The sequence below is a fragment of the Lichenostomus cassidix genome, chromosome Z (assembly GCF_008360975.1).
Source record: "Lichenostomus cassidix isolate B80296 chromosome Z, HeHo_3.0, whole genome shotgun sequence".
In the NCBI taxonomy this organism is placed as follows: Eukaryota; Metazoa; Chordata; class Aves; order Passeriformes; family Meliphagidae; genus Lichenostomus; species Lichenostomus cassidix.
The window spans coordinates 73870962-74151324 of record NC_139511.1 but is presented as its reverse complement, the minus strand read 5'-3'; the positions used below and the strand labels follow the sequence as shown (position 1 = coordinate 74151324).

General features: G+C 46.0%; 5 protein-coding genes and 1 long non-coding RNA gene across 12 annotated transcripts; 3 read left to right on the top strand and 3 right to left on the bottom strand.

Annotated features, from left to right (window-relative positions):
* Window positions 1-3737: 3737 nt before the first annotated feature.
* SKA1 (spindle and kinetochore associated complex subunit 1) lies at window positions 3738-30514 on the bottom strand. 3 transcript variants are annotated; one of them, XM_085042467.1, is made up of 7 exons: window positions 30194-30514; window positions 29310-29413; window positions 28580-28704; window positions 27542-27633; window positions 23927-24064; window positions 20063-20232; window positions 3738-4593 (listed from the first exon to the last, which is right to left on the bottom strand). In XM_085042467.1, exons 1-7 carry the CDS (start codon window positions 30250-30252, stop codon window positions 4445-4447), a joined length of 837 nt encoding a protein of 278 aa, XP_084898593.1. In that variant the 5' UTR covers window positions 30253-30514; the 3' UTR covers window positions 3738-4444. The 3 variants fall into 3 exon arrangements, with proteins under 3 accessions (XP_084898593.1, XP_084898594.1, XP_084898596.1); XM_085042468.1 differs by having other exon boundaries at window positions 29310-29414; window positions 30254-30514; XM_085042470.1 differs by lacking the exon at window positions 30194-30514 and adding an exon at window positions 29760-29802.
* Window positions 30515-32101: 1587 nt separating this feature from the next.
* Window positions 32102-50745, bottom strand: LOC146425238 (tetraspanin-36-like). The gene is made up of 7 exons (XM_085041827.1): window positions 50595-50745; window positions 37602-37793; window positions 36554-36628; window positions 36024-36119; window positions 35277-35429; window positions 34247-34330; window positions 32102-33417 (listed from the first exon to the last, which is right to left on the bottom strand). The coding sequence occupies exons 1-7, from the start codon at window positions 50652-50654 to the stop codon at window positions 33331-33333; spliced, it is 747 nt and encodes a 248-aa protein (XP_084897953.1). The 5' UTR covers window positions 50655-50745; the 3' UTR covers window positions 32102-33330.
* Window positions 50746-54636: 3891 nt separating this feature from the next.
* On the bottom strand, window positions 54637-60169 carry LOC146425237 (uncharacterized). Of its 2 annotated transcripts, none has more exons than XR_014846811.1 (3): window positions 60020-60169; window positions 55015-55556; window positions 54637-54689 (listed from the first exon to the last, which is right to left on the bottom strand). It is a non-coding gene; the product is annotated as an uncharacterized LOC146425237 (long non-coding RNA). The 2 variants fall into 2 exon arrangements; XR_014846812.1 differs by having other exon boundaries at window positions 54643-54857.
* A 372-nt stretch (window positions 60170-60541) lies between these two features.
* On the top strand, window positions 60542-78103 carry CFAP53 (cilia and flagella associated protein 53). The gene is made up of 8 exons (XM_085042514.1): window positions 60542-60689; window positions 61869-62098; window positions 64365-64541; window positions 70749-71052; window positions 73869-74087; window positions 75144-75360; window positions 75809-75911; window positions 77338-78103. Exons 1-8 carry the CDS (start codon window positions 60573-60575, stop codon window positions 77558-77560), a joined length of 1590 nt encoding a protein of 529 aa, XP_084898640.1. The 5' UTR covers window positions 60542-60572; the 3' UTR covers window positions 77561-78103.
* Window positions 78104-82932: 4829 nt separating this feature from the next.
* Window positions 82933-228623, top strand: MYO5B (myosin VB). 4 transcript variants are annotated; one of them, XM_085043253.1, is made up of 40 exons: window positions 82933-83106; window positions 109516-109626; window positions 113736-113907; window positions 116181-116325; window positions 130817-130973; window positions 132914-133057; window positions 135095-135176; window positions 138783-138890; window positions 140862-140971; window positions 142535-142800; window positions 147650-147731; window positions 149238-149378; window positions 157214-157336; window positions 158543-158626; window positions 163950-164108; window positions 164716-164813; window positions 169455-169541; window positions 177953-178064; window positions 179517-179728; window positions 181516-181672; window positions 184431-184670; window positions 188941-189180; window positions 193955-194039; window positions 195324-195472; window positions 196257-196376; window positions 197481-197618; window positions 199152-199214; window positions 204975-205214; window positions 206026-206123; window positions 212124-212201; window positions 214877-215066; window positions 215743-215836; window positions 216837-216980; window positions 218063-218214; window positions 218487-218576; window positions 220609-220759; window positions 221519-221804; window positions 222364-222538; window positions 223469-223549; window positions 224123-228623. In XM_085043253.1, exons 1-40 carry the CDS (start codon window positions 83080-83082, stop codon window positions 224273-224275), a joined length of 5544 nt encoding a protein of 1847 aa, XP_084899379.1. In that variant the 5' UTR covers window positions 82933-83079; the 3' UTR covers window positions 224276-228623. The 4 variants fall into 4 exon arrangements, with proteins under 4 accessions (XP_084899379.1, XP_084899378.1, XP_084899382.1 ...); XM_085043252.1 differs by having other exon boundaries at window positions 204975-205226; XM_085043256.1 differs by lacking the exon at window positions 212124-212201.
* A 2347-nt stretch (window positions 228624-230970) lies between these two features.
* ACAA2 (acetyl-CoA acyltransferase 2) lies at window positions 230971-248021 on the top strand. The gene is made up of 10 exons (XM_085042081.1): window positions 230971-231069; window positions 234796-234962; window positions 236544-236672; window positions 238396-238512; window positions 239879-240026; window positions 242323-242498; window positions 243420-243549; window positions 245751-245821; window positions 246366-246520; window positions 247641-248021. Exons 1-10 carry the CDS (start codon window positions 230997-230999, stop codon window positions 247723-247725), a joined length of 1251 nt encoding a protein of 416 aa, XP_084898207.1. The 5' UTR covers window positions 230971-230996; the 3' UTR covers window positions 247726-248021.
* The last annotated feature ends 32342 nt before the right edge of the window (window positions 248022-280363 follow it).

Genomic DNA, 280363 nt, shown 5'->3' with positions numbered 1-280363 from the left:
CCACAGTGGGTATTGTAGCAACTCTGAGCCTTCCTGACATCCCTGCATACCTGTGACACAGCTGAAAGCATCACAGAAAATCAGATGACTGAAACAGCTAGGATAATATGGATTATTAAATCAAACATCTGAATGGTTTGAATAAATCTCGGACTTGCACAACAACTAAGTCATGCTTAGTCGTGGCCATTGCTACAAAATGAGCCCTCCAGATGGAAGGTGCAGGTCTCCCCCTGCTCAGAAAGAACAATCTTGCTGCTTTGAGAACAAAGGTTGCACATAGCAGCAGCTTCAGTGTGTTCCCAAAGGTTAACCTGACGTGCTGAGCCACAGCTGAATTATTTATGATTAGTGGGGCAGCTTCTATTAAGGAATGAGCACACATAGCGACCACCACGCCGGCAAATCCTACAAGGCAGCACAGCTCACATCTGTGAGCACACAGCTCACACAGCTCATCCAACTCCTGGCCTGCTCGGGCCACAGGGAAATTTAATTATTTAGGTTTCTCAGCTGCTGCATAAATATCAAACATAAGACATTAGCTCATAACTGAAATGCTGCTGCTCAGCACAGGGCAAGAGGAGCTGCATCAGCAGGGATGAGCGAGTTGAGGCTGGCCAGCACAAAAAAAGGAGGTGGGAACAGGAGCTGAGCTTCTCCTGGGAATAAATTTCCCCTGAATTTTGGGAAATGTGAATCAAAAAAGGCAAAAAAAGGCCAAACCTTGGAATGAATCAATCCACAAAACTCCTACTAAGCATGAAACAGCTTTCAAATAATGCCAGGAGAGTCCAAGCAGCTTCAGTTCACAAAGTGATGAAAAGACCTGGACTCAACATCATTTATTAGTCTCAAATCAATTGAATAATATGCACAACAGAACAGGAATAGAAAAATAATTGTGTTGCTATTCAACACTACAATATTCCACTGATTTATCTGTATTCAATAAATACATGAAGAACTGAGGAAGTGGGAAAACCAATTTTCCTAGTGCTGTTCTCCATCCAAGGAAACTGAGACTACAACCTGATACATCAAAATACAAACACACTAAATTGATTCCAATTCCAGCTTTCCAAAATACTGAGTTTTATTCAGCTTTGAAAGCTTCAAAAGCATGTAGAAATAAACTTGTTCCATGTTTCTGTCTGTGCATATAAAATGTTTAAGTACCTCTGCCTATACATAAACCCCAGTGTGTTTAAAGCTGTTTTGTTTAAACAAGTTTTCCTGCATTTTAATTGCATCCCAATTCCCAGGAAACTCTGTGTGACACAAAAGTTATGTTAAAAAAAATTAAAATCAACCACTTAATAAGCGAGCACCATTGTTTTTGTACCTTACTGTGTAAAATGACTAGCCTAATTATGAGATATTAAGCTTTGCAACTGCTTAACTGTATATAATCCTGGTTGTGACATGCACAGATTCCAAATTTCACATGCAGGGGAAAGCAAGCAGACCTTTGACTGCCATCACTGTGGTTTGTCTCGATTATTCAGTCCCACGAGGCACAGCATGCACCATCCTAGACAAAAGGTTTTACACTTTTTAATTTATTATATATATTTTTATAGTTAAGAGAACAATTCACAGGGTCATTTGATAAAACCTCGCATGGGGGAGAAACCTTTCCCAGCTCTGAGGCTCCTCTGTCATAGTCCTAAGTATCAACTACCTTCTTTACCCAGTTCCCTCACACAGCTCTTACCAGCTCTTTTCAGTATCAGCTCCCTGCAAGCAAAGATCCATGAATGACATGAAATGCTCCTTTTCTCTTCCTCCTCGTGGGCACTATGAAAGGGAACATGTGCTCTCACAGATGGAAATCACTGCCTCCTGAAACAACATGCAGCACTAAATACTCGGGGGTACGAGCTGCTCTGAGCATTGATTTCTACAGACAATTATTTCCATTAGTGCCTCTTCAAAAGAGGAGTTAAGGAGAACAAAAAGATTCTTTTTTTTTTTTTTTTTAATTTTCCTAACCAACAAAACAGCAAAGCAGCAGGAACAAAGAGCATTTTAAAAAGCAACTTGGTTTTGTCTCAAGTTTTTGGAGGCGTGCATGGGTGTCTGACAGGCACAAAAGCCAACTCCCCTGGGACGTGTGGTGCCTTTCTTCTCGCAGGCAGCTCAGTCCAGCAGCTCATCAGCCCCGTTCCTGCCGGGCAGTGCTACTTTCTCACTGCCACACAGCATCTCTCCCCTCCTCCCACCCCACACCCTGCACAGGACTCAGTTTGATTTCTGACCATGAAGGCAGAATTCAACACACACTCCTTTCGTCCCTGCCGGAGACGTTTACCACATCAGATTATCACCAACACTGCGGGTTCCCGGTTTATCCAGACCAGCCCAGGAGGCAATTTTGCTCACCAAATACATATTCATCGACCACTCCTCCTGTTCTTCACAGCGCCCGCTGTCTGGGGGGCAGAGAGCCACGGGGGTGAAATTCACAAACTGAGGAGGAAAGATTAGCGCTTGGGGGAAGATTTCGGCTCCCTTCTCGTACACCAGGCGATTAAACGTGTGTCGCCTCAGTTTTATTCCCTTGTTTTCAGAAGCTGATGGCAGCGGCGCTGGCGGCTGGCAGTGTGAGTTAGCGCCGGGAGCTGCACCCTGGCTGTGTTTTGGAGGGATTTACATTAAACCATCTGGCAGAATTGTCTCAAACACGGGCTGGTGCCCAGTGCTGCGGCCACTGCCTGCTGCTGAGTGACACGGGCAGAAATCAGTGAACATCCTGCAGAAAAAAAGCATCTTCTGAGGCAGCTCCTGGAGGTGGATGCTTTGTCCCCAAAATGCTTTGGAAACACCAAAAAAATCCCTCCAGGAGAGGAAAGAGGTGCTCAGCGAGCCCCTGGGACACTGGGGAATTGCTCTTTTCCAGCTCACAGGTCAGTGGGAGATTTTGGAGGAGGAAAAGTGGAAGGGCACAGTAAGTGACCACAATCCATGGGCAGACTTCCTTGGGAGAAGGAAGACATAATGTTAGGACAGGGAATTAAAATAATGAGCACATTTGTGAGAATCTGCCTGAGGGAAAATAGTTTAGAAAATTAAAAACTCCATAGTAACAGACTGAAAGCTGTTAACCAACATCCAATTAAGCAAAAACTGCAATCCCCACAATAAAACACAAAAAGGAAAGAAAAATATAAATTCATGCAGCAATCAAGCTTACCCAGACCAAAACAAGTATTAAGAAAATAAAAATAAAAAAACCTGTTCAGTGACATCTGAAGAGAAAAAACCTGTCAGGACTTTGGAGTGAGTAGGCACAACCAGGGTTATGTTGTATGCTGTTTGCTTTTTAATACCCATCAGAAGCAAAAGGCAATCTCTAGGGTCCTCAAATACATTCCAGTAGGATGCAGAGCAGAGACCTCAGCTTGGATCTCAACATTCCAAAGCAAAAGACCAAAAACCAAAACGCCAAAATGCAACCACCACCCACCCATACACCCCCAAAGGGAATCTAATCTGTTTATTGACAAAGTTCAAAGATCATTTAGGGTATTTTGCACATTAAATTTCATCTTAACCTTGATAGGGTACAAAAGGAGGCATTTTAGATACTGGGATAACATCAGATATAAGCTCATGAAAGAAGAAGAACCCAGCTTTTCTTATCAAAGAAGTTTTTATTACTTGCAGAGCTTATGTTTATCACAATAGATCAGCTCAATTTAGCACAATAGATCAGACACTTACTACACTAATAAAAAGCATTTGCAAGCAACCTTCTGTAACAAAACCTGTAATAAAGACTTTTGTAATGGAAAACAGGACAAGTTTGACCTGTATTTTCATGATGAATGTCAACATTTTCACTCGAAAAACCCCTACTGCTCTGCTGTTTTGGGCCAGTCTGAGGATCTGAGGGAAAATCTGGCTGCACAATGAAGTTTCAGAACCACATGACTAACAATTACTGATCATCAGCCTAGAAATCTTTAGACCACCTCAGATCTTTCTGTTCAAGTAATCAGAAAACTCCAAAACATACAATCAGCATAAGAAGAAAGATTAAGAAAAGAAAATCTGGAAATTGGTTGGAGGCATTGAGCAAAAAGGAATCAAATGCTTCTTATGACTAGGTTCATTGTCCTAAACACAGCCTCCAACTCATAAACACAAAAGGAGCAAAGGAGCACTATTAACATGGAGAGTTTACTTTCATGTGCTGACCTGAAAACGTGATTAAATCTGCCTGTGCCCAGTTGTCTTTCTGGTTTGGGTTTGTAATTTACCAAAACCAGTAGTTCCCCATAATGTCTCAAAACAAAAGCCAAATACTTCAATGCCATTTGATATTGCCACTCCTAGTTAGGGCAGATGCCTGAAAACCTCTGAATGGCCCTCACTGCTGCCTTTGAGACAAGAACAGGTAGCAGGTCCCTCTCCTGGGCTGGCAGACACGGGGAGCTTGTTAGCAGATGATGTAGCGGGTGAGTCCCGAGCCACGAAGCTCTCTCACCCTCTGGCAGTGCCTCAGGATGTTGATGATGCTGTGGAAGCGTTTATCCAACTTCAGCAGAGTGAACTCCTTGATATCAGCCTCCACAATAAAAAACAGTCCTGGAAAACAAACATCGATTTTGTTACAGAAACGACTCTGCTGTAGGATACACTTAGCATTTCACAAGTAACAGCCTTTTCTTCATGATTCCACAACCTACAATTCGTAATTCTACAACCAGCAGTAGGATGGCCTCACACTATCTTGGAAACTTTGTTCTAGTTTTAAGATTTGTCATCAGGAAGAGAATTTCCAGCCTTCCCATGAAGTTCAGACACTGCATCATCCACAGGCCCTTCTCTGTGAGCTCTGCCTCCCAGCAGGCATTCAGGTTCTGGAATTAGCTCTTTGCCATAAGGACAGAGCCCTGCACACATCAGAGCTATGCAGCCCACCACTCCCTTGACTTATATCAGATTTGGAAAAGAACAATTTGTCATTATTTTAGAAAATGCCAGAAAAAGACTAACCACTTGCAACAGCATCATCCCTGTGTTTCCAAGAAAATGGCACAGGGAGGCCCTGCATCAGAGCTGAGAGCCCACCCCTTCTTGTAGTTGATTAATTACTTCCATAAACAAATTGTCATTAAAAATCAGGCTTCCTAGGGCAGTAGTGGAGTCACCATCCTTGGAAGCATTCAAAAATTGTGTGAATGTGCCCTTGATGACGTGGTTTAGTGGTGAACATGGTGCTGGTTTGGCAGCTGGAATTTGCATCTTAGAGGCCTTTTCCAACCTAAAGGATTCCTAAATGACATGTAGCATCACACTTCCAAACCTAATGGGAAGGAGGACACAAGGGTAGAGGTGTTCCAGCTTGGAAAGAGAAGATAGCATTCTCCCTCCGTGTTTTGTCCTTAACACAGAGGCGACATCTTAGAAAAGACAGAGCACTTCTTCTTCCTATTAAGTTACTGGGGAGTGCTCCCAATTTAACTGGGAAGTAGCAGATCCAAGCTGCAAAACTGAAGCTGCCAGTAAAGAACTAAGGTCCAAGAATTATGTTTAAAAGTGTAATATCCCCCAAAATCGTGCTTAGGAAGAGCTGAGAAATAATAGGTCGTGGTTTCTCACAGCTTGGGCCACTCATGAGAAATGGTGACACGTGTCTCACAGGGAGTAGAATCTTGCAGACAGTAACTGTCAAAATCTAGAGATCTTTCCCCAGAGAGGAACTATGCTGGAATCTCAGAGCTTGTAACGCCACCAAATCCACATAAAGATGAGAACTAGGATGTTTGTTTACTAAGAAAAGAAAGAACTGCATTACTGTTCAAAATAGAACTACTGTAGGATAGAGACCATGCTACTTCCAGTAACACCAGTATTGCAGATAAGAAAAACCTTACAAAACGAAGGCCTTGTTTCCCTTGTAAAACTCTTGCTCACTCCTGTCACTTTGGCTAACCAGAAAGCATTCTGGGAATGACTCAGCTAAACTAGAGGTGAGCAAGTTACATAATTGTAAAGCAATTGATAGAACCAATGAATGCTCACACCGTGGTGCTGGTGGTTGGTTATACCTGACATGTTGTTCTATCATGGTTTATGGTGGTTGGTTAAACACGTTTGTTGTGCCTCACAAGTATGTAAACTCATAACAAGTTAACAGTTTAAAAACCCAGGACTTTTGCAATAAAGAGCTTCAGCCACACCAATGCTAAGGGGAATTGCTGTAGCTCATCCATTACAACTGGCGCCTCAAACTTGGGATTTCAGATGCAGCAAAGAGGAAGACTGCGATGGGTAACAGAGCCTTGCTAAACCAGGGAGAGGATCCATCACCGACTTCAACAGAAGGATTCAGAATTCACACGCACATCACCTTAAGGTGAGCAGTGGGGTACATACATAACGGGAGGGAAATTGTCCCACGAACAAAAGCAGAGCCTGGAAAATTTACAACAGTGCTTGCACCAGCACAACAAAGACATTTCAGATTCAAAACTACTTGCCTTGCTGGACTGGAGGTCCATACATGTAAAAGACTACCCCACAGCAGAAACTTTTCACTAGGAAACCTAGTGGGTGGTGGGACAGAAGCTTTTTGATGTGCTGCAGGCAGAGACACTGATGCTTCTAGGCACCTGGCTACTTGGGGAGTTACAGCAACTCTTAAAGAAATTGACAGAGTTGTGCTCTCAGCCACCTTTAGAAGCTAACTACCTGGGCCTGTAGGTTGGTCTGGCGCTGATTCTCATGGGACTGGCCTTGTGTGGTTCCACTGGCTCCCCCCGCAGCACCTTCTCCACTGACTCCCCCCGGAGTGGCTTCTCTGCTGGCCACATCTCCCGCTGTGGCTTCTTTGCTGGCCACTTCAGAGCTGGCCCAGTCTATGGACATTCTGCCAGAGGTACCTGCTCACCAGCACTGGCCCTCCCAGCCCCTGCTCCCCCGGTGGCGGCCTGAGATATCCCCCCCAGCCCCGAGGTCAAGCTACCCCCTGAGGAGGTCATTGCTTCCGATACTGCTCCTAACTCAGGCCACTGTGTCGATCCTGAGCCCATAAATCCTGGGCAGGTGGCAGTGTTATACTCTTCACAGCATGATGATGCTATGACAAATAGGCAAAAATGCCAAGAGGGTAAGATAAAAAAATGGAGATTTGGAGGTTATCACTGCATGTCACTATCTGTGAACCAAATAGTCCTCCTGCTTACAAAGACTTAGACTATTCCATCATCAGTGAGCTGCGGAAATTAGTGCAGGAGAGCGGTGTCTCTTCCCATCATGTTGCAACCTATTTAGGTTAAGTGCTGCCTATGTTCTTACACCTAGTGATTGGAAAAGTCTGATGGAAATGATTTTGAGCACGAGAGAGCTTGCAGTTTGGCTGTCCGATTACTGTGAATCCTGCACGGCTCAGGCAGGAGCTTTACAGCTAAGACAACTGCCTATGGCTGTCACTCAGTTAACAGGAGATGCTGCATATGCAAGCCCCAGGGTACAGACTGGCTATTCTTGCAATGTACATGACATCATCACCCATATCTCTCTTCAAGCTCCCTGGAGCAGGCAGGGATTCTAAGATGTCTTTTGCTAAAATCTTACAGGGTTCGATGGAACCATGTATGCAGTTTCTGGATAGGCTGCAGGCTGCGCTCTTGTCTTGGATTGATGATATGATAATCCTTTATCCCCTATCGTTGGCTTATATGCCCAAGAAAGAAAAAAAATGTGTGGTCCTGTCCCTTTAACTGCACCCAGCCGCGGAGAGAAACGCGGGTTTTTTTGAAAACATTTTCCCCAAGCCTCGCTCCGGGGGAGGATTCGTCGCTCGGCAGAGACTGCGTGCTGGACGGGGGTCGGAGTGAGCTCTGTTCCCGTTTTTTCCATTCTTCTTCTTTTTTTCCTCGTTTGGACCCCTTCTCTTCGATCTGCTTTGCCACCCGGAGACCCAGGAGGGCCAGAGGACAGCAGAGCTCTCCGGGGAGCTCCACCCGGCCCCGGGTGGGGGGCGAGGAGGAGAGGGGCTGCGTCTGAGAAAAGGACTTTTTAATCAGGTTGAATAACTGCCTTTCACCTTGTTTTTTCCCCTTCCCCTGTGCCTTGTAGGGCACTCTGCGTGGTTTTGTTAAATAAATAGTTTTTTTCTTCACTTCCATCTAAGAGGTTCTGTTGTGGGTGGGGGAGGGGGTGTCGGGGCCCTTCGCTCTCGGAGGAGAGAGAGTCTTATCATTAACCCGGGACATATTTGGCGCCCAACTTACGGGGCCTTGATTACTTGTTCTACACCTTTTGTGGGGTTAGAGAAAGTGAAGAAAAACCCTAATAATTGCATTCTGGTTTTAATCGCTTGGTATTGAATTACAGCCATCAGTAGTCACTATGCTGTTTGATGGGAGGTTGTTTGATGTAATACTGTCTGTTTGGCACATAGGTTTGTTTCCCTACCAACAGGTAGGGGCAATCCTGTCCCTAATGTATAATTTCCACCAATCAGGGACAAGACTCCGGCTTGTTATAGTAATGTGTGTGATACTGACGATCTGTAAGAAGGTATGGGAAACAGTTAAAGATGTACATGCTCTGTTAGTTTCCTCCTCTAGTTTTAGTAACCTGTTTTGGAGTTTTGTTAGTAATATTACCCAACCTGTTAGAGAAGTAGAGGTTGAAGCTTCCTGGCTCCTCACCCATCTCTTTCCCTTTAAATCTGGTATATCAGCTTTTGAGAATATTCAGTTTCCCCTGGATGTTAAAGAGACCATTAACTTGGTAGTACAGGTGCTTTACCTAGGAGTTTCCGTGTATAGGATGTTCAGTGTTACCAGAATGAGGGCTGAGAAGTCCAGAGGGGCTGAGCAGGAGCAGGCACCTAATCCAGATGTGAGGAAATTTGAATGGTGTGGAGTATGGGAGGACATAGGTAAAACTTTAAAGAAATTCTCTGATCCAATAGACTGGGAATTTCCCCCTGGACAAATCCCGAGACCAGCTGAGGTGGGGAAGTATCTGAAAGAGAAGTGCAGAGACAACTGCAGTGCAATATGTTGGGCCCTGGCATATGCTTATCGTACACTGTCAGATATTATAGAACAGGAAGTAAGGGAGCCTAAGCCAATGGCAGTTGCTCCTATTACAAGGAGCAGGAAAGCCCAATTTAAGACTGATCGCCCAGATGACAGTGGGGAGGGACCCTCAAGGCCAGCAACTGAGTCAGAGGTCATTGTTGAATCCATGAATGTGAGAGACCTTCACAGCCTAAGAAAAGATTATGTCCAACGAGATGATGAATCTGTGATTAGTTGGTTAGTCCGTCTTTGGGATGCTGCAGGCGATGTTACACTTCTAGATGCTACTGAGGCAAGGCATTTAGGGACTGTGTCACGTGACCCAGATATCAACCAAACTATACGAGATGGGCCTGACTGCAGCAGCCTCTGGAGACGAGCTATCAGAGCTGCGAGGGAAAGATACCTACATCCCGACGATCTCTATTCGCAACAAACCCAGTGGAGAACCATAGAACAAGGGATTCAACGCTTGAGAGAAATGGCAGTGGTAGAAATTGTCTTCCCAGAGGACATAGCAAACCCAGATCCGATTATAGCCCCAGATAGGATAGAATGTACACCTGTGATGTGGCGGAAACTCCTAAAGCTTGGGCCATCAGGGTATGCTTCTTCTTTAGCCATTATGAAGCAAGATGACGGGCATGAGACTGTGCGTGATATGACAAGGAAACTCCGAGCGTATGCAGATGTTGTGCATAGCCCAATGAATGCAAGAATCTCAGCTGTGGAAACAAATCTGCAGAAACTAGAAGATAAGATAGAGAAGAATCATGAGAAACTCAGTAAAGAGATTAAAGACAGCCTTCTCCAAATCTCAGCAGTAGAGACCAGAGGTTCTGCTACCCCACGCAGACGCTCCTCAGCTATGAGAACTGGATATATCCCTCGACATGAGTTGTGGTATTTCCTGTGTGACAGTGGAGAAAACATGAACAGGTGGGATGGACAACCCACTGCTGTCCTGGCACGACGAGTGCGTGAATTGAAGGAGGGCAAGACTCAGAGAAGGAACTCCACCAGAAGGGAAGTAGCTCTACTCAACATGTCTGATTCCGTTGAAGGAACCTCTAACACAAATACCCACCATGGTTAGAGGGGCCCTGCCTCTAGCCAGGTAGAGGCCAGGGAAAACCGAATTTTTTGGACAGTGTGGATTCGGTGGCCTGGCACATCAGAGCCACAAGAATACGAGGCTTTAGTAGACACTGGTGCACAATGCACGATAATCCCATCGAGACATGTGGGGACAGAACCTATTTCTATTTCCGGCGTTACAGGAGGATCACAAGACTTGACCCTCGTGAAAGCTGAGGTGAGCCTGACTGGAAGAGAGTGGAAAGAACATTCCATTGTGACTGGCCCAGAGGCTCCATGTATTTTGGGTATAGACTTCCTCCGAAATGGATATTTCAAAGACCCAAAGGGACTCAAGAGGGCATTTGGGATAGCTGCTGTGGAGACAGAGGGCATAAAACAATTGAACACCTTGCCTGGACTGTCAGAGAACCCATCTGCAGTAGGACTCCTGAAAGGGGAAGAGCAACAAGTACCAATTGCAACCTCGATTGTGCACCGCCGACAGTACCGGACAACTCGTGATGCCGTGATTCCCATTCACAAACTAATCCGTGAGCTGGCGAGCCAAGGGGTGGTCAGCAGGACCCATTCATCCTTTAACAGCCCCATCTGGCCTGTGCGAAAATCTGAAGGAGAATGGAGATTGACTGTGGACTATCGTGCCTTGAATGAGGTGACTCCACCTCTGAGTGCTGCTGTGCCAGACATGCTGGAGCTCCAGTATGAGCTAGAGTCCAAGGCAGCAAAGTGGTATGCTACTATTGACATTGCAAATGCATTTTTATCCATTCCTCTGGCAGCAGAGTGCAGACCTCAGTTTGCTTTCACCTGGAGGGGCGTGCAGTACACCTGGAACCGATTGCCCCAGGGGTGGAAACACAGTCCCACCATCTGCCATGGACTGATCCAGGCTGCACTAGAAAAGGGTGGGGCTCCAGAACATTTGCAATACATTGATGACATCATTGTGTGGGGTGACACAGCAGAAGAAGTATTTGAGAAAGGAAAGGAAGTAATCCAGATTCTCCTGGAAGCCGGTTTCGCTATAAAAAAGAGAAAAGTCAAAGGGCCTGCCAAAGAGATCCAGTTCCTAGGAGTGAAGTGGCAAGATGGACGGCGTCAGATTCCTACTGAGGTTATCAATAAAATCATCACACTGTCCCCCCCAACCAACAAGAAGGAGACGCAAGCTTTCCTAGGTGCCATAGGCTTTTGGAGAATGCACATCCCAGAGTACAGCCAGATCGTGAGTCCTCTCTACCTCATAACCCGCAAGAAGAACGATTTCCATTGGGGCCCTGAACAGCAGCAAGCCTTCACCCAGATCAAGCAGGAGATTGCTCATGCAGTAGCCCTTGGCCCAGTCAGGACAGGGCCAGAAGTAAAGACTGTGCTTTACTCTGCAGCTGGGAGCCATGGCCTGTCCTGGAGCCTTTGGCAGAAGGTGCCTGGTGAGACCCGAGGTCGACCACTGGGATTTTGGAGCCGAAGTTACAGAGGGTCTGAAGCCAACTACCCCCCAACAGAGAAAGAAATCCTAGCAGCATATGAAGGAGTCCAAGCTGCCTCAGAGGTAATTGGCACAGAAGCACAACTCCTCCTGGCACCTCGACTACCGGTGCTGGGGTGGATGTTTAAAGCAGAGGTTCCCTCTACTCATCATGCCACCAATGGCACATGGAGCAAATGGATTGCCCTTATCACACAGCGTGCCCGTATGGGAAATCTGAATCGCCCTGGGATTTTGGAAATAATTACAAATTGGCCTGAAGGTGAAAATTTTAGTCTGACTGAGGAAGAGGAGCTGGAACAGGTGACCCGTGCAGAAGAAGCCCCACCATACAACCAACTGCCAGCAGATGAAACACGCTACGCTCTTTTCACTGATGGTTCCTGTCGTCTTGTAGGGACAAAAAGAAAATGGAAAGCAGCGGTGTGGAGCCCCACACGACGGGTTGCAGAAGCTAGGGAAGAAGAGGGGGGATCGAGCCAATTCGCTGAGCTCAAAGCCGTTCAGTTAGCCCTGGACATTGCTGAAAGAGAGAAATGGCCAAAGCTCTACCTTTATACTGATTCATGGATGGTAGCCAATGCTCTGTGGGGTTGGCTGGAAAAGTGGAAGAAGGCTGGTTGGCAGCGTAGGGGAAACCAATTTGGGCAGCTGAAGAGTGGAAAGACATCGCTAGTCGGGCAGAGAGACTACCTGTGAAGGTCCGCCATGTAGACGCCCATGTCCCCAAGAGTCGAGCTAATGAGGAACACCGAAACAACGAACAGGTAGATCAGGCTGCAAAGATAAAGGTGTCCCAGGTAGACTTGGATTGGCAGCATAAAGGAGATTTATTCCTAGCTCGAAGGGCCCATGATGCCTCAGGCCATCAGGGCAGAGATGCCACCTATAAGTGGGCACGAGACCGAGGGGTGGATCTAACCATGGACTGCATCTCTCAAGTTATCCATGACTGGGAAACATGTGCTGCCATCAAGCAAGCCAAGCGGGTGAAACCCCTGTGGTATGGTGGAAGGTGGTCAAAATATAAGTATGGAGAGGCCTGGCAGATTGATTACATCACACTGCCTCAAACCCGCCATGGCAAGCGCTATGTGCTCACAATGGTAGAAGCCACCACTGGGTGGCTGGAAACCTACCCTGTGCCTCATGCCACTGCTCGTAACACCATCCTGGGCCTTGAGAACCAAGTCCTGTGGAGGCATGGTACCCCTGAGAGAATTGAGTCAGATAACGGAACTCATTGTAAAAATAGCCTCATAAACAACTGGGCTAGAGACCATGGCATTGAGTGGGTGTACCACATTCCCTATCATGCACCAGCCGCTGGCAAAGTGGAACGGTATAATGGATTGTTAAAAACCACCCTAAAGGCATTGGGTGGGGGAACTTATAAGAATTGGGAGCGACATTTAGCAGAGGCCACCTGGTTAGTCAATACCCGAGGCTCCATCAACCGAGCAGGTCCTGCCCAATCTGAGCTTCTACATACAGTGGATGGAGATAAGGTCCCAGCAGTACATGCCAGAGGCTTGTTAGGGAAAACTGTCTGGATTGATTCTGCCTCACATAAAGACAAACCCATCCGTGGGGTGGTCTTTGCCCAGGGACCAGGGTGTACTTGGTGGATAATGCAGGAAGATGGAAAAACACAATGTGTCCCTCAGGGAAATTTAATTTTGGGTGAAGGCCACATGTAAGGTTGGGATGTCAACATACCACCGTTCACCGTTCGTGACATTATTTGTACATAGTTATGTGTATATATGTATATATGTATATATGTATGTGTGTATGTATGTATATAGGTGTGTATATATATATGTGTGTGTTTGAAGTTGGAAGATGTTAAGGTGGGCCTTAAGCCAACGCTATGGAATAAGGGGTGGAATGTCTTGGATTGATGATATGATAATCCTTTATCCCCTATCGTTGGCTTATATGCCCAAGAAAGAAAAATGTGTGGTCCTGTCTCTTTAACTGCACCCAGCCGCAGAGAGAAACGCGGGTTGTTTTGAAAACATTTTCCCCAAGCCTCGCTCTGGGGAGAGGATTCGTCGCCCGGCAGAGACTGCGTGCTGGACGGGGGTCGGAGTGAGCTCTGTTCCCGTTTTTTCCATTCTTCTTCTTTTTCCTCGTTTGGACCCCTTCTCTTCGATCTGCTTTGCCACCCGGAGACCCAGGAGGGCCAGAGGACAGCAGAGCTCTCCGGGGAGCTCCACCCGGCCCCGGGTGGGGGGCGAGGAGGAGAGGGGCTGCGTCTGAGAAAAGGACTTTTTATTCAGGTTGAATAACTGCCTTTCACCTTGTTTTTTTCCCCTTCCCCTGTGCCTTGTAGGGCACTCTGCGTGGTTTTGTTAAATAAATAGTTTTTTCTTCACTTCCATCTAAGAGGTTCTGTTGTGGGTGGGGGAGGGGGTGTCGGGGCCCTTCGCTCTCGGAGGAGAGAGAGTCTTATCCTTAACCCGGGACAGCTCTCCCAACAGGTTCATAGTGATGACGTGCGGGATATTCTGTTGCAACAACTCGTGCATGAAAATGCAGTAATTGCAAAAAAGCACTGTTATCAGTTCATTATCAGTGTAATTGTGACGTAGTCGAGATGGTTAGAGCCTGTCAGAATGTGGGCTCCCCACCCCATAGCACTAGCTCCCTTGCAGCAGCCCTCATACAGCCAGGAAAAAATCCCCTTCCCAGGTTATTCCTCAAAACTGGTTTGTGTACAATCATTATGTATGTGCAACACCTTCATAATCTTTCCAGTTAATCCTGCAGAAATTCAACCCTCTACAGTTCCATGTTTAACTGCTGTATAATTATGACAAATTTTCAGTAGTTTTCTTGTAACAATGAAGTCAAAATGAGTTAAATTCTGCTGTATTTGAAACTGTTAATGTAACACTCTCAACTTTGAATCTAGTTTTGTTACACTTAAGGCTCAACCCGGGGCCCACTGAAAAGATGCGAAGGCATCCAAAGTGACTGCTTCACTGAATTCAAGTGAATTTTTTCCACAGGTATACCTTGAATGGACTCTTTATGTTTGTGTGCATGCGAGTGTGAAAATGTTGCAGCAAATATACAAGGAATGCTGCTCTATTTTCTTAAGTATTTTAGATTTGTAAGTCAGGCCTGTAAGTGAGTTACTATTGTGTTACAGTAAATTCTACACGAATCAATTGCAAAATAGTTTGTTATCTGTTAAGTGCCATTAAGTGTTAAGTGCTATTGAAGTTAAATTCTGTCGAATTTAAGTGATGTTAATGTCTGTTGCTTTTAAGCTCTGTTATGTTCAATTAAGGTTAAATCTGTTGAATATAGGTGTTGTTCAGTTTCAGGCCTGTTAACTTTATGTTGAGTGAAATTTAAGTAAAGTTACCTTTAAAGTATGTTGATTTTAAGTTCCATTGCAGCTACATTCTGTTCAGTTTAAGGGAAGTTCAAGCAACACTAATTTTAAATTCTGTTAAGTTTAAATTCTATCAAGGTTAAATTCTGTTAAGTTTAATAAGTTCCGTTAAGTTTAAGTGATGTTAAATTTGAGTAATGCTCCATTTAAGTTCTGGTAATTTTAAGTTTTTAAGTGTCAGTTCTATCAAGATTAATTTCTGTTCAGTTTCAGTGATGTTAACTTTAAGTTCTGCTAGGTTTACCTTCTGTAATGTTTAGGTAATGTTAAATTTGAGTGTAATTAAGTGTAAGTTCTGTTGAAATATGCTCATTTAATTAAAAAAACACACTTATTTTGTTATAGAGATAAGATGGAATCAACTCAGACAGTTATGATGGAGAATTGGTAAGCAACTGTTTAAGAACATAAGCTGGTAAGTTGTATAGAAATATGTGAGGATGCGGTTTATTGGATCCTTAATTTCATCACAAATTCTATGGGTGTAAATGTTCTACATTGGTTTATCAAGATGACTATTCATAACAATCTTTGCGGTTTTATCTTCCATAGGTAACACAGAAGAATGAATAACAATTTCAAATTATGGATATTATTAAGATGCTTAGTACTTTCTTTCTTTCTTGCTTTCATTTTGCTTTATTGTCATATATGCATAGATGTGTGGAAAAATATAACTTAGCTTTTTTAGAACAGTTACTGCTACTGTATTAACAATTCTGGATATGTTGTTAATGTAATGATGTGATTTCACTGAGCTTTTATAAAGGGCATTATCCAGAAGACATTATTTGATGTTACACATATACACTCCTTTGGTTATGTGCAGTTTGTTCATGGCACCACTGATTACTTAGTTAAAATTAAACAGCAACACCAGCTGCTTTAGCAACTTTCACATAACCTTGTGTAGTTATCTGCAAGAAATGTATAATTTTCCCAAACTTTCCCAATTGATATTAATAGAAGCTTGTTGGTAGGATGTTTTAGGGAGACCCTCTGAGCTGAAGCCTGGGCTCTGGCCAAGACCTGGCTCTGGCTGGTTGGGAAGCATGCCACCAGACCCAGGTGTTTCTGCACTGAAAATGTAATTGAGTCACTTTGACTTGCTGATTTGGGCCGATGAAAGCTGGACCCCCTTCCAGGTAAACTTGGAATCCTTGCCTGGGAAAGTTCTCCAGGTCCTGCTGGTAAAACAGGGGCTCCCCAGCGACTGCAGACTCTGGGTGATAGTGGAGTGGTTAGGCAATTGATCTAATTGATCATCTTCCTAAATCATTATCCTTTCTCTCATGTACCAATGCTTGCATGTATTACCTTATTTTACTTCATTACTAGAGCTGAGCACGTAGTAAGCTTCTTGTTTTATCCCATGTGTTGTTTTACCTTTCATGTTCATTGCTGTCATGTTCATACTAAGAGAAGCACATGTTGCCAGAAACAAAAAGGGGGAGTGTGGCTCCTCAAGAACAACTAGACAATGCAATACTTGTGCTAGAATTTTCAAATGCAGATCATGAATTTTGATCCCCAACAGCGCAATACCACTCTGAAGGTTTGCACATGCAGAACCAATTTCCAAAAATTTTTATGTAAGAATCCACAATTGGGTGTACAATGACAAGGCCCAGATGACTTACTAACCTGGGGAAGAGGGTATGCATGTGTTCTGTCACCCACAGGTCCAAAGCAGTTACCTTCTCATTGGGTAAATCCATACCATGAGTTGGAAAGACCGGCCAAACAACTCGATACCCCAGCTAAAGACACTTACTTCACCCACCATTGTATTTTGTGTTCCTACTGATCTTCAGTTATTCCCTGCCCATGCTTCCAGAAGGACATTCAGTAACGTCAAAGTCAGCATTTCCAGCTAATGGACCTCTCTCCTTCCTAAACAGCATGACCCTCGAGCTCTGGCCATATGAGCTCTGGAATAGTAGCCAGTCATTTCCAAGTGCAGAAGAAGCACCTCTCTTCCTGGGGACACTGGACACCACCTTTTGGTTTCCCCGTGAACCCTTTGCACAAAAAAACCCCAAACAAAAACAAAAGCAAACAAAACCAAAAGCAAACAAAAACCAACAAAAAAATTTAACATGCCCCCCCAAACAAACAAACCAAAACCAAACAAAAAAACAAAGAAGAGGGAGATGTTGCGGATAAGAAAAACCTTACAAAACAAAGGCCTTGTTTCCCTTGTAAAGCTCTTGCTCACTCACGTCACTTCAGCTAACCAGAAAGCATTCTGGGAATGACTGAGCTAAACTAAAGGTGAAAAGCAAGTTACATAATTGTAAAATAATTGATAGAACCAATGAATGTTCACGTGGTGCTGGTGGTTGGTTATACCTGACACGTGTTCCTTTCACGGTTTATGGTGGTTGGTTAAACATGTTTGTTGTGCCCCACAAGTATGTAAACTCGTAACAAACTAACAGTTTAAAAACCCTGGACTTTTGTAATAAAGAACTTTGGCCATGCTAAGGGGATTTGCTTGGGGAATGCTAAGAGGAATTGCTGTCACTCATTTGTTACAACTGGCACCCCATGTGCTATACACCAGTTCACCCAAAGAGTGTTGGGAAGCCAGGGATAAACTGCATGCTGCCTTCACAGTCTGGGGGAGCATCAGAATGTCCTGAATTTTGATAAAACAAGATTCCTTCCTATATTTGCCCAGAATCCAGGGTGACAACATTCAGCATAGCAGAATATTTTTTGTGAAGAAATCAGAGCTAGATGAAAGGATGGTAGTTTGGTCCATGCACTGAGCAACCAGCTAAACTCACTGAATTACCTGAGTGCCTGGAAGTGACCCTGATAAATCAAGCAGCATCTTCTCTCATCTTGAAATCAGAGAAGAGGTCAGCTGGCAATCAGCCCAGGCTGAGAACCAGTGGGAATCCTAAGCAGAGAGACACTCACAGTAGAGATTTAAGCAAACAAATCAATGAATGCAGAATGTCATCCTGAAAAATGTAATGGATAAAGACATTTAATCATTTTGTGCTGGCTAGATAAGAACCATCTGACAGTGTGCCAGGCCTTTTCTCTGGACTTTCTAGATGATCAGTCACGAAAAAACCTAAACAAAACCATCTACTGCACAAGTACACACACTCTATCAGATGCTGAATGTCCTTGTTCTCCAGCTGAACTTTCCAAGACAAACAAGAAATAAAGACCATCTCTCAGGTACTTGAAGAAATTAAGCATGTCAATTTTTCAGACTTAAACCCCCAACTTTCTGACAGAAAATTCTCTGATCAGCTGCAGCTTTCTCAAGTTGCTAGAATGGCTTCTTCTCTGCAGCCAAGGCAAGTGTGGATCATGATGCAGACTGAGCAGCACTGGCAAAGGAGGGCCCTTCAAGTGTTCAGCCCCTCCTGTACAACCATGGGCTCAAACTCATTACTACTGTCCCAAGAATAGAAGCAGTTAAAGCAAGAATATATTGTAAATAAAATGCGATGAAGCCAATGTTTTAAGAAATCCCAGACTAATATAAGCTGTTGTTCAGCTGAGGCAAAACATGCATAAGAAGAAACCAAACTATCACAGCCCAAACCAGAAACCAGTAACATGAACTTATCCAGCTGCATGTATTTAGAATGCTTTAAATAAAGCCCTTTATGACAATGACCTTCGTAAGACAACTGAGACCCTACCTGTGTCCAGTCCTGGGACCCCAGCATGAGAAAGACAAGGAGCTGCTGCAGCCAGGCCAGAGGAGCCACGGAGATGCTGCCAGGGCTGGAGCAACTCTGCTCTGGAGCCAGGCTGGCAGAGCTGGGGGTGTTCAGCTGGACAAGAGAAGCTCCAGGGAGAGCTCAGAGCTCCTGCCAGGGCCTAAAGGGGCTCCAGGAGAGCTGCAGAGGGACTGGGGACAAGGCATGGAGGGACAGGACACAGGGAATGGCTTCCCAGTGCCAGAGGGCAGGGAGAGATGGGATCTTGGGAAGGAATTGCTGGCTGTGAGGGTGGTGAGGCCCTGGCACAGGGTGCCCAGAGAAGCTGTGGCTGTCCCTGGATCCCTGGAAGTGTCCCTGCCCATGGCAGGGGCTGGAACTGGATGATCTTGAAGGCCACTTCCCACCCAAACCATTTTGTGATTCTACCTTAGAGGTCTCAAAATAAAGTGCCAGCATGTCCATCAGATCAGAATTCCCTCTCTGCAGAAAAGCTGCATTTGGAACCCAGAAGTCAGTGACGTTATCACCATACTATATCCAGAGTCTTGAATAGCAACAAAACCAAAGGAAGAAAAGAAGAAAAAGTTGCAACTTGTCATCAGGGCACTCCTGAGTGCCCAGTAAATGCTCAGGGCAGAAGTTCTCGCATTCTGTCCAGGGCAAAAATTGAGATATGTGCACCATGGTGCTGTCAAAGAAAGCTCTTTCCCTGTGAGACAGAAGGGAGTTTGCTCCACTCTTTATGCCTCAACTTGGAATAATTACATATTTGCTCTCAACAGGAAAGGCATGCCAAAAAGGAGATTTTAGTATCAGAGATTTATTGTGCCACATATTTTTGGAAAAACTAGCCTGGTAAGTACAACTTGCTTTTCAATTGAAGGAAAGGTATTTTGGTTGATTTTCACTCCCTCTATGTTTTTAAGAGGAGAAAACTTCTTAAGATTATCAGAGAGATCTGTCTCTTCCACGAAGCTACTGCAGCACAATTAATTAGCCAGATTTACCAGCTTCAGAAGAAATCTTTAATAGTTCGTGTCCAATCAAGTCTAAAACCTGAAAATACATTTATATGGTTTGGTTATCAAATTAAGAGTTTTCCAAACTTGTAGTGATTCCAAACTAAATCTTTGTGCACTCAAAGTTTCTGCCATGACACACCATCAAAGGGACATGTTTTCAATGAAAACATTTGAAAAGTGACTCTATCCTATGGGAAACTCTTCAATCAAAAATACTGGGAAAAAGATAAGTATTTTTACACTTGTGCAACATTCAAATGTTACAAGTTCAGTATTAACAAAGAAAAAAAAATCCAAACCTTTTGTATCCTTTGTTTCCTCTTCCATGAACCTGTGGTAGAGATTCCTGACTGGAACACTCATAGATTTCAAAGGCTGATACATGATCTTGTACTTGCCCACCACAGCCTTGTTTATCTCTTGAACAACTGCATTAATCTGATCATATGTTAGACGGCCTTTCATATACCTACAAATAAAAATAAGAATCAGTAACCAGAAAGTACCAAGTTCCATGCTTAATCTTTTCTTTCATCACCTTTAATTGAACAAGCCATTCCCAGTTAGAGGCAATTTCTCCTGCTTTGTGTTAATGAATACATGTAGTAGTTAATTCTGTTAATTTCCTTGATTGTTTAACTATCTTGAAGGTAAAAAAAATTACAGAACCTAAAGAAGAAAGAAAAAATACTAGAAAACTGAATTAGGAGTAGAATGTAGTCAGTGCTTAAGCTGTAAAAAGCTTTTCAAAATAGAACAGAAGTTGCTTTTATAGCATACCACTTAAACTACAAACACAGACAAATCAAGTAACTTTGCAGAAAACAGCATGAAATGAAATGTTTGCCTAGGAGCACAATTTGGTTCATATTATCACTGCAAATACCCTGTGTTTGATCTTACAGCCATTTATTCGGAGCTTTTTGAAGAACTACTAGTTTTGTGTTGTCTTCTCTATTTGATTGTGCAGCCTACTGAGCTGTGCAGATACAGTTCTGCACCACCAGCATCCATTTCTGAACTTCCAGAGCATTTCATAACGCTAGTACTAGAAGAATAAGATCTGCTGATAACAGCCTGGAGGTACAGGAAGCACAGAAGATAAAGAACAAAGTGATGTGGAAATACTAGAACACTGGAATATCTGCAAGTAAGGCTATTCAGTATTTATAGATGTAAAGCCATGCCTTCAAGGAAAAGGAACTGTACTGCAAACTGAGAAGCCATTATATGAAAATGAAATCTGAAACTCAAATGACAAGCAGTAAGCTCAATACAACACAGACCCTCCCCAAAAATGGCAGTAGAGCCAGGCCAGCTTGCAACCTGAGCTGTCTTGCGGCCTTCATTCAGTTGCTACAACAAACTAACCTGACTGCTTCCGTTTGGCTCAGTATCAGTTTGCAGACATGAGGAATTAGACAAGTGTCACAATTCATTTTAAGAATGAATACAGGTGCCAGTAGAGCAGGTGGCTAAAAGCTGTAGGACAGCAAGACGAAAAAGATCAATGAACAGCAAGTTCCTCCCTCAGCTTAATCTGAATGGACAAACTCAATCTTTGGAGAACATACAAAGAATTTAAAGGAGAAGGAGATAATCAATTACTAGTTCAGTATTCCAAACCAGAATTTGGGCAAGCATTCTACAATTGCCAACTAAAAATAAGTGCTGTAAATTTCAACAGCAGGCAGTCCCTGCCACTGAGACAGGCCTGCAGGAGGTGCATAAAAACAGGATTCAAAGCAATTGCTCTGCCTCCAAACCGAGTGTGAAACTTGGTTGCCACTAAGTTACTCGCAGCCAGCTTTCAACTGTATTGATACTTTGATTAATTCAGTGTTGGAGGTGCAGCCACCTTGTAGTTATAAAAATGCTCTACTTTGCACAGTAATAAAAGCAGCAATACCCCCCCTGAAATGCTGAAATGCAGCCACAGCACAAACACAGCCTGTAAGCACAGCAAGGCTTTGCCTGCGTGCATTGACTGCTGTTGATGGCTCTCTCTGCCTCCCTGCACCACAGGGGGATGCACAGAGCGGGGCAGGCTAAGCTCAGAGGTACAAAATACCTGTATTCAAGTTCCTGTGCTCCCACTGTCAATACACATACAGTGTACACACTTATTAAAGCCCAGGCAGCACTTCAGCTCATCCTGAAGCTGAAACAGAGAGGCAGGACTGGGCTGCCTAAACCTGAGTGCTCTTTGAGAGGCCCTCGGGCATCCAAGATGCTTCAATCTGCAAATAAACTCTATCAAAACCTAATGGAATTTTTATCCTGTGCATAACTCTCCATGTCTGACCCCTAACACAGCATGTATCTTTGTCAAATACCTGATGCCCAGTCCTAGGACTGTGAAAGTCAACTGAAGCCTTTGCATCCCTTTTAGTGGCCTGATGGTGTTAGGAACAGATTTTCCTTCATGTTCAGCAACAAAGCAGGTGAAAACAACCTCAGTTTTTCAGTTGCCATCTCTCACCCCCAATGGAGAACTGGGCCCTGAACCAAATCCCCATTCTTCCTAGAGAACACATTCAGTGTAAGAAAATTTGGGTTACAAATATTTGCTGCTTAGATTTGGTCAATCAGTATGTGAAATTGCAAGTACTCCCTCAATCTTGTACTACAATATTGCCAGGCAACAGAAATGCTGGTAGATTAATAGATCTATGTAAATTCATGTAAATTTTCCTCCACAGAACAAACATGCTTCTCCCATCTGAATAAAATTAAATTATTTCTAGAGCTCTACCAGCACAGTCTAAGCTGCAACCTTTCCATAATGGGTGCCTTCCAACTCAGCTTGTTCTGTGGTTTTGTGAATCTGTAATGAATAGCAAGAGAATCCATCTGGCCTCTGTCCCCATCCTCCACACCCATGAACAGCAGTGGAAAACCTCCCACTTTCAAGAATTATCATAAAATCCTTTAGGTTGGAAAAGCCCTCTGAGATTGAGTCTAACCTTTCCCCCAGCACTGCCAAGGCCACCACTAACCCATGTCCTCCAAGTGTCACAACTACCTGTCTTGTGACGTGGAAGATCATAGCTTTAACTGGAACTTAAAGACAATATTTGGCTGGAATGGTCTATATCTACTTCTCTTGCCACAGCAGAAATACAGATCAAAAATTCCCATGCTCCAGCTTTATCCTCTCACAATTTTATCAGGAGAGAACTACCTAAGGGAGTAAATTCACAAAATACATGAGGTGATCTGCAGAATAAAAATACCAGGTGCATGCTCCTCTAAAATATAACCAGAAGTCCTACATTCAGGATAAGGAAGAAAATGGACATTACTCACCTGAAAAATTTGAAAGCTATAGGAAAAATTATTGGAAAGCCTCAAGCAAAGTACAGACTCAAAAACATATTTCTTATTGAAACAGGTATTGTCAGAGAACACAGTGAATCTAGAGTTTCAATAACAATTTAGCCTTAGGCATCAAGAGAAATTTTTTCTTTTTGCAGAAATACTTACCCATGCCCCCAAAATGCCATTTAAGAAGTTATTTCTATATGGGAGATTTCAGACAAGGATACCCATTAATCAGGACACATGTCCCCAATTCTGACATTAGGGGAAAATACCCATAGCTTTCTATTCCATTTCTATTTTGAAATCTGGGAATTTCAGTGCAAAGTGGTTTTTTGCTTTTAACAAGTCTGATTTCTTTTCCTGTCTCAAAAGAGATTGATAAATCAAGACTTGAAGTTTCCAGAAACCAATAGCTGGGTCAAATAAAAACAGCATTTATCATTATTTTTCCTTCTACAGGGAAACAAACCTTTCATCTTATGAGATGATGGCTCTTTTTTTTTTTAATGTCAGTTCTCAAAACAAGGTGAGAATTCACCAGTTAGCTAATAAATCTCTGTTCATATAATTACAGTGACTTTTGAGATAAGAAGTTTGTCTTCTAACTGATCCGTTTTAATCATCCCAATACCAACACAAAAAAGAGCCTGATTAGCTCTATTCATTTCCTTTACAGGTTTGCTAGCATTGCATTTAAACTATTTGGAGCTATTATGATGTTTCACCCTATGAAAAATTTCAAACCATCCCTGTCAGTCCTAGTTCTGCAAGAAGCCACTTTCCCAGGTGTGCCACCCAAACTGATAGGCCAGAGCATATGGGAAGCCATGCTCACTTACGCAGGAACACTTTCAAACTCTTCTGTGGTTATTAATGCTGCTTCTTTAATTAATTTTGTCTCTTTCACAGGTTTCTTTGCATGTTCAGGATTTACAGCCTTTGTCTGTTCTTCATGTTTCACAGTCGGCACCTTGATGCTGTAAAATGAAGGAATATTCAGTGTATAAACAGCAGATAAGGAGAATTACACTACACTATCAAGTCTGCTTAGTCACAGACCTAAGTTCTAGCCCATCTGTTACGCTGGATGAACACAATTAATGATATTTCACAACAGAAACATCAATAAAGCAAGCTTATTCCATTTCAAACTGTATCCTTCAGCTGACTTCAGCACAGCTCTTTGTTTCTCTGCTACAGAGGCTGCTAGCAGGTGAGTTGGAAGCAGTCCAAGTGCAGCATGGCGCTACTCAGAATTCAATGTACCCTTACATTTCATACAACACAAGGCCTGGCTTTTTATCAGATAAAACACAGCACAGAGGTGCAGCCTTAACAGGCAGATTTGAAATACTTCACAGCTCTTTGAAATAGGTTCAAATCTTGGGAAGCCTGACTCATCCATTAAACTTTTGAAGCAAAGAAACTCAACACCACCCAGCAGAATGGGGTTTTTTTAGTATCCCTAAAATTTTTTAAAGCAAGATCCCAAAGGTCAAAGAATTTCCTAATTTATTTCTGATTATTAGAGCATTATAAATTCACCCATCCTCTAAACCCTCAGCTTAGAATCTCAAGAGATTTGCCAGCCACCCACCTAGCTGCTTCCCAGCAGGACAGCAAAGAAGGTGCATATGGCCAAATCCACTGTCATCAGAACACATGAACATTAGTGGGATTTGCAACAGAATTAACTAAAGCAGTACAGAGCTGACTGGGCACAAGGAACTGATCCTCTGCTTGGATCTGACTTTCCCACAAGAGATCCTTGCTGGACATGGGGGTCACACGCACAGAGAATGGCACAGCAGTGCCACAACTGTCGACCCCAGGGTCAGGACTCGAGGTGTCACTCGATGTGACACCGCCAAGCTCAGTGTCCCATCCCTGAGGAAGACAGGCACCATGGAGAGGACAGCGAGTGCCACCTGCTGGGCTCCCACCCTGCCTGGTTGGTGACATAGGGACAACAGCAGCTCTGCTCTGCGCCATGGCACAACACAGAGCCCTTCTGAAATCCAGGACACCCGCAGCTAAACTTACTCAGATGTCATCATCTGAAAAACATCTGTGTGCATCTGAAAAATAACAAAACAAATCCTGGCACCCTGCAGCTCGCAGGGATGTCGGCAAACAGGAGGGAAAGGGAAAGGGGGCGGATTTTGGGTGGTGGTGGTGGAGGTGGGTTTGGAATGAAAGGATAAACACAAGAACCAAGGGAAGCAAGTTCACATCTTGAAACTTCCTTCGTCCCACGCTCCAGTCTCCTGCTGTCTATCACACTGCAACAAACCTCTTCCAGATGATTCCCCATCCCCAGGCAATCCTCCTTTGTGGTCCCACCCACTCCCTTGCCCCTACACTGTTGCAGTGAGGTGCTACACAGTTCACCGCTGACCTGAACCACGAAAAGAACTGACACTTTTTTACAAAATCTGGCTGTAGAACTGTAGAAACTCTCTCAACACATGGAACACAAACAGCTTGAGAAATACTGAACTTGCTTTTTATTTCAGTGAGGCTCTTCTGGTAAACAGGAACAGAAAACCCAAGAATACAGGAGAGAAACAATAGCTGAAGCCATGAATCGTTCAGTTTCTCTGTGTGGGTGTTTTCTTTCTGTCAGGGATTTCAAGGCCTGTCTCACCAGCATTCAAGTGTTCCTCTGCTTTCTGCATTATCTCACAAAATTCACTCAACAGCCCATTAGTACTCACAGCCCCACACATCTGGCGACATAGGGGAACAGAAACAGAGAAGGTCAGTGTAGGAAGGTTTGGGGAAGATGCCTGAAAACATATTTACAGTGATAGGGTGGATTTTGAATAATTATGTCCTGTCTTGTACTGCCTAGACCCTCCACGGCACAACACAATGAACACCAAGAAGTGACAAAATGGGAACAAAAGGAGAAAGTGTGCTTTGACACATGGCATCATCAAACAACGTATTATTACTCAAGAAAAACCAACAACAAACTGATGGAACAGCAGCTGTGAACTGGTAGAGCACAATCTATAGAAAATTATCCAAAAAGTTTGGTTGGTTTTACATATTGTGGTTCTCTCTAGAAAGGGAAGAACCAGCTAAAGTCATTAATTCCTGATCACAAGCAGGACAAGATTGTAAGGGAAGTGAACAACCCAAAGAATCTTTTGGTATCAGAGGTGGCACAATCACCAAACAAGCCTCACTTGAAGCTAAACAATTTCCAGGAGCTAACACAAACTTAAAACAAAGGATTGTCTAAATTAAGAAAGTAAGTTATGACAGGAAAGCAGAACACAGTTGTAATTTCTGAAGAACTTCAGTTCTTACACACACACACAAAAAGCAACATCTAAATTGAAAAGGAACAAGACAGTTCTTGAGACACTTTGAGAGGCTGTTTCCTAAACTGAAGGTTCATGTCTGAAGGGTGGCAATAAGAAAAAAGCTTCTGCACAAGTTATCCCTTCACCAGCTAAGAGCAGTTTCAATACAATACCTACACAAAATGACAACACTGCTACACACCAACTAAAATTACAGTACATTTTTCTCTTCTGGAACCCTATTTCCACACGTTTAACCTTTTACTTTGCTGGAATATGTCTCCTATTTTGAGGCCTTCTTCCTGGCATTAGGAACCAGACCAAGTAAAGCAGTAGATTCAGGGCACATACTGGAAGCACTGAATTCAAACAAATGCATTGCCTTCTGACAACCTATGATGTGGGAAAGAAGTTCTGGGATCTCCAGATACTAAGACTCTGGCATACAGTAACATCACTCCAGAATAAAGATCAACTCCAACAGGCCAGAGAAAGAGATGAGAAACTCAGTCAGTTAAAATGCCTTAGAAGCCTTTTGAGTAACAGCTGTTATTGCACACACTTGTCATTTTCACACACTTGAGCTACTTGACTCTGAAAAGCTTCTTACTACAGCCCTTTCCAAGGGGTGTCATAGCTAGCTGAAATAACTACAAGGTTGCTATAAGACAAAGAGAACAAAAGTACCACAAACAAAATTCAAAGTCCCACAGAAAGATGATTGAGTTAGAGCTGATTTTTTAAGTTGTATTTGGAAGGGCAGTGGTGAACTTCATTTCTAATGACCCAATATTTGGGTCACTCACCCTTTAATCCATAGGCACTGCAGTTATAAAATCAGTGTTTGTGATTCTAAAGCAAGGGATGCTCAGACTCAGAGAAGCACTCGCTTTCTATTACATCACATCTACCCCTGGAAGCTCCCATTGGAACAACTTGGTATTTTATAGATTTGACCTGATGGATTTGGTGGGGTGCTAGCACAAGCCGGGACAAGTGCAAACTCCAAAATCAATACATACGACAACCTTGGCTCCCAAAATTTCAGTTAATGTGGAGTGAAAGGAGCACAGCTCTACAATGCTGCAGCTGGACCCTGCCAGGAAGAGCCCGAGTCCTCCAGGTTCATGTACCACATACCAGCTCTGACTTGGTTTAGGCAGATAGAGTGGAATGTGTTCAAAGAGGTGTTGTGCTTCATTTTGATCTTTCTCAGCAGCCTTCTGCATCTCCTGAAATGAATATAAGACTGTATCAGACACCTGAAACTACTAACATCAAGCAAGTAAAATTAGGGCAATACTAAATTAATTTTCAGCTTTATTAAGAGGTGTCCTTTACTCTCTACCATCATCTTTACCTCCTCACCCCATAATTTACCCAGGGAAACTAGTAAAGATACAAAGCAAGGAACATCTGTCCTTGACCTTAGAATGTCAGAGAAATTTGAGCAGGCAAAAGGAACTTGAGCAACACACCTTCAGCAAGGTCTGGTCAGGGGAATGGTGGTGGTGAAGAAAAGATACTACAGTAAACTCACCTCCATTCCCCAAACAGTGCTTTCACTAAAGACTTAGCAAATGAAGGCGCTGCAAACACACACTAGAACAATAGACAAATATACTTTTTGCAGCTATTGGAAGGATGTGTAAATAGAACTGCTCTTTAGATCACAGTATCTATTATGATAAAGACATGTTTTCAAGGCCAATGAGAAAGAAATGCTTTTAATGGCCTAAAGGCAAAGAAAGGTAGACTTAGATAAGATATTAGGAATAAATTCTTCCCTCCGAGGGTGGTGAGGTCCCAGCACAGGTTGCCCAGGGAAGTGTCCAAGGCCAGGTTGGATGGGGCTTGGAGCACCCTGGACTAGTGGAAGGTGTCCTTGCCATGGCAGGGGGTTGGGACTGGATGAGCTTTAAGGTTCTTTCCAACACAAACCATTCTATAGTTCTATGATTCTATGTATAAGCTTTGAAAAATACAGTTTTTAATGTACATTGTGCTGGAGAACTGCTTAACAAACCATCAGCACACCTGTTCCAAGCCCAGTTTCTCTTGTAGGCACATGCATCCACATGTATCACTAAGGATCTAGGAAAGAAAACTCCTACAAACATATCATAGACTTCTTTGAATCTTTCAATATTTTATGAACAGGAAAATAAAAAGCATTACTTTAAGCAAATTCTTCAGTCTTTCTTGCTCTTTAATTTCAGTTTCCATTTTATTCAGGAGATCATGCACGAGGATCACCTCATTTCCTATTTTATCGAGCATAATTTTGCGGCATTGGTCTTCAGCTGTCAAAGAGAGACCATAAAGTCACAAAGCCTCCAAGAAAAAACCAAAATCTGATATTCCTCCCCTTCACAAGGAGTGATTATCTAACTCTCTGCTCTCCAGCCACCAGAGAAGCATCCAGAAGAAGCAGCAGCTCAAATTATCAGCCTTGTACTCTGCACAGCCAACAGAGTTCAAGGAATCATTTTGTTTAGAAAAACCCTCTAAGCACATGGCTTTTAAATCCCTCCATGGATCAGGACTCTGACACCTCCCTGGGCAGCCCCTTCCAAGGCCTGACCACCTTTTCCAGGAAGAAATTCCTCCTGATGTCTAACCTGCCCCTCCCCTGGCCCAGCTTGAGGCAGTTTCCTCTCCTCCTGTCCCTGTTCCCTGGAGCACAGCCTGACCCCCTGGCTGTCCCCTCCTGTCAGCAGCTGTGCAGAGCCACAAGGTCCCCCTGAGCCTCCTTTGCTCCAGGCTGAGCTCCTTTCCCAGCTCCCTCAGCCTCTCCTGGTGCTCCAGACCCTTTCCAGCTCCGTTCCCTTCCCTGGACACTCTCCACCCCCTCCAGGTCTCTATTGGAGCAAAGTGCAAACCAAACCCCACTGTTGCTCTTGTTTACCTGAGTCTCTCAACAGGAGATACTTTTTAATATTTGAAATCTTCGTATTGATGTGGGAGCATAAATCTTCCAGGTCTGAGGATTCCATATCCTTCATCATCACACTGAGGGGGAACAAAATTGAAGGCAGGCAGTTAACAGAGACCCAAGTTGCAAACACTGTGACAAAAGCAGAATTTTTAGAAGGACCCATATGTATCAAAGAAGCAAAGGGAACCTAAATGAAACAGTAAATGGAGTAATTTCCTTTTATCTTACTGAACTGAAGGCAGGAAAGGAAGCATAAAGTGACTGGCACTAGACAAGACAATAAATTTCCCAGAACTCTGGAGATAAAGGCAGTGTTTTTTATCAGTGGAGTGACTCCTCATGAGACCAGAAGCATCCTTATTATATTGAAGTGTCCATTAAGAAAGGTGTTGGAAATTTACTGCAAGACCCAAGAAATACCTGGTTTACATAAGGCAGTTTTAGAAGGCTCTCTCAGGGAGACATAAGGTGACTGTTGTTCAAAGAGACGTGTTTTTTTTTTAAACGGATTTAAGCAAAAAAAAAAAAAAAAAAAAAGCGTTAGCAGAGTTGTTAGAGGAGTCTGGAGGCACCAAAAAGAGCCTTATATATCGAGTCCTATATAGTCTATAACAACAGATTTCTTAACCCTATTATAGACGAGAACTGATTAAAAAGAAAGTTATAAAACGTGACAAACCCCCCCGTATTTAACACTGTGGCCCCAGCACTGAGCGCTCACACAGCTCCCCCCGGCGGCTCACACCTGGAAACTTTAAAACAGCTTTTATCTCGCTTTTGCCTTACGATACTACCAACTACCGCGCTTATTAAATCCATTCTTAGAGCCCTGCCGCTTTGGCCACGCTCCATACCTGCATGGAACCAGGGCACCCCGAGGCGGATCGGGACACCCTGAGGGGATCGAGCTCATCCGTTGGCGCGGCGGCAGCGCCCGTTCCTCCTCTCCGTCAGGTTCTACCGGACGCAGCGCGAGTGTTTCCCGGTCCCGATCGCACTCTCTCCGCCGCGGGGGCCGGAGCCGCTTGGCCGGGGCAGGAGGAAGCTCGGCCGGGGCCGGAGGAGGACACGGCTCCCGCTGCCCAGCCCGAGCCCCGTTCGAATCCGCCGCGCTCGGGCGGGAGCTGGGGAGGGCGGGAGAGGGACGGCGGAAAGGGCGGGGCGGTGGCGGCGCCGAGGGGAAAGAGGGCGGAAAGGGCGGGAGACGGCAGCGCTGAGGGGAATGAGGGGCGGAAACGGCGGGAGACAGCAGCCCTGAGGCGAATGAGGGGCGGAAGGCGGGGCACTGGAGGAGGGGGCAGCCAGTTGAGGGTCGGCCTCTTCTCCCAGGCAGCCAGTGGTAGGATGAGGGGATGTGGTGTCAAGCTGCGGTAGGGAAGGGTTAGCTTGCACAGCAGGAGGAATTCCTTCATGGAAAGGGCGTTCAGGCATTGGAAGGCACTGCCCAGGCAGGTAGTGGAGTCCCCATCGCTGGAGGTGTCCAAGGGACGCCTGGACATGGCAGTCAGTGCTCTGGCCTGGGTGACAAAGGGGGGATGAGTCAAAGGTTGGACTCTATCTTGGATGTCTCTTTCAACTTTGGACTGGAATTCTGTGGAGAGAGCGGGCGGAAGGCGGAAGCTCTGAGGGGAGCAGGAGCGAAGGACAGGAGCGCTGTCGTTTTTAGAAGCTCTGTGAACAGAGACACAGAGGTCACCTTAGAAAGGAGACGTTTATTCAGTGCAGCATGCAAGGAGGACATTCCCACAAATCAACCCGCCAAGGGGTAAAAAATTATATCTATTATACAGTAAAATTCATGTGAACACGCCCACTGACTGCATAGTCTCCGCCCACCTAAAGCACATTTACTTGGGTGATGTAATCCTAACGCACGGCTTGAAACAGAAGTTCTTTCCTTCACTAAGGAAACTCCTCTTGTACAAGTAATTTCACGTAAGTTACATTTACAAAAGGTGAGGAAAGAACTGAAAGACATCAAGGACGGCGGGAGAGAGGGACGAGGAGGAAAAGAAGGGCGGCAGGTGGGCCAGTGCTGAGAGAAGCGGGACAGAAAGGGCAGGAGAGAAGGGAGGCGGGATCGCTGAGGGGAGCGGGGAGGGAGGGCAGAAGGCGGGATGGCTGAGGGGAGCGGGGAGGGAGGGCAGAAGGCGGGATCGCTGAGGGGAGCGGGCGGGAAGGGAGGGCAGAAGGCAGGATCACTGAGGGGAGCGGGGAGGGAAGGGAGGCGGGATCGCTGAGGAGAGGCGGGCGGGAAGGGAGGGCAGAAGGCGGGATCGCTGAGGGGAGCGGGTGGGAAGGGAGGGCAGAAGGCGGGATCGCTGAGGAGAGGCGGGGAGGGAAGGAAGGGCAGAAGGCAGGATCGCTAAGGGGAGCGGGAAGGGTAGCGGGATTGCTCAGGGCAGCCGGTCGGGAAGGGAGCCGGGATCACTGAAGGGCGCGGGAAGTTTCAGGGAAGTAGTTTCAGGGCAGGGAAGTTTCAGGGAAGTAGTTTCAGGGCAGGGAAGTTTCAGGGAAGTAGTTTCAGGGCAGGGAAGTTTCAGGGAAGTAGTTTCAGGGCAGGGAAGTTTCAGGGAAGTAGTTTCAGGGAAGGGAAGGGAGCCGGGATCACTGAAGGGAGCGGGAAGGGAAGGCAGGATTGCTGAGGGGAGCCAGGCGAGATCTCTGAGGCAGCACCAAGAGGCTCCCGCTCCAGTTCAGCCCCTGAGGACTTTACTGCCCCCAAAAATTGTGATAGCACCGACCAAGAACTGCCACACCACTTATTACTTGGTTGTATAAACTCAGTTTATTTCAGCATTTAACAGAAGACAAAGCCCTCAATAAAAATTCAGTTTTCAACATAAACATGCTCATGCTGGTGTGTCTCCTATAGGGACATCATAATTCTTTTTTTTCTCGGAGTAGGGATGGAGATAATTACACAGCTTACACTGACTCCAAACTAATTTTTTTTTCATTAGCTACAACTATAAAGATTTATTTTGTTAAGGACAGGCTGCTTATCTCTCTAAGGAGAAAATCAGCAGAATCTCTGTTGCTTTTCCACAATTCCTGGGTACCCAAAAGCTCACAGTTCCCTCCGTTCTTTATCCCCAAAATCCTGAAGAGTTTATAAAGAAATTAACATACAAATGAGTTAAAGAAGGACCGTGTTAAAGCAGGGATGCAATCTAAGGCGTAAGTGACCATGTCTTGAAAGAATTAAGAAGAGAAAATGTGCAAAAGCAGCACTACAGCAGGTTACTGAAATTGCTTTGTACAACAAGGCATCTTGTTAACTTTTAAGTGGGGAAACGCAGTCAGGGCTTCCATGGGGCGGAAATATGACACTAACTCCCCCCAGGAAAACCACAGAAAAAGGAGGAAGAAAATGTTCCAAAGCCCTGCTTCATAAGAAATTTTTTATGTCAATAATTAAGAAAGAAATTAAAAACAAGCCAGAGAGAGAGAGTTCTGAGCCCAAAAGCTCAAAACCTGGGTTTTTCATGTTTGCTAGCTGCTGCAAACAGCCACACAAATGCCTGTTTTGGACTTTCAACACTCGGTTGTCTTGCACTAACAACCTCTGCAGAAAACAGAATTACAACATAAGACCGTAAGAAAGGACAGGGAAAAACCCCAAACTGCACAATCAGATATAGCAAAAATATACTACAGATCCCCATGCCTATGTGGAGTATTTAAACCTGACATTCAAAAATTTCTTTTGCTGTTTAAACCATGCCATGGAAATGATTTGAGGTTTGTGCAGACAACTGAAATGCCTCCTGCAATCTCCCCCACTTTATTGATTAAAAGATAACATTTCTGCTGCGTGTTTTCAGGGTAGAGGAAAGAAGGGCAGAAGAAAGTTTCCTTCTGGAGCCTACTGCACCACCTAGTGCTATCTGAAGTCACAAATCCAAACTTAGCATAATCTTTCAGAAAGCTGTGGTATGATCACAAGTCAATTCCATCATCAGGAAGCAAGATTGCTCTTTTCAGTTTACTAAGCAAACACCCCCGAGTAAAGAGGCTGATATCCACTTTCTTCTTTCTTGCAAGTAAGCACACAGACGCTCAGCATGCCGAAGAACTGGAAAAAAGGGAGTACACAAGAGACTTAGTCCTGCTGTATTTCTGTTTCAATCGTCAGACTAAACACCTACGTATCAGATGAGTTCATCGTATGAAAAAAACCTCACTTAAAAATACATCTACAGGAGGTGTTATTTTTGCATACCAATTTCCAGTAATAGTTTCAGCTGAAGTGTTTCCTCTCTATTTTGTCCCATTAATTAATAAATTCACATTAATTACTAGTTATCTTACTGTGGGGAAAATTTCAGTGAAAGCCTGGATTATTCTGGAATAAAATGAGTTCTCCAAAATATTTAAGCATGCCTTTGGACAAGGAGTGACAGGAATGGCTTCCCAGTGCGAGAGGGCAGGGCTAGGTGGGATATTGGGCAGGAATTGTTCCCTGTGAGGGTGGTGAGGCCCTGGCACAGGGTGCACAGAGAAGCTGTGGCTGCCCCTGGATCCCTGGCAGTGTCCAAGGCCAGGCTGGACAGGGCTTGGAGCAACCTGGGATAGTGGAAGGTGTCCCTGCCCATGGCAGAGGGTGGAACTGGATGTGCTTTAAGATCCCTTCACACCCAAACCATCCTAGGATTCTGTGACACTAAGATAAAATAGATTCCCCGTTGAATTTCCATCCCAAATTCCCTACTATCTTTTGAATCCCTCCAGAGCACCATTGTTAGGCATATGAAATGGAGCTGGAAAAACACAAGTGAGGAACAGAGGACTGAGTCTGCTTCAGAGGCAGAAGAAAGCTGTAGGCTAACAAGACATTAAAAAACCTTGAGACCCAAGGGCAAACAGTACTATTTTCCATGAGAGAAGAGACAGGAACTATTTACCTTTACGATGGCAAACCCCAGGATTACAAGCATGGCATAGCTGATAACGCTCTGCAGCGCAGTCTCCAGCTCCTGTGCACAGCCCTGCCACAAAAGACAGAAGAAAAAACAAGTTAAAAGGCACTCATCCAACTGAAAGTTTTTATATTCCCTCCCAGCTCTCACCAGGAAGCAGGGCCTGGTAAGGCCCATCTAACCAGCACTGCAGACTTGAGGAACTCCATTCTTGTCTTCCAGACCTGATGGCTTATTTCCACCTTCATGAGGGGAGGCACTGACCAACTGCAATTCACTGACATTTGCTGCATCTGAATTTCCTCTGGCATAGGTCACTTGAACAAGTGCCCAAAACTCAAAGCCAGAAGGTCATCAATGGTATCTATAAAAGTCAGCTTAGGAGCTCATATCCCAGACTGGAGAACCTGGTATAGAGTTAACAGAATCACAGAATGGTTTGGTTTGGAAGGCACTTGAAGATTCATCCAGTTCCATCCCCTGCCATGGGCAGGACATCTTCCACAATCCCAGGTTGCTCCAAACACTGTCCAACCTGGCCTTGGACACTTCCAGGGACAGGGGAGCCACAGCTCCTCTGGGCACCCTGTGCCTGAGTCTCACCACCTTCAGATCTGATTTACATTGATCCTCTTTTACCTTAAAACCATCACCTCTTGTCCTGCCACAACAGGCCCTGCTACAATGTTTGACCTCATCTTCCCTACAGGCATCCTTTAGGCTGTGGCAGGAGCTCTGAGGTCTCCCTGGAGCTTTTCTTGTCCAGCTGAACACACCCAGCTCTCCCAGCCTGGCTCCAGAGCAGAGTGGCTCTGGAGCATCTTCATCCTCCAGATTCAGCATGATTAATCCCAGATGAGTCTGCTCCCCTGCCCCAGATCTGTTTAAACAACTACAGCTACAAGCTACAACTACAGGCATATCCCTAAACTCTGCCTGACGTGCTTCTCTCCACGGTTCCACCTGGCTGAAAATGAACATGGCTCGATTGTGGTACCGAGCCCCTCATCCTCACCCGTGTGTTGAGTTCCTGTGGCTGATCCAGATGCCCTGTGCAGTTCTTTGCCTCTTGCTGGCAGCAGCTCTGGGGGACACTGTTGTTCCCCGTGGAATTAAACCACTGGGTGGTCGTCCAATCACTGTAGTTCTTTACCCCACAGCAGTGAAGCTGCCAAACACAGGACAGTTACATAGCAGGTACTGTTACATAGTATTACATATGTATTACTGGTTACATTATATATATGTCATATATATTCATATAGATGAATGCCCATATTGAGTTAAACCTCTCTTGATATAGTGGGCCAGAGCTGCCACTAGTTTGCAGCTGATTTACATGCAGCGCTTCAGGAAAATAATAGATGTAATAAATCAACTTCCTTCACACATTATTATATCCTTCTTAGTTTATTTTTTATGAAAGCTGCAATATGAAGGTGACAAGTTGCAGGGTAGAGTCTTCCATCATCTTGCTATTCTATGGTGCAGTGTTCTGAGCAGCAGTTATTCATATGTACTTATCTGGTCTGATCCAAATGTCACTCACCTAGACCCCTCACTACATGGAACTTCACACCTGGAGCCCGAATATGCCAGCTCTGCCAAGTGAGAAGCACCCTCAGCTGCCTTGGAGAATTGGATGCTGAACACAGAGACAAGTTCCAGGATACTGCCCCACTCATCCCCTCCCCTCCTTTCCCACCATAAATTCCTTCTTTAGGGCCCAACTGTTCCAAATAACACTTAAATATTTTCTTACCTGTTCTTGCAAGTAATCCACAATGGTAGACTCTGGGTTTTTCCCATCATACTTCTCAAAGACTGAGCGCATTGTAACTTGCACATCAGTTTTTACCTGTTTAGAGGGAAAAACAATGCAGATGGTTTTAACATGAGAGCTAAAAATGTTATTTGGTGGAAACTGCAAAAGATCTATATCCCAACTAAGTCAGGGTGGAAAAAAAGCTAAGAAAAGTCAAGCAATGTTTTAGACAAAATTCAGGTTGCACTTAACTGGAATCATGTTCCTGGCTAGAAGCTTGCCTCCCCTGATGGAAAAGTCCTCCTCTGATTGCATCAACAACTGTTTAATCTAACTCAGAGACTACCTGCTGGGTATTTCAGGTATTCACTGTGCTCCCAACAAAGACATCCCTATCCCCACTTGCTCTGCAGGTTGCAGGACAGGGGATGAAGTAGAAAAAACAACTGAAACGTTGTAATGATCCAACAATGCAAGATCTATTCTTTACTTTTAGGCTGGGACAGAGATCCTAATTCTTTGCTTACCTTTTCCCTGTAAACAAATCCCAGGACAAAAGCAGACACTTCTGCAATAAAGATAACCAGGATAATGGCCAAGAACTGAAAATAAAAGAGAGAGACAGTAAGGAAGAACCCCACAGCATTTGAATTCAGTTGTACAATACACTCCACATTAATTTACAGCAGTAAGTGATCGTTATTTTTGTTGTCTCTCCAATCAAAATAGTTCCCAGAAAATAATTTTAAATAGAAGAAGCTGTAGCTGCCTCACCCCTGGAATTGCTCAAGGCAAGGTTGAGCAGGATTTGGTGCAGCTTGGTCTATTGGAAGATGTCCCTGCCCATGGCAGGGGATTGAAACTGCATCAGCTTTAAGGTCCCTTCCAACCCAAGCCTTTCTGGGATTACTGTGCATGGCTGGGATGATGGCTGTGGCTCTGCAGGCTCTGTGCCTGATCCTGAACACTGCCATGACATGACAGTGTGAAGAGCCTAGGAAACACTTCACAAGGTGGATGTCAGAGGGGAGAGTGCACAGATAAACCAGCAGCTGAGTTAGGTACATTGTGCACTGCTTGTTGAACTCGAACTGCCTTCAGATCATGACCTGGGGCAAGAAGTTACTTTAAGCAAACCTTTCTGGATTTTAAAAAATAATTCTATGAGAAGTCGAGGCATGCTTTCAACACTTGGAGGATTAAAGTCAGCAGAAAAACAGATATACATCTGGTTTGCTTGCTCAGAAACTTGTATTTCCTCCTGTTCCTTCATCACTTCACTCCTCAAAACTTGCTGCTTCCCACACTGGTCTTCATCGAGCCAGCTGAGGCAGAGCATGAGACTGTCCATGGCAGGGGGTGTTTGTTCAAGGCAGTGCCACTGATAATCCAGCCTGCGCCTCACTCACCATGAATGAGGGCATCACAGAGCTACACAACTCAAACAAACCAGCAGTGCTTCTGCAGTGCATATCACAACAACCTTTGACTTTCTGTTTCACGCCTCCCGAGGCCCAGCCTAGTGCCTCCCCTGCCAGGGTGAGGCACACGACACACACGGAGTGCCTCACTCACCAGCCCCAGGCCGACCCGAGACTCGCGGAAGGTGGCACAGCAGCCGATCAGCCCGATGATGAACATCACCACAGCCACACAAATAATGATCACGGCCGGCAGCAGGGCGTACTTGTCCTGCAGAAAGTTGTCGTAGCTCTTGTAGGTGTTGATGACGTACGCCCCAACATAGCTGAGGCCTGCAGCTGCCGCCTGAAATGCAATACGGAAAGCAATTAGCAGTTATTTATTAAGCCTCTGACCTGGAAACTAGTCATGGATTGTTTTCTAATAGTGAGTTTAGAAATAATGGCTACAGTGTGCAAAGAGCTAGAAGAAAAAGCGCTGCATCTGATATTATTACCTAAACTAGCTATGCATTCAAATGTGAACACAGAGAAGACAAAATTCACTGTATCACTCCCCTGCTAATAAAGCACCACTTGAGCTGAGTTTAAAGGCTGGAGTCTATAGACCTGCATCAGTGTCTTTGCAGAATGCCGAGCTCACACTGCCTAGCCAGGGTCACCTACATCCCACACAAGGCTGCATGGATGAGTTGCTGGCTTTTGTTTTTTCGAGAAAAACTCTTCCTTTGCACTCTCACAACAGTGTTAACCACTAAGGCACAAATGTACCTAGTCTCAGCAAAACAGTGTCCCTCCTTTTCCTGGAGGAAACAGATATCTGCAACCTCTAAAATAATCTCTCTCCCAGAAGGATGTTTGGCTGATTGAGGCCAACATACAGTGCACCAGTGACAGCTGCCCTGGAGACCAAAGACTTTTAGCCACAGGACTGGGTACAGTCCTGGAAACACCACCGAAAGACTCAGCAATGCCCTGCCAGACCTCACCGATGGCACAAAAAAAACCCAAACAACTCTCTCAAGAGTCAGGATGGCTCATCCACACACTGTAATCCTGAAGCACAAGTAAAATGAAGCACCCTCTGTATTCACATTCTGAAAACTTGAGGGAAACCAGCCGGTTTGTTTTCAACAGGTCACAGCAGGATGTCATCACGCAGCCCTGGAGCAGTTTGTTACTTCCCCAGCACTGTACGTTTTAATTAAATCAAACACTTCTCATGCTGGAGCTAGGACTTGCTAATTCCTTTACCTTGTTTGGCTCTTTCCCCTCCAGCCAGGTCTGCTGCCTGCCCTTCAATTACCTCCAAGTGCAGGAACATCCTTTGTTTCAGACAGCTCCCATCCCATAATCTTGCATTCCTGGGTGCTGTCTGTACCTCAAATTACTGGGGTCAGATGCACCAAGTGATGAAGCCAGAGATATTTAGCACATGCCATGCAAGATCCTGCTGTGCTGGGGCTCAGATGCAGCAGGTCCTCTACCAAGTGGGATATCAGGAAAAGGAATAGGATCACCAATTCTCAACAGGCTTTAGTTTTTCTTCTCCACATCCACTGGGTTTTCGGATAGTGCTTATGATTGAAGTGGTTCCTTTGCACTGAGTGTTGAGCATGCTGGAAATGGGTAGAAATCAGGATGGGTTCCTAAAGCTTCCTTTCATTTTTCCTCTCATTGAGGAAAATCTCTTTCCTATTTCCCTGTCTGCAGTATAGGGTCACCTTGGCTTTTTCCTCCCACCCATTTTTAGGGATACAGGAAAAGGATGAGACCAGTATCTTAAAAGGAACCAGTGCCTTCTCACTTCACCAGAGAGGGAGGTGTTGAGGAGGAGCAACCTTACCTTCTCCTCCAACACTGTGTGCCTGAACTGAAAGAGGGACAGGAAAAGTCCTTGGAATGGCAGCAGCACTAAAGGTGGAGGTGGAGACATGTCACCTCCATCCTCCTTTGCCTTCAATTACACAAAAACAATGAAGATGCATGACTCAAAAAGGATATCTTGTATTTCAGGCCTGGAAGGCTGGATGCACGTGGCTGTCTGCCTATTCTCTTTTCTGAAACAGTATCATCTGGGCAAGGACAGTCACAAGAGAGGCAAGCAAAGTTGTGCCAGGGCTTCAGCACCCTCACAGGGAACAATTCCTTCCCAGTATCTCATCTCTCCCTGCCCTCTGGCACTGGGAAGCCATTCCCTGTGTCCTGTCGCTCCGGTCTCTTGTCCAAAGTCCCTCTCCACCATGGGGGAGAAATGTTCTTCATTTTTTATCCATACACTCTGATTCCTACCCATTTCCAGCATTCTCCTCAACATGCAGTGCAAAGGAAGCAGCACAGTAAATGCTAAGGACCAGCCAAGAAAAACCTTGAAGCAAGTAATAGACCGACACAAATTAAGGAAAAAATAAAATTATGAAGCACATTCACAGAAGTCCCCTAAAGCCAAGACCAGCAAAGCTCCATGACAGCAAGACGACATCAGAGGGTCCAGTGTTAAGTTCAAGGACATAAAATATAAAGCACTTTCACAGTAGGTTTTATTGTAATGCTCAGGATTGTCTTGTTTCTGGTCAGAGACAAAACACAATGAGCAAGAATCCTATTAAAATTTCCAAACTTCTGCTTCCAAGCAGAAAAAGGAAGTGTAACAAGGCAAAAATAGAAGTCTTTAGGAAAAGATGTGGTTTAAAGGAAGATGACATTTTCCCCCACTAACTGATATTGCCACAACATCATCCATGGTTTTTAATTCAGTTGGAAAAATCCTGAAGAGCAGGATCACTGAGGAATAGAAAGCATCACATCTAAAGACTTCTTCCCTGATTTGTTTTTGCAGATGAATCCCAGAGACAAATTTCAAAAGCAAAGATGAAAAATATTTCAGAACTTAAATCAGAACTTTTCCCTTAAACCTTTCCAGAATTTAAGGCAAATTCAATATCTGGTGGAGGGATTTTTTCCATCCCAACAAAACCTACATCCCATTACAAAACCTACATCCCAGTCTTAGATCTAAGATGAAGATGTACTAAGATGTACTTCTCTAGAAGAACAACAAGTCCTTTGCACTGCAAAAGACAGATTTTGATGTCTGATTAAATAGGTTTCTGCTGGATCTCAAGAAAAAAAACAATCTCACAAAGGCCAGTTTGAGTAATTACTCTTGAGGAGGAATGAATCAAACACCTCCTTCTTCATTGGTCAAACAACTTCTCAAACCCATCTAAAATTACATATAAGGATGATAGGATTAAGCCAAGAAATTCACACAGGCAATAATTATTATTCTTCACACTTTTTGTTGGTCTCCTGCTTGGAAACTTACTTTCAGCCCAGTCCCCTGCCCAGTAGGCTCATGCAGTGCAGGAGTGAGGGCTGGCCAGTGCAGCCAAGGAGTGACAAAAGGTGGATATGAGAGAAACCCCTTCCCCTGGCCACCAACAGCAGGCACAACACCCACACCTGACCCCATCCTTTCCAAGTGGCCTCAGCTGACTCACCGGAGCTCCAGGAAACTGCTGGTGTTTTTTTACAATGCTGATGACTTCCTTAAGACAAGATGACGAGATAAGGCAAAAGGAAATTTTGCAAGAAAACCCCTTTTCACAGCTGGGCAACAGAGCTGCAGCCGCCTCTGCTGCCTCACCCACCACGGCTCACACCCTTCAAGGACCTAATGCCAGAATCACTCACTTCTTCACAACCCATGTCCTTGACAGAAAGCAGAGAAACTATTTGAGCATGAAAAATGAACTCCTTGGGGCTGAGTGAGAAGAAAGCCAAGCTGTGACAGTCACCACATTTTCCCAGGCTGAGGTTTGGGCAGGGCCTGTGCACACCAAGCTCTTCCACGCTTAGCTGAGCCAGCTGAGCCAGGGAAGCAGGTACACACAGTACATACCCAACAAGCTGGGACTCTCTCAATCAAATAATGCACACACAGCACCCTGAATATTCAATCCTGCCCATGAAACAGAAGCCACGGCTGTCTCACTGATGCAGAACAGGACAGCCGTTGGAAAACACTAATTTTATGTATTTTTTAAAACACAACATTACTTTTACTTTGTGTTCCGCTATTTTTATATGCTGATGACCTTAAGCCCCTTCTGTTTCACAAAGGCTTATAGCCATGCAAATACTCCACACCACCTTATCAGTGTCACAGCCATAGAAGGGGCTGCATAAACTTTCCTCTGTACCACTGCTCTGAAATACATGCAAATTTTATATATCTATATATATATTTTTTCCTATCAGTGAGGCAGAACAGGTGCTTTTGCACCTTTACTTTTCTGTTTTCATACGCCAACCCTATGTGATGGCTGAGAACAGAGGTTCATGATTGTTTGCAGTTATCAGCACAGGCTTCTTTGTCCCCTGCCAAACCCTGATAAGATACAGCAAAGGAGCCAAACTACTAACTGTGAAGTTAAAAGGCAGTTTCTGTTGGTTGGAGGTTTTGTGGTTCTTTTTTAAAGGCTCCTCCCAGCATCCTCCAGTTTCAGAGCGTGGATTCTATGACTTGGTCCGTTACTATAAATTGGTGTAAGTCTTTTTTTTCAAAGGCTGGACAATTAAAAATACAAAGTAACAAAGCTGTAGTGTTAAAAGAAGAAGAAGCTTAAGAACAGAGTGAATTCCAAATTCACCCCATGTGTCTGCGAGATGCAGCCTCTATACAGTAAAAAATGTAGGCTATGAGACTTAAAGACATTTCTCCTTTGCCAAATGGGACTTTCCCAGGGCCAGCACTGATTTCCACCACAGCACAAAACTCAGGCTGGCTGGACTTTGTCCTGTATCATTAACTTTTTACAGGCAAAGACAGGTAAGATAAATAATACCACTTTTCCTGACGCAGTAAGAGCAGATGTATTCTGCAGCAAACTACTGCAAACACATATTGGAAGAACTATGAATATCCACACAAACCCCTTCTGAATCACTGCTATCTGTCATTAGACAATCAGCTCACAGAGCTGCCCAAGTTAATTTTAAGGCTTGAATCCCACTTTTTTCACCAGTATCTTTGCATAGTCGGGGCACCTCACCCAGTACAACACCTGATGCTGGGGTTTTGCCTTCCCATCCAACACCTACATTTACTTGGATGCTATCACTTTTTCAGCAGTTTCAATCTGCCAGAAGACAGAGTGAGATATGTCATCTTCAGTTATTACTTTGCCAATTAATTACAGTGATTACTTCTGTGCTGCCCCCATGCCTCTCATATTTAGAATCAAGCCCCAGCAACACTGGTCTCAGCTACACCCTCCTCTCCTTAACACAGAAGAAACTCCATGTCTTTGTTGGTTTTTCTTCTGTTTACAAGAAGTGTTTTTGATTTACTTTGACAGGTAAATCCTCTGCTCGAAAGGTTTTGCACATTTCCTCCATAAATAATGTATTTTATTACCCAACAGCCAGCTTGCATGGCAAGGGGCATCACTTTCTGGTTCCCTTGCTGATTTATTGTACTACAAGATTTATTCTTCCCATTCACTACCAGAGTTTCAAGTCCTCCCTGGCTGCTGCACTACTCCATTTTTATGGGGACAATAGGTTTTCTAGTGACTTCAGGGGAAAAGAAAGGGACTGAGCACTTTTGGGATAGCCTTCCTCACTTTATGCTCATCTTAAAGAGTTTAAAACTCCCCTTAGCTCACACGGACCAGGCAGCTCCCTGGACCTGATGATCTCCCTTGGCTCAAGGCAAAGCCAGTTCCTTCCAGCAATGAGAGTGACCCCGGCTCAGCACCTCCCATCCCACATGCACAATTTTCTCTCCCTTTTCTCATCTCGGATTTAAAACTCTGCCAGCTGGGCCTCCTGGCTTCAGTTACCATTTCCTACCCTGCTTATGGTACTCATGTCTCTAAATGATAGATCAGATATTGCCACATTTGGGTTTTCTGGTTTCACCCAGGACAGCGTGTGACAGTGCATGGTCACCCTCACAAAGAAAGAGGTTTCTAATGTTCAGAGGGACCATCCTGCACCTCAGCTTGTGTTCTCTGTCTCTGCTCCTGTCACTGGGCACCGCTGGGGAGACTGAAACTGCATCATTTGGGCAAGGACAGTCACAGACAAGAATGCAAAGTTGCTTCTCTGGGCACCCTGTGCCAGGGCCTCACCACCCTCACAGACAGCAATTCCTTCCCAATATCCCATCTCTCCCTGCCCTCTGGCACTGGGAAGCCATTCCCTGTGTCCTATCCCTCCATGCCTTGTCCCCAGTCCCTCTGCAGCTCTCCTGGAGCCCCTTTAGGCCCTGGCAGGAGCTCTGAGCTCTCCCTGGAGCTTCTCTTGTCCAGATGAACACCCCCAGCTCTCCCAGCCTGGCTCCAGAGCAGAGTTGCTCCAGCCCTGGCAGCATCTCTGTGCCTCCTCTGGCCTGGCTGCAGCAGCTCCAGCTCCTTGTGCTATTGCTCTCTAGGGCTGGAGGCAGGATGGGATCTCCTGCTGGTACACAAACTTGCTGTGCTCCCTCAGATTCTCACGTTGTGAAAACAATGATTTACAAAATAATAAAAAATACTGAATGCAGCAAGTTGTTCAATATTCACACCAAAGCTCACACCAAAGCTGTGAGCTCCTACCAAGCTGCCCTTGATTCCAGCAGCATCAACAGCCCCAGGAGAGAATTCCTGGCAATCTCGTGCCAGTCATTACTCTCAAACTAAAACCTCCAAATCACAGTCTCCTCACATGAGCTGCAGAGGTGGGGCAGAACCAAGACAACAGAGCCAACTGACACCACAGGAGACTCTCCAAAGTACATTGCACCAAAATATTAATCTGTGGTGTAGATGAGGGGCATGTTTCAGCCTGCCTTCAAAACACACCACAGGGCTGCTTGCTGGGTATGGTGGGAAGTGCTTGCTTTTTCCTTTTCTTCCTCAAATGAAAACAATGAGCAACTGCCAAAAGGCTCTGAAAACCTATGTCTCTCTTTCAAGACAAAAAACCCCCAAACCTAAACCAACATTTTCCTGCAGTTTTTACATGCTCCAAAACCACACACTCAGAGGGGATTCTGGGTGTAGTGGGCTTGTTTTTAGATTTCATTAAATAAATCCACCTTTTATTAAGTAAGTCCACCTTAAGAGTTGTTTTAGCATGTCTTCTTCTGCTCCTCAAGCCTAATTTCAAGATTCTTTTTCCATCTCTAAAAACCAGCACATACCCTACAAGGCACAAATGGCAGGATGTCCTCAAGGAGACACTGTACAGAAGTGCAAAGAAAGGAATCCTGCCCCAGTTCCTACGACTTCTAATGCTGAAACCCCTGCCTTGGAGCCAGGGTGCTGCTGTTAATGCTGAAACCCCTGTCTTGGAGCCAGGGTGCTGCTGTTAATCACAATCATAGAACTTTCTGCACCTCTGAAGCAACAGGACCGTGACGAGGAGAAAGCAGAACCCCCATTTTCACTTGTATTCTCCCCAAATGCACAGACTGCAGGGAACGAGCCTGCAGTGAGTGTAACTTCAGCTGAGCATGGATTGATTTCTCAGGCAGTGCCAGGCTGTTTTGGATCTGAGCAGCCTGTTGGGACACAAAACACCCTGTAGTTCAATATTTGCCTTCGGAACCACCCCAATTTCTCAATCAGCTGTTCCAGGCTTACACATCAGACCCTGCAACTAAACCAAGGTGCATGTAAATCACAGCACAGCTAATCCTAAATCTTGCTAAAGAGGTAATGAAGTGGGACCTCTCGAGCAGTTGCAATTACCAGAGGCACTTCTACAACATGGAATCACAGAAACCCAGAAGGGTTTGGGTAGGAAGGACCTGCAAAGCTCATCCAGCTCCACCCTCTCCATGGGCAGGGGCACCTTCCACTATCCCAGGGTGCTCCAAGTCCTATCCTACCTGGCCTGAAATGCTTCCGCTTTTCTGGGCAACCTGTGCCAGGGCCTCCCCACCCTCACAGGCAACAATTGCTTCCCAGTATCTACCCTGAATTTCCCCTCTTTTCAGTGGGAAACCATGCCCCTTCTCCCATCACTGCAGCTCCTGATGCAGAATCCCTCTCTGGTTTCCCTGTAGCCCCTGTCAGACACTGCAAGGCTGTTACATGGTCTCCACACAACCTTCTCTTCTCCAGTCTGATCAGCCCCAGCTTTTTCAGCATGTCAGCATCAGACCTCTGGTTTTGGAGACCTGCACACTGTGAGACCTGCAACGAGATCCAAGTGCCTTCAGGGATGGATACAGAGCCCAGCCATCCAGCAGGTCCATTCACAGCAACAGGGACCACTGGGGACAGTCTGACTGAGCTTGTTCCTCAGAATCCACATCACCATCCCAACACTTCCCCTGTGCTGACCACACAGCATCAGCATCTTCATTTTAATTTAGTCCATGAGGCCTCTACGCAATAAAGCAAAGCCCATTTTCCTGGAAGTCAGCTCAGTTCTGCTTCGATTTTGTGCAGACTGGTTTAAAACAAGGAGGGACTTTCAAGGCATGCTCAAGAGGATCACACTGAAGTGCCCAGCCCAGGCATCAGCACCATCCTGTGACCACTCTGGATCACGTGGCTGTTTTCTCACCATTCAGAAATGAGCTAGAAATCAGAGAGTGGTTGGGGTTGGAAGGGACCTTAAAAATCACCTCGTTCCAACCCACAATGAACCCACCACTTCCCCCTTCCCACCCAACACTCCTCGTGCTGGGTCAAAACATCCCCCAGACCACCCCTGGTCAGTCCCACCAGCTCCGTCACAGGAGCAGGAACAAGGGTTCTGGAATGAAGCCTGGTCCTGGGCCCTTTCAGGAGTGGATGAAAGACCCCATTTTCACTCACTGGATGTGCTAGAAGGAAATAAAATCAATACAGATTGGTTCTTGGTTAAGCAGCTTTTTCTACCATGGATGCTCCTGTGAGTCAGGCCAACCCGGCAGCCTGTTGGCATCCCTTCTCTGGAGAGGTGAGCAGAGCTTCCACAGCTCTCCCATCTCCCTGTCAGGATCATGCAGAGCATAAACACCTGGCAGAGCTGCCTGTCCCCTACTCTCTTGGAAAGCAGGCAGCTACAGGAGGAATTCAGTATTTGCCTAAGAAAAGGTGCAAGAAAGGTGAGAAAAAGGCCACAGACACCCCAACCTCTATTGAATACCTCCACCCTTGAATGACTCCTTGAATACCTCCACCCTTCAAAGTAAGGTGTTTCTAGCACCAATAATCTTCAACATAATCTTTTTTATTCATTACATTTTTCATTAAAAATTATTAAAAATTTCCCTCCTCACTGGGGTTTTTAATTTATTTAAGTATCCTGATTTCTGTCTGACTGAGGCTCCAGAGTAAGCATTCCCATCACCAGCACGAGTGATTTCAAACCATTCATATATGTAGGAACTTTTCTTGTGGGTAAGTTTATACCTCCAAATTACTAAAAATTGTTTAAAGTGAACCACAGCAATATTGTGATTACTTGAGCAACCAGATCTAGTGGAACGTGCTCCTGCCCAGGGGGTTGGAACTGGACAATCCTTAAGGTTCCTTCCAACCCAAAACATTCTGTGATTTTATGATGAGTCTATGCCACTAATGCCCCAAAATACATTTGATTCATGCTTCTTCGATACTCACAGGTCACAAATCCAAAAATATTTACAAAAACAGCCTGATGTAGTGTGTTGGGGAGGGTAGAGAAGGCAAAAGGGGAAAGCCAAGCTTTGCAGCACCGAGACATTCTCCACAAGGACTCTGTGAGAAGGCAAAGCCCCCCTATTCTCCAGTCAATAAAATACTTTTGCAACCACCTGGACTCTTCTTCATGAGGGTGCTGAGGCCCTGGCACAGGGTGCCCAGAGAAGCTGTGGCTGCCCCTGGATCCCTGGCAGTGTCCAAGGCCAGGCTGGACAGGGCTTGGAGCAACCTGGGATAGTGGAAGGTGTCCCTGCCCACGGCAGGAGCTGGGACTGATGATTCTTAAGGGTTCCTTCCATTTTGAGATTCTGTATCTTCCATGCAGTCAAATCCCAGCACGGAACTGTAGTTCACACCTCTTGGCAGCAGGGATACAAACCCAGCTGGGTCTCCCGAGGAGCCCATGACCAGCCTGTCCTCAGCTCCAGACCATGTGTTGGGGCAGAGAGAACAGGATTCAGCTGGGGAAATACAGGTCTGCCCTCACTGCTGGCAGGCAGAGAGAGCACATCCTGCCAGGCTCAATGCTGCTCCTGCGCTCCTCAGCACATCAAATGCTGCTCTCTCAAATCTCCTGGTCCTGCTAAAGCCCCTGGGGCTGTAACTTATCGTTATACTCCTCCCTGCTATTGAGCAAGTGAAGCAAGGCTGGGGAAGCACCCACCTCTGATTAAAAAGTGAATGGCAAATTTGGGTAAACAGGACTTTCACTAAGGAGCAGGAACACCTCAGGTAGCCCTTTGGCGATGAATCAGAGTATCTTGATTTGGAGGGGACCCACAGAGACCATCCTGGTCCAACTCCTAGACTCCAGGACTACCAGTGGATGCCAAACCCGCCCTGAAGCCAGAGACCTGTTCAGTGAAAACGAAGCTGAAGGTGAGCAGAGGCAAGATGCTGGATGCTTCAAGGTCAAAAGCAACCTGGGAAGGTGTTTACTACACAATATACAGTAATGTTGCAGCAAGAAGCTTCCATCTAGTCTTAAGATTCTCAGTTTCTTCCACTGGACTAGCAAGTAAATCCCAGCACTTAATCTCTCTCCTTCAAAAAGAGCATCATCATATCCCACCCGGCCCAGTCCCCTCAAAAAACATCGTGAAGAACATCATGGTCTCCCCTGGTCCTTCCTCTCCCTCTCTTAGGTTCCATGAGATAAACCTGCATCCCCAGTCTTCACCTAGAGCAGGCCAACATCCACTTACAAAAACAACCACACACTTGCACCTAAATTAGTAGGTGCTAAAGAGCAGAACTGGAGGTGGGCAGAACTCCCACAGCTTGAATCACCACCCATGGTAACTGCATAATTAAATAACCTTTAATCATTGACTTTCTGGGGGGAGTTATGCATGGATCCCCCACCAGCAGAATGACCTGCACCTACGATGCTGAGCCTCATGCTTAGGAGAAGGGCTGTGCTTTGTCACCTCATTTAGGAAGCCTCAACTTGTCATTCTGGAATGTCTGACTTTCTTCACTCTGGATGATAATGATCAGAAATCCAAGAGGATTTTTTGCCTTTTTAGGATATTCTTAAGTAATAACTTCCGTCACAGAACCACATCTGCACCATCTGCTGACTACGCAGGTGGTGAATTATTTTCCATAATCACTTCCAAGCTGGGAAAGATCTGCAGCATGCAATGGCTGGACATTAATTACTCCTTGGAGAAGGACTCTAATGTTCTTTGCAAATCCTGTGTTTTCACAATCATCCAGAGCCTTGTACTTACAGAGCCCTGACTGTTAGAAATATTCTGAAGGAGCATAAAAGAATCAGTTCCTCCATCTCCACCCTCCTAAAACCAGAATTCCAGGTTCTGCAGTTCTGCTGCTGGAATGTGATTACCACACATAATGGTGGCAGCAGCATCTAAATGCCACAGGTACTGGGCTACCTTGCTCTTACTAGGATAAAAAACAACCCACAGGGCTGGTCTGGGTCACCCCAAATTCAGAGGCCACAGACATGCAGAAGGATAGCTACTGACAGTCCATGGATGCAGATGACCAGTCACAACTGGAGAGTTCTCCTACAGCAGCAGAAGAACCAGAGACATTTCTAGGAGGGCATAAGGCTGTTGTTTCATTTTCGAAAAGCCAAGCAATGATGCTAACCGGAGGTACACATGGTATGAGGTTCAGGGACTTTCCACATACGAACAGCGTGGTGCTGCAGTGTTTCTCTATGGCTACTTAAAAAAACAAAATCACCACAAAGCAAGCAGACACAGTGAGATCGTGTTACGTGGTGTGCAGCAGTGACATAGCCTGCTGCTCTATTTGTGCCAGCAGCTCAGGAGTTACATGGACGACACGCAGCAACAAACTGTGCTGAGCCTCCATAAAGGAGGCACAGGACAAGGGGGACGAGCTCCTCACCACAGCCAGCAGTCATGTTTTCACAAAACAGGGCACCACACCCCACAAGGCCCCAGGGATTAATTCAAGCAGTATTTCTCCTTTTGCTTTATTTTTTCTTCCATTTAGCTTCTCTCTGGTAAAACTCTGGTTGTTATCTTTAGGAAAAGCACTCAGCTTCCCTTTTACACCCAGGGCATGGCGTGCTGCCATGCTGAGCTCCAGCCCAGGCTGAGCACCTCCTGGCCCTCACTCTTGGGCTACTATCGGGACTGTGGAGGCATCTTTGACAAAACACGGTCTGTAAAACACCCAGGTGCTACAAAGCAGCTGTGAACCCCCAAACCACAGCACCGACACACATGAGGCCTGACAGGGGTCTTCCCCAACAGCAGCACCCAAATCCTGGGGCTGTCGGTGGTGTTGGGGGCTTTCCAAACTTCCCCATGCAGGGGAAATGCCAGAGACCAGAAAAATCACCAGCTCTTCTGAAGAGCCACGAGCCCCAGGCTCCTCTGTCACTGTCACGAGGCAGCCGTGCCACGAGCTCCGATGCCGACAGCCCCAAACCAACAGGGTTTAGGCTAAAAAGTATACAAACCACCCTCATTTTGTCACTTGCTCGTAAATAATTAGTGAGGAGGAGATTTGGAAAGCTGTAACCCTGCCAAGGACATAGCTGGAACAAAGTTCTCAGCTGTTGTCTTTCCCAAAAAACTCCTTGCCCCGAAAGTGGAGCAGAGCCCTTGTACAACACCCTTGCCATGCGGCTCCATTTGTTTCTGATCACAAAACGAGGTTGTAGACCTCTTTAATTAAAAACACCACTAAAACACTGCGTATATTAAAAACACGCCACCAAGAAAAAGAAAGAAAGAAATAACGAGCTCTGACCCTAATTTTTTTCTTAGACACTTAAACCCCTAAATCTCCTTGTTCTTTAAAAATACGCAATTAGTGGTTGCTACAGAAATGCACGAGTCACCAGCACACAGCTAAGCTCAGCGCCCGGCTCACTGCGGGCAGCCCGCGATGGTGGGCACGGCGCACAGCACTGTCTCCCTGTCCCAGAGCCCCCCACACCCTCCCCGGCCCGCCTCGCATCCCCGCGGTACCCAGAAGGCGAGGCTCAGCAGCAGCAGCACGGTCTTGGAGGTGATGACTCCGCAGTCCATATCGGAGCGGCTCTGGGCTGTGCTGGCGCTCCGGCCGTGGGTTCCCCGTGGGGCCGCCCCTGCCCTGCCCTGCCCTGCCCTGCCCACCCACGGGACGCATTTCCCCGTGGCCAACCAGGCGGATTTCCAAGCAGGGGGTGGGGAGTGCCGGGAACAAATGTCAAAGCAAATTATTGTTGACTTCGGCGTGGTTTGTTGGTTTTTGGTTTTGTTTTTTGTTTTTTTTTTTAACTTCGGCAACTTTCCAGCCAAGTTAAACTAAGCCCTGTGAAAAGCTCTCACTGCAGCACAAAGGTTTACATCAGATCTGCCTTCCAGGATTGCTAACCCACAGCTGTCTCCCTTCATCCAGCCCTCCTCAGCCTGTCTGGTTTGGTCTGTCTGAAGACAATCTATTCAATCACATGCTCCATGAACAGTGAGAATTGCTGGATCAGTGGCAGTTAACAACTGGACTTGATACCCTGGGCTGAGCCCAGCGTGGGCAGCAGGGAGGGGAGGATTCTGCCCCTCTGCCCTATGCTCAGGTGAGAGCTCACCTGCAGAGCTGCCCCAGCCCTGGGAACAACAGCACAAGGAGCTGGAGCTGCTGCAGCCAGGCCAGAGGAGCCACGGAGATGCTGCCAGGGCTGGAGCAACTCTGCTCTGGAGCCAGGCTGGGAGAGCTGGGGGTGTTCAGCTGGACAAGAGAAGCTCCAGGGAGAGCTCAGAGCTCCTGCCAGGGCCTAAAGGGGCTCCAGGAGAGCTGCAGAGGGACTGGGGACAAGGCATGGAGGGACAGGACACAGGGAATGGCTTCCCAGTGCCAGAGGGCAGGGAGAGATGGGATCTTGGGAAGGAATTGCTGTCTGTGAGGGTGGAGAGGCCCTGGCACAGGGTGCCCAGAGAAGCTGTGGCTGCCCCTGGATCCCTGGCAGTGTCCAAGGCCAGGCTGGACAGGGCTTGGAGCAGCCTGGGATAGTGGAAGATGTCCCTGCCCATCTCAGCAGTGGAACAAGATGGTATTTAAGGTTCCTTCTGATCCAAACCCTTCTGTGATTCTGTAACTCCACAACACTGGTTTGGACACTCAAAAGTGCATCCCAACCACTTTGGAATGTGAAGCTGAGCAGGTGCAGGGAGAGGTATTGGAATTCAGTAGCTGCAGAGGGCTGCAAATGTCACTTTATTTTCATCAGCCAAGCCCCGTGCTCTTACAAACAAGCTGGAGCTGTAGGACTGGCAGCCAGTGGCTTGTTTTGCAGAGAAGACCTTTGGCAGCCTGAACTGAGCTGAACCCACTCTTCTGCTGGGCTGCAGGATGCAGCAACAATGAATTTCCTGCCACTGCCCCTTCCCGGCAAAAACTGCTGTGATGCGGTGTCTGTTGGGGGAGATGGATTTTGGAGGGGATGTGCTGAACTTGCTCTCCAGCAGGAAATCAGGAAAGGGAGATTATGGACAGCCTCTGCCCACAGCCCATGAATTTAAGCTGCAGCTGCTTTGAAAGGCAGCAGAATGTTTGTGCCAGCTGCTGAAAACAGAAATCCCCATGCAGAAACTGGGGTGAAGCTGATAGCCAAACGAAAATTCCTCGGAGAGTAAAGAGCAGCACAAAGTCAGAAAATGAGGACTGCTGATGGAGCTCTTCCTGCCAGCAAGCCACTTTCTGCCACCACAATTTCTATTACAGCACTAAATATTAACAAAGTGTATAACTGTGAAGTACTTTTTAATTAAAAAAAATAAATTAATCCATATTTTCATTTTTTCTTGCAGTGTGGCAAGTGGACAAAGCAAAAAAAGTCACCTGGAAACCATTTCTCCTAGTTTTCTAGGAATGATTGGTAATCTGGGGGAAATACTTTGAAGGAAAATGAAAGGGCAAAGCCTGAAGTTTCATTTAAAATGAAATATAAAGGAATTAAAAAAAGAAAAAACCCAAACCAAACACCAACCAAACTCCACCTTACTTTAATATCCCAAAATTGTTTCAAATTTTGTCACTTGTTAGTTCACTGTTTTAATTAGAAATAAGAGGATGGTAGTTTCATAGTAAGAATGAAATAGGGTTCTTAATGAAAATGTTACCACCTGTATACTGTTTTTGTCAGAATACAGTGTTATTTAAAATCAATGGTGGCTGATTTTTTATTAAAGGTGATCTAGAAAGTAACTTGCCAGACCAAAGTTGTGCCCATAGAATCATGTCCCAGCCTTCACAGACAGCCCTGGTTATGATATTCTGCACCATTTTACACCAAATTAATATTAAAATCAGGAGATTTCTTTTGAACATGGGACATTAAAACAGCAGTAAGCTGGAGTTTTCACAGTCAGCTTTGGAAAGGTGTAGGGGGAAAAAGGAAATTAAAACTACCTAACCTGGTAACAAAGGCTCAAAGGAGGCTGTGTTTCCAGAGCCTGCCATAGGATCTCTTGCCCTGGGTAAATTAGTCGGGTTTACTGAGTTTCAGTCTGAGATGGGTTTAGGGAACATGGTAGAAAAACAGCAGGTTTGCCATGATTAATTTATTGCATGTTCAGCAACGTGGCTCAGTGGTTTGTACTGGAAGCTGTAACATGTGGCAGGCAAATGATCTTTACATTTCCCCTTATCCACCAGACAACCACGATGTGAAGATAAAATCCCCTTCTGCACATGAGACCATGTATCTGAAAATCTCTCTATTTTGTTTTCTTCCTGTGGACTAAACAACTTGTCAGCTCTGATACTTTCCAGAACTCATTCTCTCCCGCTAAGGTTCATTTTTCTTGAAATGACTGGAAATGAAGTGTGTTCCTCAAGGGTTGTACTGGATAGGTCACCACAGCTCTCCTGCAGCACCATGACCCTGATGTCTCCCAGATCATGGTCATCTACTTCTGCCAAAGGAACTGCTTCCAAGTGAGCTGTTCCCCATCCACTGCTCCTGATTATTCCTGCCCAGGTGGGCAACCCTGCTGGTGTCCTGGAATCCCAGAATCCCAGGACAGTTTGGGTTGGAAGGGTCTTTAATCTCATCTTATTCCACCCCCTGCCATGGGCAGGGACACCTTCCACTATCCCAGGCTGCTCCAAGCCCTGTCCAGCCTGGCCTTGGACACTGCCAGGGATCCAGGGGCAGCCACAGCTTCTCTGGGCACCCTGTGCCAGGGCCTCCCCACCCTCACACCCAGGAATTCCTTCCCAATATCCCACTTAACCCTGCCCTCTGGGGAAGCCATTCCCCTGGTCTTGTAATTCCAGCCCCTTGTCTTTTCTGCACCACATCTGATTTTTGAGCCCTTTCCCCCAAATCCTCAAGATAACTTGGAAGCTATTTCTGTTGCAGTCCTTGTCCTTACCACCTCCATGTGCTCTCCACATAAACATTCCCTGTTCTCTCCTCTGGGTTATTACTGAAATTTAAACCCACAAGAGGTGGGACAGCAAGCCATGGGTGGGCGATCCAGAGATCACTTCTGACAGGCTGTGGGGACGAAGTTGCTGTGGGGTACAGGGAGGTGTTAGAAGCTTTATCATATTAAATATACTGCTTCTTACCCCACAAGGCCTGTTACCCATCACAGAAGGAAATGAGATTAGCATGAAACGTTTGTCCTTGACATATCTACATTGGCTGGTATTTGCCTCTGTATTTTCTTTTTACTTGCTTGCCAATGATTTTCCAATGACTTATTTTGTGGTCTCTTTGATCTTGTTTACCAGGAACTTAAGTTAACTGGCTTGTAATTTCCAAATGGGGTTGTTTATTTTTGCGAATTTTGTTGTTGTTATTTTTTTTTAAATGGGGCCTATATTCCCCCTTTTTCAGCCTGCCAGCACCTCACCTCCCTTCCAAAATCCCCACTGCAAACATCTCAGAGATGGTTGGAAACAATTTTTAAGTCTTCTGGGAAAAAGCTCATCACACCAAGTTCATTTGAGAACCATCAGTTTATAAAACCTCTGTGTAACCTGTCCTTTCTTCATTCTCCCACTGACTTTAGCCCTTTATCCCTACTTCTTGCTGTGCCAGCTGCTGATTGTGCTGGACATTTTGGTGTTCCCCACTGTAAAGAGGACAGAAAATCAGTCTCCCATGATTGACACATGAGGATGACGCAGAAGGATCTTGATAGTACATGACCTTATTTCTTGGAATCATTTGGGTCTGTTGAAAAGAGTCATGTTGAAATAACAGGAAGGAAAATCTACAGTCAGGAGAGATTGCTTTCTAGCTAAAAAGAATTTTAAAAATGACAGTAAAATTAGCAGATAGCCAAGTTTGAAAAACTCAAATACTTTCAGTTCCTCTTTAAACACTCCAGTTGTGTTATGCACTCAGTTCTTGTCGCAGGCGTGCAAAAAAAGTGTTTCCCAGCAACAAATACTCACATTTTTGCAGAAGGGAAATTGTTCCTGCTGTGAGTCGGATTAGGAAGGGAAGGACTCTGCATGGCTCTCCATCCCGTGCCAGCAGAGTGCCCAGTAGGGCAGCAGTATCCCCTTGAGTGTTCATGTGCAAGGATTCGTGTCACTAGCTTGGAATTCTGATTTCTGCCACACCTCAGCACCTGGCCACTGGTAACGCTGCACCAACCCAGAGCTGTGCCTGCAGTGAGCTGGAGCCTGACCCTCTGCTCTGCTCCAGGGACCTTGATTTGCTGGAAGGGGAATTTTGACCGAGCTGCTGGTCTCACCCACTTGCTGAGCTGGTGACAAGCAGCCAGGCAGGATGTAGGTGGTGAAACCCCAAATGATGCCTGGTGAGCTTCCCTGTGGCAGACCATTCTAGTTACAAGATATCAATAAAGCAACTCAGAGATGTACAATCTTCCTGGCAAAACCTGGAGGGACGATAAGAAGTTTGCTGAGGTGGATCAGCTCTTTGGCCAGGGAGGCAGGGAAGGACCAAAGGCAGCTTTATAGAAATAAAACTGTAAATCCACTAGTGGGCTTTACAATGTTCTAATCAGGCTGGAATTATTCACCCCTCCCTCACAGCATGTTCCCTTTTTGTGGTTACCCTTTGCTCTTTCAAGGCTAAAAGAAAGAGAGCAGAAAATTATCTTCTCTCCTTGCCTGTGGAAGGAGAGCAGCTGATCCTCCCTCCCTCCCACCCCCTTCTGTGGTGTGGATTTGGGGTGAAAAAGAGCATTTGTCTGATGGCCCCGGGCTCAGATGTAGTTGGGGGAGGTCTCTGATCTTTGCACTTCCACATCTGGACCACAGTGACCAAGAAGGACCCATGCATGCAGCTGACACCGCCAGCCGAGGCCAAACGCAGACCTGTCCCATCAGCTGCCTCCTTCATTCACTCAGGAAGTTCACAGAGCTCTTTTCAGCCCCCAACTCAAAACTCTCAGCACTCCCATGAAGCTCGGAGTCAAATAAATATTAAGAACTACCTGAATTTTTTATGCCAGTGGTAGAAACTTGCATCTTGCTGCCATTAAATTCCATGTGCCAATACATGGATGCAACAGAAACAATTGCTGTGTCACAGCCACACGAATGAAGAGAGTCAATGGTGCTTAAAGCACCACAATGAAACTCTGTCTGTGAGACTCTTGCACTGCAGAACCTAGTTCCAGAATGAATGTAAATTAATCACAGCAGTGAGACATGAAAACCGAGATGTAAGGCTGTTCTCAGGGGAACCTGCATGAGATACGTGAAAACTCTGTATGTTGAGGGCTCCAAGCATGGAGCTGCTGCAGCCAGGCCAGAGGAGCCACGGAGATGCTGCCAGGGCTGGAGCAACTCTGCTCTGGAGCCAGGCTGGGAGAGCTGGGGGTGTTCAGCTGGACAGGAGAAGCTCCAGGGAGAGCTCAGAGCTCCTGCCAGGGCCTAAAGGGGCTCCAGGAGAGCTGCAGAGGGACTGGGGACAAGGCATGGAGGGACAGGACACAGGGAATGGCTTCCCAGTGCCAGAGGGCAGGGAGAGATGGGATCTTGGGAAGGAATTGCTGTCTGTGAGGGTGGTGAGGCCTTGGCACAGGGTGCCTAGGGAAGCTGTGGCTGCCCCTGGATCCCTGGCAGTGTCCAAGGCCAGGTTGGACAGGGCTTGGAGCAGCCTGGGATAGTGGAAGGTGTCCCTGCCCATGGCAGGGGTGGAACTGGATGAGCTCTGAGGTCTTCCAACGCCAGTCATTCCAGAGTTCTGTGATTCCTGCCACAGCCAGGCCTATGTGGCTCTGCAGCATGACATGTGGGGCTGGCTGGCAGGTATTGCTGTGACCCACAGCGGAAGGAAATTATTTATATTTAACTTATATTTTTAAAATACATTAGTAGAAGTTCTGAGCTCTGCTACTCATGCAAAGCGTGTCACTGTAGGGCATATTTATGTGACTCTGCTGGTCCTGATTCAGCCAGTCATGTGGATATGAGCAAACAGGAAATCCCTCAAAAAAACCCCCAGAATCAAAGTACCCAAAAGACACAAAAAGCCAAGAGTTATGGTTTCCCTAAGCAAATACTTTGAAGATTGCCTGACGGAAGAATCACAAGAAAGTCTGGCTGAAGGAACCTGAGATGGTGTGAAGTGTGACCAGTGAGGAAACCCCAGAGGGATTCAGAACCAGAGAGGAACTGGCAACTTCTGAAAGCCCTGGCCCGGGAACCCAGGGGCATCTGCAGGACAGAAGGACATTTGATCCTGCAGAAGAAAGGGGCCTGGTGTTCCCAAGCACTGGCTCATGTAGCCACCACAGTCCCACACAAACAGAATAGGCAGCCATTGCAGGGAAAATTGTCTTTTATGAGGGATGCAGAGGACTTTGGTTCCTTTAAATCAAGTTAGTTTTCCTTCTAGAGGAAGAACTTGAAGGTTTCTTTTGTACAAAGAGGGAATTGTCCATCAGTTGATACCAATCAACTTCTCATACTTCCTTGAAGAACAGAAAGGCCCTGCTGTCCTTGCCAGATTTCCCCACTGCACCTTTTTCTCCTGAAAAAGGGCTCTGTTTTGTCAAGTTGCTCCATCCATCAGCATGTCCTGTCCTTCCTCCACACCTTCCCAGCCCTTCCTTCCTGCTGACATCCATGTTCCTGAGCCAAGGCAGGTCCCACCCAAGAAGCTGCATCACCCTGTGTTTGGGGTCTGGCTCCACACGTGGTGTCTCAGTGCTGGTCTGCCTGAAGGGGTGAGGGACAGTAGAGGTGACTCCATCACTTTGTGTGTCCTGCTCCACGCTTCAAAACCTGAGCCTGCACCCACAGCTCTGACTTGCTCACACCTGAGTGTCAAATGGAGTTCTTTCCTGGAAAGTTCTGATTTTCCTGAAAGCTGTGACTGCCCCACACCTGGAACGTGTTCAATGCCAGGTTGGATGGGGCTTGGAGCAACCTGGTCTGGTGGAAGGTGTCCCTGCCATGGCAGAGGGACTGGAACTGGATGTGCTTTCAGGTCACTTCCAACCCAAACCATCCTGTATGAATCTATGAAGTTTATTTGCTATTCTTTAGAGAGAGGTTTCAGGAAGAAGAATTCAATCCAGCAACTCCAGGACAGACCATATCCTATGTGTATATCCTGTATCATACCTCCCTCTCTCTCTCTCTCTCTCTCTCTCTCTCTCTCTCTCTATATATATATATATCTATCTATCTATCTCCTATATCTTATATCCTGTGTATATTCCCAGTGAGGAAACCCAGTGACCAGGATCCTCTTAGGCCTCTAAGTTAAGGAAAGGCTGTTGTTTCATCTAACATTAATGTAAAATAAACTCAGTCACAAGCCATCTGCAGTGTCTTTGGAATAAACTCAGCTTTTTCAGGAGGAAATATTCTCAGAGCTGGTGGAACGACTTCAAGAATGGGGGGCTTAGAGGACCCATGCATCCCTGTTTATTTTTAGATTTCAAGCAGATGGCAGTGCTGCACATTTGTACACTGTCTATTACACATAAAACCAATCTCTGGTTTTGTGGAGATGTTAAGACTAAGGCAACATTTCCCTTTAAACACACCATAAAATACTATGCAAAACTATAAAATACCAAGAAATTTAGCCCTTCCTCCACTCAAATACAAGTTTTCAGGGAGAAAGTGATGTGAAGTTGTTCCCCTCCCCCAAATGTCTTGAACACTAAGTCACAGTAGTATGACAGGATTAAGTCTCTACAGAAATAAAAGATTCCAGCTCAAGCACTCCCATGGTGGTGTAACGCCTATTCCAGTATGTAAATCCTGTGTATCAAACTGGTGTGTTTGACTGTGCAAGGATCCCATCGCTGACACCAGAAGTAACTAAATTTCTAGTTGGATGAGAACAAGCTTTACAGCCAGGTTAAACATTGACCTTTCTTCCCTGGGATAAGTTTTTTCAACTCGTTATCAGCCAAGCTAATGTGATTATGTGCAAGAAAGCAAAGATCTTGGCAGTGTATGGGTGTGTGTTCCAAAGTTTCAAAGCTTCACCAACAGCTTTTTCCTGTGACTCCTTTGAGGGCACTGAGCTTGAAGCAATTACTGATCCACTGCCAATGTTCTACTTCCCGTTTTTCTCCAGCCCAGGCAGGTCTGGAGCCTGGCATCAGCAGGCTGTGCTGTGGGAGGTCTCTGTGGCAGTCCTGACCAGGGAGCTGTGGGTTCACACAGCTCCATCACCTGCAGGCACAGGGAACCCATTCTTGTCATTAACTAACTCAATTTCAATTTCATAGAGTCACAGAAGGGTTTGGGTTGGCAGGGACCTCAGAGTCATCTACCCCCTGCCATGGCAGGGACACCTTCCACTATCCCAGGCTGCTCCAAGCCCTGTCCAGCCTGGCCTTGGACACTGCCAGGGATCCAGGGGCAGCCACAGCTTCTCTGGGCACCCTGTGCCAGGGCCTCACCACCCTCACAGCCAGCAATTCCTTCCCAAGATCCCATCTCTCCCTGCCCTCTGGCACTGGGAAGCCATTCCCTGTGTCCTGTCCCTCCATGCCTTGTCCCCAGTCCCTCTGCAGCTCTCCTGGAGCCCCTTTAGGCCCTGGCAGGAGCTCTGAGCTCTCCCTGGAGCTTCTCCTGTCCAGCTGAACACCCCCAGCTCTCCCAGCCTGGCTCCACAGAATGAGACTCATCAACCTAAACCCTCTTCATTCTTGTGCCAGCCTGTCTCCACCGATGTCCCGGCACTGCCACATGCTGCTGCTCCCTGTGGGTCCCTGAGTGTGTGCGGTGGGCATGCAGACCCTTGTGGCTCCCTTCCAACTCAGGATATTTTATTATTCCATCATTAAAGAACATCCCTTCTTAAGAAACTTTCCTGTGTTCCACATTGTGCCACACGGGTGGTCACGATTGTCACGGGCTGCCCAGAAAAGCAGCAGAGTCGCTGTTCCCGGAGGTGCTCAGGAGGCGCTGGGCTCTGGCTCAGGGTGCTGTGGTGTGGTGGGTTAGGAGTTACGGCGGCAGGGCTGGGTGCACGGGGGCGCTGGATGATCTGGAGGATCTCTTCCACCCGTGAAGGATGATTCCGTGACTGCAGGACCCCGCTCATCGCCCCCGCCATCCCAACAATCCCCTCAGCACCCCGCCATCCCGGCACTCCCCTCAGCACCCCCGCCATCCCAACACACCCCTCAACGCCCCGCCATCCCAACACACCCCTCAACGCCCCGCCATCCCGGCACTCCCCTCAGCACCCCGCCATCCCGGCACTCCCCTCAGCGCCCCGCCACCCCGGCACTCTCCTCAGCACTCCCGCCATCCCGGCACTCCCCTCAGCGCCCCGGCACTCCCCTCAGCGCCCCGCCATCCCGGCACTCCCCTCAGCACCCCGCCATCCCAGCACAGCCCTCAGCGCCCCGCCATCCCGGCACTCTCCTCAGCGCCCCGCCATCCCGGCACTCTCCTCAGCACCCCCGCCATCCCGGCACAGCCCTCAGCGCGCCCGCCACCATGATGCCACTTCCGTCCCGCGCGCGTCCCCTCAGCAACGCCCGGCGCCTCCGTCCGCCATGGCGGCGCAGCCTCCGCCCCGATCCCGGCCCCAGCCCCAGTCCCGGCCCTGTCACCGTTCTCATCCCCAGACATGCCGGGAGTTTAGGGGCCCCGACCCGTACAGCTGGGCGCGGGTGAGGGGCCGCTCCGCTCTGGGGAGCTGTGAGGATGTGGGGACCAGAGCCCCAGAGCGGGGCCGGATGGGGTTGGACTCTCTGGGAGCAGCCGGGAGGGGTCCCGGGGCGCCCGGTGCTGCGTGAGGGCTCCCGGGGAACCCAGGGCTGTGTTTGAAGGTCCTGGGGCGCCTGGTGCTGTGTTTGGGAGTCCCAGTGAGCTCGGTGCTGTGTTTGGGGGTTCTGAGGCACCCAGTGCTGTGTTTGGGGGTCCCAAAGGAGCCCGGTGCTGTTTTCGGGGCCAATGAGCCCAGTGCTGTGTTTGAGGGTCCCAAAGGAGCCTGGTGCTGTTTTCGGGGGTCCCAATGAGCCTGGTGCTGTGTTTGGGGGGTCCCAATGAGCCCGGTGCTGTGTTTGGGGGTCCAAAAGGAGCCTGGTGCTGTGTTTGGGGGTCCCAATGAGCCTGGTGTTGTGTTTGGGGGTCCCAGGGATCCTGGTGTTCTCTGGGGTGGTGGTGTAGGCAGGGCTTGTCTATTTAGGAGGAATTTCTCTGTGGAAAGGGTGGTCAGGCATTGGAAGGGGCTGCCCGGGGAGGTGTTGGAGTCCCCATTCCTGGAGGTGTCCAAGGGAGGCACTCAGTGCTCTGGGCTGATGACAAGCTGGGGATCGGTCCCAGGTTGGACTCTGGACGATCCTGGAGCTCTTTTCAAGCCTCGGAGGTTCTGTGATTATCCCCTAATTACCCTGACTCTTCATTTGGTGTTAGGCACTGTATTCATGGTCATGAATTCAACTGAAAAACACCCAGATTAACTGTTTAGCTTTTCACCAATGACATTTCATAGAACTACGGAATGCTTTGGGTTGGAATGAACCTTAAAGCTCATCCAGTGCCACCCCCTGCCATGGGCAGGGACACCTTCCACTAGACCAGGTTGCTCCAAGCCCTGTTCAACCTGGCCTTGGACACTGCCAGGGATCCAGGGATCCATAGTTTCTCAGAGAAGCTGCTGCTGGCTCCTCACCAGCCTCGCAAACAAGAATTCCTTCCTACATCTAGCCTGTATTTCCCCTCTTTCACTTTGTACCTGTAACTCCTTGTCCAGTCACTACAGTTCCTGATAAAGAGTGCCTCTCTGGATTCATTCAACCCTGGGAGGCTTCTTTGAGGTCTCCATGCTTTCTCCCTTTCTCTTACAGATACCCAACCCCCCCAGGAAAAACGTGATCGAAGAGGCGATTTTCGCCGAGAGGGTGCGGGAGGAGGAGCGACGTAAACAAGATGAAGCCCTGCAGGTGTTCAGCCATTACCGCAATGCCTGCGACTGGCATAAGGAGGGCGAGGAGAAATGGATGCACCGGGCTGCCGAGAGGAAGGCCTGGGAAGCTGTGCAGGAGTACCTGGAGGAGATCAATGTGAGAAGAGAGAGGTAGCAAACAAGTAGCCAGTGGAGTGACCCTGTTGTTTTCGGCTTCACTGTGTGCTCAGAGGGCTGGGCACTAGTGAAACTTGTTCAAACACAGTAATTAGTGCAGCCTGGGTGGCATTTGGAGCCTCCTGTCTGCCACATGGAAAGATAAAATATAGCAGTAATATAGCGCTTCCATTGCTTGATTTTTGGAGAGAATGAAGAGTACTTTATATATAAACATATCATATAATCATAATCTTATGATATAATCATAGGACCATGCAATGATTTGGGTGGGAAGGGACCTTAAAGCTCATCTCTTTCCAAGTCCCCTGGACAGGGACACCTCCCACCAGATCAGGTTGCTCCAAGCCCTGTCCAGTCTGGCCTGGAACATTTCCAGGGATAGGGCATGGAATCATAGAATCCCTTGGTGGTTTGGGTTGGATGGGATCATCTAGTTCTGTCCACTCTGCTGTGGACATCCACAGCTTCTCTCGCTAACAAAGTCTCAGAAATCTCAATTGTCAGGTTTAACTGAGGGTTTTGTTGCAATCCCATCAAGCTGATGTTTAGGTTCTACAAGTAACACTTTTCAGTATAACAAGCTGAAAAAAAAATTCTGAAGTCTTTCAAAAATATTAAACCTGAAGCATATTGCTGCCCTGTAAAGAGCAGAATTGTGCTGTACTGATCTTTGGAAAAACTCATGTGGTTTGATTGCTCAGTTACTCTTTCATGTCAAATGACTTTGACGCTGTGAAGGTCCTCTGTTTGGTGTCCTGGTCTGATGTGCTGTCAGGGGAATTGCGCGTTGATTCCACAGAAGAACTGGGGTTAGACGGAACCTCCTGAGATCATCTGGTTCAACCCTAGAGTCACCTAGAGCAAGTTGTCCAGGACTGTGTGTCCATTTGGATTTTGCTTGTTTCCACACATGGAGACTCCACCACCTCTATGGGCAACCTGTTCAATATTCAATCACACTTACAGTAAAAAGAAAAAAAAGTGTTCCCTACTGTTCGTTAAGAACTTCACATGTTTTAATTAATGGCCATTGCCCCTTGTCCTGTCAGTGGGCACTACTGAGGAGAAGCTGTCTGTCTTTTCTGCATTCCCACCGTTCAGGTGTTTAAGTATGTTGGTAAAATCCCCCTGCACTTTCTCTTCTCCAGGCTGAACAGTCTCAGCTCTTTTAGGAGAGAAGCATCTAGGAGAGATTCTCCCTTTGGGAGAGATGCTCCAGTCCCTTAGTGTCCCTCCACTGGGCTCCCTCCACTATGGCTATGTCTTCTGGTGCTGCAGAGCCCAGAGCTGGACCCAGCACTCGGGGTGGGGTCTCAGCAGTGCCAAGAGGAAGGATGGCCTCCCTGGATCTGCTCCCAGTGCTCCTGCGCCCACAGCCCAAGGTGCCAGTGGCTTTCTTTGCCACAAGGGTGCATTGCTGGCTCATGCTCAGCTTGTCTGCCAAGACCCCCAGGTCCCTTTCTGCTGACACACTGTGGCATTTGGGCTGAAATTGGTAATTTCTGGATTTTGTAGCCCCAGGTTTCTCACTGCTAGGATGAATAAAGAAGTAATGATGGTGTGTTTAAAAAATGCCAATTTGATTCAATTTTCTCATCAAAGATATTTCAGGATGAAGTGGTTTGTGGAGTGATGCTAAAATAGCAAAAGGTCTTTTGAGAGAAGATACAATTTTAGATGCATAGAGAAGGGAGGGATATCAGGAAAAGGTTTTAACCCCAGAGGGTGCTGGGCACTGCCTAGGCTCCCCAGGGAATGGGCACAGCTGAGGCTTCCAGAACTCCAGGAGTGTCTGGACAGCACTGCCAGGGATGTCCAGGGTGGGATTGTTGGGGTGTCTGTGCAGGGACAGGAGCTGCACTCCATGGTCCTAGTGGGTCCCTTCCAGCTCAGGATATTCTGTGATTCTATGCTAAAGGATAACAACAGTAAAAAATCAATTTGTTATCTCCTGGTGACAAATGTAGTCCAAGAATTAGAAGACTTTGATGAGTGGGGCAGCTGAAGCTTTGAAAGTGGGTTTGTGAGATCAGGAGTTTAAAATGTGCCTGGACAGAATCACTCATGTTGTGCTGTGAGATTCCCTTGATGGACACAACAGGAATGATCCCCAAATGAAGATTTTATGTTTTCTTTAGCATTCATAGGAAGTGTTGAAAGGAGCCCAGTACCCATTGGTCTTAGTAACAAATAAACTGAAACTGTATCCTCCAACAGAAGGATTGATTGAGCTTTTCTTGCAATGTTTTCATTACAGGCTTCGTGACTTTCTGGAGGCAGAGGAAAATAGGCACTTTGCTGAGGTGGTGGCACTTGATGAACAAATGGCACAGGACAAAGAAACACAGATGAAAGAAAAAGCAAAATTACTGAGAGAGAAGTGGGAACAAGAAAGACTAAAAGTGGTGGCTGAAAAACGGGAACAACAGTTCAGGTATTGCCATAAAAATGTCTTACAAAAGAGAATATATCCAAAGTAAATACATAGGGACGATTTAAAAAGAAGGTGGCAATAATAAACTGAGGAAGGAAAGATGAATGTGATTGAAACAGTAAGACAGAAAAAATCAAAGTAGTTAATTCTTGTGAGTGTAGCATGTCCTCCTTGTCCAGTGTGAGTATCTGTGTGCTTCCACCTGCCAAGCCTGCCCTTTTTGTCATCCTATTCCAGCTTTATACTGTTGGAGTGGACAGGATGCATGGAAGGTTAATTTGGCCTAAATCGTGCTTACTAAGCTAATATGTCAAAGATACTTGAAACATTAAGATTGTCCAAAAAGACTGTTTTTATCTATTGCATACTTTTCAAGAGTACCAGTTGCAGCTAAGGTTTATTGCAGCCTGAAGTTCTGTGCCAAGTCTTCCTGACTGAAAGCAGTAACTTGCAGGTATTTATTAGGACCTGAGGCCTTGGCATGAAATCTGCCTTGTTCCGTTCTTGGAAATCTGGTTTTCTGAGGGAGGGATGAAAGAAATAATAATGTTGTTTAATTGTAATATTTTGAAGTGTCTTTCCCAGTCTCCCACGTTACTGTGAAATCTACAACACCTGCTTCTCAGTGTGCGGAGGCTGGGGATAAAAATCAACACTTGCTCTCACTTGTGCAGAGACTCTTAATTAACTAATTCCACAGGTAAATGTTTGTTTAAATGTGGGGCTTATTGACTTAGACAGGTGTTAGAAGTGCATACACTGCCTAACTTCATATAGTGGCTTGAAAATGTGGCCCTTGCCTTTTGCAGCTTCTGGTTTGTTCTGTATCCATCACACAAAAAGTGAGTGGTTGAAACTCACTTTTGAAATGGTTTAGAGGGAATGCTGCTGGAATGTGTTTTATTTTGTACTTGTAGCTTGTTTTACACACCAAGATGTGATGTAGACACCTAAAGGTAGCTGGGTAAGTGTTGGTATATTTAGATTCACTGGGAATCTGCATTCCTGTTCTAGTTCTTCACTGAAGTCAGGACAGTTAGAGGAACCTAAAGTCAGCCTCAAACAGACTTATCCTGCCCTGTCAGTTGAACTGCACCCCAGCCTCCACTGACTTTAGTTAGGTTCCCATCGATCAGAATGGGAACTTAGTACATATGTAGATTCCTGTTTAGATATCTAATTTTAGATATTTTAATTGCAAAATGAATCACACAATTGAACTGCATCACCTGGTGACACATAGTTGAACTTTCATGCTGTAGTTGCCTGTCTTAATGTCTCAGGTCCTTTGTCTTCCCAGTATAGCCCTGTAGATCTATTGTTCACTCAGTCTTATGGGGTTATTTTATCCTGTTACTATACTTTTACCTTTCCCACTGTGCTCTGGCATCTAATCAATATTCATACCACATAGCATCCCATTAAAAAGTTTTGCTGAAGCTTTAATGCTGGCTCTCTGCTGGCTGCAGTTTTCCAGAGGATTTAGAGGCAGTGGAATCATCTCTCTTCACAGCTGTTGTGAGTGGCACTCTTGGGGTACTTTTGCTAATCAGTCTTCATCCTACAGAGCACAGAATCCTTCCCTTTGACTATCCTGATGTAATGGGAATCCATTCCATGGTTAATTCCTCTGGCTCTGACCCTTACTACTTTTAAATTAAGGTTCCTATAAAAGAACAGAACTCTGAAGAACACCAGTGGACAGCAGTTCACCTTGTCTGTGGCAGTATCTGTCTTCATGGATGTGCTTAGTTATATTTTAAAGTTCTTTGTTCTCTGTCTGTTTCCAGTGAGAAAGGAAGTCTCTGCTCTGGTGATTGATTCTGATTAGATTGGTGACTTCTGATATCCCAATCAGCATGTATTTGTCTTATTTAAGTAGCCCCAAGTCTGTTTTTCTCTGACTGTTAGATGTTACTCTTCCTCCTAAACCATCCTGGTTCAGGCAGAGATCTGGGAGCAGGGCTTGCTCCTCTGGAGACCAGCACTAACTGAAAATCCACAAGGAGGAGTCTGTAATTGTGTCACAGTCTATCCTCTGGGACAGTAGCCTCCAGTCCTCTTTGACGGCACACCCCTAGCTGTAAAAAGTTTTAAACGATCACCCCAGCATGTCTATTTATAAATGATATAAATATATAACAATGTATTGTGCTGCTATATTGTGTACATTATAAAACATATGCACAAACAGAAATTAAAAAGGATGAGGTATAGATGAAATAAATGCAATTTTTTGCTTTTTAATGTTATTTGTTAATGGTACATATTCTTTTCCTGCACTTCTCTTCTTCCATTTTGGAGATCATAACTCCAGGGCACACCCAGGAGCCCTTGCAAGTCAATCCAGTCGCAGGTGGATATACACATAATTTTCTGTTTCTCTTTGCCTGTGGATTTACAACTCTTTTGAATGTCTTTCTGAAACCTAATATAGAGTTGTTTGTATTTCCTTTAACTCCAAGCAAGGTGCTCCACTCTTTTGCAGGTATGGATGTCTCAAACCTGAGGTAAAGGAGCACCTGCACTGTCATACATTATTCCAGAGTACTAAAAGGCAGCATTTTTAGCAGCCCTGTGGGCTGGATGCTATGGCCTGAGGGTGCAGGTGTAACAGCTTCTTAGTAGTGATGTTAAGCAGGAGGAGTCCTTTGTCACAAGGTGACAGAGGGGACAAGCCTTGGACCACTGGAGTCCTGCTGGAATTCATTTCAAGGAGGGCTATCCCTTGTCTGAGAAGATACTCAGCCAGTGCTAGCTTGAGGGCATGTTCATCATTGGTAGCTTCAAAGAAAACTGCTATGTCTTAAAATTTGCATAAAACATATATCACATCCTCTTTCTTGTGGTAACATCAGAAGCATCCATACGGGGAATGTTGTTATGCCAGTGACTTTGTGCTGCAGCCATAAAATGAATAAATAACTGGGGAGGTTCTGTCTCTGGGAAGTAGCCACATCCAGGCACAGTTTCAATGTTAAGAAGCTTAGGATAGCAAAGTGAGGAAGAAAACCAGCCATCTGGGGGAGCAGATGTTTATAGGTTGGTGTAAAAGCTGCTTTGCGGGAATTATTTTGATGAAATCAAGCAATTACAGGGCTATTTTATATTAAAATTTTAACAATGATGAACATAATTAACTTCTACTCCCCCCAGAGAATTCAATAAATATCAGATTAGTTTATAGTCAGAAAATAATAACTAGTTCTTTATTCCTTCGATACTGAGAGAACTTTGAACCCATTGTGTTAACGCAATACAGTTATTGTTAATGGTGTAAGATTTCAGATCTTAATTATGTCATGTTTCCCTCACAACATTTGAGAAATATGTTTTCATTAATATTAATTAGTGCTGTGGTCTTTAATCACCACTGACTCCCTCCCAGGAGATGAAAGAGAGGTTCCAGTGGTAAAACGTAAGAAAACCCTCAGTGACGTAGTACATTTGTTGACCTGCTGGAAGGCAGGGGCACTCCTTGGATTGTGCCGTGGCTCATGGCATGCACATCCCTGTGCTGCTCTCTGCTTTTATTGTTGGGTCAAACGGTGGCCAGAAGGCTCCTGTCTCATACAAGAGGTAAAGCAGCCATCCCTTTTCACCAGCCTGCACTGGCACCAAATTACAGCATCTTATCATGGAATGGTTTGGGATGAAAGGGACTTTAAAAGTCGTCTTTATCATGGGCAGGGACACCTTCCACTATCCCAAGGTGCTCCAAGCTCTGTCCAGCTTGGCCTTGGACACTGCCAGGGATCCAGGAGCAGCCACAGCTTCTCTGGGCTCTGTGCCAGTGTCTCACCACCATTATAGCAAAGAATTTATCCCTAATATCTTAGCTAAACCTACTCTCCTTCAGCTTAAGGTAATTCCCCTTTTTCCTGTCCCTCCATGCCTTGTCCCCAGTCCCTCTGCAGCTCTCCTGGAGCCCCTTTAGGCCCTGGCAGGAGCTCTGAGCTCTCCCTGGAGTTTCTCTTGTCCAGCTGAACACTCCCAGCTCTCCCAGCCTGGCTCCAGAGCAGAGTTGCTCCAGCCCTGGCAGCATCTCCAGGGCTCCTCTGGCCTGGCTGCAGCAGCTCCAGCTTCTTGTGCTGTTGTTCCCAGGGCTGGGGCAGCTCTGCAGGTAGGGTTAGGGTTAGAGTTAGGGTTGCTGAGGGTGCATCAATCCCAATTGCTCATGTCAGCCACAAAGATGTTGAATGGAACTGTATCCAATACCTATCCCTGCTTCTTTGTTACTGTACTTGCTCACCCTCTGCTGAAGCTGAGCTAAGGGTGGTTCCTCACTCCAGGGACAGTTCTTAGAGGATGAAAGCCCAGGTCTAGGGGAAGAACCCAACAGTTGGTTAGAGGATGTGGCATCTCCTAGGATTCAGGGAGAAGAGTGCAAAGTGCAGCAGGTTTTGCCTTAGAGAGACCTGGTGTTGATGAAAGGGCACTTGGCAGGTTACTGTGCTTTCTTCTCAACTGGGAACAGTGAAGAGCTTGGAAATACCTTAAGGGATATCAAGCAGACTGGAAATTTTGTTTTCACAGCATTGCTTTCCATTTCATTGTTTGTGTACAGTGCCCTTCAGCACAGGCTCCATGGCACTGGGTGCTTAAGCCTAGGGGATGAAGAGAGATACTCTTGGTCCCAGTGAAATGTGAGGCAGCAAATGCTGAATGCTAACACTGAGAAAATGTGGTGAGACCTCTGTTTTTCAGGCAAAGGAATTCACTCAGACTTTGTTTCATTGCTGCAGTTATGAAAATCAAATAACTATCCTGATGTGCACAACAGCATTGAGGTAGTTCCCTGATGAATATTTAATGTTTTTGCTACACAGGATAGTCAACTAAAGCTTGTGTAATGTCATAGTATTTAATATTGTGCAGGTAACTACTGCTGCTGTGAAGTGGTTCACGATTCAGGCTATGATATCTTATGATGTCTGCTGTGAATTCCTAAATAGCTTTGCATTAATCTGTAGAAGATGGTTTCATTCAGCATGAAATTGTGAGATATCTTTTCACTTCACAGCATTCACATGTGTCTGTCACACAGCCTCAGAGCTTATAGATCCTTCACACTTGCAGGGCTTCACATTTGTCTGCCAGTTTCACATTCTGACTTTATGAAAATCTATATCCTGGTTATAGAACAGAATTAAACTGCTTGCAAATTGTTCAAATTAAATAACGTTTGATGGCATGTGTTGATCTCAGTAGTGCTTTGTTTGCAAAAATAAAAGCAGAATCTGCAATTAGTTCAGTGTTCTTCAACTGAAGATAAATTACCTCTTTATATGCAACTCAGTTGCAGAGAGTAAATAAAAATTGAAAGCTGCATGACTTGTTTGACTTTCTACCTTCTCCAGGCTTTTATTGCAGCTTGTCTGAATTATCCCCCAAAACTTCATGTAAAAAATTAATAAATTTCGAGTTGTTCCTGCTCAACTGTGTAACCCACATTTCCATGCTCACAGTATTTTCTGAACATGAATGAGCTTTCGGGTATAAACTTACTCCAAGTCTTCATTTCAATCAGCCTGCAAGTTTGAATAAGTGCATGTATTTTATATGTTAAAAAAGGTTACATATACACCACCCCCCTCAACACATGTTCCAGCTACATGTACAATACACATTGTAAATATAATGTGTATTCATTTAGACTCACAGAATCTCCTGAGCTGGGAGGGACCCACAGCACCATGGAGTGCAGCTCCTGGCTCTGCACAGACACCCCAACAATCCCACCCTGTGCCTGTTTTCCAAACACCCCTGGAGCTCTGGCAGCCTCAGGCTGTGCCCATTCCCTGGGGAGCCTGGGCAGTGCCAGCACCCTCTGGGGGAAGAACCTTTCCTGATATCCAGCCTGACCCTCCCTGTCACAGCTCCAGCCTTTCCCTGGGTCCTGTCCCTGTCACAGGGAGCAGAGATCACTGTTGCCTCTTCTATTGCTCTCATGAGGAAGTGGATTTAGGTTTTTTTTTACAAATTCAAATTCTTCAACTCATTAATGTCAAGATCTCCATCAAATCATGTTCTCTGTGGCTCCTTAGGCCTCACAAAGGATCAGTATCAGACCAGACGTATAATTCGGCTTTTTGAGTTGCCTTCTTTTGAGCAGTGATGAGCTGGGAGCCTCCATTCACCACACACGTCCTGACCTGTTTATTGTTTTGAGATTTTTTTTCTTAAAACTTTTGTGTTGCCTTCCAGAAACCGATGCGAGGAGTATCGCATACACTGTAAAAAAAGGATTGAGAAGGAACTGAGTGACTGCCAGCTGGCCCAGCAGACTCTGAAGCAGATGCTGAAAAAGGAAGAGAAGATGCAGGAGCAGAAGTTGGAAGAGATTTGTGAGAAGGAACTGTTGGCTAAGGATCAGGAAGCAGAGCTGAAGGCGCAGGAAGTGGCAGCGCGGATCCGGGAAATGGTGGATGTGCGTGAAGCCCAGGTGGCTGTGCACACTGCTTACAAAGAGGAGAAGAAGCAGCTGATCAAAAAGGAGGCTGAATGGCTGGTAATTATCATAGTATTCTGCATTCAGGCTTGTGCAGAAGGCCCTTCTAATGATAGGCTGACTAAACGTTTAGGCTAATCCATACCTTCTTTGTATCTTCACTGATTCCATTAGTATCTCAGCCTGTCCTGTAATGTTAAGCCTCTTTTCCAGAGCTGTGGCAAAGGCATTCCTGTTGACAGAGGGAAATAAATCTTTGGAAAATCGGCACTCTAAAGGATTGTGGCATTCACAGCCTCTTAGAGCTATTGTGGGAAGCAGAAACATTTTAAAACTTTTGCCAGACATCTTTGTAGTTTTCTGATTTCCCATTTCCTGCAAGATAGCAGAGGAATCTTGTTTCCCAGCTAAAATATTAATTTTATATATATTTAAAAACAAATTAGCAAGCAGCACCTAAGCTATCTCACATATTAGACCTGGCTGCTGTTGAGTGCCACATCACAGGAGGCATTTGGCTACCTTGGCCCACCTGTTTGGCAACTACCCTCTTTCTTTCATTATCCCTTTCCATCTCTCATGCTGTAGTTTTGTTGGCTTTATGGGGCTTTCTAATTCAGTATTCTCTGTTGACTTTGAGTTATGGGAGACCATTTAGCTCAGACTCAGTCTTTATTTTGCAGCTATTTACATATAGAAGCTGAATGATTACTCAGAATACTTTGCTAAACACTGGAAGCCGATGCTGGCATCATATATATTTCCCTACTTTATAAAAATGAGCACAATAATGGATCTAAAGCTCTGATAATGCTGGCTGTGAAACTGTAGAGTCCTTACCCCAAGCTAGACTGCAATGTTTTGCTTATTTAAAACATGCAGAATATAGTTATTTTCTTGTAACAACTTCTAAGGCGCTGCCAAACCTCCCAGGCAAAGAATGCTGCTCCTTAACTGGCTTTTTCAGAAAAACACTAACAGAACAGAAGAGTCTGTCGCTTCCCCTGGAGACAGCTGCCTTGGGCTCTGTCAAGGAGATACATTTCTGGTGAAGTGGTTTAGTGTCTGAAACAAAAAGCTTTCCTCAAATGAGAGTTTCTGTATGGAAAATGGGATGTAATCCTTTCTCAGCAGAAGAGGGATGTGGCAGATGGCCTCATTACAAGTTTTTTGTTGTAGACTGGTAGCCCCTAATGATCAGGAGTTTCATCTGGGTGAATGGACAGCTGAGTGTCCCTGTGCATGAAGGCTTCTCCTCGTTGTTGCAATGAAAATAGAATATTTACTGAAGGAAAACTTGCACCTTTGATGTGATAGATCATATGGGTGCACCAGGATATTGCAAAAGTGGATGGCAAAGCAGGGACAGCAATTTTTGCATTAGCTACATTACCTAAATTAGCTGCCTTCCTCCTTTGTCTTATTTTTCCCTTAAAGAATTGTGATTTCTTGTGAAAGTGGTTGACTTCATGCTATCCTGGCTGTAGTTTCATGAGTTTCTGCCATAGCACTTTGGTCCTGGCTTGCAGAGCAGGGCTTGGTAGTAATTTCCTTATGCATTTGTGATGTTGTGTTTCTCCAGTAAATAAACTTTCATGGATCCTGTCCTTGGCTGCTCTCATGTAGCTTCACTGATGTCAGAATTCATCCAAAGACATGTGCCAACTTGCTCAGCAGACTGCTAACTATTTCTACTTTTCACCTTTACTGTTCAAAGCTTTTTGGATTACTAATTCTATTCGTCAAATTATATATATATAGAGAGTGTTTCAAAGCTGTTTTACCAGCTTCTGAAAGCAGATTTGACAGTTCAGGCAGATACAAAGTCATCTTCGGCTCTGAAATACTGCAGGAGTCTGTGGGTGCTTTATCTCCAGCATGAAAAGGGATGTTCCTTAGGGAGTGCAGCTTCTGCTTCCATATTGGGAAGGTCAGACATGCTGTTTATGACAAACCTGCTGATGCATTTTAGAAGACTTATTCACATTACAAAAGAGACATCTAATTTAAAAACAGGTTAGCAAAAAACTGTGCCTTCAAGACAGCTGAAGCCTGATTTCTGAGCTAATGGAATGCTAATGATGGTCACATACTGTATTATGACTGTGTTTCAGAGCAGTTGTGCTTGTAGACTTTTTCAATTGCAAGATGTCCAGAAATTATGCTTATAAATTACTTAATGGTGGTACTTCTGAATTTTTGGGGCTAAATAATCTTGAATATACACATACCTAATTGATCTCAAATATGCATTTCCAATTTGTCATTGTTTCTTTCTTAAGAACTCAGTCTTACTGTATCTTCCATTATCAATATCCACTTCCAATATCAAGTGGAATATAAAGTTCTTTCCAATATGAAGTGAAATGATTTGAAGCCATGGAAATTCAGCAACTGCCCATTAGAAAGACAAGGATCCAATTACTGACTTGATGCAACCTTATGTCTAGTAGAGATGCTCTTAACACCCAGCACTGGCACAGGACAGAAAATACCTACAGAAACAGCAGGTACACCTGGCTCTGTTATTTGTTAGTGCTTATGGCTGTGTATGAACACTTGAATATAGATCACACGTGCTGCAATGGTGCTGATTTCCCCAAAAAGATAACTCTGTATGTCTGCCTGAAACATCTGGAGAACATCAGGCACAATATAGTTTTGGTATTGAAGTGCATGTGATAATTACAGGTAAAAATTCCAAATGCAAAAGAATTATATGCTAAAATGTTCAGGGTTTAACAGGTCTAGTGGGTGACCCCAATTCTGTGTTCTCAGCAAGGCTTTGCTCTTCAATGTTTTAATTAAACTAGCTCTAGCCACCACTCAGTTTGTTATACAATGATTTTACAAGCTGGCTACTTTCATCCTTGTAGGAAGAAGAGCTGCACAAGTTTAGGAAAGAAAATGAAGAGCTTGAGAGGAAGAAGCGGCATCAACAGAAGGAATGCAGGGAGATACTGCTCAAAGCAGCACAGGACAAGAAGGATCGTTTTGAGGAAGAAAGAAATACTCAACTGGCTGTAGAGAAGATGATCTTGGAAAAAAATTTTCAGGACCCTAAAAAGGAATATGAGGAGGAAACAAAAAAGAAAGTAAGGTGTTTCATTGTGAAGTTGTGGGGCAGTACCTCATCTAGACAAGTTCTGTGGCCCTGTATAACTGTGGCACAGTATAACTGAGGACAGACACAAACCCTTTTCTCTGGATGAGGTTATTCTTTTGTTGAACAGCCTGTTGCCTCTCCTCCTGCCAGTGCTCTGCATCTCTGCAGAAGCCCATTAGCTGTTAAAACCACAGCACTGTAAAGCATGCTTTGCTATCAGCAAGGCTACCAGCCTGGATAAATTAGGGGGGGGCTGTCAAGAAATCCCTCCATGCTGATTTTGTTGTGTATAAATCACGTGAGCTTTTTCATCCTTACACTGTATAGACATAATAGAGGCTGGAAAACTATTTTTTGTTTCATGGACCTGATTTAGTAAGTATTTGTAACTGCAGAAGAAAGGACAGATTTAACTTACTCTAATCAATTAATACTAAAAAACTGGTTTAAACAGTTAATAACTGTAGATGCAAACTCTCATATTATATTTCATGGAGATGCCATGAATCAATGGATGTGTCTGTCATTTCCTGAAGTTAAAACAAGTAGATTGTCCCACATTTATTGTGCAAAGGGGTCTCAGGGTCTTTAAAGCAGAGCAGAGAGGTGCATCCATTGCTCTGCTTGAGGTGTTTAGAAGCTCATGTAGGTCAGGAAAGTTGTATCATCTCAATGTTAGACCTTACTGCGGAATTACAAGAGGTGATATTTATTATATTTGTTGGATCACAAGGCTTCTAATGCAGGTGATGGTGGAGTAGCCTGGTCAGCTGTGGAAAATCTGTGAAATGTGAGTGTTGTAAAAATCTGTAAAAATGTGTGTGCTGAGCTGCAATGGGGAGAGGGATCAGTGAATATATTCTGTCCATATGCTGTTATCTGGCCAGGTAGAGGATTCTGCCCAGCTCTTCCCTATGGCAGGGCTTGGAATGGAGCTCTGGGCTCCCACCTCCCTCTGGGAACTGGCTGTGAACCACCACTTCAGGTTTTGAAAGGCTTTTTTGAACTAATTTACTGAGATCTGCAAATGTCTGTGTGTTTGCAGCGAGCACTGTTAAAGGAGCAACACACTTACCTGGATCATCTGGCTGAACAGCTGCGGAAGGAGAAGGAGCGAGAAAGAGAAGATGAGAAGCTCTTCAAGGAAGAGAATGATCAGGTTTGGACTGAGAAGATTGAGAAAATGAAACAAGAGAGGGAGGCTCGATTTCAGCTGATGAGAGACGCCGTGAATGTAAACCAGTTGCAGATGCAGGACAAGTGTAAGTCGTTAACAGCTCAAACACACATCTGGGCGGAGGCAGCTCAACACCCTGCTGCTGGGAACAGCATCTGGCCCAGCACACATTAGCTGTGTGATAGAGTGGACAACAGTGTGACCCTCCCTGAACCTGTTTCCCAAAATGCACTCCTACAGGCATTCCTTACACTCATTTCCCATTGCTATCACCAGAGCAAAACCTAGCAAAGTAAGGATTGTATGAGCAAACGGTCATTATTATTAATTATATTATTGTGAAGTTCTGAATGTGAAAACTTTCCAGTTCTCAGTGTATGAAAAACAAATAGCTGAGAATACACTTGCTGTTGTTTGTGTGGCTCTTCAGAAGCAACAAAACTCAGCCTTGCTAGCCCGAATGCAGTCTCACTGTCCCTTGATGCTCAGCGGAGCTGTAACCTTTTAAAAGTAGTTTTCATGTTGTTTTCCAGTGCGGAAAAAAGCAGAGAGGAAAATAGAAATTGCTGAAGAGAAGAAGGCAATGGCTGAAGCAGTCAGAGAATTCGAACGTGAAGAAGAAGAAAAACGCGCAAGGTATTTTTCTTTTACGTCATCAATTAATTTCATTGCAGATCAATCTTTTAAACATGTGAGCAAGCTGTTTCTCCTTTTCTGATAACTCTAGAAGCACTGGTTGGAATTTCTTCTATTCAGGGAGGCTTTCCCACCATACACCTTACCAGTTCCAAAGTGCTCGACAGCAGACCTGTAATACTGCCGTTGGTATTAAGTCATTAATTCTGACCTCAGAAAACAATGGTACATATCCTTGTTTTGGTCTTTTTGGATGGCCATGTGACTTACATCAATCATATTTATTAAACACATCCCCTCATACTCTGAGCTGTTGTTACGAGTGGCAGAGGGTTAATGAAAGGTTTGTTTGTTCCTGACCCAGGAGAACTAGTGTGTCCAGGCTCATTGCTAAACTCCACCCACAGACATGCCTTGAACAATCCTGCAGTGAAACACCAGGCTGCAGCATGTAACCTGGCTGCACGGGGCTCTGGAAGAGGCCATCCTCACACGCAGTAGCTGGAATGTTCCTCTGGGTGTCATGCAAAGCCTTGGGCAAAAGGCCTTATCTCACTTACTCGCCTTTTATGCTCCTGCCCTTTCTCCACGCTTGTCCGTGGGATACAAGTATCTCCTTCCTGAGACGTAGCTGTTGTGTTCTCTGAGGGCTTTATTGGGAACAACCTCCTGGCTCTGGCAGAAATGTCACCCTTGTGAAGGAAACACGCTGGGCTCCAGCTGGGATATGCTCCACTTAGCAGAGATGGCACTCAGCAGTGTCAGGAAGGGTTTGTGGCTCAGTGCTGACTTAGTGCACAAGTCCTGATACACTGTTGGCATTTAAGCGTCTGTGTGACTCCTGCTCCAGGAGGGCCTGAACACGTTAGACTTCCTCTGCTTCTCCAGAGGGTAGTGAAAGCAGTATGTGAATCCTGAGGTGGAATGGCAGATTGATTTCTTCTGACAGCCACTTCCAGGAATATCAGTGCAGCAGGGACTTGTTCTCGGAAGGAGGGTGAGGATGGGTGTCAGCAGCAGCCACTGAGCGCGAGCCAGGGACAGACTGAGACCCAGCACCCTCATCATCCTCTGTGCTCTCACCACTGTTGTGAGGAGCAGGGAAAGCATGCTGATTACAAGGAGTTGTTCTTTCTCCCTCTCTGCTCAACACCACTTTTACAGTCTGCTTTATAGGATACAACAGAATGCAATTAATTCTCTGAAGAACATAAGGTTAGCACATAGCATTTGGTTAATAGTGGCTGTTATTCCTAACACCTAAAAGGAGCTTTGAATTTCTTAGTCTAAGTTCTTTAGTCTTAGCTCGAATTCTAACAGATTACATAATAATAATAATAATAATAATAATAATAATAATAATAATAATAAAGTTTATTCTTTTTACTCACACTACTAAAATAACCTATTCATTTGGTATTTCCAGAAAAGTACAGAAGGCCAAAGAATACCGAGACCAGCTCACAACTCAAATTGCCCATCATGAGTGGCTCCAGAAAGCTGCAGAAGAGGAGAGGAAGAAAGAACATGAATCAAATATGGAAGCAGAGAGAGAGTACCAAAAAAGAGTACAGTTCATTTTGTCAATGCCCAACGAGTCTGTAATAAAACCCCCCACTACGAAAAAAGCACTAATGCCTGACTCTTAAGGGCATCACTTACTATGATATTTTAGCTCATTCAGTTGCCTTCAAAATAATTTTCTTAGGATGCTTACTCTTGACTTGAGTTGGAAGAACTCTCTCCATGACGATACTCAAAACATTTAATTGGATATTACAAGAAACATAGTATTTTAAAGTTTATTTTTCCCCCATGGATTTTTTTTTGACAAATCTGATCTAATCCAAAGTGCTTGACCTTTTAATTCAAGAATACTGCCTGCCCTCTGCAGTATAATAGTATGTTATGATGACATGAATAATGCACAGGCATTCTTAAAAATCTGCACAATGGAAATTGCTAGAAAACTTTCAGCAAACCTTTATTAAAATGCCTTTCAAACTGAAAATATTTGCAAGATCTGTCTCTTTGTATTTAGATAAAAATTATAAAACTAATGTACTTTACTGTGGGATGGACATTAAAAAACTGATATTCTTTTGCATAGATTCTGTTCTGTGGAATACTGGAGTCCCAAGTCTGTGAGTGCTCTGCTTGGGCACAATAAAGAGTGCAGGGCTGAAGTTAGAGCTGTCTATTAAAAGGGTTTATTCTCAAAGATTTTAATGGCAACTCTGCCCCTCTGGGCTTCCTTGGATTGCTACCAACTCTGAGCACATGGAATGGGACGCCGGAGCACCACCACCATTTAATACAGAGCAACACAAAATCTGGCTGGTTGTCCCCAGGAAGGTGCTGGGAGGGTGTTGGCAGTGGGGAGCAGGGACACCTTGCTGGCCTTTCTGCTCCCATGCCAGCAGCCAGATTGCCCTTTATGCAGGAGGAGTGGTGGGTGCCACGAGGAGCATGGGTGGGAGAGACCCAGCTGCTCCCCACTGTGCTGCCCTTGCCCAGCTCCCTGCTATGCATTTAATTCATTTTTCCTCTGCCCCATTCAGAGGAGTGAAGTGAAGAATCTGTGTAAAACCTCATATTCTTCCTTGCTTACAGACTTCATGATACCTGGAAATGTTTTACATTCTTTCGGCAACAAAGATAAAAAGTTTCCCTCTCCTTCAGCTTTTCAGCTTCTCCCATCTTTCCTCCAGCCCTTGCTTTTCCACCCTTTTCTTCTCAAACTCCCACCACTCACTAACCATTTCCTCTGCTGTTTTTGTCCTCCCTACCTTCCTTTTCAGTGTTGGCTCCCTGGTGACAACCCAGGCTGCGTTTTTATTGTGTGAGAACATGAATGGATGCACAGAGGTGCTGATAAATGGCTGGGATCAGAGCTCAGGAGCCCCAGATCCCAGGCATCGTGGAACAAATCAGGAATAAACAGCCTGCAAAGTTGTCTCATCTTGGTTTAAAGCAGACACCAGGTTGACACTTTTTTTTCCTGTGGAGAAAAAGGCCAGGTGCAGATGTATTAATCTGATACAGTATCAGTGGTCTTTGAGAAACCCAGCTAATTCTGGGAGTAAATGGTGGAAGAATCTGGCCCTGCTGAGGGGAAAAGCAGTGTAGTGGGATTTTATCGTTGCTTACAGATGAAATTTCTGAGTCAGCAGATGGAAGGGAGACAAATCCACTGGAACGGTTACCATCCTGACAGGGGAGCAGACAGACAGAGCAGTACTTGTTCCTTGGACCCAAACAGGGCTTGTCCTGAACATACTGAGGAAGGAAACTTCCAGGAAGGTGAAACATCAGGCTGGGAGAGGTAGGTTGGTAATCAGAGTGTTGAGCCCTTACGTGGTTCTTTTCAGCAGCCATCTCCAAAGATACAGAGAGGACATGAGAGCTGCTCCTCTGGCTTTGCAGGTGGCAAAGGCCATCCCAGATAAAGGAAAGAGTTTCATCAGTCCAGAGAGCTGAGGTAGTCATAGGTCTGTGCTCTCACCGCTAAGTCAAATTGGCAGAATGATTAAGAGATTAATTTCCTGGTCTGCCGCAGACTCCAGGAGTAGCCTGTGCAAGCTATGTAGATTTTTCTTTACTATTGTGACCTCTCTTTGAAAAATGAAGATAATAGCACATTCAGAATTCCAGGATTAATTAAAGCATGTTATTAAAGGCTGTGACATTTGTTGGGTACGCCTGATATGAGAGATAAAAAAAATACCACATTGGTGAGCTTTGTGAATTCGAGTCATCCAGAACCACAATAAATCTCCTTTTCTAATAAAATAATAAGTCAGAAGAGGTGGTCAGAGCTATCAAACATTTATAGAGTGTCTGAGCTCCTGCTCCTGGAGGCAAATTTCCTCTGCAATGAACATGAGGTCTGCACAAGATTAAAAGATCAGACTGGAAGAAGTTTGCCTTCAGCAGGAGTGAATTCCCATGGGATAACGGGCAACTAAACTCTTCTGAGAGAAAACTGTTGGCTGATGAGCGTGTTGCTGGGGCTGAGCCCTTTGCTGCCAAGTGCTTTGTAGCATTCAGGTTGGTCCAGAAGAACTGGTGAGGCTGGGTGGGTCAGAGCCTCCTTGAGAGGCACCTTCTCGCTGCCCATCACAGTCAGGTGAGCAACGCAGTACGAATAATATTTTTTCTGTCAAGACTGAAGGGTTTCCTTAATCGTGTTGATTTCCATTTTCTTCCAGCTCTTTGGATGTCCTTGCAGTAAACTGGGCAAATAGGGCACCAAGAACGTCCTTCAGAGCCTGGTCGTGCCTTTGTCTGCCTCGGGCAGCACTCACATTACACTTCTGACTTACAGATCACCAGGAGTAACGAGCAAAACGGATCTGAAGCTGTGGCTTGCAGGTGCTGGGAACCTCAGGAGCGTTTGCTGCTGCTGCTGAGTGTGGCATTTCCTGCCCCAGTGAGCAATCCTTCAGGCAAACCATCTATTAAACCCTGAGCACAGGGACACAGCTGGTGAGGGAAGCAGCCTAGCCCACGGCTGGGTGAGCTCGCTCTGCACCTCTCTGAGCCACACAGAGACGGAACCACTGGCATTTAACAACCTGGCAGTTACAGCATCCTCACTTAGACACGTACTAGAGCTCTGCAAAATATTCCTCCCTGTATTTTTTAATTAAATTTGTCGCGGTGACAGAGGAAGAGCAGAGGTGTGGAGCATGTGGGTGACTTACCTGTGGCAGGGCTGGGAATGCCAATCCCTGATCACATCATCCCAGACTCACCCCAGGGTTTGAATGTCAGCACCTCCCAAGGCCGTAAGACTTTTCTACATGCACCCATCTGCTCACAAGGGCTTTTATTCTGACCCTGGGGCTTTCCCATGGTGATGTTTTTGGCCACTCACAAGATGATGATCTCTGGAGAGGTTCCTGGTGCCCCGTGGCATGGTGCTGGCTTGGTCCCTGCTCCCTGGGGCTGGGCTGCAGGGCTTTGGACAGAGTCAGTTCTATTTGCAGGAATGTTAATTATTCATTAGTTTAACACCTGGAATAATTTGTCATTACTTTAACCCGGGTAGGAACACTTGCTGCAGAAACAGCTAGTGCAACCATCCCAGGGTACTGTGACACTGCCAGACCCAAGGATTGTGCCCTGATGTAGCACGTGGTGACTTCTGCATGGCCCAGGAGGAGCAAAATCCAGATTCAAGTTCTCTGGGACATCTTTGCATGCAAAAATACAGGACCTGGGGTTGTAGTGTCATTAGAACACAGAGACAAGGCCAGAACCTTAAAGTCCAACCCATCCTGTGCTTGCAAAGAATCCACTGGCTCTGCTTTGGGGGGAAAAACCCCTGGTATTTAGTTAATTTTTACCTCAAGATGCCTTCCACATGAATGCAAGAGGGGACGCCATAAACTGCTATTTAATAGCCCGTGCTTGTTAAATTTGATCAACACAAGTTTTCATTCACAAATAGAAAGAAGTGTCTATCTTCTGGAGGAGACAATTTCCAGCAACTCAGCAGCTAGCATGTACTTCAGGGATTCTGTATGTATTTTGGGGTTTTTAGTTTCTGAGTTTAATTAAAGTTTTAGATTAATGGAGAATCACATGTGACACCAGCTGGTATTTCATGGGAACGGCTGTGTTTTGCCTCTGGGCTATCACTGCTACCCTGGATTCACTGAAAGCTTTGCTTCTAATTGCACCAGTGCTCCATGTTTTCTTTCTGCAGTTGATTTAATGAAATGAGAGGAGCAAGTTTTGTTTGCCTGACAAAGCTATCTCGGAAGCTTTGCAGAGATTATGCTGTCAAATTTTCCCAGGGTAATTTCTAGACATGGTGCAGCTTTTTCTCCCATTCTTTCCTCTTTCCCAGACCTCCCCCAGAGCCACCTGCAATTTTTTGTTTGTTTCATCAAGGATATCAGAGCTGGAAAAGAGAGGTATTTGCAACGCTGGCTGTCCTTCCACCAAATCAGCACTTCTCCCTGCCAGGTTCTGGGGTGGAAAAGGGAAAATAGGACAGAGGGGAGAGTTTTATCCCCCAGGGGACAAGAAACAGAGTGTGAGATGCCACCAGTGATCACTTTGAGGAGCGGCTGTGGGTGCTCTGTGAGTGGCACAGCCTGAAACCACAGGAGAAGGGATCCCAGGGACACAGTAAACAACTGTGACAGAGAACAGGATCCGCTGAGTGTGGTTTCTGCCTGCTTAGTTAAAATGCAAAATACCTTGAATGATAAAGAATAGCAAGTGCTTAATTAGGAATGCTTTGCATTTCACTCTCCTTCTCAGACTCTAAAAGTGCCGTATAAGCATGAATTGCAGAACAGGGTGCTCCCGTGGGATGGAGGGAAGCAGCATGGCCACAGATTGACAGGCTGGGATCAATTTTTGGCTGTTGCTGCGGAAGTTGCAATTCCTGCCATAGGTGTAGGAGTGACACACAAGCAGCGCCCAGGAGCAGTGGTGCTGATGGGACCCCAAACCCACCTGCAAGCAGGAGAAGACAGAGAAAAACCTATCCCTGGCACATTCCTTGAGTGGATTTCCAGTGGGTTCATGAGGGCGACGCTCTTGTCGCGGGGAACAGGTGTGTCCTGGCAAGGGACACCCCAGTGATGCTGCTCCTCGCACCCCAAAGTGTGCGTGATCCCGAGGCTGGTGGGGAATGGAAGACCTGCAAACCACCGAGGGGCACCGGCTTGGGGCTTAAGTACTCTTCTGTGACAAAGGAAGATGGATAATAGGTAAAAAAAGCCCCAAACCCAACACCAACCTATGCTGCCGGGGGGGACCCTGCCCGGGGGGCGCCGGAGCCGGGCGGGATGCTGAGGACCGCCGGGGAAGCGGCCGGGAAGAAAAAAAAAATATTAAAAAGAGGTTTTTTTTTTTTTCTGAAAAAGAAATAATAATAAAAGCCGAGCCGAAGGCAACCGAAGAGAGCCGAGGCGAGCCGCCCCATACCTGAGCGGGGCGCGGCGGAGGCGGAGCGGCGCTGCCTCCTCCTCCTCCTTCTTCTCCTCCTCCTGCTGCTGCTGTCGCTCCCTTCTCTTCCCGTGCCCGCACTCGGCCGGCCGCGGCGAGAGTAAAGGTCGGAGCGTCCGTGTGTTCGTGTGTCCGTGCGGCGGTCGGTCCGGCCGCCCGCTGCCCCCATGCCCCGCGCCTAGTGCCGCCCGCCCCGGCCATGTCCGCCGCGCAGCTCTACACCAAGGTGAGCGGGGAGGGGGCGCGGGGGCTCCGCGGGTGCCTCTCGGTGTGCCGTCGGTCCCGGCAGGAGGCTGTTTCCCAGCCTGGGAGGAGCCCCGCAACTTTCCCCGCACCCGCCGGGACGGCGGCCGCAGGTGCGCGGGATGCGGAGGGGACATCCCCGGCGTCCCCCCGCGGGTCCCTGTCGCCTCCTGGTTCCCCGGCGTCACCCACCCGGGTGCTCTGCGGTGGAGGGTGAACTTCGCCCGTGGGTCGCGGTGGTGGCGGCGGTGGCCTCGCCCTCCGTGCGCTCCGTCACCTGCGCGGCCAAAACACTCAGCCTCCCCACATCCCCCTGGAATAATTCTTCCCTGCTGTATTCCTAAACCACGGGGGTGGAGGGGGAGGAAGATGCAGTCCCTAGAATCACAGAATCGCAGGGTGAGTGCCGTAACTCGCCGAAACGCTCCCGGGGTGTCCGGTTTCCAGAGTCCTTTTTGTTCCGCCACTCCTGGATGTGATCCCTTGGCAGGGGTGCGATGGGACGCACCCGCTTCCTCATGGCAGCCGGGGAAGGTGACATGGCTGGTGGCCTGGCTGAGCGCTGCGCTCCGACGGGCCCGACGCTTCCCCGAGCGGAGCTCTGCTCTTAAAAAGTGATCGTGATGGTAATCAGGGGCTCAGGTGCTGAGTTCTAAACAGAGCCTGAGGTCTGGACAAGAAAATCACTGTTTCCACTCTGGTTTTAATAATTTTTTTTTTTTGTTACTTTGTGTCTGTGGGATACTTGGGTATTCGCAGTCCTCGGCCAAACCAGGCTGTGGGTGCTTCCCATTCAGTTCGGGGCTTTCTTTCCCTCTTCCCAGGGAGAGGTTTGTGTCCGGAGAGATCTTTGCCGATTGACTTGTCCCGATGAAAGAGCTCCTCGCAGGCAGCGGGGGATGCGCCTGGCTTGGCGCTCTCTCGGATGTGGAGAGAGCCCGTCTCCCTGTGCTCTGCATCTTCCCGGGGATCCAGGGAATGTGCTCTGTCAAAGCCATCAATAACGCTGGGCAGGGGCTCATCGGGAGAAGTGCTTGGCTTCAGACAAGGTTTAGCTGTGTAGAGTGTCAGCATCATCTGTTGTAATAATGAGAATTTTAGTGTTTTAGATTCTTCCTGTGACCGTGGTCAGCTCATGAAGGTGCTGCCAGATTGGCACCAGGGACCACTTTTTGTCTCCTGGGCTTAACTTTGCCGCAGATTTCTGCTTCTGTAACTCATTTTGGCAACAGCTTTTTTATGTAATGCTGGGGGGTGCCACGCATTTTTTTCTTTGGCTGTCACTATGAAAGGGATGGATGATGAATGGTGGATCTGGCGGCTCCTCCTTTGAACCTGTGGGGATTGCAGAAGCCCCGCTGGACCAAGCTGGGCTGTCTGTGAGCAGGATGACCTCCATCCTTCTCAGGAGCATTTTAAAAGCAAAGCTTGGAAAATCTTTTTCCCCAGGAAAATCCAGAGAGGAGCAGAAGTAAAGCTGTGGCTAAACTGCTCCGCTGTGCCTACCACAGCATCTCTTAGGATGAGTGCATGGATGTGATGGCAAGCATCCCTGGGAGGAGGGAGGTTGGCTCCAAGTGCTGTGTTATCCCTATTTATGGGCTGATTAAATCAACCTGGTTAATTGATTTTTAACTTGGTGACCAGATAATTAACCTGTGGTGTCTTTTTTATGCTGCCTTGGTTTGTGTTCCTGTTGATGTGTTGAACAGGTGTAAGGTGCCTCCTGGGGTGTTGCTTGGGATCCTGTTGCTGTACAGGGACTTTCTGATGAGGAAGTGGTGGGGATTTGGTGGCAACCTGTGTGTGTTGTTAATTTTAGACTTATTTTTAATAACAACAGAGTTCTCGGTGAGAGCAGGTGTTTCAGCACTGGCCCTTCTGCTGTTGCAGGTCATTTTTGCAGGAACATTCCAGGGATGCAGCTGGTTTTTCAGGTGGTGGGGCCACGGGCTGGAGCTTACAGGGGTTGCCTGTGCAGCTGAGTCACGGTGAAATTTAGGACTGTCCTGCTGGGCTGTCTGCTGCATGGGGCCTGTGTGCCAGCTTTGGCCTTTGAAGCAGCAGGAAAAATGTTTCCTCTGACTTTGAGAATACAAGGAAAAGACCAAAGAAGGCTTAAAAAGCACCACAAACCCAACAGCCTTGAGGTGGTGAGCCTGGTGGTGCAGGCTGGTGGATATCTCCAGGTGAGGGGGATGTGTAGGTCTGTGGTGCTAAGGAAGGTCCTGTGCTCCCCTGCACATCAGCTCTGTGCTGGAGGTGACTTCCCAGGAGCACAGGTGGAGCCTGCTGGGTCACCTTCCTGTCAGGGCTGGGTGAGGCTGTTTGAGGGGTGCAGAGGAAGGGGAGGTGGATGATCCAGAGTCAATACAGCTGTCTTGCTGAGAGCCTATTGATCCCACGTGTGGTGTTGCATTAGCACAGCCACAACTGTACCTTCCTCTGAGTCATTCCTCCTGCTGGAGCCAGGGTGAGAGGAACTGCTGGGGAGGCACTTTTGGGCATCCAGGTGGGAATTCTTAGCTCTCCTTCCTGCTGAACTGCGATGGGAGCTGATGTGTGTTGTGTAGAGAGCCCTGAACTCCATGTGGTGCTTGCAGAAGGTTTTCTAAGACCTTGTGGGGATACATAGTAGTAGTTGGTGCACAAGTTCATCATCATGCTGATGACTTTGGTGTGTTAGACTGGGCATTGCCCTGGGGAGCACTTACGCACCAGAGGAACCCATCCTGGGAGCACCAGCAGCTGTGAGCTCCTGCTGCAGGCTTTCTCCATGGGATGCCTCGCTGTGCTGCTTTTAAGATCAGGGCTGACTGGTGTTTAATAGGCCCCATCAAACAGGATAATTAATAGCTGTGCCTAATTATGGGCGTGAGAGTAGTTCCAGGACTTCCTCAACATTCAAGCATGTAGGACTCCACTCTGGTGAAGAGTTATGGATAGACCATTGGAATACTCTTCTCACTCCAGTGCTTTGCCTGGAGACTCTGGGGTTATCTGGCTGTGGATTTATTTTGTGGCAGAATCAAACAGGGGTTTGGTTTGGGTCCCAGCAGAAGAGGAGCTCTGTGGCAGAGGATGCAGACCTAGTTCTGGAGCTGCTGGCCCCAGCCTGTGCAAGAGGAATAGGGCAGGTGGTGGCATCAAGGATTCCAGCCTGCAGAAACCTCTTCCAGATGGAGAACTAGAGGAACTTTGCCTAATCTGTGCCTTGCCCAAGAAACATCCCTCAAAGTCTGCTTGGGCTGGCCCTGCTCCTGCCATGTCCCTGATGTGCCCAGCTGCAGCACTGCCCAGACAAACTGGTTACTGCTGGGCAGGGGAGCTTCTCAAATCCTCTTTACCTGCAGCAGGAGGCCAAGGCAGAGTGTGCAGAGCCCTCTCCTTCCTTTCCAGACAGAGCCTTCCAGAGATACCAGTTACTGGTGCAGCTGGAACACAGCCCAGGTGGCTGCAGTACAGCCCTGAGAGACTGTGCAGGGGCTGGTGTGACCCTACAGTGGGATAACTCCCTGTGGGCTAGTGTGACCCTACAGTGGGATAACTCCTTGTGGGCTAGTGTGACCCTACAGTGGGATAACTCCTTGTGGGCTAGTGTGACCCTACAGTGGGATAACTCTTTGTGGGCTAGTGTGACCCTACAGTGGGATAACTCCCTGTGGGCTGGTGTGACCCTAGAGTGGGATAACTCCTTGTGGGCTAGTGTGACCCTAGAGTGGGATAACTCCTTGTGGGCTAGTGTGACCCTACAGTGGGATAACTCCCTGTGGGCTAGTGTGACCCTACAGTGGGATAACTCCCTGTGGGCTAGTGTGACCCTACAGTGGGATAACTCCCCATGGGCCAGTGTGACCCTACAGTGGGATAACTCCTTGTGGGCTAGTGTGACCCTACAGTGGGATAACTCCCTGTGGGCTAGTGTGACTCTACAGTGGGATAACTCCTGTGGGCTAGTGTGACTCTACAGTGGGATAACTCCCCGTAGGCCAGTGTGACCCTACAGTGGGATAACTCCCTGTGGGCTAGTGTGACCCTACAGTGGGATAACTCCCTGTGGGCTAGTGTGACCCTACAGTGGGATAACTCCCCATAGGCCAGCGTGACCCTAAAATGGGATAGCGGGATGCTCTGCTCCCTGGGCTGGGTGCTGGGCAGGAGGGATGGATGAGGACATTGCCCATGGAAGGTGCCATCTCCAGCGGCGGGGCTGATTTGCAGCACTAAACCAGAAATTAGAGTTGTTTGCATGGCTGGCCTTTTTTGTGTTGTAAGGTGAAGCTCTTCGTATGACAAAAACAACTGTAATTGCTTTGGCTTCTGGATGTTCTGCTCTCTTAAAGGTGCTTCTTAAAAGATGTTAATTATCTTGTAAGTATAGCCTCTGAACCTCATGCAAAGTGGTGCTTCTGCCAGGCTGAGGAATAAGCTGTGTCTTTCTGCTCCTGGGGTGTTGTGCAGCTCGAGATATGCTCTTCAGAAGGTTTCCAAGCTCTGGGTAAATAAGAAACCAGGGTATTTATTTTTCATATTATTTTTTTCCCTCCCATTGTGCAAAGTGGCTGCTATTTGCCAAGAATTTTCTTACAGACGATGGAACTTAATGCATTTAAAAATCCTCTTCTAATGGCTAGTGTTGGGTATAGAAAACTCTCTGGTTTTCACTTAAAGTTGTATTAAATGAAATAGCTGGAATGAATTGATGGTTTCTGACCCTAGGGGAGAAACTTTTCAAAAGTGCATAAATGCTGCCAGTGTGATCACACACTGATTGAGTCAATGAATTGGCATAAAGCTTCTGGCATAAAACCTTCTGAAAATTATTTATCCTGCAAGGCTCAGGAAGGATTCTTCCTTAGCATGTGCCTGTGTGCTGGTTTGGGGCTGAGGAGCAGCTGGGAAGGAGAGAGAAGATTTTCTGTGGATTGTGCAGAACAAATTTTTGGGAGTGTCTTCTTATTTCTGGGAGTGTTTGGGGTTCAGTCCCAGGACATTCACAGGATGCTGCAGAGCTCCTGAACTCCTTTTGCCATTGCAGCTCCTGTTAGGAAAAGCAGGTTATAGGTGAGGGTTTTTTGTCTTTTTTTCTTCTTTATTTTAGATTATGAGAAACGTCTGGGTCATGCCACAAAGGGCAGGGACAGCTCGGAGGCCACGCTGGGATTTTTATTTAAGGATGGGGCTGTCTTGCTGAGGGGGCTGGGTCCATCAGCATCCCTGGGCTCCTCCTGATCCTGCCTCATTATGAGCTGCAGTGGCAGAGAGAAAATCATTGAAATGTAAACTCTGATTGCTCTAGCCAGCTCTCTGCAGCTGGGGACTGTGCCAAGGGCATGGCCAGCGCCGCAGCCACTCGGGGCCCCTCGGCTGCCCCGGGGTGGCACGGGGGACACAGAGGCAGAGCCAAGCCTGGGGCCCAAATACCCTTCAGTGCTTTGGGTCTGGGCCTTGAGGGATGCAAGGGAGGTGAGAGATGGTGGCTTGTGGGGCATTTCCCTCCCTCAATGGGCAGAGCATGGCTGGAGCTCACCCCGTGCTCTCCTGGCACCGTGTGGGTACCCATCCCACACAGGGCACACTGCTCCAGGGGCTTGTGCTGCAAAAGTGACCCCATTTTCTTTTCTGTTTGTGCAATTTGTCATCTCAGTTGTGCATTTAATAGCCCCTGTGCTTGGGTCAGGCGAGAGCCACTGAGCCAAGGAGCAGGTGTGGGGCACCACAGCCCCAGGAATGATTCCAGCAGGGTTAATTAGCTAGACCCCAGCTGTATGCCCTCTTCCTGGCTGGGATTATTCCACTTGATCTTTTAAAAAACTGTTTTTGAGAATTCCTGCCCTGATTCTGCTCTAAAGGTGTGAAACTGTGGTGTGGAAATCCCAGTGCATGCAAGCCCTGGGTGCAGTGATTTGCTGGGTTAACTGCAGGGTGAAGGATGGGAGCAGCAGTGGGTCTGAGGCAGTGCTGTGCTGGTTCTTATGGGATTGGGTGGGATGAGTCGTTCCTGCCCTTTCCTGCCCCGAGGAAGGAGTTTATCTGAGGTTATTTGTTACAGGCAGCCTGGCTGCTGTTGAGGAAGGTATTTACAGGGGAGGATTTTTGCTTTGTTGTTCTTCCATGCTGCCAGTTACCAGGCACAGAAGATCCCTGAATGTGAACTCATGCATCTTTTCCTGTGACCAAGAAAGAAGGCTGTGAATGTTTGTGACCGTACTTTTATACATACATGATATATGTGTTTAAACATCTCAGTTTACTGTAATGCAGTGCAGTTCTAGACATGTTGGACTTTTTATTTACACACCAATTAATTTGGAGCTCTGTCCAAAACAGGAGTAAGGTACCCTTACTGCAGTAGTTGTCCTTCAAGGAATCCACAGCCCCACTTGAGCGTGAAGGTGGACTTTGGACCTTCCAAGTTAGCCATGAGTGTAATAAATATCAGGTAATGCAGGTGAAGCTCTGAGTTGGGTGTTTTTGTGTGGTGCTGTTGCCTGCTCTTTGACCCTTCCTGCACACAGGGGCCTTTGGTGGTGGTTAAAGGAACATCAGCATGAACTACAATCCAGGTCAGGATCATGACTGCTGTTACTCAGCTGAACCTCAAGCTGTGGCAGATACCTGAAGTGTTTGCAAAACACTTCAGGGAAGAATTTGCTGCTTAGCAAAACTGAAAAGAGTTCCCTGTGAGCTTTCTGTGTCTCGAGTTGGTTGTAAAACCATTGCCCTTGGATGCCTCTGGCCTAAGACATGTCTTGTGGGGTTGGGTTTTGGCTTAGCCTGAACCTTCAGGTGTGAGCAGAGAGCTGTCCAGAGGTGGTGGCAGGGCTGGGAAGGACCAGGCTTGGTGAGTGATGTGCTTATGAGGCGTTCCTTGCTTGAGCACTTTAATGTGTTGTCTGGGTCATGGTAAACTCATCAATTCTACTAATGAAGCTTTTGAGGGGTTGGTATTTCTGCTGTTTGCCTTTGCTGTGGCATCCAGAGGGTTTGGAGAGGAGCATCCCTACAGGAAGAGTCTGCAGCCTGACTTTCTCCAGCTGTGATCTCCTGTCATCCTTGGTTTCTGTGTCCCAAGTCTTCTCCAGCTGACTGAACCCTGTGAGTCATGGGAACGAGTTTAATGTGTCCAAGTATGGACTACAAGAACTACAAGCAGGTCTATAGGTCTATAAACCCTTACTGTGAGCAGTAAAAGCCCTTAATTGCAGGTGATGACTCCCAACCCGTGGCAAGATGCAGAATATTATCAGTGGAATGGTGGTGCAGCTCCTGCAGCAGGTGTGCTCCTGACATGCTGTGCCACCCCCCTTTGCCGTCTTTAACCAAATCCCATCTCATTTTTTTTTATTATTATTTATTTTCCCATTCCTGATCAGTTTTTTGTAGCACTGACTTTTAGTTGGCTGTGTTTGTCCCCAGGAAGGCAAAGGTGCTGTTCCCAGGGAGCTGTTGGGGCTGTCAGACCGTGGCAGTTCCAGCAGATCAGCAGCAGCTCTGTGTAACCCCTCTTGCTGCCCTCCCCAGCTCTGTGTGGGGCAGGGCAGGTTGTAGGGTACCCTTTCATTGCACAACCCTCACTCCTCTTCATGTTCCATATGGGCTTTGTTGGTGGGACCAGAGGGGTGACTTTGCCTTCCTAGGGTGCTCCAGGTGTTTTTGATGCTTCCATGGATCCTCACTAGGGGATGTGTGCTGTGCCAAGGAATCCCAGGATTGTCTGGGACCTCAAGGATCATCCTGTCCCACCCCATGCCTGGGCAGGGACACCTTCCACCATCCCAGGGTGCTCCAAGGGATGGGGCAGCCACAGCTGCTCTAGGAAACCTGTGTCCATCCTGACTTTTGGATATTCCTTGTCCATGACTCTCTGTTTGCCACGTGCTTCCAGCTTAGCTGTTCCCTGAGAATGTCCTCTCCACATCTGGGGTTGACCAACCCTTCCAGACCACAGCCAGGTCCCATCCTGCTGCACGTGGGCAGGGATGCAGGGGTGAGTTTCCCTTGGTGTCTCCACCCCTCGGTGGGGCACTTTACTCCCAGCTAATGCAACCCTTCCCCCTTCCCGTGACTCACTGCCCAAGCTCCCTCCTGGAAGTGTCACCTGGCGCGTGAGGTGCTGCGGGATGTGCCAACCACTGCTCACAGTGCTGCTGCAAGCAGGATGTGTGGTGGGTGAATCACAGCCCCTACTTATCACAATAACATGTTACACCTCAGGGACGTGGCCCGGCGAGTCACTGCTCTTCAAAGAGGAAAAAGAGCCTTAATGTGTTTAAAGATGGCTTTTTAAAAGTCACGGGAATGTCCGGTTTCTTCTGGAAGCCCTTCTGGAAGGGATGGTTTCAGGTGGCTCAAAAGCAGGTTGGATGTGAGCAGGCAGCTGGGGCTGCTGACGGGTATTAGCAAATGAGGGTTGAAAAGGGCTTTAAAATAAAATAAAAATTAAAAATCTGATCCCTGTGCCTGCTGAGGAGCTGGTCCTTGGTGCTACACCCCATGTGAGCACAGTTGGTGTAAGCACATCTCAAGGCAGCCAGTGGATGCCAAGATGCTGAGGTGATAGAAGTTGTAATTTTCAATCTAATTAAGCTGAGTAACTCCTTGTGGATTTATGCTGCTTAATTACTGTGAGCTCTGGGAAGCTGGGTGCTGTAGGTAGTGCTGTTCTTTGGGCAGAGAGTGTGGTGCCACCGAGTGTCCTGGGCATGGTGAGGGGCTTGTTAGTGACACTCAGTCTCCTGGTGGGGTGGGATGGAGAGCTGGAGGTGGCTTTCATGTGGCACTACTGGACTGCTGTGGTCTTGGATTAGTCCCACATCTCCTGGTAGGACTGTGAGTCTTGTTTTGGAGACAGGCTGGAGGAGAAGGTTCTGCTCCAGAGCCACATAGTCCTGCCCTGAAGGTGGATGTGGGAATACTGGTGTGGCTCTTGCCAGCCTTTCCCACAGCTGAGGAGTGTCTGTTTGTTGCCTAGCTGATGCCCCTTTCACCACCACGTTCAGTGGTAAAAAATGAAATAATGAAAGAAATTAAAGACAAAGAGCCACTTACCCAGAGCTTGGTCAGCGTGTCACATCTTCACGCTGTCCCTCTGCTTTCCTGCCTCACCTGGCCTTGGAAGAAATAATTTCTCTGCTGGGTTAGACTGTGATCACCTGCACCATCATCCTGTAGGTAATGGTACCAACAAGGCACATTTTAGCTGGAGCAAGACCTTTAACACCACTGAAAAGCTCTGGGGGAAGGCAGGTGTGTGTGAGGTGTGAACATCTCACCTGGGTTGGTGTAGAGCTTCCCCCAGGGGTGTCTGCCAGGCCTGCCCTGCTCCTCTGAGCTGGGGTTTTCCCCAATGTCTTTGAGGGAACAGTGACCCAGGGTGATGGAGCTGCCCTTGGCTCTCCTGCAGCCCATGCTCTGTGGCCCTGGGCAGTGCAGAGACTCTGGCCAGAGATAGGAAGCTCCTATCTTGCTCCTGTAAACCCTAGAAATACCAGGTTTGACATCTGTTGCTCCCCTTCCCTTCTGCTTGTTTTCTTCTTTCTGCTCCTTTCCAAAGCCTTTGTTTTTCTTTGGAGTCTGCCCCAGCAAGGAGAAATGCTCTTCCTCCCCATCCAGATCACCAAGAGGAGTGCTGGTGCTTTACCCACCCTGTTGTGGGGCACGGAGGCAGAGCTCTTCAGTAAAACACTTCCTTTAAAAACAAGCAAAAGGGAAGGAGAAAAATCGAGATGTCTTAAGCATGCAGGTCTCCATTCCATAAAACCCTGCAGCTGAGGGTTAAAGGGCTGATGCTTTGGGTGCAACCGGTGGCAGGGACACTGTGGAATTCAGCCTCGGGGCACTTGCTGCTGCCCAGCCTGCTCGTCAGAGCTGCTTTGAAGCCTCGTGTGCTCTTGCCATGCCAAAATAAACTCGGAGTCGAGGCTGTCAGAGCTAATCTTCGTCTCCCTGCACTTTGCCCTCCCCGCTGCTGTTGTGGTGAGGGATGGCTGTGCTCACACCCCTGGCTTTAGGAGAGTCCCCCCAAGCCTGGGGACTGTCCCCGTGGTGCCAGCTGGACACAAGACGTGCTGACCAGCTCTGAGCAACCTGAACTGCCTGTTTGCTTGACCATCAAGGTGGGCCTGAATCATCTTCAGTAATAAAACTTGCTAGAATTTCCCTGTCAGCACCTGACACTGTGCTGGAAGGGCTGGGGGTGGCTGGGGCTGCTTCAGGCTGAGTGACTTGCAGTCCCCAAAACTGAGCTGCAAGCTTTCCTCCCCAAGCACTGCTCTGCCCACAGCAGAGGTGTGCATCCCAAAGTCCAGCATCAGGCATTTGAAACAGTGTTCTCGCCCAAATGACCTCCCTGAGGCCCCTCTTTTTTCTTTTTAATATGGATTTCTGTACCACACACTTTTTATCTTTGGATAAAAGGTCAGTTCTCAGAAACAGAATATTCTGTTTGTCAATGCCAAAAGGTCTGTAGGCTCTCTCCCCACCTCTTTTTTAAAATATTATTTTAATTTATTATTATTTTTTTGACTGAAAGAAGTGCTGTTTCCTGCCAGCCTTTGCTCTGGTGCAAAGTTTCAGCGCTGGGAGGTCACGTGAGGTAAATCAGCAGAATGCAAACCCTGCTGTTCCTGACTAAACTTTGCCCAGATCTCACCTAATCACCAACCTGACTCCTGTGTAAGAGCTCCAGCTCTTTTCCTGTGAGGAAGGAGCTCAGCCCCAGCTCAGCCCTTCTCCCAGCTGAGCATCCTTCCCCAGTCCTGGCATCCTTCTGCTTCAAAGGGTGATACTTTTGAACCCTTTGGATATAACTAATGCCTGAGTGATTACTTGCTTTTACATCACAGTTTTTAAATGGTATTTCTTTTTTTTTCTTTTTTTTTTTTTTGGGTAGCAGGTTTACTGTTCGATTTTTTTTTTTTTTTAATTATTTAAAAAATTTTTTTAGTCTGATGTGACTCTGCTTTAACTTTCAGTCCTTTGGAAGGTATTACCCAAATTTAGGCTGCCATGAGCCTCCAGCAGGATGGTTTTTGGTGTCCCTGTGTGAAGAGCAGGCTGGATGTTGTGGCTGATAGAAACTCTTGTGTGTGCAGAAGTGTTTTAACTATGGGCCCACTCAGCTCATAACTACTGAGGTTTCATCCTCCTAGCAACTCTGAAGGCAGTTTCTTGTCTCTCCACTTCCACCCTTAACAACTGAATGTTTCCAAAGGAAAAACCTTCCAACAAAACAATTTAATTTTCCTCGGTAATATTTTGGGCACAATCTGTTGGTGACTCTTTTATCTGGCGTGCCATCTCTAGGCTTATAACCCTCTTTGATGTGGCTCATTCAGGGGAAAAATGGCATTACACACTACCTCAATCATTCAGATGTCAGAGAGGATATTGCATTTGACTAATCGGGGGAAATTTGGGAAGATTTAGTAATGCCAGGAGACATGACCCACTTCCAGTTAACCGCTTTTCAGACAATAGAAGTTGTGCTAAGTGGTGGGGGAGGGAGAAACACTCACAGAATAGGAAAAGAAATTAATAGCTATTTGTAATTTTAAGTTTTATTGTGCTAACCCTTTCCCAGGTTCAGGATGGGTTTGCTTTGTTCTTTGTTTTCCTTTTTTTTTTTTTTTTGAGAAAAGAGAATATTGGTACTAACTCTTTTTCAAGAGATGTGTGTTATCTGGAGGTGACCATCCTGGTGCTGTGGATACCTGTGAGCTTTGGGATGATGGATGTTGGGATGGGGCTGAGGGCGTTGGCAGCTGTGGTCCAGCGTGGTGTGGCTCTGGTCCAGCTGTTGGTGACCAGCAGTGGCTGGGGATGGGGAGCATGGTGTGGGAACTTGGGCTGTCCCAGCTCAGGAGAGTGTCTACCTGATGATGTGCATCTTAAGGGCATAGAGACAGAAGAATATTATTCCACAAAGCCAGGTTTCAGTGTTTTCGTCATGCTCCAAACCTTCTGTGTTGCTTGTCTCTGGTCCTGGCAGCTTCTGGCCAAAATCAAACAGAAACTGCAAAGGTGTAGTTCTCTGATGTTGTAAAACTGCAAGAAAGCCAAACCCAAGTTTGTAGTACACAAACTTTTTCTTCAAAGGCAACACAAGGCAACATTCCTTTAGAGGTAACTCCATAATTTTCAGCACTGCAAGTTCTGTCAAGCAACTTGTGGCTGCTCCTTTGTGCAGGGTTTTATCTTCGCAGCCATGTGAGCTGAGCAAAAGCAACTTACTCTGCTTAAAGCTTATTAAACAAACCCCTTATTAAAAATAGTTCTGTAATCCTTCTGGAGTACAGCAACAACACTCCTGTCTTAACTTCAAGCTGTAGCTAAACTCATGTTTTGGCAGTTTGCAGGCTGCTGTGGGGTGCAGGTATATGACATTGCAAGATGCTGCTGTGAATATCCAACGTGACGGAGCAATGCCAGAACCCACCTGAAAGTGGGAAGGTGAGCTGTGCTGCACAGGTAGCATTTTGGGGCAAAAAGTCCAGCCTAGGGACATGCTGGAGCTGCTGCTGGTTTCTGGAAGGTGGTCCAAGTTTCCAGCCTTTTGTTGTTGTTTTTGCAAACAGCCCTTTGTGTGATCATTCAGGTGTAGGTGTTTTTTAATGCTCTGCTTTTCCCTGCGCTCTTTCACTCTTGGAGTAAAAAATCCACTCTTGTTTTCTGAGCAGTGGCCCAAATGCTTTTCTTTGAAGAGCCACATTATAACAGAACTTCAAGTATCTTTCCCAAGCAAGTTAGCGCCTTTCTTGGGTTAAAATCTTGTCTCTTCTGCCTTCAAGCTTCAAAGCCAGTAGACTGACATTTTTTGGATGCGTCCCTGTTGATAAATGCTGCTTTTACCTACATTTACAGAGATTGCTGGAAGAGACGTAGCCCTGACGCTTGTCTAGATAAATTAATTTCCTTTGCACACACCTCTGGGGGGCTGAGTTGGTCACTGGGGGCTCTGAACTTCGAGTTGCCCCTGTGTCCCATGAGTGACTCCAGAGGATTTTCAGAAGATTAGCAGTGGTGTTGGAGCTCTGGTTGGAGTTGTGCCAGTGCCCAGAGCTCGTGTGACATTTGGGTGGCTCTGGCTGGGCAGGAGGGTTGTCTGCCTGGTGCCACCCTGCTCACTCTCACCTGCCTGGGAAGCAGCTGGAAAGCTGGGAACAGCTGAAATGTACCTGGGATCTGGACAAACCTGTCCTGGCGTGAGGCTAAACTTCAATATAGTTAATTTGTCTGCAAAGCGAAAAGGCCGATTTGGAAGGACTTGGCTTCACTCCTCATGCTCACACAAAACAAATGTAATTTTTCATTTCAAGTCAGGGCAGAGCATATGAGTGCAGATCTGAGCCAGAGCTCATATTTTGAAAGCTAAAGAGCTTTTGAAACACCCCAGCAGATGGAAGAGGCCCTGGCTGCATCTGCCTTACCTGCTTTAACCCCATAAACAGCACTGACCCTTGTCTCTTACAGGCTTTGTGCATAATTTGTGTCTGATTTGAAAGTTGGCTGCTCTGTTAACACACTTGTCCATGAGTGAGGCTGAGAGGAGTCTCTGGGGAGTTGCAGTGCCCATCCACAGGGCTTGTGTGTGGCGGCTGAGATGCATTAAGGATGTTTAAGATGTTTGATGGAAGCAGGCCAGTTAAAAATGGAGACACGGCTCTTCTCACCCTTTATTTGCAGGCAGAGCTTAGGGAAGGCTGAAGGCACTGTGTGGGTTCTGTGCTGTGGCAATAAAGCAGCAGTGAGGGGGTGGTTTGGGTGTCCTTCAGCCACAAACCCTGGGCTGTGCTGAGCGTGGGTGTGAAAATACAGCAGTGGCTTTGGATGTTCACCAGCTGTGAGTATCTGTGGGCTTTCAGTGACACCTGAGAGCTCGATGGGTCTCTTCAAGGTTTGTGTGTCCTTTCAATAACCAAACACTGCTGGTGCTGGGGTGGTGTCCTGCAGCTGTGCTCCTCGCTGTCCCTGTCACCAGCACGAGCCTCACTGAGACCCTCAGGGCTGTGAGGATGCTCTGAGCCCCCTGGGCTGCCCTGTGTGGGGTTAGCAGCTGCTGAATTCTGCTGGTGTTAAACATCCCTTCCACATGCTCACAGAACACCCCCACTTTGGGGGATTTAAGCAGTTCCTGGGGATGTCTCTTGTGTTTTATTCCTGCAGACTGAACGTGTGACACAGGGGATAAATTGACTGCAGCAATAAAACACAATAAGGAGTGATAATGATATTAACTGTGGCAGTCTGTCTCACTGCTGGAGCAGCTTCTATCCTTTTGTATCTTGTGATGAGGAGAGATTTGTGGCTCAATTTCCCTGTGTCGGTGCAAAATGAGGTGTGGGCTTTCTCCTGCACATGCAAACACTGAAAGGAGTTCAGGAGTGTTGGAGGAGTGGGGAAATCCCAGCTGATGAGCTTTCCCAGACGGTGTTCCTGGCTGGAAACTGGCTGTGGGGATGCTGACGTTTGCTGGCTTCCTTTGAAACAAAGCCCAGGCCTTTGTCAGTGCTTTGCTGGTAGCTGGGCAGAGGGGAAACCTCCTCTCTGAGCAGGCTGAAGTGCCTTTTAAGCAGGTTAAACTGCTTTCCTGTGAAAAGAACCTTTGTGAAAAGCAGTCCCTTGGGATTCCTCCCTGGGACATCAGTGCTGGCAGTCGGGATGAGCTCCCTTTGTGGACGTGCTGTGCCCATCAGGGGCAGCCAGGCTGTCCCCAGATCCTGCTCTGGCCATCGGTGCTGCCTTTGCAGACCTGGCAGAGACCTGGGATGTGTTGTGTCCTGAATGAGGAGGGTTTTCTGAAACAAATTGTTCTGAGCTCAGATGCACAATCCAATCCTACAGCTGGGAATGCCAGCAGCTGAGGGAGCAGGGAGGCTTCTGTGGGACTTCTGTGCACACCTTCTGTGGGGAAACCCCAGAATCACAGAAGGGTGTGGGTGGGAAGGAGCCTTAAGAATCATCGCATTCCACCCCCTGCCATGGCAGGAACACCTTCCAGGTTGCTCCAAGCCAGCCTGGCCTTGGACACTGCCAGGGGTCCAGGGGCAGCCACAGCTCCTCTGGGCACCCTGTGCCAGGGCCTCACCACCCTCACAGCCAGCAATTCCTTCCCAATATCCCATCTCTCCCTGCCCTCTGGCACTGGGAAGCCATTCCTCTTGTTCTGGTACTCCATCCCTTGTCCAAAGTCCCTCTCCAAGGATTGAAATAAGTAACTGAAAGCATCAAGGGAAATCCAGCAGGAGGTGAGCACTGGGCTGCTCTGGGTTTGCTCTGCAGGGTTGCATGGCATGAGGTTTTCCAGCCTGGTGCAGTTGTGCTGGGGACATCCTAGAGCTTTGCATCTGGAAGTGACCCTGATTTGCAAACACAACACAGGGAGGATGGGGAGAGGAGGGGAAAGCAAATATTTGCCTTTCTGCAGCTGAATCCGTCTTGCTGATGCTCTGATAGATCCTCTTCCTCTCACATTCGAGTCTCTGCTCTTACTAAAGTGTTTTTGTTTATACAAAATGGGTCTTATCTCCACCGTGGCTGGGAATTGGGAGGCTGTGCTCTGACAGTGCCTTTAATAATGCTCTGATAAGGGTTTGCTGCCCCTGGCAGGGAGAGGGAAAGCCAGCCTCGCTGCCTTATCAGGGAGCAGCAAGGTGAGAGGTGCCACAGGGAGGAGGGAAACTCAAACAGTGGCAAAGGCTGGTTGGAGTTTGGTATCTTGGGTGAAGAGGGTGGTATTGAGTTTGGGTGGCACCTCTGCATTGCTCATTGCCATGTCCTGCGAGGAACAGAGCTCAGAACATGACTTCTCTGGTCAAAAATGAGTCCCAGTGGCTGTTACAGAGGTTAGAGGTTCTTTAATTGATTAAAGCATCCCACACCTGAGGTCACTATTTCACTTATTTCCATGAATTATATTCCTGTAGTTACTGTGATTTGAGACTTACACCTGATACTATCAAATTTCTGTGAAATAGGTATTGGTGCTGCCTTTGAGGTTTTAGCAGGGAGAGGGAGTTTATCCGAGTTGTGAGGTTTGGGATGTGAGGGAACCTCACTTTCATTTCTTAGCTGAGCTTTGTGTAACTGTGCAGTTGAGTTCCTGGTGATGCCTCAGGGAGGTGACTGTCCCTGCTGCTGTCCCCAGGCTCTGCCTGCCCTCCTGAGAAATTCCCTCTCAGTAGGTTGGGTGATGGGGCTTGGGACCTCACCTGCAGAGCTGCCCCAGCCCTGGGAACAGCAGCACAAGGAGCTGGAGCTGCTGCAGCCAGGCCAGAGGAGCCACGGAGATGCTGCCAGGGCTGGAGCAGCTCTGCTCTGGAGCCAGGCTGGGAGAGCTGGGGGTGTTCAGCTGGACAAGAGAAGCTCCAGGGAGAGCTCAGAGCTCCTGCCAGGGCCTAAAGGGGCTCCAGGAGAGCTGCAGAGGGACTGGGGACAAGGCATGGAGGGACAGGACACAGGGAATGGCTTCCCAGTGCCAGAGGGCAGGGAGAGATGGGCTATTGGGAAGGAATTGCTGTCTGTGAGGGTGGTGAGGCTCTGGCACAGGGTGCCCAGAGAAGCTGTGGCTGCCCCTGGATCCCTGGAAGTGTCCCAGGCCAGGCTGGACAGGGCTTGGAGCAGCCTGGGATAGTGGAAGGTGTCCCTGCCATGGCAGGGGGTGACACTGGGTCCTTTCCCATCCAAACCATCCTATCATTGTATGAAAATGCAGGAGCAGTGTTTCCCTCCAGGAGACCTTTTCTCTGCCCTCCCATTCCTCAGCAGTTGGAAGTGTCTGCGTGTTTGTTCACTGCTTCAATTATTTTAATTGAACATCTTTGTTCCAGCTTTGTGTCTTGATCACTGGTGCCATTCTCCAGGTGTCTAATGTCTCCTTGCTAGCAGACCTTATAGCTGGAATTTTTTAATTACCACTCGTAAAACATTACTCAGTCAAGTCCTCGGTAATCAATTTGTTTTCCTTCAGTTGCTCGGCAGTGAAAAGGATGCAGAGGTGGCCCTGGGGGCTTTTCCAGCATGACTCTTGTGGTGGTAAATGCTGAAAAAATGTCCTGTAACTTTAAGTCAAACCCCTTTGAATTAAGTACGTGTGAGTGATGTTCCAAGAGGGGTTTTAACGCACGAGTTCTGGAGATGTGAGGGGTGACTGTGCAGGTTGATTAATGCAATTACTTCTTTCGAGTAAGGTTAACAGTCCAGTCTGGTGGAGAGGTTGCATTGTAATTAAAGGTGGATTTTGGTGCTGTTTGGGCACAGTAGTGCCCAATGGGGAGGATGTCTGAGCTCTGGAGAGGTGGGGGATGTGCTGTGTACCCTGGATTTTGGGAGGTGCTGGTGACACCCTGACTGCCACCACTGTCACCACAGTTACAGCCAAGCAGCCACTGCTTTAAACATTTCCTGTTGAAAGCCCTGGTGTCCCCTGGCTGCATCCCTGCACCGCAGAGCCAGGCTCCTCCTGGGACCATTTTCACCTAAAATCATGTAATAAGGGGTGATCACTCCCCTGGGAAGTGATCGTGCTTGTGAATTTCCCTAAAGCATTGCAAGGCTGTTATAGATAGAGGACTCTGAAAACCCAGGGCAAAAGGCCATTTTTGACTGCTTGATTAAACCCAAAGGCTGTTTTTGAACTGTTCATTAACAATCAGCTCTAAGTGGTGTATATTGAACATGTTTTGGATCCAGCTTATGTTCACCAAGTTTCTCACATGGAGTTTGGATAGAAAAGGGGACAAGAAAGGCAAGGTTACATCACAGCACTGCTCAAGGTTTTGATTAATTGAGAATTACATGAGAGAAGGGTAATTAATGCCAATCAACAGGGATTTGCAGAAAGTAGCCTAGAAGGGTTTCACTCTTGCAGTATGACAGGCTTTTTGGTGAAAGTCATGCTAGGGACACTGGGGCTCTGCATGGAGTTTTTAGTTAAAAAAGGCAAAAGCTGAGTCTGTAAAACCCCAATAGCACTTTCTATAATAAAAAAAATTGGCTGCATGGCTGAGCTGGCTGAAAGGCTCATCCTGATTCAGACACTGGGTCAAGGATTTTTTTGTGATCCTGTGCAGTGTGAGAATGTTTTAATCAGTGCCTCGTAAGGAGAGGTGAGGAGTTTGGAGGAGCTGATTTGTCTGGGTGGTGCTGGGGTGTGGCCATGGGTGTGGGAGCCAGGGGAGCTGCTGGGGGATGCTGAGGGTGTTGAGCTCCCTGCTCCAAGCTGGTGATGCCTACAGCTCTTCCAGCTCTTGACACCTGCAAGTCAAGTCGCCTGGGTTGGCTTTATCACCAGATTTTTTGTACTTCCCAGGGAATCTGCAGAGATTTTGGGGGTTTGCAGAGCCTCCCTCTGTCTGTTGGGGAATGGATGGTGATGGTGAGCATCTTGTAGAGCAAATGGGGAGCATCTGCAGGGCTCAGCCAGGCCTGAGAGAGGAGTAACTCAGTGCTTGCTGTGGGGCAGTGATCCCCTGCTCCATGGACCCCAGGAGCTGGGGCAGGGACTCCCACCAGCCTGCTGCTGGCTGGCATCTCTTGGTGCTGCTCTCATCCTGGTGAACACTGAGTTTTGAAGGGCTTTGCCAGGGTTTGCTTAATTCTGGTGTGGAGCACATGGTTGAGCCCCAGAGGGAAGAGAGCCGTGCCTGGCACGCCGTGGTTTCACCAGGTGTGGTTCCACCAGGCTGCTGCAGCTCCTGGCCTTGGCAGCGCTGCTGCAGAGCCACCCAGGGCTGAGGGCTGCTGTGTTTATCCTGATCCCAGGCTGGAGAGGGCTGCAGAGAGACCCTGAGCACTGCCAGCTCCTGTTGACCAGCACAGCTCTGCCCCCGGGCATCGTGGGCTGCTCCGAGGTGTTTGTGAGCACTGTGCAGGTGACAGTGGTGACAGTGCACCTCCCGTGTGTGGGGAGGCTTGTTGACCCTGAGTCTGGTTCTGTTTATTTTCAAAGGGTAGAGAAGCAAAGTGAAAATAAAAGTTGTTACACTGCCCAGAGCAAATCCTGGTCTCACAGCCCACGAGGCAGTTGTTCCCCAGCACAGCAGGGGCTGCCTTTTTTGCCCCAAATTGAGACCAGATTGTTTATTTGCACTGTCCCAAAGCACCTGGGGCTTTAGCTAGTTCAGCAGCATCTGATGACTTACTGGAAGAGGAATTTTGCAGCGAGAGCAGGGCTGTGTGTGCACTCAAGACCTTGACGCTGAACTTGTCACTCTTAATTAAACCTGCAGTAACGAGCGACGCCGAGATGCCACTGAAGAAGTGGCAGGGGAGATGCTGGGAATACACGAGTTGGCTGTTAGTTATGTGTAAGACTATTGATTAGTCTTGGAAATTGTCCTGAAAATCACACTTAATTAAAGTAAAGCCTTCAAGGGTACCCCCAGTATTTCCATCCTGGGGTCAGGGCTTGCCTGCAGCCCCCCGTGCTCAGTGCCAGTTTTCTGTCTGCCTTTAGTGACATGAAGTTGGTGCCGTGATGGATTGAAGCCTTTTAAATGCCCCTTCATTAGGAATGCTTCTAATGAGCCAGTGGATAAATGCTGCAGATGCTGCTTGTCCAAGCACTGCTCAGCTGCTGTGGCACTTTATGCAAATCATCATCAGAGTTAATTTTGGGCAGGGGAATAAAACTCCACAAGGAGAAATAGAGCAGATTTAGTGCTGGTGGGAGACTTGGAGCCATCCATCAGTGTGACAGCTCTTCAGGGGGAGAAGAGAATATCCCCATGCCTCGAGGGCATCAGTGAAGCACGTGGTTTGCTCAAAGTCAGGGGCCCCTGCAGTTCTCCAGGATGGAGAGATGCTCTCCAAAATTTAGGAGCCCTGCCTGAAAGGAGGCATTGTCTGGGTGTGCATTTGTGTGTTTGTCCTGGGTTCATCTCCAGTAGCATGGGAATGGTAGGGAATATGAGGGGTGGTGTAGATTATGTCCACCTTCCTGGCTCTGCTGTTGGGTTTTGCACATTTTTATCAGCCCTGGGAAGCACTCAGTTTGCTCATTTTTGTGTTGAGGAGTTAGAGGCACTCCTGCAGTGTGTCACTGTCTTTCCCTTCACATTTAACACTCTCAGTGTTAAATTTAACACTTGCATTCCGTAGCTGAAAATGGTGTTTTTTGTGCTTTTCAAGAAGCAAAACACTATTATTTTTTTGCCCTATCCCCAGAGCATGATGCTGTGTAGTGTGTGTCCTGCACCGTGAGTTGAAATGTCGATTTGCCAGTCATAACCTCTCCTTTCTTTCAGTGTTTGTGGGGTTTTGGGGTGGGGAAGAAGTTGGTCTTTTCCCATTAGAGGTCCCTGCTGTGAGTGGACACCCTCTAGGCTGGTGCTGGGGATGCTGAGCTCATGGTGACCGTGCCAGCATCAGGACTGGGACAGAGCAGGGGAGAGATGTGCAACCCTGGGACATCCCTGCCCGCCCTTACCGAGCAGGGACACCCTCTGCCACCCCCTCCTGTCCCTGCTGAGGCTTTGCCAGCTGGTGGAGCCCAGCAGCAGGTGGAGAAGCCAGACTAGGGTGAGACACAGGGGTCAGCAGGTCCTGGAGTCACGGTACGGCTTGGGAAGCTCTGACCTAAATATGAGCTTTGCTTGTCTGTCAGGCAGGGCAGAAATCGCTCCTGGCATGAAAGCCTCATTCAGAGGATGGGAAAGGGAGGATTATGGTTTGCCATCTGCCTCAATACTCGATGTTGTAAATAACAATAAAAAAGGTAATGATGCACAAGTCCCTTAATGGAGATATTTTGCCCTGCTGCCAGAGCACCTCGCCTGTGCCTTGCTGCGTCACGGGCGAAGCAGATTTTTCTCCTGAGTCACTGCCAAGTGCGGCAGAAGGGAATTTTGAGGCTGCAGGGCACCCAGGAGAGCCATGGAGCTGCCTTTCCGTGTCCCCCTCCTGCCAGCACACAGCCAGTGGCTCCTCCCAGCACCCACAGGCATAGTTGGTTTGCACAAACACATTTTTCACAGCAAAGCAGCTCCTTCAGTAACCACCTGTACCTCCTGGGCAACGTGGGATCCTGCTGCTTTGGGCATCATGGCAGTGGTGTGGCCAAAGCACCTGTGCTGGTGACCCCAGCTCGGTCCAGGACTGATTAATGAAAATTAATGAAGAGAAGTTTGTCTGATTTAGTGCAGAGATCAAGGGGGATGCTGTGGGCATCTATACAGGGCTGCAAGTAAAGTCCTTAGGGTTTTTTTTTCATTTCTGTAAGAGCCTCTTTAAATTGTCTCTGTGGAGTGATCTTTGATACTAGTTTAAAAAAGAAAATAAGGAAAAGAAGAATGACACCCAGAGTGTGTGACCTGACCGCTTTTAATTCAAAGTACAGCTTGTACTTTCCTCTTACTTGAGAAGAACACAGTTTGGGAAAACTTTAATTTTAGTAATATATAGCTTATGAGAGCTGGAGGGTGGTTGTTGGGTTGTTTAGGGTAAGCTGCTTAAGCATTCACATGCTGTATGTGTAAATACAAATATTCTTGGGAAGCTAGGGCTGCCGCTCCTGCTGGTTTTTCTTTTTTGTGTATTTTTTGTGCTATTCAAAAGCATCCAGCAATGCTGGATCACTGAACAATATAGAATGAAGTTAGCAATAAGCCCATTGCAAAGGGAGAAAAATAGAAGTGTGCTTGCATTACAGAGAAAAATATACATAGATTTGTCCCAATTTCCACCTTGATCTGGTTAACCTTTTTACATTTACCTTTGATTTTATTTTTTTAAATCACTGTTTCTGTTTTCTACTAAAGTCCTTTCATCAGGTTTTCTTAACCTGTGTGGAAGAACCTTTGTCACGAGATACTATGTCTTAACCTCTACTACTGAATCCCTTATGGTGAGGTGGTTGTTGCTGTTTTATTGTGGGTTTTATTGTGGGTTTTATGGTGGGTTCTCTGCTGTGCCCTCCCACTACCTGCAGTTTGTTGGAAGGATGCCCCTGGAAAAATACCCTTGACCCAGGAGCAATGAAAACTTCACAGGGTCAGCTGTGAGTATTGGCATTCCTGAAATAACTCAGAGGAGGATTAAAACCCAGTAATAATAAAGATGGATTTGCTGATGTCCAGCTTGCCATGAAGACTTGCAACCGCCAAACGGCCCAGCTGAAACCGAGATTGCTGATTTTTGGTATTTTTTGCTTAATGGAAAATTGCACAATTTTCTTAATGTAATGGAAATGACCCTCTGTCCGCAGAGTTGTAACTCCTTGCCTGCAGAGCAGCATCTCTCCTCGCTGTGATGGAGCACATTGCCCAGAGCTTGCTGGGAGTGCCTTTGGCCAGCACTGAGGGCTCTGAAACACTAAAGCAAGACCTGCCTCTTCTAATTTAATGTTGGTTTTAATCTGCATCCGCAGCAGCAGCCTGCTAAAATCTAAATCAAATCAGGAGGTGGGGATTGAATTTATCAAGCTTCTTCTTAAGCTGGGTGGAATAATGCAAGAGGCTGTGAGAGCACTGAATGGCTTTAGTTTTACTGGGGACCTGGTTATTAAAAATCCCAAAGTAAACAATTTTGTTTGTTTGTTGGTTTGTTTTTTTTTAGAGGCTGAGAATGTGGAGCTATTTCTAGTTAATTTTAGCATATTGTTTAAAGGCATCCTTGAAGACTGAAGCAATGTTTTTCTTAAAAAAAAGAAAAAAGAAAAGAAAATGTATGGAAACACTGAAGTGTCTGGAGGTTGAGTGGTTTGCTCAGGGTTGTGTCTCGTGAGCCTGAAGTCCTGGTGGTTCACTCCTGGTGCTGTGAGATGGACCTGCATGCCCTCTCCCTTTGTAACCAGCTCCTCCAGAAGATCAAGAGGCTGTTTTAGCTCTGGGAAGCCAGGACAGGGCTGGTGGAGTGGCTTAAGGATGCTGGGGTGTGATTAGGGCAGCAGCAGCTCACAGGGATGCTCTCCCCTGCCTGGGCAGGCACCTGCCAGCACCCTGGTTTTGGTGACACGGGAACTCTCACCTGTGTGGGGTTATTTGTCAGACACAGGGGGTGTGAGGCTGCTTTGGAGGGAGCAGCTTGCAGAGGTGGGAGGCAGGGAATGCAGGGGAGGTGAGCCCAGCCTGACCCCACCAGGGGCTGCCCCAAACCTCCTCAGGTTCTAATCAAGTTGGCCTTGTAAAGATGTACCAGTGACAAAGTGCTTTTGTTCCAATGCTGTGTGGTTTGACATTTCTGGGATTTATGGGTGAAGGGGAGGCTTGATGGAGGTTTGTGCAGCAGCCTGCCCTGCCTGGAGGGCTGAGCACTCCAGGAGCACAGCAGGGAGGGGAGGATGGTGGAGGAGCTCAGCAGAATGAATGGTGTTCCCCTTTTTGGCTGTGTTTGTGCACGCACGAGAGGACAGCATTATGGATGCTCGGGGAGCTGCATTCACAGCAGCCTTGCTGACAGCCCCTGGCTCTGCAGCAGGGTGGGAAACACTCACTGTGGAGTTTGACCACGTTTGGGATCTGCCAGCCAGGGAGTGAGTTGTCCCCAGGGCTGCTGGGGCCTTGCAGACCCCTCTGTCCTGCAGCATTCTGTCCTGCCTGGCCCCTTGCACATGTGTGTGCACAGAGTCTGGGAAAATCAGTTTAATTATCACTAAAGCTTGGTAGTTTTGGGGTCAGGGAGGCTGGTGGGATATGGAGTGTCCCACCACCAGGCTGTGGACAGGGTATGCTGAGAGCTGTCACCCTCCTGTCACACCTGGGTGGCTCCTGGCTGTGGTTGGCCATGAATTACTGAGGGTGACCTCTTGCTGCTGCTGGAGCTGCACCCAAATTTCACCTGCAAAGCGTTCACAGCACCCAGTTTTGGGTTGCTGGGGGGTCAGTGTGTCCCTGTCTGCCGCTGCCTGTCCAGGCAGGCACAGGGCTCAGCCCAGCCCCGTCTGCAGGTGGAAAATTTGCAGGGTTGCCAAGACCCAGCAACACCTTGTGTTTGAAGCTGCCCTGAGCTGGGTACATCCTGATCCTTGGCTATTTTGGGCATTTCCAGAGCGTGTCAGAATCTTGCTTTTTGGCAGCAGAGAGCTGGCACAGGATGGATCTGTGGTGGTGAGGCTGGTGGGGGTCCCAGGCAGCCCCTTCCCCACTCCAGCCTCCCTTCTTCAAGGCAGGGAGAGTGCTGAAGGCTCATGGGGTACTAGAGCTGCTGTGCTGGGAAAATTCAAGTTTTTAAACTTCCTCCCTGCCCCTCCCTGGTAAAACTGTTGTTCTGGAAATACAATTGCGTGGCTCCATTAACATCTAAAGGTTCCTGCTGCTGTAGCTATTGAGCTGCTCTAAAAATAATTACATGTGATAAAGTATAAAAATCTATTGCTTTTCAGCTGCAAAGAGGCCTGTCAGGTGGTGGCTGCTGCTGTTTTAACTCGTTGGTTGGTACAAAATGTTACTTGGACTTCGTGTGCTGGGGTTTGGTTGTAAACCAAGGCCAAAACTGCCTTCGAGGCTTTGGTGCTGCTCTCACTTGGATGTGCTGGGATTTCCTAGTCGCTCGTGTTTTGAGTATTAATAAGGTTATATAGCTCTTATTTCAGTCACCAGGAAGGACAGAGCGGAGAGATGCCCCCAAAATGTCAATAAATCAGTGGTTATTGAGAGGCTCCTGTTGGCTTTGTAGGCTGGGTGAGTCCAGCACCAGCCTGGTGTCCCAAATGAGTGTGCTTGAGATTGCCCAAAAATCACCAACAAGGGTATGGGCAAAAGTCAGATTTAATATTAAACTACAAAACACAGCAAATTCGTTGGCAAGATTCATTCCACTTACAAAGGACAAAGGAAAGAAAGCAGCAACAAAACCAAACACCGTTCAGGCAATCAGAACAGAAATTAATTGAAAACTTCCTAGGGCGGGGGGTGTGTGTGTGTGTAAAGACACTGTAGAAGAGAATTAAAAGGAACGTGGCTAAAGCTTAACAACACTTAAACTTAACAGCACGTTAACTTAACTTACACCTTAATTTATAGCTTAATTGTAGCAATCTAACAGAAATAACACATTACAGCATTAACCTAAATTATAACTATAACTTAACTAACTATATAACTATAACTTAACTAAGAGATTTGCTGTAGCACATGCCCAGGGGTATGCATGCAGACAGAAACAGTCAGATAACAGCAAGAGAAGGTACCTGTGGGAAAAAAAAAATCCCCCTCAGAGGTCAGTGAAAATACTCATTTTGGATGCTTTTGCATCTCCCAGTGGGGGAAGGATCAACCTTGAGGAGTGAGAATATCAGCCCAGGACACATCGTGTTTTGGTGACCCTCCAGCTATGGCAAAGCTGAGGGTTTCTGGCTCTGAGAGGTCCCACTCAGAGGGACATTGCTGCTCTCAGCCTGCTGAGGTCCAGGAGAGCTCCAAGGGCCTCATCTTGGACAGCTGTTTGTGGGGTTGGACAAGAGTGGGCTTTATTCTGGCCTTGATGGCTTTCACCTGGCCACAGTTAGGGTGGACACCTTCTTTGGAAGTGTGAGAACAAGGATGTTATGCCATTGAGGCAAGAAAAATATTTTCCACGGCTACTGATGAGAAAAACAGAAGGTTGTTAGGAGATTGTGGGAGCAGAGAGTGTTTTTGATAAGGTGAGAAGGAGCTGAGCCCAGATGGTGTTTTCAAGGCCAAGGCCTGGGAAGCATTTCTCATCTCTCACTGCAGCCTGGAAAGGAATGGAGTTGGATGTGGGGATGATGCACCACCACCCTAGACTTTGTGGGTCCAACAGCCAAACCCCTCATGGACACTTGGGCTGAGCTGCCCAGGTCTGCCTTGGGGCTTCCCCCTTGGTGGCCCTAACTTTATAGATGTAAAAAAGGGTTAAATTTAATCTAATAATTAATTCATTTAAGTCTAAGAGTATTCCTGGAGCCTTGAAGCTTGTTTGTGTTGTTATCTCCATCTGAAGGAGTTGGCTTTGGTGGTTGTTGTTTGACTGCCTTGGTCCTTGGCTGTGTGTTTGGGTCAGGGCTTGCTCTGTGGCGACCAAACTGCCCTGTTTTGGGCAAAATAAACACACTTTTGTGTAGGGTCTGCTGGGGGTGACTTGTGTTATTTCATTAAAGCCTTCTGGAAGGCTGGTTTTTTTTCCCAGGGAAATTAAATTCCACGTTTGCCTCGAGACTCCACCCTGCTTTGTTAGATTGGTAACAAGGCAGTGTACACCTTGTTCAGGAGAAAATTAGACTGAAAAATTAGACTTCCGGTCTTTAATTTACCCCAAGAACTAAAACTGGGTTTGTTTTTTCTTTTACTGAAATAAATGGTGTAGCTGCATTGACTTTACAATGAGTGTGAGACTGTATTAAAGTAGAATTAATTTATTTCTCATTTAATTTCCTGAGGTTTCCTCATGTTTAAACTTTTTCTTTCTTTCTCTCTTTTCTTTTTCACCTCTCCAGTACACTAGGGTTTGGATCCCTGACCCTGATGAAGTTTGGAGAGCAGCAGAAATTACCAAGGATTACAAAGAGGGAGATAAAAGCCTCCAGCTCAAACTTGAAGATGAAACTGTAAGCTTTTGAGTGTCATTATTCTTTTTAGTAATTTAAAGCTTCAAATTAATGTGTGAAGAAGCCTGAGACATCTCACAGTTTCTGTGAAGTAGTTTAAAATGTGTTTTATTGCCTTAACACTTCAGCTTTTCCTTGGCTGCCCCCTCCCTAGACACTTGAGTTACAGTAGGTTGCGAGAAAAGCCCTTGACCTCCATCATCTCTTTTCATCTTCTGGCAAACGTGTAATAGTCTGTGGTATCAGGATGTATTTTTTTTAATAGCAGCAGCCTGTTAGAAATGCCAGTTTGTGCTTTTTGCTGCTGAACAAACTGTGGAGAGCACAGCTGGTGGCATCTACTCAACCTCGGGTATTGATGGAAAACCCACACATGGCTCAGAGGTGACTGCTGTGCCACAGCTTTCTCCACGCCTTAGTTTTTATCTCTAAGTATAATCTTACGTAAAACCCTTTTTTCGCCGCTCTATTTTTAAATAAGAAAAGCTTTTATAAGAGAAAAACACAAAACTCATTTAAATGTAGATGTTTGCTAGCGAGTGCTGGTTCCAAATGCGCAAACAGCCCTGGCTGTAGTTTGTGTGCAGCCAGCAATAAATCATCCCCAGAGCAGGAGGGAGGCTGGGGAGGAGCAGCTGCTCTGTGCTCCACACAAAAACCTCGTGGATGGGAACTTGGGTGGCAGCAGGGAATGCAGATGGAGTTACCCATGGCATTTGCATCAGCTGCAGGTTTGGTTTATGGGAAGGGAGCAGCCGTGCTGTGTACCCACCATGAAGTGCCTGGTGTGGCACGAAGAATAAATACATTTTTCATGAAGAATTTCACCTAAACCATCTTTCTTCACTGGGCAAGTGGGGTTTCCTGAGCTGTCTAGAGAGTGATCTGCTCTGTTACTTTGAGGACTTGGTAGAGACCACTCTGAATTCAGCATGCTCCAAGCAGGGCGAGCAATTCCCATCCCCTCTGAGACAGCCATTCCCACACCGTGGGGAGCACTTTCACCATACTGCTTAATGGGAATTTGGAGAACAGGAATGAGATGTGCTTGATTAGGCAGTTTATCAGAACAGTTTTTCTTTCAGAGCAGCGTAAGCATGGGCTTACACTGTGTGTGAGTGTGCAAGGTCTGCAGAGAGCCTTGTTGATTTTGGGATCTGCACCCAGTGCTTGGTTTCTTCTGTTTCTTATTCCTGGCTCAGCCTCAGCTGCTTTTGTTGTCCTGCCCAGTTTGCTCTTCCAGCACAGGGCAGCTTTCTGGGGAGGATAAAGGAGGGGGATGCTTGATGCCTTTGTACCCTCCACAGTGATGAATCTAGATGGGGAGATGCACAGATGCCACCCTGCAATCTCTGGGAAGCACCAGGCATAGAATCATCATAGAATCATAGAATGGTTTGGGTTGGAAGGACTTCAAAGTTCATGCAGTGCCACCCCCTGCCATGAGCAGGGACACCTTCCACTATCCCAGGCTGCTCCAAGCCCCAATGTCCAGCCTGGCCTTGGGCACTGCCAGGGATCCAGGGGCAGCCACAGCTTCTCTGGGCACCCTGTGCCAGGGCCTCACCACCCTCACAGCCAGCAATTCCTTCCCAATAGCCCATCTCTCCCTGCCCTCTGGCACTGGGAAGCCATTCCCTGTGTCCTGTCCCTCCATGCCTTGTCCCCAGTCCCTCTGCAGCTCTCCTGGAGCCCCTTTAGGCCCTGGCAGGAGCTCTGAGCTCTCCCTGGAGCTTCTCTTGTCCAGCTGAACAGCCCCAGCTCTCCCAGCCTGGCTCCAGAGCAGAGTTGCTCCAGCACTGGCAGCATCTCTGTGGCTCCTCTGGCCTGGCTGCAGCAGCTCCAGCTCCTTGTGCTGTTGTTCCCAGGGCTGGACACAGGTGGGTGCCTGAATGTTTACCTCATCCACAGGAGCTCCTTTCATCCACCTGCACTCAACCTGCCAAAATACATCTGCTGCAACTGCTGAGTGCTACAACCTCCATCCTCCTTTCCTGGTTGAGATCTCCAGCAATTTTAGTATTTGGGCGGGGATTTTTTTTTCCTCTTTAATTTTGATATTTTCCTGGAAACTAACGGGGCTGAGGAGTCCTGCAAGGTCTAATCTTTTTGTGCAGCTGAATTCAGTATCAGCAGCTTTAAAGTACAAGGATATGAAAGGATTACCAGGTGTTGTAGGTAGTAGCTTAATAAGCATGTCACTGTCACAGTGAAACACAGAACATCTCATTTTGGGGTTGTGCAAGAGACCCAAGGTTTCTGGGAGTGCCCTGTTTGATGCTTTTCTGTAGGAAGCCCTGCCTGGATCCAAGTCATGTTGGGCTGGAAAGCTGTAGCAAAGGGAAACAGCCCTTGTGTGCATCAGGTTGGAGACACTCAGTGCACATATCTTCGGGGGATTCAAAGCTGTGGCAAGCCTTTTGTTCCTGACAGCCAACATGCATTACCCAGCTGTTCAGTGCTTCTCTTTTGTCCTTGTGCTTTAAGTGATTTTTCGTGGGTTTTGTGGTTTCTGGCTCTGCTCTGTATGCAGGAGTACTCCCTCCGAATGAAGAACTGACTTTTAAATATCACAAGGCATCCCTGGTGTGTTTGCCATTAAGATGTGAGGCTGAGTGCAAACTCCTGAAAATTGGCATTGACAACGTGGAATTTGAGGATAAAGCCAGTCTGAAGTTGTCAGACATGCTGAGGGAGCCTGTCCTTGTGCACTTGGGCCAGCTTTCCTAGTGCTGTTTGCACAGGCAGTGATCCATACTGTGGTTTTGCTTGGAAACTGGGAATTCTCCCTTCTGTTGGGAGCTGAGCATCAGGCCTCCTTTCTGAAGCACCCTGTGGGAAGCAGAATTAGTGGCAATTTTTTTTGCATCCTCTGTAAAGAAAAAAATTACGTTTTTTCTTTGGTTGGTGGCTCTGTTGCTCATTTGGGGATGAGTCAAAAATAGCATAAGGCTACCCATATGCCAGGTTCAGCAGCATAACCTGGATCCTCAGACACTTCAGCAGCAGGGACTCAAGGGAGTCAGGTTTTGGGTATATGTCCCAAACAAGTGTGCTTGAGATCACCCAAAAATCACCAACAAGGGTATGAGCAAAAGTCAGATTTAATATTAAACTACAAAGCACAGCAGATTCGTTGGCAAGATTCACTCCACTTACAAAGGACAATTTAAGGCACAACAAGGGAAAGAAAGGACCTTGAGGAGTGAAAATATCAGCCCAGGACACATCGTGTTTTGGTGACCCTCCAGCTATAGCAAAGCTGGGGGTTTCTGGCTCTGAGAAGTCCCACTCAGAGAGACATTGCTGCTCACAGCCTGCTGAGGTCCAGGAGAGCTCCAAGGGCCTCATCTTGGAGAGCTGTTTGTAGGGTTGGAAAGAGTGGGCTTTAGTCCTGACCAGCTTTCACCTGGCCACAGTTAGGGTGGACACTTTGTTTGGAAGTGTGAGAACAAGGACATTAAGCCATTGAGGGGAGAGAAATGTTTTGACTGCTGATGAGAAAAACAGGAGGTTGTTAGGAGATTGTGGGAGCAGAGAGTGTTTTTGATAAGGTGAGAAGGAGCTGCGCCCAGATGGTGTTTTCAAGGCCAAGGCCTGGGAAGCATTTCTCATCTCTCACTGCAGCCTGGAATGGAATGGACGGGGGGTGAGGATGAACCACCACAGTATGAAAATAACTTGAATTAAAAATGAGCTGAGAAATGACTCTGATGGTAAGAATGTGGTCTAGTTTGAAATCAGGCTGCATTTCCAAGAGCGGGAAGACGCTTAGGTCAGATGAAGCTGTGGTTTTGTGTTACTGCTCAGATGTGCCTAAAGGCTCTTTGTCCCAAGGGTGGCCTGAAAATAACTCAGGTATGCAAGGCTGGTGCTTGTGGACCCTCAGTGTCCACCAGGGCTGTGTGATGGTCAGCTCAAAGCCATTACCATGTGGGCGACCTGTCACCTGGCAGTCTGTCATCCAGGTCCCTGTAGCATGTAGGGGCTTTCAATTTAGTTTAGAGCAGGATGTGTAACTATTTTACAGCAGCAGGAGTTACGCTTGGAAAAGTTACAAGCCATTGAAGGATCTGTTGGGTTTTTTTGTTCCTCGTGTGTCTTTTCAGCTCTACGAATATCCCATTGACCTCCAAGGGAATGAGCTGCCCTTCCTACGCAACCCTGACATCCTGGTGGGACAGAATGACCTGACAGCCCTGAGCTACCTGCACGAGCCTGCGGTGCTGCACAACCTCAAAGTCAGGTTCCTCGAGTCCAACCACATCTACACCTACTGTGGTGAGTGTCCAGACCACACATTCAGCTCTTGGAAGGTTGTGGGGCCACAGAGAAACCCCTTGAGACCATAAAACAGAGGCTGCAGTGTGAGGAAAGTCTGTGGGCTGCGGGTTTGGGGTGGGTGGGAGGCACGAGGGTTTGTCAGCAGGGTGTAAAGCCAGAGGTTTTTGGGGGCTGTTGCACTGTGAGCTTGCTGAGCTCATGGTCCATCTACTCTTAGTGAGAACATCTTGTCAGAGGAGTTTGAGGCCAGCCTTGCATGTGCTTGGCAGCCTCCACAGGGAAAAAGTATTACCTGGCAAACCAGTGGAGAACAGCAGCATGCCAGAAAGAATGATCCTGCTGAGGAATGTCTGTAGTAGCTTTTCCTCTGGAAAAAATGCAAAACACCTTCTGACACTGCTATTTTCTTCCTTTTCATCATGGCTTTGGGAATCATCTAACTCCTGAATTCAGAGCTGGAGGAGGGCAAGTGTGAGCTTAGGTTTTTGGGGGGGGGTGCCTTGCCAAAACTCTTCAGGACAGAAGTCACCTGTGAATGGACAGCAACAAGCTGCAGCTTAAAAACCTAGAAGGAAAGAAGGCAATTCGTAGGATCCCAGACTTATTTGGGTTGGAAGGAGTTTCAAGGATCATCTTGTTCCACCCCCTGCCACGGGCAGGGACACCTTCCACTGTCCCAGGCTGCTCCAAGCCCTGTCCAGCCTGGCCTTGGACACTGCCAGGGATCCAGGGGCAGCCACAGCTTCTCTGGGCACCCTGTGCCAGAGCCTCACCACCCTCACAGACAGGAATTCCTGCCCAATATCCCATCTCTCCCTGCCCTCTGGCACTGGGAGGCCATCCCTGTGTCCTGTTAAGGCTGGTGTGTACAGCTGTGATTTAGTGTTGCAGTTTAGGGCTGTTGAGGAAATGCTTGGCAGGAGGAGGTGACTTTTAAAAACAGTGCCCTGGAAATATGTAGCCTCTGTGGCTCTTAGTAATGCTAACTTTCAGTATTTAATGATGTGTAGTGTTGGACTGCTGGCGTTACTTGCAGCCTTTTGCAGCTGCTCTCAGCCAGAAGCAGTGAGGTTTCATGGCTGCAGCATCTTGTGAAGGTTCATGATCACCTCGAGCAGTGTCATACAAATGAAAACACAGGGGTTTGGGCTTTAGCTGCAGAGCTCTGCCTGGGTGCAGACCTCATGCTTTGGTTACAAAGTGGCTCAGAAGGGCAGAAAAGGGCCTGTTTGAGGTGGGGACGGCACTTCAGCTTGGTTTGCCTCGTAGTTTTGGTGAGTAAGGGAAAACTGGTGGATGACCTGAGCAGAACCAGGAAGCGAACAGGAAGGAGCAGGGCTCGGTGAGGTGAAGCAGCTGGGTCAGTGTCCTGCAGGGACAGGTGATGTGACAGTCACTGACCTTTGCCTTTTGTGGTGGCCTGAGTCACACTCCTGGTGTTTGTCACAAGCGGAGAGTTCCTGTGCTCCTGTAATTGGAGTGTGCCTGTAATTGGAGCCCCAAACCCACAGCCAGGTGCCCCTGGACCCACAGCCCCTGGGAGCACAGCCCCAAACGCACAGCCAGGTGCCCCTGGAGCTCCTCTCAGGGACAGCAGAGACCTGCCCGACCTGAAACTCCTCAGGGGTGTAGCTGTGTGAGCAGCTGGATGCAGAGCAGCTCCCTGGAGCTCGGAGGGAGCACCACACGTGGCTTGGCCTCTCATTAACTCCCAGCTCACTGCCTCCTCCGGCGTGCCCAGAGCTGGAGAGGAGACAGACATAAAAGCTTCAGAGCAGGCTCTGGCATTCCTTTCCCGTGATTTACGTATTTCAGTTTGATTTGGTACATTCTTTGTTAGGAGCTTTTGCTTGCAACTCAAGCCAGGGGAAATCCTGGGATGTTTGTTTGGGTCTAGCAGAGCTTTGGTTGCACAGGAATTGCTTTTCTGAAGTGATGGCTCAGGCTGTGTTGATCTCTCCTCACCCCTCCTGCAAAGTCTGTCTTCACACAATGGAGATTATTATACATTTTTGCTCTTCTCACTCGTTTTGTGTGTCTCCTCTGTAGCTGTACAGGGGCTTACTGCCTTGCTATCGAAGCATAGCCCTTGGAAGGAGATGCTGAGATAAGAATTATTCGCCCTTCCCCATTCACAGCTCACCTTTTTTGTTAACTTTCAACAATTGTATTTTAAAAATCTGATTGAAACAACTAACAAGCCTTGAAAACCCTGAAATATCAACTCCCTGCTTGGTTTGTGACATACCTGCCTGTCTGTCTGCCCTCAGGTATTGTGCTGGTGGCCATCAACCCCTACGAGAAGCTGCCAATCTACGAGCAGGATGTCATCTATGCCTACAGTGGCCAGAACACGGGGGACATGGACCCCCACATCTTTGCTGTGGCCAAGGAAGCCTACAAGCAGATGGCCAGGTCAGTGGGGGCCTAGCCACGGGGGTTTGGGTCAAAAGTGGGCAAAGATGCCGTTAAATACTCCAGACAATCAATGCACCCTGGGTTATTGCACGCACACTGCTGGGCTGAACTGTGGTCCTCAGGAATCAGGGATTAGGTGGGAGATCCCTCTCTTGTTGCTGCTTGGATGAGTTTCCTGGAAGAAATTCAAACCACTTTGCAAATGTCATGTTTAATAGCTTAGAGGAAGCCCCATTTCAGATAATTTGGTGAGATAATCAAACTAAACCCAGAAGATAATGTTAGTTGTTGTTTTATGGAGACATTGTGATTTTGAGTTAGGAGGTGACTGGCAGATACTTGGAAATATTTATGGATCCTTCAAAGCAGTGCTTTCACCAGATGATATGGTGAGAGTTTTTCTTCATTTATTTCTGTGCTTGTTGTGTTGCTGGGGATAGATGTAGGATTTTGTTCTTAACAAATAAGTCATGATCCAAAAGAGAATTTGAGAGCAAACGGGAAATTGTTGTACCAGGGATCATTTTATTATAGTTGTCTGGGCTCACACACACAGTGTGTTTATGTTTGCTTGTGGATTAGTGGAGATTTTTGTACAGCCCTGGCTTTTATAGCAAGAGTAAGCACTGAACCATTTTCCAAGGGTTGCAGCCTGCTTTCTGCTGTGTCTGGGTTTTAGTGGTGAGTTAGGATGCATTTCTAATCAGAAATGAGCCAGAGTTCAATCCAGAAATGCATCTGGAGGAGCACTGCCATGGGCAGAGATCAGGTGGATTGCACCCCAACTGAGTCCAGCCTGAAATTCACTCCTGCAAGTGCTTGTGCTTTGGGTAAAACCTCTTTGAGAAGAGGTCACGAGTTTGGGGAGCTGCTTGTAGAGAGACAAAGGCTTGGGAATTTGTCCTGGTGTGATTCCAGGCTGAGCAGGAAGCTGTGTGTTTCTTTTTAGAAGATATCTGAGTTTTGCTGAGGAGCATGGACAGGACTTGTGGGCTTTCCTGGGCAAGTGTCTGAAATACAAGGCAGTAATTTGCATTTCTGCTGAAGTTTGTGCTGGGGGAAGATGCACCATTTTCCCACATCCCTGAGTAATTTTGCTAACAGACAGTGGGCTAACAGACAGCTCTAGCCAGCAATGCTTGTCTCTGCTTTCCTCCTTACCAGAATAAAGCTCCTTTTGACAGCAACTCATAGTTGATAAGTGCTGTCTCTGGGTGGTTCAGGCTGCTCTGTTTTCAAGGGGACAGGAAAATAACCACCTTCTGAGCTCTTAAGCAAGGTGCTCACTGCTTGGTGCTCCTCTGGCACTCTCTGTTTTGGGCTGTTATTATGGTAATTGCAGGCTTGGGTACAAAAGAGGGTTTCAGATGGGGCTGAGAGGAGACTGGGACATGGATTATAGGAATCTACCTGGTTATTTGAAATGTGCCTTAAAATGTAGCACACTGAGTTTTAAATATGAGAGCTTCTGGGTGGGTTGTGTTGTGTTCTCTGCAGTTTGCTCTGAGCTTTTCTCTCCACAGTGCTCCAAGCAGGGTGGTGGAGCTGTGGGAGCAGGGTGTGTGGATGGCACAACTCCTAGGTGATGGATAAAGGCATTGAACAGGACTTTTTTCTGCCCTTTTTTCAGCTGAAATGCTGACTCTGTGGGATGCCTCGTGTCTGCAGCTCAGCTTTATTCAGTTGGGGTGAGGTAGGATATGGCTTGTTAAACCTAAACTGGTGCAAAAACATCACTTGTTTAGCAGTTCAGCTTTTAAACAGTTGGATTGTGTCTGGTGCATCCTCAAAGATCAGGAATAAAACTCAAGCCTGCCGTCACAGGATGTCAAACCTGCAAGGTGATTGAGAGTGGGGCAGCAATCTCTGGCCAGTCTTCTGGGTTTTTGAATATTTTATCTCCATTAGGGGCCCAGAGCACACAGGGAAAGCACAGTGGAGGTGATTGAATGGGACTGAGTGGATGGCAAGGGAAAAGGGCACAAGTCTAAGACTCCCTGTTAAATGAGAAAAATTGGAGGTAATTAGATTTTTATTTCTCTGAGCTTCTAGGATGCCATGGCTGTGTAGAGACAGGGTGCCAGGGCAGCATGTAAGGCAGTAGGTGTTGCTCCTGTGCTCTCTCACTGCCTCATCTCAGTGTCCAAGAGATGGGACAGGAAGCACCTTCACACCCTCACACCTTCACAGGTGACTCTGTGGGATCCTGTGTTTCTTTTTGTCCTGTCATCAAAAAGTGCCAATTTAAAAGAAAAAAAAAAGAGAAAAAGCTGTGGGTGAGCTGTACAAGGGGGCTGCAGAGAGTGTGTAACAACACCTGATCCCTTTTTGAGTCAAAATGGTTCACAAAGCACCTGAACACCTACACTGGGTTCAGCGTGCGTTAAAACTCCCTTTAAAATATGAGCTTTTCCCAAAGAGGATGTTCTGCAGACAGTTGCTTTTCAGCACTTGCATGTAAAACAGCTTAGGAAAAAAAAAAGGCAAGTGATTAAAATTCATATGTGACATCCTCTAATTTTTACAGTGGCCAGCTCTTTAGAAACTCCCCACATACCCAGTGTGAGACTAAACACTGAAACAGTGTTGTTCCAAACAAAATGAGCATCATGGAGTTAATTATTTCCGAGTGCTGCTGCTGGAGGCGGTGGAGTCAAGTGTTGGGATGGTGGAAGCATGGACCATTTAGTGATTGTTAATGGTGTGGGGTTGGAAGCAATGAATGCCTTGGAACACAGATTGTCTGCAGGGCAGTGCTGGCACCTCCTCTGGTCACGGTCCAGTCCTGGTGAGGTGCAGTGGGGGCTGCAGAAGGTGTTTGCCCCCCTGGAGCAGTCTGAAAGCTGTGCCATGATCACACTGAGAGCCAGCACAGCCGCTGGTGCCCTGGCTGATTCTTGGTTTTCTCACAGAGGAACAAAAGATCCCTTGTGTGCCCACATCCCGGCTCTGATTTTCCTGTGTGTCATCGCTCTGGGCAGGAGCCTGGAGTCTGGCAAAAATCCCCTCTTGAAAACCTGCATTTCTGCTGCAGTCAGCCTGACCTGAGCAGCACATGCTTCACACTGCTCTGTGCTGGGCACTGCCGAGGCCACACGTCCAGTCCTGTGTCCTGGGCCCCTCAGGACAAGAGAGACCTGGAGGGGGTGCAGAGTGTCCAGGGAAGGGAATGGAGCTGGGAAGGTTCTGGAGCACCAGGAGAGGCTGAGGGAGCTGGGAAAGGAGCTCAGGCTGGAGCAAAGGAGGCTCAGGGGGACCTTGTGGCTCTGCACAGCTGCTGACAGGAGGGGACAGCCAGGGGGTCAGACTGTGCTCCAGGGAACAGGGACAGGAGGAGAGGGAACAGCCTCAGGCTGGGCCAGGGGAGGGGCAGGTTGGACAGCAGCAGGAATTTTTCCATGGAAAGGGTGCTCAGGCCTTGGCAGGAGCTGCCCAGGAGGTTTGCAGTCCCCACCCCTGGAGGTGCCGAAGGAATTCCTGGCTGTGGCACACAGGGCTCTGGGCTGGGGACAAGGTGGAGATTGGTCACAGCTTGGACTCCGTGGTCTTGGGAGGGATTTTCCAGCCTTAAACATTCCGTGATTGGTGCCCTGTTCCCCTGACCCCTGTTCCCCTCTATGACTGTCACCCATTAGTTGTTGCCAGCTCCAGGGAGGAAGTTTGGATGGTGACAGTGCACGACCAGCTTCCCCCTCCCAGCCTTTGGGAGCTTTAGTTATATTTTTAGTTAGACATTCCCCTTCTTGTCTGTAGCTCCATTTTAATTCTTCCCAGCTTGACTTGTCACACTTGTCAGTGTGGTCACCATATTTTCACATGATGCTGGGTTGACTCTATTAGGAAAATCACTGCAGTGGATATATTTGTGTGACTGTTCTGTCTTTGGCCCCTGTCTCTTCCTTTTGTACCATCTGGGTTCATTCTGGACAAGGGCCAGGAGTCGCTAGTCCAAGTAAGGTTTAATTATGCTTTTGGGTTTGATGAAGTTTTTGTGGTGGTTTTTGTTTTTGTTTGGTTTTGTTGTTGTTGTTTTCTGGGATCTTTCTTGTAGGTTTTAATAAATTAATTAAAATAAAAATCATGCATTATACTTAATAACATAGAATTAAACAGCAGTAGGAGAGAGAGGCATCTGCTGTTGGCAGTGGAGCAGAAGAAGGGCCCTCCAAAGGCTGTCAAACATGTCTCAAAAGCAGGGACTAGGTAGTAGAGGTGATCTTTGTTCAAATAATGAATCAAATATTTATGGTATTGTCAACCTCTTCTGTGTGTTTTCCCTTTAGCACCTCTGTGTCTTGCTGTGGTGGGAACATTATCTCCCCTGTGTGTGCCTCTGACCTGGAGTGCCATGGCAGCAGCCCACGTCAGATAATAAACACAAACAAGTCCAGTGTTCAGCTCCTACTGTGGCAAAGATCTGGGGTGATAAAGGGTTTGTGAAAGCCTCCTGAGAAGTGCATGGATGGGGTCAAGTACCATGGGCTTTATTCCCTGGTGCATCCATCAGGCTGAACTTTCACAGGTGCATCCTTGCAAAGGAATCAGACTGGCACAGTAAATGAGGCTGAATCCTGTGTTATATTAAAGGCAGGGAATGGTTTAGTCTCCAGGTAATGAGGCTGGGCTGGGGGCTTGCAGGGAGCTGTGGGGCTGACCTGTGCTGCAGCTCACCAGGGCTGTGCAGCAGGGACCATCCCAAAAACAAGGCTCTGGTCGAAAAAGGGGGCCAGAAGAAAAAACACCCAAGAGCCTTGAATTTAGGAAAGTGCAAAACTGAGAGGGTTCTCTTCTGCTTAGAGTTAGAAGCGTGATAGGGATCAGGGAGCAGGTTTTGCAAGAGCTATCCCATAAATGTGTTGGTGCTGGTGTTAGGCCTCAGGGATTGCTTTTCTTCTCCAGAGGTGATACATAGGAAAAAAAATAATTGGGAGACACTCCAGGATATGTTTCCCAAGGACTGAAGAAGAGACCCTCTGGTCTTATTTGCTGTGGGAGGGGATAAGTGGCCAACTAATTAAATTGTTTTAATGTAATTTTTTTTTTTTCTTTTTGGCAATTTAGAATAAAGACTGTGCTATTTGCAAGCAGATTTAATAATAAATGGGACACCCTTTATAGAAAAATCATAAATACTCATAAATGGGGCAGCACTGGCATGGGAAAGTTAAAGGCAGAGAAAGGCCAGTGCCTGACTGAGAGTAATGAGTGTGTGTGTGTGAAATATACTGACTGGGAAGGAGGGATAGTAGCCTATATCAAGCATGTAATTACTGCTGTGATGCAGGAGAACTGTTGGAGCTGTGAGGGGAGAAAGCTGTAAACATTCAAAGCAGGATTTGTGAGCACCATAATTTTATCAAAGACCAAAGACTTGTGATTGGCCTTGCCCACCTCCCAGTCACTGCTTGCCACCCCACATCCTTGGTGAATTTCTGGAGGTCTCGGGGTAGAGAACCCAGAGTGTGGCTTCTGAAAATCTCTTTCTGGGGTTTTCCTAATGTTCATCAACTGTAATTAGTCAGATGGTCGTGTGAGAGTTTTCCAAGCAGCAGTGATTTGGGATGGTGGAGGTGATAAAGTCTGTCAGAAGGACCTTCTTTCTGAGACTGGCATGGGGTGGAAGAACAACTGACTTGTCCTTCTGGTGCTCCAAAGCTGACCTCCTGGTACAGCATTCCACCATTCTGTCCTGTATGTGACGCTTTTTGGGAGGGCTTTTTGAGTCTCCTCCCTCTGCAGTGCTCCAGCAGCTTGCAGGTGGCCTGGGCTGGAGCCAGGGATGCTCTGTGGTGTGATCCCAGCACAGAAAAGAGCATCAGGGCGCCAGAGAGCTGAGGAAACTGGCCGGGTGTGTGTTTTGCTCTCGTTAGGAGCAGCACACAAAAGAATTGCTGACCTCGTTTCTGTGAGGCTGAGGAGTTTCTCCCCAGTGGGGTGTGCAAAGCATCAGTCCTGGGACAAGGTCACCCTGTCTGCCTGGGGAACAGGGGAAATGCTGGAGACAGCTCAGCATTCTGCAGAAACTTGGAGCTCTGAGGATTTTCTGTGCTGTTGGAGGGGCATTTCCAGCAGGCTGCACAGGGTGTTTGGGGAGAAGGGCATTTATAGGCTGTGGCCTGTGGCAGAGCGCCTGGAGTATGGCATGGAAATGCTCTGACCTCTGCAGAGACACCCTCATCTGCTCTGTGGGGTTTGATCCAGGCGTTGGGAGGGTAGGACTGATTTGTGTTAAATAGTGAGGTGCAGAGGGAGCAGCCCTGCACCACAGAGCTGGCGGTGATGGCTGCACAGGACAGGCTTTGCACTGCACCTTGTTGATCTCCAGGCATCGTGCTGCGTGCTCATCCTTGCCCTTCCAGGCCAAACTGCTGCTTTTAAGTGTTTTCCCAGCAACTCAGACATTCAAGGCCACATTTCTCTCTGTCTTCTTGCTGAAACCCAGGGGTGTGGGAGCAATTTGACTCCAAAGGTGTGCAGGGTAGACCCCAGGGAAAGCATCACCCCCACTGCATCTCAGAATCACAGGATATGCTGAGCTGGAATGACCCATCAGGATCATCCCGTTCAACTCCTGCCACTCCACCTCTTTGGAATCCAACCCTTTGGTTGTGGCCAAAATGTATTTTGAAGCACTGATGTGGGTGTTGATGGTTGGTGAAAACAATATTATTTTCCCCCACTGGTATGTGACACTACATCAAAAGTTATTTCTATAAAAAAGAAGTTCACTATATTAAATATAATTATCAGTGTAAAATAATGAAGGACCAAAAAAAGGTTGTAGAAGGTAACTCATGCCATTTATGAAAGACACAGTGTAAAATACCACCCAGATGAAAATGAAGCATGTGAAAATCTGTCCTTATAGTGCTGCTGGCTTCAGCAGCTGCAGCATGAAATGTGCATTTGCAGCTGATGTTTGAAAAGGCAAACAGAAAATAAGGCCTTGAACACTCTTGTTTGACTGGATGTGAAATATCTTCTTGGGTTTCTCTGTGGGAAAAGTGGAACTGCCCCTAAGTTGTGGTTTTCTGTTTGCCTTGACTAACAATGCCAGGGATTCTAAAAACCCAAATCAGAGCCAACAAATAAAAGAAGCTCCTGTCACTCTCAACAGTGATGCTGCTTCAAATTCCAGTTATCCCACAGAAATGGGAACAATTCCTGGCTTCAGAGACCATTTCAGAGATGGCTTTTCTCTGTGTTACAATGCTGCAGCACTCTGGTTACCTCCAGAGTTCAACTTCTGTTTATTCATTTGAAAGTGGAGTTGGACCATCTCAGTTTGTTGTCACTGTTATTAGCACTTGAGTAATGCAACCCAGTGGTAATTAAATGATTGCATTTTTTGTATTTCTAACAACACAATGCAGTAACTATGCTCATTCTTAGCCTTTGCAGCACTGCCAATAGAGAAATGCATTGGGGCTTCTGTGAGTGTTCTCATTGTGGTCAGGCTCAATTCAAACTGCAATACTTAAAGGGTTTTTAATCTTCAGATTGCTTTATGAACACTAATCCTCCAAGCAACCTGAAAGAAGTAGGCTAAATATGATTTCCATGGTGGAGGGACTTATTGACTCGTTCCATGATGCAGAGAATTAGTGTCAGATCTGGGATTAAAGCTGGAGTGACCCCTGACAATTATTCACAGGGTCTGGCTATGCCTTCAATTGTTCCAGATCCTTTTCCCTCTTGGAGAAGCTGTGCCTTTAGTGGAACTGGTTTTGCTCCTGCTGCAGAGACCAGGATGAAGCTGTGCAGTTAAGCTGCTTGTGCCAGTGGTGATTTTCTGAAGGGATGACTATGAAAACAAATCCTAGATTTTCCAGGTCCCTTCTCATGGGTTTAGACTATTGCTTTACAGAAAGCTGACTTTGGAAAAATTCTGACTGGTGATATATGTCTGGAGAATATTTGGGGTATATTTGTCTTCAGATTCTGTTTCCAGGCAGTGCTGCTGAAGGCTGAGGGTATGGGGTGTAAATATCTGCCCTGAGGTATCCCCTGTCTCTTCTGTCTCAGGCAGATGGGTGGGGAGAGCCATCCCTGGGCTTATTGCTGTGGCTTGACCATCCCCATTTCTGAAATGAGGATTTTCCGGTGATGTTCTGCCCAGAATTAATTAGATGAATTGATGGGAAATCATAGATGACAGTGACTGTTGACATTCCTGGGCTGAGAATTGCATATGGAAACACTGAGCAGTGGCACACCTCTGATGGCTCTGATGCAGCTGGACAGCTGTGTCCAGCTGGGCGGTTTGGGGTGTGGATGCTTCTCCACACCTTTCCCAGGCTGTTTGGAGGCTCCTCTGAGGGCAGCAGTGTTCTCTGTATTGCTGCAGGTGAAAGACTGACTGCTTAAACAGGCAGGGAAATACACTCCCTTGACGTAAAGGCTGGTAATTAGCAGCCAGTGCTAATCAGCAAAGGAATCTGAAGTGCCCTTTCTCTTCATAGACAACTGCCTTTTTTTTTTGCCTTGGGCAGCACCTTTAGATATTACCTTAAAAAAATTGTATCTACTAGTCTTTTAGAGTAGATATAAAGAAGGAATTTTTGGTTGCCCAAAGAAGCTGCGGCTGCCTCATTTTTGGAAGTGTCCAAGGCTGAGCTGGATGGGGCTTGAAGCAAGCTGGGGTAATGGGAGGTGTCTCTGTTCATGACCTTCACTAGATGGCCTTTAAAGGTCCTTCCCAACCCTGTCTGTTCTGTAAATCTGTGATATTTTTTATGTGTTGTAAAAGCACCAGTGACTCCCTTCTTGGTTCTGCTGGGCTGGGCACATCACCCATCTCTTGCTGTGTGTGTGGCCAGGGGTGAGAGTCCTGATGGGTACTGCAAGAAGAGAGTTGTGTTACTCACCCCCAAAGGACCTCTGGAGGAGCTATGGCCTCTTGCTTTGAAGAAACAGTTCCGTGTTTTGTTCTGGTTGGCCTTCTGCCCCTTGGTGGTTTTGTTGGCCTCTCTGGCAGGTTGTGGTCCATTTGTGGTGTTGGTTTTCCAGGCTGAGCATTGTGTGAGCTCTGTGTCATGGGCAGAGGAGCCTTGATGCACTTTGTAGCAGCAGTACAAGCTGTGGTGGCAGCTCTGAGGGGCATAGGAGCCCCACCAGCCCCAGGAGCAGATGGGACAGCACTACCATGCTGCAGCAGAGGCAGTATTCAACAATAACACTTCATTTTATCCAGGTTTTCTTCCATAATAATTTTCTTCTGTGCTGGCGCTGCCAAAATTGAATGTATTTTAAGCAGCGGTGTTGCACACTGTGTCTGCACAGTGGCAAAACATTTCAGTATCTTTTTTTCCACACTGAACACAAACACCTCCTGCCTGGCTTTAACCATTTCTGCTTCCTGAGCATCCTGTTTGCTGCCAGCTGCTCTGTGGGGTTCATTGATCTTCCCCTGCTGGCACCAGCAGTTGGTTAACTTGTACACTGAAGAAGGGAAAGGCTCTGCAGCCTTTATTCCTGAGGACTTTTATTCTTGAAGTTGGAAAATAAATGTCTCAACATGCATTATCCACCAAAAAACCAAGAAGACACGCATTACTGCAAATCCAGGAGGTTGAGTGGTCTGCTAAAGAGCAGCTTTCTTTCTGTATTTTAATTTATATAATCCAAAAGTTTTTGTGCCATGGAGAGCTCAGCTGGCCATTTCATATTGCGGCACAATCAGCCATTAGGAAAAATTCTTGAGAAATGCTGGAAAAATGGGACCTGGCAGAGTGGCTGCAATAACAGTAAATTGTGTTGGCCATGGTTTTATCACCAGGCTCAGTGTCTTTTGGCAAATGTCTGTTTTAAAAAGACACAAGCCAGAGGGAGGAATAAAGCACTCAGAACGCCACTTAAAGGCATTTTTGTGGTGGGATATGGAGCCCAGGGGAGCTGTGGTTCTGGGTTGATGCCTGGCTGGGCTCCTAGGTGGGTTGGTCTCTGCCTTCTCCAGCCAGGCACCCACCAATAGCTGATATGTAGAAGTTATGAGAGTGGTCAAAATTGGTGAAAAGAAGTCATAATTGCGAATCTTAAATAGATAAAAATGGGTTACCAAATATTACCTTGCAATGCTGTCTGGATGCCAAGTAATGCATTGTGAGATTTTGGCCTCATTTAACTGAAGACAAACTCCCTTTCTGGTGGAGCTTTTATCTTCTGGCTTTCAGGGAAAAGTGGCAGGAAAATGTTATCTGAAATGTGCCCCTTGGGCCACACCTGTCATGCAGAGAAGGGCGGGAAACAGTAATTCTGAAGTAACTTTTAGGCAAGTGTAGCTCTAAGCCATGCCAGCTTTGCATTTGCAGATCTCCTTTTGCAGGGTTTTTGGTTGTCACCTCTTTCTTCTGCTTCTCCCTCACCTCCTCACAAGGACAGTCTGTTCATCCACACTTGCAGCCCATGCCAAACCCTCTGTCTGCCCTTCCCTTGGCAGCTGACAGGAATTTTGTCTGTTGGATCCTACTGATGGACCTCAGCAAGAGGCTGTCCATGAGTCACTGAACCATGGATCCATTAAGGGTGGAAAGAGCCTCTTAGATCGAGTCCAGCACCACCAGCACTTTCACCATTAAACCATGTCCTTAAGTGCCACAGCCACACCCTTTAGGAACACTTCCAGGGATGGGGAGTCCGCCACTTCCAAGCAGCCTGTGCTGGGGCTTGACAGCCCTTTTCGTGAAGAAATTTTTCCAGATGTCCAATCTAAGTCTCGCCTGGCCCAGCTTGAGGCCATTTCCTCTCGCCCTTTCACTTGTCACCTGGAAGGACAGACTGACAGCCCACCTCACTGAAGATGATCAAACCAGGGGGAAACTTCAATCAGAGTTCAATCAGAGGTAAACCATGACAGCCATCAGCTGTCCCAGGAACTGCTGCTGGGCTCACCCAGCTATCTTCCGCGGTTGGTGCTGAGTTTCCCTTCCTCTCTGCAGCCTGGCACTGTTTTTCCTCCTCTGCGTGCCTGTGCCTGGTGCCTCGTGCTGCCAGGAGAGCTTTGTTGCACACCTGTGGGAGTCCAAAGGTGTGGGACTGTCACACTGGCTGCCCCGTGCCTGGATCCTGCCAGCTGGCTGTGGGAGAGCCTCAGAGCTTTGCCAAGCCCTGCTGAGGGCACGGCGCTATGACTTAGCAGGACCAGGCTGTCCCCACCCGGGATGAGTCACCAGGAACATGGGTTCTGGGATGTTGGCTGCCTGGCCAAGGGTGTGCTCCTCTCACAGCCCTTGTTTCTGCATTGCTGGTGATAGCTGGGGTGGTTGGAGGCTCCTCTTGCCTTCCTGTTGGTTGGTACCCAGGAAAACTAGCTGGCTGGGGATGGATTAAGATACACTTTGTGAGTTGGTGCCTGGAAAATAGAGAGAGCTGGAGATTATCTTTTCAGTCCTCTGCTGCTGAAAGCATCTCAGAGTCGTCGTTTGCACCAAAATGTTACATGTGACTTGAATCGATTACCTTGAGCCTAGAAGGAATTAAGATGTTCGTGCCTGACAGTGGAGGGAAGTAATGGTGTGGTGTGTAAAAGTGGTGTGTGGCAATCATTTAGCCTTTGTCCTCATCTCTCACTGGTATAAACTTGAATTGAGTATCTTAAATGGAAATGTGTTTTGATGGTGTTTCCTGATGTCAAGAGAACTGCGCGGTAATAAATTTATTGTTATACTTGTGTATGGGATTTTCTGTGCCTGCTTTCAGCTGTGATTCATGAAAGCCAGGGCAGAGTCTGGGAAGCTTAAGTTGATCTTACTTAAAAACACACTCAATTACGTCCTTACAGCTTACCCAAGAGCTCGGGTATTTGGGAGCTTATAGCAAATCCTGCAGTGAAAACTCTGCAGCCAAATTGCAGAGGTGCTGGGTTTGCCATGAGCTGCTGATGCCCTGGGGAGCAAATCCCACTGCAACAGAGGCACTTGGTCCTGGAGCCAGCAAATCTTTTCCTGGAGGAATGTAGCTCTGAAAATGAGCTCCTCTTGCTGCCTTGGACCTTTGTCTGCCTTGGAGCTCAGGCACATTAAACAGATTAATTACTGGGATGTATCTAGCAGGTACCACACTGGGAAGGATTGGGTATTTCATGGTGACTTGTGCAAGGGCTTTTGTGTGAATGGTTCATTTGGCAAGTGGAAAAAGGCATTTGGTTGAGTTTGTACTCTGTGCAAGGCTCAAGAGTGGCTTGAGATGATGCACCTTCAGCTTCTCCATGCAAAATCCTGTGCCATGGAGGTATCTGATTGTGTTGGTTTCGCTTGGCCCAGTTTTTGTTAGTGGAGGGGCCACAGAGGTGGCTCCTGTGAGAAGCTTCTGGAAGCTTTCACCACGTCCAGCAGAGCCAATCCCTGATGGCTCTGAAGATGGACATGCTGCTGGCCCAGGCTGGGCCAATTAGAGATGTTGGTTACGCCTCTGTGATACCATATTTAAGAAGAAATCAAAACAATGTGAGCACACACTTCTTTCTAGCCAGAGAGCGATGAGGAGGTGAGAACATTGGAGAGAAAACCGCATGGAGACGCCAAGGTCAGTGGAGAAGGAGGGGGAAGAGGTACTCCTGGCACTGGAGCTGAGAGTCCTCTGGCCATGGTGATGACCATGGGGGAGCCGGTTGTCCCCCCACAGCCCATGGGGTCCACAGGGGTGCAGAGATCCCCCACAGGCCTTGGGGAGGTGCCCATGCCAGAGTCGGTGGATGCCTGGAGGAGGCTGTGGTCCAGTGGGAGTCATAGTGGCAAGAGAGGCCTTGCTCCCGAGATGGAGCAGCCTGGCCTGGGAGGGCTGCACCCCGTGGATGAGGGACCCACTCCACAGTAGTCTGGGACGAATGTCTTCCTGTGGGGGACTGATGCTGGAGCAGTTCACAGAGAACTGCCCCCCGAGAGAGGGACCCCATGGCGAAGCAGGGGAGGGACTCCTTTCCCTAAGCAGCAGAAGAATATCTCAGTGATGACTGACCAAACCCCCACACCCTGTCCCACTCTGCACTGTTGGTGGGAAGGCGGGAGAGGCGTGAGCGGAGAAACGGTGTCTGAAGGGCTTATTTTACTTCTAGTTGTCCTCCTCTGTTAGTAATATATCTCATATTGTAGCTTTAAGATAAGTTTGTTTTGTCCTTGCAGCATTTTTTCTCCCGGTCCCTTGTCTCAACTCATGAACCTTTTGTGTGTTAACTTGTTTATTCCCCCTCTCGTCTGCCCAGTAGTGTCAAGGGAGAGCAAGTCAGCAGATGTTGTGGGTGCCTGGTGTTTGGCCAGTGTGCTAAACCCAGCATTCTTGGTGGAGAATGCAGGCAATCATGAATACTTTGAGATAAGGATGCTAAGGAGAAAACAACAGGCAAAACAAGTATTATGTTTTTAATGTAGAATGAGAGTGAATTATTCCTGTTGTAATGGTTGTGAAAGTTCCAGGGTTGGATTGTGTGTAATTTGCCCTTTTGTGTTGGAATATTTAGTGTAGAACACTTTCTTTTTCTTCTGTTTAGTTAGATTTTTGTTGCTCTGTGTTAAGATTGTATGTTGAATTGGATTTTAATGATTCTTCTGAAATATGTGACTCACAGAGGTGGGGATTGGAATGTATTGGTTTCGCTTGGCCCAGTTTTTGTTAGTGGGGGAGCCACAAAGGTGGCTCCTGTGAGAAGCTTCTGGAAGCTTTCACCATGTCCAGCAAAACCAATCCCTGATGGCTCTGAAGATAGATGTGCTGCTGGCCCAGGCTGGGCCAATTAGAGATGTTGGTTATGCCTCTGTGATACCATATTTAAGAAGAAATCAAAACAATATGAGCACACACTTCTTTTTAGCCAGAGAACGATGAGGAGGTGAGAACATTGGAGAGAAAACAGCATGGAGACGCCAAGGTCAGTGGAGAAGGAGGAGGAGGTACTCCTGGCGCTGAAGCCAAGAATCCTCTGCTGGCCCTGGTGACGACCATGGGGGAGCAGGTTGTCCCCTGCAGCCCATGGGGTCCATGGGGGATGCAGAGATCCCCCACAGCCCATGAGGAGTGGGTGGATGCCTGGAGGAGGCTGTGGTCCAGTGGGAGACCCCATGGAGAGAGAGGCCTTGCTCCTCAGATGGAACAGCCTGGCCTGGGAGGTCTGCGCCCTGTGGATGAGGAACCTGTGAATAGTTGTCCAGACAAATGTCCAGCAGCAGAGGTTGGGTGTTGGTGATCTGTCAAAAATGGGCTTCCCAGAGTCTCAGGGTGAAGGAGGCAGCAGAGGGGCTCAGCTCCTGCTGCCTCTGCAGGCCTCTGGAGATGTTCTGGAGATGTTAAGTGTCCTTTATGTTTTCTCTGAGAAGTGTCACAGTTGTGTATTATTCACTTTTACTTTCGTAGTCCCGAAGAAATCCAGTGTCTGTAACTCAGGTGGCGACAAGATGAGGGACCAGCGACATGGCAAGAGGGTTCAAACAGCTGACAGGAAAATGGATGAATTTACAGATGCTTAACCTTTATTGACTTTGCTGCTCTGGCTCCCCAGGGATGAGAAGAACCAGTCCATCATCGTCAGCGGGGAGTCAGGGGCGGGGAAGACAGTCTCTGCCAAATATGCCATGCGCTTCTTCGCCACCGTCGGGGGCTCTGCCAGCGAGACCAACATCGAGGCCAAAGTCCTGGCCTCCAACCCCATCATGGAGGTAAAACTGCACCATTTTCTTTGTCCTGCTTGCCCTGATCACTGAGTCTCTCCGTAAGTCACAAGTGTGGTGAGAACCCCTGGGGGCTTGCAAGGCAGGTCTGATTTACAGCATAGCAGTATCCTGGAGCTGAATGGAGATGCAGAAATACACTGACAGCCTCCATTTGGACCACCCCAACTGCACCTGAGTTTGATGGTCTTAAAGCTGAGCCTGAGGATCCCTGGCACAGCTCCAGGAGCTGGGCTTTGTTGGGGCTCCAGAGCAGAGAGGTCAAGCAGTGCAGCCAGCACCGTTAGTGTTTTATCATCTTCTTCCTCCTTTGTCACTGCTTGGTGCCCCTAATCTCATTCTTTTATTGTGCAAACATGGAATAGGAAAGAAAGGGATTGATCCATTTGAGATACTTCAATGCATTTTAATTTTTGTTAGTTTTTTGTTGCTATCAGTCACCTATCGACCTCTTCCCCCAGGCAGCAGCAGCAGGATGAAAGGACATAGTCTTGAGCTGTGCCAGGGAAGGTTTAGGTTGGACCTTAGAAAGAATTTTGTCAGGGAAAGGTGGTCAGGCATTGGAAGGGGCTGCCCAGGGAGTTTTGGAGTCCCCATCCCTGGAGGTGTCCAGGGAAGGAATGGATGTGGCACTCAGTGTTCTGGGCTGGTGAGAAGGTGGGGATCAGGCACAGGTTAGAGTCTGTCATCTTGGAGGGATTTTCCAGCCTAATTGATCTGTAATACAGGAATAACAAGTCCCATTATAGGGAAATCTCTGCTCTGAAGGAAAAGAATTCTTGTTATAAACACAAAAGAAAGGGAAAAAAGCAGCCTTGTTTCCTTTCACTGAGGCCACATGCTGAAAATAAATGTCTGAGTGCCTAAATCCAATTTTCCAAACAGATTTTGGAGTAATGAAGTGCCTTCAGTTGCTTTGGACCTTTCCAAAGTGCACAAAGCGTGTCAGACTCTTGTGACTTCCTTTTCAGGACAGGAGCCAGCAGTGCTGTTTTAGTGGAGTGTAGCATCATCCTGTGCTTAACCTTAGGCTTGGCTCAGCCTTTAGGGAGGCTTCCCATCATGGTGCCTCGTGCCAAATTGTCTGACAGACACAGAGGTGAGGGCTGATCCAGGGTGAGATCCAGCCTGACAGGCAGCACGTGGGGTCTGGCATCCTGCTGCCTGCTATGGGGGATGAGCTGGGCTGTCACAAGAATTGATGGTGCAGATGAGCAGTAAGAAACACCACCCAGGTGTGTGGCTGATGGGGAAAACTCACTGATTTCTAGCTTACTTATTCCCTCACCCATCTCCTCTGCCTCTCTGAAATGCAGCTGCAATACCAGGGGACACTTAAAACCATAAAAAAAAAAAATTCATAGTGCACGCTATTCTTCTATATGACCCCAGAATTTTATTGCTCTAATTTTCCTCCCCATGTTCAGTTCTGCTTGTAATTTCTAAGTGCTGAGGCTGGGCAACCTGCCTGTCTTTATTGGAAATTGATGAGAACATTGCCTATGCAGAAAAAAAACATAAAAGAAAACTGCCTGGTTAGCAGAAAACCCTTGAGTTAAATGGGCTTGGGGGGAAGGAGACCTGTCCAGGGAAGCTGCTGGTGTTGGCTCTGAACAAAGGTGGGGACATCCTACAAGGCAAAAGAGGAATGTTGAAGCTGTTGGGATGTAGATGATTTAATTACTGTACAAATACTCATTGCTGTTTATATGCATTTTTGTTCCATAAAGACCCTGGAGACACCACATTTTCAGTGAGGAATCCTCCCCAAGGTCACACTGTTGTTCTGCCCTTTGCATGTGGGAAGCAGTTTTCCTCAAATCTTCCTGTGACTGTTTATATATAAACACTGCAAATTGAGGTGTTTAAAAAAATTCTAAAATTGAATTAAAATTTAATATTCAATTTTTTTTTTTTGTGTCATGCAGGCCTTTGGAAATGCTAAAACAACGAGAAATGACAACAGCAGCCGCTTTGGGAAATACATTCAGATTGGCTTTGATAAAAGATACCACATCATTGGTGCCAACATGAGGACATATCTGCTGGAAAAATCTCGGGTTGTATTTCAGGTGAGGAGTTGTGGGACTTTTTCATTTTTTTTTTCCTTTTGGGTGCTGTATTCCAGGAATTCAATAGGCTGGGTCTTTTCTATGGATTAAAAAAACCCCAAACTCTCTTTACAACTAGAATCACAGAATCATTTAGGTTGGAAGTGACCTTTAAAAGCATCGAGTCCAACCATCCCCCCTGCACTGCCCAGGCTACCACTAAACCCTCATTGAATCATCATCAGGAATGATTTGGGCTGGAAGGGACCTTAAAAGATCACCTCATTCCATCCCCTACTGTGGTCAGGGACTCCTTCCACTGTCCCAGGTTGCTCCAAGCCCCAATGTCCAGCCTGGCCTTGGACACTGCCAGGGATCCAGGGGCAGCCACAGCTTCTCTGGGCACCCTGTGCCAGGGCCTCACCACCCTCACGGACAGGAATTCCTTCCCAAGATCCCACCTAAACCTACTCTCTGTCAATAGGAAGCTATTCCCCCTTTTCCTGTCCCTCCATGCTCTTGTACAAAGCCCCTCTCCATTTTCCTTGTGATTGTATCCCCAACTGCCTGTCCCTAACAAGTGTGCTTGAGATCACCCAAAAATCACCAACAAGGGTATGAGCAATAGTCAGATTTAATATTAAACTACAAAGCACAGCAGATTCGTTGGCAAGATTCACTCCACTTACAAAGGACAACTAAAGCACAACAAGGGAAAGAAAGGACCTTGAGGAGTGAGAATATCAGCCCAGGACACATCGTGTTTTGGTGACCCTCCAGCTATAGCAAAGCTGAGGGTTTCTGGCTCTGGGAGGGACTGAGGGACATTGCTGCTCTCAGCCTGCTGAGGTCCAGGAGAGCTCCAAGGGCCTCATCTTGGAGAGCTGTTTGTGGGGATGGAAAGAGTGGGCTTTAGTCCTGACAAGCTTTCACCTGGCCACAGTTTGTGTGGACACTTTGTTTGGAAGTGTGAGAACAAGGACATTAAGCCATTGAGGGGAGAGAAATGTTTTGGCTGCTGATGAGAAAAACAGGAGGTTATTAGGAGTTTGTGGGAGCAGAGAGTGTTTTTGATAAGGTTAGAAAGCGCTGAGCTCCGGTGGTGTTTTCAAGGCCAAGGCCTGGGAAGCATTTCTCATCTCTCACTGCAGCCTGGAAAGGAATGGAGTGGGATGTGGGGACGATGCACCACAGTGCCACATCCACTCAGCTTTTAAATCCCTTGAGGGATGGGGACTTCACCACTGCCCTGGGCAGCTGTGCCAGGGCTGGACAACCCTTTCCATGAAGAAATTGTTCCTGATATCCAAACTAAACCTACCCTAGCACAACCTAAGGCCATTTATTCTTCTGTCGCTTTCCTGGTGGACACAGCTTCCAGATGTGTCTTTCAGGCTAAGTCTTGGAGTTCTTTATGATTCCTACCTGATGAGCCTTGTCCTGGGCTAAGGTTTACCTGGGAGACTTGTTAGATAAAGAGCTGGGGAAAACAAATTGCAGGCAATAGTGTTCAGTTTTGAAGACAAAGGAGGGACAGGAGAAAGGCTAAGAAAGCTGATGTCTCTGCCACTGCACATCCCTTGGGCTTCTTGTGCAGGCTCAGGAACAGCTTTCTTGGTTTGTGCTTGGGATGTAGCTCAGAAACACCTGCAAAAATTCTGTCCTTAAACAAATAAAAGTGCCCCAACTGCAAAAAATCCTAAAAAAATTACAACTTTGAGAACCCATGAAGAGTAAACCACCTTTTTTATATTACTCTGGGTTTGCAATTCAGCCAGCAAGCTCTGGCTTGCTGTCTCACTTAGCCTGGTTATTCCTGAGAGGGATAAGATGTGGAAGGCAATATGGAATTATTTACTTTCTTTGCCAGATGGGCAGTGTGTGTTGGTCAGGCTTGGCACCTCCTTTCTCTCAGGTGGAAAGGAAAAACTCCTTGTGTTGGTGTCACTGAAGGGGTCTCAGTGGTGGGAAGCAGGGGATGGGACTGGGGTGGCCCTGAGCTCTGGGAGCACTGCTGTGACCTCTCTGTGCCTCTGGTAACTCAGCATTTCCCTGCAGGCAGAGGACGAGCGCAACTACCACATCTTCTATCAGCTCTGTGCCTCCTCAAGCCTTCCAGAATTCAAAGACCTTGGACTCAGTAAGTTTGGCACATCTCTGTGCACTGGTGGCTGCTGCTGGGGTCTGGTGGCAGCAGTAGAACGTGGTGGGGCTAGAAATGCTGGTCACTGGGGAGGCCCTGTGTGCCCAGGAAGGGGGAGGAGGGGAGGGAGATGGGCTCCAAGGGCTTCTGCTCCTGGGTGAAGCACAGGTTTGCTCACCCCATCACCAGGGATGTGGCGACTTGGGTGAGGGTGGTGAGGCCCTGGCACAAGCTGTCCAGAGCAGCTGTGGCTGCCCCTGGATCCCTGGCAGTGTCCAAGGCCAGGCTGGACAGGGCTTGGAGCAACCTGGGATAGTGGAAGGTGTCCCTTTATGGTCCCTTCCAATCCAGACTATTCTGGGATTCTGTGATTCTGTAAAAATTGGCAGCAGAGCCACAGTGAAACAACATGCTGTGGTAGATGCCAGCTGATGCAGGGAGATCATGTGTTAATATTGTACCAAGCTTACAAAGGTATGTATTTTAAATCAAATGGGATTGTGGGCTGATCTGGCCAGTGTTTTGCCAGGAGTGGTTGTATCCCTTGAATCCTTTATGGTTTTTTTCAGTGGTTAACTCCTGCAACAGGTTGGGTTTTTTCCTCTGGGATTTGCAGCAAAACCTCTGTAGAACACCTGATTCAGAGCCTTTGCACTTGCAGCAGGGCAGGCAGAGATGTTTTTTAGTTATTCTTAAATCTTGAATATTTGTTGTTGCTTAGAATGAAAGGCAAGGCTTAAACCATGTTTTTTACCTGTTTTTAAAAAGTGAGCAAGGCAGGTTCTGATCCCACCATAGGGTCTTGCAGAAGTTTCCATCCAGAATACAGAGGCGTAGCAAATGAAGAGAGGGACTTTAGGTTTCTGGGTAATTCTGAGCTCTTCTTAGTGACCTTTTGGGTCACTGTAGGCATTGTAGGCACATTGCCAACATGGAGCACATCACTTTGATGTGCTTTCCACTTTCAAGAGTTTCTGCCATAGTTATGTGTTTCATTTTTAAAAACATATGCTGGGTAACGATGATGTCTGCTGGCATCTTAAAATTCAGACACAAATTATTTCAGCTCAGTCTGGGAGATGAGTTGACGTGTGAGAGCTCCAGCTGTGAAACCACTGCTCTCTTCTTGGGAACATGTGGATCAGGGAAAACACCAGTCTTACTCATCACAGCTCTCTTAAAGCATCATCTGTGTTTGTGGTGACTGGTGGGGGTGGAGGCTGAGAGGTTTTTGCTGGCTTGGTGCATCACCCAGGACACGTTTGTGCTGTTGTGACTGTGGCTCAACTTCAGCAACTCAGAGATGAATCTGTAATGACCACAGCTGGCAGTGCAGGAGGCAGTGGGTACCAGGGCCATTAGCACACAAGGAAGCCTTCTTGGGTCATTTCTAATCACAATTTGGTGTCAGTGCACGTCAGTCTCCAGATGCTCTCTGTGGCACTTTGCATTTGCTGTGTCTCAGCATGCACAGGTATTGGAAAAGGAGTGGTTCTTTCCAGAGGTGAAAGTGTGTGTCCTTGGTGCTTCCTGCCCTCTCACCTGGCATAGCTGAAAAATGTCTCCTAAGTGTTTTGGTAACTGTCAGAAGTGGGGAAGCTCACGCTCTCAGTGGGGACAGGGATGTCCTCACTGAGCTGCTCCTGTCGGTGTGACACAGACTCTGCCTTGGCCTGAGGAATTGCTGGTGCTGGGCAGTGCTCTGTGGGTGCAGAGGTACACAATTCACTTGTTTTTCTTTTCTTCTGAGTGATGTTTTTCATTTCCAACTTTGCCTTGGATTTACTGGCCTTTATGAAGATGACTAGTCAGAACTCAGATTTATTTCCTCATGTGAGCTGTACTTACCTGTCAGCCTTGTCTTCCCAAGGCTTATACAAAACAAGAGGTGTCTTGATGTGAAAATCCACCTGTTATTACACGTGGAGGAGGGTGTATATTTTTCTGTATTAAAAAATAGGATCTGTTGCTTCTGCTTTGGGTCTTGCATAAACAAAGGGTTGTTGTTACTTTCTTTTATGTTGCGAGATGCTGGAAAACAAAGAGTCTCTAAGCATACATGAGCCCAGCAGAGCAAACCAGTGTTGGCATCAGTCAGAGTGATCCTAAAGGCTTAATTTTAAACTAGAAAGTAAATATTTGACTTTAAATGTTGATGTGCAGTGCAAGTGCCTTTTGAAGTGTGGTGTCTAGCTTAATGATGCCTGGGCAGTGGTGCAAGGCAGGAACGTGTTTTATTTGTTTGCAATGAATCAAAGGGTTTATGTAGCTGTCAAAATAATTACAGAGATCTTGAAATGTAGAGATTGGAGTTAGTTGTATCAGGGATGACTTGAGGCAGAAACAGATCCTGGCGTGGATGTTTAAAATTGAAAGCTGATGGTCCTGATGCCATCAGCCACCCCCAGCCCTGGTGCACCTTGTGGGGTGATGGGCAGCAGCATCAAGCTGTGAATGTGGTGTGCTCCACCATGGGCTGGGTGAGCTCTGTTCTGCTGGGGGACCGGGAGAGACATTGTCTGCCTGACCCCAATCAGCATTTTCTGCCCCTGTTCTCAATGCTCCAGCAATGTGCAGAATTACTGAAACCTCTGTGTTGCAGAGCTTTGTATGCCAAAAAGAATTAAACGTTTTTCTTTATAGCCTGAAAGTACAGCTAATGCAGAAACCTGTGGGAGGGCTGGGAAGGGATGGGGAGCTTCTGGTGGCAATTTGAGTCAAAAAACGTGCAGATTGCAGTGATTTTAAAGGTTACCACTAGGCTGGTGTGGAACACACAGTAGGCTTTTTCTCTATATTCATGATGCTCGGGAAATATATTTGTGCATGTTAATGAATGCCTTTTGGCAAATGACACCTACTGAGTTCAAAAGAGGCTGAGGCTGGTGCTGAGAACTGATTCTGGGTGGGCTGGGGAGGCTGTGCAGGGGCTGGGCTCCCCCAGCCCTCCCAGGGGACAGGCTGTGCCAGCAGCCTGGGGCACACATCTCACTGCTTTGGGCCTCTGGTAGAACCATGTTTTAGGGAGGGGAATTACACATGAGGCTTTTCTAGGGGGACATAAGTCCTGTGATCTCCTCTTGTTGTATTTGAGTTTGAAATGCCTCTCAGTCTCCATGGGATTTATAGGTGTCATCCTGGAGTAACTTTGCTGAAGTACAGATGATGAAGTGGTGTAATGTAAGCACCACGAGCCATTCTCTGTTCCCGTTGCTCCCAAGGCTTCAGGCTTTATGTGGAAAAGGTGTTAAATTTTCTGAATCAGTCATGGGTATGTAAAACAGGATAAGGAGCTATTGAAAGTAGTCACCTCAGTATTTGAAATGGTCTTCCCCGTGCGATGGAGCTGCTGTTAGAATCCCAAATACGCCACAGCACTGCCCTGGCTGCTCTTGCTTTGCATGGGAAGAGCTTTCATCCCTGCAAGAAGCAGCTACAGTCACTTACCAAGGTTCTGCTTCATCCATTTCTGACTAAACTGTGGTTCAAAGGAGGCAGATGCCCTGCAGGGGTGGACAGGGAGCATCCCGGTGCATGTTCTGGGGAGTGTCTCAGGGGTGAGTGCTGCTTGCTGATATATTTCTCCTCTTTCTTCTCTACCAGCATGTGCCGAAGACTTTTTCTACACTTCTCAGGGTGGTGACACATCCATTGAGGGCGTGGATGACGCTGCTGACTTTGAGAAAATAAGGCATGCCTTCAGCCTGATCGGTAAGGGCTTGCTCTGCTTGAGGCCTGCCCAGCAGAAGTCTCTTGCAATTGTTTCCATTGTTTTGTCTGAATTACAGCGTTCCTGCTGACCTAGTTGGCTTTACTTTGTTCTTGAGTAGGAGCTACAGAAGTATTTCTTGCGGCTGTCTGTGAAACAGCAGAGAAATGGAGAAGAACACAGAATTTAAGAGAAACTTAAGCCATTCTGAAGTCAAAGCAGGGCTGCAGTATTGACTTGCTATTTTTTACCCTGTTTACAAGCAGGAAAAGAGCTATTACTCTGCAGTTCAATCTGTGTTGTGGTTGAGGGTGATGTCACTTCTTGGATCACAGCATTGTACCGAGTAGCTGATTCCTGGAAATAATGAGCTGAGTACATCCCTGCTGTGCAGAGTCCACATCTACATGGCAGCTGCACAGTCTATGGCTGTGAGCAGCCCCCGTGCCTGCAGCAGGGGAGCAGAGCTGTTCCCTGCCTGCACCAGGGCTCTTTGAAAGGAAAACTTGCCCTCTTTATTTATGTTTATCTGAAACCAAGTTTATAAATCCTGGTCAGTCTCAGTGCCTCTCAGTTCCATTTCACAGCTGGCTGTGAAATCCCCTGACCAGCTGTGCTTGCAGTGAGTGTGGGGATTCATTGCAAGCTGTAGAACTGCAAGTGTTGCTCCAAAATTTGTGCTTTTTGTGTTTTAGATGGTTTCAATCTCTTTCTCTTTGGGGTGAAAGTGGAGTTTTGTCTTTACCATCCTCTTGTTCAGCTTGTGTGACTTCTAGCTGTTAACTACTCAAAAAATTTAATCCCTGGTTGCTCCAAACTTGCCCACAGGACAGTAGTCCCTAGGGAACTCTCTCCCCATCCCTTTGGCATGTGTGGTCTCTCTCTGGTCCCCTTCTCTGCCTGCCCAAGCAGCCTTCCTCTCTCCTTGCTGTTCCCTGGGAAGCACTGTGAGAGTATCTTCCTCTGGGGCCAGTTTGATGATGGTTTTCTGTTCTTCACTCTGCATGTTTTTCCTCATTTTCCTTCAGTGTTTCCCAGCTCTGCTTCTGTTCAGGACCTGGTTGAAATTGCTACTACAGTTTCCAGTCTTGCCTTTCTGTGTGTAACAAGGAGAAGTCAGATTTATCTGCAAGTCCCCAATCCCAGCCAGGCTTAACTTCAATTAGGAGTTCCATGTAAGAGCAGAGCATTGCTCCTTTTAGTAACCTTGAAACATTTCTCATTGTGCTGATAACAGGAAAGTCCCGAGAGAGAGAAAGGGAAGCTCTGGATAATTCAGAAACCAGCAGGTGATGTCTCAGACCTTGGGTGGATAATTAGGACACCAGCCCTGAGCACAAAAGGGACAGAGAAACCCAGCTGGGATGTAAAAAATATGTAAGATGCGGCAAGAATGTGTGCAGGCTGCTGCTGAGCAAAGCTCCTGCTGGGAATGCCTGTAAATCCTGCCAGGAGAATAGATACAGCAATATATAAATAAGATACATAAAGCAATAACATGTGCACCCCCAGTAAAGACCCACAACACATAGCTCTTGTCGAGTCACTGGGGATGGTCAGACAGAGCTCCACATCACCTCCCTGGTGGCTTGCTGTGCCACCAGCATGGAGGTGTTGTGCCTCATGTGCAGAGCTTTAGTTTTCACTTCTGTTTGTGGGGTGTTGGCAGTAAGTTGAGATTTCTGTGCTTTGGTTGTCAGCAGACTGTGATCACAGAGAAGTCAGCTCCTTGTTCTGTGAAAGCTGCAGAGCCCCTGTAGCTCTGATCCTATTTGATCACTGTGGAGCAGCATCCTTGCTTTTGGGTATATTAAACCCATCTGTGTTAAAATTGAAAGTTAATGGTGTAAAGCCTCATGATTCTGAAAACCAATCACCTGGGAAGGAAATCAAACACTGCAAGTGCCTTCAAACAAACTTAAAATCGTGTTTCATTTTCTGTTGTGACAATCAGCTATCAATTGTTCCCGCAGGAGTGGCGGAGTCTCATCAGATGACCATTTTTAGGATAATTGCTGCCATTCTGCACCTAGGGAACTTGGAAATCGAAGGGGAGCGGGACAGGGAAGCCTGCAGAGTGTCGGTAGGTCACCCTCAGGAGGGGGCATGTGGGGAGCTTGGTGCTCTCAGGAATCAGGCCATGGTCATGTGTTGAGCTTCACAGTGGTCTCCTTGGGTAGAAAGCATTTTTCCTCCTGGTTTTCTTTGGCTTTTTTGAAAACACATTGTAATTCCCTAATTGCTTTGTTTGTCTAGGGAGATCATGCATTATTTCTCCTCCCTAGCCAGCCTGAAAGCAAGATTGTTCAAAAATTACTTACATCTCTTCCATGCCAACCCACCTTCACCTCATCCTGCTACCTTAAACACCTAGTGCAGGGTGTTGGGGAGTGGTGACACTGATGGTGACACCAGCACGAGGTGTGATGCTCTACAACCACTTTCCTGCTGGCAAAGCCATGGAGCTGGAGCTTCTAAAACAGCCAGAGGAGCACTGCACAGTTAATTAGCAAAAATAAATAACACTAAAGATGCCTTGGAGGCACTTTTTCTGTTTCTGTGTTTGTTCAGAGGTGGGGAAAAATAAAGCAATTATATGGAAAATACTGTCCTATAAATTATCATTGCATCCCAGGCTGGGTCGTTTGTTCCTAATTAAAGTATTAAAAGGGTTCTGCACACACTTTAGTGTTACCCTTGAGATAATGTGGTGTTCAAATGAGTTAGATGCTGGGGGTAATTTACTTGATATTTGGCAACATGGGTATGTGAGAGCCGGCTGCTTCAACAGTGTTTAGTTCTGTTAATGAAGTTCATGTTGTTTAATTGCCTTCAAATGTAATTGCAAGGTATTAAATCAATTCTGTTACAACCTTGACTCTGTGGTCAAAAAGGTATCGTAGCAATATAACATCCTAGAATTCTTGTAAAATGCATTTTTTTTCTCCATCTCCAAACTCATCCAGCATTTCTAAGTACACTTCTCTAACTGGAAACCATTTACTTCCTCTAGAAATGTATTGCTACACAGTGGAAGGAGAAATTGTTTTCTCACTGTCCAAAAGGCAGTGCCTGCTATCTTAGCTTAATAGAAACTCAGAACTGCTTTGTCTTAATTGGAGTGGGGGAGAAGTACATTGCACTAAAGAAAATGATGTTCACATTTCATTTTATTAATTGTGCAAAGCCCAAGCCCTTCTGGCAGTGCACGATTTATAACTTTGTTATTCAGAATGGAGGTATTTTGTAAAAGGCATGGTGTCTTTGCATACCCTAAGCTTTACCCTGAGGCATAATCAGGGCTGCTCTGGGGGAGAGCATGGCTGCAGATCAAGGAGTGAAGTGAAGAATGCTCTTTCCTGTGTCAATCTGCTCCTTGTGAAAATGGAGAGCTCAAGGATAACCAGAGGAGAGCTGACCTTAGTAGCACTGTCCAGAGCTCTGTGTGAGCTGTGCCACCCCTGCCCATGAGGACTGGGACAGCAGGGTGGGTGTCACAGTGTTCTCATTCCCGGCACCCACACAAACACAGGCTTTCCCCAGATGGTTATAAAACACTGCTATTTCTTGCACAGATCTGTGAGCTTGAGTGTTAAAACACCTGAGGTGTCACAAACCTGCTGACTTTTCTTCTGGTCCCCTCCAGAGCGAGGATGAGCACCTGAGAAACTTCTGTGGGCTGCTGGGCGTGGAGCACAGCCAGATGGAGCACTGGCTCTGCCACCGCAAGATCGTCACCACGGCCGAGACCTACGTGAAGAACATGTCCCCACAGGAGGTGGTGAACGCCAGGAACGCCCTGGCCAAGCGCATCTATGCCCAGCTCTTCAACTGGATCGTGCAGCACATCAACAAAGCCCTGCACACCACAGTGAAGCAGCACTCCTTCATCGGCGTGCTCGACATCTATGGGTAGGCACTGTCCCTGCTGTCCAGGCTGCTCCAGGAATCCTTTAAAATTTGTCTTCCCATTCTTGCAAGGCACACTTGGCCTTGGCTGGTGGCAGGTGATGGGACTAATAATAGAAAGGAGCACAAAAAAGTGTAGTTTGTGCAGTCTGCTGCTTCAGACTGCACAAACTACTTCTGTGCAGCCTCCACCCTGAAATGGTGCACGCAGGTCTGTGTGAACACTGGGTTCTGAGATTTACCTTCCCATCTGGGGTTTCTGTCTCCTGAGCTGTTCAAAACAGCATTAAAGGTGAGCTGGGGTAAAGGTGCCTGGTCTTGCTGTGGAGTTTGAGGAAATTACTTTGCTGCTGCAGGGCTCTGGTGCAGTGAGAGCTTTCGGAGGACCTTGGGAACCTGGTGGGGACATAAGGTGCAAAAAGCTCTTGCAAGGCTTGCAGCCTGCGACCTCAGGGGCAATGAGCTGCTTTAAAATTGTTCTGGGTACCAGTTACTGCCTCGTTTGTCATCCTGGCACTCGAGTGGTAGTAGAAGAGGGAGGTGAGAGTTCACTTTAGCTGAAGTACTGAAAAGGAGCAGAAGATGGAGGGAAAAGAAAGGGTTCCTGTCAGTTGTGGGGTGGAAAAGGAAAGATGCCTTGTGGGTTTAGGTTTTACCCTCCACTCCTTCAATATCATTCTTTTTCTGCCTCTCTGTGAAGCAAGGACAAAACAGAAGTCTCAGGTTGCCCAGACAGGTGGTGGATGGTCCATGCAAGGCCAGTTGGATGGTGCTTGGAGCAGCCTGATCTAGTGGAAGTGTCCCTGCCCAAGGCATGTGGGGATTGGATGACCTTTAGAGGTCCTTCCAGCCCAAAGCCATTCTGGGATTCTGTGTTTCTCAGTGGGACAGCAGGGGCCTCCTGTTCTCCCTTAACATATTAAGGTGGTCAGTTGTTCCTGTTTTGGAGGGAAAGGTGAAATGCACAAGTTGCAGCTGCTCCAGGAGGCAGTCCCTAACCCAGTGCAGTCGCTGTGCTTGCTCAGTCCCAAATCCATGTTGTGGCAGACTCCTCTGAAGGTCTGTCAGCTCTAGGGGAACCTCAGGTTCAGAATGAAATCCATCCAAACCAGTTCTGGATCAGAACAAAAAACACGGAATGATTTTATGGCTGTAACACCTATGTAATTGCTGGAACTGGATCTTGCCTATAAACCCACCCATGAGGTTTCTACAGCTGCTGGTGTTTGGGATGTTGATTTTGACATCTGCTGGGCAACCATAGCAGCAGAAAGGATGCCAGAAAGTGCTGTAGCTCCAGTGCAGCCCCACTGTCTGCTCATCTCCATCAATAACTGCTGCTGTATGGCAAGGTTTGCAGGAACACTGCTATCAAGTATGACAACACAGTTCTGTTTGATTTGGGATTTCAGTGGGATAGCTTGAGGTGATGAGTTTGCTGTCATTTATTTGCAGGTTTCTGGGCTCTCTTGGGTAGATAGCACAGGACCTGGAAGATTGTAAATATGGCACAATCTGGTTCAAAGACTGTATGAGATAGAGAAACTGCTTCCCATCATTGTCCCTACAAATAGAAATTTTTCTGCAAGCTGGATTATGATAAATAAAGCTTTTAAATGGAACCCTGTGGGTGATGGTGGGTCCATACAGAAAATTGGATGCCTGAGTTAGAGGATCAAACTTTCAGAAACCTGAATGAAAGGAGACTTGAGGATAAGGCTCATGAAAGATTAAGCTGGGCTTGAAAATCTGTTAGTGTGGAAGAAAAACCTCCTTCAGCCGCAGGTCCGTGTGTCACATTCAGTGCATGGGCCAGCAGATGTTTTCACAGCACTGGTGACACCAGCAGGGTTTTTCCACAAGGTCCTGCAGGTCCCATGAAAGATGGAGATTTGTGGGGAGATAGGAAAGAGGGGAAGGTGAACATATTCTTGTGAGAGTCTGGTGTCCTAAGAAGCCCATAAATCCCTTTTGTAAATGGGTATTGCTGTCTAAATGCTGAGTAATTAACAATGTAGTGAATTTGGGTGATGATAGCCTGACTCTGTTGTCCTTTAAACGTGGTTTGGTTCTCCTAACTCATGGGTTTTTTGCGGTTTTAATGCATTTTGCTGACTATTAGAATGTTTTTTCTCCAAATGGATGCTGTCTTTTCCTTTCCTTTGGGACAGGAATTGAGATGAAAAGGCAGGGAGCCTTCAGCCAGCTTCACAGCATGTCCCTAACATCCTGGAAGCTTCTCTGTCCCTGTTCTCCTGGGGAGGACTGTCCCCATGGGTGGGATTTCTAGGGATGGAATCCAGACATGGGATGCAGAAGCTGTAGGGTTTTTCTTTTAACTTTCTAATGCTCAACTTTACATCTTTAATTCCCTGTGAACACTGAGGTGAGAGGGTGCAGAACTGAAAGCCTTTCTGTATTTAATGAAATGGTGTTATTTGCTGTCGCAGCACCACTGCAGTCTGTCAGAGGAGTGGATTCACGTGGCACTCCTGCACTTGGTGGGGACAGCTTGTTCCCCCTCTTGTTTGCCATGTGAAGGGAAGTGTGAACACCCAGGTGACTAGCTGTGTGCTGGACTTATTCATGAACTTTAAATATTTTAATACAAACCTTGATGCTGCAGAGGACTTAGGAGATACCAGCCACACAGCAGAATGGGGAGCAGCAGAAAACCCAAAATTCAGCGTTGGCCCCTCAAAAATCTACTCACAAGAGCTGTCCCCAAGCTGAATGTGCCTTCCAGGGAGCCACAGTGATGGACTGGAGTGGTGAATGTGCTTATTTTTTTTCACTAAGATACAGTGCACTAAAATGAATAGAAACCAAAGGGGCACTGTTTGGCTTTCCCCATCAGGATGTTGTCTTAGTGCAGTCACTCTGAACGGGTAAGGCTTCCTGGTGAGCAACACGTGGGGCTGGCAACTAATCTGCTTTGTCAATTGGCCAGTTGTGCTGGTGGAGTCCCTTAATTAGCAACTTCGTGAGATCTCCCTTGGAGCTGGTGCTGTACAGCAGCTCTGCCCCTGGCTGGGACCTGCTGGGAGGTTTCATAAAACACGTCTGGTGTCTCTGAAGGGGAGAAAAAGTTTCTACTCTGATTTCTTTTCTTCATGTACTCCCACCCTCATTGCATTTTTCTACCTAGCTAACCGTGCTTCTCCATCTCTGTTTTAATTAAGTCTTTTCTTTCCCTGGTGCTGTGAACAAGATCCTGCAGAAGCTGGTATTCCCAAAGAGTCCTGGGGAAGTCACATCCCTTGAGTTGCTAGAGCTGGAGGCAGTGATGCACTCATCCATGCAACTGAGATGGAGCACAGTAGGAGCTCTCCAAGGACACATTCACCACTGAGGGCCACCTGTTTAATCTGAACATTTGTTGTCCCAGACACCAGATTCTGTTGCATCAAAGACTGTCAAGCCCAGTTTCTGGGAAGGGAATGGATTAAGCATCTTCTGCTTGGCACAGGTGGCACCAGCTCCAGGGACAGTGCCAGCCCTAGGGCAAGCAGAAAGAAAGCAGTCCCAGGTTTCCTCAAGGACTGTGGGGGTGATGAAAACACAAAACCAGGTCATTTTTCCCATTCCCCTTTTCCTTTTGCCATTGTATTTGCCCAGGGACTCTGGCATTTTGTGTGGTGATGGCATTGTCACCTGGAAGTACGTGGGGAATAACTGCGTCACCTGCATAACAGCAGGGTGGTCCTCAGAAAGTGGCAGAAGTATTGATTACTTCGAGGAGGAGAGGTTGGAAAGAAATGGCTTTATTTAGTGTTTTAAGACTGTTCTGCCAGCTTCTACAGTGCTTATTACCCGGACAATTATTTAGTCACATATTTATCATTACAGCAGCTTACTCTGCACACAGGAAGCCTTCCCACTTCTCACCATGTTTTAATCCTTAGTCATGTGTCGAAGACCTTTTTTTCCCTTTCCCCCATCCAACTGGGCCCTAGAAATAGAAAAATAAAACACATAATTCCCAGTGGTAGCTCAAAATGCCCTGTTTGGGTTTTCAGAGCAAGCCTGATTCCCTGTGCCTGTCCCTGGATGTTGCATGCTTCAGCCTCAGGGGCTTTGCTTGGCTTCCTGCTCCTTACCTGCAGTTTGTGTTATTAAAACTGCATATTTTTTTCATTTCTGCTTGTGACTAGGAAGCCATTTTTGGGCTTGATTTGTAGTTGATGTGTGGAAGGGTAGGATGATGTTTTGGGGTGGAGAGCTGTGGAAGTCCAGGTGAGGAGGTGGATCACTCCTGGTGTGGAGGTGGAGTCCAGCACCAAGGTCCCTCTAAGGTTGCTCTAAGGAATGTGGAGTTGGAGCTGAAATCACCATTTTCTCCCTTCTGCCTTCCAGAAGTTGCTTACTCACGTGTGTCTGATTTTTTGCTAACAGGGATGCAGTACAGAAGTTATAATTACAAATTTAATACCTTCTTTTTCTGCTCTATTAAATTCCATTAAAAATAGCACGTTGGGTCTTTTAAGACGGCAGCTACTGTTTCTTCATCACCTTTGCGGCAAATGTATTTGGACTTAATATTTCATAATATTTTTCCCCAGGAGAGGCAGTTACATTTCTTGTCTCAGACAGCACTGATGGGCAGGAAGCTGCAGTCATGCCAAATGTCTCATTCGTGCGTAGCAGGAGGGACCTCTTGAGTCCCTCGAGTTGTGCCAAGGAAAGAGAGATGTTTTGAGGCAAAAAACTGTGAATCTGGGATAGAAGGAATTGAAGGAACTGGTTAAATGACTAGTGTTCCCTGTCACACAGATAACCGGTGTATGGGGAAAAAAAAATAGTATTTTGAGACAAAGCAATGCCTAATGCTGATTTATTCATTGCTTTGCAGGTTTGAAACTTTTGAAGTGAATAGCTTTGAACAGTTTTGTATCAACTATGCCAACGAGAAGCTCCAGCAGCAGTTCAACTCGGTAAGGTCATCTTGGAAGTGTTCCATAAAACTGAGCAGAAAATGTAACAAGGCAGGATAGTTGTGTGTCTGGCTTCTGCTTAGTGCCATTTACCTGAATGTGGGTCCTTGGGATACCTTTTTCCCAGACATTTCACTGCAATGGCTCTGGATATTCCCATCGAGTTGAAAAATGTTGCTTACTTGATGTATAAACTTGATCCTGGAAATGGATTTGCATGTGGTTTGTGCAAAGGCTCACAGGTTGCTCTGAATAAGTATGTAATTTGCCTTTTTCTTTGTGCTGTTTCAGTCCTGAAACAAAACCTGGATGGTCTCATGCTGATTTCCAGTGTGAATTAAAATAAATTATGGGTGTGGAAACCTTCCCATTAAGCATGGCTTGAACCTGTGAGATGAAAACTCTGTATTAAATAACAGGATTGGACACATTCCCCATTTTCCACTTGCCTCACAAAACCCAGAAATTTTCCTATTTTGCTAGAAACAAGCTTTACCTACACTGGAAATGAAACCAGTAAGGGATTGTCTTCTGCTTTGGTTGTAACTAGGGAAAAAATTACTATTAATTTCAGGATACAGGGGAAAACTTGTTAAATTTGAGCAGCTAAGTACTGCAGATTAGTTTGGCCCTTTGAAACCATATCATATGCATGGACATGAACATTTGCAGTCTATCTAATGCATCAGATAGATCACTGCTGCTAAAAATGAAAAGTAAATTATGGATTGTATTTGCACTATTCATATCTTACTTGGTATGTCTAACTATCGCTTCTGAAGCTTATAAATTCAAACTCCAAGATGACATGTTTGAAGAGATTTTAAAAAGCTATCTTTGAAGGGAAAGAAAGTGCATTTGAAAAATCATTTTTTAATATGCTTTAGAGTATCTCAGATAGCCAGAGACAATTTATCTGCTTGGGCAGAGGTCTGAGATACGTAAGCCATGCAAAGATTTTTTTATTATGAGTTTTTTTAAATAAGACTTTGCAATGGAAGTGTCCCTGAGTGAGTCAGATGCTGATGCTGATATCCCTTCCAGGATGATGGGTGCTCTTTGTGAAGCCCTGCTTGCAGATGGGGACACAGGCTCTCAGCCCTGGCTGGGCTCCCAGCTTGTGAACCTGCTTCAGGTCACTGCTTTAATCAGCAGAGCAATAAAGCAGAGAAGGATTTTTGTCAGCCCAAGAGATATATGTGTCATTGCCACATCAGTGTATGGCTTCCACCTCCACACTGTGACAGCTTCAGTCATTTTGTAGTGAAAGTAATTTAAAGCCCTATTTTCCCCTGCCCCGTGGTTTCCCAGTGAAATGCTTTCATTTTCCTTGCCAGGAGCTAGGCTGTGTAAATGGCAGAGCCTGGGCAGGCTGTACGTGAGGACACCCAGAGCCTCCATGGCTTCTGGATGTGCTTGTGGAGTGCTGACCTCAGCAGGGACAAGGGCAAGGGGCTGTGCTCTGCTGGGGTCACTCTCAGTGACTCTGCTTTCTCCCACTCCCAGCACGTGTTCAAGCTGGAACAAGAAGAGTACATGGTGGAAGGGATCCCTTGGACTCTCATTGACTTCTATGACAACCAGCCCTGCATTGACCTGATAGAGGCCAAGCTTGGCATCCTGGACCTGCTGGATGAAGAGTGCAAGGTAAAGAGGACCTCCTACCTGTTTAATTGTGTTTTTATTCATAAAAAGGATCAAAGAGTGGCCTTTGTTCTGTAGTGTCTTGCAGGTGGGTACACATCTCCTTTCATGTGTGTTGCTGCTGTGCTCATGGCAAGAGTAGGCTTGAGCTGGCATTTGCTTTGGTTTGGAGCACCTCAGAGCCTCCTGGGCAGGTGTTTGCTCCAGATCTGGGTACCTGCACTCCCCATGTGCAGCCAGTGCTCGTGTTTCTGGCCTGGCTGTACTTAGGAATAGCCATCAATTGAGACTTGATGTTTTTGGCATTGCCCAGGAGCTGGAGCTCCTCTCAAGCCTTATTTTGTCCCAGGGAAAACCTGAATCCTTTTGCAACAGCTCTTTAAGGTAAAGCTCGTTGCATTCAGTGCAGACTTCAGGGACTTGTAATGCTGGAGAGCAGTTTGCTCAGGTTAGTCCTCTCTCTCTTGTTCTGGGCAAAATGAAATCCTGTTTGAAAGTGGAAAAGGAAGGCCAGAGTTGCAAACCTTCATGACAATCCATAAGAAAGGTTGGACTCCTTGTTCACACATTGTTCAGTCATGAAATATGACATATACCTAGGAACAAGAAATGCCAGGTGGCAGGTGTCCTTGGGAAGTTGGGATGCCTGTTCTGAAGATCTTTGGTGCTGGAGATGTCCTGTTGGAAGGGGATGGGGGCTGCCTTCCTGCTGGATGTGGCTGCTTTGAGGAACCTCATCCTCGTGTTGCTGTGGGGTGATCCAACAAGTTGTCCTCAGGAAGAGTTTCCATCAAGACTTGGATGTATTCTGTGCCAGAAAATGTATTTCTGACTGTGGGAGGGCTTTGACTGATTTTGAGCAAGGGCAGGGAAGAGTGAGGCAAAGTGTTGGGAGAGCTGAAGTAGGTAAGAAGTCCTCACCAGGATAGCTGAGATGGTAAGAAGGAAAAAGGAATTCTTGTTGTACCTGTTGGATCCATCAGTCAGGACAAATCTGGCAGCCCAAGAACACAAGTGTCTTCATGCATTAGAGGGAAAGGTTTCAGGTCCATTATTTAGACTTTTCCCTGGGCAAGGATGTAGCACCTGTCCTTGTCTGGGAAGAGGGTAACATGTGAAGTGTTTGCTGTCCTCCAGGTGCCAGGCTGCCTTCCCAGGCATGGTGGGGCTGTCCCAGCCTGCACACCCCTCAAGCTCAGCCCTGGTCTGGGCTGCAGACACTCTGGCTACCTCTTTGTGATGAGCTGGAACTGGGGCTTTGCCCTTTTTGAATCTGCTCTCAGGAAATCTCCTTAAAAATGAGAACAAATTACACTTAATTTGATGTCCTTAAAAATAGCATCTCAGCCAGCGCTGGCTCCGAAGGAGGTCAGATTATTTGCTTGATATTCAGCACCATTTCATCTGGTCTCTGTGCTATTAAGCCCTTTATATTTTTCAGGCTCAAACTGTCTCCTGGATGCTGTGAGAGCCATAAGGGATGTTTCCCTGGTGTCGAGGGTAACACCCTTGGCTCCTCTCTGCAGCACCTGTCACTGGTTGCTGCTGGTGGCATTGCTGGTGGTGACATTGCAGCTCCTGTGCACCAGCAGTAGATCTGCCTGGTACTACTTTTTTCATCCATACTTATTTTCTGACCAAAAAAAAAAAAAAAAAAAAGAAGAAACACAAGCTCTATTCCCTGCTCCTTCTCATCAAATGCCAATTATCTGGGTGTTTACCTGTCAGTGGGGGATGCTGTCATTAGTCACAGGCCCTTATTACCGGCCCTGTAATCGCCTCTTTTATAACAACCTGCAAGTGTTCTCCAGATTTACGAAAATTTCAGCAAAACCTGTCAGCTGAAAGCACCAGTTTAGGGATGAAAACCTTCACCCCCACGGCAGTGTTGCACCTCCCGGGGTGGGACCACAATAGGGTAATTACATGCCACCTCGTTAGAACCTACAGCAGTGGATAAAAACACTCTGGGACGTGAAACAGCGTCAGGGGAATATTTGGTACATAATAAAGCATTACTGCAAATGCAGAGGGTTTGTCACTAATGTTCTTGCTTCACAGTATGGGTTTTTTTTAATCTTTAATGTGTGGTTGGGGAGGAGGTGACTGGGTATGTGCTGAAGCAGTTCAGGAAGTGGAGGTCATAGGAGAGAGTTCTTGCTGTGCAGGGAAAAATTGACATAGGAATTGGCAGTGAGAGAAAGGGCTCTTGAAGTGGGATTGGAGTGTTAAGGACTAAACCTGTCTCATGAAAGCTAATGAGGAAGCCCCTGGTTCTTAAAACAGACTTTAGGTTATAGAATCAGCGAATCACGGAATGATTTGGGTTGGAAGGGACTTCAGTGATCATCCTGTTCCACCCCTTGCCATGGGCAGGGACACCTTCCACTATGCCAGGTTGCTCCAAGCCCTGTCCAGCCTGGCTTGGGACACTGCCAGGGATCCAGGGGCAGCCACAGCTTCTCTGGGCACCCTGTGCCAGGGCCTCACCACCCTCACAGGGAGCAATTCCTTCCAGTGTCCCACCTAACCCTTTTTTCTGGCAGTGGGATGCCATTCCCTGTGTCCTGTCCCTCCATGTCATTGTGAAAAATCCATCTCCAGGCGGGAGGTGTTCGGAGTTTTTTTAACAGCTTTGAAATCTTAGGAGTTGGAAGCTGTTGTAGAATTAGTAAGGTTGGAAGCAGCTTCTGGAAGAGGAGCTCATTTGATTCTGTCTCCAGTTACATCCTTGGTCTTCCCAGGAACCCTTATAATGTCTCCAGACTGTGACCTGTGTCTTTGTTAGGGGACCATAGAGCCCTGAAGGGCTTTTCCCTGTTTCCTGCACTGGGCTTTCACCTGCCTGGATTTATAGCTTTTAGGAGGTCTTGATTTTGCTCTGATGCCAGAGGAGCATTGAGAGTTCATGTCCCACATCCAGAAAAGGCCTTGGCCAGAAACCAAGGCCACCAGGGTGGTGGGATATTGATGTGCTGTGACACAAACTGATGAGTCCAAAGAGGTGGGAAAGGGCAGAAGGGCATGCAGCAGAACCTCCCCTCTGGTGAGCTGTGAAGAGAGGATGCAGTCACTGTAGGGCCAAGGGGGAAATAATCTGGGGAAAGAGTAGAGTCTATCAGAAGAAATAAAGGAGGGAGGCTGTTTTCTCTAAATCCAGTTGTGGGAAGATTGCTTGGATATCTGGAATGGATTTAGGGTTTGGTTGCACTTGGGGAGGCAGTTATTTTCATGGAGGGGACAGCACACTTTGGAAGACTGAAGTTGAGGAAGACTTTGAGTTTGGAGGAAACATGTGGAGAGACTTTCATTCTGTGAAGAGGAGCAGCCAGTTGGGGTTGGTTTTCTAAGAGACTTAAGTTATCCCTAGAGGAAACAGAAAACTCTCAGAAATGTAGTTGAGCCTCTGTCAAAGCTGGATGAGCTGTCCTGCTTTTCAGGCTGAATCTACATACTATGTGGGACTGCTGCCTGTCTTCCCGACACTTCTCAAGTGCCTTGGCCAATGCTCTCAGGCACAGGGTAGGATTTTTGGGGCTGTCCTGTGCAGGCCAGGAGTTGGACATTGTTGGTCCTTGTGGGTCCTGTCCATCTCAGGACATTCAGTGTTTCTGTGGTTCTGTTTGGGCATACAGTCAGAGGTTGCTGTGGATGCCCAGGTTTCTCCATGAGGTGTCCTGCTACCTCGCTGTTTCCTTGCATTTGCCTGTGCTGTTGGCATGGGAGTGGGAATGAAAAAATGAATGAAAAAAAAGTGTCCATTTCCATTAAGTGCACCCAGACAGGCTCGATCAAGAGCAGGCTGATTGGAAGGGTTCATGTGTCAATCTCATCATTGTTGTCCAAGACTCATTAGGGATATTTCTGCTGAGGAGCAGGCTGACCCTGGGGCTGCCAACGAGGGCTGTGTCTCACCAAACCCACGAACTCCCTCATGTTCTTGAGCTCTTTGTGGCTCCGTTCTGTGCTTCATGGCATGTTGCCACCGTGTTATGCTGCTAATGTGCCAAATGCATTTTCTAACACTGTTTAGAGGATGCTCTTTAACCTTTGCTGTGTCCTTCTGTCAAGTGCCAGGAACACTGTACTCTGCTTCTGGCCGACTGCTTTTCCATCCTGCTTGTCTCCGTGCATCGCTGCGAATTCGGGGATCTGAGCAAATGTGTTTTCCTTGTCTGGACTCGTTAGTTTTTTGGACATCAGAAATCAGCACATGGCCTTCCTGTCCGGGGGGATTTCTGCTCCATGAGCAGAGACACAGAGGTTGGACCCCTGGGCTTTCCTCTCAGGCGGGCCACCCGATCTGTGGGTAGAACAGCCTTCCCTACGTCATGCTGTCAGCTCTGATGACTTTAAAGTCAGGCACATCACTTGCAGGGGAACGTGTCTCCAGAGTGCAGAAGCAGCCCAGGCCCTTTTCAGGCTTTAACTTACATTGGAGTGTTAAGGAGAAAAAAAACAAAAGTGAATAGTTTCCACTGTGTTTTCAGAGGGTTGGCTTTTAGATCATTAGGTTTGAATTACAGAATCCCTGAATGGTGTGGGTGGGAAGGGACCTTAAGGGTCATCTCATTCCACCCTTGCCTTGGCAGGGACACCTTCCACTATCCCAGGCTGCTCCAAGCCCTGTCCAGCCTGGCCTTGGACACTGCCAGGGATCCAGGGGCAGCCACAGCTTCTCTGGGAAACCTGTGCCACCCTCACAGGGAAGAATTTCTTCCTTTACTTAGATCTAAATCTAAATCTACCCTCCTTCACCTTAAGCCATTGGCCTTGGTTTCTTTTATCTGTTTAATTGTCTTTCTGCTGAAGGTGGTGGAGGAAAAGAGAATCTCAGCCTTCAGTCCAGGCAATTCCAACCATCTCCTCGCCTGGCTGGTGGGTTCTTGGTGGGTTCTTGATCCTGGGATGCAGAATGGGCAGACTGATCCTGTGGGGCTGCCCTGCCCGCAGTGCTGGGTGTGGTTTTGTTTGCAGTAGCTCCTGGCAGCTCAGGGGACAGTGCTTGGGGAGGGGAGGGGACCCTGCCTGTGGCAGGCAGAGGCACAGAGGGGGTGGCTGAGCACAGGCAGCAACCTTTCGCCATTTCTGGTCTCAGCTTTGTCATGTTTAAAGGTTCCATACAAAATTTGCATGACAGTTGCTCTCCCTCTTCCCCATCCCCTGAAAAAAAAGATGAGATAGCCTCTAAATAACTTTCTCAGCTGCTCTAAGGGCCTCAAACTGCCAAGCTAATACCAAAAGCTGTTATAATAGTGCAGATAATGGCCTTGTTAGTTTTTATCTCTGGAACTTGGTCCCTATCAGGTGCTTCTCAGGCAGCTAAAAATACCCAGGCTGCAGGACAGTGAGCAGGGCATGGAGAGCCCTCTTTCTGGGAGGAGGAGTGATGCCTTTGAAGTTCAGCTCTGAGATAAGCGGGTTTTCAGCAAAGCGGATGGCCTGGAAGAGAGCTGGTGCAGGATAAATCTGGCTGAGGGTGGCTGCAGTGCTCCTGCTCTGCACCTGTGGCTTAGTCCTGAGCAGGAGGCACCCAGTGATATCTCCAGAAAGGCTGTTTTTGCATGTAAATATTAAATATAACCCATGAAAAGGAACACATCTACATTTATATAACTCAGTAGTTTAAACGTGAATATTACCTTGCATAAATAAAATATGTATATAGTTGCATAGCTAAGTGCCTTTCAATATTTATATATAGTCTGTGTTGTTTCTGTGTGTATCCATAATTGGCTACACTTAAAAACTGTAAAATAGAAATAAATGTGGGATATAGCATGGCTTGCATGAGTGGCTGCTGCATTTAATTCACCCTTGTTGCAGGGATTGGCAGGAGATGCTTATCCCTGTGTCCAGAACCTTTCTGGTGTGTTTTTGTTTGCTGTCATGAAATCAAAGGCTGCTTCAGACCCACATGAAGAAATATTCCTCATCTGTCTCATGTTTTCCTTCTTACTGCTCTCCATTTCTATATCCTCTGTCATTTTTCATATAAAGGTCTGTGTAAAGTCCTGATGGATGATCCAGAGCTCTTCCTGCTGCTGCACAATCGTTCTGTGGTTTTTAGGTTTTATCCCGTCTAAGTTTAAATATTGCCTGAGACTTTTATTCTGAACCATTTATTTTTCTAACCTAAATATCCAACTGGACATTTTTTTTGTTAAAAAAATAGGTGTGTGTATGTGCAGCCATTGCTGTGCTCAGCAGTGATCCATGGGTTGGGGATGAACCCTGACAGTGGTGGCTCTCAGCCCTGTGGAGGAACAACTGCACTCCTCATTTCCTTTGGTTTTCAAGGATTTTGTTTTGTTATGTTGGACTGGAAAAGTACAAAATAAAAGATATACACAGGTGCTTTCCTCCAATGCCCAAATGTTTTTTGTGAAGTGTTGGGGGGTTTTGGCTGGTTACCAGAGAGGCACCTAAGCATATCCTAGAAAAATGAGTCTGGAGTGTAGAGATGTATTTAGTAGTAGAAGTTGCAGCATGTTGTTATATGCTGCGATACAGCTGTATGTGCTTAGAAAATAATAAAACAAAATAACAAAAATAAAATTCCCTGATCTTGAGTTACTGTGTTGCATTGCCTTAATTTTACCTTGGTTTAGTGGGTGAAAACTGCAGGTGCTGGGGAGGAAGGTAAGCTCAAGCCCTGCTTTAAGTGCTTTGTGAAAGTAGCCCATTCCTTTGCTGCACAGAGAGCACTGTGAGGCTTTTTTTAAGTCATTGCCACTATTTATGATTTCTCCATTCTCTGCCCCATCCTACCTACCAAGGCAGTTCTTGGGCAACACCTGATATCTTGGTGTACCATAGCCAAATTGTTTTGAAGGCAGGTCCACACAGGCTTTGCACCCTGATTTTGATGTGAACAGGAGGCAGAAGGAGGGTTTGGCGTTGAGGACATCTGTGGCACAGCAGGTTGGATGAGTGGGAAGAGGACATGGGAATCATTTGCCTGCAATAGGGCAAGTGTGTGGGTCTGAAGTCACAGCCCTATAAGTGTGGTTAAAGCATCCTGGGATGGGGATCCAAGTGAACCCAACCCAAGCCTGCTGAGAGGCAGAGCTTTCTTATAATTTATAATTCTATTATCATTCAATTTAGATATTTTAAAATTACCATTGTATTAACATTATTATTTTAAATTAAACAAACCGGAACTTTATGCGTGTGGTGTTGGGTGGCAGTTTCTGGAAACTGTTTGGTTACCAAAAATATAATTTAAAAAATAATGTTGGTGCCTAAGTAATTAATGTATCCTAAGTGTAAAACTGTTTCCTTAAGATTTCTGGTTTAGTTAGTGGTTTTTTTGTTGCTGTTTGGGTGTTTGTGTGTGTGTATTTGGGTTTTTGCTTAGTTTTGGGTTTTCTTGTTTGGTTCTGGGTTTGTTTCTGCCTTTGTTGTTTTTTTTTTCTGTGTCGTTTTTGTTTGTTTCTTTCTTTTGCTGGGTTTTGGGGGGTTTTGTTGTTTATTTTGGACTTTGGGGGGGTTTTGTTTGTTTTGGTTTTGTTTTGTTTTGGTGGCTGGTTTTGTGGTTTTTGTTTGCTTTTCTGTTGTTTTTTTGGGGAGGGTTGTTTGTTTTTCTTCTGTTTCGGGGTTTGTGGGTGGGTTTTTTTTGTTTCCTTTTGGGTTTTTTCTTTGTTTGTTCCTCTGGGTTTTTTTGTTCCATTTGTTTTACCCTTTTTTACCTACAAGAGCCATTCGGCCTGCTGGAACAGCACCAACATTTGGGTGTTTCCTGCTGAAAATGCAGTTTTGCTGTGTTTGTTGTGGATATGAGTGAACACAAAGCCCCAGGCGGCCCTGGCAGTGTCCCCTTTGTCCCCATGCAGGTGCCCAAGGGCACAGACCAGAGCTGGGCTCAGAAGCTGTATGACCGCCACGCCACCAGCCAGCACTTCCAGAAACCTCGCATGTCCAACACTTCCTTCATCATCCGGCACTTCGCTGACAAGGTACTGAAATGGGAAATACACAGCAGGGGCAGGAAAGCCTCCTGCAGGAAAATCAGTTTATAGCCTCCTGAGCTGCTCCTTGGTGGTCGCAGTTTGGTCATCGTGGTTTGGTGCTCAAATCTAGATCAGCCCTGAAGGCTTCAGCCTCCCAGCTGTGGCTCTGAGCTGAGAATTGTCATGGCTTCTTGAGGAGACAAAAATCCTCTTTCCCAAAGCTGCAGTGAACTGGATTTCTGTAAGGGCAGCTTGGCAGAAAATGTGCTGGAAAAGGGAATGGTGTTTGAGGAGCAGGAGCTGTGAGTGTCAGCAAGGCACAATGTGGGGAGGAGGTGAGAGGTGATCCTGGGCAGATCCCTCCTTTCTGAGGGAGAAGATACCAACTGTGGTACCAAACTAAACCAAATCCCACTGCCTGGTCCTCGGGGATTTTGCCCATGAGTTCCAGGTTCCTTGAAACCCTGGTGTGACAGATGTCACTCACCACAGATGGGAATCTCAAAAGCTTGCAGTTACCCAAAACACACTTTTGTTAGAAAACAAGTAAGAAGACCAACCCAAGGATGTGTCTGAGGAGCTGGACAACATCCAGGTGCTGAGATGCCCTACAGGTGCTTCTCCTAACCAGGTTTGCCCTGGGTGCCAGAGGCATCCATGGCAGAGGTTGGTAACTCACCTTTCCTTAGCCAAGTGATTTTGTACCTGGATCCTTCACAAACAATACATCTTAGCAAGTTTTCAGGTTTTTTTTTTTTTTTAATTAATTTGGTGGTCACTTATTTCAGCCAACTTAAGTTGTGAAGAAAAAGAAATTTTCTTCTGTTCTCACTTTTTTTTTTTTTTTTTTTTTTTTTTGCATTCCCAACCCTCTGCAGTTTCAAAGCCCAAGAGACCTAAAAGAGACTTAGCCAGGGCATGTTTTGAGGTTTATTGATTAACTTACAAGGAGTTGAGGAGTGAACAAAGGAGCGTGTAGAGTTACTGATGATCCTTGCATTTTTTACCCCTGGCTTCCATGCAGAGCAATTTAATGACTAAGAAACAGTCTGTGTTTGCAGTAAGGGTTTTGCTTTCACTCAGATTGACTTCTTTTGATAAAAAGTGACCTTTAAATTCCAGCTATTCCTTTCCCCTCTCAGGTTTTTGGGTGAGTTCCTGACAGCAGGGGAGGAATTGACCCTCTGAGCTTCTTTGTTTTTTCTGCTGTAGGTGGAATACCAGAGCGAGGGGTTTCTGGAGAAGAACAGGGACACGGTGTACGAGGAGCAGATCGACATCCTGAAAGCCAGCAAGGTAAAGGCAGTGAGCCAGGGCAGTTGTCCAGGCTGGGGCTGGACTGTGCGTTCTGTGCCACACCACAGCAAGCTGAGGGTGTGAACCACAGCTGCCTCCAGCTACGGACAGCAGCCAGAGAGCCAAATCACTGGGGTGAGGAGCAGGGGGAAAGGGGGAGAGGGGGTGCTTGGGGTTACAGGCACACCCATGTGTGGATGTGTGTGGTTGTCCGTGTTCCTTCACCCTGGTGTTGGTGTTCTGTCAAAACGTGTCACAAAAATAGTTTCCAGACCTGCTGGTTCTCTTCTTTTTTGGTCATCAAGGGCCAAAATTAGTAACAGCTGGTTTTTGGGCATTGTAAATGACACTTAACTCTTGCTTGGAGCTCCCCGACCATCACCTAATCACCAATCAATCGCCCATAGAATCACAGCATGTTTTGGCTGGAAGAGAACTTTAGGGATCATCTCGTTCCATCCCCCTGCCGTGGGACACCTTCCACGAGAGCAGGCTGGTCAAAAGCAAGGGGAGGTGGGGTTAAAAGCCACTGTCACCAGTGCAGTTTGTATATTGGGGGTAGCCTTGCTGGTCCTGTCACCCTTCTGTGTGAACGTAGCTGTTCCCCTTAGCTGTAATCCATCGTACTTGTCCCTGTGACTTCCAATTACTTTAATAATTGCTGTGCAAAATTCAGAGTTAATGTAGAATGCTGGAAATGTAACACGAACTCTGAGACACTTCAGCTGCTGTGGAGCTGTTTTACACTGCTGCCAGTGTGTGATTTTAACAAATTAACAGATACTAAAGATCACTCTTGAAGTCACTTGTGTCTTACAAGATTTTGTGCCGTGTACCTTCCCTCTCCCGAGTGTTGTACAAACAGCTTGTCAACATCTCATTGCACCAAGTGCCAACAGGAATTGACTGGCCTTGAATGCCAGGTCTCCTGGTGAAGGGGTTTTTCCTCTTGGTGTTTAAAAATCTCCTGTGGGCTGTGGATTTGGTGGGATGTTGGAAGCAGAAGGGCTGTGGGGCTCTGAAGGCTTTGGAGTGGGTCATGCCTGCAATAAATGAGCATTTAGCAGTGGGCTCCAAGTCAGAGATTTTACAGCTTTATGTATAAATTGGGCAGATTTTACACTGACTTCCAGTACCATTCTCTTGTTCTCCATGAACATTCGGGTAGGTTGGGTTAAAAGTGTCAGCAGCACTGACAGCTAAGCAATTTAAATCCGTCTTGTTTAAAAACCAGACTAAAAGTTCTTCCCTGCAGCCTTGAGTCTTTCATTGTCAATTAATGAGCTGAAACTTTAAACAACCTCATCTCTTCCAGGGTCAGCTTTTATTAAGGGGTTAGTGTGAAAATCCAGCCCTGCAAAGTCCAACTCACCATCCAGCAGCCAAAATGCAGGCTGTGTCACTCTGGGGCACCATTGTTCCTCCAGACCTGGTGGTGTGTGGTTTAAAGGAAGGAGTACATCTGCTTTCCTCCAAACATTTCAAAGCCTTGCATAGCACAGGCCAGTATGTTAAGTTGGTTTTGGTTGGGTTTTTTTTTTTTTTTGCATTACAGATTTTGAACCCCCCCTGCATGTTGCAAGCAAATGTCTCATATTCAGACTTCTCTTTGTGACACCCTCACTTGGGTTTGCTTCTGGCAGTGACCTTCTAAATGCCATCCTAAATAGGGAGTGGGATAAAGGGAGGTGGAGGACACATTATTTTTAAGAGCGTTTTAAGCAGGAGTTTGTTCTTGTCAAAGTTAGAAGAGATGAGAATGGGAAATTTTTTTACCTTTGTCAGTGGCTTGGCCTGTTTCACAGCAAGGAATTCATGTGAAGATGGCAAGATGAGCAATTTTCTCATCCATGGGAGTGGTTGTGAAACTAATAACTGTGAAGCTGGGCTTTAATACCAAATCAAGAGCTCTGCATGTTCAGGAAGCTTCCTAGGGTAAAAACTGGGCGTGATTAGAGCTCATTAGAAATGCCAGGTAACCTCCAGGAATAATTGATGCTGTATGATTAATTATTTAGCCAGTGCTGAACTTGCTGTTGGAGTTAGTGCTGCAGAACTGGCAGTGTCTGATAAGGATTTCTGTTTGACTTCTTCCTGTTGGTGTAGAGGAGAAATTGCAACTCATTGGAGTAGTGTGTTGTTGACCAGTGGAGACCCTGGAAATCATTCCCTAAGAACAGAGATACAAAATAAAGACTCTCTTTTCATGTATAGGGACCACAGTATAATATCAGAGCAGGTCGGATTTTCATTTAATAGCTAAAAATCTCAACAAACCCTGCTCCTTGCAATTGGTTTGCTTGGCCTAAAAAAATCTGAAAAATTAATGTGTGTGTCTTGGGACCAAGGATTTGAATTTACCTGTCTTGCAAACTAAGCTAATGTTAGGACCTTGTGACTTACAGTGGTGGCTCTGCAGGTGACACCAACATCTGCATTCTGATCACAGAATTCCAGAACGGTTTGGGTTGGAAGGGACTTTAAATCTCATCCAGTTACACCCCCTGCCATGGGCAGGGATACCTTCCACTATCCCAGGTTGCTCCAAGCCCTGTCCAACCTGGCCTTGGATACTGCCAGGGATGGGGCAGCCACAGCTTCTTTGACCCAGCACAGAACACTCTCAAGTGCCCTTGGGTCTGAGACCCTTTGGGAGATTGGTTAATTTCTGCCTTTAAGCCATTCCATTAACGACATGGGAGCAGTGGCTTTTATCAGCCTGTGCTGATCCTGTGCTGTTCTGGAAGGAAAAGCAGCAGGAGCATCCTAACCTTCCTCCTGCAAATCCTTCAGCACCTGATGGTTTGCTCTTGCTGCCCCTAACCCCTGTTTGCCAGCAGATTGTTACCCTGATTTTTTTGCCTCTCACCTGCCATGTGCTCTTCAGGGCTATAAATGATTAAAACCAATTTTATTTGCTGTAAAAAGCAACCTGGTCTCTCCAAACCTGGTCTCTCAGCAGTGGCAGTGCTGAGTCTGCCGCTCAGATGTGCAAATTTAACTAAAGCTCAGATTTGTTCTGCAGAGGGCTGTGCTGTGAGGACTTTGTCCTGTCCTCAGGATCAGGCTGCGTTCCCTGCACTTTCTCTTGCATTCCCACTAATGCAAAAGAGAGGGCAAGGGGGAACACTGAATTTAACACAGCAAGGACCTGAGCACCTCCCTGTCAGCAAGCGCATCGCTGACAAAGCACTCCCACCTAGGCAGAACTGCCTTCTGCTAATTAGAATGCAATTACTGTCATCAACAAGATGGTGAAAGAGACTTTATAAAGCAGTTAATTAGTTCTGTAAGCGCTGGTCAGCTAAAACAGTTGAGAGCCGATGTTCTTTGAATTAAGGAAAATTAGTTGAATGCTGATTGAAGGCATATGGGCATGCTGTGAAGGTATTACATTCCAGTTCTCTGTAATTACAAATAATGCACCAATGGTTTTGACTCTGCCAGTTGGGGAGGAGGGATCTGTCCTTCTTGCTTACGTCCCAGAACCTGTGGAATGGTTCCTGCTAGATATGATCCCAGTTTTACCAGGTTTACATGATGCAAGCTGAGAGCTCGGCTCTGAGATCCTTCTTCAGCACTCATTCAGGAACAAGCACTGCAGTTGCTGATAGCAAGTGGATGGAGGGGTCAATGGTGCTCCCAGCTGTGTTGAGAAGATGTTTTGAAACCCAAAATTGCATCCAGGGGGATGTAAAATGCAGAGCCTGTGTTGGATGTCTTCATTAATACATGTGCCAATCCGTACAACCTGTATTTGCAGCAGTCAGAGCATCCCAGATGGAGATGGTGTCATCCACAACAACTGTCAGGATGTCTTTTTTAGAGATAGAGGGTCAGGTGAAGAAAGTGAGAGCCTCTGTTTTGGTAGGAGTTGAGTGAGCTGCAGAGATAGCAATGAGAGCTGAGAGTAGGAGGCACACCCTTAGCAGGTGCTGTTGTGGAACCTGCAAGCAATTTGTTCCTGTAATGCAAACCATTTCCATCCCACAGTGGTGTTGAGGCTGCTGTGCTAACAAGCTGGGAGAACAGCCCACAGCACAGGGCTGGAAGTGTTCCTGTCTCAGCTCAGGGATGTGGCAGAGAGCCAGGCAGCCCCCCACAGCATGGGGCTGTCTGTTCATGTCCATAAAACAGTAAACCCCAGCACTCTTCCTGGGATCTTAATGGGAATACAACCAGGTTGGGCTTTTGGAGGAGCCTGAGGTGGGGGCAAGAGTGCTGTGTAGCTGCCACTGCCTTGTGCCGGTGTTTTTGTGGTGTATGTGTGCCATGGATGTGCCATGGATGTGCCATGGATGTGCCATGGATGTGCCATGGATGTGCCATGGATGTAGGGAGTGTGATTCTCTCCCTCAGCAACTGTGCTGCCAGGAGGCATCGTGGGTGCTTTGGCAGTGTCAATGGGCTGGAGCCCAGCTCAGCTGGTGACACATGAAATCCCACCTGCTGACAGAGGGTTTTTTTACTTTTAAGGATTTCCCCTTTGAATGTAAGTGTAGCTGTGGCAGTAGCCGGTGTGGGTGCATAGATGGATTCAAGATGTGAAAATTTAGCAGTGCTGCTAACCAGACCAGATTTATGGTGGCTTACTTAATATTCAGGTTCCCCAGCCTAATGTAAATTTGAATATCCTGCTCCCTAAATAATAATAAAGGCATTAAATGCATTTACCAGCTCACCTGTTCTCTGGTTTATGAAGTGGAAATTTTGCTGCTGGCTTGCTGGAAATCCCAGACCTAGGGATCTGATGAGCTAGGTGTGGTGCTTCCAGGGCTGTGGGATGGCAGTTCTGCAGCCACCTTGCTCATTCACCTGAAAGGTGGGTAATTAGTGAGGAAGTGCTGGTGTTCCTTAGTTTTTTGGAAAAACAAGGGTGCCTCTGGGGCTGTGGTGGGAGGGGGGTGCTGCCTGTCCTCACAGGAGATCCTGTTCCTGAGGTATTTGTTGTGCAGGCAGAATCTTTGCTCGCTAAGGGCTGGATAAACACTCTGTAAACAAAGCCGTGGGAGCAAGAGTCGCCTCATGTTCAGGAGGTTTTGTGCCTTGGGAAGACTTCAGCAATCCAGCTTCTTTGTTTTTGGTTTTTTTGGCTAGTTCAATTTAATGTGCACATTGCAAGGTTTCATGGGCTGCAGCACAGAATGGTCAATGGTTCTGCTAATGTGGTTTATGTAGACAGCTCTTCTTGCCTTCACTTTCTTGCCCTTTTTCCTCTTCCAGGTTTTGGATGGGTAAGAAATGACCTGAGCAATAGGGGTTGGGTGGGTTCATTCTGCAGCGAGCAGGGCCAGAGGTGCTCAAGTGTTGCCTTTCATTTCAGTATCAGATGGTGGCAGATTTATTCCAAGAAGATAGGGATGCTGGGCCTGCCACTCCACAGGGAAAGGGAACACCCAGGACACCCAGGATCAGCGTCCGCTCTGCCCGGCCAGCCTTCAAAGCTGCCAACAAGGAGCACAGGAAAACAGTGGGACACCAGGTAATGTCTGATTTGAGTCAGTCAGTCAACGACAGAGAAATCCAGTTAAGATCTTGATGCTTCAGTGTGAAGCAGAAGCAGATAAAAAGCTGTTGGGGGTGGAAAGAGGCTTTGCCATGGTCCGTGTTTGACTGCTGAATTTTGGATGACTTCTAGCAGTGTCTCTGGAAGAGCAGGATTGAGTAGTCCTGACTGAAAGCAGTTGAGACATGGTCTGGGGAGGGTGGAGGCCACTCTGGCATTCACTGGATTGTGTCCCAATATACTGTGGAGCTCATAAACTGAAATAGCTTCAGAAAAGGAGCATTTTCCCCACGGAGAAGTCAAAAAGTGCAACAGGGGCACAGAGAGGTTGTGCTGTCTCCATCCCTGGAGATGTTTCAAAGACCCAACTGGGCAGAGTCCCGAGCTTCATTGCCCATGAACTTCTTTGAGCTGGAAGCCCTGAACCCTCCATTGTCTTCTCTGAATTCCTCCTGCCTGTGCCTGGCCGATGGGGAGTTTTACACTGTGTCACACCTACAGGTGGCTTGTGGCACCTGCCAGCTGGGGCTGTGGGGTTACAGCACCTTCGTCCCTCCTCAAGATGAGTGGTTTTGTCTTTCAGTTCCGCAGCTCCCTGCAGCTGCTGATGGAGACCCTGAATGCCACCACCCCTCACTATGTGCGCTGCATCAAGCCCAACGACGAGAAGCTCCCCTTCAAGTAAGTGGGACTGCAGATATGCAAATGTGTTCAGCTTTATAGCAACAGAGCATGCTTTGGGCTTTCAGCTCCTGCTGAAGAGCTTGCCCCCTCCTTTTAATGTTGTTCCTCTAACTGGAGGGTCTGTGTGGGTTGCTGGAGTCACCTTTTTGCGTTTCAGGATGTGGGGTTTTTGCCTCTGAAAGGAAGAATAATTAAGGTTTTAATAAATCATGGGTGTACTCTGCTAATAGTGAGCATCCTTGCTTTGCAGTAATAGGGTCTTTGTGCAATTTTCGTCTTAAACTTGCTTTGATTTAAGTAATTATAGTTCCAAACAGTGAAAAGAGAAAGAAATGAAAAAACAGAGATAAGTAGTAGGCTTTTAAAATGAAGAAGGATATCTTGATGCTTCCAAAACTAATGTAGAAAAAGTAAAGATGTGACTTGTATCAACTTCGGGGAGGTTTCCAGATGAGTAAACAGCTGAAGCAAAAGGCCCATCCTGATTTTCCTTTGTAGTTCAGAGACATATCGCAGGCAGGAAACGTGAGCAGGTAGTTGTTAGCCTTGTTTGACCTCTTGGTCATGGATTTGTGCCCAGTTTTCTTCACTGTAACTCCAGGAAAACTTGACCATTAATATGCAGGGACCTTACAGATGTGATGTCCTCGAAAGGCATAAACTGCAGGTGGTGACATTTAAGGGAGAAGGTTATGAATGTAACCCATCAGCAGGGAGGCATTTCCCTCCAGCTGATCAATGCAGGCTGAGTGCTCCCGGTGAGCACAGTGCAACTTAGGAGTGCAGAGACAGGTCCAACAGTGTCCTGAAAGGAGGGCAAAGCATTTCTAAACAGGCTCACCCTTGGTCATGGTGTGCTGGTGGAGATGCATCCCCCAGGAGGATTCCTTGTCATGACTCTTCTTCCCCTGCAAACAGCAAAGTGAAGGGTATTAGTCATAACAAGACATTCAGAAACTGGTATATATTTACCTGATTCCTCAGATGACTCATGAACAGCTCTGGAGAAGGCTGTGCTGGCTGTCTGTGTTGGGATGGCAGTTTCTGTGTTCCTTTGATCTGTTTCACACACCATCCTGTACTTAGTGGGGATGCACAGGGCCTCAGTTTCCTTAAGCCTTTTGCAGGGGCAATCCATTTGAATGAAATTCAGGATTACACCTTGTCATTGACCATTTTCTTTAGGTAAAGCACAAAATTACTCTCTAACTTGCTGTAGTGAGAGTGTGGTAGTGAAGTGGCTTCACCTTCCCAAGGGCAGTTCCAAGGCCTCATGTCCCTACTCGCTCTCCTTTCAGCCCACCCATCTTCACTTCTCTGCCTTTTAGCTTTCCAATTCTGTCCTTCATGTGATGCTCAGGACACAGTTAATGTAACTCCATGGACCTGCAAGCTCCTGTCAGGGTGTGGTAATTGAATGAACTCAGTTGTATCTCTAAGATATTATGGGTAGCAAGTACCAGAAGGATAATTCTGCCAGTGTCTGCCTGCAAGCCAAGTGATGGCTCTGTGCAGTGGGGTGCTCCTTGTCTGCTGAATGTCAGTTGTGCCAGCCCAGGATTCTGGGAACAAAGGACAAACCAAATAATGGTTCTGGAGGAGGTTGCTTTAGGTTGTGGTGATGGGATTGCATCCCCTTCCACAGGGGATTTAGGTGTCTCCTACAGGTGGTTCTGCAAGAGACTCCCGCCTCACCCCTGCTGAATTGGCGTTGTGAGCTGGGGACCTTGGTCAACATCGGTCTTGCTGCCACCAGTTTGAGGAATTTATATCCTTAGCTTGGCTAAAATAAAGTCACAGAATCCCAGGAGCACTGAGGCTGGAAAAGAGCTCTAGGATCATTGGGTCCAACCTGTGCCCAATCCCCACCTTGTCCCCAGCCCAGAGCATGGAGTGCCACGCCCAGCCCTTCCTTGGACACCACCGGGGCAGGGACTCCAACACCTTCCTGGGCTTCCCCTGCCAAGGCCTGACCACCCTTTCCATGAAGGAATTTTTCCCAATATTCACCCTGCCCCTCCCCTGGCCCAGCCTGAGGCTGTTCCCTCTCCTCCTGTCCCTGTTCCCTGGGAGCACAGCCTGACCCCCTGGCTGTCCCCTCCTGTCAGCAGCTGTGCAGAGCCACAAGGTCCCCCTGAGCCTCCTTTGCTCCAGGCCTGAAAGGAAATACTCCTTTCCCAGTGCCTGTAGCTGCTGCTCACAGGACTTAGCCAAAGACTGTTTGCTTATGTGTAAAACTGGGATCTGGAGAATGCTGGGGTGGCTGTAAAGGAGTCTGTATTTTAGAGACACGTGCTGGAAAATACACAGTGCTGAGAGGTATTTGTGAAGTGAAACATCATCAGCACGGCTCCAGGTTAGCACTGAAGTGGTATCTTTAGCATGCAGAGCACTTGATTTTATGTTTGTTGTTCAGTGAGAAAACAAGTTTTCTCTTCCTGAAACATAGCATCTTTCAGCTCACAAGAGCATTGCATTTTTTCCTAAACTCTGGAGAACTGAAAGGATGTCGTGGCAGCCTTTCAGTACTTGGAGGGGCTACCACAAGGACAAGAGCATGCTCTCAACAGTGGTGTGTGTTGGGAGAACTGGAGCCAATGGCCCCAAATTGACACGGGAGATGCAGACTGGAGATAAGTAAGCATTTTTTTTTCTCTGTGAGGACAGTCTGTCAATGGAGCAGTTTGCCCAGAGAGGTTGTGCAGCCTCCATCTGTAGAGGCTTTTATCAGTTTTAACTAGATAAACCCCTGAGCTGTGGTTCTGCCCCCACAGCTGTCCAACTTTTGAACATAGGAGGTTGGACTGGAGACTTCCCCAGGTCTCTGCACCCTGCATTCCTACTTCACAACTTGCTGACAATAAAAGATCTGTAATGGGGCTGAGGGCAGTCAAGCTCCCATTGTGGAGGACTCCTTGGCACTATGCAGGGATATTTGCTGCATCTGACTGTGGGCTGGGCTGAGGTTATTTCCTGGTGGAGAAGGCTTCAGAAGAGAGATGTGCAAGGGGAATACCCAGGTTGTTGCCTGACTCCATGTTGTTCATATCAGTTTTTCTTTTGAATTCTGTTTCAGGCATGGTTTGTGATCTTTTAGTTGGGTTTCCAGGCCAAAAGCAACCTTCCAGCTGGTTCTACCTGCCATGGCAAAGAAAAGGAGTTCATAATAATGTGTACTGTCCCACTTTTAAGGTCTTTATTTCAGTGTTAGCCCATAGCTGGAGCTGTTTCAGGTAGATGACTGCAGCTTCTCTGGTGACTGCATTTCAGCCCCACTGAGCAGGGCTTTGCTGCTTTGGAGAGTTTCCCTTGGATACAACAGAGATTGCCCTGGGATCTTCCAGGACTGAAGCTTACCTGTCGATCTGCCAGTCCTGTTTATTATTTATTGTTATGGAAATTGCACCCTTGTGGATTCTTCCTTGAAGTGAGTGACAGCCCAGACTGATTTTTCACCCAGCAGAGTGTTTATGGTGGTGAGGTGAATAACTTGCTTGTAGATTTGACAGGTCCAGGGAATTTAAAAAGGCACAGAGAGAGAAGGGGGGGACTATTTTTCATGCTGCTTTTGTAAGGCGTAGAGCAGGCAGAATAATTCATGCAATCTTGACTTGACAAATATTTTGGGCTTTCAGAAAGGGAAAAGCAGGTGTTTGAGAAGCTTTGTTCTGGAAATCTCACAGAGCTATGGACATCGGCATCATAGGATTCCAAGCTTGATCCAAGGACCTTTTCCAGTGCCTTCCAGAGCTGTAGAGTTGGAGAGCTGAAACCCCTTTGTGCATTCTGAGTGAGGGTGGAAGGAGGGAGCAGCCATGGGGGATGCTGGTTCCTGGATTTTGGGCAAGGATAGTCTCATCTGGGAGTGGGTTCTTTCCAGGATCCAGAGAAGGCACTGCCCAAGGATTCAGCTGGTGTTTGCCATGAGTTTTTTTTGGTGCAAATTGCTGATCGAAATGAGATGCCAGTGGTAAGGGGTGGTGCAAGCTTTAAAGAGGAGAGCAGAAAAACCTTGAATTTCCATATGGTGCCTATCAAAGTCATTAGTCTTGAACATTAGCTCCACTGTTCTTGGTAAATTTCGTCTAGAAACTTGTGGGACTTGTTAATTACCTGGTTTCGGTATGGAATTGAATATATGAGGTTTGTTTTGCTGTTGAATTTGAATTCTGTAAATATGTTGTTGCCCTCATAGCTGCAGGACTAATACTGCCTAGTTCACCAGGCAGCTTGTGGTGGGTTAGCCTGTTCACTTCTTTATTGAGATTGTACTGCTTTGCAAAGCCACGTAGATTATGGCTGTAGGCACTAATTAATTGCAGCAGATAATCATCCTATCCCAAGAATACACTTGGCATTGATAGCAGGGTGGTAGCAAGGTTTCAAGCAACTTGAAAATCACAACACCTTCGTGGCATGCAGAGAAAACGTGTGACATCTGTTCAGCCTCTTCCCAAAGCCAGTCATGGGTTATACTGAGATTTGGGAAGGAAGGGCTGTGGACAAAAAGTATGGAAGTGAGGCTTTATCCAGCACTATAGTTATGAGAGGAGGAAGTCATTCCTGTCTCTGGAAAAGTCACTATCAGGTTGGTTGCCTTTCACTGTGTGTTAATGTCTGTCCTAAATCTGTTTGCAGGTTTGATCCAAAGAGAGCAGTGCAGCAGCTGAGAGCCTGCGGAGTGCTGGAGACCATCCGGATCAGTGCAGCTGGCTTCCCATCCAGGTACTGGGCTGGGAATTCCCTGGGTTGTGCTGCTGCTGAGATTTACTCAGGAACTTCATTGTACCCCTGGATCCCTGGCAGTGTCCAGGGCCAGGGTGGACAGGGTTTGGAGCAACCTGGGGTCATGGAAGGTGTCCCTGCCCATGGCAGGGGTGGAACAGGATGATCGTCGAAGTCCCTTCCAACCCAAATTATTCTGTGATTGTCTGAGGTGAGTGAGGGATAAGAAAACACTTTTTTTCCTAGGACAGTGTTTTTTAGATTGGTTTATATGCAGGATAGCTTTTCTACTTTTATTTTTTTTCATTTTTGCGAAACCTCCATTATGTCCTGGGTTCCTTAAATCTAAGAGATTCATTGTCAAGCACAGAGTTGCAGAGTGGGGCTGACAGAGGGTGTGTTGTGCTGTGTCCAGTGTTCCAGCTGGTGCTTTCAGCTTGAGATGTAATTTGCTGTGATGAAACCTCTGAAAAAGCTGATGCCTGGCAAACAAAGGAATCCAGCTTTGATCCTGTAGTTATGTGGACATCAAGTAACAAAACAACAGCTCTGGAAGCAAGCATTGCCCTAAAGGACTTCTTCCCTGCTTGCCTGGAGGCCCTTCCACTGTTCAGTTTGCTTTCCTTTGTGTTTTCTTTTTTTTTTTTCTGGCTTCAGACATGTGCTGCAATCCTCATTTCAGCCAACAAAAAAATCAGATTCTACTTGCAGAGAAAGAAAATAAGGGTTGTAAATTACTGTTGTAGACTTTCACAGTGCACATGCAGAGCATCCTAGGCTTCAAACCCTTTCACCATAAAAAAGAGGGTTATGGGTGGTGTGGCTCCTGCTGATTGTGAAATAAAATTCAAAAGAGGTTTTTAAAGCCTTATAAATCAGAAAACATAGACTATAGATAAGTCCTGAAGATGACAAGGGCAAATAATTCTAAAAATGTGTCAATTGCATTTTAGTGCCAAGCAGCTTTGTGTTAATGTCAGCAAAGCCATCAGCCTTTTTTTATGGAACAAAGAAGTTATAAATATGCTCAGTGAAGAGTCAGCTAAGCGTGAGGCTGAGCACCATGAGAAACTCCCTGTCCCGGGTTTTGGGGAGGAGTGTGCTGCTCTCACTTCCTGCAAAGCTGCAGAGGGTTTCTGGCAGTCGAGGGCAGCAGCTGCAGGTTGAGATGAGGTGGCTTTGCTGCCCTTCACTTCAGTTGACCAGTGACCACCCTGGACAGGCCAGATCTGGTGATGGGGTTCTCCCTGACCAGCTGAGTCCAACTACTCATGGAGGAAGAAGGGAAAACAGAAGAAGAAAAGGGAAAGTCTCACAGAAACCAATTTCTCTCTGTCCTCTGCCAGTGTGGGAGGGTGGAGATCTGGGTCCTCATTCTGGGAGTCTGACCCTGTTAGAAGACCCAGCATCACCTTTGGCTTTCGACTCTGAAGTCTCGAGGGCTTCTGTGGAAGCAGCTAATAAAAAGCTGCTCCTAAATGACATGATCACTAAGCCATGGTGAGGAGTTAAAAGATTCCAGCCCGTGGGTTGTCTCTTACTACCATCTTCATTGCAGGACCAAATTTGTCAGTCCTCTTGCAGTAAAAGCCCTAAAACAATGGGAAGGATGGGTTTCTTCCCATGACAGAGGCCAGGGAAGGGCAGTTCTTTGCTTTCCTGGCAAGCAGTCACACTGCCCAGGGCAGTCTGGGCCCTAGCTCTGCCCTGGTGGGTCCTGGGAGAGTTTGGAGAGCTCTGACCTGAGCCTTGTCCATGAGGTTTGTTACTGCTCTTACCCTGGCTGCATGGATATCCTGTTCCTCTCCATTCATAATTATATTACAGATTTGTAGCGTTTTTCCATTTCTGCTCACTTAACTGCAGTTTAGACCCTACAGCACTAAAATCAATGTAAAATTACTAACTGGGGATGGGCAACAGAGGGGAGAAACCACTGCAGGACATGGAGACCAGCCAGGATCTATTGACAGCCAATAATTGACCAGTGCAAGGATCTCTCCACCCTGAAAAACTCAAAAGTGATGCTTTCTGCTCTGCTTGCATGCTTTTGGTAATGAGATCTTTTCCCAGGACACTAAGAATACAGAACTCTTCCATCACTGCAACTTGTCAGCTCTTGTTCTTCCTCCAGGGACTAAAAAAAAGGGTTCAAAAAGCTATTTCAGCCTTTCAGAGTGACCTTCTCCAAAGTTTGTGATGCTTGGAGGGCATATTTTTGTGTATTTTAATACTTCTAGGAGATAATTGTAGATAGGAACAGATCTGCACTACGTAAAATACTCACTTTGGGCTATGGTAGTTCTTCACCTTCGTTACTCACAAAATTCCAGTCTTGAAAATCCAGACCCAGGAGCTGGACAATGTCATTGAAAGATTGTGAATAATCTGTGTGTTTAAATTGACTTTGTAGACCAGCATGGAAAAATATGCTTCCAAAGGATCTTGTTTTGTCGGAAAAGTAACAGACTTCTTAGTTCTTCCTGCAGTTTTACATGTGATTTCTCTCAGTTTTCATCACAGTGGGCATTGATTATTCCTCTGTATTTCCTTATATTTTGAGACAAGTTGGTTTTGTATTGCTTGATTAGGGATAAAAACAAAAAGGAGAGTCATTGCCATAAATTTAAACCCCATGTTAAAGCTCTAAATTTAGACTACTTTAAAGTAATAACAGAAAACTTGATCTTTGTGACTTTTGCTTCAGTTGGGTGTAAGCAATTTACCTGAAAAACAACAGGGAATTTCCAAATTTGTTTATCTCCAGGTAAGTTTCATTACAGGAACAACAGAAAAACTTTTATTTTCATCCTGTAGTGTTTACCTCTGAGTATATTCCAGCATACTGTCACAAGAGAAACTTCTGAGGGTAATCAGAAGATTTGAGTCAGAGATCTCTGGATAAAACCACCTTCTGCTGAGGAGTTCAGTGTATAGAGTCTTTAATAATTTTTTTACGTCTAAGAAAAGAAATAATTTTTGATACAAGTTGTGGTTCTTCAACCCATGTCAGTTGCTGAAGCTGAAGCCTTGGGCTCCCCACTTGGGGTGTGCCTGGGTTCGTTTTTACATTTCTGTGGTAGGCTGCGCTCTGACTGTCTGTAGCAAAGTGAAAATGTATCATTTGCTTTGAAATGTTACGCAGCAGTTAAAAAATGTATCTGTTAGCGTGTACACAAATGAGTGTGATGAATGGACTGTCGGAGGTGTGTGGGTAGTAAATCTATCATCAGCTTCCCCGGTTAAACCGTGGAAGATGTCTCTGCTGTAAAACCATTCATCTTCTTTACAGAAACTGGCTGTGTGGAGATGAATCTATAGAGAACTAATTGGTGCAGATCTCCATGAATAACAGAATACTCTTTAAAATGAGTTTTTAAATTGGTTCTATCAAAACAGTGCATTTTTTTCCTGCTGGTTATGGTGGTTTGCAGTCAGTGGTCCAGCAGCAGTGGTCTCCCACCATGCCATCACTCTGAATAACCTCATCACTGCAGTTCTCTCTGAAATACTCTCGTTGTGGTTGTTATGTATTTATAGTTTAAGTATCCATGGCATTTGGCTGCTTCCTCTGGTTGCTGGAACTCACTGTCAGATGCAGCATTTTTATTTCAATTCAGTGTGAAATCCCAGCTGCTAAATTCTATAAACATTGAACACTTATAATTGAAAACTATCACGGACATCCTTGGATACAGAATTTTTTTTAATAGAATGTGCCTTTAGCTGTCTAGCTGTCATTTCAGAATAACAAGACCTATAAATTGCTTTGGCTGCCAGCAGTTCTGTTTGCCCACTCCCAACAAAGGTGTAATATGTAAATGGAGGGGTTTTTCCCTTCGTTCTTCCCTTTGAATATATTCCAGCTAATTTCAAGCCAGGCCAGCCTGCATGTTTTAGAGCTAATTGAAAGGCAAATCTGTTCTGCTGCAATAAACAAGGCAAGAGAAATTTTCTCCCTGAACCGCAGTTTCTAAAATAACTTCATGTCAAATCTTGGCTCTGAGATTGAACCTGCACCCCTCCAAACAGGTTTTGACTCTGGAAAGATCAGTATAGTCCAGCTCCTTCCTGCTTAAAATATTGCCCCCTCCAGGGAAGGGTGCTGCATGGTGCTGCCAGGATTTCTTGCACAAAACTGGGTTTGCTCAGCACCTGGGATGGTCTTGGCTGGTGGGGACAGTGAATTTGTTTACCCTGAGTGGAAGCATTTCACCTTCAGTTATTTTAGGGTACCAAGCATTTTTGACCTATTACACTCCTTTCAGTTCCTCGCTCAGTGCAACTGGCATAACCTTGCTGTAATAACCCTGAGACAAAGGGTTGGGGATATTTTGGGCAGTTGCTGACTGCTTGCAAAGATACTTTTCAGAGAATTCCTTAGAATGTCACCCCCAGGTTCCTACCTGAAGCTGTATACCTACGTCCCTATAATCTGAGGTTGTGTTAAACCCAGCTGGCTCTGCTGTGCTCAGGTTCACAGCCCCTCAGTTTTGGGCAGGAGCAACCCCTTTGCTTTGCACCTGGCTGCATTTTTGTGTAAGACATCCAAATCTGGTTCTTTAAACTACAGGAAAAAAATTACTTTATTCGTGGTGTGTGTTATGGTTTATTCCCTCTGTTTGCTGTAGATGACAAACACTTTGCTGGGATGACCAAGTCTCAGGCTCCCAGCCAAGCATCCTCCTTGTTCCTTGAGCCCAAGGAGGGTTTTTTCATAGGCATAAGTTATTTTCCTGCATCCTTCCAGTCCTTTTATTGCCTTTTCCCCTTAGTGACATGAAAGCAAAAATTAGGTGTTTGAGGTTGGCTTGATCTCAGTTTGAGTAGCATCTGCCCAGTCCTTTGTGCCTCCATCTTCTTCTTTCTCAGTTGGGCAGATGTAAAAATCCTCCTGATTCCAGCTCTTTCCCTGCACCACTTATCTGGATCTTAACACTTGATAATGATATGGAGTTGTATTTATTTCGTGTCCTTGGTGGTTTCCAGCCCCCAGCACTGAGATTGCCCATGCTGTGTGTTGTGTGGCAGCATCCCAAGCCCCTGAGGTTTGTTTTTTATTTGATACCTGTCAGCAAGTTGACCTGAGGTGTAGCCTTCCCATAATCTTTCCTGACCTGCTAATCTTCGGGGTAACATGGCACATCCTTTGTCTCCTGCTGGGAGTCAGTGTGTGGTTTGGCAAGTATAAAAGAAGTTTTCTTTTTATTTTTTTCATTTTCTTTTTCTTTTTCGTTCTGAGAATGAAGACATGGTACCTAAAAATAAAAAAAAAAGTAAGTGCAGAAAAATAATTATAAAAGGGTGTGTGCAGCAAAGCACTGAGCTTCAGTATTTCTGCACTGCCGGGATCTCCCTCGCAGGGCTGAGGGATCATGTTTGTTTCTCTCCGAGCACATAGTTGTAAGGAAATTTTATACAGCTTTGAGCCTCGAGTGGTTCAATGAGGCGTGTTACATTAAACCTGAGTGCTTTAATTATTCCTTTCTCCAGGGAGGATTCTGTAGCAGCACCTATGAACCCCTGCAGCTTTCTTTTGCTGGTGAATTGGGATGGCAAATATCCCAGTGAAACTGCTGATGGGCCAGCTGAGCCTTGGCGTGGCAGAGATTTTGTCTAGATGCTCTGTGGACAATTATACAGGAGCAGTGTGATCTCAGGGCTGTGATCTCCTGCTAAATCAGTGAGGGTGGTGAGAACATCAGTGAGGCAGTTCTGTGCCATGGGGTGCAGTGTGGGGCTGTGAACCTCGGGGGGATATGGAATCAGGGCTGTGGATGCCACCAGTCCCAGTAAACACCTTGGCAGAAACCAGGGGGTTTATTCCCTGACACTTCCAATGTCTTGTGTGAGACTTCTAAAATGTGAGTTATTTATATTAAGGATGGACATGGAAAATCAATTTTTGCTACATAGGGAAGTGAGAATGAAAGACACACTGTGTAGTGACTTACGATCTATTTTTAAGGAATTCCTGCAGGTGCCTGACTCTTGTTTGTGAGCAGCTGTGGGATCTCCATCTCTGCCTTGGTGCTGGGAGATGATGGATTTTGCTTTCTGCCCAGCTTGGACCTGTGCCCTGAGTTTCACGTTCTGCCTCTTCACCATCTGCTCTTTGCTGGAAGAGCCTGGGTGGCACCTGCAGGGTGATTTTTTTTCTCCAGATATCAGCAGTTAATAATGTCAGTGCCTGAACTGACCCTGGCAGGTTGATGGGAATACTCCCTCCTTCTCTCTTCCCCCCTCCCAAGCTTTCCCTGGCTCAAGCAATACCCGAGCCAGGCAGGATGTCTCTAGCCTCGTGTGCTTGGCTGGGTGCCTTGGGCACTGCATGCTCTGCTTCTCCTCTCAGGTTTGATTTGGAGCTGTGTAAACCCTGGGCATGCTTAAAATGAAAACAGGTTTTATTTGCACTGCACAAAATGGGAAATGTAATTATAAAACAGAGGCACTGAGGAAGCGAAGAGAAGGCAAGTTTAAGTTAAACCCTATGGGACACAAGTTTGTAGTCTTGCATAATCTTTGTGTTCAGTGTTCACCCCAGAGGGAGCTTCCCATAGCTGATATCTTAGTTTTTTTTAGTGATAATCCACTATGTTGGTTATTTGAGGGTGGGTACCCTTAGGTGCCTGGCCTCAGGACTAGCCCATGTAGACAGGGATTAAATCAGCACTAAATCTGGCTGCTCCAGAACTGATCTGAGCATTCTGAGCATGGGAAATCCTCTCATCACAATTTTCCTCTTGCTTCTGCCTCCAGCAGCCCTCCACCATTGGCTTCAAGTGTAGTCCTAAGGATTCTCTGTTCTTTGCCAGTTCCATGTTCTTTGCCAGTTGTGTCCATGCAGGAGTTACCTTTCTCTTCCCAATCCTTACCAGTCCACTTTTATTTCCCATTTTCTCTCTTCATTCCCTCTGCAAACATTTGCTTCTACTGTACTCTTTTAATTAGAGTATTGCTTTTAATCAAACTGGCGAGTATTGCTTTTAATCAAACTGGCTTTCTTCCCCTGCTGCCTCTTCTAAAGTGACACAAAACTCTGTTGGTTGTTTACTTTGAAATCAGCAATATGCCTGTCTTAGCAAATATCACAGCTTCCAACCTTCAAGATGTTTCATGAGAGATATCAGCAGCTGGAGTAGACGATTGTGCAGGTCCCTTCCAACCAAACCATTCTGTTTTGTGAAGTATTTTGTGGAGCTGGCAACTGTGACTACTCGGGTGGTCTCACTCAGCCTCCCCACTGTAAACTGGCCAAGACCTGTCAGAAGCAGCACTCTGGCCCTTTGCAATTTATTTTCCCTCTCTTCCCCATACTCTTAATCCGTGAAAATGGAAAAATAAGAAGAATTTGGTGCAGTAATGCGAAAACTAAGGTATTCATGGGGCTGACAGGTGGAGGGGATGTTTCTGTATGGCAGCTCTTCATACACAGTGTTCTTGTCCTGGCTGCCAGAGCATCCATGCACGTGAGGATCAGGCTCACAGGTGGTTTTGTTGAGTGAGGGCAGAAATCAAATTCTCTGCGATTTTCTCCAGTCTCCTTTTGATGTTTGTTATGGCTTGTTGAAATTGCAGTGGTTGTTCTGGACACTGCTGGAAAATCCTAGTGTTAATTAAAAACTCACATTTTTGGGGGTTTATAACTCACTGTGTTAATTTAGAGGAGGCTGAAACTTGGCAGATGCTGAAGTAATTTCAGCATCCCAGTCTTCAGGCTCTACATCTATCACCAGCAGCAGGAGATGGTATTTCCTAGCAGTAGGATACAATGCTCTAATTCCTTCAATTAGTGTTGCCTGTTAGGAAACTTCGCTGCTGGAGACAGTGAAGCATCTTCCAAGGGGCTGCCCTGTGTTTTCAGAGCCAAAAGATTTTGTATTTGTTTGAAGGGTGTCAGTCACAGACCTCAAGATGGAGCAATTAGTGAGTCAGTTGATTAAAATGAATATTCAGCAGAGTTCGGGAGAAGAAAAAAACCAAAGAATATCTGTTTTATTCATTCTGTGTAACTTTATCAAAATTGCTTTTTTTATTTTTTATTTTTTGGCCAGTCAGGAGATCCGTGATTTTGCCGAAGTTAGGTTCTCCTTTCTGATGGGAACAGCTTTGCTACATTTGAGTGGTAAAGTGTAGCAGATTGGGAAGCACATCAGGGGTGAAAACAGGAAGATCTCTGGCCTTTCTGTTGCAGGCTAGAAGGGCCCTGATGTGGTCATTCAGTGTCTGCGGTTGGGGTCAGGCTAGGGGTGAGTAGCTCCTTTTGGGTAGCTTTGGTCCATGCTGAGGGTAGTGGTGAGAGATCCCTCGAAATATTTCACATTTTGAGTCGTCTATGGCTCCAAGCATTTTATTTTAACAAAATAGTGCCGAGCATGCAGACTAACACGCAGTGTGTTCTTTGCTTTCAGGTGGTCCTACCACGACTTTTTCAATAGGTACCGTGTGCTTATGAAGAACAGAGACCTCTCTAAGAATGACAAGAAGCAGATCTGTCAGACCCTGTTGGAAGACCTCATTAAGGTGAGCTGGGACCAGATCTTTGTCAATGATTTTAAAAGCACAGAACTTGAGGCTTTGATGTGATCTGAAAGTGCTCCAGCTTCACCTGCTGCTCATGCAGGTGTTTCTCTATCCCAGGCAGCCTGGGAGTTTTCCCAAAACGAAGGAGTCTTGCGAGGAGGTGGCAGGAGCAAGTGGGACATGGGATCTCTAGGTTGTGGTCAAGAGGAACAAATAATTTCAGTGCTGTCAAAGTCCAGAGTTTGCTGTCGCTGGCTGGATGTGATTCACTGGCTACTTTAAAAAATATGTCCCCCCAGCCCCTCCTTCTGGTTTTGTCTAGCCACAGCTGGAGCACATTTCAGAAGTCCAGCCTGGGACAACATCATGAACCTCAGTCAATCACTGAATGCCTCTTTGCACAAATGAGTAAGGGAGAAGTGCACTAAATGTCTTACCTTGATGTGTGGGAGACCTTCAATGGCCCTATGTGGAAAAAGTTTTCTGCAGATTGGGACTTTTTTACCATAAACTAATCAGAAGGTTTTGCCACCTCTCCTTACCAAAACTTTACTACTTGCTTTTGTGCATTATTTTAAAATTGCAAATATGCACACAAAGTTTCTTGCTTTTGAGTGGCCCAGAATCTGCACAGCACCTTAGACAGGTTTTAGTGTTTGATCTCTTGTTTTCCTGTGGGATTTTGAGGAATTCGCCTAATTGAGTTCCTCTTTTCCCTTATGCACCCAGTGTTTCCCTTGGCTGCAGAGCTTTTTGCAGTGCATGTATGACTTTGTAGATGTAAGCATTAATCTTTTTGAGACAGAAACACTTTTCTTGGAGGGCTCTGGTGTTGCATTTTTAGTCTGGTCTAGTGGAAAGTGTCCCTGCCCATGGTGGAGGGATTGGATGTACGTGAGGTTTAAGGTCCCTTCCCACCTAAACAATTTTGTGATTCTGTGATTTCTCTGTTTACATAAAACCCAAAAAATAACAATAAAACCCCCCAAAAACAGCACCACAAAACCCCAGCAATAAAAAAACCCCCAAAATCAACAAAAAACCAAACCAAACAAAAGCAAACAAACCACCACAACAGAAGCACCAGAAAAACCCCACCCCACAAAACACAAAAACCCAACTCAAAACCCCTTCAAAATATATGTAAATATATGGAGTTTAAGACTGAGTCCTAGTGCTGCACTCCTTAATGGGTGCATTCCTTAATAGATGCTCAAGTCTAATAAGTCTGATGATATCTAATAATGTCTATGTAGTCTAATAATCCAGTATGTCTAATAATGGAGTCTAATAATATCTTCATTACCCAATTAAGAAGAGATGTGAGTTGATAAATTTGATTCAAAGTGGTGTTTTTACTCTGTATCTACTGATCAACGTAGACTAAAAACAAAAAGAAAAAAAGTAATGTTTGCCTTAATTAAATGCAGTTTCCTTTATGCTTTTGAAAAGGATCCAGACAAGTTCCAGTTTGGCCGTACCAAGATATTTTTCCGTGCAGGCCAGGTGGCATATTTGGAGAAACTGCGAACAGATAAGTTCAGAGCTGCCACCATCATGATCCAGAAGACAGTGCGGGGTTGGCTGCAGAGGGTCAAATACCAGAGGCTGAGACGAGCCACACTTGTCCTGCAGCGCCACGCCCGCGGCCACCTGGCACGCAGGTGGGTCCTGGGGAGCCTCACAGAGGGGTCAGCTGGCAAGGAAAGTGTGAAAACACCTCTGGCCACCTGTGCTTTCAATCTGTTACATCTCCTAGATCTTAAATTTTGGGGTTTTGTATGAGGAACTTGGAAAATGCTGTGCATGCTCGAAAGCAAGATCTGTACAGTGTGGGTAACACTGTGGTGACAGTCTCTGGGCTAAAGTCAGGACTCATTTCTGTCCCCTCTCTCAAGTTTTATTTAGGGGCAAGGGATTACAGTTCTTTGCCTCAAACTGGTTTCATATCTAGATTAGTTTAATTTCTAGGTGCTAGGCCAAGGTCATAGCATAAGACAGTCCAGTTACAATGAGATGACTACAGTACTCTGAAGCATTTAGGTGAAAATATTTCATAGAACTAGTATTTTCTTGGGATTGCCTTTGGTAAAGGGCATTTGGATCAACCAGGGAGGAGCTGTCTAGTTGGTATGCACTCCTCCTCTGCAGGAACCAGGTTTGTGCCTCCGTGATGTCCAAGGGGAGTTCTCAGGATTGATTGGCTGTATCCTTTGTAATGAGAAAAATCACTCCAAATCACTGGCAGGGGGGCTGTGTACAGTAGAGAATAACAGAACTCAGTGTAATGCTTTCTGTGCAGGAGCCTCAGCCTCATGTTAGTGTCTTGCTGGGGTTTCTGTAGGTAGTACTCTGCTGGAGAGTGGGCTGCTGGTGGCAGGTGTGGTGTGGGTGTGAGGGAGCAGTGGAGCACTGGAACAGCATCCTAACACACTGGCCACCTTCCTTTCTGTGCCCGTTATTCAAGTCAGACAACCAGCAGAAGAACATCAGAGTTGCTGACTGAATTTGTGGTGTTATTTGTGATTGGGAAAGGGGTTGGTGTCAGGGAGAATCAGCTGCTGCAGTTTCTTCTACATAATTTTACAGTTCCCCTATTTGTGGGGGATTTGTGGGGTTGGATGGCATCTGAGTAACTGCTGTCTCCTCTTTTTGGTGACAGACCATCCCTTATCCTCTTCAGTAAGCCCTGGTTCAGTGCGTCCTAATGAGAAACCATTAGCCTCAATCAAAGGAATACATAAACCAATCCGATGTGGCTCTTAGTTTTGATACGCTTTTCACAAAATAAAATAAGTGGATCAGATTTCTGTATAATGCTGCATGCTGAGAGCAATAAATGAATCATAAATTCAGCAAAACAAGCTAATTATCAAATTAAGTAGAGGGTTTATGGGCGTTTATTAACCGGTGTAACAGCAAATTGGACATGAGTTCATTTGGAGAATGGAGCAACTTGGTGCGGAGTTGACCACATCCCTCATTATTTACTGTCTGTGAATTGCTCGAGGCTCTGCTCAGGAATGCTGCCAAAGCAGTGCACACCAGTTTAAATGTCAAATCAATTTGCTGCTGTTTTCACTGAGTCAGTAGATACCCTGTGTGACATGTGCTTTTTATAGTCAGGAAAGTGATGGAACCAACCTGGGCGCTGATTGGCACAAGGATGTAAGGCAGAGAGTTTAAACCAAGGAAAACTTGGGGAATGCTTGGGTTTAATGCTGTTTGGGAGCAATGAAGTGTGTTGACTTGCGGTTCCACTCCTCCTGGGTTCCATGGGTGCTGTCTGATGGCATGGAGGCCTTCTTAGCCCAACTGTTGGGGTGGTCTGTCCTGAATACATCAAGCTACATTGGACAAAAGATTTTTCTCTCTGTCCTGCTTAAAACTTATTGTAACAGAACGAAGTGGAGTTTAGTTTCCCTGCTTACCTTCCTCCTGTGCATTGCAGGCTTGCTGAGCACCTGAGGAGGACGAGGGCTGCCATCACCTTGCAGAAGCAGTACCGAATGCTGCGGATCCGCCGGGCTTTCCAGAGGGTCCGCAACGCCACCCTCACCATCCAGGCTTTTGCTCGGGGCATGTTTGTCAGGAGGATTTACCACCAGGTACACCTCCAGGAGGGTCTCTGCATCAGGAAGGAGTTTTTATGTTTGCTTCTGCGATGTGTTTGTTGTGGCTGTGTTGATGTTTGTGAAGCTGATGGCCCCCGGTGTTGCTGGAGAGCGGACGGTGACTGCAAGCTTTGCTATTTAAAGCTGTGCAAGCAAGAAAGATTTTGGCAGCAGCACCTCAGTGGAGCAGCTAAATGGAGTTAGTCACAGTGGTGCCAGGAGGTGTTCTGGAGATCTGCAAATGTCATTTGATCTAACCTGTGCTGGGCTGAAACCTCCCTGGTGTGCTGAGTATGTGTCAGAGCTGTGCTGCAGGAACTGTTCCCAATAGAGTGGGAAGACAAGGAGGGTCTTCTGCTGTGGAAGGCAGTCATTTATTGATAGAAACGTCTCTTTAATTAGTTCTCTCCTTTAGCTTTCTGTGTTAAACCAGGAACTGGACACAAAGAATTTGGAGTTTGATGACAGCAGTGAGAAATCATTGAATCCTGGTGTGGTTTGGGTGAAGGAGGATCTTTAAGGTCACCTCATTCCACCCCGCTGCCATGGACAGGGACACCTTCCACTAGACCAGGTTACTCCAAGTCCTGTCCACCCTGGCCTGGAACACTTTCAGGGATCCAGGGGCAGCCACAGCTGCTCTGGGCACCCTGTGCCAGGGCCTCCCCACCCTCACAGGGAACAATTCCTTCCCAGGATGCCATCTCACCCTGCCCTCTGGCAGTGGGAAGCCGTTCCATCTTTTCCAAAGTCCTTCTCCAGCTCCTGTCTGTCAGGAAACTGAGAACAGTTTTTGGGAATCTTCTGTCCACTCCTCAGATCCAGCACTGTGTGGGTAGTCACCTGAATTGGTGCCTGTGTTGTGGGACTAGTCCAAGAAGCGAGAAGCATCGTGAGCCAGGAGGGGAAAGCCTGTTCCTGGAGATAATTGAGGTTATCTGGACACCTGGTGACTTCCCAGAGGGACCAGGGGTGTCCTTTGAGACACAGCAGCTGGATGTTTGTGATCAGGAATTTGTGCTGCCCCTGCTTTTTCAGCATTTACTTTTTAAATTGGAAGTTTCTGCAGGGGAGGGAGCTGGTCCAGCAGTTAAACTCTCTGAGATTCAAGGCAACCCAAATTTTAACAAGGTGTAGAAGGTGGCTGAAGGCCAGGCCCCTCTAATCTGAGCATCCTTAATCTCTGGAGCATCTGGGTACAGGTGTTGGATGTAGGTGTTGGATCCAGTGCATGTTCAGCAACAGATGCAGGGCTGTGGGTGCTGGTCTGTGGGGTCAGGGCATGCCCAGTGCCCACCAAAATTTTGCTGTAAAGCTAAAATGAGTCCCCAAAACAATGTAGTGGGCTTTCTTCTACTTTTTTGGGCATCCCCAGGTTTTCCCATCTATGCTTGCCAAGGCTGCAGACATACAAAGCTCATTTCACAGTAATTCATGCTGCATCCTAAATTCACACAATGTCTTTATTCTGAATTAAAATTTGCAATTGCAAAGAAAGCCTTAGGGTGAAACAAAATATTTGTAAGAGAAGCTGATGGGATAACCTTTTCTGAGACAGTATAACCCAAACTAATAACAATAAAGTGTCTTGTAATCTTCAAATTCTCATATTTATTTCCTTAGCAGACTGAGGCATAGATCAGCATAAGGAAGCTATTAACGACATTGCTGTTTGTTAATGTTTGTAACTGTAAAATGTCAGCCTTCAGTTTTAGAGGATGAAATTGAATTGCCACTTACTGACAAGACAGCTGTAAATTTTGGGGAAGAAATTCAATGCAAAAGTGTCAGAAATTTAATGAAAACAGATACAAATTTTAGGAATTGAATTGTGCCAGAGAATTGGCTGCAGACTCTTGTGAAAGCAGTCACGGTTTTATTTGAAGGTTATCTACATGATAAGAAATCCCACCAGGAGAGCATTTATCTGCAGTAAAACTTATCCTAGTGCAGGTGTGGAACACAGAAAAAAATGTACAGATCTGTTCTGGTATGGGTTATATCTGATGCTGAGGGGAGAGTAAGTTCATTGCAAAGTGTTGGTTTGTCTGTTAATGACTTCATTCCGGAACTGTGGCTCTGGTGGATCTTGGGACTATTCTGAGGTGATCCATGAAGTTGCACTTGAGCCCAAATGTTACCTGTTCCCACCTGTCCTCACCAGCCAGGATCATATCCCCTCGTGTTGCTGGCCAAGCAGGTATTTACCTAGCAGCCAGAGAGGTGTGGGTGTGTCCTGCCTGCATCACTGAGAACAGTGCCTGGAGAAGCCTCCAGGAGTGGGGGTTGAGGCCCTGTCCACGAAAGAGGGCTCAAAACAACAGCCTCCATTTCCAGCCATCACCCCTTGCACCTACCAGGACATTCCTTGGAGGAGAAGCCTTTTCCAAGGCAGTTTGGGAAATGTTTGGTGCAGCCAAACCAGAGTTACTGCTGCCTGTACAGGTGACGTTGGAGGAATGGCCTTAAGCTGGAGGAAGATAGATTTAGAGAGGATATTGGGAAGGAATTGCTGGCTGTGAGGGTGGTGAGGCCCTGGCACAGGGTGCCCAGAGAAGCTGTGGCTGCCCCTGGATCCCTGGCAGTGTCCAAGGCCAGGCTGGACATTGAGGCTTGGCGCGGCCTGGCCTAGTGGAAGGTGTCCCTGCCACAGTGGAATAGCCTTAAAGCCACTCCAACCCAGACCATTCTGTGATTCCACGATTCTGTGCCTTCTCCCCATTAACCGCCCCGTTGTGCTGATGTTTTGCAGATGCTGGTGGAGCACAAGGCCATCATCCTGCAGAAGCACGTGCGGGGCTGGCTGGCGCGAGTGAGGTTCCGCCGGGCCCGTGCCGCCGCCGTGGTGCTGCAGTGCTACTGCCGGCGCCTCCGGGCGCGGCGCCAGCTGCAGGCCCTGCGCATCGAGGCGCGCTCGGTGCAGCACCTCAAGAAGCTCAACATCGGCATGGAGAACAAAGTGGTGCAGCTCCAGAGGAAGGTCGATGAGCAGGTACGTCCCGAGCTGCGCTGGGACAGGTGTGGCCCAGCCGCTGCTTTGTCTCTTTGCTCTTGTCCTCCGTTGCCTCTCCATGTTGTCTGGGAAGGGTCGTGCTGGTGGCAGCCAGGCGTTTGTGACGGTGGGACAGATACCAGTATAAATACTACTACATCAGTAGTAGTTTTTGGTTTGTATTTTCCCCCATTTCCTTGCTCTGTGAGCTGCACGAGCTGCATGGAATTGTTGTGGGAGCTGCCCAGCAGAGCTCGGAGCTGGAAGATAAAATGGCAGTTTTGGAAGGTTTTAATTGAGAACCCAAGCCAGCTCCATGTGGGATCCAATGTCAAGGATTTGGGGCTGGATTGCCTCACTGTGGTTCTTGCTCTGTGAGTGCTGAGTGTGCAGAGTGTCTGCCACCACTGCTATGAACTGTGTGTTTTGGGAGTCACGTTCCCTGGAAAATAAACAGCAATTTTGGTAAATACTTCACAAAGCAGTTTGAGCGTGTTGGGCTAACTAGACACAGCAACTCTCCAGGAATGAGAGGAGGGGTGGGATGGGTGATGTGACATATCTCTACCATGTGTGGAGTGACCTGGTGGTCTTACTGTAGCTGCTGGATCACAGGATCATCTTCATCAGTTGCCACTTGCCATTAGTAAGCTGCAGAATAATGGCTTGATTACACACCTGTCTGAATAGTTTTTCCATCTGCTAAAGCCTGCAAGTTGCTCTATTAAATACCTTCTGTGTTACTGTACAAGGGCTTGAGGGATGAACATAAAAAACGCTGATTGGAACCTAGTTGTATTGACTAATATCAACAGGGAAATTCAAATCCACTTGTATCCTTAAACTGATTTTTTATAGGCAGGAGAACATCCTCTTCAGCCGGAATAACACCTTATTTGTAGCACCAGTTAGTGGTAATTCCAGTTTTTCATTCTGGGGTATTGTCAGGGACCCTTGTCCATCCCACATGTCTCCCTTGGCTCCCTTGCCACCTGACATCCCTTCACTCCTATATGACATGAGTCCCGTGATGAAAGTGATGACAAATGACTCTGTGTTGGCTCAGATACTGCAGAGTCAGGACACACGGGGGTTTGCATTGCTGTGGTCACCCTCACTGCAGTGTTAATTGGCTGCAGTGCATTAATTGCCCTGCAATGGAGTCCAGCTTTCAAACCTGGGTGTTTAAAAATTTTAAAATGCCTGTTTCCATACTTAGATTTTGCTAACAGTAGCTTAGGAATGGAAAACGCTAAGGATTAGGTTTGATAGGACCCTTTATCCAGAAGGTATTTTGGTGAAATTAAATAGCATGAGTCATTCCATGTCCAGGTATTTTGGGCTGAACTCGTGCGAGGAGTGTGAATGTCGGTGTTAGATCTGCTGAGCTGCTGGACTTGTCAGTAGTATTTTTTAAGTTGTATTTTTTCCCATTTCCTTGCTAGGAGAAGTGTGGGAGTGTAACAACAAAAAAACCCCAAACCCCAATATTTGGTTAACATTGGCTTTCCTGTCGTGAGCTATGAAAGCAGCAGAAGATCTGCTTTAAGGAAGGAGTCACAGAGAGCTTTTAACCAGGCAGAAAAAATGGTCCAGAGCTTGTCTTGCTCTCCCTCAGTGTCCCCACAGACCATTTTGAAGCAGATTATTTGATACTTTCTGTGTAACTTTTGCAGGAAAGAATTCCTGCTCTGGATTACATGTGCTGGTCTGTCCAGCAAGCTGATTTTAACCATCCTTCCAGGGCTGCCAGGTTTCCCTGGGGTGCTTTGGAAGTGCTAATGAGCGCTGTTCCAGTAGATTTTCTGTTCAGTGCACTGAATCTTTTCTCTGGCACGGTGCGTTTGCTGCATCGTAGTTTCCCTGAAGGATCTTGCTCTTAGTCCTTGCTAATCTATAAACACAACCTTTGAAAATACTAATTAACTTTCTAAGGAAAAAAGTATATAGGAGGTAACCTGGAGAGCTGCAGTTGTATCATTTTTTTGAGGAACCCTGGAAGAAAATGTTTCTATTTCTGCTACTTTAGCTCACGCATGAGTAGAGATGCAATCCTCCGTGTGCCCCTAAGGAAAAGATCTTTCTTTGAAAACATTAGAACCTATTATTGTATGTCAGCCTCAGCTCAGATGCTCTGGCATCTCTAACTGGCATAGTTTAATTAAGTTTTTTAATCAGGTGAGGGATTTTTTGTACACACAAGAAAGATTTTGATCTATTTTGCTGCAAAACATCCTGACAGGAGCACTTTCTTTTCTATTTACATTGGACCAATTTCTTCTTTTTTTCTTTACTGTTTCTTTTTTTCTTTCAATTAATTTTCTTTAAATCTGTTCATTGGAATTGCCTGGGACATTTTTAAAGCTGGTACTTAATTTAGTGTTGCATGTTCATGGAGGAAATACTTAGATACAGTATGAGCTCTCTACACTGTCTGCAACTAGCACTACGTCTGTGAACATTATTGTGAATAAAACTAGTTTGGGTAACAGGAGTGATGAATTTTTTGCCTCTGCCTTTGGTAGCAAAATAAACTCTAGGTTTTTTCACGGAGCCTGGATTGAAACCAGGACTGTCTCAGCTCTGCAGATCTGGATAATGACTGAAAATAAAGCAAGTTCAAGTTTAACAGAGTCTGTTGAGCCATCTCTGATTGCAGTAGGAAGCAACCAAGTAAATGCTCTCTCATGTCTCCAGTTGCTAATACAAAACTCCAAAACATGCCAGTTCATTTATCTTCTTTTTGCATGAAAATCTCAGTTGTGTGGTGTGCAAAACCGTGTAGAGAAACATTGGGACAAAAGGTTCTGCAGATGGATCTCTTTGGAGCCTTCTACTCTAGAGCCAGGCTAAGAGAGCTGGGGGTTTTCAGCTGGACAAGAGAAGCTCCAGGGAGAGCTCAGAGCTCCTGCCAGGGCCTAAAGGGGCTCCAGGAGAGCTGCAGAGGGACTGGGGACAAGGCATGGAGGGACAGGACACAGGGAATGGCTTCCCAGTGCCAGAGGGCAGGGAGAGATGGGCTATTGGGAAGGAATTTGTGGCTGTGAGAGTGGTGAGGCCCTGGCACAGGGTGCCCAGAGAAGCTGTGGCTGCCCCTGGATCCCTGGCAGTGTCCAAGGGCAGGTTGGACAGAGCTTGGAGCAGCCTGGGATAGTGGAAGGTGTCCCTGCCCATGGCAGGGGGTGGAATGAGATGAGCTTTAAGGTCCCTTCTGACTCATTCTAAGACCATTCTAAAATTCTATGAAATGCCTTTGGTCATGCAGAATTTATAATTTCCTAATATGATATGAATGCTGAATTTTGATGTTCATTAATAATTCATTACAAGGGAGCAAAGGAAAAAATGTTAATATGCCTCTTTTACTTGTTTTTCCGTTTGAGATGTGTCTTAATGTTGCTTCAGAGCACTGGGATGCAGTGAGGGAGGTGCTTTGGGAGGTCACCTAAAGAGGGGCCAAAAGGATGATCAGAGCAAACTTTGAAAACAGGACTGTGTTTTAAGTGTCAAAATGGGGTTTTTGTTGCCAAGATTATCTGTCCAAAGTTAGCAAAGCTTGTGCAGTGTGCTCTTAAAAAAGCTCTTGGTCTTTGGCCTGGGGATGGCTAATAATGAAGATGTTTTATTAGTCACAGTGTCGTTCTCACTGAGTTTGATTTGAAGCCCAAAAATCAGCTAAGTCTGCTGAATTTTCAAGTCTCAAACGTTGGGAGCAAATCACTGCTAAATGCTTTATAAGTGAAAGCCTGAGCAAATAAGATGACTGAGCTGGCACATGACTTAAAACTGGAGTTTTTGGAGCTCCTTGTGCTTGAGGCTGCAGTTCTGCACTGTCATCCCAAGTTTCTGCAGGCATGGGAGTCAGGAGTAGAAGGTTAAACTGCAAAAGGAATACTACAAACGCCCCCAAAAATTGCAAACCAATCACATTAAGCAACACCATTTGGAAGCTGTAGTAGAAGTGTAGTTTTCTGGTTTGGTTGCCAGTGCTACCAAGAGCTGTTTGCCTTTGCTCTCAGTAATATCAGTGTAATTCCAATTTAACAAATGCTTCTGTAATCATTGCCAAAATATTACTGAGCTTTTGTCACAGTTTAGAAATAGCTTTTAGCTTTATGAGCTCTATTAGCATATGCATGGAAATGTTTGTTTTTGTGGGTTTGTCACCCACTGTGCTTGAGGATTTGAATGGTTACTTTAGTAGTACATCACTGCATGCACTGATACCACTTGTACTCTTGTTTTCTTCTTTTTGGGATGTTGGCTGCAGAACAAGGAGTACAAACTTCTGAATGAGCAGCTGTCCATGATGACATCAGCCCACTCCTCTGAGGTGGAGAAGCTGAAGAAGGAGCTGCAGCAGTACCAGCAGAGCCAGCGTGGTGATGACAACCAGCTCCTCAGCCTGCAGGAGGAGATGAAGCAGCTGCGGATGGAGCTGGAGAGGGCTCTCGAGGAGAGGGAGGTCATGAAGGACAGCCACGGCAAGGAGAAGGACCTGCTGAGGAAGGTATGTCTGTCTGTCTGCAGCAGGTTGTCTCCTGCAGGTGGCCATACTGGTGGAAGCTCACTCTTCACCACTCAGAATGGGAGCATCTGTTCTTTGATGATTATTTCTGTTCCTGAATGCCCTAGGATTTACCTTTAGCCAGCTCATGGGGCAGCAAGGACAGGTGGACATCTGTGCAGGAGCAGTGGCTGCCTTTTGTCAGGACACCCCATCCTGATGCCTTTTGGGCTGCCAGCCACAAACAAACGCCCCAAACCTAAACACGCCTGGAAATCAGGATACTTAATAACCATTAATATCATGGAATCACAGAGTTGTAAAGCTTGAAAAAAACCTGTAAGAACACCAAGTCCAACCATCAGCCCAGCACCACCCTGTTCAGCGCTAAACCACATGGTCGAGTGCCACATCCATGTGGGTTTTGCACACTTCCAAGGCTGGTGACTCCACCACTACCCTGAGCAGTCTGTTCCAATGCTTTACAAGCCTTTCAGTGATAAAAGTTTTCCTGCTGAAAGTTAAACCTGCCCTGGTGCAACTTGTGGCTGCTTTCTCTTGTCCTAAGCTTCGTGTATATGTCAGGGTTTCATGTATATACAGTGATTCCTCCTGGTGTGTAACGCAGATTACTTGAGAGGGCTGTGCTGCAAATATTAAGAAGATGTAAATATTCCTCCTCCCAGCCTGGGATGAAACACAAGGCTCAGTTTCTGCTGTGGCTGGTGTTTTAGGTACACACTGAGTATGATCTGTGCGTGGAGCAACTTCCCTCCCTGCTCCAGCACCAGCTGCCTGGTTGTTAGGAGCCTTTATAGGATTTGGAGCTGGGATATACACTAAATATATTTATTTTTTCCTACTCCTTCATGCAAACCCGTAGAATATCCTGATTTGGAAGGGAACCACAAGGACAATCAAGTGCAGCTCTTGTGCTTTATGTCTTGGGGTGGAGGTGGTCCAACACTGCCAGCATTGTACAAGAAGGCATTCTAGTGGGAGAAAGAGACTTCAGAGTGTAGAGTTTTTTTTGCAAATAGAAAAGATGGACCTTTTGCCCTGAATTTGTTGCTGATCAGATTAATTCTGAGTAATGCCTATTCTCTCCACCTGAGGCAGTGAGATATGGGTTAAGTTTCCTTCTGCTAATGCTTGTGGCTGCTCAAGTTAAATCCATAATATTTCTTCTGCACCAGAAATTGAATTGAATCTTTGATCCTGCTATTGAAAAGAGTTTAGGGCTTTTCTACTCAATATATTGGAAAGACAAAGCTGTTTTGCCGCTGTTATTCTAGAACAGCACTTGGTGTGTGACAATCTGAAGATGAGTCACTTTTGGAAATGAAAAGAAAAGAAAGAGCCTAGTGTTAGCTGTGTTTTTATTACAGTGGAAGAATGCCCAGATGAGGCTCTTCCAGGACACTTCACACAGCACTGCCTGCCCATGCCAACTCCCCTTGAGGCTGAGCCCTCAGGTGGTGGGTTTGGTTGGGAAGCTGTGGTGGGGACTGTGGTCAGGGCACAATTGAAATGCATTTTTGGGTGTACTTCTTAAAGAGGTGAGAAACATGTACACTTGCTGTCTCTTGGCTGAACCAAGAGCTGCCAGGTGATCACTTACCCACTTCCTACACATGTAGTGCACCTACATAGGGACAAGTGAAACCAGCGATTTCCTTTTAAAATTATAAGATCCTTTATTGCACAGGGCTTTGTTCATTAGCTGGGTGCTACACAGGCTTTTAGGGCCCAAAAGGATGCTTGATTTGGATGGTGATGCAGCTGGGGATAAACTGCATCTCTTCGTTCTTGATTACAAATCCCCTTCGAGCACTCGGATGGAAGGTTAGCTTAATCACTGAAGAAATGCTTTTTAAAAGCATGAAAACAAAGCAGAAGCTTTCCCTTGTTGTAAAAGTGCCTACAGCAGAGCAAATATTGTGCATTTCACCATGAAAATAAATTGTTTAATTATGAAATATTTCTAATGAGCAGTGCAGACTCTTATTTCTGGCATTAGCTTTCCATTGCTCCCTTTGGTTCCTTGTTAGTGGGGAGATGGAGAGGACCTGTTTCCTTGCTGAAAACCTTAATTTAGCCAGAACACTTTCCAAGGAAAATTCTGGTAAGAGATTTTTGAGTTATTCTATCTGCTAGAAGCTGGGTAGTTATGAAACTAAATTCAGGTGAGAAGCAGTTTTCACCTTCAATATCAAGATGACACCACAGGCATGGTTATAGTGGGACAGATTCCCAAAGACATCTCACTTCTGAGTGAGACTGAGATGAGCCTTTAATTTTTCTGCAGCCCCTGAAAATCCATATCAGTTATGATTTTGTTACTAAAAAGAAGTCCTTTAATCTCTTCTCTCTGAGTCCTTAATTTTAAAACAATTTTAAAATTTTAACTCTTCTTATCTAATTTTGTTGAAAGTTTAACACATTTGGGTGAGTACCAACAGCTCTTTCTTTTGGTAGCACCTAATCTTCTGACCTGGTGAGCTAAGATAATTCAAAGCCAGACCAGGAATTTTATTGGGAAAATACCAAATGCCTTCATCCTTTCCTTACAAGACAGGGGGAGGATGGCAGGCAAGTCTCATGAGCAGGCTGTCCCTGTGTAACACTTAGGTAAGGGCTGCAGTCATCACAAGTGCTCCCTGCTCAGCATCTTCCACAGAAATCCTTCAAAGCAGGTGCTGCTGCGTTTGAAGCACCTCCAAAGATCTGTTTTCTGTGGAAAGATGAGCAAGAGGTACAAAAGGTACCTGGGATGGAGTTTGTGCTGCTTGGCCATTGTGTGACCTGCTCCATTTGCCTCTCCCTGAGCATAGTGGTCTGGTCTCCTTCCCACTGGGCTTGGTTAAACACAGGTTTTGAACTTTGAACTTGTTCCTCTTTCACGTAGAAACAGAAAAGCAATAAACAAACTCAGTGGCTCAAGAGAACATGTTAAAAATACCTGAACCCAATCTGGATAAGAGTTTTGAAATCTGGGAATAATTGTTGTGGATTCTGCTAAGTCTTTCTCTTCTAAAAGAGCATGGTTGAGAATATTCAAGATTTTTGTCCAGATTTGCTTTCCAACCATCATAGCTTTGGGCAGAGAATTCCTAAGTAGCAATAAAAATCATTAGTAAAATAATCCCATTGCCTTTAATCTTTTCCTGATGGGATAAACAAGTAGAGTTACTTGCTGTCCCATTGCAGCATAGGTTTTCCTTCCATTCCATCACTCCTGTATCTCTTCTCCAATTTTTTAAGGATTCTTCCTACCTTGAAGACACTAGTGCTGGCATAATGGCAGATGTGATTTATGGTAAAAGAGAGCAGTTGATTTTGGTACAGAATATTAAAATCTTGGCTCAGTTCACAGCATTTAAAACACCACTAGTTCTGTATGCTTAAATTGTGGGGTTTTTCAGTTTCTAATTGTACATCCAGACTCCAGTGTTCTAGGAGAGGTGCAGACAGATGTCATACAGAGAGCTGGAGTAAATGAACAGGGAGAGTAATGGGTGGGGAGGTTTTTCAGTTTATGCATGGAATATGACTGATTCAGTCGTGACTTACAAGAAAATATTCACTGTGCTTTTGTCCTCACCATTAGTATGTATCTGGCATAGGCAGTGTTTGATAAAATGCCTTAATTTGAACATGCTTGTGTGGAAGACAGAAATCTGTGCTGGGAATGCATGTCAGCTGGGCTGCCTATAAATTTAATCTAGTGGTGACAGCAAAATTATTACTCTTGGGCTTTGAAAACTCTTATTATGGTGTTTACAGTGTTGTTTATCATTGGTGCCTTGCGATCCTTCTGCTGTGTGTAGCTGTTTCCTAAGCAGTGGCTATAGGGAGTGAAGGAGCAGGCATGGGGAATGACACGTGCTGGGGTGATGTGTGTTCTCGCACCTGACAGCAGCAGAGTCATCCTGCTTAGCTGTGGCAGTGTATTTCGCCTGATAATATGATGGTTGTGTGTTTTGAGATAACGCTGTTGAAGGCACCAGAATTCCTGAGGTTGAATAATGTTCCAGGATTGGTTGCTGTCAGCATCAGTCCAGCCTTGCAGTTGTGACAAGTGAAAATAACATTTTGCAGGATTTAGTTCCTGTTCTCATTATTTTTTACGAGGCAGTTGTTGATAATTGCTAACTATGTTCTTGTTGTATTGCCAAGGACCTGGGTACATGTCATTCCTGTCTGTACCAGAGTTTCTGTAGCTGTGGGAAGCACTGAATTGAGTCACTATATTGAATGGGTTGGGTACAATACAGTTGAAAAAGCCTGAACTATTCACCCAGCTCACATTCACTGTGTCCATCACAGTGCCTGAAATGCTACATGGCTGGGAACAATCAGCAGATTTATTTCCCTAGCAGTTGTGACTCAGTGCTGTGACTTGAAGATAATGATGAAGTCCATTGAGATGTAAAAATAAACCTCTGATTTAATGACCTGATCACTTGCAAGAGCTCCACTCCTGCAGGTTGTGGCCACCACGTCCAGCTGTTCAGTATTTTGTAAGTTTCTGCTGAAAATGTTGATTTAAGGGAGAAATGGACTCAGGAAGGGGAAAGTTAGTCTCTGTTGAAGCAGTGCAGTTCTCCTGTGCTTCAGCTTCTGGTGTACAAAGGATAACTATCAAAGCACAGGTGAACAGATCTTTTAAAGAGCATAGAGGCTGAACAAAGCCCCTGTCCCCTGCCAAGTGAAATGCAATCCCCAGAGGAGCTCTGCCCTGCAGCCAGCAGTAACTCTCTGCCTTGTTCCGTAGCGTATCTCCGACCTGGAAGAAGAAAACGCTCTCCTGAAGCAGGAGAAAGAGGAGCTTAACAGCAGGATTCTCTGTCAGTCTGAAGGTAGGAAAAACTGCCTGTAGCATCGTAATGCCTCCATTAAACAAGGGCTTAATCTTCTCCCCTGAAGCTCATTTTCCCTGCCTTGAAAACTGCTAGTCTTCCCATGATCCTTTCCTGGTGATTTTTGTCACTGTTATGTTGTGCACCTAGTTCTGTTCATGCTGTCCTACTGGTGGGTGATAAGCCAGAGGGAGTTTAATTGGTGAAGTACAGAATAAAGCACATTAAAAGGCTTTTTTGTTCAGTTATCTTAGAGCATTTAGTGCAGGTGATGCGGGAGGCAGTGAAGCTGGTGGAGTAGGGAATGACAGTGTCCCAAGAATGATGAATAAAGGATCTAAGGAACAGCACAATTCACATTACTCAGCAGTGACAAAGGATTTCTCTAGTGTGATGTGAGTGTATGAGTGTTTTTTAAAAGCAGAGACTTAGCTGATGAGTCGTACATAGGGGAAAGCAACGTGGGAAAATCCCATTTCACAAAAGGGACTCTCATGTATGTATTGAGGTTCTATTTTTTGTCATCCTTTTCAGCTTTGATTTTGTAGCAGGATTTGCAAAGATTCTCATGCTGTGGGTGCAACTATCATTACTATTCATCCCTTACAGGATGCTTTTGGAGCATCTAAGATGGGAGAAAACAAGTGAAAGGGGTTGGTTTGCTGTTCACCCATTTAAAACAACACATGGGCTATATTTGCCTGGTTCCTCAGGAAGAGGAGCGACCAGGCTTGCTTCCAGAAGTGAGTTTTTAACAAATAAATGAATTTTTTTGGATATAAAATTCTTTGAACCCTCACAGTCTTGCCCTGGTAAATGGTTGATGATAGCATGGGGACGAGCTGCTGTTGTTGATTTGCTTCTATGCCAAAGCTGCTGATAGCAAGCGCGCAGGGAGGTTTTTAAATGTAGCAAGTACCACTTTTTCAACATGAATGTGTTTCTGTACTGTGCTGGTCTTTCCTTAAGTGGGTTTGTGGCTGTCCCATGGGAGCTGGAGCTGCCACAGTTAAGTGTAATAGATCTGATGGTTTGTAGGTGCTGGAGGTTTTTCTTTAATTCCAGGCAGAGGACTACTTTGGAAGCAGAAGAGCTCAAGCTGTTCCACATGTTGGGGAAACAAATACTTATTATAATAGTCTCTAAATGTTAGAGAATGCTTACATGTATTCTAAAGGCTCTTGGCAGAGAGTATTTTGTTCATTAGTTGTTGGACATGTTTACAAGAAGTTTGTTTCAGAGCTGAAGTTCATAATTGCTTTTCTTTTCCTTCCTATTTTAAAGATGAATTTGCACGAAATGCAGTTGAGGAAAAGATCCAGATGAAAAAAGAGCTGGAAGAAGAGAGATCTCGTTACCAGAACCTGGTGAAAGAGTATTCAAGTCTGGAGCAGAGATATGACAACTTGAGGGATGAAATTACAATTATAAAGGTAATGAAACTGGAATTATTCCTATTCTCTTGTGTCCTGGACCCGGTGTGGGTGCCTGGATAAGATGGCTCACTCATCCCCAAAACACTTAATGGAATTGCCATTATTGTGCAGTTGGTGCTTGATATTTCTAAGAATACTCTTCTGCACTGGAGCCAAACCATTTGTGTGCATTCACAAAGGAGCTTAGTCCTTCGTGCTTCTCTGTGGAATGCTTAGAAATGTCTGTGAATCTCAGCAAAAGCTGAATCGTGCTTGTTCTTGTTTTGCTGTTCCGTTGGTGATATTCATGTGTAGGTATTGGGTTAAAAAAACAAACAAAAAACAAATCATTACTTCAGAATTCCAAAACCCAAAGTCTTTAGGTTCAGCATTGCTAAAGTGTTAGAAAAACTGTTTGAAAATGAGAGTGCTGCTGGATTTGGTGGAAGGTTGAGTGTTTAAAGGGAGTCCTGGAGGGTGCTGTCAGCAGCATAATCTTGTGCTCAGATTTGCATGTTCACACTTACGAGGCATCTAGTGTCATGAAGAGCCTTTAATTAATGCAGAATTTTTAAACTGAGCTTCTATGTCACTTCACATTTTAAGGTATTCCTCTCTGTTAATATGAATTCTAAGGTTAGGGTATAAAAACCAGAAAATGGAATCCACTATAAGGTGACAGTCAAGCCTTTTGTAAAGGTAACTTCAGCATATAGTCACATATGTGCTCTAAAGAAGCAGCACTTTGTGAGGAATCCCTTTAACACTGGGTGCTTTATGTTTCTGCACCATTTCTTGGCAGCAAGCACCAGGGCACAGGAGAAGCCCATCCAACCAGAGCAGCCTGGAGTCTGATTCCAATAGTGCATCCATCTGCACCTCTGAGATCGGGGACACCGAGGATGTGATACAGCAGGTGGAGGTACAGTAAATCAGGAGGGAGGGCAGGGGAGCCCTGCTCTGGGCTCTGGGAGTGATGGGTGTGGGGTTTGGAGCACAGGGGAGCAGTGCAGGTTGGGCACTAAGGTGTGATGGATGGAACTGATTTCATGCTGTAGAAACGCATTGCTGATTGTGTGAGAGGGACTGCAGGATTGTGGTGCTCTGGCAAACTCCACTTGTTTGCAGCATCAGGGCTCTAAAAATAATAAAGTACTGTCTTTGGGCCATACCAGCTTAAAAACTGATGAAAATTCATTGCAGTAGTTACTCCCAGCACTGATGGATCATGACTGTATCATGATCATTCTCCGCAAGGGCAATGCCAGTGAAGACCAAAATTCATTGCCCTCTTGCCCTGAGCATTTTCATTCCCATGCATCTTCACAGATGCTTTGCTGGCCAGCACAGCCCTTGTAATCAAATCAGCAGCCTCCTAATGCAGAAAAGAGCATCATAAATTATTCCTTGGCTATCAAGAATCCTGTGGGAAAGGGAAATGTGTTTTTTACTTACATCTGATAGGATAGGCTGCTTTTTAAACTCCACTTTTGTGACTCAGTAGTGACTCAGTAGTGCTTGTGGTAGGATCTGCCACCTCCTGGAAGGACCATATTTTGTGTACCAATACCATGCCTGCAGAAATCCCCACTTTCCTTTGCTGGCTGCTGTGTTATGCTGCTTTAGTATTTCTGAACTGCTCTGAAAGCATTTTCTGAAGTCAAAATAATCAGTATTGACCATGCTGTGACATAAAATATTCCAGGTGAAGGCAGTTAAGAACCCCCAGTGAATAAATACTTGGCTAGAAGGGACCCAGTAGGGAATTTTTGATGCTCTTAGCTGTTCTTAGCCTCCATAAGCCCACTTTCTTATTGGGCTGTTAAGCATTCAGTGATTTATTAAAATGAGTCACCTATTTTACTGACATTAAAAATAAGTGTTTAAAATGTGTATTTTCTCTTTGGAAGTACTTGTGTTACTTAGGATGCTCCTGTTCCTGGCTGTGGCTGATGTGCAGTCAGGTTGTATCTGGCACTGTGTATGGTTATAAAACTTGACTCTCCTCCCTTGTGTTCTTCTCCAGGAGATTGGGATGGAGAAAGCAGGCATGGACATGACCCTCTTCCTAAAGCTGCAGAAGAGAGTGAGGGAGCTCGAGCTGGAGAGGAAGAAGCTGCAAGCCCAGCTGGAGAAAAAGGAGCAGGAGAGCAAGAAATCCCAGGCAAGAGGCATCTTTCCATGGATACTAATATTTCATATTTGTAACTGGCTTTCTTTGATTGCCTGAGGCCGCATGATGTAGGAATTAAGGTCTGAGAGTGACAAGTTCAACATAAGAGGCTACAAATCCATCTGGAAATGGAGAAAAAACTTTTTTTGTCAGCTGAGGACAATTGGACACGAGAACTGCTTTATTTATTTGTTTAAACAAACTGGTTATAACATATTTAGAGCAGTATCTTAAGCACCTTTGGTTGAAGGCAATGAAATGTAGAATCAATTTTGGCACACGTTATTCTGCCATCATTGACCCTGTGTCTCACATGTGGCACCCTACATGTCCAGCAAACCTCCCTTTCAGAGTATTTGTGTTATTCAAGCATTTCTCTGCTGTCCTGGCTTCCCCCCATCCAGCAGTGTGGCATGAGCTTAAAAGCACTTCACACACATCTGTCAAGCTGGTCTCCTCAGTTTGGTGTTATTGTCATCTGTGTGTTTTGGTTGGTTTTTTCCCCCCACTAATGATCATATAGGAATACCTCTTAAAACTAGAATAGTAAATCAGAAATATCAGGATAGCTGCTAGGGTTCTTCATTTCTATTGCAAGGCAGGAATATTCCTTTGCTGTATTCTTTCTTCCTTGTGAACAAAAAAGAAAATCTTCTTACAATTTGAGTTGCTTACTTGAAAGCATTTTAGAAATGTGTATTAAAAAAATTAAGGTTACTGACAGCCCAGTGGTACCTTAGCGGACAGGAGTCCATAAGTCCCTAAGTCTGAAAAGAAAGCTCTCCTAGTGTGTGATGAGCTGGCATCTGGGATGGGAGGTTCTAATAGCAAATCTCTTGTATGTGTTTTCCCTGCCATTTGTAGCAAAGGCTCTGTGGCTTGTCAGAGGCCAGTGTGCTATGAAATGGCAGTGCTGTGTGCTTGGGGTCTTGAAGCACAGAAGATGCTCTTTTGCAAATTGTTGGGCAAATGCCATCCCTGTTGGTTTCATATTTGAAATTTCTGGGACTCCTGTTGCTTCATTTGGGAGTTATTTTCGTTATTAGTCTCCATCATGAGATCCATGTACCTTTGAACAAATGCAGTAAGAGACTCAACAAAATCATCAACGGTAATTACTTACTTGCTTCACTAGATATTCTTATTGATCACTTGTAGCAATTTGCAGGAAACACATGAAACAGGAGACCTTCCCAGCCTCTCATTCCTTCTGCAGAGGTGGATTAAAAACCTGTCTTCCAACTGCTGTGTTTAAGATTGCTCCCTTAATGACTGTCATTGTTTGAAAGCTGCAGCGAGGCACAGTTGTCAAGATATTAATGAGAGATTAAATAATTTTCTCCTGGAGTGTCCTCTGCCCCACTGGTATTGCTGGGGTGCTGTCTGATGGCAATTAATGACATTATTATGGTTGAGCTGGGCAGCAGGGCTGGCTGCTGATGGAGATGTGCCCAGCTACCCTGTGCCGTGTGCCACTTCCTCTGCCTGCTCCTAAATACATGTTTATCTCTTTAATCCACACAGGTAATTGAAACAAAGACACAAGTGACTTCGGAACATGAAGATTTTGCATACAACAGCCTGAAGGTGAGTGAGAGGCTCCTACTTAGTGCTGTAACCTTTTGCATGGCTCCAGCAGCCCTAACAAATGGTGTGAGCATGGTAATACCCAAAACCTGCTGTAATCAGCTCTGTTAGAGCAGGCAGTTGGAAAGCTGTGGCTCTCCATCAGCTCCTGGGCCTGAGATGGGCTCACAGATGTTTCTCACTGGGGCAGTGTCTGTTCTGTGCTGATCTACCTGTTTCTGAGTCATCCATGGAGGTTACAAACCCACTCATAGTGAAGGGGGCCTTTTCCACTGCAGGTATTCCCACTGGGACTTTGCTGAGCTCTCTTTGTAGGGAGACAGCAGGTCTCAGAAGTTGGCTTTGCAGTAGATGTAAATTCTTATGGCTGTTTCTTGTTCCAGGCTCCAGCTCTGCTTTATACCCACTTTCTGTGCATTCCCAAAGAGCAACTCAGATCAAACCTAGAAAAATCTGTGGTGTGAATTGTAGTAATAGCCTCTGTCTCCCAGCAGGGATGACCACAGTCATCGTGTGTCTTTCCAGCTATTGCCCTACCCTAGAATTCATCTTGCCCCCAAGCTCTAAATTCTGACAGTTTCTGTCTCAATCATTTTCTCCTTGTGACATGCAGAGCAACTGAAGCCTCCTAGTCTCCTATTGCAGCTTCTGTGGGTTCTATCCTCCTACTCTAACTGTATTCAAACACTTCTGTCCTTGACTCTTTTAGACCAATTCTTATGTCCTGCTTATCCTCAGAAAACCAGTTCCTAAGATAGGATTACTAAGGGAATTTTTTTTATACTGTTGGTTTTTGCAACGCAGACCTACCTTTCCAGTGTTCCTTCCCTCCATATCCCCTTAACAAATATTGCAATGCAACTGAGAAGTCCAGAGGAACATATGTTATCCAGAATAACATGATGCTAAGCCATCTGTCAGTAGTAATATCAATTTTTGCTTCTGCATCATCTCCTCAGAAGGATGAAAAAAAATGCAGAAATTAGAAATGGAAAGTATGTTCAACCCCCTCTAAGCCCTTATCTCTAGCAGTAGATTTTTTTGACATTTAATCCATCCAGTTTTTATTTTCCTAGCACAATATTGGTTTGGTCTGGCTAAGTGGGCTGGTTGTGATGGCTGAGTTTCTTTAGCACCTCTGCACCCTTGGAGAAGAGGCATGGCAAGAGCTTTAAGGTCACTGCACAGGTGTCTTCCAGTTGGTTAAACATACCTGTGGAAGGTTTAAGTTTCTTGACCTTGTAAAGTAAAGTAAAGTAAAGTTTGGAAAGGGAAAACACAGCAGATGAGAACCACCACCTTCTTAAATGGCTTCTGGAATTCTGACTTCTGTATGAGTTCACAAACTGTGTTTTCTTCAACCTTTAACCCTGGAAGTCTGGAGTGGAAATACTAATTTTGTATTTTCCTGTTTTCTGCATACTATTGTATTAGCATACATAGTTCTACATATCTAACAGACTTTAAAATACCATTTAATGTTAATACCAGGTCATAAGAATAGGTGGCATGTGTTGCTAAAAATGCAGGGTTCTCTAACCTTTGGCCTAAAACAGGTGGAAAATGAACCTGCAGGGATTTCACATTCCCTCTAGGAGTGTTTCCCTGAGAGAGACCACTGAAAAAGAGAGACAAATACACCTCCCTCCTGTCCTCCCCACACCTGAATTTAGGACACAGCCTGAAGTGTCTGCAACAAAAAAAAAGAGTGGCTTACTGCTGTTTTTGAAGGCTTCTTTTCTCTCCTTCCCCCTTGACAGCTGCTTATGTGGCTATGGCAAAGCTCTTCCTCTTTCCTATTTCTCCTGCTAATTTGTATCTCAAATATTTGTACTATCTTCGGCTCCATTAAGAGTTTCTTGTGAATGTGTTTATTTTTCATTTTTACCAGCTTAAAAAGACTTTATCTTGGGGAAATAGGCTGATGTGCCTAACAGCTCACACAGAGGAAAGTCTTTCTGTGGATACTCTTGAGTGGTCTGTGAGGTACAGCTGCTCAGCCATGGGCAGGGACACCTTCCAATGGACCAGGCTGCTCCCACCTGGCCTTGGACACTGCCAGGGATGCAGGGGCAGCCGCAGCTGCTCTGAGCAACCTGTGCCAGGGCTTCAGCACCCTCACAGCTGGGAATTTTCTCCTCATATCTGGTCTAAACCTTCTCTCAGTTTGAACAGGGTGAACTTCAAGGTCCCTTCTAAGTCAAACTGTTCTGTAGTTCTAAGATTCCATACTTCTGAGTCCCATTTAAGACGTTTTTGGCACTCACAGCCCCTCCAGCAGGACAATACAACGTTTGGGTGTTACTGGGTGGCTGTGCAGGTTTGGTTTCTGCAACCAGCACATGGTCTGCTACTTCATAGGTGTCTGCTGTCCTCCAGCTTGGTGTCTTGGTCTAATTATTTCTACAATTACTACTGTCATGACACCCGTGGTGGCAGGGATTTGCCTTTGGATTAGCATCAGGTGGGGGGCCTGTTCTTGGTGCACATTCTGGTGGAGGGAATGGAGTGAGGCGCAGTGCTCCCTCATAGAGGCTCATTTGGATAAAGGATTGGTTGTTTAGTTTTGTAAGGCTGAAAAGAAATGTGGGAAACTTGAGCTAACACTGATAAATTTAAAGGCAGAAGTTACCTGTCTTTCGTAATGGATAAATACATTTCTCAGCAGATGCCGTCCCAAAATATGCTCAGCCAGATGTTTGGATAATCGTTATCCAGGAATGCAAAACAGGGAGATTTGTCACTGAGACACACCTGTACAATAAAGTTTCCCAGTGAAAAATCTATTTTCCTTGTTTTTTTCAAGCTGAGAAAGTGGCAGTTGGAATGAAAGCACCAAGGGGCTGTTGCTCTGACTCCGTTTCTGAGCAACCTGTTCTAGTGAAAGCTGTCCCTGCAGTTTGACTAGATGGCCTTTAAAGGTCCTTCCCAACCCCCACATTCTAGGACTCCAAGCAGGAGCATGATGCATAATTCAATTTCTCACTCGTTGCATAGCTGGGATGTTTGTTTCATCCCTTGAGCTGGGAGGCTCATCATAAAATGAGCTCCATGGAGGATTTTATTTTCCTTTTCTACAGAGTACCAGAAATAGAAGAGAAGGGGCAAATTCTTGCCATGGCAGTGCTAACCTCTGAATTGAGCAGGCTCACACTTCCCCCAGCATTCCTCTGTAAGCCCTTTGCTAAAGAGTGAAGCTATTTCTATCACCATTGGTGCTTGTGTACCTCTGTCACAGCTCCTTAACACTGCATATGTTGGGACAAGTGTGAGTTTGAGTTCAGGACATTCTGACTGTAATTTGTCAAATCAATCAGCGTGACTGGACTATGCTGAAGAAAGAGCAGTTCTCACAGCCCCAGTAGAAATCTCTTTCCAGATCCATAGCATTTTTTTTCAGCTTCTGTTCTGCCATGGGTTATTCTGGTGCAAAAAGTGTGTATGAGCAGGGGACGGTAAGTGTTTTAACACTGCTCCATGAAATCCACAGAGAAAGAAGTAGAGAATAAATGTAAATGCAAAAAGAGTGTAAGTTACGGGCTTTTGGAGCAGGGTTGTTGGTTATTGCTTTCTTTCCTGGTCTTCCTGGCTTTGTTTCTAACCAGGGCAGAGCTTGAAATGACTCGTCCTTGAGCGTTAGCAGTGTGGCTGACCCATTATGTAAACGAGAGGGAGAAAGGAACAGAAAGAGAAGGAGGAGGAAGGTGAAGAAAAAGGAAAGCAAAGGTCTTAGCCAGCAAATAACAAAGCTGACAGAAGTGCTATTTTAGTAGAAAAGCAAGTAATTGCTGTCGCAATCTGTGAGGAGTGGGGTGATGCTTTCTCCATGCAGCAGAAAGAGTTAAACCCAGTTTGACTCACACACACACACTCTTCCAACTCTTGCTTTAAACACTGGTTACAGAAAAGCCCATGTCTCATATACTCCCTCAGCCATGGTTGATGTGGAGGAATTGATGGATCTAAGGCATTTCTCATCTTTTTGGTGTTTTCGTGGCAGATGGTATAAAGTACCTGAATATGCCCCATTACTGACGTTGTTTGTTCAGCTAGGAGCATGCTGTCCAGATGCCAGATCAGCTATTCTGTTCACACCTCTGCTGTGATAAGCTATGCTATTTATAATTTGTAAGGATTTATAATTACAACACCCGTTTCCTATGGAAACGGGGTTTACACAGCTGTGCTAGCTACACACTGTATAAATTGTATAAATTGCCCCCATCCCCCCCAGCCATTTTTGGATTCATTAGCTCAGCTCAGCCCAAGCTGATAATGAAGCAGATATCCCAAAGATAAGAGGGGTTGTGAAAGGAAGCTGTGGAAAGGCTCAGTAAGCAGCAGGGAGATAGAAACACATGGGTGTCAGTGGGGAGAGATCCTGTGCTGTTGCAGACACTGGAGAATCCACATGGATGGGGTTTGGTCCCTAGGAAAGAGCTGACTCCATGTCAGTCAGACAGCAGACTTTGTCAGCTCACGTGCTGAGGTGTTGGTTTGTACCGTGCTGGATAAGGATCCTGTTGGGGTTTGGCATTTCCTGAGAAGTCTGGGAGGATGGGGACAGGAGGGAGCAGTCCTGGATGCCACTGTGCAGCAGCCAGAGGTGGAGGATCAGTGCCAAGGGAAGGTGGGATGTTGTGAACAGTAGTCCAGGAGGCTGGGTCCCACCCTGTCTGTGACCCACAGCAAGGACTGATGGATTTGAGCTGAAAGAGGGTAGATTTAGATGGCATACTGAGACTGGCATACTGAGGGTGGGGAGGCTCTGGGACAGGTTTTCCAGAAAAGCTGCCCCATCCCTGGAAGTGTTCTGGGCCAGGTTGGATGGAGCTTGGAGCAGCCTGGGGTAGTGGAAGGTGTCCCTGCTCATGGCAGGGGGTGGAACAGGATGAGGTTTAAGGTCCCCTCCCACCCAAACCATTCCATGATTCTCTGATGGCACCATGTGCAGGAGTACAGCTGCTCTTGACCCAGCAAGGATGCTCCAGGTGGGTTTTGGGTGGTGGCAAAGAGCTGCCAAACATTGTGCTGCCACCTGCAAACAAGACTTTGTGGTGACAGACTAAAATAAAGGCTGTCTTAGAGTTCTATTCTTCTGTCCTCTGTTGCCATTCAAAAGCAAATAAGCCCTTCAGTTGTCTCAGCAAATATATTGTTATTTAGGAGAATCAGTCAGCATCAAACTTGCTCAGTGTTGGCCCTGCCTGTCAAATGCAGTGTCTGAGGAGGCATCAGGGTGAGCAAATCTGCCAGCTGTAAACACTGCACCGGGGTGGGGGAATTACAAAATGTGTGAGAAAAGAAGAGGGAATTCACAGACCCATGGCTCACCTGAGGGATGCCTGCCATGATGATGGGTCATGAAAATCAGCATCTTCCAGCTTATCTAATAAATATGAGGGGTGAGCTAAACATTTGGGGGGTTGTGTGATTTATTGATTCAGAAGGAAAAGAGGTGGAAGAGAAAAGAGCATGCTTAGCTTCTTTAACAGCCTGCTCTTTTGTTTAGAAATAATGTCAACAAATAAAAAATAGCCCGGGTCACCCTGTAGTGTTGTTATTAAATAGCAACAGGCTGCTGACTAAAGCAAAAACTTTCCCTGAACCACAGGTGGCTGGGCTGGCAGCAAAACCCAGATCCTGGCTTGAATTGATCTGTAATCATCAGTAATTGAGTCACTCTAGAGGCACCTCAGAACAGGATGGGGCATCACAGGGCAGTTTATCTAAGCTGCTTATTGGATCAATGTTTTCCAGAGGCAAGAACTGGAGTCAGAGAACAAGAAGCTGAAAAATGAGCTCAATGAGCTGAGGAAGGCCATCGCAGACCACGCCACCCAGAGCAACTCCTCCAACGATGTCCAGGACAGCTACAACCTTCTACTGAACCAGCTGAAATTGGCAAACGAGGAGCTGGAGGTGCGCAAGGAGGAGGTGCTCATCCTCAGGTCGCAGATTATGAAGGCAGCCCAGCAGAATGAGATGGGGAAAAACATGGTAAATGAGAGGGTAATTGATTTTCTTTTCCTTCTTTCCTTCTGTTGGTGGAGATTCACTGGCTGCCTGAGCAATGCCGTTTCTGCTCTGGTGGGCTCTGTGTGGCAGCATGGCATGGGGAGGTTAGGGATGGTTGGGCAGGGTTATAGGAGGTCCTGTCTAGAGATGAGAAGTAGTCCATGGCATTTCAGACAGCCCAGGACTGTCTGTTCCATGGTACGGCTATAAGGTGCTTACCCCCATACCTAATGAGGTCTAGCCAGCCCACACCAAGGAGCAACTTCTCCAGCCCTGCACTAGTGTGTGTGGTTCAGCAAGTTCCTGGTGATGTTTTGCGACAATTATCTTTTTCTGCAAGGAAATGGGGCAGGGGAAAAGAATATCTAGACCAGATTCGGCTCACTTGGGGCTGGTGCAGCTATAATGTGTTTCTTCTTACATGTAGGCAAGAAGAGAGACTGTTTCTCAAACAGCTGTGGTGGGATTTGTATTTAGAGCTCATTCCAATGGAAGGGCACATTTCTAGAAACTAAATCTTTATTGATTCACTGTCTTAGCATTCCTCAAAGTTTTGGTGTGTTTTGTGTATCAGACCAAGCCAAACAGCTGGCTTATCCCCCCCACCAAGTTCACTGCATCCTTCTTCCATCTCTTATCTCTCCTGCTGCATGCATGTGGATTTATAGTCTGGTGGATGCCCTGGGGATGCTTTAAATAGAATGGTTGGGAGTTGCTTGGTGTCAGCAACTTTTAAAGCCAGGCAGAGTTTTAAAGCAGGATGTCACATTGCTGTTTTGCATGTTGAATTTAGGAGAGCATCTCCCCCAACACCAGCTGGCCCAACAGTGACAGGCAGGTGGAGCACGAGGACGCGATTGAAGCCTACCAAAGCATGCGTGAGACCAACCGGTAAGTGTAGCACAGACCTCTCCACACCAGGGCTCTGGTGTAAGAGATGGATCTACACCAAAACAAACGTGCTTTAGAGAGTTGCCAGCCTCTGGATTGTGTTACAGACTGATGGGTGGGCTGGAAAGGGGAAACCAAAGACATGCATCTTACGGAATCGTAGAATCCTGGAATGCTTTGGCTCAGAAGGGGCCTTTAAGATCATCTGGTTCCAGCCAGATACTGAGCAGGTGGAAATGCAAACACAAAAGTTAGCATAACTGGTTTTTGACTTTGCTTCCAGTACATAAATAGCAGCAAGACTAAGATTTGGGATGTGTTGGAGACACTTATTTCAGTTATCTTATACCATGCTGGGAAGACACCACAATTCCCTTCTCATTTTCCCAGAGGCAAAAGCCTGTTGTGGTTAACTGAGCTAACAAACATGCTGTATTCCCTGGAAACACTCACATTGCTGGTTTTCTTGCATGCAAACGGAGTGTCAGGAGCAACTGTTTGATTGCAGATTTACCACACTGAGGATTAATACTGTGAACATGTATCTGTCCTGACAGTAACAATGGGCTGATATTGCCAAGTATTAAATCAGTCCTTGCAGCTGCCCAGGAGGACATCAAATAATAAAGCACTATCTTGCAAGAAGAAAAAATTACATGGATTGAACAGCAAGATAATGCAAAAAGTAAATTTTTATTTTACTTCCAAGGAAATTGAATGTTTATATTTTTTTTTCTCTTGACAAATGCAGATGTTTGAGGCTTCTTCTCCATAGATCATTTCCATTCAAAGTAGAAGACACAGCCATTGTGGATTAATGGCTTTTAATAACACAATATAATTTGCTACTTTATAGAGTGGTTGCAGAAGGTTGTTAACAGTCCAGGCTGGGACCTGAGTTAATGAGGATTTTATTCATACCTGCGTGAATTTGAGGGGAGGGACACTTCAGTGGAGCTGAAAACTTTGATGGCTGGACTGGGGCTTTGCCCAGGCTGTTCTGCCAGCTTTCACCAGGTTTGGGGGACTGGAGGAATGGAGATTTTTGGGGTCCAGGACTCTTGTGATATTGGTTTCTCACCTGGGCATCCTGTCTGGCTGGATCGGCACTGATGTTTATGGGTTTTTCCTATTTGCCTTTGAATATTTGCTTTCCTGAGGTGAACTTGCTGATGAAATTTCCGCCCCTTCTGCAGCAGAAGTGAGATTAATTTGCACATCACAATAAATCAATGGGGCTCAGTTGCTTCCTGCAGCAAGGAGTGGGTTTTGGTCTCTTAATAAATTCTGTGAATTTTTTCTTTCCTTCCAACATTCTCTTGGAGCTGTGGGTACTAATAGGAGATCTGAAATCCCATTGTTGGGCACAGCTTTAATTACTCGTTAAATTTTCCATTGTGCATGTGTAGGGATGGTTAGTTTGTGTTCAGGGGTTGGTGAAGGAGTCAAAATAAGAGTTGCTGCTTTCATAGGATGTGTGTCTGACCAGGTGGTGTCCCTGATCCCCAACAGTGATTGGTATTTGGCCATACTGGTGCACATGATGTCTTCTGTAGCCAGCCAGGAGGCTTCAGTCCTCCTTCAGACACTCTGGTTTCCACACTTGACTTCTGCAGAGAGAATTGAATTATAGAATCATTTAGGTTCAAAAAGATGTCTCGAGGTACATCTCTTCCCCTACCACTGCCAAGGCCAGCACTAAACCATGTCCCCAGGTGCCACATCCCCATGAACTTTAGATCCCTCCAGGGCCTATAATTTTCCAGGCTCTAATTTTCCACAAGAGTACAAATCTCTTTCCTTCCAATTGCATGGGTGAGCTGCAGTTTTAAGAAGTTCATGTGATCTGACCTTGGTAGTTTTTGGCCTCTTAAATTTTGGGTGGGGAAATCAGCAGTCTCCAGGCTCAGTTCCTTATTCTCATCTCCCTCTCCTGTGAAGCTTGGCTGGAGTGTGGCGCTTGAAATGCAGCAGCAGTAGCTCTCTATATGCTCTCACCCTGATTTTCTGCAGTGATTTATCCAGTGGTTCATTAACCACCACTAACCTCCCCATTACACAGATCCCCCTGCAGTTATCTGTGGTTTGGGCTGCTTCATAAACTGTAGGCTGGTGTTGATAGCAATAAAATGGATGGAGACAAATGCTTGGGGACCCTGCATTATTGTGTTTGTAAACATAAATTAACATTCCCTCCCCCAGCACAAAGTTGCATTTTTGCTTACACAGCTCTATACCCAAGAGTGTCAGCATGAGAAACAGAAATGCCTTCCCTTCTAACCTGGATCAATAAATATTTTAATGGGAAGCTTTTCTGGTGATGCTGCAGTTCTGAAGTGGGGTCTACAAGCAAGAGCCAGTTTTTCTCTCGCTTTCTCTGCAAGAAGCTCTCCCATTTCTCTTTCAGAGAATCCCAGAATGCTTTGGGTTGGAAGGGACCTTAAAGCTCATCTCCTTCCACCCCCCTTGCCATGGCAGAGACACCTTACACTATCCCAGGCTGCTCCAAGCCCTGTCCAGCCTGGCCTGGGACACTGCCAGGGATCCAGGGACAGCCACAGCTTCTCTGGGCACCCTGTGCCAGGGCCTCACCACCCTCACAGACAGCAATTCCTTCCCACATGCCATCTCTCCCTGCCCTCTGGCACTGGGAAGCCATTCCCTGTGTCCTGTCCCTCCATGCCTTGTCCCCAGTCCCTCTGCAGCTCTCCTGGAGCCCCTTTAGGCCCTGGCAGGAGCTCTGAGCTCTCCCTGGAGCTTCTCTTGTCCAGCTGAACACCCCCAGCTCTCCCAGCCTGGCTCCAGAGCAGAGTTGCTCCAGCCCTGGCAGCATCTCCGTGCCTCCTCTGGCCTGGCTGCAGCAGCTCCAGCTCCTTGTGCTGTTGTTCCCAGGGCTGGGGCAGCTCTGCAGCTGAGCTCTCACCTGAGCATAGGGCAGAGGGGCAGAATCCTCCCCTCCCTACTGCCCACGCTGGGCTCAGCCCAGGGCACAGGGGGTTCAGGGCAGGAGCAGCTCTCACCCACAGCACCTTCTCCCTTCTCCAGGGCTGCTCCATCTGCTCATCCCAGCCTGGATTGCTACTGGGGGTTGCCCCAACCCACGTGCAGCTCCAGCACTTGGCCTTGTTAAACCCATGAGGTTCCCTTGGGCCACTGCTGGGGCTTGTCCAGGTCCCTCTGGATGGCCCTGTCCTTCAGGGGTGTCAGCTGCTCTTTGCTGTCAGTCTGTGGTGCTTTTTGACCCAGGTGGATGTTCTTCCATCAGCCCAGGCTGACTGATGTGGTGAAACCTTGCTCCCCCCGTGAGTCACTCCTAGTTTGAAGTCATCATGTCTTAGCAATTTAGGCTGAGGACACAGCATGGCTTTATTTTGGTGGGAGAGCAACCTTTTATTCTCTTTATGTCTGTCTGTACAATGCAGCACTCCTAAATACAGCAGGAGGAAGCCAGGAAGAACTCTGCCAGGTGCTGCTAACCCTGCCCACATAGGAATTCTCTTTCCACAAAGCTTTGATTCCAGGTCAAGGGCAAGTTTGAACTAAAAGCAGCCCTTTATAAATGTATTAAACTCAGCTTTTTATTTTCTTTTTTATTTTTTTATATTTCCTGCCAAATTTCAGCTGCTAAGGGGAAGATCATCAAGTTTGCGCCTACTTCATTTTCTGCTTCAATAACTGAATCTAAAACTAAGTAGACTTTTTGTTCTTTTTGTTCCCTGCTTCAGTTCTTGGGATCATTCTTCCAAGCCTGTTTGATCTTGGTGGAAATGTAGGGCCAGTGAGAGACCAGGTGCTGGTGTTAGAGATAATAACCTGGCAGCTCGAAGTAAATCAGGCTGTGTCTTTGAAATTAGCTTCTGTGACAGCTTCCAAGTGATTCCTGTTGAGTGTGTGGATTTTTTTTCTCCTGTAGGAAAAGTCCCACCTGCAGCTGCTGTGCAAAGTGAAAAGTTGATGCTGGCTTCACATGGGGGATGCTTTTGCAGCTGGGAGAGGCCATCATGTGCAGAGGGTTCATATCTTTGTTTTCCACTCTCCAGTGGGTATCTTCCCACTGTGCCATGTATCTACTCTGTGATGCACATTATTTTCCCATTTAACTAAAACAAAAAGGTGTATCTGTGTTTGAAAGTGAAGTGCCCTTTCTTTCTTAAGAGATGATCATTTACTGAAGATGCTGAAATTAACATCTCTGGGTTTGGAGTACATACACTTCCTTTAAGCTACTTTCACAGGGTAGGGGGGTGTTTGGGCAGGGATTTCTCACTTTTGCTGAGGGCAGTTTGCTGGCTGCAGGACCAAGCTGCTCCCCCAGCTGTGTGCCTCCAAGATCAGGATAAAGGGGAAACAAGGCTTTGTGAACCATGCTCCTCGAACTCTTTTACAGCCTTATCTGAGAATAGGATTTACCCAGCATTTTAGGAAAATATGTTTCAGATGCTAATTAATCTAATTATGTTGAAAGGACCCCTTTTTATGTCTTGGACAACATGGACTTCTGGGGAAAGGGGGAGCACAGTGATTTCTGAGTCAGTGCTGCGTTGATGGAGATGGACTGAATGCTTATTTCCTAGTGCAGGTTTATCTTGAGTCATCATTTGGCACTTCCATCATAATGGCACTTCCTTGAACTGCTCTCCTCAGTTACCTCAATGCCTATGATTAAAAAAGGAATGAAAGCTATTTTTCCAAGGAGGCTAGCTCTTAAAAATGCTGCTCATCATGTGAGACTTCACAGGTTTCTGACATGCAATAAATAGTAAGCATCCTTCCTGCCTTTTTCTTTCATTTTCAGTGCCTGAGGATGTGTCCTTCTAAGGTTATATGAAACAAAAAAAAAAAAGACTGTACTAACAAATGTATGCAAATAAGATCAATAAACTTCCCTGTATCTGTCAGCCTGCAGACCCTTATGGAAACCTGCTATGTATGGGGTAGCAACAAGGTTTTAATTTAAATTTATACAGGAGGCTCTAACAGATGAACTTTGCAAATGTCAGTGCCTGAAATATTTGCTAATTTTGAGAAGTGCTTTGCTTGAGCACTGGCATGGGAGGGATGCATGAGCAGTCTGTGGTGGTGAGGCATCTCCTGAGCCCTTTCAAGGCAGTGCTGCAACACTGTGTTTCTCACCGCTTTCCTCGTGTGAAAATTTGCTGTAGAGAGTTTGTGTGTTGTGCTTTTCCATTGAAATATGCAAAGGTCCCCTTGCCAGGGAAGGGCATCTGCTGCAGCTCTTTTCAAAGCAGGAGATGTGTGTTGGCTTGCTTCTTCTTGTGTTTTGGTTTGGGTTTTTTTTTTAAATATAATGATATATTAAGTTTGATGGTTGCTTTGCTTGCTTTGTTACTGCTTAAAGCAAACACTGTTTTCTAACTGACATCAAAGCCATGTAAAATCTTGCTGTTACAAGTGTTGTGGGTCAAGTTGACCAGCTTACATCACTCATTTGTAATGTGTTCAACACCTCATTAAAGAAGATAAATTAGCTTCTTGCCTCATATAACTTGAAAAAAAACCAAACAAGCAATCTGCTAAAAGGAGACTAAAAAACCGATCTGCTAAAAGTATTAAAGTGAGTATTAAATTTTCTGGGCATTTTTCTGACTGGAAGTATACAGGGGAGATTGATGTTGTGTGGATGTGTGCGGTGCTTGGACTGAAGGTTGCTCTGAGGAACGACTGATGTGTTTGACTCAAATGCTGAGGAAACCCTGGGCTGAAGTAGAAGGAGGAGAATTTGTTATAGACCAGTGGGAGTTGCTGCAGAAGGAAGGAAATGGAGAAACTTGTTTTTAAAATGTCATACAGGGCACAACCAGGGCAGGCTCTCCTTCCCTGTAGTGGAAAAAGAATTACAATGCAATGAAAGTGTGCTCTAAAATAAAAACTAATATTAAATAAAATTAATAAGGGTTCTGCACCTTTTCCCCTTCTCTTTCAATTGACCTTTTGTCTTTCTCTGTCCTCTTGTTTCCTTTTTCTGTCCTTTATTTCTAGCAAGACTGAGGACTGGGGGTATCTCAATGAAGATGGAGAGCTCGGCTTGGCTTATCAAGGTTTAAAGCAAGTTGCCAGGTCAAACACTTTCTTTTTTTCCCTCTTGCTGCTGCTGCTTGTCCCTTCTCCTCCCTTTTCCTTGCCCTCTTGTTTCTTTCTCTTGCTCTGCTGTTGCCATGTGGTCCTGGACAGGGCCTGTTGTACTGTCTGGGAGCAGCTGGAGGTAGGATTTCCAAACCACAGGAATTGAGATTCTCCTCTAATTTTCAGAGGAGTCATTGTGGTTCTAGCTGGCCATTGCTGATGGTGGCTGCTGTCGCTAATGTTTGAGCTGTGATCCAGGAAGGATTATGTGTCATTAATGGGAAGTTAGGTGATGAAGGGGTTGGGAACCTGGGGTCTCCAAGAAGCCAAAAAACTCCTCCGATTTATTTTTTTTTTCCAAATTGCACTAAGATATGGCACCTCTCGGAAGTGTTTTCTCCCAATCCTTGACTTCTTGGGAGTACCTGTCCTTGTATCCCAGTGCTGTCACCTTTGCATGCTGCTGGGGATTGTGTGCTCCCATCCATGTGCTGTCTGTGGGTGAGAAAGGTGTGTGGTGGATGCAGGGTGCCATCCTTCCACAGCTCTGTCCTGCTCTGCTGGGCAAATACCCCTTCTGGGGCATTCCTGGGTTCTTGTCCTGCATCACCCCATGCTTGGTGGTTATGGGGCTCCAATAGAAATTATTTTTATTAAAGATTTAAGGACATTAAGGAGATGAAAAATCGAAATATTTTGTATAGAGTGCTTTAAAGAGGTCACATCTAGAGGTATCAGAATGAAACCAGACAATAACAGGAAGAAACAACAGGGATTATTTCATGTATTTTTCCAAGCAAAGTAGGAGCCCAAGTTGATAGAAGGAGCATGTTATTCTGAGGGTGTTTCACGGATTATCCAGACTGAATCCAAACTAATCCCAATATGAAGAAATAAAATGAAAATTAAGTACTTTATACTTATTTCATGGTGGGTCTGTATTTTCCAAGCCTATTAAGAATATAACTCCTGACAGGATTATGAAGCTGACTGCATTATTGCTTATGTTTCTACAGCTGAAAAACATGCTTTTCTGTCTTGTGCTGGAAGGTGGGAATAGAGATTGTGTTGTTTACTTTTTTAAAGACAACAAAAACAAAAACCACACAAAACAACCTGGGGAGTGATTAGTAGCACTTTTCATCAAGGAATCTTCCCTAAAAGCACGCATTCTTTTATACAAGTTATTAAATAAAATCAACAACAACAAAACCAAAAATTCCATGCATAACTGCTCCTGCAGGGAAATGGGTCACAGGTGTGGATCACCATCGATTTCCTAATGCACCAGAGAGAGATGTAGGATTTCCCCCACTGGCCCAGCTGTGTGTCTGTGCATGTTCTCAATCAGTGTGAAGCCATTGACACCAGAGTCATCCTCATCTTCGAGGATTGCTGTTTGCATCAAGTGTCAGAAGGCCCTGAGCTGGGTCTGAGGTGATCCACAGCTCTGACCAGGCACATGAGCTGCAGCAGGGGCAGGGCTTGGTCATCCTCTTGGATTTCCTTCCATTGCCCTGTGTTATCTGGGACTATCCTTTGCAGTTGCTGGCTTGGTGGCCCTCTCTGAGTCCTCATACCTGCTGGGGTCATTGACTCCAGTCTGCTGGCAAGAGCTGGTGGGCTGAAGGGAGATTTCCATTTAGCAGAGGGTAGGGGATGCACTTTAAAAAATCAATTACCATGTCACCTGCCAGGTTTGTCACCCTCACCATCAGCACAGGTGTCTGCAGCTAACATCTCAGTGATTAATCATTTTTCCGCAGGATTAAAAAAGGCATTTTGGCTTAGCAAATGGCTGGATAATCTATTAACTGAATGTATTACTAACCCTCTAGCTCAGCATTCCACAACCCCCACCCTGCCCCAGTTGTCCTTGTGCAGTACTGGAAGGTAACCTGGTGAAGGTGAAAGGGTGGTGGGAAGGGTTGGCAGGAAAAGTTATTGGAGGAATACATGGAATGCCCAGCTAAAAGTGGGAGAAAGTGTAGTTTTGGTGGCTTCTCTCAGCTGTTTGTCATGGTGTTAGTGTCGTGGTGTTAGAAGGAAGCAAATTGAAGCATAGGTGAGTGCACTTTTTAAACAAAGATGGATGGCAGCTCTGCAAACAGCTAGAAGGAATGGAGGGCTTTATCTTGTGCCTTTTATGATACTCCCAGCTGTAGCAAACAAAGCCAGTGGCATTCCAGCTGAACAGAGCCATTTGCAAGACCTGCAGTTCAGTTCTCAAGAGTGAGAACTGATGTTTGAGAGGAAAGGAGCACATGAATAACTGTCCTTCAAGCTGAGCTTTTGGAAACAAAACCTGCAGGTGTTGATCTGTGCTGCTTTCTTGCCATGCATTTGCTTTTTGCAAATAAAGGAACTTGAATGTTTGATGCAGTTAAATAAAAAAGGGTGCTTTGGGATTTTTTCCCCACTTTATTAAAAGAAACCAAACACCCAACATTTGATTTCATGTCTCTTAATTTCAAAAGTATTTCATCTGCAGTATATCAAATGACAGACTAATGTGGCAATAATAGCCACGGCATCTTATTTGTCAGTTTTATAGGGAGGTTGACTGGGAATATCTCCCAAACTGACTGATTTTCAAGGCTCTTAGTTCAAATGATGGTTACTACCATCATGCTGACTTCACAGACTCATCAGTGTGGTCCTGTTCTCAGGTTGCTGGAAGCACAGCTCCAGGATCAGAGAAGGCAGCATGAGGAGGAGATGGAAGCTCTGAAAAACCAGGTGGATTTAATGCAAGAAGAGCTGGAGAAGCGGCAGCAGGCATTCCTGCAGCTCCCTCCAGAGGTCCAGGTGGAGTTTGGACTTCAGCAAGAAATTACACGTCTGACCAATGAAAACTTGGTAAGAGGCTGTGCTGAAAACACAGGAAGAGGGGAAAAAACAATTTGAGAGAGATAGGAAGCATAATGGGGAGGGGAGGGCACTGGGATCTCTTTCACCCCTCCTAAACTCTGTGGAGAATCCATCAGCATCTCCCATTGGTGCATTTGGGAGCATTGGTTCTTGACCTTGAGCTGATGCTCTAGGGCTGTATGACTTGTGTGACGACATAGGTGCTGTATTTTTAAATTTTTTTAATGCTTTTTTAAGCCTGTCTACTTTATGGCACTGCCTTCCAAATCAGATCACTGGGGACCCCTCTACTCTGTTAGTTACAAAGACAGCTCAATCCTTTCATCTTACTTGCTTTTATTGGAAGTGCAGAAGTGCAGTTAACCACTCCAAAAACTTGGCCTGGATGATCATACAGGTTCCCTTTCTCCCCTTCTGTATCTGTGTGTAAGGACTGCAGAGAATGTTGGCACCTCCTGAGCTCTTGTCTTTTTCCACAACTCCAGTATCTAAATAAAACAGTTTAAATGTGATGAACAGCCAGGATTAAATGCTGTGGGTGGTGCTCCTCTTCCACCGAGATGTTCACACCATGCTCGGACCAGACTCCAGCCTCAGAGTCAGCCCAAGTAAGTTGTTCTTGGGGTTCTCAGGGTTTTTTTTAAATGCATTTTCTGTCTTTCAGGATCTTAAAGAATTGCTGGAAAAGTTGGAAAAGAATGAAAAGAAGCTGAAGAAGCAGCTGAAGATTTACATGAAGAAGGTCCAAGATTTTGAAGGTGACTTGTGCATTGGGAGATACTGGGTTGGGTAAACTGCACTTGGGTTTTCCTCCTTTGGCCAGCCTTGGAGAGCTGCGGGGTTTGGGGGATTTTCCCCTCTTTTTCTTTTCATGAAAGTAAGATTTTGCTCATTCTGGTGCTGAACTAGCAGCAGGCACTGAGCTGATGCTGACCCTGTACCAGGGGTTTGGAGGATATTTAAGGAAACCTTTTTGCTGTCATTGCAGTCAATAGAGTGACCCAGGCAGAGATACAGAAAGGAGCCCAGTGGCCAGCAGGAAAATGCTCTGATCTGTCAATTTTGAAGGGGGCATTATAACACTTTAGTATTAAAATGTGTATGTATATTTCTGCTTGATGAGAAAGCACCTTTAATGTGGCATCTGTGTTGTACAGAAAGAGCTTCCTGTTCTCTGGAGAAGCTGTGATTAATCAGAGAGCCCCATTCTCACGAGCTGATTTCTGGAAACCAGGCATTAAGTGAAATTAAGCTGAATAACTGGAGGGTTTCCACGGCTCGCCCAGCTGGTCTCTGTCAGCGTGATTTGCATGCTGCTTGCTGCAGTATTTGCATGCTGGTCTCTTCTGCTTTATTACACTTCAGTGGTGTGCCACCATGGTTTGCAGCTTTACAGGCAGGCAGAAGATGCCATACTTAGGGATTTTATATTGCCTGCCTGTTTTTTGCCCTGCTCGGCAAAAATCGTACCCTAGGCTTGCTACCTTCTAGCCTGTGGTCTCTTGGAAAATTAAAAAAATGGCATAATTTTATCCTCTTTTAAATTCAAGTTTTACACTTTTTCTTTCATTCAGAGTCAGGATCCTGTGGACTGGTAATCCAGAACCTGACTGTTTATATTTTTGTAAGTCTGTCAAAGTAGATTATTGGGAATCTAACACTTAACTTTTTGACTTGGTGTCTGCATTAAGGCCAGTGGAGAGCCTGAATAGTAGCTGATTTCCAGGTGCCACCGTTGATGGCCTTTTCTCTTGACAGCATCCCAGACCACGGTGCCAGCAGAGAGGAGGCCACACGAGCGGAACATACAGGTTGCTGTCCAGAGGAAGGAGAAAGATTTTCAGGGCATGCTGGAATATTACAAAGAAGATGAGCCACTCCTCATCCGAAACCTCATTACAGGTGGGGAACCTGCTGTGCTCCTCTGCCTGGCTCCCCTTCCCCTGCTGGGGGAGTTTGTAAAGTTGAGAGATCAAGGCAGACAAATAGATCTTCTCAGTTAATCCCTTCTGGGGCCACGCGCTTGTGGTGATGGCAGTTTGGGTAGGCAAAGGAATGCTGCACTAAGCAGATAGACCAGTATGGATACAATCCCTTAGGGATAGCAAAAAATGGAAACTGCAAAGCAAGGCTGCAGTTTTTGGAGCAGGCAGTAACTTGCTGAGCTTCATACAATGTGGTAGATGGGGAGGGGGTGGCAGAAGGATAGACTCCTGAGATTTGGCACAGCAGTGGAACAAAGGTAGTTTGGTTTATGAGGAAATAACAGATGATGAACTTGTCAGCTCAGCTGCACTGCACAGTCTGGTCAGAATTGCTGCAGCATCTCCTCACTCAGAGCTGTTCCAGAAGTCAGGCTTCCCTGGCTAGGTGTTAGTATTTATCACCACTCTCTAACCCCAGCAGAGCCTAGTGAGGATCCAAAAAGTGTTCAAAGAGCCTGGCTAGCCCATTGCTGTGGGCACTGAAGTTCACCTAATCAGACAGGCTTGTTCTTTAGAGGCTCCAAATGCTCACAGCTACCATTAGGATTCAGTATCGTGAGGGAAAGAGCAATTTACTGTGTCATCAATTCAGAGGGGGGATTTTTAACTTGTGGGAGATATTCCTGAAAGCTTCAGGGAGCTGTTCTAAGGTGGTTTTTTTTTTGCTGGTGGGGTAAGTTTTGCATGATAAAGAAGCTCTAGCTCTACCTGTGCATCCATAAGGTGAAATGTGTTGGTGTCACAAACCTCAGTGCAGACAGGGCTGCCCTCCCAAGTCTTAGTGCTGGGGGTCTAGAGCAGGTCTTCTAGCTCTGTGTCCAGACTGCAGAGAGAGATGCAAGTTGCAGAGCCAAAATATCATTTTCCTTGGAGCTGAGGGGAGGGGGATTTGCCTGGGTACATCAGCTCTGGTGTTGTCTGCTTCACCTGTCAGTTGGGGAAATTCAAGTTTGGGTTTTTTTGTGGATTTTTTTAATATTTAGTTGTCAAATTTTCTAGATCTCAAGCCCCAGGCAGTGTCTGCTACTGTTCCCTGCCTTCCTGCCTACATCCTCTACATGTGCATCAGACATGCAGATTACATCAATGACGACCAGAAGGTGCAATCCTTGCTCTCCTCCACCATCAACGGCATTAAGAAAGTGCTGAAGGCAGGTGCCCATTTCCTCTTGTCTCGGGGTTGAGAGGCTTTCAGATGGTAATAACCCTTTTTAGAAGAACAAAGAGAACTGTGATCTTAGCAATAAAATTGGCATTTAGAGATTGGCATTTAGAGATTACAAAAAAAAAGAGTTTGCAGGGAAGAAATGGCTAATACTGCCCAGCTGCAGAGGGAAAACTCAAAATGGCTTTGTTTTGTGATGCCAGCATCCCCCAGTGAAAAGGAGGGGGGATCTCACATGTTTTCACTTTGTCTCTGCAGAAGCACCACGATGACTTTGAGATGATGTCGTTCTGGCTGGCGAACACGTGCCGCCTGCTGCACTGCCTGAAGCAATACAGCGGGGAAGCGGTGAGAACCCCAGACTGAGGGGCTGCATCCCTGCAGGGAGGGACCTGCATCCTTCTGGGACCAGGGGCTTCCTTCTGGCTGTGGGATGGCTTGTCTGAGACTTCCCTCTGTGGTTAATCATGGAAGCTCCTGGAAAAGCTCCTAAAACCACAGGAAGGTTTGGGCTGGAAGGGACTTTGAAGCTCATCCAGTGTCACCCCCTGTCATGGGCAGGGACACCTTCCACTATCCCAGGCTGCTCCAAGCCCTGTCCAGCCTGGCCTTGGACACTGCCAGGATCCAGGGACAGCCACAGCTTCTCTGGGCACCCTGTGCCAGGGCCTCACCACCCTCACAGCCAGCAATTCCTTCCCAATATCCCATCTCCCCCTGCCCTCTGGCACTGGGAAGCCATTCCCTGTGTCCTGTCCCTCCATGCCTTGTCCCCAGTCCCTCTGCAGCTCTCCTGGAGCCCCTTTAGGCCCTGGCAGGAGCTCTGAGCTCTCCCTGGAGCTTCTCTTGTCCAGCTGAACACCCCCAGCTCTCCCAGCCTCTCTGTGTTCTTTCTTTGGGGTTATTTTGAAGGCTGTCCTGGGTTTAGTAGGTCCCACAGCTTTTCATTAACCAACATTTCATAGCTTGGAGTAAGCTTTATTAAAGCTGATCTCTTCCAACAAAATGGGATTATCACAGTCCTCCTAGAACATTACACACTGCCATCCTTATAGCTATCTATTCTGCATATTAAAATTTCCCACTGAGCCAAATATTGGGTTTCTTTTTTAGTCTTGATTTTTGTTAGATATATTGAGCATTCAAACTGTAAGAAAAAATCCCAGACATCTCATAAAATTAAATTAACTCTTCAGGTCATTCTGACTCTTCAGGTCATTCAGAAGATGATGATTTGTGTGTAAAATCTCAGCACTGAATTTTGAAGATTTAAAATTAAAAGTTAGATTAAAAAATACTTTACAGAATACTTACTCATAGTTATGCTCTTGTTCGCCCTCTTCTGTCTGGATAATAATATTGCATTTAAAGAAAATCATCCCCAGAAAACTGGCAGGGTTAAAACACAGTCCTAAATTTCACAGTTTTTGCCTTCATTTACTGTGTTAAATGAACCAGCTGTATGCAAAAAATAGAGGGGAGAAACACTTCGGAGCAGTTTCCAAAATACTGTTATCTTTAGTTTAAATCCAGCCTATTTTTAAGAAAAAAATTTAAAGAAAATCCCAAACTACGTGCAGTCCTCTCATGTGACGAGCACATTGCTCTTTGATTAGTCAGGAAAATGGGGAAATTGGGAAATCAACTCAAATTTGTACATGTTGTATTTTTGCATTTTGCTAGTCAGCAACCAAGAAAAACAGTTGCATAGTTCTCATTTTCACACCAAGTAAGACCATGTGAACAGCCAATTAAAATATTTGTGTTAATTACAACATCACATTGGCTTCTGCCACTAAAACTGATATTAATATCTGAGCCCAGAACTCAGGGCTTACAGCAGTCAAATGCAGGATCAGAGATCAGCTGCATCAGCAAAAGGCAGGCAACAATTTCAGTTATTTCAAGAGTTTATGAATTTCAGAACAGTTTAAAATGTTGTCAAAGTACATAACATGCAGTTGTAATTTTTTTCAGTTTCATAAAATCTTAATCTCAAAATATTTTGTTTCCCATAAAAACAATTGTGACTCAAAGGGATAAACACATTGTAAAAAGTTGTTTCATATGGTCTGAAATGTCATTTTCTAATCCTGTGTGTTGCAGTTAGTACAAATGTGCCAATCCTTGCAAAAGCTAAAATGAAAAACTGGTAGTTTAATGATTTTCTTCAAAAAGTAGTCCTCTAGTAATAATTTATGAACAAATGCCTGAGTAAATCAAAGGTGATTTATGACTCTTTATCTTTTCTATAATGCACTTTGGTAACATATTTTGATATATAATACTCTTAAGAGTGTGAGGGGGCTTAAAGCAGTGGTTTTGATGGACTGTAAGTGGGCAGAATAACGAAACCAGGTGTTTTAAATTTCCTGTTTAGGGTTTCATGGCCCAAAACACAGCGAAGCAGAATGAGCACTGCCTGAAGAACTTCGACCTGACGGAGTACCGCCAGGTGCTGGGTCACCTCTCCATCCAGATCTACCAGCAGCTCATCAACGTCGCAGGGGGCATCCTCTATCCCATGATCGGTGAGCTCACAGCACACTGCCCTTTAGCAGGGTGTTTCTTGGCACAGATTATCTGCTCTGGCTGTCTTCAGACCTTTGCACAGTGCTAGTGTGACCTGGGTGAGTTTTTATCTTCCCCCATGATGGAAGCTAATAGGGATGAGGGTTTTTCCCCCCACTATAGAAGATGTTGCTTTCATTTCTGTTGGAGAGGCAATGGAAGAAGTTCAGGTTTTGCTGGTGGGTCCATAGGGAAAGCATTCCCCTGCAGCCCAGGTTTGTGGTTAATCTATTTATGGGTGGAAATGCACATCATAAGGAAGAGGGTTGGGAAGAGGAAAAAGACTCATAAAGACCTTGTTTTCCAAGGGTGAGAGAAGGTGTGAGAAGAGTTACCTCTTCAGCCAAATCCCTGAGGATTCATCTAAGGAATGTCCCATTCCTGGAAGTGCCCCAGGCTGGGCTGGACAGGGCTTGGAGCAACCTGGGACAGTGGAAGGTTTCCCTGCCCATGGCAGGGGTTGGACTTAACTGGCCTTTAAGGTCTCTTCCAAACCAAGCTATAGTATGATTCTAGGATGTTTGTCTGTGTCTTTAACTATTTAATATTATCAGAGTAAACCAGTAAACCATGGATCTGTCCTCTCAGTTCTCACAGCATCCATGGCATTGCTTCAGTGAGACTGATATGTGCTCATTGCTGCCCATGGAGGGATCAGTTCTTCTGATGACAAATAGGTGGATGCAGGCTTTTTTGCCCATTTTCCCCCCTTTTTTCAGTGTCTGCGGTGTTGGAAAATGAGAGTATCCAAGGCCTTTCTGGTGTCAAACCGATGGGCTACAGGCAATACTCCTCCAGCGTGGCAGAAGGTGATGGCTCCTACAGCTTGGATGAAATGATTCGCCAGCTGAACACATTCCACAGCATCATGTGTGACCAGGGCCTGGACCCAGAGATCATCCAGCAGGTGTTCAAGCAGCTCTTCTACATGATCAATGCCGTCACCCTGAACAACCTCCTGCTGAGGAAGGATGTCTGCTCATGGAGCACGGGCATGCAGCTGAGGTGGGGCTGAGGCTTGGGGCAGGGATGTGCCTGCTTAGGGAAGTTCCTGTTAATTTTATATGTTGGTGGAAAATAAGAAAATAAAGTGCACTTCTCAGTGCAAGTTATTTAAATCTTCCTTTTACTACCCTCTCCCCTTCCGACATTGGATCTTTGTGTGTTCTCTGGAGAGTGGGCACAGCAAAAGTATTTTCTGTGTAGATATTCTCAAAGGTACCTGGGTAACTTGCAGGATCTTCTTAGCGTTTAAAAGCTGGTTAAAAACTTCATTTTAATTGTTGAAACTTGGAGGAATCGGAATGCTATAGAAAAGCACCTCCCCCTTGTTGTTCAGCTGTTACATGGCTCATCTATTTGTAAGGTACATAGAGTATAAATTTTACTCTGAGTTGTTGAGTATTAAGCTTTGGTCTGATTGTCTCTTGCCATGTGTATCACAAATATGCAATATAAAAAGCCACATATACCAACATTGCAACATACCTTGAGCCCCAAAGAGGTGTTCTGGGATGCTGCTTCTTGTCTCTCAGCTCACATCTTGTCTTGGTTGCTTATCCAGGTTTAACATAAGCCAGCTGGAGGAATGGCTGCGTGGGAAGAATCTGCAGCAGAGTGGAGCAGCACAAACTTTGGAGCCTTTGATTCAGGCAGCACAGCTCCTGCAGCTGAAAAAGAAAACCTCGGAGGATGCCGAGGCCATCTGCTCCCTGTGCACATCACTCACGACCAAGCAGGTAGGGAGCAGGGCAGGGCTTTACAGCACAGGGTGTGGATAATTAAAGGAGTGGGAAAGGGTGGTCTCCTGCTGCCAGCTCTTCAGTGCTCAGCCTCGGTGTTCCATTCCTTTGGTGGGGACAGCTTGTCCTTTCCAGGGCTGATGTTATGTCTTGGCTCCTCTCAGAAGTGGCCACAGTGGTGGCTCCTCTCTTACAGTGCCACTGATGGCACTGGAGCTCCAGAACTGTGCAAAAAGGAAACCCAGCCCCAAGGAGCTCATTGTGTAAGGCAGATTCTTGGCAATTTAAAACCACCTGTTGTCTTTTTCTGGATCTTGAACTGGCTGTGTCTGCAGGATGCCCACCAAGGATTCATATTTGAGGCAGGAGGTTGAGAAGTACCACGTAAGCTGGCTGGAACTGACATTAAACTTTGAGACTCCAAGAGGATATAAACTCACATTTTTTACTGCTTGATTGCCTGTCCCTAATTTGATCATGTTGTGGGAAGGGAGAAGTGAGAGGTGTGAACTGATCTCCAGTGTTCTTAGGGAATCTTTCTAATGTGTCTCCATCACCCTGTCCTGAACATGTGTTTTTGAGGAAAGCTGAGGGGCAGTAGGGGAGGAACAGGAGTGAGCGAGCATCAAGATAAGTATTACAGAAGTCACCCATGTCACCATGGGTCAACCAAGTAGAGTTTCTGAATAAATCTCTTGTCCAAGTCTATTCCCAATTTACAAAAGTTGCCCTACGAAGTGATTTTGACAGGTCCATAGATATTGCAATACCTTACAGCAGGCAAAGAAAAACACCACTTGTGCCACTTCTGCTTCTCAGTTTTGCCATGGCAGGCTTGTGGCCATATCATGACAAACTGCTGGTGGTGCTTTGTGTTCTGGAAAAGCTTGACTTCTCACGACTGTAACCCTGTTTTGTTTTCAACAGATTGTAAAGATACTTAATCTCTACACTCCTGTGAATGAGTTTGAAGAGCGTGTGACAGTAGCTTTCATACGAAACATACAGGTAAATTTAAGGGGCTGTCAATTGGAGGGCATGAATGACATCTCTGTGGTTGTTGTGACATTTGTATTAAATGACTGCTAACTTGGGCATTTTGTAAAAGGTGTGGTGCTGCATGTTGTCCTGAATTCAGTGCTCTGTGTGTGTTACAACACACAGCTGCAGGGATAACCAGGCTGTTAATCACAGAGGGCAAAAAGCACCCAAATCCCCAGTTCAGCTAATTCAGCTCTTCGGTAGCAACACAACTGAGGATTAAGGTTGCAGGAGTCAACAAAGCATTGGTCAAATGGAGTTACTTCTCAGATAGGAGGTAGAAATGGGCAACTAAAGGAGAAATATACAAATTAAAGCCAAACACCTTTTAATGCTCACAAGGAGGAGACAGGAAGAAGAAGGGCATGTGTTCAGCTACCCCCAAAATACATCTGGCTCAGAGGAAGGCTGCTGTAGACACGATAGTTTTCACTGTTTTCTGCAGTATTTATAAAATTATGTACATTCTCAAACCTTTGATGGTGTTAAACACAACAAAAAAAAGGCAACAACTGATTTTTCTTCTCCCACACCCAACAGAAGCAGTTGGAAGAACGGAATGACCCGCCACAGCTGCTGTTAGACTTCAAGCACATGTTCCCAGTTCTGTTCCCATTCAACCCATCCTCCATCACCATGGACTCCATTCATCTCCCTGCTTCTCTCAACTTGGATTTTCTCAATAAAGTCTGAAGAAAGTAGAATTAAGGTCACCTTTCACACCCAGAGACCTCCAGCAACGAAAGAAAAAAATCATGAAAGGAATTCAAGGAGCTCTTTAAATATGGACCAAACAGGCTTATGGAAGAACCAGTACACAATAACAAATGGATGCTAAAATGTACACTAAAAAAGACACTGGTCTGTATGTGATTTTTTTTTCCTAATTTGCAGCTCAGAAATGAGGATATTTGAAAAGTAGATTTATTTTTTACTGCTTGATTTTATGTTGACATAGTTCAAAGCCCATAATCATCTCCAAAAGCCACTAACAAAAAAAGATGGAAGTGGGAGACAGCTTATTTTGATCTTCATAGGTGTCTATGACAAAAACAAAATCTGAGACACTTGTTCTGCCTCAAAGGATGCATCATTTGTCTAGTAGCAGGTGGTCTTGTGTGTATGAATAGCAGAACATGCAGTTCTGCCTTCAGTTCTTGCTAGTAACTGCATTCACGATAGTGAATTGAGAAAGTAAATTGCAGAAGGTTATGTATTTATCAAACCATAAAGGTAACAGGACACTGCTTGTTTCTACTGATGGAGAATTTGTCACAAATTCTATGTTTGAGAAATGCTGTTGCTCCTCCTAAATACATTCAGTGCATCTGCTTCATGGAAATTTAAATAAATTGGCAGTACTTTGTTATGTTGGGCTTTCTTACATGACCAAATTTACATTAGCAAAGGTTTTGTCCTAGTGAAACAACCATGATGCAAAGGACTGCCTTAAGCCTTCTGCTTCTCGTATAGTATATAGCATATAGTATAGGATCATCCTGATCCCTACTGTTCGCTTTCCCTGTGCTTTCAAGTGTCAAAAACTTTCATCCAGTGGCTATCAAGGTTCTTGGACCTCTTACATGGCCAGTATCAGAATCTCATGCATAGATCATGCTAAGGTGACCCAGTTTAATCATGCAGGCCTGCTTAGGTTCACTGGCTTAGTCCTAGCTGTAGCTGTCCATGGAAAAGCTCCATTCAGATCAGTAGCCATCCAAAATGGTACTGGTCATGCACATACAGGGCTTGGATAAATGAAGAGTATTTTAAAAATAATTTTAAAAAAAGTTTTAAAAGAAAAGAGATGAAATGTTCTAACATGAAAAAAGCTGTCAGATGGTGTGTTAGTAATATAAGCCATTTCTTTAGTAGTGAACCCAAACTCTTTGTCTACAACAACCTTAAATTAATAACTGCTATCAATTCAAATTCTGTCAGGATTTTTTCTTTTTTTACTAGACTCAAAAACTAAACCAAACCAACCCTCTGACCTCACCACACAGATGTTGAAGGGGACCAGCTGCTCACAAAGACAGCCATGGGTTTTTCTTGGTCCTTGCCACCACACGCTGAGTACTCAGTGTCTGCTGGGCTGGGGAGGAGGTGGTTCCTGTGGCTCAGTGTTGCTCCACAGCTGCTCAGAGTGGGGATGCTTCTGCCATAGCACAACGTGCCAAACTGCAATCAGGATGTGTAGCTGCCAGCATTCTGCCCTTTCCACTTCCACAACAGTCTTGTTTAAACCAGTTTTAACTCACCTGCTTTTGTAGCTCCTGCTATGGTCCACAGTTCCATCATGACTAAGAGCTTTCAAAGGAAAACCCACTCTTTCCATCTGACTCATTTTAGCTGGTATATGTCCAAACAGCAAATTTATGACCAGGTACACTGTCTGCTCAGAGGTTTAAAGTAGAATGTGAAGTTTCTGAAGATACACTAACTCCTGTCTGCTGCAGTTACCTTTTTAGGCAAGGAGTGTGTTCTTATTTAGACATCATGTATATAATCAGTGTCTATACAAACTGCAGTAGTCCTGTATGTACTATATATGTATATTACTGTCCAAAAAAGCACATTTTAAACAAAACAGTTGAGTGCCGTGCGGAATTATATTGGTCTATGCCAGTGGGTAAATACCTTGTTTCAAGCGAAGACTATAGTTTAGAACAGCTGTTACCGCTGAAGTACAGACTTCAGGCTAAAAAGTAATTTTTTTCCCCCCTTAACCATCACCCATCTAATTATAGATGTTTTGCTTGTATAGAGTCAGGACTACCTCCAAACTGCAGTCCTTGAGCACTCACCTCTGCTGTGTCTTCAGTAGTGCCTTCATCTCCCCTTGCTGTACGCTGATGGTAATGCCACCAGTCTGCTGTCCATGTCCAGCATGCCCTGCCACCCGCTCATCCACAGTATCTTTATTTATTTTTACCTACCTCTTTTCACAATGAATGTCTTTGCAGTGCTCTGAATTTTTTTAGTTGTCTCCTCTCCCTTCTTTCCATGCTCCAGTAGTCGTCATGGTTTAAAAATAAATAATTCAAAGCAGGATTCAGCCTTTCTGTAAGGTGGTTTTAACAGAGAGCTGTTGCTCAGGATTCACCTTAGGTCAGCAGTTTCAGGCAGTTCAGGTCTCTACCTCTGTCTGATGTAAATTATTTTGAGTACAATTCCCAACGCATTGATTAAAACTGTGCTTATCATTCAGACTAAGTGACAGGTTGCTGCAGAATCCTCTGCTGCAACGACTTTGTTGCTGATCTCCATTTTAAAATGTGCTTAATGGTCTTCTAGGGGATAATGGCTCTTCATCGGCACTTTCAGGATCATAATTTATATGTACTTTCTTAAAAATTCTTAGTATGTGTAGATGGGAACTGGGATTTAACATCTTGATCTGTGATCATGTAGTTTATCCAGTAAGATCCATCTGGAAGAGAACTCTGTATGAAATACCTTTAATATATGTTATCTTTTCTGTCAGCGGTTTTTAAAATCTGTATGTTAATGTTAATTTAGTTAAATTGCTATGCTCAAGCATGCCTTTCTTTCCTCAGATACACTTCTTTATTTAAAAAGCAAAATGAACATGAAGCATGGCTTAGAGAAAGCTGGCTCTTCTCCAGATCTGTCTTTATTTTTAAATATTGATTATTAAGTTTAGCATTTTCCCACTCTGTGCCTTTAGTTGTTTAGCTCAACCACTGTTTCTCTGAAATAAGCATTAAAACAGTGGAATATTTTTTATTATTCTGTCATAGAAAAAATTGTCTATGGATTAAAACCCTACTTCTAAAATCTTACTTTGAGGAGGTTTGCAAAAACACTTTGAAGTTCATAGAAAAGAAACAAAACAGTAGTGACCCTTGGTGACTTTTGCAAATATGATGGCTCATATCTCAGGAAAGCATTACTGGGAATAAAATAAAATAAATTGAACCATCAAAAACCCCACATCACTAGCATTACAAAACCAACATTTCAAACACGAGTTCAGGAGTTCAGGCATATGCTGGCTGACCTACAATGTCAGCATCCAGGACAATGTCCACGTTTCACCAGAAAGTTCCTTTTTTTTTTTTTTTCTTTTATTGGCATTTTGTAGCTGACAAAATCTGGTATCTGTCTTATCTGGTAAAGCTGCTGTAGTTGACTGTAGAAAAGAACATTAGACCTCAAGACTGAATTTATGCAATCCTACATTACAAACATTTTTCACTCATGCAGTTTATTCCACTGGATGTACAAGAATTTCTTCACAGTTGTGAAACAGTGACAAAATGTGGGCATGTTTTAGGCACAGTGGCTGCTTTTCATCACCCTGCAACTTAAACACTAAAATCTTTGCAGGACATGACTCCTTATTTGTGTGATTTGCAAAAGATACATATGAAAAAGCTGCACTTGAAACAATAGGTTATTTTCCTCCATTTTCAATAGTAAATGAATAAAATTGTGCAAACTTGTTCTTTCAGAAAATTAACTGAAAAATTAGCATTTTATCATTGCATATAAATAGAACCTAATTTTAAAAAATTGCATGAACCTCCATGAAGCTTTTCCCTCAAACTTTATTGATTCACATATATATGACAGTTACAAATTGATTTTTACTTGGTTTCTGAAAAAGATTCTAGCAAGGTAGATGTTCAGTAGAACAATCCAGAGGACACACTGCCCTGATGAGTATTCAAATTATTTCAAGGTGTGAATGCCAGTGGACAAAGACTTTCAGATTAATTTGAAATTAGAAGAAAAAAAATATTTTAAAAGTGCTACTATACTGAAATCTTTGGGGATATTTTTTTTTGTGGTGTGAAGTGTCATTACCTTAACAAGCAGAAGGTATAGCTGCTGTCAAAGTTGAATGATATACATGAGTGAATACTGTAGATGAAATACTACTGCTTATAAAATATTTTTCCATTTTGAACAAATCTGTAAACTACACCTTTGTTTATAAGAAAATGCTTGTAATTGTCACTGTAATATTCAGCTGGGGATAAAACAATCTGTGAAATAAACACTTTTGAAGAAATTGTGGCTCTTGGTCAAAAATGGGGATGGAAAAAATAACCCCTTTCATTTACTTCTATCCAATAGAAACTTGCATTTCAACATTTCAAAGTACTTTATAAACAGAAATTAGGATAATCACTGACGAAACAGAAAGGTTTGGAAGTTATAACTTGATTTCAGAGGTGCTGAAATATTGGCAACTAATGAGAAACTCATTGAGTGTGGAATCTTACGGCCTTGAGAACCATTGTAAATGAGTGGAGAAGAGGGGAAGACCTGGCACCCCAGGGGCATGTGTTTAAATTACAGAAACCCAGAATGGCTTGGGTTGGAAGGTGACCTTAAGGGTCATGCAGTGCCACCCCCTGCCGTGGCAGAGACACCTTCCACTGTCCCAGGCTGCTCCAAGCCCTGTCCAGCCTGGCCTTGGACACTGCCAGGGATCCAGGGGCAGCCACAGCTGCTCTGGGCACCCTGTGCCAGGGCCTCACCACCCTCACAGACAGCAATTCCTTCCCATATCCCATCTCTCCCTGTCCTCTGGCACTGGGAAGCCATTCCCTGTGTCCTGTCCCTCCATGCCTTGTCCCCAGTCCCTCTGCAGCTCTCCTGGAGCCCCTTTAGGCCCTGGCAGGAGCTCTGAGCTCTCCCTGGAACTTCTCTTGTCCAGCTGAACACCCCCAGCTCTCCCAGCCTGGCTCCAGAGCAGAGTTGCTCCAGCCCTGGCAGCATCTCCGTGGCTCCTCTGGCCTGGCTGCAGCAGCTCCAGCTCCTTGTGCTGTTGTTCCCAGGGCTGGGGCAGCTCTGCAGGTGAGCTCTCACCTGAGCATAGGGGCAGAGGGGCAGAATCCCTTCCCTTGACCTTAAATGAGACTTAGATGATGGAAGTCAATGGCAGAGAGAGAAAATATAGCCAAACCCTCAGCTGTTTTAAAAAGACAAAAGTAACATGTTGTACGTTCACTGATTTATAGATTTATTAAATCATTGGAATTATGTCGGGAAAGCAGTTGAAAGATAATTTTAAATAAAAAATGGGAGTCTTCACAGGAAAACATTTTTTTCGTCTAGAAAATTTATAGAACTTTAAATGTGTCTGTGAAGATTTACGGCAATTTTAATTTGTACACAAAATATTTTTACTGGCTTCCCTGTCTTCTGCCTGACAGCATGGATAGTTCCACTGGAGCAATTATACAGATAAATCATACTTCAAGGTGCATTTCAACTACCAGAACTGTGGAAGGTGGATTTTGTGGAGCAGCTTGGAGGTTGCAGATTCCTGGCTGTGAGGGTGGTGAGGCCCTGGCACAAGGTGCCCAGAGAAGCTGTGGCTGCCCCTGGATCCCTGGCAATGTTCAAGGCCAGGCTGGACAGGGCTTGGAGCAGCCTGGGATAGTGGAAGGTGTCCCCTGCTCATGGCAGATACATGGGACTGGATGAGCTTTAGAGTCCCTTCCAACCCACACCATTTTGGGATTGTAGGGTATTTGTCTGTGTTTTCAACTATTGAATATTATCAGAGCAAGCCAGCCATTCATGGATCTGTCCTCTCGATGCTCGCAGCATCCATGGCATTGCATCACCGAGACTGATCTGTGCTCACTGCAGCCCAGGAGGGATCAGTTCTTCCCTCTAGTGACCAATATCTGATGGTCGGCTTTTTAGCCCATTTATCCCCTAGTTTTTAGTGTCTGCCATGTCAGAAAATGAGAGTATCCAAGGCCTTTCTGGAGTCACGCCGCTGGGCTGCAGGCAGCTCCTGCCTGTCTCCATCCATCCAAAGGTTTCCCTGGGGGCAGCGCTGGGTCAGCCGTGGATTGTGCAGGAATTCAGGGCTGCGACCTCCACAAGCCCCCTCAGGAGGTTTACAGCCTTCAGCTGCACCAAGGGAGGGTCAGGGTGGACACCAGGAGGAATTTCCTCATGGAAAGGGTGGTCAGTCCTTGGAAGGCACTGTCCAGGGAGGTTTGGAGTCCCAGTTCCTGGAAGTGTCCAAGGAACGCCAGGACGTGGCACTCAGGGCTCTGGGCTGGTGACAAAGTGGGGATCGGATGACAGGTTGGACACGATGATCTCGGAGGTCCTCTCCAACGGAAATGAATCCGTGATTATCTGTAATTAACTGTAACACGCTGTAATTACCTGTGAGGCTAGCGACCTCCCCTCAGCGATCACCGCCTACCCCCCCGCCCTCCCTGCCGCCGATTCGCCAAAACCGCACCGAGAAAAATCCAACCAAGCAGAAGCAAAATTTAAAAATAAAAAAAACCCGCATTTAAATTAAATGAAATTTAAAAATGAAATTTAAAAATTAAACGAGCATATTAATAAATTTAAATTATCTGCCTCCCGGCCGTGCCCGTCCGCCCCCTCCGCCCCAGCGTGGCGAATGTGCGGGGCGGGCGGGCGCGGCAGTCGGCCGGGCGGGGAGCGGAGCGGAGCGGGCATGGCGCTGCTGAGGGGTGAGGATCCCCAACTCCCGCGGGTTCCTGGCGCCCTGAGGGGCTCCGGGGGCACCCTGAGGGGCTCCGAGGGCACCCTGAGGGCGGGCAGTCACGGCTGTGAGGGCCCCTAACCCGGGGCAGCTCGTGGGACCCTCAGGATTTACCGAGCGGAGCCCCCAGAGCCGTCCCTGTGCCTCCCGGGGGGATTCGCCTCCCCGCCGTCCCACGGCCTCGCACGGCCACACTGGCAGTAATTAGGAACTTCCAAAAAACAACGCGCTGCGTGGGGTCAGAGGGTGGGAGTGGGGTGCAGAGGGTGGGAATGGGGAGTCAGAGCGGGGCAGTTCCCGGAGGTGGGCAGGGGTGGCTGGTGTCAGTGACAGCCTCTGTTTATTACAGCTGCTTTCTGCTGTAATTCGGTGTGTGGCTCCCTGCAGTGCTGGAGTCAGTTGTGCTACACACAAAGGTACAGCAAAGGGTGTGTGCCTGTCACATAACCGGGGATTTGAATTTGAGTTAGGAACGATTCCTTCATGGAAAGGGCTGTCCAGGTTGACAGGTTGTTTCGTGAAAGCACAGCTGCCCAGGGCAGTGCTGGAGTCCCCATCCCTGCAGGGATTTAACAGCCACGTGGGTGTGGCACTTGGGGACATGGGGCAGTGGCCTTGGCAGAGCTGGGGAATGGTTGGACACGATGGTCTTAGAAGCCTTTTCCAGCCTGAATGATTCCATAATTTTATGATTCTCTGTTTACATGCAGTGACTGTAAGTGACACCTGAAATGACCGTGACTGGAAATTTTTGTTGTCATATTCAGGCCCTGCCTGTGTTAGCACTGACAGTGCAGGAAAAACTCTTTTAAAAGTCCCAGCAGCTCCTGAAAGTGCTCGATGGAAAGAACTAATTTATCGCCTATGTGGTTTAAATTTTGTGCCTCTTAAAAATGAGGTAAATACACCCTTTAAGATGTGCTCTTGTGTGAAAACAATCAAAATTTATTGCAATAGGGCTGTTATCTATTTAACAGAGCTTTGCTACTTGACAGACTGTACCTAAATAATAACATACATGTCAGTGATGGTGTGAGGTTGCAGTGCTAAAGCTGGTGTACTCAGCATTGTGTTAATTCTGATGGCTCTGCTGAGCTTGATAGGACAGAGAGCACCTTGTCCATGCTTGCTTGATCTTAATTTTCTGTGCCCACTGCAGCATTTTCTCTCATCTCAGTCCAGAATGCTTTCATACACTGTTTTTGCTTTTTAATTTCCTTTTTAATGTTACTGAATGTTTTCTAGACTTCCAAAACAGGATCTGATGAAGAATTATTTTCATACGAAGCGCATTTTAGGTATCTTGGCAGATTAGTGTTTCAGTTCCCTGCTTGTCAGCAAGTGGTTGAAAAAAACAGTTTAAAAGATATCTTAGATACAGTGTTTGGTAAGGCTTCAGAGTGACCTTTGCTTTCTAGTCCAAAAATTTTCAGATCTCTGTGTATTTGGTACTATTCTGCTCTTAGGTAGTGTTTCTCATCTTGGAAAATTGCAGAGACTCTGGAATCTTGCTATGATAATGTAAGGCAGAACTAATTAATGGAAATTTAGGAAGAGCTGTCAAAGGAAAAGAGTCCTTTTTCACTCAGGACTTCAGCCACCCCTTGTTGCCCCTCCTGAAATTAGGTGGAAGGAGAAGCATTTGGAGATGCCTCTCTAGTCAGTCAAAATTTGTCAGGCTCTGGGGCTATGTACCCTTAGGGAGTGTCTGTGTTCAGTTTAATTCAGCATAACACAGATTGTGCTGCTTCATCTTCTCTCGCTGGTTCAGTCCAATCTTCTCTCTTAGTCCTGAGTTACTGTTTTATGGAGCAGCCAGAAGGTGAACTCAGGCACGGAACTGATCCAAGTGAAAATGAGCCCTGCATTTTCTGCTGACTCTGGTTAGTGTTCAGCAGCCTCCACTGTGTGACCTGCCCTGGTTTATTGGCCCCACGGTGCTGTTGGGAAGTGGGCAGCAGTGAGCAGCCTCCATGAAAAAGAGAGAGAGAGAGGTGTTGTTGTGAAAGAAATGTTGAAGGGCAAAGTTCCATCCTCGCCCCTGGACTGTTCATGAGGCAATACCACGGTGGGTGTGAGTGAGCAAATAATGTGGGTAACTGACAATCTGGCCAAAAGAGAGGAGAAAGAGTTCTTAGCTTGGTCAGGTCCACAAGCTGGTCTGCTGCAAAGCTCTGTAATCAGTTCATGTTGGGACAATTTGGAGGAGGCAGAGAATCAGTGAGCAGGAGGAGTGCTGAAGAATGTGAATGTCAAGGCCTGTTTTGCTGCAGGAAAGATATACTGAGCAGGGCAGGTTTAGATTGGATATTGGGAACAAATTCTTTGCCAGGAGGTGAAGACCTGGCACAGGTGTCCAAGAGAAGCTGTGGCTGCCCCTGGATCCCTGACAGTGTCCAAGGCCAGGCTGGACAGGGCTTGGAACACCCTGGGATAGTGGAAAGTGTCCCTGCCCATGGCAGGGGGTTGGAACAAGACGATCCTCAAAATCTCTTCTAACCCAAACCATTCTGTTATATGATTCTGAGCATTCTCTCTGCACATTTTAGATCCCTACACTGTGTTCAAGTCTTTGTCAGTGGGGAACCTTGACCTGTCTGGGAAGTCCTTTTCTAGCAGTCATGCAACCTTGGATCCAAATAAATGAGAGATGGAGGAGCACCCTCTCTGAGAAAACAGCCAAGTAGCATGGATCAGATGACCTGAACCCAGCATTCATGAGCAGCTTTGAGAACAGGAATTTTCATTTGCCTACGTGATTACATCTGTATATGTCTCTGCAGTCTTACTTAAAATAGCTGGGTGTTTGATGGCAGCTCTGGAAACGGGGGGCGTGAGCAATATTGTTCAACTGGGGGAAAGTTCACAGCCTGCCTCCTGCTTGTTTTTCCACACGTGGGAGCAGAAAGCCACTGTGACAGGCAGCCAGGAAATGTTTGGTTTGGTTCAGAGATATCTTCTCCGGAGCTGGAATTTGTATTGACTACTCCTGGCCCGTGCATTGGTACATATGTGCTTGCACATGGTCTCCTACCTAGTGAGAACTTGATTTTCTTCTCAGAAACTAGAAGATTCATGCTGAAACAGTTTAGATTACTTATGTAATTCTGGCAGGAGCATGAAGTTTTTGATCAGGGAATTTTTTCCTCTTAAGCTAAAGAAATCAAAGCTGAAATGCATATAAAAAGTAGGGGTTTTGTTTTGCTTTGTTGTTTGTTGGGGTTTTTTTTGTGAAAACTGTTTCAGAATATAAACCAAAATCTGCTGATACTTCTGGATGATGGAATGGCCTCTTTGTTAAAAGCACTGTTCCTCATCTGATTTTTTCACAGGTGTCTACTACAGGATTTCCTGGATGTTACTGGCATACTTTCAGTGTGCTAGCACTAATATTTGATGTATGTGGCAGCTTCCTCCAAGTCCACATTTGTATCCAACCTTACCTTTTTGTCAAACCTGACGGTGGAAAGGGGGGTATTTCTGGAATCTTCCCCACTTTTCCTTCTCACTGTTAGTTTTTCATGCCATCCCCGTCTAAAGCACTGTCCATTTTTTATCTCCCACTTCCTGTGTTCAAATTGCCTATACTTAGAAGGTTTTGTGGGAATTTAGGATGTTATCCACCAGAGGCTGACTGGGTGATCTCCTGTGTGTGAGGTCCTGGACACATGGATGATTTCTGCCCCTGTTGCAGGTGTGTTCATCGTTGCAGCCAAGCGCACTCCCTTTGGGACTTACGGGGGATTGCTGAAGGATTTTTCAGCCACTGACCTGACTGAACATGCTGCTCGAGCCGCGCTGGCCGCGGGCAAGGTCCCTCCCGAGATCATCGACAGCGTCGTTGTGGGCAACGTCATGCAGGTTGGTAGCCTGGAAAATCTGCTCCCTGGGGGCTATTTCAGGCACCCTCAATGTGGCCCTGTAGGTAGCTGCCTCTGGTTGGCAGCCAAAGGGGTGGAAGTGAAAGGGGTGAGTAGCAATTTGCAGTGTAGTGTTTCCTGTTTGTGTTTGAGGGATGTGTCCTGTGTGATTTGTGGTACTATTGGGAACAAGGCTTAGCTTGCTTTTTTAGTGCCAGAGGTAGTTTAGATGAGGATGAGCTGACCTCCTAAAAATATATGTCAAGGAACTGGTTATTTGCTAACCCCAGGTACATTTCCCCTGTTTTAATGGCTAGAGCTATGTAACTGAGTGATCAGTGGTTTTTCACTGGGTTGTATAAATCCCTTCCTGCATCAAGACTGTAACCTATTTGAGTCCATTTCACTTGTGTTTTCTGTAGAATGTTTTTTGAATGAATCTGAGTTTCCTTTGTGCTGGAAGGATACACACTTTGATTGGCAGAGACATTTAGACAACCCTGTCTTTTCCAAAGAGCTTGTGAGGAAGATGCTGTTGCATGCATTGCAAAACTGCAGTTACCCACATTTCTTGACAAGGGTCTTTGTTTTAGGCAAGTCAGCAAAGAACATTTCTAGCGTTTTTTTTTTTGCTTTATATTCTGATTATTAAGGGTAGGGACTTCTATTTTGCACTACGTGTTTAAAGGATGCAGAAGAAACAAGTAACTGAGGCAATGAGTGAAGAAATGGGCAGTATTCCTTCTTTGGATTTTCAGCCAAAAGAGTAGCTTTAAATTGCTCTGTCTCCTACAACTACCATCTCAGCTTTTATTCAGCATTTTTATTTTGGTAAGAGCAGTTTGTGGCCTAGGAAAGAATTGCTGCATTCAGATCTCTTGTAATGCTTTCACATTGAAAAATGGCAATCTCCTGATGAAGTTTCTTTTAATTTTGAAAGTACATTTCTTTTGCTTTGCATCATACTTCCACATCCCAGTATCTTTTTTTTTTTAATTCTAGTTTACTGATATTGTTTGATTAAGTTTAATTAACTATGAATATATGACAATTTCAAACTCTCCTTCTTCAGCAGAAGTGGCTTGATTAATTTTTTTTCTGAACTTGCATTGGTATTGTAGCACTGTGCACAGAACTTTGTCTTTATAATACGTTTTAGCTTAGGGCATGTTCTCCAAAAGCATGAGCATTCTCTCTGGTTTTGGGTCTCCCTGTTAGTCTGAGCAATATTAATTTATCTTAAAATGATTGCAGCTTGCCAACCAGGATCTGTCCTTGTATCAGCCTGCTCTGTGTGTACTGTTTTGAAAATAAGGGATAAGGGAAAATGTAAGACTTATTAAGTTGCTGACTTAACACAAAAATCAGTGTTCTTTAAAATGGATGTTAAGACAGTGACATTTGCAGATCCTGTAGGATCATGTCTTTTATGAAGTGCTTCTTGTGAGTGGTAGGATTTCTGCTGAACATACACTGTTTTCTCTCAGCGTTGCAATTACACCATTCAGACTTTTCATCAAGACCTTTTTGCTTTCCAAATCAATGGGAGTGTAACAAAGCCTCTTGCTTGTTCTTCTTGCAGAGCTCCTCAGATGCGATTTACATTGCAAGACACGTTGGTTTGCGTGTGGGAGTTCCCATCTCTGTCCCAGCCCTCACCGTCAACAGGCTCTGTGGCTCTGGCTTCCAGTCCATTGCCAATGGCTGCCAGGTACTCAACTGTATTTCTCTGCTAGCTGTAACTTTTATCAGGCTGTTAACATGTGGAAGCATGTCCTTTGTGTTTGGGATGAAGCTTAACATGAATTTCTAGCTACTGCTGATAGACACCTGTATTGTCCAGCACAGTCTTTTGCAGGAGTTCAGCTGCCACAGTGCCACATTGTGTGGTTGGTTTCTAAAATCAGTATTGTAGTGATTTTGAGTTTAATGTGAGGAATGCAACAAGTGTTAGCTGGTGAAACAGAGCTCAGCTCTGTAATAGCTGTATCCCATTATTCTGTTGGTATGGACTGGAATTACTGGACTCCAGAAGTCTTTAATCTCTTAATCATTGTTTATATTCTCACCTGGCTAGCTGTGTAAGCAGCAGCCTGTGTTTTGTAAGTGTGCTTTTGTTCAAAGATCCAAACCCCTCGGATTAGGTAATTTCTTTTAAAATAGAGGAGAACCAACTTCTGTTCGAGGAGTTGGCCAAAATCATTGAGTAGGAGTACAGGGATATTTATTTCATTTGCTCATACATTGCTTTTATGAATACTTGAGCAAGCAGATTGTTGGTTTTGTGGGATTTTTTTTGTTTGCCTTGGCTAAGGAACTATCTTAGGTCTGATTCTCTAGAGGAAAAAATGTGAAAAATGTTGATTTGAGGTTACATGTTTGCAGTGATATCCACCTGACTGTTCTTCCTATTGCTTTTTGCAAAGGACATACACACACTTGTCCACACTGAAAAAATCTGGTAGGAGAATGTGACCACTTTTATTAAAAGTGTAGTGGTGAGGTCCTTCTCAAAGAGGGCATTTCATCAATGCAGCCAGTGCTGCTTAGATGTTCACCAAGTTTTTAGTAACTACAGGAAGTATCTCACCACATATTGCTACACACATGTTATTAACTAGTAATCTCAAATCTGTATCAAGATCATAGAATCATGGAACTGTTTGGGTTGGAAGGCACATCAGAGGTCACCCTTGGTTCCACACCCTGCCATGGCAGAGACACCTTCTGCTATCCCAGGTTACTCCAAGCCCTGTTCAGTCTGGCTTTGGACACTTCCAGGGACCCAGGGGTAGCCGCAGTTTCCCTGGGGTGATTTAATTTTCTTTTGTTCTAGTTCATAAATAACCTCAACAGTCCAACTCAGTGAATCATTTTAAAGAAGCACTATTTTTGAATGCTCTGATGGTGCATTTAAGAATTAGGGCTTTTAGGTTTTGTGTGCTTTGCCATTGATGAATTAGTGTGTTTTGGGTACTTATTTTGGCAGCTACCTAGTTATTGTCTTCTAAAATTATGTCCCATTTTTTTCGAGTCATAAGGTCTTTGAAGTTTGTGTTCCTTTTGAGAAGAGTGGGAGCTCAAAACCGCCAAGCTCAACCATTTGTGAACCTAACCACACAAGCATGCAGATGCCTAATGTCTTTGTTTCTCTGCTCTGTCATGTGTGCACACTCATATTCTCTTCTTCACTCATGGGTATAATCATTCTTTGCTGAAAGGAAGAAAAAAGGACATGAAGGAGACAGACCCCAGCCTTAACAGAAGGCTAAACCCTTCATAAATACAAACACATGACTTAAGTTTGGATTCATTCTGAGTTTGTTGCTTTGTAGGTTACGTTCTCTTTTTCTAAAACAGTTGTTCTTTCCTTACTCAAACAGCAAACTTAGATCTCTAAACCTTAGATCTCTTTTGTATTTCTGTGTTAACAGGAAATATGCCTGAATGACTCAGAAGTTGTTCTGTGTGGCGGAGCTGAAAGCATGAGCCAGGCTCCTTACGCAGTTCGGAAGGTTCGGTTTGGAACCAGATTAGGAGCAGAACTCAAGGTCTGGTACATCTTTTATTCTCTGAACAAACAATATTTACTATCAGGGTTGTAGGCACTAAATCCTTGCAAATGAAGTTATTGGAGATTAGATCCAGACTTAGTAGTTTAAAGCATTTACCTAGTGTTCAGACAGAATCAAAACAGAGGTTCAGGCAATTTGGCTAAGCGTGCCAGTTTTCCAGCTTTTTCACAACCATATTTGAGTTCCTGTTCCATGTTAAACATATCAATAAACTCCTAGGCACAAAATTTAGTTCACTGGTACATCCCATGCAAGTACTATGTACAAAAACTTGTCAGAGGCTGTGAAATAGAGGCACACACAGTTTGGGCAAAGCTAGTAATGCTGGCAGTAGGTAGATAGAATGGTAAAGAACATGTATACCTCCAAGCTGTAAGCATCTCTCAATTTCAAAAGTGGAAACTTGAGGTCAAATTCATTGACAGATAAGTTATCTTTATGTTTTCTTCTGAAGATAAATCCTAAATGAACACTTTGGGAAACGTACAGTGGCATAAATTGATATTGTGCCACCATTTACTCAGTCATAACTGACATCAAAATAGAAAATTAGGGTATTTCAGCGTGTCAGCCCTTTGGGTCTTTTCCCCACACTGTGTTTGCATTGAAGATGGTGAATATGATGTGTGCTTGGTTGTGTTCTTGTGTGGCACTGTGCCTAAGCCTCAGGTCCTACAGCAGCACCTTCACAAAGTTGCTGATACACCAAGTAGGTGCTACTGGGTTCTTATCATAAAGATTACACAGTGACAGGTGAATTAATGGTTTATTTTGCAGAACTTTACTGTTGACAGATAACAAACCCACCAGAACTGACTGGGCTTGCCTTTTTCAGGTTGAGTGAAGGTAGACTTGGGTATTTTCTCCCCTGAGATGTTACACCCATAGAAACCTTTGGCTCTAGTAAGGGGATTTTACCTGATGGTAGAGAAAGAGCTAAAGAATCAATAGGCTGCTGTGCCTTCTCACAGTGCTTCCCATTTCTTTATTGGCAACCAGACAAGTGTGTTTGCTCACAGGCTCTAATAAATAATTCATACAGAAGTGAAATATGCTGAAATACTAAAAATCTTTTTTTAGGGCTTTTCCCAAGTCTCTTGAGAAGAGAGGAAGGAATCATGCTAGAGCACAATGGAGATTAACAAGAATAGCACACAAGAACTTGCACATTGCTTTTCAGTATGTTTGTTCTAATAAATCAATAAATTATCTGCAGCTAACCTGATTTAATTTTACAAAGAGCCTCTAGTTTCCAGGAGGCTGCTGAACAGTCAGAAGCTGTCAGTAATAAATGCAATATTGCTGTACTTTCTAATTTTTTTTCTTCTAATGTTCCATGCAGCTGGAAGACACTCTATGGGAAGCCCTAACAGATACACATGTTAAAATACCTATGGCATTGACAGCTGAAAACCTGGCAGCAAAATACAGCATCTCCCGAGAGGACTGTGACCGATACGCACTCAAAACGCAGCAGAGGTGCAAAGCTGGTGAGTAAATCGAGGAATGGAAGTGTTTTTGTGACACTAGTTTCAAATCTAGTAGGTTTTTAACGTTGATTCAAAGTGTTCTCAGGTTTTCTCTGGCTCGTGGTGTAATTTGTCCTTCTCTTTGCACACTGGTAATTAATGATTTTGTTGGCCCCATGGTACAAATAACCCACTCTTGGGTTGAAGAACCACTTGAAGGTACACTGAGTCAGGTGTTGTACCCCTCAGCAGGTGAAGTAGGAGCTCCTTTCCACTGCCTTCCTCAGGGACATTCCATAGCTGTTGAGGCAGCAAACAGCATTGGCCAGTCACGGGTCACCTCCTGCCTGAGCAGGATTCATGTTGGTGAATGTCTTTTGTTGGTGCCCCTTTGGTGGGATGCAGCATTGTCCCAGGCATGCCTGACTGCCCTCCTTTCTTTCCACTGCACGGCAGAGCAGTCTTCCACAGTGACCCACATCCTTCTTGTGTGCCAGCATGTGCTGTAATTCATCTAAATCCTTTTTCTTTCTTTTGCTAATCAAATGTTGTTCTTGAATGCTTGAGCAGTCAGAGCACATGGAATCTGAAGAGGGGGTATTTGTTTAGGAAATGTGTTCTAAACTGTTCTCTGTGTGGTTTTCATGGCCAAGGCCATAATTCAGAGACGTTTAGCTCTGGGGCCCCCAACATAAGAAGGATGTGGAGCTGCTGCAGCCAGGCCAGAGGAGGCATGGAGATGCTGCCAGGGCTGGAGCAACTCTGCTCTGGAGCCAGGCTGGGAGAGCTGGGGGTGTTCAGCTGGACAGGAGAAGCTCCAGGGAGAGCTCAGAGCTCCTGCCAGGGCCTAAAGGGGCTGCAGGAGAGCTGCAGAGGGACTAGGGACAAGGCATGGAGGGACAGGACACAGGGAATGGCTTCCCAGTGCCAGAGGGCAGGGAGAGATGGGATCTTGGGAAGGAATTGCTGTCTGTGAGGGTGGTGAGGCCCTGGCACAGGGTGCCCAGAGAAGCTGTGGCTGCCCCTGGATCCCTGGCAGTGTCCAAGGCCAGGCTGGAAATTGGGGCTTGGAGCAGCCTGGGATAGTGGAAGGTGTCCCTGCTCATGACAGGCATTTGGAACAAGATGGACTTTAATGTCCTTTCCAACCCAAAGCATTCTGGGTTTCTGTAATTCAGTTACTGTGAAGTTCAGGCCAAAAACCAGTAGAATGTGCAGTGGTTATTCTGGGACTCAACATACATTGCAAGCCAAAGGTGAACATACAAAGGAAAGATCTAAGCATGGTTTTAGATTCTAATGATGGTGCATTTTAACAGCTGCACTTTTGAAGGAAGATTTTGTATTTTTTTCCAGTGGGTGTAGAAGTGCTTTTGGTAATTTTTCTTTATTACCTTTCATGCTGATCTTGTTACCTAACTCCTGCTGTTCCTGGAGTCTTTGCTAGAAACTGTGCTTCTGTCTTGTTTTCTAAGATTTTACCTTGCTGTTTTTATTTCTGCCTGTAGGACCAGTTCGTCTTATCCCACAGTACAGAGAGAGCCCTGTGTGTAATCAGGAAAGAAAAAAGTTTTGAGGAATTTATTGAGAAGCCCAGAGGTAGCTAAACAACATCAGATATGACAATTTCATGTCTCTGTCTAATGTAATAGTAGGTGATACGGCCAGATGCTTTTTTTGGGCATCTTAGATAACCTTCAATGTCTTGAATTGTCTCAGGTTGTTTAGGCAGCTGAATCCCATTCAGAGATCCTGGCTTGACAGTGAGAGCCTTTGGAGGAGCACCTTGAATAGGATTTTGATTGATATACAGTGTCTTATCAACAGAAACAATGTGGCTCAAGAGGTTTTCTCCACATTCCTCTCTGAGTGAGATTTACATCTTGGCCATCTGAGAAGGGACTGAGCTATAACATAAAGCAGCAGTAAAGGAGAATATGTAATGAAAACAAACCCAGTGGTTTACAAATTAAAAAAAACCAACAAAAAAACAAACCCCCAAAAGTTTGATTGTTTAAACCTGAAATAAAATTTCAATATTTGAGACTTTCTTTTAAGAAGTTTGAGATTGTACTTGTATAGTTTTTGCCCAGTTTCTTAAAAAAAAAACCAAACTAAGAAACCAACAATATTTTGTTTATTTAAATAATTTATTTGAGCAAAATAAAGCATGAAAACTTCTGACTCTGAACTTCTGGTTAAAATAGGGGAAAAGTGTTGTGTGCACATGAAAGTATGATTGTTGGTCAATTGTTGTGCTGACCAATCATTTTGATGTTTTTGTCAAGTCCTTTTATTTTCCTTTTTGCGGTTGCAGCTAATGATGCTGGCTACTTTAACGCTGAGATGGCACCAATTGAAGTGAAGACAAAAAAGGGTAAAGAAAGCATGCAAAAGGATGAGCACCCAAAACCCCAGACTACTATGGAACAGCTGGCAAAACTCCCCTGTGTCTTTAAAAAGGATGGAACAGTCACGGCTGGGAATGCTTCAGTGAGTACATCAGACCCTGGAGTTGGGCAGGTTGTCCCCTCTGTGGTTCTCCAAATTTATTGCCACTGTTTTCATGTCTCACTGAGTTGGCTGTCAGTGTTGTCTCCTGACTTCTGATTCCACAGCTAAATGCCCATGGCTGACTCTTCAAGCCCTGAGATGCCAGGGGATCTTTCAGTCAGCTCCTGAGTCCTAAAATTTGATTCTGTGGATTGTCACTGATCTTGCAGTGAGGCATTGGTGCTTCTTCACCATTCCTGAGTTGTGCAGTTGGTGGCTGCAGTGGCTCTGTAGGCTCAGCCACTCTGCATTCTTTGGGGAGCAGCAGTTACTGAACATTTGCTTTACAAACCTACATTTTATTAGCGGGCATACTGCTGCTGCTCATCTTTGTACCACAGCTACTGTCCTCTCTCCTCCAAACCACATTTTGCTTTTGTGCAGAGTAGAGCTCAGTGCTTAGCAGCATGTCATTATGGACTGCTCGTCTTACAGTCATTATCTTAATTAATAGATTAAAGTTCTTTGGGCCAGATGGAGCGCTGTGATCATACAGTCTGAATTCCTGCCTAAAATAGATTCTAGCTACAGTAAGTGTGGGTGTCTATAAAGTATCTTTTATAATTAATAGCACATACATTATCCATTATTAATAGCGTTCTTGCAAGTCTGCAAAAATCGTGTTTCCAATGCAGAGGAGACTTACTTTACTTTTCTAAGACACTGGAATTCATGAAACATTTATCTATATTTAACTTTCTTCCCCTGTCCTCAGAATAGTGAAAGATTGCCTTCTGTTGTTTTGAATAAACATTGTTAGATGTTAATTATAGTGTCTTTGACTCAAACCTTTTTTGAGCATTTAGTTTAAAGGATGTGAGGATTTTTAAATTTCTTTTGTGTTCTCTCTTTTACTGCAAGGGTGTGTGTGATGGAGCTGGTGCAGTCATCATTGCCAGTGAATCAGCACTTAAAAAGCACAGTCTTACTCCTCTGGCAAGAGTAGTAGCTTATCACTCAGCTGGCTGTGACCCTTCCATCATGGGCATTGGTAAGTTGCAATGAAGCATATCATTTTATAGCATCAAGCAGCATGAAAATATTCTTATCTTGGGCATGCTAAAGGAAAGAAAAGGAGGCTGCAGTGTGCTCAGGCTAGTGTCTCTGAAAGTGTTTGTGTGTCCTGAGCATTCCACTGTGTCAGTCCACACCTGTCATGCAGAGGGACAGATTTGCTCCTCAGCTGGGCTGGAAGGGTGTGTGCATTGTCTGATCCATAGTAATAACATGAGCATAGTCCCTCAGGCTCTTTTTTCCTTCACTTTTTTACTCTCTTTTTTAGTCAAGAAACCAAACACTCTCTCAATGGTTTTTTGAAGCCATTTTCTCCTAAACTTCACTTTAGTTTCCTGTAAGCTCTAAATCCCGTTATAAAATGTGTAACTGTTGAGTTGCCTTCCTCACTTATTGCTGATGGAGTGGTGGCTGTGTGAACACCTTTAAGCAGTTACTCACTTGTTCAGGCTATTTGGATCCCAGGATTCACATCTGCTTAGGTATTACTTGAAAAACCAAATACTTTCTTGGTTGTTTTAGTCCCCTATTTTCTGTTTCCTCATCAAGCGTTTCTTAGTGCAAACGATCCCTCGAAGCCAATCCAGACATGCCAGGATTTTTCCCTTCACTTTAGTGTGCAGACAGCATTGTATCCCAGCATTGCTTTTCCTCTGTCGTTTTGTTCAGAGGAGCTGTTGTTGGCTGGTTCTGTGTGTCAGTAGAAATGCAAATGAAGCATTGTCAGATTTGTTTTCCTGGTCAGACTGTCTGACTGACACAACCTTCAGAGCAAACGTGGAGAGAGAGTTTCTTTCGCTAGACTTCATGCTGGCATTGTGCTTCCTAAACCAGCCCATTCTCTCTAGATCAGGCAACTCTTCCAGCTTGTTTAAAAACTTCATAAATCACATGGAGGAGCAGTTAGTATCCCAATTCCTTCACACCACAGCTTGTCTCCAGCAGCTTAAAGAGACCAGATGAGATTCATTGACATGACAGCAGCAGATCTGACAAACAGGAGCTCAGTCTGAGCCACTGCCCTTTCACATACTGATCGAGAGTCTGTCTCACAGTGTTCTGTGAGAGAATTAATTATTTAAAAAAAGAGGGGGGAAAATGTTTACTTGGCTGTCATTAGGAGTTTTTGTATTATCCACATAGACCCTCCCGTTACTCTCATGTGTAACAGGCATACTAAAATCCTTCCCTAATGAGATGCAGTTAGAGTCTAGTGTTAAGCTGCCTGGGGCTCCCTGATACTCCACTGAGCTCTGAACTGGGCCTTTTCTTCTTTTAATTTTTCTGTCTCTTCGACAATTTACTTATGTTTTTATTCTTTGAGCTGTGTGTTTTCAACGCCATGTTTTGACAGTGTGGTAACATTTAGGATTGTTCATGTTTCGGAATTCAATGATCAGCCACCACCTAACATCTCAATATCTTTCTCCTACAAGCATGTACCTAATTAACCCTTTGGAATTCTCTTTGACTGTGTCTTTCCTTAGGTATTTGTGTTTGGGTTTAATTTCCCTTAGTGGATTATACTGAGTAGGTTATAGAAGGCAGCTTTCTTCCGGAGGACTGTTTTGTTGCCAAACTCTTAACAGTCTAAACAACAAAATCCTTCTTTCTTCAGTTGTCTGAGACTTAGGTCTGAGGGAGCATTTAATAGTTTGGAATAAACTAATTAAATGTTAGGCTTTTTAGTAGAATGTTTTTTGATATATTGAGAACACCAAAACAAGAGCACCCATAACTAAGCACATGACCAGCAAACTCTAGCACAGCCTTTTACTTAACTTTATTGTTTACCTGAAGGCTGCAAATTGTGAGGAGAGAATAAATGGAACCAAGAGTACTGGGGAGGAGAATGCCTCAAAAACTCTTGTGAAGTTGTTTTATTTGTTTGGGGACTATCACTTCTCTTGACTTGAAAGCTCTGTGTGCAACAGGAGTGACACTCTTAGCTTTCCCTGACTGTATGTTGACAAGGAGACCAGGTAGTTTTAAGATTTAGGAGTTCTCTTACCACCGAATAAAGCAGGTGAATGGCATATCCAGAATGTGTGGCTATGTAGAGGCTCATGGGAGGGGATCCCATGAGGCTTTACAAATTTATTGTTTGTAAAAGAAGTTTCTAAGACTTTGTTTATTCATTTTTTTATTCAACTAACTGTGAATATGATTTCCAAACAGGTCCTGTACCTGCAATTACAGAGGTTTTGAAGAAAGCAGGACTGACCCTGAAGGATATGGATTTGGTAGAGGTGAGAAGGTTTTACAGGAACAGTGGTTTTATTCATGATCTTTTCAGCAGAAAGATTCCTCTCATACTGTGTAGGTGTTCCTGCTTGTCAGGGGCCTCCCTGACCTCTGTCCATCCAGGTTCTGCTGCACAGTCACTACAAAAATCTCAGGCACGTGGAAACTGGAAATGGCGTGATTGCATTCCATGGAACAAAAATACCCTCATGTGACATGACGTTTTACTTCGTTGGCTGGACTGCTCATGTTTTTAATTAGTCATACTTCTCCACTTGCAAACAGGGCCTTTTTCTGTGAGGACAGCAGGCTCTTCATGGGCACACTGCCCCAGAACATACTGTACCTTTCTTTATAAAATATACCTCATACTTGCTTAGTATTTGAATTTAGTTGGGATGGATTGACAGATGCATGTTGATGGAGCATGCTTTTATAAATACAGTGTGTAATATTTTTCTCAAAAGGACCTGGAGGAGCAGTTCACCTCACTTAATCTTGTGTGCTGAAAGCTGGAGTAAAAATTTTGTCTTTCCTCTGGTGCTTTAGGTAAATGAGGCATTTGCACCTCAATATCTGGCTGTGGAAAAAGTGTTGGGCCTTGACCCTGAGAAGACCAACGTCAACGGAGGTGCCATTGCCATGGGCCACCCTCTGGGGGCCTCGGGGTCACGGATCACAGCTCACCTGGTGCATGAGCTAAGGTATGCACACGGACAGGAGCTGCTCTCAGTGGGGGCAGTGCTGGTGGATTTATGCCTGCAGACATTGGGAGCACAAACACCATGTCACTAAACTCTGTCAGTCGGTCAGCTTGAAACTCTCCTGGCTGGAATGGGCCACAGGTTTGCCACCTCTGTGCTGCAGAGCAGGTCCTGTACTTGCCTCATATTCCATCCTGTTGTCATTACAGAATTCTTTGCTTCACCTAGGTCTGATCCAAGCCCACAGGAGTTTGTGAGAAGGTTTCTTTTTTTTTTAAATGGCCTTTGAGCACAGTCTGCTCTCTTCTTAACATGGTGCATTTCACAGAGTCATTGAGTCCTAGAAGGTTCTGGGTTGGAAAGGACCTTTAAAGCTCATCTCATTCTACCCCTGCCATGGGCAGGGACAGCTTCCACTATCCCAGGCTGCTCCAAGCCCTGTCCAGCCTGGCCTTGGACACTGCCAGGGATCCAGGGGCAGCCACAGCTTCTCTGGGCACCCTGTGCCAGGGCCTCACCACCCTCACAGGGAATGATTATCCCTAATATCCCATCTAACCCGGTCCTCTGGCACTGGGAAGCCATTCCTCCTTGTCCTGTCCTTCCATGCCTTGTCCCAAGTCCCTCTCCAGTTGCTTTTAGCTGCTGGAAGGGAATGCTTTAAATGAATTTGTCATCATCTTCTTTCTCTTTTAGTCCATTTTCAGCAATTCTGACTTTTGGTTGTACTTGCTTCACTATCTTAGTGTTCAGCCAATGAAGTCTCAGATCATTTGCGCCTCGCAGAAAGCTGTTTCTTGGGGTGTGGCTGTAGGAAACTTAGCTTTTAAAAACTACCTCAGCCATGTTCAGGCAGTTTAAAAACTACTCTAGAAGTGTTCAAGTGGGGTCTAGTGGAAGATGTCTGTGCCCATGGCAGGGGGTGGAACCAGATGGGCTCTAAAGTTGTTCAGAAATATTTCAACATCATTTGAGAGTTCGTGATACTTTTCTAGAAAAAGAACATACACATTCTAAAACATTTAGTAACACCCAATTGATAGCTAGTTTCTTTTCATAAGGTCAGGACAAGAGCTGCTGGTTTCATGCAGGTAACTGCTCTTCCCTGTTGCTGTTTCAGGCGCCGTGGCGGGAAGTACGCGGTTGGGTCGGCGTGCATCGGCGGCGGGCAGGGCATTGCTGTGCTCATTGAGAACACAGCCTGAGGCATCCTGGGCACTGTAGCCTGGCCTGAACTGCTGATTCCCTGAGAAACCTGCCTCCTGTGACAGCAGAGCATCCCTGTGTGCCTTTCCTGCAAGGTAAAGGATCAGCTGGGAAGTCAGAATTATGAACAAAAAGATTCATGGATGTCTTTCTAACTAAAGGAAGTGCAGCATCAATATAATTTCACACTGATGAAGTATTTTCTAAAAGCCCCTTTTCAATCAATGTATTTCTGTAGGCAAAATTATTTTACATTTCCTGAGGAAATTGCCTGTCAAACTTTCACCAAACCTGCCTTAAAATAGCAGTCAGTCTGCCTTAAAATAGCAGTCAGTGCAGCTTTTTAAGCAAGTATTGCTTAAACTTACTTCAGCTACTGACACTGTGTGGCACATGTGCCTCTTTTATTATCAGGAAATGTGAAAATGTAATCAGAGACCTTCTGAAGTATGTATTGATTGTAGATTGATGGCTATTAACCTGTACCCTGCTGTTCTGCAAGGGAAAAGAAAATGAACAGAAGCTGGAATTTCCATTGTGCCTCCAAAAAGAGTAATAAATATAACACAAAAAGAAAAAAGGGCTTGGTATTCTGTTTGTTAGTTTATTTTAAAAATAAATCACTGTAAGAACTGTAACATTTGGGAAATCAGTATTGGGTTTTGGAGAGAGTGTTCTTCCTGGCTGAGGAATAACTGGTGTTAGGTAGTTTCTAAAGAACTCCAGCAAATCTGCCAGCCCTCCGAGGAGGGGTGTGGCTGCATCTGGCTGTGTTGCCACCTGGTAACTGCATGCATGCAATGTCTCATTCCTTAACTTCTCTGGTGGTATCACCCATATTTCTTGGGTCTCTTGGTGTAGGGCTGTTCTTGGCCAGTTTGGGAGGTGCAATTCTGAGGAAGCTGCTTGGCCTCTCAGAGGCAGTGGAGTTTGAGTTATGAATCATTTGACAGAACCAACATGACATCTGGATGAAATGAGGACTTAGTGCTCACTGGAGTCTTTTAGGCTGTCATGAGCAGCTTGCAGCTTGCTCTGATGTGGATGTCTGCATCAGGTACTCACTGGAGAGAGCCCTGTCAGGGACAGAGCAATTTCAGTGCATGCACCTCTCCATAGCACTGAATAGAGAATAGAGACTGCAGCCATTTCTGTTCTCATCCTCTGTCCACTGTCAAAATATTCCTTATCTACAACAGTTTCTTGCCACTCTGCTGGCATGAGAGGATTATGAAAGCCAGGCAGTTACTCAGACCTGACTGCCTAGCCTAGCAGGAAATTCAGGTCAAAGCAAGTGTTGCTACAGCTGGTGGATAACAATTGAAATACGCTGATCACCTTTCCAGGGGTTTTCATGGAGCAGTGTCTTTAACAACTGTAGAGATATTTAGCACTGTTTATATGGATTAAAAAACCCCAAACAACAAACAGTCTACCTGCCAGAGGGCAGCAAACCACATATTCATCTAATTCATCCTTCTACTTTTATCTTGGTAAATTAAGATTACTGGGATTTCACTGTGCAAAACAGAGTTGCCACGAGGATTTTGCCATATTATTTGCAGGAGGATTTCTATTCTTCAATAGCCAATAGTGCCTTCTGTAATAACCAGTAACTAATTCCCTCTTCCTTAGAATCACAGAATCATGAATAACCTGAGTTGGAAGGGACCCACCAGAATCATTGATCCAGCTCCTGTCCCTGCACAGGCACCCCAACAATCCCACACTGGGCATCCCTGGCAGTGCTGTCCAAACTCTAGCAGCCTCAGCTGTGCCCATTCCCTGGGGAGCCTGGGCAGTGCCCAGCACCCTCTGGGGAAAGAGCCTTTTCCTAATAACCAGCCTGAACTTTATGTCATTCCCTCAGGTCCTGTCACTGGTCACAGCGAGCATGGATCGGTGCTGCCCCTCTTGCCCTCATGAGGCAGTTGTGGGCAGTTCTTTATTGTGGATAATCATTGAATTCTCATTTCCAAAGAACTGGATGCAGTTTTTCCAAGATCTTACCAATGTGTAATGACAGTTCTTTCTGAGCTCATCACTGTGTGTTTACAGTAAATCCCCTTCATGCACTTTATTTCATACATAATGTTTCATTTCCCCTTTTTAAGATCCCTGTGTAATTCTAGCCTTGAGAACTGTATTTGGTCATCCTGGATAATTGTGTATTTTCTGCAAAATGAATCATGATGTCCACCTCATTTTCCAGAGAACTTTTTATCTATAATCTACGACTTCCAGATACCTTGACAAACATTTTATCAGCACAGATGATTGTGCATCCTGCCAGTAACCTTTCTTTGCAGTGTGAGCCAACTGCTTATTCCCATATCATTCCATTTTTATTCTGTTCATTTCCTGTAAGAGCCTCTGATGAGGGACATTGCCACGCTAAAGTGAAGCAAAGAAAAATCCTTTCCCATGAAGTTACTGGGAGTTCAGGTAGTGCACTTCTAACCCTTGCAACTTCTTCCACAGCACCCATCTGAGGTCAGCCAGCTCAGAGTGATGTGTTCATGGAATCAGGGCATGGTTTGGGTTGGTAGGGACCTTGGGGACTGTCCCACCCTCTCCATGTTCCACTAGACAAGATTGTTCCAGCCTGGCCTTGGACACTTCCAGGGATCCCTGGTTTGCTGTGGGCACCCTGTGCCAGGGCCTCACCACCCTCACAGTCAGGAATTCCTTCCCAATATCCCATCTAAACCTACTTTGTGCCACTTAAACTGTGGAATGGTTGAGACCATTGACAATCACGCTGCATTCCTCTACTGTAGCTCCTCATTTCACTTTTAAGCCTAGAGCATGACATTCCCTGAAGGGCAGAAGACATCCCCTGAAGGGCAGGGCTTTGCACTGCACAAACAGAGTTTGTTGTGCTTCAGAAACAATCACAGAATGGTTTGGGTTGGAAGGGACATTAAAGATCATATACTTCCTACCCCACTGCCAAGGGTGGGAATTAAAAATATTGGCTTCTTACTGAGTTGTTGTTAAAGATGAGCATAAGCATTGATGTTTGGTTTCTGGGCCAATCTTCCACAATCCAAAGGGTACTGAGCCTTGAGGCTGTGGTCTGAGCTTGTCTTTGCTAGCAAGCCCTGGTTAGCATTTATTACAGAATAACGACAGTAATACCTGATCCTTGTGCTAATTCTATGTTCTCTGATTTCCTGGATATAACAATGGTAGAACTGTGTTTCTGCCCTTGGGAAATTAAGGCATCTCTGCTGAGAGCAATTGGGATTAGGGGAATTTAAGTGTCCTGGAAGGAGCAGGAGATAAGAAATGTGTTACATTTTAGAGGCATAATCACATATCTTGAGTGTACCGAGTGCATACTTTTTTCTTTTTTTTTTTACCTTTTTAGGCTCAGTTGTATTCTTTCTGTGAGTAGTGTCTATTAAACAGTATAATGAAAATGTTAATTTCTTTTTTTTTTTTTTTTTTTAATGTGTGGGGGAAAGAAAGCATGTGTGGGAATTACAGCCCGTGTAAAACTATGCAGGATTTCCTCCTACAGGCAGATGTAGCTTTCTGCCACTGGGTGGAGTGTTTTAAACACCCTGCAGCTCTCCCTGCCTCGCAAAGTCTTCAGTGCTTCTTGCAGTAGCACAGCCTTTTTCCTAAGTGCTTGATAGGTTAAACCTTGAAGCTGAAACACTTGAAAATTCAGGCCCCATTTCTCCTTTTATGGTTTTTAAACAATCAGCTGCCGTGACACCAACACGTCTGTGCTGCTCTGCACTCTGGGGTGTTTGGTGCTGCTGGACTCCAAGGGCATTGGAAAGCATTTGGTGTTTTACAGAGTGGCTCCCAACTGCAGTTTGAGGGGATGATGGCTGGAGTGCTGCGTCTGGCAGGAGATGAAGTGAGTAGATTCTGTGGTTCCTTGGTCCAGAAAAAAAGCTATTAAACCTTAATCCTAAACAACTGTATGAGAGAGAGAGGGAGAAGGTGCAGAGGCCTGACAGAGATAGACTTACCTGTTGCATTCCTTTCTGGATTAGATATAAGTAGTTCCATTACATTGCTAGTGGAGCTCCAGTAATGAAGATGGGATGTTGTATAGCATTCTGTGTATAAAAAATTACATCTTGAAGCTCCTAAAGTGCACATTTTCAGGGAAGTCTCACCTCATCGTGAGAGTATTTCTATTAAGCTCTTCCTCCATCTGTAAATCCAGACGTTTTCCATCTGGTGTGGTGCTGTTAAGCTGGGCAGGGCTCTGTCTGGCCTCTCCACCTGCCAAAGTCTGTGCTGTCCGACTGGGATGCTGCATGGGGATGCTGAGGGGGATCAGAGGGGAAATTAATCCTTCTGAGAGCTCAGAGCCAAGGGTTTAGTAACAGGGATGCACTTCCCTTCTTCTGGAAGCAGACACAAGGAACCTAGTGCTGGTCATATCTTTGCTGACTTTGGTACATTTACATGAAAAACTAAGTTCAACAGGTGGATTGGAGCATGATTTAAGATTGAATTACACATGTGGTTGTTTGGTTTAGTTTTATACTGGATAAGCATTTCTCATGGAAGTGAGTTAAGATCAAAAGGTAATGGTTTTGGATTTATTTCAGGATGCTCTTTGAGAACAAGTCCAGCTGTAGAGCTAGTGATGCTTGGTCAAAATGCTGGAGCCATAGGAATTGCAGGGCAGATCAGGTGTAATATCAGGCTGCTAATCCACAGCTATTTGAAATTGTCAGCATGACAGACTGCTCCTGGCAGGTATTAAGCCAGAGCAGCTATTGTTTTCCCTCTGGTGGTCATGCTCGTACTCTGATTCAGCAGAAGCAGGGCTCTGTGTTCACACCCTACCTGGGCTGGATGTGTTTTCTGTGAGATCAAGAATTGCCCAAATGTGGCATTAGGGATTGTGAAAGCTTTAATCTCTGTGAAAATCAGTGAGACAGGGAGCTGCTGCACACAAGCTGAAGGCAGTAAGCTCTGGCAGTGAACCTGTCAGTCTGGAGAGGTTGTGATGCCCAACCTGGACACCAACAGCCAGGCAGACCCAATTTCTTGCTGTCCAAACCCAGGTCCTCCATATTAGCACCAGGGTACATAGAGTAACAAAAAAACCAGAAACAAACACAAACAACAAACAAACAAACAAAACCCCAAGAAATGGAGTATGGATCTGTGAGCCAAAACCATGAACTATGGGTTTGTGGGAAACAGGAGGAGGGAAAAGGCTTTGTGCTCTCATTTCTGTGTTGCTGAATGATAACCTCTGTTAACCTATGAAATGTTTTTCATTCCTGTTATTAACTAATCAGTTAATGCAGCTTGTAAGCACCATCTGACCACATCTCAAAGGAAAACTCACCCAAGTTTTACTTTGAGAGATTTGAGCGTTGACAGCAAGCTGGAAACTCAGAATTTTTGTGGTGTTAGATTCTTCTGCAAGTTCCTCACTGTGCTATATCCAAACATGTATCTTCAGTGTTGAGTGCATGTCTTCTATTTCACATATTTTCTCTAGCAGTGTATTTATTATAGCAGTTGCCAGGGAGGGAAAAAAAATTAATCCCTCTTTATAAACATTTAGCTCTAGTACAAGATAAACGTGATATAATCATTGGGCTTTTTGTTTTTCTTGTAAGAGTATTTTACACTACAGTGTTTTTCCTCTCTGCTGTGGTTATTTATAAATAAGAGATTTTTCAGGTCTTGAAAAGGGATTTGCAAAATCTAGAGTGTGAAGCAGAAGACAATGTAATTTAAACACAGGAGGGAGAATTTAAGAGATAGCAGAGCACTGAGAAGTTATATTTACTGGAACTCTAATTGTTGGATTGGGGATGAAACAACTGATTTTCAAGAGGCTCTTTGACACCATGCTAAAGTTTCTCTCCCATAAAAAACTAAAGATGTGCTCTTTTTAATAAAAGCACGGCCACCAGACTCCAGAAATTTATAAATCACCCTAAAAATAATAACAAAACCAGATTCAGCAAATCTACTGTTGCTAGAACAGTAAAAAATACTACTAATTTGGAGAAAAGCATGTGAGGTTGTGGTGAGCAAAATTAGAACGTTTATGACTACTTCTCTAACAATGGCAATTGTCAGTCTGCAAATAAGATTCAGGAGAGATTGTAAGGAAGTAGAATATGGAGTAGGCTGAGTATGGAGAAGAGTATGGAGTAGATCTTGAGGATGGAGTAGGTTGAAGTTGAGGGTGAGGACAAGTGTGGATGTGAATGAAGTACTCACTATGGCAGGTATTGGATGCAGCTACACAAACACTAGTAATTGTTCATTACTGCTGTTTATAAAGAAAAGGGGAGGTTCAGGTGCTGTGTGCCTTCACCAGGGGTGTCCTGCCTCTGTCACCACCTGTAGCATTATGTCCTGGAGACTGGGAACCCTGAGTCCTGGTGCTCTGGGCAGAAGTGTGTGCTCCAGGGTTCTGTGCTTTTGTTTTCTCTCTGAGCAGCTTCCAGATACTGCAGTGGAGACCCATGACTCTTGCACTACAAATCAGGTGTGCCCCTTGCTCAGGTCTTGTTCGGTTGAGGGCTGGGCTCTGTCTTTAGTCTTTTCCTGCTCTGCCCAGGGTGGGAGGAGGGGTCACAGAGTGCCATGGAAAAATGCAGTTGCAGGCCTAAAAATAGATTCCCTGAGGATGACTTGGGAACCAACCAAACCCAAGGAATGTGCAGTATGATGCTACCACCTGTGTAATTCCAGTCTAAATCACTGGCTTTGGAGGATTTCACTGTGACTCCCCTGGGAAGGAAGGGGGAGTGTCAGTGACTCCCATCCCTGCACGTGTGATGGAGGTTAATCAGCTTAGGCTTCTAACCATATAGAGATGTGCTATTTTTCCTTTCTTTATGCCTTTCCTTCCCTGCTCTTCCCTTGTTCACAGTAGGTGTGGTTTGGGCATTGGTGCAGTTATTTGGTACAAAGTTTGGAGGCAGCCAGAGTGACAGAGAATGGGCCTCTGGAATGGGCTGGAATGGCCTCCATGAGATTGCTATAGATGCAGTGAACTCACTCTTTCCCTCTGCCTGTTCCTCAAGGAGAACAGGAGCCAGATTTTTGCCTGTCATTGCAGGTGGTCCCTGTCACAGCACCAGGCAGTGTCAGGGGTTGGATGGGGCCTTGAAGCCCACCTTGTTCCTCCTAGGGAACAGGAGGACACCTTCCACTAGACCACGTTGTTGTCTCCCATCCATGGACCTGAGGAATGCAGTGCACAAGAGAAACTGGTGAGGAAGGTGCAAAACTGCAGAGCACAGCACAGGCACCCAAAGGCTGCATTCCCACTATCCCATTCCAAAATACTCCCCTCAGAATACTGCCCTGTGCAAAGTTTCACCTCAAGTCACTAGGTTGTTTCTGCCTCAAGCCTTGGATAGAATCCAGGAGCAGAGCCATTAGGATGGGTAAAATCTGAACTTTAGAAAATTATTTTTCTGTGAAATGAAGTACATTAAAATTCTTTGATACCTCCCCTGTGAGAGATTCCTTGTCAAACCGTTATTTACCGCTGATAGTGCTGGGATAGACCATAGAATGGTTTGGGTTGTCAGGGACTTTTAAAGGACATCTAGTCCAACCCTATGCAATGAGTGGACACAACTTCCCCTAGATCAGGTTGGGCAGAGCCCCATCCAGCCTGGCCTTGGATGCTTGCAGGGATGGGGATCAGGGATTTATCAAATTCCTGGTACAAAGCTGTGTACCATGCATGCAGTGGATCTCAGAATCTGGTAGACTGTAAATAATGAGCCAAAACCTGGCTTTCAAGGTCATGGCCCTGGTGGATCTCATGTTCCAACCCCTGAGCTTATTCCAGCACCAGCCTGGCTACATGGCCTGTTGCCAATGTGCTCCTGAGCAGCTGAGCTCCCCTGCTGGCCTTGGCAAGGCTGGGCTGCAGGAGGGTAGCTCTGTGGTGTGACTCAACCCCTGACATTCTAACCAGGCACCTGCAGCATCCACAGCTGCAGCAGCTCCCAACCTGCATCTGACAGAAGGTTCCAGGCTACCAGAGGGGCTGCTCAGTGCCCAGGCTCCTCATCCCCCAGGAATAGGGCTGAGGCTGTGCCAGGCATGCTTTGGGGTCATGTGTAGCTCCTGTAGCTCTTCACTGTTCTGTGTTTGATTCATCCCTACAAAACCTGGCACTTGAGCCCCACGGTGCTTTTGGAGGAGCACAACTGCTGTGTGAGCACATAGTTTGAATCCCAGATGAGGGCAGATAAGGCTAAGTTGGTGTGTGCCACATCCACAGAGCCCGATTAGGAAATGAGTGTTCTCAGCAATTGCTGAACAAGTGCATTTTACAGTCTGTTGTTTGTCCTAGGGGAAGTTTTATTTATTACGTAAATTTATGATTTGTGAGCTCCGTTGAGGCTGGAACGGGGGTCAGTTTGACATGTTTTGAAGTGACTATCAGCTGTTTAAAGGATGGATTTCGTATAAATAAAATCCTTTAGGACATCAACCACCAGAAATATGCTGAAGTTCATCAAGGTTTTTGTTAATCTGCTAGCAAATTTGCAACTGGAGCTGCCTTTTGACCATGAGAGTCTGAGATAGGAAAACAAAGGAAGGACTCTTCACAGTGAGTATAACATTCTAGTGATGGCAAATGTATTTCTAGAAATGTTTTACGTGACTTATGTAACTGCCTGTTGCAGGCGCATGCACAGTACTGATAGCTTGGTGGCCACATAGTGAGAGCTGAGGCATCACTGGCTTTTGCAGGCTTCATGGTAGTGTTCTCCAAGCTCTCCTTGTGCTGAGAAGAGGTAAAGGAGATGCCTCTCCTCCCATTTCAGGTCTCAATGCCTGAATGATAGAAGTTTTTGCAACTATTATTGCACAATTATGCACTTATATGGATGTAGCTGCTGAGTGCTGCTAAGTGTGGAGAGATTCCTCCAGTCTCAACCCTAAGGTTACCTAAGGTTACCCTAAGACAGTAGATGTGCAGCTTAGTGCTAGAATAAGGAAAATTAGATGTGATTTTAAAGGACAGTTTATGCTGGGCACCTTGTTCTTCCTGCCCTCCAGGGAGGTGTCAGAGATGGAGGAAAACCCTTCCACCCTATTGCTTCCCTATGGGACAGGGTTGAGCCTGCTCATCTTCCTGTAAGACAGAAAAGAAACCATTAGTTGTGAGGCTTGTGCCCTTCCTGAGGAACAGGGAGAGAAAAACCTACATTCCTTTTCCTTGCGAGACGCAGTTACATCACTGTCAGCACTGAGCTGGGTTTGTGTCAGGCCCTCTCCCCATGGATGAGTACTGAAGACAACCAGAGCAAACATGCAGGGCTCAGGATGAGTCTGTGGCATAAGGCAGGCTCTTCTCCTGCGTTTGACCTCTTTATCCCATTTTCCAGGTGTGCTTCAAGCCCTTGAGTGTGCCCAGCAGCAGAGGTGCCTGCCAGGACAGGGCTGCTCTGCTGTAATGCCCTCGAGGTTTCAACAGCGTGGACAAGCTGTTCCTCGGAGAAGTGGTTTCTCCCTCTGTTTGTTTTGGGCTGTGCCCTTGGTCTTGCTCAGCAGCAAGCTCCCTGGTAGGAGGGGAGCACTGGTTCTACCTGCTCTGTTCCTCCCAGAGCTCCTCTGCTCGCCCCAGCCAAGGTCTGCAGGCTGAGGGATGGGGTGGAGTGTGTTCATCCAAGCTCAGCACCCTGGGGATGCTGCCCTCACCCCAGCAGGGCAGCAGGAGTGCACTGGAGTGTTGTCACAGCCTCTCTGGGGTGACCCCTGGAGAGGTGAGACAGTTTTATCCCTGAAGATGCCCCGAATTGCCTGTGTAGCTGTTCTGGCAGGGCTGATCAGGTGGGCACCTGAGGCGAGGCTGTTCATAGCCATGCTTGCCCACATTAGCACTCTCCAGGCTGCCTCTGAGAAGGCCCAGCTGTATTTGAGGAGGAGATAAGAATCGTGGGTGTACTTTGAGCTGAGGAACACGCCACATCTTGCATGGACTGCAACAGCAAGCAGCACACATGGAACCTCTGCATCCCTGCAGTCACACCACCTGGCTGTTCACTGACATGATGGCCTGAGACCCTGATTAGGAGAGCTCCAGCATCTCTTCCAACAAAGAGATGGCTCAAAATCAGGCTGAGCTTAGCCCAAAGTCTTTGGGAACCAGGGGCCATGCAGAAAACCATCCTTGGATGAGACCATCTATTTCCTGAAGGCAAGGCATGGGGATACCTGGCAAATGAAGTTTATAAGTCATGGCTTTACAGTGTTCTGTAGCACTTGTGGTCTGGAGTTAGGTTTTTTTCTGCACTCAATGGGACTGGGGTCAGGTCCTTAGACAGCTTTTTGGGTGGGCAGGTAACTGTTGTGACTTCAGGGTTCACAGAGGCTCATTGTCATCCAAGAGATTTACATTTGTTCCTAGCTCCTTTTGAGCAAGTTATGCTGTGAATTCTGCAGATTTCATTTCCACTGATAGGAGGTCTCAACAAGTGGAAATGAGGGTGACCAGTGTATCTTCAGGGATGGTGCTGTTAGCAGCTGGGAGACTCTGTGGCAATGTTGCAAGTAACAGTCCTGGGAGGTCTGGTGCAAAATAAGGTAATAAGGGATTTTTACTAATGGAAAAACTGTGTTGTACAAACCTGTTTTAAATTTTGGAGACAGGAAGTTTTGTACTTGCATCAGGAAGAGCTAATACTTAAAGATTATAAATGGCACTTATTTTAGTATTCATGTCATTTATGCTGCAACTCCCCTCTGTTTGTCCTTGCTTGTAGCTAAAGCAAAATCTTGGGGTGGGTAGGAGAAGGATGAAAGACAAAGAGAAATGTTAAGATTAAAGGATGGTATTGATCTTCCCAGTACCACAAATTGTCTCTGCCAAATCATACTTAATGCTTTAGTCATCAAAGGCAAACATGCCAGCTCTTTCCAGCTGGCTCGCTGTGCTTGGGCAGTGACACATCCACCCAGAGTAGGATTTTTTGTGGATTACACCTCTCAGAAGACTGGACTGTGGTATTGTTGTCTGGCTTGGACTCTTTCCATCTGGGGAGGACATGTCTGAGTTGTGGATTCAGATCACAGCCTCCTTGCAACACGCAGCCAGCTCTCTGCAAGCCTGTCACTTTTGGTATGATTTCAATTTGACTGGATTTATTCTGAAACACTGGCTGACAGTAAGGATTTCCCTTTATGCTGCTGGTTACATTGCACCAAACTCAAACCGGGTTGGGAAATCCGATGCTGCTCTTGTATAACAGCTTCCACTTGCCTCCGATTACAACAGAAGATAAACCACGCAGGCAACAGGAAACGCAAAACTCTCCTGACTGGGGGAAGAGAAGCATAAACAAGTGTAAGTCATTAAGAAATATATAAAAAGCAAAACAAAGAAGAGAATAGAAAATATTTTGCGGCTGAGCAGCATCCCCAGACGGTCCGGGCGGAGCGGGCAGCGGCGCTGGGGATGATGCCGCTGAGGTCAGGCTGGCTGCGCGCTGCTTGCGCAGCCCGTGGGTGCTGTGCCGCCTGCGATGTGTTCTTCCCTCCCTCCTTCCCTCCCTCCCTCCGGCACCATCCGCAGCCTCCGACCGAGATTGGCTGCGGCCGAGTCAGCCCATATCTTACTAGAGGGAAACTTGAGACCCACCAAGCCCAAATGTCAAATGCTGCTTAGTCAGATGAATAGCAGCAGTCACCAGCAGCCAGACCGGGCTCTTTCCACATTTCAGCAGGGGCAGCGTTTTGCGTTGAGCCTTTGTTTCTCTAAGGAACGTGTTAAAAAAAATAAAGGAGTTTGTGTGGAGCTGGCAGCCTGCGTGGAAAACCAGCATCTGCCACGTGAAAAAAAGAAAAATAAAGAGCTAAAGCAGATGAGCTTGGTTCCCTCACTGCTCCCACTCTGCTCCCCACACACCTTCCCCTGACAGCTGGATGTTCAAAATGCACCGATGGAGGGCAAAGCCCTCGATCACGAGCCTTGTGTCAGGTTTGCAGTGCAGGACTCCAGCAACAAAACTGGGGGCTCCTTTCCAGGACTTCTCCTTCCCCTGCCTTGGGTCCCTGAGTGTCTCCTGGTGGTGCCTTTTGGGCAGCTGGGGACTCCTCTTGCTGCTGTCACTCTCCCCGGAGCGCCCCGAGCTCACACACAGTGCCACACCACAGCTCTGGGGTACTGCCCGTGGGACACCCCTGGCCTCGTGTGGGGTGCTGCTCTCGGGAGGAGGAGCTGGTTTGGTCAGGCTCTGTTCCCTCCTGGTGCTGTGCACACACAAAGGCATGCACTTGTTCACTTGCTTCCGTGGCTGTTGCAGTGCAGCCAAGAATGGAGGCCACAGACACGTTTAAACTCCTTTAGTTTCTTTTGCTTCACCCTGATAGACTCTTTTTCTGGATTTTACTGTAGTTCCTGCCTTTCCACTGAGGAGATGCTCATTCCAATGCTTTCAGAGAGATGCTGCTCTGGTAGGGGTCAGGATATCTGATGGTTAAAATATCCCAAGTGATCAATCTCAGCAGAGGGGTTGGCAGTGTGAGCACCGTGTTTGCTTCCACTTTTGCCTTTCCATTTGAAGCCAAGCAAAGCCAGCACTGCTGTGCTGTCCTGACGGGTGTTGGGTGCTGGGGGTGCTGCCAGACAGCAGGGCAGGTTGCTCTGAGGGGCTGACAGCACCTCAGGTCATCCTGACCTCCCCGAGTCTCTGAGCAGCAGCAGAGGACTGAAACACCCTTCCAGAATTACAGCCGTGATTTTTCCAGGGATTCCAGTGTGCTTTGGATACAAGGCCATGCATTCAGGAGCTGTGCTGAGGGTGGGATACCTCTGATTTAATTTCAGCCCCCTATTTAAATTTGGTACTTGAGCACTTTCCGTAATCTCTGGGGAGAGAGCAGGGCAGACCTGCACATAGCAGCTATTTTAATCTGGGTTTAAAAAGAATCCAAGATCACTATCAGCCATTTAATTTTTAGATGGCTTATGTTAGGGGAAATGAATCTCTTCCTTTGCATCTGCCACTTGCAGAATATAGATGCAAATGTCTGCTAAATGCCTTCAGCTTCTCCCCTCTCCTCAGCAGAGCTGGGAATGTGGGATGAGATGTGGGTTTTGGAAACGTGAAATGAGTTAAAAATGAGCTTTCTGGAGGGTTTCTTCTGGTATTGTGTCTTATTTCTATAACTATACATTCCAGGATTTAATTTTTTCCTCCCTTTTTTTCTACATATTATTCCAAGGGGGCTGGTTGACTGCAAGCTCTTGTTTTGTTTCTAAAAACTTGTAAACATGGAATATCGACTCGTGTAGTGTTTCCCATTTAATAATGTCTGGCTTGCTTGAAGATAAATGATCATGGATGTTTGCAGGCTCCAGTGAGTGTTTCCAGGGATAACATCAAACTGTGGCTCCCATAGGAAAGCAGCTGGAAAGGGATGGCTGTTGAGGCAGAGCTGCTGCCTGCTGGAATGAGAGCAGTGGCAGACTCTGGAGTTGCTGTGTGTGAGTGGGAGCAGGTGGCAATTTGGGATCTGTGGGTTTGGTGTTGGAGCACTGGCAAGGTTCCATTATTACAACTCCCCTTCTATTCCTAAACCTTTTCCCAGCTCTCCTCCCTGACCATCTCCTTGGAGAATCCTCAAAGACTTCCACAGGGCAGCAGGACAGCAGTGAGAAGTGCATTTTCTACCAGCTGAGGGCTAATCAACACATTACCCTGGAAAAAATACCGTATTAAAGGACAGATATATCTTGTGCATCAACACTCTCCCTGGGAAGATGAAATTTTGGGGCTGTGCCTTGAAATCCCAGCAAATTTATCAACCTAAAGCATCAGAGTGTGTGGAATTTGTATTTGGCCTCCAGCTCGAAGAGTATTGGAGTTATTTTCCTTCCCTGCAGTGTTCTTCTTGCCTTCAGGGTCTGTTTATTCAAAAGAAAAAAAAAAAGGCAAAGATTGGTGAAATCTAAGGGAGCTTTTACACAGAAAAAAGTGTTGCAATTGGCAATGTAAATAACACACTGTGTTTCTGGAAATTCAAGTACAAACCGCTTGCACAGGGCTGCCAAATGATGCATGAGGCGTCCTTGTTTCAAGAGAAAATAAAAATATTTCTGTTTTATTGGAAGAAAAAATAATGAAGATATGATAGAAAGATGTTGCGAAAATTATCCAGCTCTAATCTTTAAAAAGTAGGCATTTCATACATGGTAAGTATGGACATGAGGCTGCATTCACAATATTTTTAGTGTAAAAATACTCTTTGCATCTCTTCAGGGAAGTGACAGATCCACTGGAATGACAGCAGTGACTTTATCAGCAGATTCAAAAATGTGGGCCAAACTTTCCAAAACGGATTATACCTTTCCCCAAAACATTTTGAAGTTCTTAAATAAGGAAAAATATCCTTTTTTTAAGCACTTAGTAGCTCTAATAAATGCTACATTTAATACTGGGAGGTTTGGGGTTTTTTTAAAATGATACATACACAAGTGCTTAGAAAGGTGTGTGGCTTCTGATAACAGGTGGACGTGACTTCTTGAGTGTTCTGGGATTCATTTACTCAAGGCAAGGTTTTCTAAATAGTTTCTGGAATCTGATGGTTTCAGTTGATAGCAAAATAAATGGTTCTGAAGAAATTCTGCCATCAAAATAATTTTTAGAATTATTTAAAAGAAGAGTGTCCTTGATCTCAAGGATCAAGGACCTTCTTGGAGAATGAGGAGGATTATTTCTTGTGAAAACAATACAAATACACCCTATTTGATGGTGTGATCCTATAAAACATCAAGGGGCAGCTGCCCTGATGGGATATGACTGTCTTGTGGGTTTTTAAAGAGAGTTTTGGGTACAGCAAATGTAGCTTCTGCCTAGACAGGAAACACTGGGGAGTTGTTCAGCATGAATAAATGGGAACACAGAGAGGAAAAAATAAGCTGTTCATTTTCCATAGGTGCTCCAGCAGGAAATCTCCAAGTTTCTTGGCATCTATGCCAGCCAGGGCTTGTCTGGGCAGTTTGGCTTCCTCTGCCTCAGGAGTGTGGAGCACAGGGAAGAGCTTGAGAGGCTTTGAATGAGGCTTGGGGAGACAGTGATAAAGTCTGAGGCATTACTAAGAAATTAGGTTTTTTAATTGGGGGTGAGGGTAGAGGAAAGCTGAGCTCTGGTTACCAAGAGATGGTTGATTTACACCTATAAGCAAGAAGCCAAATAAAAGGGATTGTGACATTCTGGAGTAGCAGCTCTTGGAGGTGACAGAGGCAGTGATGGCTAAAGGGAAGGGAAGGAAAATGTCTCAAGAAGAGGGAAAGTGGAGAGGTGGAACTTGTATTTTAAAAGCTGGGAGAGCTGGGGGTGTTCAGCTGGACGAGAGAAGCTCCAGGGAGAGCTCAGAGCTCCTGCCAGGGCCTAAAGGGGCTCCAGGAGAGCTGCAGAGGGACTGGGGACAAGGCATGGAGGGACAGGACACAGGGAATGGCTTCCCAGTGCCAGAGGGCAGGGAGAGATGGGATATTGGGAAGGAATTGCTGTCTGTGAGGGTGGTGAGGCTCTGGCACAGGGTGCCCAGAGAAGCTGTGGCTGTCCCTGGATCCCTGGCAGTGTCCAAGGCCAGGCTGGACACTGGGGCTTGGAGCAGCCTGGGACAGTGGACACTGTGCCTGCCATGGCAGTGTGTGGCACTGGATGATCATTGAAGTGTCTTCCAACCCACCTTATTCTGTGATTCTGTGATTTTGGCATTAAGCCCCCTTCCTTGGAACATCACAATTCTTGCTTCATGGAGCAAGAATATCCACCAGCCCAGGGAATTAGGGAGAGAGGAGCTGGGAGAGGCTGGACACAAAAATAGGATTGGTAACCATTCAGTTCTGTACTGCCGAGGTACATGAGAAAAACACCTGAATCAGCAGCTGTACCACAGCTACTTCCATAACATGGGCAGGAAGGAGAGCCTTGCAACACAGCCTAGAGCAAGTGCAAAATGCTGAGCTGATTCAGATGCCTGGTGCTGAGGTAGCTGTCACCATTGCTGTGTTTTTGTGTGCAGGGAAGGAGTGGAGAGTTACAGTCAGGGGGAAATTATGCAAAGATATGCAGCAGAGTTGTGCTTGTTACCCTGCTCTGGTCTCACCGAGGTGTGCCTGTGCTCTCACAGTGACAGCTCAGGCACTGACATAAAAGTTAGTCCTCAGTAAGATGTCCCAGCTATCACAGATTCAGATCACAGATAAACAGCTAGGTATTTTGAGCGTCAATCCCAAAACTGGGTCTAGAAACTAAGAGTCATTCTGGGTTTGTTCCTGCTCACTCATTAACAAGAATAATCCCACGGATGAGTCTTCATCACTGCCTCTGGCAGAGGGAAATGAGCCCATGAATAAAACAGGAGTGAAGATTAGCACTGATTCCTTCCCACCAGTACAGTTATGTGTTGCCCTTGTATCTTTGCAGGAAGAAGTTGCTGCTTGCACCAAACCACCTTCCTTTTCTAAACCTATCAAAATTTTAGCACCTGTCTTTGCTCCCATGTTGGGGCAGAGCTGAACCTCACCATTAGTTTCAGAAAGTGCTTTGGGACAGCCAGGCCTTCAATAACAGTGTGGTCACACCTTTTCTACGTGGGACCAGGATCTAAACTGCTCAATTCCTGTTGTCTGTAGCCTACTGCATAAGGTGTGCATCAAGTTGTTGGAAATGGGCTCTGGTCACGCAGGAAAGTAGGGGATAAGGATGTAAATATATCTGTGAGGCAGGAAACATTGTGTAAATATACCTGAGCAGGGCTAACTGAGACCATCCAGGCTAACTAACCCCCATCTGCACTGGGCTCACATCCCTGCACGTCTGGACTCATCCAGCTGTTTCTGAGCAGCAGTTAGGGACTAACTCTTTCAGGGCTTAATAACACTCTTTAGGTACATGTGGGCTTTGCCAAAGGCTTCCCAGGGCTTGGCTGTGTCACAGGATGTAAAGCTGGGCTGAGACCTGCACCCACCTCACCTCGCACCAGCTGAACCTGCCTGAGCTCCCCTCCTCCCCGTCGCCAGCCCCGAGGTTTATTCCCACAAAAGGCAGCTGAGATTGCCACGGAGCAGCCCCAGGCTATGCCAGGAATCCTCCTCTTCGGTGGCTGAAAATACCCAGGTTGCTTTCCCAATGACAGCTGATTTCCTGGTTTAAATTTAGGGTTTGAGATCACCGTGGGCAATGGGTGGATTTTTCCTAATGCAGCCGCAGGGGAAGAGGTTGTGCTCTGTGCTTTCCCTGGAGAGCTTCATTTTGCAGAGGTGCTTTCAGTGAATGTGGGTTTTACTCTGGACTTTGCCAAAAGTGTTGGTCCTTCTGGTGTTAATAGGTATTGATAAGAGGAGGAACCCCAAGAGAGGATGCAGTTGGTGCTCTCTGACTGTGGCATTTCTGTGATTCCCTTGCCACCGAGCAGTACCTTCTTGTCCCTGACATCACAACTTATGGATCTGCAGGAGAAGCTCTGCCCTGGGAATCTGCACAGACTCCATGCTTGGGGACTTCTGTGACTCAGCTGGATCAAGCCCTGAGCAAGCTGGTGTGACTTCATAGCTGACCTTGCTTGGAGAAGGGCTTTGGGCTGCAGACCTCCCCGAGGGCCATTCCAACCTGAATCACCCCACAAGCCTTGTGTGGAGGCTGCTAGACAAGCTTGGTAATCAGCTCTGGGTCTTTCCCTCATGAACAGCTGATCGCTTCGAATTTGTACGGCTTGGAAATGAGCTTTTTATTTCTTGCACCTTGTCCAAAAGAAAGGAAAGGGAAAAAAAATCCACATTCCTGTAAGCATTGCAGCTAGGATGCCTGATTTGCCATGAGTTTGTGTCTTAATATTGATTGACTTTGGTAATGAAGAAAGTATGAGCTCTGATTAAAAGCTCTCTGATGGTCAAGGCCTTTTAAGTGGTCTCTGGTGTATGTGTTTCTCCAATATTTATTAGGACATGAACCCACAGACTGATCCTTACTCTGAATGGATACACTTAGAGCGTCTATTTTGCTTCTCCCAACATAAACTTTCAGAAGCCTTGTAGAAAAACTGGTTCCTTGAGATCTCTCCTTCTTTGCCCAATTTGCTTAAAAACTTGCCACCATGGGGCATGGTGGAGGGAGCTGCATCCTAAACTGCTCATCTACATTCACACAGAAAGCCAAGCTGCACACAAACCCCAGACCTTCTGGGCTCTCTTGTGTCAGACAAGGACAGAATAGACACGAAGCTCTTTGAAAATGTGACCCCTGCTCAGGTTTGTGTGTGAGAGCCAATATCTGCAAGTTTCTGGTGTTGTATTTCTTTTTGTTGGGAAAACAAGCCATGATATGACCTGTGACTGTGCAAAAATGGGATGGACCTTCATGATCAAGGACAAGATCAAAAGCAAAGTGTTTTGTATGAGGCTCTGGGTGCCCTTTACCCTCTGATCCTACTCCCCCTCTGTCTCCTCCTCTTCCTTTTTTCTTCTCTTTGCTGTCTTTGTTGCCTCGTAGCCCTGGTGTTTGCTACCAAAAGCAAACTGCAGTGTTGAGCAGTGAAATGGGGTCGTGTAGAGAAAAATCCCACCTCACCTTTCCTTTGGTGGTTGTACTGGGCTGCACTCTGCCATGGGAGAGACTCTTTGTCACTAAAACACCGTGGCATGAAGGCCTGGTGTCTGTCTTGGAGCTGCCCTCACAAGTACATGAAAGATTTGTGTGTCCTTCAGCCAATCCTTGATTTTTTTACTTGTTTCTTGACTATGTAGACCAAAACATGGGACAAGTACTGTGCTTCAAGTGGCAGTTCTGTGACTGGGGGCCCAAATTTGCTTCTCCTGGGCCCAGGAAGCCCTGGGCTAAACATCATAGCAGCAATCTGTGTCTGGAAGGAGTACTTTACCTGCCACCTCAGGAGCCAGGAGATATCCAAACATCAGTTTAGTGCCCCAAAGCATGGTGAGATAATGATCTGGCACCTTCTTGTGAAGGATGCCAACCCATTGTCTTCCAGGACAATGTGTGACCCCACACCAGGGGTAAAGGACAAAAGAATCTCAGGAAAGCTAGGGAAACAAACAGGATCAGGTGGGGTCAAAGGCACTGCCAGCTTGCACCGTGGGGTGTTGTGTCCTGTCCCAGACCCCTCAGCCAGCTGAATGGCAGCGATCTGGCAGCAAGAAGAGATGGCATGAAAACCCTACCCTAGAGAGGATGAAGTGCATTCTTGTCCTGTGAAATATCAAATGCTGGATGGTTTTATCTGAGGCGTTCATGTTTCTCTTCTGGGAAGGCTGGGGAGGAGGAATGCAGCTTGTGTTTCACCAGGAACGTGCGCTTGGCCACACTCTGACTTCTGCCACTGGAGGAAGGTCTGTACCTACTGCTGGGTGTTGGGGCTGGAGCAGCAACCTGCCCCATTTACATATATTAGAAGAAGTATTTTAACAAAGAAGGCTGTGTTCTGGCTAATTCCCCATTCAGTGCCCTGGTCAGCCCCGAAATGCCATGGAGAAGATTGGCCTCGCCAGGGAGAGGTCACGACTACAAAGAGGCAAAGGAAAGGGACAAGGAGCGAGCGCGACGGGATTTGTCTGAGTGCTGCACATCAAGGGCCTGGTGCTCCCTCCGTGCTTCCCACGCTCTTTGTGTTGCATTCCCCGAAGAAATATGGTGCAGGAGGGTGGTGTGAGCCCAGTGACGTGGCCTGGAGCAGCAGTGGTGTGAGCAGGGCTCCCCTTGCTGTGCTCCACCTCCTGCAAGTCAGCAGGGAAAGCTCTCAGTGGAGAAGAAAAAGCCACATTTAATAAAGGAAATGATGATAATTACATTGCAGTTGTACTTAGGTCTCACATGTGGTATGAGTTTCACTGTGAGAGACTTCACTGCACTGCTGAGCGAGTGCTGCTGAGCTCCTGTAGCAGGTGGGGAAACTGAGGCAGATGGGTTTGGTCCTCTCTGGAGGTCAGGAAATGGCTCAATGCTGGAGATGGAGGCAGATTTTGCTGCCTTTGTCAGCCCCAGAGAGCAGCCCAGGCACTCGGAGAGCCAGGGCAGTTGTCCCCTTCTGCAGTGGGATCCAGCACAAGGCTCAGGTGCCTGAGGTGAGATTTTGGTGGAGTTCAGACCTGAACTTTAATATTTTTATTTCCCCTTCCAGTAGCTGCTGAAGGCTCTCCCCTGGCAGGGTCCCTGCCACATAGGGATTCATGGAGCCCCTTCAGAGGTATTCCCAACCATTTGCCAGGGCAAAGCTCTGTCTCCAGACTAGGCTTTCAGGAAGCTTTTGGTGCCTGGCAGAAAGCCAGGCTGAGATCTGAGAACCTCTGAGCTAAATCCAGTGAAATTCTTTCTTCTTCCGGGGCTGGACCCACACTCAGACTGAATTTTTCCCTTGATTTTATGGGCTTGCTTGAATTTTATTGCAAACATAATGACTGCACAAGGGCAGCCACCAAGGTCTCTTGGAGCAGGTGGTGGCTTTCCAAAGAGGCCAGGAACCAGCCCCACCTTGCAGAGCAAATAAACATATGGATCACAGAGTGCAGGTGGTGGGGGAGGCAAAAGGAAGGTAAAAGGACCTATCTTGGTCTGGGTCTTCCAGTCTGAATCGCAGCAAAGCTTGCTAAGGTTTTTCCTGTTCTGAGTCAACAGGGAGACCTGAAGCCAGACAGTTCTCGGAGCTGGAAGATCTCTACCTGCTGCTCTCTTGACAAAGAAACCATCTGTGCTCCTTGCTGCTGGCTGGATCACTGCTTCTAAATTTGATCCTGGACTATGGAAAAACTTGTCAGCTCCTAAAGCAGCTGGCTGGAGAAGCTGGTTGGCAGGCTGCAGCGGGGAGCGGTGTCCAGAGCGCATCATGTTTTGGCATGTCCATCTCTCTTTCGAGCCGCCTTGGAAGGCTTCCCAAGATATTAGCTCTTTATGGAAAAGAAAAAAGAAATAGAAAAAAAAAAAAAAGAAGAGAAGAAAAGAAAAAGAAAAAAGGCAAACCCCAGTGGCTGCATTGCAGCACATCCATAACCATCTCCCTGCAGTTCACGGGAGCAGGCGAGCAGCCACAGCTCTGTGTCACAACTCAGCTCACTCGCCCTGGATTTCATCCAGCCTGTGCTTTCCTGCTCAGCCATGATTGTCCCTCTCTCCCTTCTGCAAGCACCTTTGAAAAGAAGTGCTCTGACAACAAAATTACTGGAGCAGACTTCTAGGAAAGCCTGCTGTGCATGGTGCCTTGGGGAGCCCCATGGCCTTACGGGACAGGCAGCCTCTGGGAAGGCTGACCTCAGTCAAGATATCTGTGTGTGCCAGGTTTTCTAAAGGCATAGAGGGATCTATTTCTCTGCCTTCTATCTGACGCAGGTGAATTGCAGGAAATCAAAGCCATGACTTGGGTTCAGTGAATCCAGATGTTGGCACTGGCAATCACTGACTGCAGCTGGGTTTTCTGAGGCTTGCGTGGCAGCTGCAGCCTGGCCCCATTGTCAGATTGGCTTTGCACCTCCTTGCTCCTGCTATCAGCTCCTGGCAAGGCAGTTGGAGAGGTCCCAGGGCTGCCTGGCATGTCCCACTGGTCGGGATGGGGATGCTGGCTGGAGATCCAGGCTCTGGGATGTGTGAGGGATGAGGCAGAGCTGTGTTCCTGCATTGCCCAATGCTGACCATGCACAGATGGCTGCAATCACAGCAGCCCGTGGGCATGACAAAGCTCCTGACGAGAGAGCAGCGCTGACCTGAGTGACCAAACAACTGTGTTTGTTTCTATTTAAGGCTGCTGCACTTTTTTTATCCTTTTAACAGAAGACGTCTGCTAATCTGTGGTAAATAAGGATTTTCTGCAGTCCATGAGTACATTGGTAAAATATCCATGTGCGTATTATTTCGCTCTGCTGACACCTCAAATATTTAAATGTGCATTTTAGTGCTGTTTGTTGAATGAAGCAGGTGTTTGCAAAACACGTCAACACTAGACTGGAGTTTGCCAATGTTGACGTGGTCACGGCTCACTGGGAAGCCAAATATACTGTGCAAATATGGAAAAAGTGGTAATATCACTGTTCTTTCCTGTGTGAATTCTATGGAATTCTATGCTGTCATATCCAAAGTAGCTGGAGAAAGGATCTCCATCCATTAATCCATCCTTGGACTTTCTTCTCTCACCTCTACCAATTTCCTTATGCAAAAGGGAGGAAAATACTCAATAGAGATGTTTGCTCTGGGAAAAAATGTATTGTAACTGGAGTAACCAGCAGAATGCACCAGGATACTGAAGGCTTTTGAGAAACATGTAAAACAAAAACTATATTTTAAAATTAAAATTTAAATTTGAAATTAAAATGGGCAACAGAGTTCAGTGCTTTTTATTCAGCCTTCTAGTGTGTCTGGAATAAATTGAGAGGGAGGGGGAAATAAGTGCCTTTCAATAAAAGGAGGGTTGCTGAACATAATCAGCATAGTCTTATTTCGGGAACACCCTGGGGATGTGTAATTGGAAGGTAAGATAGCCCTGTATATAATGTTATGGTAGGCTGTCAGCAAGTGGCTCTGTTCCAGACAGACATCCAAGACATTTTCTTTAGTGTGTGAGCCAGTGCTCAGCTTGGGGAGGACAAGCTGTGAGGATGTTAGCTTTTTATTACGTCCTGCTCTGCAGAGAATCCAGCGCCTTGGAGAAGATATTTGTGATTGCATTTGCCCCTTGTTTTCCTGCTTTGCACCGAGTTATTCCAACAAGGCACTTTAACCGGTGCAAATGTGTAAAGGTGATGAGTAGGTCCAGATTTGGGGGCTGATTTTTGTTCCACTGGAAGGAAGGGCAGCCTGGGGGGTTACCTGAGGGGCAGTGCTGGGTGGGAGATGCTCTGTGCAGTGCTCTGAAAGCAGATGTACAAATAAACACGATGAAGGAGATGCCCCCTGGGCTCATGTGAATTGGTGAACTTGACAAACAGATGCTTGTTAAGGGGGTCAGATCTACAGGTCTCTGTAATGCCCCCCCTGTGAATAGTTTCCTCTTTAGCAGCTGAGCCCATCACCTGTGCTCAGGGTTTGAGTTTCACACCTCTGCCAAGCTGGACATTTCCTGGCGCTTTGTAAGCAGGAAATCTCTCCTTTCCGTTTTTCTGCACTAGCAGAGATATGTGATGATGTGCATGAGCCTCTAATTGGCTCCGTGGATTATGTGTGCAGCACTGAGCCCATGAGCCTGACCCGGGATCCCCCATCCATCTGCAGCTCAGGGGAGCAGCAACTTCAGAGATCTTTGCACAGTACAGACATTCAAGGGGTTTAATATTTAATATAAGGGACCCCAGCTCAGCTAAAATTGCCAGTGCTGAGCTCTGCATCCATATTTATCAGCTTTCTTCTTTATGAATCACTTGCAAATCTCATATTTGATTCTAAAAATGTTACAAAAATACATTAATCTCTGGCTGTACTGCATTTCTGTGCAGGTCAGACACCATCTCCTAAGTGAGATCTGATACTGATTCAAAACACATTGAGGCTTTTCATACAAATCCTTTTCTTTAAGTGCACCGTGGCAAATCTGGATGTTTGATACATTTGAGGAGAAAAATAACTTTTTTTTCTTTTTCCTTCAGTCTTGCAGATAGTCATACCCTGTAAAATGTGTTGCAAAAGTAGGAAGTGTATCTGCACGGAGGGTAATTTCTGCTGAAGCGGGGTCAGTGTTTTTTGTGAGGCTGCTTTGGGATGAATGAGTGAGTATCAAACCATGTGATACAAGTATCTGGGGTTACTGCGAGTCAATGAACTTCAATTGCAGCATAGGTAACACCTCAGGCCCTCTCTTCCAATAGGAAAAAGAATTTCACAGGGCAACATCAGGAGAGTCTGTCGACCAATGAACGTGTGCTCTGGAGTGAGTCACATTCATAAAGAGTTTCAAGTTTGTGGTCTGGCAGATCCTGAGAGATGATTAAACCCACATAAAAGACCTTTATTAATACAGTTTCTATAGTATGTTCTGCACCCATGTTAGTGCAGATGGAGCAAGAGAAGAAGGATGGAGGGGGGGAGCTCCTTACCCATGCTGGCAGTGTGAGTCACTGCCACGCTGGGTGAAACACAATCCTGCTGCTCTGCGGGCTCTGCATACCTGCTGGTGCTCTTATCTCAAAATTCCTATATGGGACACAGACAGAATTGTTGGTAGCTGCAGTGATTGGCCCACAGGATCTTTAGCTGCAGTGTTTACCCCAGTTGTCCACAGGTTTGCACCTCCTGCTCCCTGGTACCCCGGAGTGGTACCCACCTCTGCATGGACTCCTGACAAGATGCTTGTTGGATCTCTCTCCCCACCACTGGGACCAATTCACAGATTTATAGAATCCTTGTCCTGGGTTTGGAGTAATATGTTTTCATTTTTAACATTGATGTGATTTCTTCTTAACATTTCTGTGCCTGGAAGTCTTCTGTTAAAGAAAATGTTTCTCATTATCAGCTGTGAGGTTGCCAGGTCTGGGAAAAATTTCTGGTTTATATTACTGTCCTGGTGTACATGAGACATCCCAGAGCCAAAGATGAGGAGATCCCAGTTTTATCCATAGGAGCAAGTTATAGGGTACAGGGGGCTGCTGCCCCATCCTTGATACCCCACTAAAATCCCATTGTCTGTCACAGGACCTTCAATCCCCTGGGACATCCAGCATGGGGATGTTTGGGGGTTCCTGTCCCTGCAGCCTGTGCTCTGCCACCCTCCTGACCTGCCCAGCTCATTGTAGGTGAAAAATGGGTCTGATTCTGACACACCTGGCAGCTGCCAGGGAAAGTGCAGGGGTAGTGATGGGGAGGGTGGGAAGAGGGGCAAATGATGGAGTGACAATGTCCTGACATCAGATCAGACACAGCTTTATGGTGAAGGAGAGTGACCTACACAGTGTTTGGCTGAACCAGATGACTTCTGGGGTGGCAGCTGCCTCCCTCATCCTGGGAAAACTGATTGAGATGATCTCCCAGTAGAATGACAGGGAGTAAAAGCACTTAGCAAGGTTTGTCCTCGTCCCTGTGAGTTTTTAAGGGGCTGCATGACATATTTATTCAACAGCAGCTGTTTAGGTCTTTCAGGTGGGCTCTTCTCCACCTCAGGCAGGTGTCCAGAAGGCAGGAGATGTCTGTGGCCCTCACACACTCCTGTCAGAGCTGTAAGTAGGACGATTTCTCTCTTCCATAGCCTTTGACGAACCAACAGCTCTTGCCTTCGCCTGAAATCAGTGTTTTTCCCCTAACCCCACCCATCCCACCACAGCAGCACAGGGGGATGCCACAGGACACTGGGCCCTTGCATGCATAGGGAAAATGCTTCCTCTTCATCTGCTCACCCTGCTCAGGGGCTCCTCAAGGAGATGCAACAACTTTGCCTTCACATTTCATCCCATTCTGGGACAGGAGGCAAAAGGACCATTTTGTCACCTGTCCCCACGGGCTGCTCTGCCAGGCCAGTTGTTTCACCAGTGACAGGAGCAGATCCCAGCTCAGGCCACACTATTCCTACCTGATTACACCCTGCAATTTTCAGCCTGGGTAAATAATCCCACACGAGCTTCAGGAAGGGCAGTCCCAGCCTGAACTAAATATTTCTACAAGCAAACACTGTTCTAGTATTTTGGCATGAGGCTTAACAAATAAACAAATTTGCTGTTCCTCAGGATCACATCCACCTCTCTTTTGCAGCCGTGCCAGGCTGGATGTTATCCTGAACTTTACCGGTACTGAACTAAAACATTTCCCATCAAATTCATGTATTGAGAAGGCTGTTCTCAGCTATTTGGCTTCCTGCTGAAGAATCAAAGTGCAGCTGGTCTCACCCATACCTGCTGGCTCATCCAATTTTTAGGGCTTTTCATATGGAGAGGAGATAGAAAATAATTTTCTCAGATCTGCCTTAGAGAGCTGGTAGCAAAGATTGCTCATGGCTCTGCTCCAAAGAATAGTGTAATCCAGCTCATGCCACATCCTAGTGGAACTCTGTGCTGGTATCCTTGAAGGCACGTGATCTCCTCCCTGGATTAGGGGTCTCCTGCACAAAGAACTCCTTGGATGGGGCCAGGTTGGTTGATGTAGCTCATCTTCAAAGCAAACGATGTAGCCAGCTCCATTGAAAAGTGCCTGGGTGGAGAAAGCCCTCTCTAATTACAGCTTTTGAATAATGAGAGCATGATTTGTGCTGAGCATGCTCTGCTCTGAAGGCATGACTACAGCTGGGCTGCTCCTCGTGTGCCGAGGAGAGGAAAAGGTGCCTCAGCTGAACTGAACTGAACTGAACTGAACTGAACCGAACTGAACTGAAATGAAATTAACTCAACTCAGCTCAACTCAGTGCAGTGCAACTCAGCTCAGCTCAGCTCAGCGCAACTCAATTAAACTCAACTCAACTCAGCTCAACTCAATTCAGCTCAGCTCAGCTCAGCTCAACTCAACTCAGCTCAGCTCAGCTCAACTCAACTCAACTCAGCTCTACTCAGCTCAGCTCAACTCAACCCAGCTCAACTCAACTCAACTCAACTCAGCTCAACTCAACTCAACTCAACTCAACTCAGCTCAACTCAGCTCAGCTCAACTCAGCTCAGCTCAACTCAACTCAGCTCAACTCAACTCAACTCAATTCAGCTCAGCTCAGCTCAACTCAACTCAGCTCAGCTCAGCTCAACACAACTCAACTCAGCTCAACTCAACTCAGCTCAACTCAATGCAACCCAACTCATGACAGCATCCCTGCATGGCTGGGAAAGCTGGGAGAGCTGGGACCATTTACCCAGGCATGAGTCAGCCAGTAGATTCAGCTAATCCCCCTTGCCTGCCACACTTCACGTTGCATGGTAAAGGTGTGAGGCAGGTGTGAGGGCACAGCTTTTGGCAGGAAGGCCCCCAAGGGCTGGGAATGACCACCAGGCATGTCACCATCAGAACCTCCCTGGGGAAAGTCTCATCCTGTGGCCCATGGACAGATCACTGCTCATGGCTAAAAACCACACGTTCCTGTGCTGCCTGTCTCCAAGGGCAGAAAAGGATTGCCTGGAGAAGTGGTGGATGCTCCATCCTCGAGAAAAAAATCCCAGAATTATTTGGGTTGGAAAAGCCCTCCAAGACTATCGAGTCCAACCTGTGACTGATCCCCACTTTGTCACCAGCCCAGGGACTGAGTGCCACATCCAGTCATTCCCTGGACACCTCCAGGGCTGAGGACTCATCACCTCCCTGGGCAGCCCCTGGGCAGTCCCTTCCAATCTTTTCTGTAAAGAAATTACTCTGAATGTTTAACCTGATCCTCTCCTGGTGTGGCTTGAGACCATGGAACATTCAAGGCCAGACTGGACAGGGCTTGGAGCACCCTGGGATAGTGGGAGGTGTTGCTGCCCATGGCAGGGGGTGGCACTGGATGATCTTTAAGGTCTCATCCAACCCAAACCATTCTGTTATCCTATAAAGGAGGGTGGCTATTGAGGCACCCCAGCACATCCCACAGGATGGGGAGGGTCCCAGTGAACCCATGAATTAAATCTGGCATGTGGGAGGCAGGACCTGCCTGTCCCAAGCCAGAACAAGCCGTGTTTTACCCAACAGGCTGCTGCTGTTTGCATAAGGTGGGTGTTATGGGAATGCACCAGCTGCCATTAAAGCATCCTGCCCTGTAAGCTGGGAAAGGCTGGTGAGGTCCCCACTGCCTCTACAGATCCTTGACTGGAGTTTATCTCCAGATCTTTTACTTCGACTTTATCATTGCACAATTATTTAAATGAAAACCCCACTATGAAAGCTTTCCCTAAGTAAATTCTGCTAAACTACATAATTTTCTTTTGCCAGCGAATTTATGCTGCTGATGAAAAGAGAGAAATTTCCCACAACAGAGAAATATGCCGAGTTTCATCTTCTGAGAAAGTTTCAGAGCCCTCATTCGAGAGGGGGATTTTTGCAGAGTGAATTCAGCAGATATGGTCATGTTATGCAGTGACAGAAGAGGCTTTCAAAAAGGGGTGAGCCACTTCTCATTTCCTTGAAATGTTAGCTGGGAAATTCACTTTGCTGCCTTCAGCTGCTCTTTAAAGGAAATCCCCAGTGCAATACCATATCAGTAAAACATAAAAAAACATCTTTGCTGGGCCCTAGCCCCGTGCCTGGACAGTTTGCTCTAATATGGGAGGTGTGGCTTTGAGGAGAACCAATCTTACACTTGTGTGTTCAAAAAACACATTTTAAAAACACCTATTAATATAAGTTAATTTTGCTGTTAATAAGTTAATAAGCCCATTAAAATCCAACTTTAGTTCCTCCATTAGGAAGAAATCCACATCCTCAGTAATGATTTTTCCTCCTTTTTCTTTTTTTTCTTTTTTTTCCCCCTGTACACAAGTCTCTATAAATGGACCATGTTCCTGGGTAGATGCTTTTTGCTTTTCAGCTGTAGCTGATATTCATGGTCTGACAATACAAAATTGTCCATTCTAATGACCTGCCTTTGAATTATTCCCTTGTCTGATTAGAAACTCTGTAGCCTATTTTCATTTAACACAGCATCAGAAGCTAATACTTTTGTTGAAATAGATACTTTGCAAACAGTTTTGACCCCAAAAAATTGGAAAATTGATTAGTTTTGATACTTTGAAGAGGCAGAGCCAATTTTTGGGTGTTGATGGTACTATTCTCCGATATTCTGTAGCTAGGAGAATTTAGTCTTTAAAAAAAAAATCCCTGGAAAAAAAGTTATTTTGATCCAGATTTGTTGGCCAGTTATTTCCCAGGGAAGTGACTGTTGCATGATAGAGTTCAAAAGAGAAACAGAAAATGTTCCTTGCCCATGGTTCCTTCTGTTTCTTTATGATTATATTATGGAAAAATACAGTAGAAGAAGGACTACAGTTATGGAGAAGGCAATTTATTGTAGTAGTTCTTAGAGATCTTGACCTTGATCAGGACCCAGTTCCAGAAATGAAGGTACCACCTAGAACGATCCCTCCTCTCCCCTGTCTTGTAGAGCCATTTGAATTCTGTGTCAACTTTAGCCCTGGCTCCCTATTATTAAATTAATTAAAGGTTAATCACTTCCCTATCTCTTCTTCCCAGCACAGAACTCTGTTTGAAGTCACCATGGCTCATCTGAAATAGTGGAGTCGGGGATGTTTGTTTACCTTTTCACTGCTGAGCTGTTTGGGCATTGTCTCCCCAGCATCCACTAAAAACAGCTTTTGGTTTTATGCTGGACACAGCTACATTTTTCCTGTAAGAACAGAAGCCCAAGGGCTAAATGTTTAAAGAAACCACTGAACACCATGAACCTGAAGGGTGTTAAGAGTGGAGAAGAGCGAGGCGAACTTGACTCAGTTTGTGATACTATCATGAAAGGTGTCAGCCTGCTTTGGACATGCACAACTCAGCTTGTGTGTAGTTCCACCACTTGGCTGTGATTTTGGTTTACAAAGATGCACAGGGGAAACAGAGGTGTCTCCTTTACTGTCTGATGCCTGCTAAGTGATTCTGAAGGCTCCTTGAGCTTGCTTCCAGCTCCACAGGGGGGTGGGATGGTGCTGATGATTTTTAGCACAGGAAGCTGTAAAATGTGGTTTATGTGTGGAATGAGAATATTGCTGACCTCCTGCCCAGGAGGGGAAAACCCCAGCTCCACACAGAGCAGATATTCAGTGGTCTTTGACCATCTTTGTTGAGTAAATAGGGAATCATTTTGGAGTTTAGTACATTCTATTACTTTTAAAGGGAGTCCCAAACAGCAGAAGGATGTGGAGCTCCTGGAACAAGTCCAGAGGAGCCATGGAGATGCTGCCAGGGCTGGAGCAACTCTGCTCTGGAGCCAGGCTGGGAGAGCTGGGGGTGTTGAGCTGGACAAGAGAAGCTCCAGGGAGAGCTCAGAGCTCCTGCCAGGGCCTAAAGGGGCTCCAGGAGAGCTGCAGAGGGACTGGGGACAAGGCATGGAGGGACAGGACACAGGGAATGGCTTCCCAGTGCCAGAGGGCAGGGAGAGATGGGATCTTGGGAAGGAATTGCTGTCTGTGAGGGTGGTGAGGCTCTGGCACAGGTTGCCCAGAGAAGCTGTGGCTGCCCCTGGATCCCTGGCAGTGTCCAAGGCCAGGCTGGACAGGGTTTGGAGCAGCCTGGGACAGTGGAAGGTGTCCCTGCCATGGCAGGGGGATTAGAACAACATGAACTTCAAACAATATGAGCTTTTAAACTGTTCTAGAATTCTATGATAAAGTGCCTGAAACTATTATTTAGCTATAATAATAGCTAAATATTAGCTATTACTTCCAGGCAATATTGAAAAAGTTAACATGTAATATCACTTTTTATCCTGTCACTACTCAAGTAATCATGTTATTCTCTTACAACTCATTCATGAATGCAGCTTCAACCCAACTGATGAAAAAGGAGATGGTAAGGCATGAAGGTATCAGAGAGGAGGGATTTTATTGAATATGGTTCTCTGGAAAACACGGAGTAATTTGCAAATGGAACAGTGACCTGTCTGTGTTGCCCAGTCCCATTTTGGGCTCTTTACCCAACTAGTAAACAGAAAAGATGAGGGGTAGGTTACTGCCCTGAGGTGTAGTTGTTGAAGACTACGGGATTTTTCTGGGCAGGAAATGAGAAGTAGACCCAACAGGTAACATCCTAAGATCATGCTGCTTCCTGGAGTTGCATGTGAAAATGCAATGTTCTTTTGACTGTGTGATAAACTAGGTATTTCTGCAAGAAGATGTCTGTTGGGGCTTGGTGGGACTGAAAGGTCTTTTCTGGGGTAGATGGCTCTCATCAAGACAGATGGCACTGGGGGAGCTGAAACAAAAATAGCATTCAGAAGATGAAAACCACCTTTGAACAGCATTAGCTGGTGCCACACACAACATTAGCTGTTATTTGATTGAGACTCAGCTGTTTCAGGGAGGTACTTGGGCCCAGGAGCATGTGGGGGCAGAGGTGGGCAAGGAGGATGTTCCTGCTGAGCAATGTGCAGATTATTGGGTGGAAAGCATTACACCTTTCTTAGGTTTGTGTGCACATTCAACTGTCTTGCTACAGGTCAGGGACCTTTATTGGGGTTTTGGTAACTGGAGAGTCCTTTTTCACTCCCATACCTGATCAGCAGCAGCTCATCACCCAAGTGATGTCTGTTATCATAAAATATCCTGGGCTGAGAAGGACCCACAGCACCATGGAATGCAGCCCCTGTCCCTGCACAGACACCCCAACAATCCCACCCTGTCCATCCCTGGCAGTGCTGTCCAAACACCCCTGGAGCTCTGGCAGCCTCAGGCTGTGGCCATTGCCTGGAGAGCCTGGGCAGTGCCAGCACCCTCTGGGGGAAGAACCTTTCCTGATATCCAACCTAACCCTCTCTGGCACAGCTCCAGCCTTTCTCTGGGTCCTGTCCCTGTCACAAGGAGCAGAGGTCAGAGCTGTCCCTCAAGGACCTGTGGTAGACCTTGCTGAAGAAAACCTCAGTGCTCATCACAGTGGTGTATTGGGGAGGTAGCACAGGGATTTCATGCCCTCATACCCCAGTCTGGAGAGTTTCCAACCCCACTGGAAGAGAACACGTTGTGTCTCAGCTCAGGCTCACCCAGCTGCACCACTAGAAAAGACAGACAAATGAAAGGGTACGGGAGGGTAAACAAAATAGATTTGCACTAAAGGAATGAAGATAAAAGAAGGAAAACCAAGAAAATGTCTTATTCATGTTATGCTTAATTACACAGATGGTATTTAGCTGACTCAGCTCTTTGACAGACACGTGTTGCTCTTTTCCTGGAAAGAAGCTGAAATTAGCCTCTCCTTCCTCCAGTTACTAAGACAGATCTTTGTTTCCTCTCTTCTGAAAGAGGAAAAGGTCCAGAGGATAATCTTCCCATTAATGAGCCCAAGTTCAAGTCCCCCCGGTTGTGTGCTTGTTCAACAACAGCTTCAGTCCTTATTCTCTGTGACAGGTTGGTGGGACAGTGCATGGACTTGGGAGAAGTGAAATCCCATCTTTCTTAAAGCTTTCTCTGAGTGTCCCAATCCTTGTTAGCACTTCACTGACCTCTGGCTGCTCTCTCCTGTTTCAGCTGTGTAAAGATGTGTCAGTAAAATTCTTTGTATCTTGAGAATATCCCATCTTTTCTAACTGAGCTATTACTCCTTTTGACTGGAAGCACTGTGTGGCAAACTCCATGAGTGCTTTTTTTGGGGTCTGTGCAAGGTAAGGAGAGGAAACATGCTGCCAAGAAGTGCTCCAGTACACAAGGCCAAACCTGCCGTGGGAAAAAGTCATGGCTCCGGAAATCATGAGAGTTGAAAGTGCTGGCCGTAGGGTTCAGCCCCATTAGGCTAAAAATTAACGGAGATGTGCTAAAACCTCAGCCCACATGTCGTAAGTGAAGGTTTCCAGCTGAAAAAATCACTGCCGAGGTCTGGAGACTCTGTGGATTCACTGGAGCCCTGGTAGGTCTGTTAAGAGCTGAGATTTCAGCACTGTCCCACACCATATGAGACAAGCAACAGCCCCAGTGTCCTGTGGAAATCCAGGCTTGTCCTCTCCTGACATCCTCACAGTTGCCAGGACACGTGATGCAGCTGGCCAGGGAGCTAAGGCATGCACTCTGAGTGTAAACCACTTGACTTGAGGAGCAGTGAGGTTTGGATGGAAAACTCAGTGCTGGTG

Excerpts from the sequence above, each read along its gene's own strand:
- MYO5B (XM_085043252.1), top strand. The coding sequence starts at position 83,080 with ATGTCCGCCGCGCAGCTCTACACCAAG. Across the intron at positions 194,040-195,323 it reads GATTCTCTGTCAGTCTGAAG|ATGAATTTGCACGAAATGCA; the intron begins GTAGGAAAAACT and ends CCTATTTTAAAG. Across the intron at positions 206,124-212,123 it reads AGCATGCGTGAGACCAACCG|CAAGACTGAGGACTGGGGGT; the intron begins GTAAGTGTAGCA and ends CTTTATTTCTAG.
- CFAP53 (XM_085042514.1), top strand. The coding sequence starts at position 60,573 with ATGGCGGCGCAGCCTCCGCCCCGATCCCGGCCCCAGCCCCAGTCCCGG. Across the intron at positions 62,099-64,364 it reads ATCAATGTGAGAAGAGAGAG|GCTTCGTGACTTTCTGGAGG; the intron begins GTAGCAAACAAG and ends TTTTCATTACAG. Across the intron at positions 71,053-73,868 it reads AAAAGGAGGCTGAATGGCTG|GAAGAAGAGCTGCACAAGTT; the intron begins GTAATTATCATA and ends TCATCCTTGTAG.
- SKA1 (XM_085042467.1), bottom strand. The coding sequence starts at position 30,252 with ATGAGCTCGATCCCCTCAGGGTGTCCCGATCCGCCTCGGGGTGCCCTG. Across the intron at positions 29,414-30,193 it reads GGTGCCCTGGTTCCATGCAG|TGTGATGATGAAGGATATGG; the intron begins GTATGGAGCGTG and ends GTTCCCCCTCAG. Across the intron at positions 24,065-27,541 it reads CCTAAACCAAGTCAGAGCTG|CATCAAGGTGCCGACTGTGA; the intron begins GTATGTGGTACA and ends TTCATTTTACAG.
- ACAA2 (XM_085042081.1), top strand. The coding sequence starts at position 230,997 with ATGTGCGGGGCGGGCGGGCGCGGCAGTCGGCCGGGCGGGGAGCGGAGC. Across the intron at positions 231,070-234,795 it reads GGGCATGGCGCTGCTGAGGG|GTGTGTTCATCGTTGCAGCC; the intron begins GTGAGGATCCCC and ends CCCCTGTTGCAG. Across the intron at positions 236,673-238,395 it reads CCATTGCCAATGGCTGCCAG|GAAATATGCCTGAATGACTC; the intron begins GTACTCAACTGT and ends CTGTGTTAACAG.
- LOC146425238 (XM_085041827.1), bottom strand. The coding sequence starts at position 50,654 with ATGGACTGCGGAGTCATCACCTCCAAGACCGTGCTGCTGCTGCTGAGC. Across the intron at positions 36,120-36,553 it reads GATTTGTTTACAGGGAAAAG|GTAAAAACTGATGTGCAAGT; the intron begins GTAAGCAAAGAA and ends CCCTCTAAACAG. Across the intron at positions 34,331-35,276 it reads CACAGGAACTCAACACACGG|GGCTGTGCACAGGAGCTGGA; the intron begins GTGAGGATGAGG and ends CTTTTGTGGCAG.